Consider the following 240,393-nt stretch of genomic DNA (forward strand, 5'->3'; position numbering starts at 1 on the left):
CAAATAGGATAAAGCCCTGGAGTAGTTTCGGGTACTGAGGAGCACGCTTAAAAAAAGGAAATCGGGAGGGCAAAAAGGGGACAGGAGGTGGCTCTGCTCTGGCAAATAATATTAAGGATAATTCCAGAAGATTTTAGAATTACATTAAGGGGAAAAAGAGTAACCAGAGAGAATGGGGCCCCTTAGCAATCAAAATGGTCAACAGTTCCAGCCTGCTCAACCTCTCCAAATAGTTCAGTTCCTCAAGGCCTGGCAACATCCTCATAACATATAGAACATTTTCTATATCCTTTCCAGGTTAACATCATCTTTCCTATAACAGGTTGACCAAAACTGAACACAATACTCTAAACGTGGCCACACCAATGTCTTGTACAATGGTAACATGACCTCCCAACTTCTATACTCAATACTCTTGACTCATGAATGTGCCAAATGCTTTCCTGGCAACCCTATCTAGTGTGATGCCACTTTCAAGGAACTATGTACCTGCACTCTTGGATCCCTCTGTCCTCTGTTCCCCAGAGCCCTGTCATTCACTGTGTAGATCCTGCCCTGGTTAGACTTCCCAAAATGTAACACCTCACACTTATCAGTATTTAAACTCCATGAACCATTCTTCAGCCCATTTGCCCAACTGACTAAGATCCTGCTGCAATTTTTGGCAACAATCTGCAATACCACCCATTTTAGTGTTATGAGCAAACTTAATAATCACATCTCGCATGTTCTCATCCAAATCATTCATATCAATGATGAGGAGTAATAGGACCAGCACTGAACCCTGAGGCACAACAGTAGTATAGGCCTCCAGTCTGAAAAACAACCTTCCTCCACCACCCTCTGCTTCCTTCCATGAAGCCAATTTTCTATCAGTCGACTCTCTCTGGATCCCATGTGATCTACCCTTCCAGAGCAGCCTACCTTGTCATATGCCTTGCCGAAATCTATACATACAGCATCTACAGCGCTGTCCTCGATCATCTTTTGGTCACATCTTCCAATAAAACTCAGATTCGTGAGACACGATCTCCCATGTACAAAACTGTGCTGACTATCCCCAATCAGCCCTTATTCATCTAAAAGCATGTAAACATAGCACAAAAAGTAAGGAAATTTGTGTTTGGTAGATTATTTCTTTGTTGTAACAATGCTTCTTGGCAATAAATCTTATACCGTTGGAAAGCCTGTTTATTTCCCTTTTAAATGGTGCCACATTTGTAAGGAACATGCATTTGTGGGATGAGCAGCAGAGCTGAGTATATTGGTTGCGCCCATGAAAAATTTGCCAAATCTTCTCTGCCAATGCCAAACAGCTTATTCTGCCATTGACTCTTGTTCGGTGTTGTTTGGTGGATTGGATGATTGAAGTCTGAAGAAACAAGACATATTGGCAATTTAACAATTTATTCATTTAATAAACAGGAGCCACAGTAGCGTGTGGAAGAACCATACACAGCCATAACAGCCTGGCACCTCCTCCTCATGCTGGTCACCAGCCTGGTCACACACTGTTGTGGGATGGCATCCCATTCTTGTCAGCACCTGGGGGTATCAGAAGCTCAAAACAAGAGTCAATAGCAACAGCAGAATAAGCTGTTTGGCATTGACAGAGAAGATTTGGCAAATTTTTCATGGGCGCAACCCATATACTCAGCTCTGCTGCTCATCCCACAAATGCATGTTCCTTACAAATGTGGCACCATTTAAAAGGGAAATAAACAGGCTTTCCAATGGTATAAGATTTATTGCCAAGAAGCATTGTTACAACAAAGAAATAATCTGCCAAACACAAATTTCCTTACTTTTTGTGCTATGTTTATATCTTATCCCTCAGAATACTCTCTAGTAACTTTCTGACCACATATGTTAGACTCGCTGGCCTGTAATTCTCAGACTTTTCCCTGCAGCCTTTCTTAACTAGTGGCACATTCGCCACCCTGTACCACACACGTATTTAGTGACAAATCATAAATGTTAGCCACGATATGTCCAATTTCCTTTCTAGCTTCCCGCAGGGTCCTCAGATGTATCTCATCAGGCCTGGGAGATTTGTCTACCTTCATACGATTAAGGACCATCAACACCTCAACCATAATATTGACTGCCCCCAAGACACTTGCATTGACTGTCCCAAGGTCCCCGGTCCCCTGTGCAATCTCAATGTTTAAAAAACATTTGGACAGGTACATGGATACGATAGGTTTAGAAGGATATGGACCAAAAGCAGGCAGCTGGGACTAGAGTAGATGGGGCATGTTGGTCAGTGTGGGCAAATTGGGCCGAATAGCCTGTTTCCATGCTGTATTACTCTTACAATGACAAATTGGGTTAGATTGGTGTTTTTACTATGTTGGGATGAATCAAGGCAATTTTTGTAAAGTTTCCCTTTTTTATATACATATCTTCCAAGTGTAGTTTACAAGTTCAGCCAAGTGTAGACTGATGCTGGCATTTTGGTCTAATTTGGGGGCAGACACAAGACATCTTACAGATAAGGGGGTGCCATAACCTTTTATTGTTTTAATATTTGAAAATGCTGTAAACACCTAACAGGTCATGGAGAGAAAAATTGGGATTATGGCCTTTTATCAGACCACGATGGCAATCAAATGTGTAAAGTTGCAAAGAAGTGGGAGAATAAAATAAAAAAAGATATGTCTCTGGTCGGGTGGAGATCCAGAGAACTGAACAAACGGTTGCAGTGAGAAATGGTGGCAATGGTATATTAATCACAGCTGATCTTTGGGGACGATGCAAGTTCATGAAGTGTGATGAAATGAAGAAAACATGCTGGAACAGTGGGATACAAAATGCTGCAGATGATGGCATTTTGGAGAAGCTGGCAATGAGCAAGTCATATAAGAAAATAACTGAAGATGCTGGTACAAATCGATTTATTCACAAAATGCTGGAGTAACTCAGCAGGTCAGGCAGCATCTCGGGAGAGAAGGAATGGGTGACGTTTCGGGTCGAGACCCTTCTTCAGTTTTGCCTGTAACTTCTTCAACTCTGTTTCATAGAATAAGGAGCACAGGAGCAGGTCCTTTGGCCCACTACGTCTGAGCAGATAATTTCATATGCCAGCCCATGATCTGTAGCCCTTTATTCCTTTCCTACCTGTCTGACACGTGAACAGGCAGGGGGATAGGCTTTCTGCAAGAACACCATTCCAATCATAATTCCTTATCTTTGGTTTCCCTTCCTCCACTGTTGATGTACCACTCAACCAAGTCTGTTCCATTTCCTCCGCTTCTGCACCCAGCTCCTCTTCTATCCAGAACAAGTATCTTCCACAACAAAGCTCAACTTCCCCTTTAATCAACACCAAGGGACCGTTTCCTCCATTTATACTCTGGGATACTCTGCCATCTCCATCAACATTCACTCCCCTTCTCGGGTACCTTTCCATAACATACTCATTTGTTTCTTCTGTTAACAGCATTTGATACCCAAAGATATGTTGCAGGTTAGGAATGTATGTACCTTTCCAATTCAGAATTATGCACTGTGCGCAGCGGTAGAGTTGCTGCCTTACAGCAAATGCAGCGCCGGAGACTCAGGTTCGATCCTGACTACGGGCGCCGTCTGTACGGAGTTTGTACGTTCTCCCCGTGACCTGCGTGGGTTTTCTCCGAGATCTTCGGTTTCCTCCCACACTCCAAAGACGTACAGGTATGTAGGTTAATTGATTGGGTAAATGTAAAAAAAATGTGTCCCTAGTGTGTGTAGGATAGTGTTAATGTGCGGGGATCGCTGGGCGGCGCGGACCCGGTGGGCCAAAGGGCCTGTTTCCGCGCTGTATATCTAAATCTAAAATCTGCCCACTCCCCTCCCCCCCACCCCTGGTCCAAGTTCCAAAACAAACACTTTTTCTTAAAATTTGTGCAAGACGAGGCCTATTGTCAACTAGTTACCCAGTACTAAGATTTTTAGTTGCAAGAGATCAAAAAAGTAAAACATTTTAATTACATTAAATGTTTAAATTTAGTGATTAGAGGAATATAGCAAATGTTCTCCCATGAAATGGTGGTATGATCAAGAGACAGACAATCTACATTTTAAGTGATGGTGGTCAAGGACTGCCACAGACGAGTTGGTCAATGAAGCAGCTGGCTGTGGTGCAGGTTTGCTATGAACACCATCGACAATGTGGGCACTGATTGTGAAGGTGAATGATGTTGATTTCAAATGTTTTTCGTCATGAAAATTCCCAGAAACAACAAATGTTTAGTTTGGTGCCAGGGACAACTTTTATGCTACATTCCAATGACAGCAGCTAAAATATCGGAAACCTAGAGTGTCGGGGCCCAAACTGTCGGGGCCTTCAGCGTCCGGGTCTACAGCGCGTCTGGATCTAATATGGTCTAGGTCCGGGGGCCCGGGTGCTGTCTAATGGAGGTTGCATAGCAACCCACCTCCCGTCCTGGGCGGCCGCCATTGGCAGAGCGGGAGCACGTGGCCGCTGGCTGGGTGTGGACACGTGGGGCGCTGGGCGATTACATCACCTTGTCCCCTATTTGGGAAGTTGTCAACCCTAGTGAAAGGTGAAGCTGGAGGGAGGAATATGGAGGGCAGGGGGCAGGGGAGGAAAAGAATGTCAAATAAAAGGGAAATATGTGACTTGGGGACAAAGGATAATCATCTGCAGGAGGGGAAAGGAGCAGAGTAACTACAATGGTGGGGGAAATCTGTGCATGGTTTGGGGGGAGGGCACAGGAAAAAGAGAAAGGATAAGTGGGGAATTGGAGAATTCAATTTCATACCATTGGTTGTAAGCTACCCAAGCGGAATACGAGGTGCTGTCATCCAGTCTGCGTGGCCTCGCTCTAGCAATGGACAAGGGCCAGAACAGAAAGGTTGATTTGAGAATGGGAAGAGTTAAAATGGTTAGAGACCAGGAGCTCCAGCCAACCTTTACAGACAAAGTGCTAATGTATCGTTCTCCAACATTCCTATCAGCTTTAATGTGATCCCGCTGCCAGACATATCTTCCTGACTCCTCCCCTTTCTGCCCTCACTCTCTTGCAACATGGTTTGCTCATCCCATTCCACCCAACCACCATCTTCCTCTGCCTCTCTCGCTCTCTGCCCCACACCCGCTACCCAGACCCCCCACCCGCCTGCTCTTCCCACACTACCCTCGGGCACCTTCTGCCCCTCATTGTACATCTCCAAACCTCATCAACTGCATTCAGTGCTCTCTTTACATCAATGATACTAAGCAATCATTTCGCAGAACACTTGTCCCCTGTCTGCCAAGGCCTGTTGGAGCTCCCAGTAACCATTTTGCCTTCCCTTCCCATACTGACGCTTCTTTCCTTGGTCTCCATTACCAGGTCAGTGATATGAAGGCACGTTCTGCTAATCACTTCCAATTAACCACCATTGTCAAAATTAAATGCGTTTTCCTTTCTGCATAGCCATTGTATTTTATAATCTGCAGCTCTTCTGGATGGCATTAGGCAGAGTCAATATCTGCTCTGGCAGACTTTCCAGTCATCTCAACTGAATACAAATTATAACAGTTGTGAAAACAATCCAGCCACTTGTCACCAGCAACAAATGTTTCAGATGTCTGTTTCTGTCCAACACATGTCAATGCTTCACTTTCTCACCCGTCGTGCTGCTTCTTGAGGTCTCTCCCTATGATGTGTGCCTTCTCTTTTCCGTGTTTCCTTACAAATTGGGAGGAAGTCATTCCATCAAATCTGTTGGCTCCCACACCTCCATGAATTTTTCATGTATCCTATTTCTAGACGCATCATTTCCCTCCACTTTCCGATTCTACTACTCAAGTTCGCACCAGTGGCAATTTACAATGGCTAATTAACCAACTGGGAGAAAATCAGAGCATTTGAGCAAAACTCATGCCATCACAGGAGAACTTGCAAACTCCACACAAACAGCACAGCACATTGGGATTGAATTTTGGTCGCTGGAGCTGTGAGGAAGCGGCTCTACCAGCACCCCAAATGACTGGTCCTTGAGAGATGGCAAACGCAGACATATCAACCCTTGATCCAAATATTCAAGGAGTAGATTCCTTGCAAGGAAGGATAGTGACATTGATGTTTGGAATCTGGATGGGGCTGCAAAAAGATTGTAAGAATATTGCACAGCAATGGAAGCTGATGCATATGGAATGCTGATATCTCAAAAACATGTTCCAGGTTTGTATTGTGGAGATAGGTGAGCAAGAAGCTGTTGTGGGAGTGGTTGCTGGGTAAAATGTAAAATGTGTTCCTATCTTTCTGTAGCAAATCAAATATGCAATGTGACCAAAAACCTTTTATTGCTGCAAGAAATTATAATATGTATGCATGATATTATGCCCTCTTTGCTGGGGAACCCCAATAAAAGACATTTGGACAGGTACATGGACAGGAAAGGTTTAGAGGGTCAAACTCGGGCAGATGGGACTAGTGTAGATGGGGCACCTTGGTTGGCACGTGCCTGTTTCAGATGATTACTTTGCAGAGCACCCAGTCTGCATCAGTAACTTAATATCTGCTTTCTGGTCATTTTGATTCTATGTTTCACACTCACTCAGACCTCTGCCTTTATCCTTTTGCACTGTTCAATGAAGCTTGCCTCACAAATCTTCTTTAAACTTTCATCCTCTGACCCTAAAGCCACACCCTCTAGTTTTTGACATTTCCACCCTGGAAGGAAGGCAGTCAGAACTCCTATCTCTGCCTCTCATAATTTTTAATGCTTCGATCGAGCCATTAAATTTGACAATGATAGATAACCAACCTTTCCAATTGTCATCAGAAGGCCACAAACTTATAATGTTAACTTTGCTTTTCTTTCTGCACAAATGCAACTTAATCTGAGTATTTCCAACAGCTAGAATTTATTTCAGATTTCCAGTATCTGCAGTGCTTTGTATCTCATAGTCCCAGCCTTATATTTTGTATATTGATGTGGACGAGGGGATTGAAAGCTTTGTGGCCAAGTTTGCGGATGATACGAAAATAGGTGGAGGGGCAGGTAGTGCAGAGAAAGCAAGGACTGTGCAGAAGGATTGGACAGGTTGGGAGAGTGGGCAGGGAAGTGGCAGATGGAATATGGTGTAGTAAAGTGTGAAATAGTGATAGGCTTGGATGCTTTTTGGGAGTAGGAATAAAGGCGTAGACTATTTTCTAAATGGGGAGAGAATCCAGAAATCGGAGGGGCAAAGGGACTTGGGAGTGCTGGTGCAGGATTCCCAAAATGTTAATATGCAAGTCGAATTTATAGTAAAGAAAGCAAACTCAATGCTAGCATTTATTTCAAGAGGGGCTTGTATACAAAAAAAGGGATCTAATGCTGAGGCTCTAAGGTGCGAGTAAGGCCACATTTAGAATATTGTGAACAATTGTGAACACCATATCTGAGGAAATATGTGCTGGCTCTGGAGAGGGTCCAGAGGAAATTTACGAGAATGATCCCAGGAATGAGTAGGTTAACCTATGGTGAGCGTTTGTCAGCACTGGGCCTGTACTCGCTGGAGTTTAGAAGAATGAGGGGGGAACCTATTGAACCATACAGAATAGTGAAAGGCTTGGATAGAGTTGACGTGAAGAGGATGTTTCCACTAGTGGGAGAGTTTAGGACTAGAGGTCATAGCTTCAGTTACGGATGTTCTTTTAGGAAAGAGATGAGAAATGTCTTTAGTCAGAGGCTGGTGAATCTGTGGAATTCTTTGCCACAGAAGGCTGTGGAGGCCAAGTCAGTGGATATTTTGCAAGGCAGAGATAGATAGATTCTTGATTTGTATGGGTGTCAGAGGTTATGGGGAGAAGGCAGGGGAATGGGATTAGGAGGGAGCGATAGATCAGCCATGTTTGAATGGCGGAGTAGACTTGATGGGCCGAATGGCCTAATTCTACTTCTATCACTTATGACCTTATGTTATTTGGTTTTATTCCTCCTTTTAATTGCCCTCCCTACAGACATTGTTATTACCAAACCATTTTGTCACCCCACAGATGCTGCCTGACCTGCCTTTCCAGCATTTTCTACCTTTATTTCTAATTACCAGCGTCTGCAATCATTTCACTTTGTAATAAAGTTATTCCAAAAATGTAAACTGCACGCTTACGCAGTTAATAATTTAGAAAAAGGACCTCAGAATGCAGGGTTCAGAATCATTGAAATGTCCAAAATGCTTAGCAAGCAATGGCAGTAAGATTACTGGTGAGCTCATTCCTAATAACGCTGACTCGACAGGCTGCTCTCTAATATTATCTATTATTAACTGTTGGGCACAGTTACTGACTGGAGAAGTGCACGCTAGGGTCATCCATATATATTGCAGAAGGAAAACTGGAAGTTGGAAGAATAAATATAGCCTATTAGTTTTAACAAATGATATATAGTTTCTTGATTTCTAGCACCACTACTATAACAACCTCAGTATAAACTGTAAAATTTCAACTTTTTTATTTGGATAATATGAAATCCTTTTGGAAGGAAATCATAATTAATGGTCAGAGTAAATAACAAAAAGCAACTTCCCTCTCATCTCCTCCTCCATCCTCTTATCAGCTACTAATCACTATTCCACTGGCATCCTCCCCCCACATCACCACTCCTGTCTTTCCTCTTCCTTCTCAGTCCTGATGTAAGGTCTTGACCTGAAATGAGAACATTCACCTATTGCCTTCACAGATGGCCACTTGACTCACTGAGTTCAGTCCAGCATGCTGCTTTCTGACTCCCAATAAGTAACCTTTGAAGATTGCAGTGAAGATTTTCAAGGTTCAAGGTCAGTTTATTGTCACATGTACCAATTAAGGCACAGTGAAATTCAAATTACCATACAGCCATACTTTAAAAAATAAGCACCAAGACAAACAACTACATAAAAGTTAACATAAACATCCACCACAGCACACTCCCCACGTTCCTCACTGTGATGGAAAGCAATAAAGTCTAAACTCTTCCTCTTTATTCTCCCGCGGTTGGGGCAGTCGAACCATCCGCAGTTGAGGTGATCGAGGCTCCCTGCGTCGGGGCGGTCGAAGCTCCTGCAGCTTGGAGCTCCCGAAGTTGGTCTCTAACCACAGACCGCGAGCTCCACGATGTTAAAGTCCGCAGGCTCCCATGGTTGGAGCTCCCGAAATCAGTCTCCAGCGAAGGCTGCCAACTCCACGATGTTAGGTCGCAGTGGGGACGGAGATACAATACAGAAATAAAAGTCGCATTTCCGTCGAGGTAAGAGATTTTAAAAAGTTTCCTCCACCCCCCCCCCCCCCCCCCACATAAAACAAGCTAAAGAACACTAGAGCATACATTTGACACATACTATCAAACAACAAAGAAGGAAGGGACAGACTGTTGGCGAGGCAGCCATTGCTGGCACCTGGTCCTTTGTCGGGCTTACAGTCCTGTACCTCAACCTGGCTGGTGCCTCAGTGCAACACAGGAAATGCTGCATTGGAGCCGAAAAAATGAAGGTGAAAAGATTTAATAGGAATCTGAGGGGTAACTTTTTCACACAAAGGGAGGTGGATGTATGGAACAAGCTGCCAGAGGAGGTAGTTGAGGCAGGGACTATCCCAACATTTAAGAATCATTTAGACAGGTACATGGATAGGACAGGTTTGGAGGGATATGGACCCAATGCTGGCATGTGGGACTCGTGTAGCTGGGACATGTTGGCCGGTGTGGGCAAGTTGGGATGAAGAGCTTGTTTCCATACTGTATCACACTATGACTCTAAATCCTGTAGGCAGTAAACCTCCATTCATACGGCAGGCTTGGGGCCCTGTTGGTGCAGGACTGGCAGATTGTCCAGATTATTGGAAGTTATTTCTTTTAATTTTCATCAGATTTTTTTAAAGTCATAGAACGGAATAATATATGTTCTAATGAACCTTATGTCTAAAAGAAATGGGAAAGATGGCCCTGTTAAGTTTCAAGGGAGCATGGGAAATCAAACCTGATGAGTTTCAAGGCAGAGGTAAGGAACTGCAGATGTTGGTTTACAAAAAAAGACGAAGTACTGGAGTAACTCAGCGGGTCAGGCAGACTCTCTGCATTACATGAATAGGTGACATTTCCAGTGGATAAAGGTGGGAGCGGTTTTTGATTGGCAGATGCTTGGACAAAGGCCAGATATGAAAAGACAAAGTGTGAGAAAAATATAGCACAGGTAAGAATAGTGAAGTCGGAGGAAAGTATATAGGTGGAAAGGGGGCGGGGAGGAGGGAAGGGAAGAAATAGGTGCAAAATGCTGCATTGTTGGAGCTGATATCCTGTCAGCAGTAAATCTCCATTAATATGGCAGGCTTGGGGCTTTGCTGGTGCAGGACCAGCAGATTTCCCAGACTACTGAATGTTATTTCTTTTAATTTTCATCAGATTTTTAATTCTTTTTTTTTACCACCAGGAAAAGGGGATGGGGGGGGGGTGGAATGGTGTGTGTGGAGAAATGGGGGGAGAAGGTTGTTTGTTGATCAGTTGCCTAAAATTGGAGAATTCAATGTTCATTTTCATAAATCAGCTTGCAGGAATAAATTCCATGAAACAGCACGCTCTTGTGGCCCACTTGTGACATACAATATATAGAGAATTGCCTATGAATGCATTGGTATAATCCTCAATTTTCAGTTACAAATTGTATGTTTATTGCTGATTGTAGGAGTAATGTCACACCAAGGTGAAAACAGAGTGGTCAGGACTTTGTAATGACAGTAATTATTAGGCCCATTTATGGTTTATCTCCCTCTATAAAGTGTTACATTTCCTATTGTTCGCAACCATATTTTAACATTGGGCTTTAGTTTCAATAATTATCCTTAATTTCTTCTTTACACATGGTATCACTGACCTGAAATTATATTAATTCCCTTGCTCCAACCCTCTCAAACCCCAGCTGCTATCAACAACATTATTTTCATTTCTGGTCTTCCAAATCACACTTTTGTCATTCTTTCTTTCCTAATATGTACCACCGATACTTGCCATTACCTACCAAACGTGTTGGCATATTAAGTATGTATATACAACATGGATGGTTTAATGCATCTCATTTTTGTGCCCCAAAATAGCCCGTTGAGTGCTATACTTAAATAATTTGCTCACGCGATCCCTGCAGTGCTGAATTTAATCGGTGGTCTTTCTCCACAATTAGATCTTGCCAATGCCTTTGGTTCGGTGCCCCATGAGACTCTTTGGGCAGCTTTTAACTTCTTCCAGATCCCAGAGGTCACCACAAAGCTGGTAAAAGCTTACTTCCAGGACCTCCAGTTCTGCATCACAACACAGGACAACACCACCGCCTGGCAGCACCTTGAGATAGGCATAATGGCAGGCTGTACCATCTCTCCTCTGATGTTTACCATGGCAATGGAGCTAATCATTCGAGCATCACGATGGGTAGTTGGAGGGGAACGCTTGAAGAGTGGGCTGCGTCTTCCTCCAATTAGGGCGTACATGGATGACATGACCACTATAACAACAACAAAAGCATGCACCAAACGCCTGCTGGATAAACTCCAGGAAAACATCAAATGGGCACGAATGGAGATTAAACCCAGCAAATCCTGCAGTATTTCCATCGTCAAAGGCCGGCTGACTGACGAAAGGTTCCGCATCAACGACGAGACAATACCAACTGTCCTGGAGAAGTCTGTCAAAAGCCTCGGGCGATGGTACACCGCACACCTCAAGGACGCAGAGCAGGTGGAACAACTCAGGCAGGATACAATCAGTGGCCTCAAGTAAATCAACAACACTGCTCTCCCAGGGAAGCTGAAGCTTTGGTGCCTTCAATTCGGTCTGCTGCCCTGACTCATGTGGCCAATTACCATCTACGAGGTCACTTTATCCCATATCAACCAGCTGGAGAGACGTGAACTCACAAGTGAGGAAGTGGCTTGGGCTACCGAGATGCCTCAGCAGTATAGGACTCTATGGGAATGGAGCCCTCTCACTGCCAGTCTCAAGCCTGGTGGAGGAATTCAAATGCGCCAAAGCAAGACTGGACATGACACTAACAGAATCCCGGGACCCAATAGTTAGTGGTGTCGCTCCAACCCTAGCAACAGGGAAGAAATGGACCCCAGCAGCAGTGGTACAGGGCGCAAAATCTGCCCTCCGACACCGGGACATAGTGGGCCATGTTCAACAAGGCCGAGGGGGCTTTGACCTGGGAGCAATGAAACCTACCTGGCAAAAGGCTACTCCAGCTGAACGTCGGCACCTGGTGGTGGTGGAGGAGGTGCGCCGCCAAGAAGAAGCAGCCAGGTGTGCCAAAGCCATATCTCAAGCGAAGCAAGGCCGCTGGATGAGGTGGGATGGCATTGAGAGGAGGAAGTTCACATGGAGTGAGCTGTGGAACATGGAGTCAAGTATGTTGAGCTTTATTATCGGAGCCACATATGATGTCCTTCCCTCTCCCATAAACTTAAATCTTTGGCTGGGAGAGGATCCAGCCTGCCCCCTGTGTGCAGTTCCAGCAAACCTCAAGCACATCCTGGTCGGTTGTAAGACCAGTCTAACACAAGGCAGATACACCTGGCGACACAACCAGGTGCTGAGGTGTTTGGCAGCTGCACTCGAGTGCAAGAGAGTAACCACCAACGCCATGCCTATCAATGCCCAGCTAACATTCCCGCAAATCCAATCGTTCATCCGGGAAGGAGAGAAACGGAAGACTACCACCTCGCCTCTCAACTCATGCCCACTGAGCGCAGCCAGAGACTGGGAAATGCGTGTTGACCTAGGCCAGAGGCTTTCCTTCCCAGTTGAAATCGCAGCTACCAACCTGCGACCAGACCTCGTCCTCTGGTCCAGCTCCTGTCGGCGTGTTTACATCATTGAGCTGACGGTGCCCTGGGAGGAGGCTGTGGACGAGGCATTTGAAAGGAAAAGGCTGAGATATTCCAACCTTGCAGTAGAGGCAGAGGAGCGAGGTTGGAGTGTAAGAGTGTGTCCAGTGGAGGTGGGGTGCAGGGGCTTTGTAGCCAGTTCCACTGCATGACTCCTGAGGGAAGTTGGAGTTAGAGGGCAGGCCCAAAGGAGGGCAATCAAAGAACTTGCAAATGCCGCCGAACGGAGCAGTCACTGGCTGTGGCTGAAAAGAAGAGATACTGTCTGGGCTGCCACGTGACCACCTAGAGGCTAACCATAAGACACACACCCAGGGCTGATCACCCTGTGGTGGGCCTGCCTCGACTGAGGGTGTCTTGTGATAAAAGGCCGAAACACCCAGTGACGTTGAGGTACACAACTGAAGATGTGTCTGAATGGTAACAACATCACCTAGTGGTCACCCCCAAGAACAACACCAGTCAATTGTAGAGCAAACCTTAGGGATTGTAACATCTAGTCCTACTAATCAATCTGATTTGTCAAATCTAAGATTTGCTTCCTTGCAGACATCAAAGAGCTAATCTTGGAAGTGATTACATGCTAACATGAATACACCATAACCGCTTTTTAATAAGGCTATTGTACAGATAATCCACAAATTTATTCCAGATTGACAATTCCATGTTTTTATGTGGAAAGTACATTTATGGTGTAATTTTTGGTTTCTTTTCACTTATACATTTTTGAAATCGAGTTTATAGAGTCATAGAGTGATACAGTGTGGAAACAGGCACTTCGGCCCAACTTGCCCACATTGGCCAACAAGTTCCAGCTGCACTCATCCCACCTGCCTGCGTTTAGTCCACATCCCTCCAAACATGTCCTATCCATGAACCTGTTTAACTGTTTCTTAAACATTGGGATAGTCCCAGCTTCAACTACCTCCTCTGGCAGCTTGTTGCATACACCCACCACCCTTTGTGTGAAAAAGTTACCCCTCAAATTTTGTCCCCTTCACCTTGAACCTATGTCCTCTGATCCTCGATTCCCCAACAAGAGATTCTGTGCATCAACCCGATTTATTTCTGTCATGATTTTGTACACCTCTATAAGATCACCCCTCATCCTCCTGCGCTCCAAGGAATAGAGAACCAACCTACTCAACCTCTCCCTATCGCTCAGACCCTCCAGTCCTGGCAACATCCTCGTAAATCTTCTCTGAACCCTTTCAAGCTTCCCAATATCTTTCCTATAACATGGTGCCCAGAACTGAACAAAATACTCTAAATGCAGTCTCACCAACGTCTTATACAACTACAATATGACCTCCCAACTTCTCTACTCAATACGCTGACTGATGAAGGCCAATGAGCCAAAAGCCTTTTTGACCACCTTATCTACCTGTGACTCGACCTTCAAGGAACCATGCTCCTGTACTCCTAGATCCCTCTGCTCTACAACACTCCCTAGAGGCCTACCATTCACTGTGTAGGTCCTGCTGTTATTAGACATCCCAAAATGCAACTCCTCAGATTTCTCTCTATTAAATTCCATCAACCATTCCTCAACCCACCTGGCCAATCGATCAAGATCCTGCTGCAATCTTTCACAACGATCTTCACTATCTGCAAAACCACCCACTTTTGTATCATCAGCAAACATGCTAATCTTGCCCTGTATGTTCTCATCCAAATCATTGATGTAGATGATAAATAGTAATGGGCACAGCACCGAACCCTGAGGCACACCACAAGTCACAGGCCTCCAGTCCGAGAAGCAACCTTCCACCATCACCCTATGCTTCCTTCCATGAAGCCAATTTGCTATCCATTCAGCTATCTCTCCTTGGATCCCATTCGATCTCACCATCCAGAGCAGCCTACCATGCGGCACCTTGTCGAACTCCTTACTGAAATCCATGTATACAACATCTACAGCTCTGCCCTCATCGGCCTTTTTTGTCACGTCTTCTAAAAACTCAATCAGATTTGTGAGACATGACCTCCCACTTTCAAAACCATGCTGACTATCCCTAATCAGCCCTTGCCAATCCAAATGCCTGCATAACCTATCCCTCAGAATACTCTCCAGTAACTTACCAACTACAGATGTTAAGCTCACCAGACTATAGTTCCCAGCATTTTCCCTGCAGCCCTTCTTGAATAGAGAGGCACAACATTTGCCACCCTACAGTCTTCCGGCACTTCTCCTGTATTTGAGGACGACTCGTAAATTTCAACTTAGGCTCCCGTAATTTCCTCTCTAGTTTCCCACAATGTCTTTGGATATATCTGATCAGGCCCTGGAGATTTGTCTACCTTCAAAGTACCTTGAGTACTTCTTTGACGGTAACACTGACTGCTCTCAAGTCACTTCCATTGATTGCCCCAAGTTCCTCCGTCCTACTGTCTTTCTCCACAGTAAATACAGAGGAGAAATATTCATTGACGACCTTGCCCATCTCCTGTAGCTCCATACAGAGGTGACCGCTTTGATTCCTGAGAGGTCCCACTCTCTCTCTCGTTAACCTTTTTCCCCTTAGGTATTTATGAAATCTTTTGGGATTGTCCTTCATGCTACATGCCAGAGCTATCTCCTGGCCCCTTTTTGCGTCCGATTTTCTTTTTCAATTTACTCCTTTGTTCCCAAAACTCCTCCAGTGATTCACTTGATCCCAGCTGCCTATACCAGTCCCATGCATCCTTTTTGTTTTTGACCAATGCCTCAATTTCCCTCGTCAGCCAAGCTTCCTTATGCTTGATAGACACAAAAAGCTGGAGTAACTCAGCGGGACAGGCAGCATCTATGAAGAGAAGGAATGGGTGACGTTTTGGATTGAGACCCTTCTTCCTTACGCTTGCTTGCTTTGCCCTTCATTCTAACAGGGACGTATATATCCTGAGCTTTTGTCAGCACACTTTAAAAAACATCCCACTGGGCTGATGTTCCTTTCCCCTCAAATAACCTGCTCCAGTCAACTTTAGCGAGACCTTCTCACATACTCTCAAAGTTGGCCTTACCCCAGTTGAGCATTTTAACACATGGTCCCTCTCTGTCTCTCTCCATAAATATCTTAAACCTCTGATTGAACTCTGATCACTGGTCCCAAAAGGCTCCTCCACAAACACTTCATTAGTCAGAGAGTGATAGTGTGGAGGCAGGCCCTTTGGTCCAATTTGCCCACACCGGCCAACATGTTCCAGCTACACTAATCCCATCTGCCTGAGCGTGGTCCATATCCCTCCAAATTTGTCCTATCCATGTACCTGTTCCTTAAACTTTAGGATAGTCCCAGCCTCAACTACCTCCTCTGGCAGCTTGTTCCATACAACCACCACCCTTTGTGTGAGAGTTACCCCTCAGATTCCTATTAAATCTTTTCCCTTGCCCTTTAGGCCCTCCTAGGCCATTGAATTGCCCTTCCCAATTTCTCAATACTTGACCCAGTGTTGCCCTCACGTGTGGGGGCCTCGACATACTGCTTGAGAAAACTCTCCTGAACACTCTTCTGTTATTTTTGGAAAGTCCAGTATTTATTGCCCACCCTTAATTGTGCTTGAGAAGGTGGCAGTGAGCTGTTTTTTGAACCACTGCAGTTCTTTTGGCATAGTTATTTGTGTTCAGTGGGACGTTCCAGGATTTAGACCAGGATTGAAGGACTGGTGATGTATTCCAAGTCAGGATTAACATATGGGTTAACATAAGATGAGTGTTTGACGCCACTGGGCTTCTACTCACTGGAGTACGGAAGGATGAGGTGGACCTCTGAAACTTACTGAACAGTGAAAGGCCTGGATAGGGTGGACGTGGAGAGGATGTTTTCCACTAGTGGGAGAGTCTAGGACCAGAGGTCATAGCCTCAGAATTAAAGGATATTCCTATAGGAAGGAGATGAGGAGGAATTTCTTTAGGCAGAGGGTGGAATTCATTGTCACAGAAGGCTGTGGATGTCGTCAATCGATATTTTTAAGGCAGAGATAGAAAGATTCGTGAGTAGACAATAGACAATAGGTGCAGGAGTAGGCCATTCGGCCCTTCGAGCCAGCACCGCCATTCAATGTGATCATGGCTGATCATTCTTATTCAGTACCCCGTTCCTGCTTTCTCCCCATACCCCCTGACTCCGCTATCATTAAGAGCTCTATCTAGCTCTCTCTTGAATGTATTCAGAGAATTGGCCTCCACTGCCATCTGAGGCAGAGAATTCCACAGATTCACAACTCTCTGACTAAAAAAGTTTTTCCTCATCTCTTCTAAATGGCCTACCCCTTATTCTTAAACTGTGGCCCCTGGTTCTGGACTCCCCCAACATTGGGAACATGTTTCCTGCCTCTAACGTGTCCAACCCCTTAATAGTATTATACGTTTCGATAAGATCCCCTCTCATCCTTCTAAATTCCAGTGTATACAAACCTAGTCGCTCCAGTCTTTCAACATATGACAGTCCCGCCATTCCGGGAATTAAGCTAGTAAACCTACGCTGCACGCCCTCAATAGCAAGAATCATGCCAAACAGGAAGCATGCCAGTACAGGTGTTGGGGGTTATGGGGAGAAGGCAGAAGAATGGGGTTACGAGGGAAAGATAGATCAGCCATAATTGAATGGGTGATCTATGTTGGCAGGCTGAATGGCCTAATTCTGTTCCTATCACTTATGAATTTATGAGGATGGTGCACGAGTGCTCTTCATTTGCTGTAGTGTTGCTGTGGAGTTGCCTCACTTTAGAACATAACAGAATGGATTTCAAATACATCCATGCTCATACATTTCCAGGATATTGCATGGCACCATACCACTTTCACTACTTTTGATTTCTGTTCAGCATCAGCTCATTTTAATCCTAATTTGATTTGTTCATTCATCGTCATATCTGGTTCTTCAGTTTAAAAAAATCATAGGAGCATTAAGCTTCAATGATACTTCTGGTCAACATCTGATCTCTCTTCCTTTTCACATTCTTCTGACCTCAATCTCAATGAGCTTCATGTTTGGCATGATTCTATTGCTTCCAAGATTCAGAATCATTCAGAAATGAAATAGACTATTCTGCCCAACTTATCCACACCAATGACAACCCTTTGTATTTACCCCATTGCCCAGCACCTAGTCCATAGCCCTCTATGTCTAAAAGATTCAAGTGTTCATCTCAACTTCTTTTAAATGCTGTCAGATCCAGCTTCAGCTGCTCTCTGACAGTGCATTCCAGGTTCTTGCCACCCTCCGGGTGAAAAAAAATCGTTTTACATTTCTAACCCTGTCCCAAAATCTATGCCACTTAGTTTAATCTACCCCTGGCATTGGAAAACCTTTCTGCAATCTGCTAGATATATACCCCTCATAATTTTATAAACATATCATCCTTTAACCATCTCCATTCCATGGAGAACAGACTTAGCTTCTGTCTTTCCTCATAACTGAACTACTCCATGCCAGGTAACATCCTAGAGAGTGCGGTCGGACAGCGAGGTGGGCCATTGAGAACTACATGGTGATGTGGCCGCCGAGAACGAAGGGGGGACCTGGGGGGGGGGGGGGGGGGTCAAGAACAAAGGGGGTCCCGCTGGGTGGCTGCTGCCATGTGTGCTGGTAAGCTAAAGATAGGGAAGGAAGATAGGACTGTTCGGTGAACTTCTGTAACTTTGTCGGCGCCAAAAACTTGTAGACACTTGTGTACTGCCTAGGTGAGGTCTGCGACATGATTTTACCGGTTTGTATGCAAAACAAAGCATTTCACTGTACCAAGGTACACATGACAAAGTATCATTGAATCTTCACTGCATCCTCTGCAGCACCATCACATCCTTCCTGTGCTTTGATGAGAACTTCTTGTGTTCGATAAATCACCGGATTCAGACAAGAGTTTGTATAGCAAGGTATTTTATTACACTTACAAATAAGGCACATTGACTCACGTATCCGCGAACACACTCGCAAACCCAGAGTACACAGCAAAGCGCGCCCCCGAGTGGTGACCTGTTGTTGATCACCTGGCACCCTTCGTGACTCGGTGCAAGGCCGGGGTTCTCTTCTTCTATGGAAGGGCGCCCGACACAGTCTTCTATGGCGTTTCTCATCCATTCAGACTGTGCCATACCCCCACCCGTGAGCCAATTATGAGCCCATCTAATCAGGCCGTGCCGCACAGAGCTGGTTGTGCACACTATTTTTGCACTACTTGTGGTAAGGGGCGTACCCAGCTATTGCAGTGTTTTGCTCCGCAAACCCAGACATTACCAGAATTGTTTGCAAACATGTTAAAACATCATCTTTGTGTTTGGGATTTTCTTCGAAAACATCTACTTGTTTTTGAAGAGTTTGGAATGCTGTTCTGTTAATTTAGCGGACATTTTAGCTGACATGGTCTGTTTGACCCTTATACTACAGAACTGCACGCAGTACTCTAGCTGAGGTCTGACCAAGGTTTTATAAAGTTAGAGCACAACCTCCCTTCTTCTGCATTCAGTGCCCTGACTAATGAAGGGCAGTATCCCTTATGCCTTCCTGTCATTCTTTTTACTTGCACAATCATCTTTAAGAATCTATGGACTTGCACTCTGAGAACCCTTTGTTTTTTAACACTCCCAAAAATCCACGTTGAATGTCCTAGACTCAGTAGTGCTCCCTAAATGCATCATCTCACATTTCACCAAATCTCTTTGCAGCCTAAAACTATCTTCCACGCTATTAACAACTCTGCCAATCTTCATGCCATCTGCAAACTTATTGATCTTGCCTCCTACATCCATATTCAAGTAATTCACATGTATTTATAGTCATACAGTGTGGAAACAAGCCCATCGGTCAACTCATCTCCAACGACCAAAACGTCCCATATACACCAGTCCCACTTGCCTGTGTTTGGTCCATTTCCCTTTAAACCTTTCCTATCCATTTACCTGTCTAATTGCTTCTCAAACATCGCAAAAATCCCTGCCTCAGCTACCTTCTCTGGCAGCTCGTTCCATACACCCACCACCCTTTGCAGTAAAAATTTACCTGAACATTAAGATCCTATTTTTTGGCAACATTTATTAGGTCATCATTAAGAGTTTCACTATTCATCTAACCATCACAGTTAATCTTAGTTCTCTTACATTTTATTTGTAATGTACTCCCTTAATTTGTCCACATGTTTCCACATTCAAGCATAATTGTTTTTTCCTGTATGAGATTGATGGAGAGTCTACAATTTGGGAAATGTTTTAGGACGAGGATTTGGCTGTTTGGGATTAGGTTGAGGAGAAATTTCATCGTACAGAGGTTGTGAATATTTGAATGCCCTCTTCCAAAGGGGTATGGATTGTCAGTTATTAAGTACATTGAAGTCTAAGATCAATAGATTCCTGGATATCAAGAGAGCCATAGAGTATGAGCATCTGACAGGAATGTGGAGCTGCAGCATGAGCCATGATGCTGTTGAATGGCAGACCAGGCACATTTAGCCGAATCCTGCTTGTTATTATATTTGTCTTTCACTGACAGCTTTTAGCTACAAAACCTTTGTAATATCTACACAAGACGTTCTAATTGCCTGTAAAAAGATGCAAAACATTGGAATGTGTCAGATATTAATTAGACAATTTAATTGAACAAATGATGAACAAGTGAATATTGTCAATGTAAATCAATATGTTACTAATTACCATTAACAAAAAAATTCAATTTATATGCTAAACTTCACATCTGGTGGTTAATCGTAGTACATGTTACAATGAAGAACCAGTTCTTAATGTGTCACTATTAACTGAAGGCAGCATCAGAGGATATGAAAGACATAAAGCAGATGAAAAAAAATGTCCAGACAGAAAGTAGAAAAGACTGCTGCCAAGTGGAGGGATGAATTGCCAATGTAAAAAGGTTAAGGTAGAAATGAGGAAAAATGCTTTCACCACTAAGTTGGTCAGAATCTGGAATTCTGCCTATGAGGGTGAGAGGGAGAAATTGTCATTAAGAAGGTCACACATACACATCATCCTAACTTATCAATCTATCTTATCTTAGATCTGTCTATTTTATCAATATATTACCTATCCATTGTTGTCACTGGTTTAAATTCTGGAACTTCCCATCAAAAAGCACTGGGGGTAGATTCACCAGCACTGAAGAATTTCAAGTTGGTGGTTTACAGGTGATGAGCAGTTACGGATAAGCCAAACATGCTTACCATGCCTGTAATGCCCACTTCCCAAACATGCTTACCATGCCTGTAATGCCCACTTCCCAAACATGCTTACCATGCCTGTAATGCCCACTTCCCAAACATGCTTACCATGCCTGTAATGCCCACTTCCCAAACATGCTTACCATGCCTGTAATGCCCACTTCCCAAACATGCTTACCATGCCTGTAATGCCCACTTCCCAAACATGCTTACCATGCCTGTAATGCCCACTTCCCAAACATGCTTACCATGCCTGTAATGCCCACTTCCCAAGCATGAAATAAAAACAAGATCTGATGAAGGATTGGAATTTGAAACAATAGCTGTTTCTCTTTCCACAGGCGCTGTCTGACCTGCTGAGTCTTTCTTGTATGCATTGGGAATTTAAAAGAAACATTAGCTGTAGGTCTCTTCATACTGTAGGTCTCTTCAAGTGTTAAAGCCCGAGCATCGATCAGGGTGGCACACCATGCATTGCTTTTTGTCAACCAGAAAATCCCCATTTACATCTGTTCTCTGATTGCTGCTAGCCAGACAATCTATCCATACCAATGTTTCCTTTGTCATCAGGCCTTTTATTATTTTCAATAAGTTGTTTATCACAGAATTACTTTTCAGAAAATGTTGCCCTATGAAAAACGAAGAAAAACCAATTGTCTATTGCTAAATGGAATTGAATAGGATGATGGATAGTTGTGTTATCACTTTCAATACTTGTATTTTCTTTGCTGTTAAATGGATGTAATTAAAGACTTATGCAGCACAAGTGCTAGCATAAAACACAAGAAAAGTGGAACTTTTCCACATTGCCTACTGTCAGGATGCATCACAGCTCTATAGTCTCGACTAGACTCCATCCACGCTCACTGCATCGGGAAAGCAACTAACATAATCAAGGACTTTACCCACCTCAGTCATTCCTACTTCTCTCTGCTCCCATTAGGCAGAGTATTGAAAGCATTACCAATTATACAGAAGCTTTAAGTCAAGTCAAGTTTATTTGTCACATACACATACACGATGTGCAGTGAAATGAAAGTGGCAATGCCTGCGGATTGTGCACAAAAAAAGAATTACAGTTACAGCATATAAATAAAGTTAATAAGTTACTATAGTGTAGACAAAAATTTAGTCTCGAGTTATAAAAGTTGACAGTCCTGATGGCCTGTGGGAAGAAACTCCGTCTCAATCTCTCCATTTTCACAGCATAGCAGCGGAGGCGTTTGCCTGACCGTAGCATCTGGAACAGTCCGTTGCTGGGGTGGCAGGGGTCCCTCATAATCTTGCTTGCTCTGGATCTGCACCACCTGATGTATAGGTCCTGCAGGGGGACGAGTGTAGTTCCCATGGTGCGTTCTGCCGAACGCACTACTCTCTGCAGGGCCATCCTGTCCTGGGCAGAGCTGTTCCCAAACCAGACTGTAATGTTGCCGGACAGGATGCTCTCTACAGCCCCAGAGTAGAAGCAATGAAGGATCCTCAGAGACACTCTGAATTTCCTCAGCTGTCTAAGGTGGTAAAGGCGCTGCTTTGCCTTACCCACCAGTGTGGCAATGTGCGTTGCCCATGTCAGATCCTCTGTGATCTCTGTACCATCAGACCTAGCTATAGCTTCTTCCCCTGATATCAGACTTCTGTACGGACCTTACACAAGCTAGGATACAGTCCCCTATTTTTCAACCGCCCTCATTGCGGAATTATTACACTACAATGCTGAGAAACTACATTCTGCATCCAGGTAATTTTTCTCTTTACTCTACCTGCTATACTTGTGATAAACATAAGAAAGGTTCATCAATAGCTATGGGGAAGGTGGTAATGAGGTATACAAACAGTAAAATTAATCAGGGCAGTGAGACTCGTCGTCAAACCAGGGTGAGGGGAGCGGGAGAGGGAGAGAGTGAACGCAAGGGTTACTTGTGTTAGAGGAATCAATATTCATTCCACTGGGTTGTCATAAGTGATAGGAGAAGAATTAGGCCATTCAGCCCATCAAGTATACTCCGCCATTCAATCATGGCTAATCTATCTCTCCTTCCTAACCCCATTCTCCTGCCTTCTCCCCTTAACCCCTTGACATCCGGGTGGTAAGTTACCAGATCTCTCGTTTCCCTCTCCCATGACTCGGTCTGAAGGGTCTAGATTCGAAACATCACTCAGTCCTTCTCTCCAAAGATGCTGCCTGACCCGCTGAGTTACCCCAGTGCCTTGCCTATCTTTGGTGTAAACTAGCATATGCAGTTCCTTCCTACCTACCTGTGTATGGCTTGATTGCATTCATGCACAGTATTCTTTGATTTCATCACAGATAAAAGTTTTCACTGTACCTCAGTACCCATGACAAGAATAAACCTAAACTATTAGTGCACAGGAGCCACTACTGCACAGCAGGAGGGTTGGGATGGAACCTCGGCATCACATTAAGATGGCGGCCTGCACTGAGGGTTTACCTCGGGCAGCTCGACCCGTGTTTAATTTCCAAAGTGGTTAAGTCAAAATCTAGGTGATGTCGCGGTAGAGCTATTGCCTTACAGCACCAGAGACCCGGGTTTGATGCTGACTACGGGTGCTGTCTGTACAGAGTTTGTACGTTCTCCCCGTGACCTGCATGGGTTTTCTCTGAGATCTTTGGTTTCCTCTCACACTCGACATACAGGTTTGTAAGTGAATTGGCTTGGTATACATGTAAAATTGTCCATCGTATGTGTTGGGTAGTATTAATGTTTAGGAATCGCTATTCAGTGCGGACTCGGTGGGCCGGATGGCCTGTTTCTGCGCTGTATCTCTAAACTACCTGGAATCCTTGGTAGTTATCAACATCTCGGCGGGTGGATTCAGAGAAAATAGAGTTTAAAATAATGAGAGCAATAGATCGGGTAGATGTACGTAGTCTCTTGCCCAGGGAATCAAGACCAGAGGACATAGGGTTAAGATGAAGGGGTAAAGATTACCCCAAGGGGTAACATTTATCCACACAAAGGGTGGTAGGTGTTTAAAACGAGGTGTCGGAGGAGGTAGTTAAGGCAGGTAGTATCACAACGTTTATGAAATCGACAGGTACATGGATAGTCCAGGTTTGGAGGGATATGGACCCAAAGCAGGCAGGTGGGAATAGTGTAGATGGGACATGTGGTTGGTGTGGGCAAGTTGGGCCGAAGAGCAGTGAGTCACTGAGACTACGGCTATGAACCATGTCGCTAACCAAATGTAGACAAGGTGATTGTTTCGCTGAACACCTTTGCTCAGTCCGCCTAGGTCTACATGAGCTCCAGGTTGTCAAACACTTTAACTCCCCCTCTCATTCCCACACTGACCTTTCTGTCCTGGGCCGCCTCTATTGTTAGAGTGAGGCCAAATGCAAATTGGAGGAACAGCACCTCATATTTCGTCTGGGCAGCTGGCACCCCGGCGGTCTGAATATTGAAGTACGTCTGAAGAAGTCTAAGAATAAAGCGGAGGCCATTTAAAACTGAGGTGAGAAGAATTTTTTTTCACCCAGAGAGTTGTGAATTTGTGGAATTCTCTGCCACAGAAGGCAGTGGAAGCCAATTCACTAGATGAATTTAAAAGAGAGTTAGATAGAGCTCTAGGGGCTAGTGGAATCAAGGGATATGGGGAGAAGGCAGGCACAGGTTACTGATTGTAGATGATCAGCCATGATCACAATGAATGGTGGTGCTGGCTTGAAGGGCCAAATGGCCTCCTCCTGCACCTATTTTCTATGTTTCTATGTCTCGACCCGAAACGTCACATAGAAACATAGAAAATAGGTGCAGGAGTAGGCCATTCGGCCCTTCGAGCCTGCACCGCCATTCAATATGATCATGGCTGATCATCCAGCTCAGTAACCTGTACCTGCCTTCTCTCCATACCCCCTGATCCCTTTAGCCACAAGGGCCACATCTAACTCCCTCTTAAATATAGCCAATGATAAATATAGCTCAACTACCTTCTGTGGCAGAGAATTCCACAGACTCGCCACTCTCTGTGTGAAGAAATGTTTTCTCATCTCGGTCCTAAAAGACTTCCCCCTTATCCTTAAGCTGTGACCCCTGGTTCTGGACTCCCCCAACATCGGGAACAATCTTCCCGCATCTAGCCTCTCCAACCCTTTAAGAATTTTATATGTTTCGATAAGATCCCCCTCAGTCTTCTAAATTCCAGCGAGTACAAGCCTAGTCTATCCAGTCTTTCTTCATATGAAAGTCCCGCCATCCCAGGGATCAATCTGGTGAACCCATTCCTTCTATACAGAGATGCTGCCCGTCCTACTGAGTGACTCCAGCATTTTGTGTCTATCTTCGGCATGAATGTTGATTTCTCCAACTTCAAGTAACCCTTGCATCCCCTCTCTCTGACCCCGTCATTGTACCAGTTTCATTGTCATCCTGGGGAGTTTGTCTACATATCCCGTTATCTATCCCACAGCCTGTTTCCTCAATCATCATTACTTTTTTGCATATCTTTCATTTATTTGTTCTCTACATTGCTATATCACCGTCTCTCTCTCGTTTTCCTTTCCCCTGACTCTCAGTCTGAAGAAGGGTCGCGACCCAAAACGTCACCCATTCCTTCTCTCCACAGACACTGCCTGAACTGCTGAGTAACTCTGGCATTTTGTGTCAAGCATTCTACATTTCCTGATCAACGTCTGCTTTGATCTGTCGTTTTCGCTCCTCAACCTTCCATATCGCTGGACTCCCTCTCCCCAGACTCCCAGTCTGAAGAAGGGTCCCGATCCGAAACGTAGGTTCACTAGGTTAATTCCCGGAATGGCGGGGCTGTTGTATGTTGAAAGACTGGAGTGACTAGGCTTGTCTACTCTGGAATTTAGAAGGATGAGAGGGGATCTTATTGAAACATATAAGATTATTAAGGGATTGGACACGTTAGAGGCAGGAAACATGTTCCCAATGTTGGGGGAGTCCAGAACCAGGGGCCACAGTTTAAGAATAAGGGGTAGGCCATTTAGAACGGAGATGACGAAAAACTTTTTCACTCAGAGTAATCAAGTCAAGTAAAGTTTATTTATAAAAGCACATTTAAAAACAACCCATGTTGACCAAAGTGCTGTACATCAGAGCAGGTACTAAAAATACAATAAGAAACAGACATCACAGCAGAGCAAAGGCACAAAAAAAGTTCAAAGGGATCAGCACAAAACAAAAATCAGCCCCATCAGAAGGCCTCAAAACGCTAAAGTGTGTTTTTAAGCCTGGACTTAAAAGAGCTGATGGAAGGGGCAGATCTGATAGGGAGGGGGATGCTGTTCCACAGTCCAGGAGCTGCAACCGCGAATCTGTGGAATTCTCTGCCTCAGAAGGCAGTGGAGGCCAATTCTCTGAATGCATTCAAGAGAGAGCTAGCTAGAGCTCTTAAGGATAGCGGAGTCAGGGGGTATGGGGAGAAGGCAGGAATGGGGTACCGATTGAGAATGATCAGCCATGATCACATTGAATGGCGGTACTGGCTCGAAGGACCGAATGGCCTACTCCTGCACCTATTGTCTATTGTAACGTCACCACTCCTCCTCTCCACGGCCGCTGCCCGACCCGCTGTGTCGCTCGTCGAGTCAGATCGCTAACAGGAAACGGGCCCACGGACAGGAAGTCCCGCCCACGCCTCCTTACGTGCCCACCTGATTGGCGGCGCCTGTGGCGTCCTTGACGAACTCGCAATTCTCATTGGGCTACAGTCGGTGCCATTCAGCCGCGTGTGTGTGTGTGTGTGTGTGTGTGTGTGTGTGTGTGTGTGTGTCGTGGGCCTGGTGACGCGTGGGTGATCTCTCCGCGCGCGGCGGCGGCGGTTGGAGAAGCGGCTCCGGCCCAACCGTCGCTGTGCTGTGCCCCCTCCCCCCCCCCCCCCCATGGTGCCCACTAACAACCTTTGACCATACTTCATTATTACTGCCCCAAATGCAGATGTAATCCCCAGTAACGCGTCGAATGGTCCCAAGGGCCAAGCCAGGCGCTTGCTTCATGGCAGTGACAGTGTCATCGAACTAAACTGATCTCACTCACCCCAACTTTAACTCGTCGAGGACAGTTGTGTCGGAAAGAAAGGAACTGCAGATGCTGGTTTACACCTAAGATCGACACAAAAACGCGGGAGTAACTGTCTCAGCAGGGACAGGCAGCAGCTCTGGTGAAAAGGAATAGGTGAAGTTTCGTGTCGAGACCCTTCTTTCAGAACTCTGCGACCGTCGTTGTGGCGGAAGGAACTGCAGATGTTGGTTTACACCGAAGATCGACACGACATACTGGAGTAACTCAGCGGGTCAACTACATGATCAAAGTAAGAAGTGTAAGAAAATAACTGCAGATGCTGGTACAAATCGAAGGTATTTATTTGCAAAATGCTGGAGTAACTCAGCAGGTCAGGCAGCATATCAGGAGAGAAGGAATGGGCGACGTTTCGGGTCGAAACCCCTCTTCAGACCGAAGCTTCTTAAAACTTACCTCTTACTTTGATCACAAAATGCTGGAGTAATTTGAAGAAGGGGTTCGACCCGAAAACGTCGCCCATTCCTTCTCCCCTGAGATGCTGCCTGACCTGCTGAGTTACTCCAGCATTTTGTGATCAAAGTAAGAGGTAAGTTTTAATAAGCTTTTCGAGCAGTTAGTGAAGGAAATTCTAGAGCTCGTGGTGGCTGAAGGGTGGATGTATGGACTTTAGTTGAAGGGAGTGGGGGTGGCGGACCGGAGGAACTCTGTTCTGGGTAGATGGGGAAAGTTACAAAGCTTGGCCTTGGGTGGGTTTGTGTTATTCATACAGGAACTTGGAACATGAGGGGTGGGAATTTTAAAAACGTGACAAAATCACATTACAGAACACCTTTCCAATACTGTACATCTTACTTTTCCGCCCACCAAAATTGAATAGGGGGATTGCACGGCAGGCGAGGTCACGATCCCTGACCCGTACTGTTGCCACGCAACGCCTACTGGGGGGGACGCCGTGTACTGCAGGCAATCACCTCCAGGGCATCAAAGAAGAAGGGTCTCGAGGGCACCTCAAAGACTTTTTGCTTAGTCTTTTTCTTCTATTTTATGTTTGGAACGACTTCTGTTGTGGAACAATTCGTCAGTCTTAATGAGAGGGTGTTGCAGTTGAATGCTGCGGCTGCACTTTGCTGCAGCTCGGCTTCCCCCGTTTTCTCCCATGACAATAGACAATAGGTGCAGGAGGAGGCCATTCGGCCCTTCGAGCCAGCACCGCCATTCAATGTGTAGTATAAGAAAATAACTGCAGATGCTGGTACAAATCGAAGGTATTTATTTACAAAATGCTGGAGTAACTCAGCAGGTCAGGCAGCATCTCAGGAGAGAAGGAATGGGTAACGTTTCGGGTCGAGACCCTTCTTCAGACCGATGTCAGGGGGGCGGGACAAAGGAAGGATATAGGTGGAGACAGGAAGATAGAGGGAGATCTGGGAAGGGGGAGGGGAAGAGAGGTACAGAGGAACTATCTAAAGTGGGAGAAGTCGATGTTCATACCACTGGACTGCAAGCTGCCCAGGCGAAATATGAGGTGCTGTTCCTCCAATTTCCCGTGGGTCTCACTATGGCACTGGAGAAGGCCCATGACAGAAAGGTCAGACTGGGAATGGGAGGGGGAGTTGAAGTGCTCGGCCACCGGGAGACCAGTTTGGCCAACGCGGACCGAGCGCAGGTGTTGAGCGAAGCCAATCAATGTGATCATGGCTGATCATTCTCAATCAGTACCCTGTTCCTGCCTTCTCCCCATACCCCCTGACTCCGCTATCCTTAAGAGCTCTATCGAGCTCTCTCTTGAATGCATTCAGAGAATTGGCCTCCGGAGACAGCGTGTCTCCAGCTCCCTCCCGGCGCTCCGAGTGTCCCGACACATCTCCCCGTTCCTGCGCTCCCCGCTCTCCAAGCTCGGCGCCCCTGCTCCGCGCCTCGCTTCCTGCGGCTCTTCGGCCCCTCGCTGCTCCTACTGGCCCTCCAGCCCTTCTCCCCGCTCGCCATCTCCGTCTGCCGAGCTCTGATTCCACTTGGCTCAACACCTCGATTCCACTTGGCTCAACAGCTCAACATCTCGAGGCTGGAGCCGCCGAGCAGAGCTTATCATCTGCCCTGGCTTATCATCTGCCCTGGCTTATCACTGGCTTATCATCTGCCCTGGTCCGCCTCGGCTCCAAACGCCCGGTGCGTTGCCCAGCTCTTGCTGCTGCTCGGCCTCCGCTGCCGATTGGTCTCTCCCTGGTCCTCTTCCACCTCCTCTTCGGGCTCGACACTCCGCTCCACCGCCTCTTCCACCGCCTCCTCCTCCAAGGCCGTGGAACCCTTCCTCCCTGGGACCTTCACCCTCAGGCGGGTCACTGACCTCCAGCGCTTGTTGCTTCTGCCGCTGCAGTCCCTCCAGGCCCCTCAGCTCGGGTTCTTCCCGCTGCTCCTCTCCCTGCTCGCTCAACCCCGTCCTTTCCTCCTCCTCCTCTTCTTCTCCCCCCGCTGGCCAGTTGGCAGTCCCCTGCTTCTCGGTCTTGCTCTTCTGCCTCTCTTCCCAGCCACGTTTCCTCTTTCCCCGCTGGCTGACCAGACGTCTTCCCAGCTGCTTCTTGCGTCCGCGGACTTGGCAGCCCTTTTCCTGGTTCCTCTTCCTCCTCCAGATCCTCTAGCTTCTTCCTCATTTTTAGCAGCACAAAAATTGGACTATTGACGTTTTTGTTCAAGGTAAGAACGTACGTTGCATGTGTTGGTAGTATATGCCGGAAGCTGCGATGTCCTCCAGACGGCTTGAGCGACTCCGTGCGTCACGCACTGTGACCGTGCGACCTTACTGCAATCCCTCTACATGACAAGGCTCTTGATATTATATATCTATAGGCACTTGCACGGTAGGTCAAAGGGTGTGACGCACGGAGTTGCTCAAACGTTCTGGAGGACAAGCAAGCCTCCGGCATACACTCGTCACACACGCAACACGTACACGCTGAGTTACTCCAGCATTTTGTCTACCTTCGATTTAAACCAGCATTTGCACTTCTTTCCTACACATTTTGTCCACTCCACTGCAAAAACTTCTCAAGGTATGTCTACTTTGACGAAGTTCTCCTCTCTCCGACGAGAGTTCAGCAACTTCCTCTCTCACTGCTGCCCTTCTGTGATTCCGCTATATTATTTTGTCAGGCCAAACCCGTGGCCATCCTTTCCTCCTTAACTTCATCCAGCCTGGCTACATTCCCTGTCTCCATTGTCTTCCAATTCCAGCATTTAAGTGAGCTAATTTAAATCCCTCCACCACTGGTATCCATAACCTTAAAGGCTTTGCAGGAAGGTAGACACAAAATGCTGGAGTAACTGAGCGGGTCAGGCAGCATCTCTGGAAAGAAAGAATCGGTGACGAAGAAGGGTCTCGACCCGATACATCACGTATTCCTTTTCTCCAGAGATGCTGCCTGACCCGCTCAGTTACTCCAGCATTTTGTGTCTACTTTTGATTTAAACAAGCATCTGCAGTTTTCTTTCCTCGGCTTTGCAGGAATATCTTTTAAAATCTAACCAGAGCTAGTGCAATTGGTCTCCTGTGTACCAAAGCAAGAAAAAGGAACTGTAAATTATAAGTAAGCTGTTTTTCATTAAGCCCTAAGGAAAGACACAAAGTGTTGGAGTAACTCAGCAGGTCAGGCAGTAATCCGGGAGAACATGGTCAGATGATGTTTTGAGCCGGGACCCTTCTTCAGATCAGTCTGAAGAAGGGTTCCAGCCCAAAACGTCGCCTATCCACGTTCTTCAGGGATGCTACTGGACCTGCTGAATTATTCTGGCATACATGTCTATCTCTGGTATAAACCAGCATCTGCCGTTCCTTGTTCCAAGCCCCAAGGAACAGTGATTTGTGAGTTCTGCAGCTGGTATCTGGCTTATCATCTGTCATCAAAAGAGCATATTAAACTTAAATATCATCTTCACGTAGAAAGAGGTCCCAAAGAACGCTACGACAAATGGCACAAAATAACACAAGGACAAATTAGTCCACCCAATCAATGAGTAAGTGTAGGGAGAATGTCAGAAAGAAGTTGCTGGGGATTATGGAGAAAATACCAGAGCTCAGAGCCAGAGCAGAGAGAACCATATTCCATAAGTCATTTCCAGAAAAGTGGAAACAAAATGGAATTAAAAAAGGTCTGCTTCACAAGGAGAGAAATATTGAGGAATATATCCTGTCTGTTTTCAGCTACGAGATGAATTATTTACTTTGATATGAAGAATTAAAACAAAAACAGATTTATTTAGAAAAATGTTCACATTCTGCTAGATATCACTAAAGAGTGCTGATGCATAAAACATAGAAAGTTAAAATGCTGTATGTCAAATGGTGTTTTGGCCTTTATTTCCAAAAGAAAAAAGAAGAAAAACAGAATTTGAAACAAAAAAGAAAGAACAGTGAGAACACTCAGCAGTCAAGTAGTATTTCATAGAATCATAGAGGAATATAGCACCAAACAGGCCCTTTGGCCCATCATGCCGTGCTGATCATTAACGACCTAGCTTTATTAATCTCATCTACGGTGTGGGATTCTCATTATGAAGTCTACTTTTTGAGGCAGCGACTCCGGTAAATCCCTTCGAATGGCGGGGAGGTCAGAACCCGTGATGGACTAGGCAGTGTTCACAACTTTTTGCAGTCGTTTTAGCTCCTGGGAATTCAAGTTGTCGAACCAGTCCGTGATGCAACCAGTCAATATGCTCTCCACTGTACATCTGTAGAAGCTCAAGAGAATCCTCTCTGACATACCGAATCTCCGTAATCTTCTCAGGAAGTAGAGGCGTTGATGTGCTTTCTTAATAATTGCATTAGTGTGCTGGGTCCAGGAAAGATCTCCAGAAATATGCACACCCAGGAATTTGAAGCTTTTGACTCTCTCCACCATCGTCCCGTCAATATAGAAAGGTTTTGGGTCCTCATCGTTCCTCTTTCAAAGTTCCTTGGTCTTACTGACATTGAGAGCCAGGTTGTTGTGCTGGCACCATTTGGTCAGTCAATCGATCTCACTTCTGTACTCTGACAACACCATCTGCAATTCATCCAACAACAGTGGTGTCGTCGGCAAACTTGAGGATGGAGTTCGTACTGTGCCCGGCTACACAGTCATGTGTAAACCCGGGTGCTCATACCACCTCCCAACTCACTGGGGCCCTAATTCTCACATTTACAGGGTTCACCAGTAATTTTAATTTTATATAGCATCTAAGAAACAGCAAATTAAAGGTGTATTGGGATTTTAACAGGAATTACATCCAATAGCTCATAAAATCTGCCTGTGTGGCACCACCAAAGCTCAAGAAGCTAGAGCTATATAACAAATTGACAGTGCAATTGCTCATTCATAGTGGAACTGTTTAGGGTCCTGGATACTGTAGCATTACCTGGAAGGTAATGTTCCTTCAACAGGAAGGTAGAATTTGGTTTGGATTGAATGTTGTGGAAGGGGCAATCACTTTGTATTTGCAAAGATTTGAAAAAGAGGTGTGGGTGGTGAAGAGGGATGGTGTGTGTAACAGTTGCATCAGATTGGAGGTATTATAAATGGCAGAGGGTGATCTGTTAAAGGTGGAGACTCATGGGATGGAAGGCAGATCCTGGTCCAGATGCAGGATAGAGGGGAAAGGATTTAATATGAGGAGAATAGATAGGGCCAATGCACAATCTTTTACGCAGGGTAGGAGAATCAAGGACCAGATGCCATCGGTTTAAGGTGGGAGGAGAAAGATTTAATAGGAGCCTGAGGGGCAAATTTTTCAGAGAGGGTGGTGAGCATATGGAATGAGCTGCCAGTAGAGCTAGTTGAGGCATACAATAACACCATTTAAAAGACACTTGGACAGGCATATTTCTGGAGATCTTTCCTGGACCCAGCACACTAATGCAATTATTAAGAAAGCACATCAACGCCTCTACTTCCTGAGAAGATTACGGAGATTCGGTATGTCAGAGAGGATTCTCTTGAGCTTCTACAGGTGTACAGTGGAGAGCATATTGACTGGTTGCATCACGGACTGGTTTGACAACTTGAATTCCCAGGAACTAAAAAGACTGCAAAAAGTTGTGAACACTGCCCAGTCCATCACGGGTTCTGACCTCCCCGCCATTCGAAGGGATTTACTGGAGTCGCTGCCTCAAAAAGCAGACTTCGTAATGAGAATCCCACACCCCCTGGCCACACACTCATTTCACCCCTGCCATTGGGAAGAAGGTACGGGAGCCTGAAAACCGTAGAGGACAAGTTCTTGCCTACAGCCATGACTCATGAGGCTATTAAACACTACAACCTCAAATAAGCTCTGAACTACAAAGGCTATTATTGTTATTATTGCACTATTATTGTTTGTTTTTAACATGTACGTGTGTGTGTGTACAATATTTGTCTCTTTCTGCCATCAATTGGTAATTTTCCTTGGACCCAGTTGCGAGAAAAATATAACTTTTGGAGTGATTGAATTCACAATGCATGTACTTATTTGTGTTCTTACTGCTTTGCAGGAATGGAAGTTGGGCCAGATGAGAAGCTTTCTCAGCTGGTGGAAGATCTCACCACCTCAGGACAGCAAGTACTAAATCCAGATAAGATGAGGGAACTAAAGAAAATCTGCAAGTATGGAGTTGGATATTGCTAAATTACATTATTTTCTGAAGGAGCAGATTGGAGGCTACAGAATTGTGCCTGTAATTTTTTGCACAATAAGTTCCTGAATGTCTACATATCAAGTCATAGAATCATGTAAAAGTAGAGTACAAAACAGTCGTTTGCGGTCCACCTCACCCATGCAAACTTTGATGTCTATCTACGCTAATCCCATTGTCCGCATGGGGTTTTATTCCTTTCCTGTCAAATGCTTTTTAACCATTGTAATAATATCTTCCTCAACTACCTCAACTGACAACTTACTCCATGTAATAACCACTCTCTGTATGAAAATGTTTCCCTCAGGTTTCCTTTAAAATACATTTGGACAGGTACATGACAGGAAAGGTTTTGAAGAACATGGGTCAAATGCAGGGAAATGACACTAGCGTGGAAGGGACATCTTGGTTGGCATTGGATGAATCAGGTGAAGGAGCCAGTTTCTTTGCTGTATGACTCTATGACTAAATTTCTCACTTCTCACCATAAATGTGCCTTCTAGTTTCTGACTGACCTGTTTTGGGAAAAAGATTCAGACCATCCTATCTGCGCCCTTCATAATTTTGTAAACCTACATATGATCACCCAACAGCCTCCTACATTTCCGTGCATGTATGTCCATCCTATCCAATTACTTATAACTGCAGCCCTTCATAGAAGGTAACGTCCTGATGAATCTCTTCTATGTCATCCCCCCCTTGTAGTTTGGTGACCAGCACTATACAGAATAATTGCAGTCCAATAAGTGCTTTGAACAAATTCTGGACAAGGTTAAGCACCGCACTTTCTTGTGAAGGAAGGTGACCGGAGGATGACATTCTGTGTTTCTTTGGTTAGTTAGTTGGACTCGTATTGGAATAAGTTGGATTGTATTCTTGGTCAAGAAATAGTATTTGATGAAATAATATTTTTTTTACAATATAATGTGATTGTATATTTTTGAGCAGACCTTGTTTAATAAATGTAACAAAAAAGCTGCTGATGCTGGGAATCTGAAACAATTATAAAATGTTGGACATATTTATTAGATCAAGAATCATTGATAGAGAGAGAAACAGTCAATGTTTTGGGTCAAGGGCCCATCATCAGAGGTTAAAGTGAGAATGAGTGTGTTTTGTCACAGAGAAGGGTGACGGTTGGAGAAAACTGAGAGAATGTTATACACCTGAACTCTACCTCCGCTACATTGACGACTGCATTGGTGCTATCTGTTTGTATCCATGCAGACCTCACTGACTTCATCAATTTCACCACTAATTTCCATCCAGCTCTTAAATGTACTTGGACCATTTCCGACATCTCCCTACCGTTTCTGGATCTCACCATCTCCATCACAGGAGACATCTAGTACAAACCCACTGACTCCCATAGCGATCTTGACAACACTTCTTCCCACCCTCTCACTAGGGTCTCCTCAATATCCTGCAGCTCCGCTCTTGCTCCCCCTCCCCCCATTCGTAACAAGGATAGAGCCCCTCTTGTCCTCACCTTGCACCCTATCAGCCGTCGCATACAACAAATTATCCTCCAACATTTCCACCATCTCCAATGGGATCCCACTACTGGCCACATCTTCCCATCTCCACCCTTTTCTGCTTTCTGCAGAGACCATTCCCTCCGAAATTCCCTGGTCCACTCGGCCCTTCCCACCCAAACCACCCCCTCCCCAGGTACTTTCCCCAGCAACCGTAGGAGATGCAACACCTGTCCCTTTACCTCCCCCCTCGACTCCATCCAAGGACCCAAACAGTCTTTCCAGGTGAGGCAGAGGTTCACCTGCATCTCCTCCAACCTCATCTATTGTATCCGCTGTTCCAGATGTCAACTTCTCTACATCGGCGAAACCAAGTGCAGGCTCGGCGATCGTTTCGCTCAACACCTCCGCTCAGTCCATCTCAACCAACGTGATCTCCCGATGGCTCAGCACTTCAACTCCCCCTCCCATTTCCAATCTGATCTTTCTGTCCTGAGCTTCCTCCATTGTCAGAGTGAGGCCTAGCGCAAATTGGAGGAACAGCACCTTGTATTTCGCTTGGGCAGTTTACACCCCAGCGGTATGAACATTGACCTCTAACTTCAGGTAGTTCCTGCTTCCCCTCACTATCCCCTCCCCCTTCCCAGTTCTCCCATTAGTCTTTCTGTCTCCAACTACATCCTATCTTTGTCCCGCCCCTCCCCTGACATCAGTCTGAAGAAGGGTGTCAACCCAAAATGTCACTCATTCTTTCTCCCGAAATGCTGCCTGACCCGCTGAGTTACTCCAGCATTTTGTGTCTACATTTCAATATGTTTCCTCTGCTTTGATGCCAAGGTAACAATCACTATAAAAACTGACAGAGTTGGAGACAGAAAAGGAAATGCATTCAAACATGGTGTAGCTACATCTGTGGACAGAGAGAAAAATAGTGGTTATCTGAAATTATTAAATTCAGTAAGAGTGCTGAGGGCTGCTTTTAACCTCAGAAACAAGCTGAGACACTACTCCTCAACCCTATATTGGGCATCGTAAAAGCAAAATAGGCTAAAAGCAGAGGGGAGTGAGGTCAGAATAGCAGTGCACAAAGAATTAAGGTAACAGGTTACCTAATCTGTGTTTAGTTTCTTCAGTAGAACACATTGCGAGCACTGAGTGGAATGCATTAATTTGGAAGAAGGAAATTGCTTCCCTCATCTTCCCACTATCCATAATTCTCCCCATGTGAAACAGCAATTTGTATGCACTGCTTCCAATCTAGTGTTTCACATTTGGTGATTGATGCTTTGTTTGCCACATAAGAAAATCCTAAACTTCGTTTGGAGGACCACTTCGAAGAGCACTTCCCATTCACTCTGCAAGATCTCTCTATTTACCTGTCACTTTAATTCCCCATCCCACCCCCACTCCTACTCTGACTTCTGCCTTCAATCCTAGGACACATAATTAAAATGTATTTACATTTTACAGGTTATCTGAGGAGTATGTCAAGCACACGTACCACTTAATTATGAGACAGCTGAACCAAGAGCATGCAGAGATCCGCCTATCCGCTTTCCAAATAGCAAATGAACTGTTTGCGCGTTCACATCAGTTTCGGTTGCTGCTTATTTCAAACTTTCAGGAATTCTTGGAATTGACAGTGGAAACAGATTATGAACAGCCTCTGCCTCCACCAAAGGAGACAGCTCAAAAATTAAAGGAAATGGCAATTAAAACTGTCCAGGAGTGGCAAGACAAATATGGAGATGGTTACAAAAAACTCTCACTGGGTTATCATTTCCTGAAACAGATTAAGAAGGTGAGTACTTTTTGCCTCCTATTGATGAATCCCTGCGTAAGTCCTTTAAATATTTAGGAATTGGCGCATGTCTTCCAAATAGGAAGCAGAAGGACAATGTGGGGGATGAATTCTCAGTGTTTTTGAGGATTATCAACATGCTGACCTGGAGAGCCACGAGGAATTCGGGTATCACTGGCAAAACCCGTCCATAATTGTCAGTGAGATGTTGTTATGAATCACTGCAGCCTAAGTGTTATTTTCATTTGTTTGGTGCTATCCCAAACATTGAGTTTGTTTGTGTCCTAGATATTTGATGGCACGACCCATTTCTGAATCCCCCACCAACAACAACCTTAGGCTTACAGTTAGCCAAAAAATGGAGTGGGGTTGTATACTCTGCAGTGGCTCCATGACCAGTTCAGAGGCTGGATATCCTGCAGTGAATGGCCGACCTTTTGACACACCAGTGTACTTCCACCATCTAAGTGAGGAACATAATGGAATACTGTCCACTTTCTGGATGAGAGCGGCTCCAATAGCACTCAAGAAGCTTAACCCTATCTTGGACAAAGCAGCCTGCATGATTGGTACTCTAAAGTCACTCAAGATGTTCATTCCCCTTTCACCTTGGCTATGCCTAAAGCAGATTATATCTGTAAAACTAAGCCAGTATGGCATCACCCTCCCAGACAAGTGACCCCTACCACCAAGGACAATAAAAGCAGCAGGCATACTGAATCGCCGCTATCGCCAAGTTCTTCTCGAAGTTGGAAACACATTTTGTTTCTTCATTGTTGCCAAATCTAAATCCTGATTTTTTTTGTTGTTGTTTTTAAAATTTTCTTTTCTTTCCCTCAGCTGCCTAGTGACCACCACCTTCTCAAGGGTAATATTGGATTGGCAATTAATGAAATATTTTGTCTCAATCACATACAGGTAGATTTTCAAGGTATTCGGGCTCAAACTCAAGTTGAGCGAAAACGTGAGGAAGAGAGATCGAAAAGGCTGGAGAACATTAATAAAATGAGAGTGAAGAGAGTGGAAGAGGAAATGAAAGGTGAACTATTAATTCCTTTTGATTCTGTTGCGTTAAATAAAACTTGCTCGTGAAAAAACAAATTCATGCCAAGAAAATAAATGTAGAAATAAAGGGTTTCAGTGCATTCAATATGTAATGCACCATAATCCTACTGGCGTATGCTTCAGTCTATTGTACCAAAACTACAGGTAACTAGTTCTTGATTATGATATTGGGAATTTATCTGATCTTGGCAGGGTTGTGAAAAAAAATGAAAGTGTGGAATGAACTATACAGACTCAATGGGTTGAATAACCTGTGCTCAATATTTTCAGTGATTTGGTTTTCAGCCATTTTTTTTGCAAACTGGGTTATTTTTGTGGTTTTATTTGATGATGTTTAATCTTGGTGTAGGAATATAACTGCAGATGCTGGTACAAATCGAACGTATCACAAAATGCTGGAATAACTCAGTGGGTCGGGCATCATCTCAGGAGAGAAGGAATGGGTGACGTTTCGGGTCGAGACCCTTCTTCAGACTGATGTCAGGGGAGGGGGGCGGGACAAAGAAAGGATGTAGTTGGAGACAGGAAGACAGTGCGAGAACTGGGAAGGAAACAGGGTGGAAGAAGTGTAGTCAAGATAGCTGTGGGAGTCAGTAGGTTTGTAGTAGATTTCGATCAATAGTCCCCCTCCCCAGGTAATTTGCCCTGAAACCGCAGGAGATGCAACACCTGTCCCTTTACATCCCTCCTCGACTCCATCCAAGGACCCAAACAGTCTTTCCAGGTGAGGCAGAGGTTCACCTGCACCTCCTCCAACCTCATCTATTGTATCCGCTGTTCCAGATGGCAACCTCTCTACATCGGCGAGACCAAACGCAGGCTCGGCGATTGTTTCGCTCAACACCTTTGCTCAGTCTGCCTTAACCAACCTGATCTCCCGGTGGCTCAGCACTTCAACTCCCCCTCCCACTCCCAGTCTGACCTTTCCATCATGGGCCTCCTCCATTGTCATAGTGAGGCCAACCGCAAATTGGAGGAACAGCATCTCATATTTCGCTTGGGCAGCTTACACCCTAGCGGTATGAACATTGATTTCTCAAACTTCAGATAGCTCCTTTGTCCCTTTCTTTCCCCTCCCCCTTCCCAGTTCTCCCACTCTCTTCCTGTCTCCAACTACATCCTTTCTATGTCCCGCCCCCTCCCCTGACATCAGTCTGAAGAAGGGTTTCGACCCGAAACGTCACCCATTCCTTCTCTCCTGAGATGCTGCCTGACCCACTGAGTTACTCCAGCATTTTGTGATATGTTTAATCTTGGAATGTATTTCTGTGGGTTGCTATTGTCTGTTATTTTACCTTGTCTTTTTTGCCAAAACAGGGATGTCAGAAGAAATTGAGAACTCTCTGACTGAAATGGAGGCATGCTTCAAATTACTACTCCCCAGTCTCTCCGAGTTCACTTTTAGTGATGAAGGCTCTCAGTGCAAACAAGACTCGCCTGATAAAACAGCAAATGGCAGCTCTACAACCAGCAGGCAGAGAGTTGACCACCAATGGGCCAGCAATCATATTGATGATGAGCAGTCTTGTAGCAGTAAAGACCTTTCCCCACAGCCTTGTAGCAGTAAAGACTTTTTCCCACAGGTGAGCACAGCTCCTGAAGAGCAGCAATTGGATGACGAGCTAGACAACCTCAGTGAAAATGAAAATGATGAAAGTGAAAATCTTGCAGACAATGAAGAAATGATCAGAAATTATGGGCTTCTTTCACATAAATATTCTCTTGACTTAGAAATTAATACGGGTAAGTAAAGGACACCATTTATTGCATTATTGATCATTAAATTGATCTGGCATCCATCCAGAAATCCTGATTGTCTGGCATGTGGCTCACTCATTTGTGTGGACTGTGAATTATGTATCTAGAAAGCAAGTTAGGCTATGGCCAGAACCATGACTCCACAGTGCAGAGTGCAAGGAAGGTGATGAGGGTCCAGACTCTGAGCTAGATGTGTGGTCAGGGTGTCAAAAGCCAGTCACGAGAATCCAAGGTGAGCGAGCCAAATGGCTTGGAGAAGGGTGTCAGACTAGTTGTGGAGGGTTGTTTTTTCTGATTAGAGGCCTGTAACCAGTGTAGTGTCACAGGGTTTGATGCAGGTTCGCTGCTGTTGGTTACAGAACGTACAACAATACTTCACAGGAACAGGACCGTCGCCCCACAATGTACATGCCAATCATGATGCCAAGACTAACACTTATCTACCTGCACATAGAGTTTTACAGCGTGGAAACAGGCCCTTCGGCCCAACCTACCCACACCGGCCAACATTTCCCATCCACACGAGTCTCACCTGCCTGCATTTGGCCATATCCTTCTAAACCTGTCCTATCCATGTACCTGTCTGAATATTTCTTAAACATTGCAATAATACCAGCAAAGTGGATAGTAAGAGACATTCATTATAAATAAAAATAAAGATAAGGATAATTGTATTAATTTACTGTGCTTTTTTCTTTACTGTTACTGTTGACTGGTCAGTTGACTGGTCTGCTGGGAGTAGCGCTGGTTGTGCAGTCTCACAGCAGCGGGAAGGAAGGACCTCCAATATCTCTCCTTCACACACTTGGGGTGAAGGAGTCTGTCACTGAAGGAGCTACTCAGTGCAGTGACAGTGTCCTGCATGGGGTGGGAGTCGTTGTCCAGCAGCGACGTTATCTTTGCCATCATCCTCCTCTCTCCCACCGCCTGTACTGAGTCGAGGGGGCAACCCAGGTCAGAGCTGGCCTTCCTGATCAGCTTGTCAAGTCTCTTCCCCTCCGCTGCTGAGATGCTGCTGCTCCAGCAGACCACTCCATAGAAAATGGCTGATGCCACCACAGTGTTGTAGAAGGTCCTTAGGAGTCCCCCCTGCACTCCAAAGGACCTGAGTCTCCTCAGCGGGTAAAGTCTGCTCTGGCCCTTTTTGTACAGTGCATTGATATTTTTGGTCCAGTCAAGGTTATTGTTGAGGTACCCAGGTACTTATAAGAGTCCACCCTCCCGATGTCCATTCCCTGGATGTTCACCGGTGTCGGGTGGACCTGGCTGCGCCTGTGGAAATCCACCACCGTCTCCCTGGTTTTCCCCGCATTGATCCGGAGGCGGTTCCACTGGCACCAGTCCACAAAGTCCTTGATCAGTTCTCAGTACGCCCTGTCATCGTCGCCTGTGATGAGGCCGACGATGGCAGTCGTCAGAGAACTTCTGTAGATAGCAGTTTGCTGAGCTGTGCCTAAAGTCCGCGGTGTACAGGGTGAACAGGAAAGGAGCTAGCACTGTTCCCTGCGGAACCCCTGTGCTGCAGACCACCATTCCAGGCGCTCAACACCTTGTGTTTAAAAAAAAACTTGTGGTTGCCCCTTGTATGTACATTAACAATTTGGATGACTATGTAGTTAATATTGTAATATTGTAGTTAACATTGGTGGTACAACAGATGCCGAGGAAGGATTATCTAAATTTACATGAAGATCCAGATCATGTGGGAAGGTGGGCCAAGGAATGGCAAGTATAATTTAATTTTGACATATGAGGCATAATTGGGGATAGGATGCTAAAGATATTTCTTAATGCAGATGTTGGTAAGCCTCTCAGGTATGGATTGCTGAGAGCGTAACAATAAGCTGGTGTATTGCAAAGCTAGGTTTTTGCAATGTTCGCAAATGGGCATTTTTCAGATGAATAATATTCTCGGGGTTTGGTTCTGATCTCCGGTGCTGCCAGTGCTGAATTTCCATGTTCTTCCTGTGACCACATGGGATCCCCCTGGGTGCTCAGTTTTCCTCCCATGTGCCAAATAAGTGCAAATTGGTAGGCTAATTGCCCATTAGAAATTGGCCCTTGTGTGTTGGTGAGTAGAGAATTGGGGGAGGAGGATGAAGAACTTGGATTCGGGTAGAATTAATGTCGATGGTAGACACAGAGTCGTACGGCTGAACGGCCAGTTTCCAAGCTGTATGACTAAATTATTTACATGCTTGTATTTTGTGTATCAGTCAGTCTAGTTATGTGTTTAAATATACAATAAAGTTTAATTTGAAAGAATTTGTACACATTTAGAATAATCTATATGTTTGGATGACAGATTTAAAGATCAACGAGGATGAGGACAACGCTGCTGTAATTAACAATGTGAAGGATTTCCAAAGATTGATCACTAATAAGTACCTGCCGACTGTGAAGTGCTGGATCCAGGTATGAATAATCCTTATTTTGTAGCTCCAGCATGCTCATTAGTTTTGTCAAAGAAGCCTATGAGTTGTCATATCTACATAGTAATATGTATAATTGATGAGGCTTCATCAATCATCTATTATGTTCCAGCCACCAAGGTAAAATTTATAAATTGTACGTCTAGCTCTCTGCTACCTGAATGGTAGTTTTAAGTTAAACTTTTCTGTAAGGACTTGCAAACAATTCTTATCCTACCCTGTGCCCTCCTGCCCCCCACCAACACTGCACACTCACCTTCTCTGCGCCAGTGAACCTCTATGCTGGTTTACAACAAAAAAAAACAAGGTGCTGGAGTAACTCAGCAGGTCAAGCAGCATTTCTGGAGAACATGGATGGGTGACGTTTCGGGTCGGATGTGACCAGTATGAAAAAGGGTCGCGACTTAAAACACCAACTATCCATGTTCCCCAGAAATGCTACATGACCTGTTGAGTTACTCCAGCACTTTGTAGCATTTTACAGACTATTGTTGTATCATGAGATCATAAGTGATAGGAGCAGAATTAGGCCATTCAGCTCATCAGCTCTACTCCGCCATTGAATCAGGGCTGATCTATCTCTCCCTCCTAACCCCATTCTCCTGCCTTACATAGATAGATATATAGACAATGGGTGCAGGAGTAGTCCATTCGGCCATTCGAGCCAGCACCACCATTCAATGTGATCATGGCTGATCATCCACAATCAGTACTCCGTTCCTGCCTTCTCCCCATATCCCTTGATTCCGCTTGCCCTGAGAACTTTATCTAACTCTCTTTTGAATGCATCCAGTGAATCGGCATCCACTGCCTTCTGAGGCAGAGAATTCCACAAATTCTCAACTCTCTGTGAAAAAGTTTTTCTTCATCTCAGTTCTAAATGGCCTACCCCTTATTCTTAAACTGTGGCTCCTGGTTCTGGACTCCCCCAACATTGGGAACATGTTTCCTGCATCTAGTGTGTCCAATCCCTTAACAATTTTATGTTTCTATAAGATCCCCTTTCATCCTTCTAAATTCCAATGAATACAAGCCCAGTCGCTCCATTATTTCATCATATGACAGTCCCGCCTTCCTGGGAATTAACCTCGTGAACCAACGGTGCACTCGCTCAATAGCAAGAATTTCCTTCCTCAAATTAGGAGACCAAAACTGCATTCAATACTCCAGGTGTGGTCTCACCAGGGCCCTGTACAACTGCAGAAGGACCTCTTTGCTTCTATACTCAACTCGTCTCGTTATGAAGGCCAACATGCCATTAACTTTCTTCGCTGCCTGCTGTGCCGGCGGCATAGTAGCGCAGCGGTAGAGTTGCTGCCTTACAGCGAATGCAGCGCCGGAGACTCAGGTTCAATCCTGACTACGGGCGCCGTCTGCACGGAGTTTGTACGTTCTCCCCGTGACCTGCGTGGGTTTTCTCCGAGATCTTCGGTTTCCTCCCACACTCCAAAGACGTACAGGTATGTAGGTAGGTTAATTGGCCGTGTAAATTTTTTTAAAAAAAATTGTGTTAATGTGCGGGGATCGCTGGGTGGCGTGGACTCGGTGGGCCGAAGGGCCTGTTTCCGCGCTGTATCTAAATCTAAAAAAATCCACCTGCATGCTTACGTTCAGTGACTGATGTACAAGGACACCCAGGTTTTGTTGTACTTCCCCTTTTCCTAACCTGACACCATTCAGATAATAATCTGCCACCTTGTTCTTGCCACCAATAGGCTCAAAACCTATTTCTACTCCCTAGCATTTGAGGTCCTCTGAGGGGGCGCTGTGAACTGTTTATGTATGTGCTGTTATGTTTGTGTGCCATTGTATGTTCGTTCTTAGGACCTGAACTCATGTACAGCACTTTGGTCAATGTGGGTTGTTTTTAAATGTGCTATACAAATAACATTTATCCACATTATACTGCATCTGCCATGCATCTGCCCACTCACCCAACCTGTCCAAATCACCCTGCATCCTCATAGCATCCTCTTCACAGTTCAGACTGCCACCCAGCTTTGTGTCATCTGCAAATTTGCTAATGTTACTTTGAATTCCTTCATCTAAATCATTAATGTATATTGTAAATAGCTGCGGTCCCAGCACCGAGTCCTGCGGCACCCCACTAGTCACTGCCTGCCATTCTGAAAGGGACCCGTTAATCCCTACTCTTTGTTTCCTGTCTGCCAACCAATATTCTATTTGTGTCAATACCCGAACCCCAATACCATCTGCTCTAATTTTGCCCACTAATCTCCTGTGTGGGACATTATCAAAGGCTTTCTGAAAGTCTAGCTACACTACATCCACTGGCTCATCCACTGTAGATGACTCCCATTAGGGTCTTTTTACTCTTACAATTTCTCAGTTCTATCCACAATGACTCTATATGTTCTGATTCTATGCCACCCCTCGCTAGGGACTGAATGTCATTCCTTACCAATAGAGCTACCCCACCCCGTCTGCCCACCTGTCTTTTCGATAGGACGTATACCCCTGAATATTCAGTTCCCAGCTCTGATCCTCTTGCAGCCATGTCTCTGAAATTCCCACAACACACTTACCAATTTCTATCTGAGCTTCAAGCTCATCCACTTTATTTCTTATACTTTGCGCATTTATTTACAGTACCCTCCATAATGTTTGGGACAAAGAACCATCATTTATTTATTTGTCGCTGTACTGCACAATTTGAGATTTGTATTAGAAAAAAATCACGTGGTTAAAGTGCACATTGTCAGATTTTAATAATAGGTATTTTTATACATTTTGGGGTTTCACCATGTAGAAATTAGAGCAGTGTTTATACATAGTCCCTCCATATCAGGGCACCATAATGTTTGGGACACAGCAATGTCATGTAAATGAAAGTAGTTATGTTTAGTATTTTGTTGCATATCCTTTGCATGCAATGACTGCTTGAAGTCTGCGATTCATGGACATCACCAGTTGCTGGGTGTCTTCTCTGGTGATGCTCTGCCAGGCCTGTATTGCAGCCATCTTTAGCATGCTTGTTTTGGGGGCTAGTCCCCTTCAGTTTTCTCTTTAGTATATAAAAGGCATGCTCAATTGGGTTCAGATCGGGTGATTGACTTGGCCACTCAAGAATTGACCATTTTTTAAGCTTTGAAAAACTCATTTGTTGCTTTAGCAGTATGTTTGGGATCATTGTCTTGCTGTAGAATGAACTGCCAGCCAATGAGTTTTGAGGCATTTGTTTGACTTGAGCAAGTAGGATGTGTCTATATACTTCAGAATTCATTATGCTACTACCATCAGCAGTTGTATCATCAATGAAGATAAGTGAGCCAGTACCTTCAGCAGCCATTCATACCCAGACCATAACACCCCCACCACCGTGTTTCACAGATGAGGTGGTACGCTTTGGATCTTGGGCAGTTCCTTCTCTCCTCCATACTTTGCTCTTGCCATCACTCTGATATAAATTAATCTTCGTCTCATTTGTCCACAAGACCTTTTTCCAGAACTGTGGTTGCTCTTTTAAGTACTTCTTGGCAAACTTGTAACTTGGCCATCCTATTTTTGCGGCTAGCCAGTGGTTTGCATTTTGCAGTGTAGCCTCTGTATTTCTGTTCATGAAGTTTTCTGCAGACAGTGGTCATTGATAAATCCACACCTGACTCCTGAAGAGTGTTTCTGATCTGTTGGACAGATGTTTGGGGATTTTTCTTTACTTCTCGAGAGAATTCTTCTGTCATCAGGTGTGGATGTCTTCCTTGGCCTGCCAGTCCCTTCGCGATTAGTAAGCTCACCTTCTTTCTTCTCTTTCTTCTTAATGATGTTCCAAACGGTTGATTTTGTAAGCCTATGGTTTGGCTGATGTCTCTAACAGTTTTATTCTTGTTTCTCAGTCTCATAATGGCTTCTTTGACTTTAATTGGCACAACTTTGGTCCTCATGTTGATAAGCAGCAATAAAAGTTTCCAACGGTGATGGAAAGACTGGAAGAAAGACTAGGAGCTGAGAGCTCTCTTATACCTGTATTAAGGGGGCATTTAAACACACCTGAGCAATTATAAACACCTGTGAAGCCATGTGTCCCAAACATTTTGGTGCCTTGAAATGAGGGGACTATGTAGAAACACAGCTGTAATTTCTACATGGTGAAACTAAAATGTATAAAAATACCCTTTAATAAAAGCTGACAATGTGCACTTTAACCCCATGTGATTTTTTTCTATTACAAATCTCAAATTGTGGAGTACAAAGGCAAATAAATAAATGATGGGTCTTTGTCCTAAACATTATGGAGGGCACTGTATAACACTTTTAATTTGGCATTCACCTCCCCTCTCACACCAGTTCCTATTTCACCTAACCTTACTCTCTTATCCCTTCGTGAACTTTCCGTTCCATTAATTCGGGTGTTTTTCGTAACTTTTCCTGTACTCTCTTCCCCTTTAACTCCATCCTTATAGTCCCAATTTGTCAATCCCTCCCCCGCCATTTAGTTTATACCCACCCTTCTCCCCATAACCTCTGACACCCATACTAAGCAAGAATCCACCTATCTCTGCCTTAAAAATATCCACTGACTTGGCCGCCACAGCCTTCTGTGGTAAAGAATTCCACAGATTCACCACCCTCTGACTAAAGAAATGCCTCCTCATCTCCTTCCTAAAAGAATATATGTTTTGGGTATCATAACTTTGTTGGCTTTAAAGAACAGAGGAGGGCGCTTACATTGTTGAAGCCAAAACCAAGCACACAGAGATCCTGACGTTGTTCCAATGGTTATTGCTGTTGAACAACAGGTCCAAAGACATTCCAAATATCACGCAATATCCAGAAAAATATTGATTGTCATTGTCAATAATGTGTATTTGCTCAGTTACTACATAATCCATGACAGAAGGTTGTTGATGCATTCTTAAATTCTCTGTTGGTATCGAGACCAAAATTTGTTCCACCTGGATGATTGATGCTGAGTTTTCTCCAGTTCCTGTCAGCGCTTGATATCTTCCATTTGCCTGCAATTTCAAAATATGTTGGCAAGTTTTGATATCTGGCTTCATTGTGACTATGCACTTAGCTTCTACTCCCATACTTTCCATTACTGATTTGATTCTCCCCTGCTGTTCTATTTTGCAAAAACTTGGTGCATATTTGATTTCTATTACACTATTTTAGATTACCTGTCTAACTTGAACCTCACTTTCCTCACATTTTCCTTTTTTACTTCACTGATAAATTTGACAATTTGTTTCAAACTTGCAACCCATATCTATTACTTAGGAGTATAAAAGTAGCAGGATGATGGAACACTGCCATCTGCTGGTTATCTTTACCACACTATCAACTCGGAAATGTCTTGCCTTTCCTTTAGCGTCATTACTTTAAAATCCTAGAACCCTGTTTGTAGTTGTATGGGAGTTTTGATTTCATAATTCTGAAGTGGAATGTTTTTGTTGCTGACGCCTTTGAGAATTTTCTGTCAGGTTTGTCATCATCTTTTCTCTTATTATCAAAAAGCCATTATATCTCTGGCATGGCCATTTTTTCTATTCTATTATTTTTTATTTCATGCTTGATGTTCATCATTTGCTTTTATTGCAAAGCACTCCAGAATAAAGCACGACTGCCTGACTTTTGTCTACTGGGAGCTGACTATATCTGTCAAGTTTGCATAAGATTAGGTTGACCGCAGATGGGTGAGATTTTTTCTTGTATCTGAGCACATGTAAAGAATACTCTAGGTAAGATGTTGAATTTGTTGAGTCTGAGGAAGGGTCCTGACCTGAAACATTCTCCAGAGATGCTGCCTGACCCACTGAGTTACTCCAGAATGTTGTCTTTTGTTGATTTATGGTGTTTGGCTTTTCAGTGTTTTCATTCAAATATGCAATTTTCCATCTGAACAATGATTAAAATGATCTAGTTTGAAGTAACACCTCTGTAATTTTGTTGCAGACATTCACCAAAGCTGGTATTAGTGATAACCGATTGAGACGAGCCATTGACTTAAAAAGTGCAATAGATGGCGCATTAGAAAAACATGATGAGATGAACATTTGTTGCAAGAAGAGATACAGGAAAGTGGTGAGTATTCCAGAGATTTTTAAATTGACGATTCTTAATTCTTGTATGGGAAAGCAACATTTCTGCTTTGAAGGTTTGCATGCAAATACTGTGATCTGCAGAGGCGTACTGTGATCTGCAGAGGCGTACTGTGATCTGCAGAGGCGTACTGTGATCTGCAGAGGCGTACTGTGATGCAGCCTATTCATCTCAGCAAAGTTATTTTAAAACTGAAGTTCTTCCCTGAAGGAAAGTTACAATATTTTTTTCTATTCATTGTTGGGTTATGTTGCTGGCAAGAAAATTTATTGATTGTCTTTTATATTCCGAAATAAGTAAGTGAGTGACTAGAGCAAAATACACACACAGTTGGAGTAACTCAGCAAGCCAGGTCGCACCTTTGGAGGTAATGGACAGGCAATGTTTCAGATCAGGACCCTTCTTTTAGGCTGATGGTAGTGGGGGGGGAAGGGTGAAAGCCTATCAAGTGAGCAGTTTTGGGCCTCGTATCTGTGCAAGGATGTGCTGGCATTGGAGAAGGGTCAGAGGAGAATTAAGAGAATGATCCCGGGGATCCCGGCCCAAAAGGAAGATGAGACACTGTTCGTGATCTTGGATTGGACATTGTTGGGATAATAAAGACCAAGTGGTCAGACGGGAAATCGGGAGACTACAATTAAAGTGATAAACAACCGTAAACACACGGTCACCCTTGTGAACTAAAGAAGGTATTTTGCAAAATAGTCACCTAATCTGGATTGGGTTTCTACAATGTAGAGGAGTCTCCATTGTGAGCACCAAAAGCATTTTAATTGTATTAAAGCTGAATGCCATAAGCCAGACAACGAAAGCTAAATTTCTCCTTCATTATCTTTTGGCCATTGTGTTTACAACAACTAATTATGATAGAATGAAGAAATGCTTTAAAAGAAACTAAGGAAAATGGGGATGAGAGGGAAAGATAGATCAGCCATGACTGAATGGCGGAGTAGACTTGATGGGCCGAATGGCCTAATTCTGCTCCAATAACATGAACTTTTATGGAGAGGGTGAAATCACAGCTCTGGGTATTTAATACTAAACTGTATTTGCAGTATTAGTGTGCGATGTCAGGCTCTATTTATAAGGTATTATTCACAATGAGGAAATGTGAAAACTTTTCAGTTCAGTCACTATGGGTGCAGGTGCTGTGCAAATGTAAAATGATGCAGAGCTGGAGTTGTGAACCAAAGGGCCTTTGTTTGGATTAACCAAGTAAATTTTTTAGTCATGAACACTGAAATTATTTAGTTTGATCTATTACACCCCTCCCAACCCTTATGAACTTGGCGGAAAGTTTCCGCTTTCTTATTTCATATCCGCCATTCTGATTTCGCCTCACATTTTTCCGCAAAACAGTCGGTAATTGCAATTTGTGAATTCTGCCGCGAGAGGTCGCTAGTGGTTCCACGAGAAATCCCCCCGCCTTGGAAGTCTCCCCGAAAATGTGGCACCTAGGCTAGGCAAGGCAGCCAATCTTGACCTCATCGGGACTTCCATGGCCGATCGGTAGGTTGAATTTGCAACCTGCGGCTAGGGCTCTGGAACTCCAGCCCAGCTGGAGCCAGCACGTCTATCCCCATAGCCAACTTCCTTAGCCGGCTGGATAAAACAGCAAAGCTCTGGAACCAAGAGTGCCGGAAAATCAGTGGTGGAACTGTAATGAGTAAATATTAAATTTAAGTAAAGATTATATTACTATATTAATTAATGAAGATGGGGTTAAAATATAAAACACAGCAGAAAAGCCAATTACCACCTTTTTGGGCTGATTATCAATTAATGTGCGAATTTACTTCAAGTACTTCAATATGTACTTCAATCAGCAAGATGACATTATACCCTAAATTACTGCAATTAGTGGTCATATGTTGGGTTGTTTTCCCCAGGACCAGAATTAATGTAGAGCTGAAATGCACATCCTTGCTAATCTTGTGTAAATGCATTTTTGAGTCATTTTTGTGTTTAATTTCATATTCGTAATTTTATTATACACGAACGGCATATTCTTGGAAAAGCCTTGGGTATTATAATAAAATCTTCAACCTGTTATATCATTTAAAAGTATAATAATCACAGGGAATATATTTAGCGACGTCTTTATGGCACCAGTGTGAAACAGCCTTTAGTGGTCAGTGGACAGGAGCTGTAAGTGACAAATCTTTATGTAAGGGTTCCCTGAGACATGAAAATTATTTCAAGGGTTCCATAAGGGTGAAAAGGTTGAGAAACCTTGTGCCAGATGGTATAGGAGTGATCGAAATTACCGTCTATTTTCAGATGGTCAATATCGATGCGTTGTATTGCGATCCTTGTTAGCACGATCACAGACTCGCGCTATGAAATCCTTCCGTATGCTTAGTCGAGTCGCATTTATCAACTTTCTTCATAACTTAGTCATACACTTTATGACCATTGTTCTTTTATTCAATAACAAGAGAATTGGGATGTGTAAGGAAAAAGCAAAATAGAAAAAACAAAACAAAACATTTTTTTCTTTGTGTTGCAGAAAGTATCTCTGTTCAATAACCTTTCTATAAATAGCAGAATATACTCATGATAGGCCTGACATTGTACATGTAGTCCAAGAACTACAGACTGTTGGAAATAATAGTCATTTTCCACACGCGTATGCGCATTTGGCGTGCATGCTTTTTTTGTGCTGAAAAGTTGGATTATGCGCCATATTATGAATTTTGATGTAAAATTCTGGATGTTGGACATCAAAATTATGAATTTGTAAAATCAAATGTTGGGAGGTCTGCTATTACTTTCTTGAAATAGCACATGAGCACTACTCAGAAAAATGAAGGTTTATTTTTAAGGTGACACTGTGAAGCCTTTGTGGGATTTATTTTCTTCAGCCTTTACAGCTCGGGTTGGAATACTATCATAAAGCCCAGCAGAGGGAGTTAGTGCTTTGTGCTGGTTTGCTGGGACAAAATATACAAGCGTCATTGCTGGAAGAGACACACCAGATAATCACAACATTTCATTGGTGATTTAGTATTTAATTTCAATTGGTGTTTTAATTATCTTAAGCTGGACTGAATTTTTCTTCCCTCTGAATAAGGGAATGCAGTATTCCTAATCATCATCGAACTAGAATTTATTCTTTGTAATTCCTTTACAGTGGTATTCTTAGAAATAAAAGCTATGACAATAGACAATAGGTGCAGGAGTAGGCCATTCAGCCCTTCGAGCCAGCACCGCCATTCAATGCGATCATGGCTGATCACTCTCAATCAGTACCCCGTTCCTGCCTTCTCCCCATACCCCCTCACTCCGCTATCCTTAAGAGCTCTATCCAGCTCTCTCTTGAAAGCATCCAACGAACTGGCCTCCACTGCCTTCTGAGGCAGAGAATTCCACACCTTCACCACTCTCTGACTGAAAAAGTTCTTCCTTATCTCCGTTCTAAATGGCCTACCCCTTATTCTTAAACTGTGGCCCCTTGTTCTGGACTCCCCCAACATTGGGAACATGTTTCCTGCCTCTAATGTGTCCAATCCCCTAATTATCTTATATGTTATATGTTTTTCTTCCCTCTGAATAAGGGAATGCAGTATTCCTAATCATCATCGAACTAGAATTTATTCTTTGTAATTCCTTTACAGTGGTATTAGAAATAAAAGCTATGCCAAGAATGATTTCTTCAGGATATACATTTAGAAATAATCTAAGAATAAGGAAAATTTGTAATGCATATATTGCCTATTCATAACATTCCCACTTTACATTATCTATTTTGGGGACCATAAGTAGCTTCATGTAGCTGTGCTAGATAAATTAAGCAATGTTGCTATCTAACCAAACAATACAATTCTTACCTTGGTTGTGAGTGATGTTAGGATCATTCCTGATCAGTAACCAGGACGTGCATCATTCAAAGGGTATTCCAAGCCATTCTTGTTATCTCAACCTGGTGGTAGGGGAAAGAGCACTTTGATGGCTGCTCAATCTGCTAGAAAAATTCCTGTCTGAGAAACCTGATATGAGTAGAAGGAATTTACTTTTCAATTGGGAACTTGTACTGAAATTCCATAAGGATAGTCAGGTTAGATTTTTTTTCATTAGAAAATACTGGATATATTCAATCAGTCAGGCAATACGATACGATAGAACTTTATTTATCCCAGGAGGGAAATCTGTGGAGAGAAAGTAATTGAGGCTGGTGGAATAATAAAATTGAATGGGTACAAGGATAGGATAGGTTTAGAGAATATGGGCCAAACGTAGACAGATGGGACAAGCTTAGATGGGGCATCTCAGTCGGCATTGATGAGTTGGGTCTTGGGACCTGTTTCCATCCTTTCTGACTCTAATTACTAATGTCTTTATAATTTGGTAAGTTTGATGGAGCAAGGTGATTTGCCTCATCCAGTTCAAAATTATTACCTTTTCTCTTTTTAAAATTTAAAATGTTTAAAGCAGCTACTTCTGCAGGCCCCACCTCTTCTTCCCAGGCCAGGATTCTCATCGCCAGCAGAGCTGATCTCATTCATGAAACCCACCTGCTGCACTCTCTGTTCACCTGCCCTGATCTAGCCACTTTCATGCTTCTTTCTCTGTTAACTTATTTGGGACAATGCCATCAGTGACCCAATTTTTGTCCCTATCCCATACCCTTTAATTCCTCTCTCAAAAAAAGTCACTTCAGCCATTATCTCCAATTACTACTGTTTTTCGTAACCTTCGCAATTTTATGTTGGTCACCCTAGTCTACCCATCGTTACTGAAAATTTCAATTTTTCTGTGTCTGTTTCCTTCCTGTTATAGACAATAGGTGCAGGAGTAGGCCATTCGGCCCTTCGAACCAGCCCCGCCATTCAATGTGATCATGGCTGATCATTCACAATCAGTATCCCATTCCTGCCTTTTCCCCATACTCCCTGACTCCGCTATCTTTAAGAGCTCTATCTAGCTCTGTCTTGAAAGCATCCAGAGAATTGGCCTCCACTGCCTTCTGAGGCAGAGAATTCCACAGATTTACAACTCTCTGACTGAAAAGGTTTTTCTGTTCAGACAACCAAAATGACTTAACAGAAGTTGCAGATGACCTACACTGTAAAAATGATGCAGTATCCTGTAATAACTTATCCAACTCATTTGAGGTATTTTTGTGGTTGACCACTCCATTCTCCAGAACATCTCAACTGTCGAAATAGCTGAAACTGACCTTGTTTCTTTCCTATGTAGCTGATGCACGTTCAGGAAGGGATATTCTCCATCGTGTTTCCATTTACTTACATGGTTCCAAGTACTTCAACCATCTTCAATATTTTCATAGATCCCTCAATGGTGTAAAATGTAAACGCTGAAAATACTCCACAAATACGCAACTTCTGTGGAGGAAGAAGCACCTTTCTCCTGGGAAATAATTTATTTATCCCATTCGGATCAATGAAAGGCAAATCAGAAGAAATATGTAGTCTTTAACTTGTAATACTAAACTTCATCACTTCATTGATTTATTACAATATTTCTTTAACAAATTCATACCTCGTGATCTTTAATAGATTGAAAGCTGGCCAAATTGAGCCAAATTGGCCTGCTTTTATGCTGAGTGGGCGCATTTTAAAAATTACTAGACAAAGTGGACCCGTTGGGCCCAACCTCTCCTGCATTGGTGCAGCAACCTCTCCCCTCCCCCCTCCCTCCCTCCCTCCACTCCCCCTCTCTCCACTCCCCTTCCCTCCATTCCGCCCCCTCCACTCCTGCCACTCCCCCTCCCTCCACTCCCGCCCCCTCCCTCCCACCTCCCTCCCTCCCACCTCCCTCCCTCCACCCCCTTCCCCTCCACCCCCCCTCAACCCCACTCTTATCTCCCCCCTCCCTCCCTAGGAGATAGATTTAAACTTTAAAATGTGAATAACTTAAAAAATATAACACCAATTTCAATGAAACTGTTCCATTAGTACCAAAGAGACGACGTTAAGATGGGCCTAAAATCTATAGAAAGGGTTTATAAGGATATGGGGGCAAATGGGACCAGCTTGTTTGGAGCTTCTTGGTCGGCATGAATGAATTGGGCCAAAGGTCTGTTTATGTGCTGTATGCTTCAATGACTAAAGTTTCAAATGTATTTAATCCAGAAACAGAAGTTAAACTCACTCAGTACCATGATGGGTCTTGAACTCTTATCTGTTCTGCTAATTCCACTGGTTTATTAATCCAGCACCATAATCGGTTTGCTTTCATGCCCTACTGGGGAATGAAATTTTAATTTACAGGAAGAGAAACATGAAAAATGAATATAAGGAATGCTAAATGCTATAGAGTTATTGAACCACACAGCAGAGGAACTGACCCTATGGCCCACATTGTCCATACCAACTAAGTTGGCATACTGGGCTAATACCCTTTGCCTGCATTTGGCCCCTTAGCATTCCAGTCTTTTCCATATTTCTGTCTAAATGTCTTAATTGGATCTATTTCCATTGCTTCCTCCGGCAACTCATTTAAGATATCGATTATCGCCTGCATGAAAATATTGCTGCTTGAGGTCCCTCTTTGATTTCTGTCCACTCACCTTGCGCCTATACCCTCTCGTTTTTAAGAACACTCTACCCTCAGAAAAAGATTGCATTTTCACATTATCCATTCCCCTCATGACCTTGTACAACTCAATAAGGTCCCCTTCAGCCTCCTCTGCTCCAAAGAAAACATGTCTCACTCAGCCTATCCAATCTCTCTGTATAATTCAAACCCTCAAGCAAAGGTAACTTCCTGCTGAATCTCTTCCGCACCCTTTCCAACTCATTGACATCTTACTGCAACTGGGTTACCAGATCTGTACACAACTCCAAATCTGACTCCCAAATGTGGTCTCACGATGTCCTAATTTTGAATCCATTTGGCGAGCTCACCACGGGATCCTTCTCTGAACAATTGCAATGTATTTATTCCTGGGTTACTGAAAAAACAAGTTCCCCATCCATCCAATTATCAGAAAAGCCTTGATACCGACTCATTTTGGTTAGTTTCTGAACCTTTCATTGTTCCCTGATAAAATTACTACAAAGTAAATTACAGGCTAATCTCTTAACTTGCATTCTAAAATAACTATTTCTAAAACAGTGTAACCATTGGCTGAAACAAAACATGAAACAAGTCCGTAAAACATTTTGTGAGTAGTTTGTTAAAGAAATGCTTTAACAGCTCAGAGAAATGCATTAATCTGGACATCAGCATTCTTTCCAGCACTTGGCTTTGCCTGACTGCCAAAACATTCCCTTGTGTACTGTGATTGTATGTTCCTTCTCATTTGTTATTGGCTAATTATTTGTCAGTCAGCAGTGTCTCTTTAAAGCAACTTTAAAGGGAAGTTGAACAATCTAAGTTGATTGTGATTTTAAGTCTTTGCCACAGTCTTTCAAAATGTTGTGCTTTTTTTTGCTGCACGGTTGAAGCCTAAGGCTAGATGCACCTGACTTACTGGAGTGCTATAATTTGCAGGACCTTCCAGAAAGGATATTAGCATATAAATAGCAGATGCAATGACGACTATCACAGCTGAGTACATTTAATTTTTAGTTTATAAGATAGAATGGGTTTTTAAATGCATAGCCATCAAGCTTGCAGAATGACAAATGAAGTTTAGAGTTCACTTGTCTAAGGATGCCTTATAACATCATTTTTTAGAGTGTAACAGACACTTATTTAAGGACAAAGCTGATTTCCTGGGTGGGAAATAATTGAGATTGCCTCCCAAATTAATTAGACCACGGAAAATGTATTTTATGATTCTATTAAGATTTTACACAAAACAAAAAGTATAAGAAAGCAGATTTCTTCAACCACTTGAACATAAAGAATGATCCTTTTTCTTAACTTATTCTTGCATTATAAGGCAAAATTAAACAATCCCTTTATGACCCATTCAGAAATATATTTCCTAATGTTATGTTTTAGTGTTTTTACCATATTTTTTATTGGACATTGGAAATGTTTCTGTAAACAGTGACATAATCATTTTCTTTAAAATTGAATTAGAATTTGCTGCTACATTCATCCAATCTTGAATACAACAGTGGTGTAAGATTTTTTTGTCTGAGGAATATCAATATACTCATGGTTGGAATTAAAAAAAATATTGTTTTTCTGATTTAATTCACGTGAAGCAGGGACCCTGTGTCTGTATAATCTTGTTCAGCGCCATAAGAAAAAGCACTGCTTTCAAAAGTAAATCACTATCTAACACCTTTGAGATGTTTAAAGGTGACAGTGCATGGAGTGATATAAATTCAGCTTGGGTGCAGCACAAAATGGGCGACTAGGAATTGACACCCCATTTTTTTAAACATAAAACGAGGGGAATACAGAACAGTGCCCAACCTCGCTCAAACCCCAACTTTACAAGAAGATGTAATATTTCTTTTGAGAGATTTGTATTTATGTTTTTTCCAGATTACTACCAAATTTACCTGACTTAAATACATAATTATTTAGAAAGATAATTACAATTTTCTGAAGACTACGTTTGAGGCACTTGATTACAGTGACATTTTGTGCGTTTAGCAGAGATGCTCTATATAATAATATATTTTAATATAATATATGTTATATGTTATGCATTGAAGCACAAGACCCCCTCCTACTTTACCTTTCAGAAAATTAAAACATAAATTCTGTTTAGTGTTTGATGTGCAATGTGCAAGCTGAAAGCCGTAATACCCTAAACCTTGGGTTGTGTTTCACCTTTCATAAATTTCTGGGTAGATTCTATACAAAAATAATTTTCAGGTCCGCAGCTCATTGTTATTCAGACTTGATTGATTGCTGTCATTTATTCACTGAGAAAGTTAAGTGCTCCTGTCATTTCCGAAGAGTATAATTAGGATGTTTCACAGGTCAGCGATAGTGACAGGTTTTCTTTTGATTTGCTTCGACAGATGAAAGCAACCGATGAGGATGATGACGACGACGACGATGATGATTTTGTTGAAGTTCCCGAGAAGGAAGGTTATGAGTCGCACATTCAGGAGCACCTTCGGGAGGAGTATGGTGAGTTGATGCAGCTGCTAGCTGCCACTTCTCAGCACAGTCTCCCACAGCTAAGTAAACAAACCCTGTGTTATTAAGCAATAAGGTGATCAGCTGTGTGTTTAATCTGTCCACTGATGACTGAAGAAGCTGTCACCGAGTTATTCGAACACTTATTTGTAAATTGACAAATAAACCTCTCTCCCCCAATAAGGATCTCATAACTTTCTATCTCATGAATGTAGTTAAATTTGCTTCCTGTCCCATTTCACATCTTTTTCAAAGCTCACCATACCTTGAGCACTAATCTTAACTCCAGTACTTCCCGGTGTATAAATCCAAGTCTTTCCTCCCATTTAAAAAACAAAATCACAGCACTATCTTTATAGGATGGATATAAGCAAATCTATAACCTATTGTGCAATCACATTATAGTGATGTTGCTCTTTGTTTAATGGTTAGGGCATAGCAATCAATGTTTATGATAATGTAAATTCATGTTAGCACTGTCAACCCATTCTGGAACAGTTTTTTAAAAAAATGTTAGTATAAATTAGGAGTGTAATTCAACTGGGTATACTCCACAAAATTCATGCCAAACAAATATTTATAAGAGATCATGACATGAATGTGGCAGTTGAAGCAAGATACAATAATATTACACACCTAACTGAACTGAATCAGTCCATCCTCTCAATCTTGACACTAAATCTATTTCTGGCAGCTTACACTGGCTGGAAATCAGAAAAGCGACTAGTTTATTTGAAGGAAATAGAAGGTTTGGTGTTGCTAAATGAGCAATCATTCTTGATTCTCAATATTTTTTCATGTGTAGGAAGGATCTGCAGATGCTGATTTAAACCGAAGATAGACACAACATGCTGGAGTAACTCAGCAGGACAGGCAGCATCTCTGGAGAGAAGGAATGAGTGGCGTTTCAGGTCGAGACCCTTCTTCAGACCCTCAGACTGAAGTAGGGTCTCAACCCAAAACGTCACCCATTCCTACTCTCCAGAGATGCTGAGTTACTCCAGCATTTTGTCTATTTTCATTGTACTTGCCTGAATATAAACAATTGGACACTACATTAACATGTCATAATACTAAAATAATTTACCAAATCTTGCTTATATAATTTAAATTAATCCTTTTATGAATGAAAAGCCTTTTGCATATTTTTATATAATTTTTTTTAAATCCTTAGATTATCATTTGGTTTTCTGTAATTTTACAATGATTTTTTTTAAAACTGAAATTTAGTAAGTAAATTTCCAATTAACATTTTGATGGAGTTGCCAGATTTTGGCTTCAGGAACCCGACTCCTGACTCTAAATGTTCTTGACATCAAGTACAGGAATTGAAAAACCACTGCATTATTAAAATTATAAATTTCAAGTAAGCATTTTGTGCTGCAGAGTTGCAAATACAACAACAATTTGCATGTAACTAGATCTCACAAGCTGTCACGTAATAATGATCAGTTAATCTGCCTGTGATATTGATTGAAGAAGATGTTGATAGAAGAGACTTTAATTTAAATTGAATCTTTCTCAATCCTTTCAGAACATCCCCAAGTGTTCACAGTCAATGAAGTGCTCTTGAAGTTACTTTTATGAAGAAATAAACAGTTACTTTTCCAAAGCAGGGTGCATGGTAGCCAAAGTGAAAATAGCTCCGAGCACCTGGAGAGTCTAGTATCAGAGACCACAGCCTCAGAATAAAAGGACATGCCTTAGGAAAGGAGATGAATCTGTTAGTCAAAGGGTGGTGAATCTGTGGAATTCATTGCCGCAGACGGCTGTGGAGGCCAAGTCAATGGATATTTTTAAGGCGGAGATTGACAGATTCTTGATTAGTAAGGGTGTTATGGGGAGATGGGGTTGAGAGAGAAAGATAGATCAGCCATGATTGAATGGCAGGGTAGATTTTATTGGGCAGAATGGTCTAATTCTGCTCCTAGAACTTATGAACACCTATTCTGTGTATTGCAAGTTGATAATAGCCAGATACTCAATTATTTTTTAAAAAGGGATTGATCAATAAACATTGGACAGGTTACTGGTGATAACACCCATGTCGTTTTTCTGTATAGTACCTTTGGGTCTTTTAAATTCAACAGAGTTTTCATCTGAAAGATAGCACCCCTGTTAACACAGGACTTCCTCAGTACTGTATTGATATGTCACCAGAGGTTTTTATACTCTAGTTCTCAGCAGAACTTGAACCTGGAATTGTTTGATGACCACTACGAGTGCTACCATTGAGCCACTGTTAACAATCTGGCATGAAAAGACGAGTGTAAAAACCTTTTGTGACATGCTGTCAAGGAAATTTAAACAGTTTAGATCTTTTGCCTCTTATAATGCTTAAGGTTCAAGGTCCATTACAAAAACGACAGCCTGACACTAGATGGTAACACAACTTCTTACAGTGTAATTGGATAGCGAACAGAAATTGCAGGTCAGCTTTCCATTATTATTACACATGATTGAGGCATGCACCTTAATGATGGAATCAAATTATTTTCTGACGTTACATATAATTTAGTGGTCCATGTACAAAGTTATGATCTTTGAATTGAATTTGCTGGATGAAATAAGGTGCTTGTGAAGTTAAAAATGAGTAGCCGGAGACAGAAGAGGCTGCAGATGTTGAAATCTTGACACGAGACTGTTTGTTGTGGTGCAATGCAAGCCGTAAAGCTGTAAACATTGGTTTATCGTGGGATTCTCCGCTTACTGAGTACAGAATCTCAGCCCATAGGCAAGAGCTCTGAATGTATGCAAAGTTTTGCACTTTGATTTTTTTCCTTACCTTGGTGCTGACTGACCCGCTTGAGTTCCTCCAGCACATTGTTTTGCTCAAAATTACAGCATCTGCAGTTTCTTGTGTTTCCAATGAGTATAGAAGTTGGGATGTTATGTTGCAGTTGGACAAGATGTTGGTGAGGATGCCCTTGGAGTATTGTGTTCAGTTTTCATCATCCAGCGTATAGAAAAGATGCCAGGATGCTTCTGCCGCCCACATGGCTCAGGAGGGGCATTCCAAAGATGTGCGGATTTGCAGGTTATTTGGCCTCTGTAAATTGCCCCTAATGTGTAGGAAGTGGATGAGAAAGTGGGATAACAGAACTAGTGTCAGAGGATGATCGATGGTCGCTATGGAGGTGATGTGTAATTGCCCACAGTGCAACTTGGTTCTGTCTCCCTTTAAGCATTTTGCATCCCAAAGACACACTGATGGGTTCATTGATTCTGCAAATTGCACTTGGTTCAGGTGGGTGGCTGGCGAATTGGGGATTTGATGGACATGTGAGACACAATAGATTACAGTAGAATAACTGGGGGAAATAGGACTGATATGATTGCTCTGAGAGCTGCCATTGAATCCATGTGCCAAATGGCAGCCTCCTATGTTGTAAAAAAAATTGAAACCAGTAAGTGAATTAGATGGGAAAAGCCTTCTTTGTGCAGCATAATGTTCTTAACACAGTTGACTTTTAAAACAGAGTGACAACGGTTGTCAAAAAAGAGTTCCGGGATTAAAATAATTGTTTTTTAAAATTATTCAGTGACATGTTATTTGCACCATCACCACCAATCCCCATTCTGCTTATCATGTTAAAAACTGCTGCAAATGTTATGTTGCTCAGTTGAAAGATATCAGAGGCTAAAGAGTTAAAAGTCAGAAGCATTAGAGTTCATACGAGCTTTCCATGGTTCAACTTCTATCAGCAGTTTCTATTATCTGTCTCAACAATTTGCCAATTAAACTTCAGAGCAGATCCAATGTTGTTAAAGTAAGGGTAAAGCCACACAGCTGAGGAAACCTTCCTTCTCTCTCTCTCTCTGCACCACTGAGGCGCTTTATCTTCTCCCTAATCCTAAGATTTCTGTCAGGACATAATCTCTTTCTCAAATTTACATTTTAATTACAAGTCCTGGTGAACTTGCTAAAATCAATAATGTCAGCATTCAGTGGCCTAGCTTTGAGCCACAGGCCCTGCCTTGCCATTTCCTGCTATTGATTAATCTTTTTAACTCTATCCATGTTATTGCTTCAGGCAAATGGGTGATGCGGAGCAATTTCAAAACGATTTCAGCGTTTTATAGTTTTAGAATGAGGTCACATTTATAACTATGACTCTCTGAAAAATTAAAAGTTAAAAATGAAGCAAAACAATATTTTCAACAAAGTCTCAATACAGAAAGTTTATGGCACAGAAGGAGGCATTTTGGTTCATTGAGGTTCATTTTGGTTCATTCTGTCCTGAGCTAGAAAAAGTAAACCAGCCTAATCCTATCCGCTAAGAATTATTCCAGAGAACTGCAGTCAAATGATTTTCAAGCACTCATTCAAGTATTAGTCAAGTGTCATGAGGTTTTGTCTCTCTACTATTCTTACAGGCTGGAAGTTGTAAACCCCTCTCTCTTTTTGGGTTACAAGCCTCTTCTACATCTCCCCTTAATTAATCTAATTACTTCATGCTACACAGATTTTAATCCTTCTTAATGGAAATAGGGTTTTCCTTTTTTGGGGAGGATCTGGGTGTCATTGGTAAGAAGAGTGTTATTGTCCTACCCTTGAAGTTGGTGGCGGGCTGTCCCTTGCACCACTGTAGTCTTCTGGTGAGGGTATCTCCACGGTGCTGTAGAGTAGAAAGTGCCAGGATTTAGATTAATCGATCGCTTCCAAATTAGGATGGTGTGTTTGTTGGGAAATATGTAGCTGGTCTATATGCCCGCCTCTCCTCACGGACAAATTTTATATAATCTGAAAACTTCTAGTCACAATAATACCAGATAACCACTATTGTTTCCTTCCTGCTGCTGAGTCAATGTTGGATCCCATTTGCCATTCTCCCTTGCGTCCCATGGGCTATACCTTTTTGAGCTTGTCAAACGTCCTGCTGAAATCTCTGTTGGCTACATCAAACCCTGCATCTTCAGATACTTTTATTCTTTGTTTCTGTATTGGAAAATAAACATTTGTATTAACAACTGTTTTGTGTCTTGAAATGATTTAATTTGAGTTATTATTAGTTAAAACGACTACATTTTTAAATTTCCTACTTTTTTCTCCCTATCAGTGTACCATTTCAGAGGAAAATGTATATTTCTGATATCTTGCCCACATGGTAGTTTGTGCACTAGCCTAGTGTATGCTGTCTTGTGTGGTTACGTTATTCACTTGATCTTCAGGCCCTAATATCTAAGCCTGCAAGCACTTTTCTTTCCTGCAAGCATTGACTAGTTGTGATTAAATACGCAGCGTAGATTTCTTCCTATTCCTTTGTGATTTTAATGCAAGCTTAATATCCTACCGCTGCTTTGGCTGCGATTGATTGGCTTGCTGTAGGTCTGGAAATTCAAACTGGTAGCTACTAGGTCTTTAAGCCTTTCTGTCAGAACATTTATTTAGTTAATCAGGGGTTTGAAGAAATAAATCCTTTAATACACTATTAAACGTCACTCAAGCAACTTTGGTATTTAAAAATTCTGCCCTTCTGTTTTTGTCTTCTATTACAAATTTCTGCACAATTTCCATGTCACAGTAGCTATCCAATGAATAATTTTAACTTATAGTGAACCCCCATTAGGATAACCAAAACTCTGACTTAATTGACGGGATATTTAAATCTTAATGCTCTAGAGAAATGGTGTTTACCTGCTACTGTGGTTTGATAGCAGATTTTAACTTTTAATTAATATTTTATGCATTTCCCGTTACTTATTGTAGTTATTGAATCAGAATTGTATCTGAAGTACAAGCAAACTGGACATAATAGCACTTGAGTACAACATAATTTTTGAAGACATTGGTGATTATTATTATTTTTTTAATGTTCTGGTAAACAACATCTAAAGCAGGCGGTTTGTATTATCTGTAACTCCAGGACTGGAGCCACTGATACAGAAGACCAAGGAAGCAGTGAAAACAGTAACACCATCTGCTGAACCCTCAGCAGCGCGGAGGAACGACGAGGAACTTGACCCAACATGTGCTGCAGCAACATTAAAAATCTGGAAAGAACAGCTGTCCTCGCAGATGGACAGGTAGCTGCTTCTATTTCATTTTGTTTATTGTAGACATTTTCTCATGAATCAATTTGACCAAATCAAGAACAACATGATCTTAAAGATCATTTTAACCTACCTTTTTCCCAAAAGTATAACGGCCTTAACAGAGATATAATTGGGGTAAAGCTCTTGGTTTCATATTGCTTTCACAACAGAAATCAACTTTATGCCAGAATATTAAAAAGAGGAAGCAGCACTCTACAATAATAAGTTTTTTCCTGAGTGTTGCTCTGTTGGTGATACAGTATCAGTGTAAAGCTGATTTTATAGGCAAGTTTCTTGTTTTCGCCTGCTGTTCACACCCGTGATCTACTATGACCTTGCATCCTTCATTCTGCACAATGCACCATTAATCACTTATTAATAATGATTAGGCCATAGAAGATGCAGAGTTTCTCACGTTACGCTGTTTGCTTCTGTGTCCCCAGCTGTACCTTTTCAGTAGTTTGTTTTATGTTGATCTATGAATTCACCTGGATAAAGCACACCAGAAATGATTATGCAGATAAATGGAGGGCGGTAAATTTTTAAACAAAAATGAAGGAACATTAGAAGGACATGTTTATGCAGTATAGCATTTCACACCTCAATACACTTCACATAAAAGGCATTTCTTTGAAATGCATTGACCGTTATGAGGACAAACCTAATGGCCATTTTCCAAAGGACACCATTCAATACATGAGATTGCAGAAAAACTTTTAAATTTGTAGCTTGGTTTTCCTACAATTGCAGTTGTTAACTGAGTGATTGTTTCTAGCTGTTGCTATAGTAATAACTGTAGCTAAAAAATGTATTCAAGATTGAAAGCATAAAGCATATGGAGATAAACAGAATTTGCAATGAGCAAGATTATAATATAAATAGCATGTCAATATCTACAGAATAATAAAAAGTCATAGTTGATGAACTCCGCTGTGACTGAATAGAAGCTTTTGATATGCACGAAAAATAACCTACGTCATCATTGTACAATTTAATTATCTGGTTTTTTTTACCCATTTCTCTCCAGAAGCTTTTGCTGGGATATGGTGTATCTGCAATGATTGATTGTATACACAAAATGCTGGAGTAACTCAGCGGGTCAGGCAGCATCTCTGGAGAGAAGGAATGGGTGACGTTTGGTGTCGAGACCCTTCTTCAGACTGATGTCAGGGGGGGCGGGACAAAGAAAGGATATAGGTGGAGACAGGAAGACAGTGGGAGAACTGGGAAGGGGGAGGGGAAGGGAGGGACAGAGGAACTATCTAAAGTTGGAGAAGTCAATGTTCATACCACTGGGCTGTAAGCTGTCCAAGCGAAATATGAGGTGCTGTTCCTCCAATTTGCCGTGGGCCTCACTATGACACTGGAGGAGGCCCATAACAGAACGGTCAGACTGGGAGCGGGAGTTGAAGTGTTCAGCCACCCACCGGGAGATCAGGTTGGTTAAGGCGGACTGAGCGAAGGTGTTGAGCGAAACGATTGCCGAGCCTGCGTTTGGTCTCGCCGATGTAGAGAAGTTGACATCTGGAACAGCGGTTACAATAGATGAGGTTGGAGGAGGTGCAGGTGAACCTCTGCCTCACCTGGAAAGACTGTTTGGGTGGGTCCTTGGATGGAGTCGAGGGGGGAGGTAAAGGGACAGGTGTTGCATCTCCTGCGGTTGTAGGGGAAAGTGCCTGGGGAGGGGGTGGTTTGGGTAGGAAGGGACGAGTGGACCAGGGAGTTACGGATGGAACGGTCTCTGCGGAAAGCAGAGAGGGGAGGAGATAGGAAGATGTGGCCAGTAGTGGGATTCCCGTTAGAGGTGACGGAAATGTTGGAGGATAATTTGTTGGATACGCTGGCTGATGGGGTGGAAGGTGAGGACTAAAGATGAAGCTAAATGGGATGTTGGCCTTTATTATGAAGGGGATGTAGAGTAAAAGAGAGAGGGACACACTGACTGACTGCACCATGACCTGGTTTGGTAACTTGATCACCCAAGAATGAAGAAGATTACAGAGAGAAGTCGACACTGCTTTGTCATTTGCAGGTACTGACCTCTCTGCCATGTAAAGGGATCTTTAGGAGGCATTGCCTCAAAAAGGCAGCCGATATTATCAAAACCCCTCACACATTTTGCTCCTACCATCGGGAAGAAGGTACAGGAGCCACCAGATTCAAGGACAACTTCTTCCATGCAACTCTGGGAACATGCCCGAAGGCTCGGTGAACTGTGGAACTGGGAACCCACTCAGAGGACTTGAAAGCTCGGCGGACTGCGGAGCCGGGAACCCGCCCGGACGACTCAACGGTACAGGTGCCCACGGTACCGGGAGGGAGCCGCAAGAGACGTCGGAAGCGAGGAGCAGGGGAAGGTAGCAGTGTGAGCCTGGGATAATGCCTCCAGCGCCTTCAAGGTCAAGTGCCGAACGAGGAGAGGGACATCGGTATGTGGGCCGATCCTGTTGAAGGACATGTTGGAAGACCCTGCAGGAGCCTGGGGCTTAGCTGAATCGGGAAGTGCTCCAAGCACGCATGCATTCTGGACTTTGGATTCTGGAAATGGCGCTACAACATGGCGGCGCCTGCAGGTGTAAATATGCAAAAAAAAACTGCAGTTGCACATGTGATAAATAAAACACCACTGAGCCATTGAACTATCAGGCTCATGAACACTACACAGCAATATTCACAGCAACCGTGAATATTGATGAACTGTGTTTTTAGTTATTTGAGGTAGAGAATTCCACAGATTCACACCTCTCTGTGTGAAAATGTTTTTTCTCATCTCTGTTCTAAAAGGTCTACCCCTTATTCTTAAACTGTGGCCCCTGGTTCTTGACTCCCCCAACATCGGGAACATGTTTCCTGCCTCTAGCCTGTCCAATCCCTTAATAATCTTATATGTTTCAATAAGATCCCTTCTCATCCTTCGAAATTTCAATGTATACAAGCCCAGTCGCTCCATTCTTTCAACATACGACAGTCGGGCCATCCCGGGAATTAATCTCGTGAACCTACGCTGCACTCCCTCAATAGCAAGAATGTTCTTCCTCAAATTTGGAGACCAAAACTACGCACAATACGCCAGGTACGGTCTCACCAGGGACCTGTACAACTGCAGAAGGACCTCTTTGCTCCTATACTCAACTCCTCTTGTTATGAAGACCAACATGCCATTAGCTTTCTTCACTGCCTGCTGTACCTGCATGCTTACTTTCAGTGACTGGTGTACAAGGACACCCAGATTTCGTTGTACTTCCCCTTTTCCTAACCATTCAGATAATAATTTGCCTTCCTGTTGCACCAAAGTTGATAACCTCACATTTATCCACATTAAACTGCATCTGTCATGCATCTGCCCATTCACCAAACCTGTCCAAGTCACCCTGCATCCTCATAGCATCCTCCTCATAGTACACACTGCCACACAACTTTGTCATCTGCAAATTTGCTCATGTTACTTTAAATTCCTTCATCTAAATCATTAATATATATTGTAAATAGCTGCGGTCCCAGCACCGAGCCTTGTGGTACCCCATTAGTCACTGCCTGTCATTCTGAAAGGGATCCGTGAATCCTTACTCTTTGTTTTCTGTCTGCCAACCAATTTTCTATCCATGTCAGTACTCTACCCCCAATACCATGTGCTCTAATTTTGCCCACAAATCTCCTATGTGGGACCTTATCAAAGGTTTTCTGAAAGTCCAGGTACACTACATCCATTGGCTCTCCTTTGTCCATTTTCCTAGTTACATCCTCAAAAAATTCCAGAAGATTAGTCAAGCATGATTTCCCCTTCGTAAATCCATGCTGACTCGGACCGATCCTGTTACTGCTATCCAAATGTGCCGCTATTTCATCTTTTATAATTGACTCCAGCATCTTCCCCACCACTGATGTCAGGCTAACTGGTCCATAATTCCTTGTTTTCTCTCCCTCCCTTCTTAAAAAGTGGGATAACATTAACTTCCCTCCAATCCACAGGAACTGATCCTGAATCTATAGAACATTGAAAAATGATCACCCATGCGTCCATGATTTCTAGAGCCACCTCCTTAAGTACCCTGGGATGCAGACCATCAGGCCCTGGGGATTTATCAGCCTTCAGTCTCATCAGTCTACCCAACACCATTTCCTGCCTAATGTGAATTTCCTTCAGTTCCTCCGTAACCCTTGGTCCTCTGGCCGCTAGCACGTCTAGGAACTTGTTTGTGTCTTCCTTAGTGAAGACAGATCCAAAGTACCTGTTCAACTCGTCTGCCATTTCCTTTTTCCCCATAATAAATTCACCTGTTTCTGTCTTCAAGGGACCCACATTTGTCTTAACTATTTTTTTCCTCTTCACATACCTAAAGACGCTATTACCGTCCTCCTTTATATTCTTGGCTTGCTTACCTTCGTACCTCATCTTTTCTTCTCGAATTGCCTTTTTAGTTATCTTCTGTTGCTCTTTGAAAGTTTCCCAATCCTCTGGCTTCCTGCTCTTCTTTGCTATGTTATACTTCTCTTTTATTTTTATACTGTCCTTGACTTCCCTTGTCAGCCACGGTCGCCTCTTACTCCCCTTAGAATCTTTCTTCCTCTTTGGAATGAACTGATCCTGCACCTTCTGTATTATTCCCAGAAATACCTGCCATTGTTGTTCCACCATCATCTCTGTCCAGTCAACTTTGGCCAGCTCCTCCCTCATGCCTCTATAGTCCCCTTTGCTTAACTGTAGTACTGACACTTCTGATTTTACCTTCTCCCTCTCAAGTTGTAGATTAAAACTTATCATATTATGCTCACTACCTCCTCATGGTTCCTTTACCTTGAGTTCACTTATCAAATCCGGTTCATTAAACAACGCTAAATCCAGAATTGCCTTCTCCCTGGTAGGCTCCAGTACAAGCTGCTCTAATAATCCATCTCGGAGGCACTCCATAAACTCCCTTTTTTGGGGTCCTGTACCAACCTGATTTTCCTCTCACACCAGTCACTATTGCCCCTGACCTTACTCTCTTATCCCCTCTCGAACTATACTTTCCATTAATTCGGGTCTTTTGTAACTTTTCCTGTACTCACTTCCCCTTTAACTCCATCTTTATACTCCCAATTTGTCAACTCCTCACCCCCCTCTATTTAGTTTAAACCCACACGTGTAGCACTAGCAAACTTGCCTGCCAGAACGTTGGTCCCCCCCCCCAGTTAAGGTGTAACCCGTCCCTTTTGTACAGATCATCCCTACCCCAGAAGAGATCCCAAAGGTCTATAAATCTAAATCCCTGCTCCCTGCACCAGTCCCCCCGGCCACACATTCCGATCCCCTATCTCCCTGTTCCTGCCCTCACCAGCACGAGGTACAGGAAGCAATCCAGAGATAACCACCCTAGAGGTCCTGCTTTTCAGTCTTCTTCCTAACTCTCTAAACTCACGTGGCAGAACCTTCTTCCCGATGTCGTTTGTGCCCACATGCACAACTACTTCCGGCTGCTCACCTTCTCTCTCGAGGATGTTCTGAAGTCGGTCAGAGACATCTTGAACCCTGGCACCATGGAGGCAACAGATCATCCTCGAGTCTCGCCTGCCGCCACAGAATCTCCCGTCTGCACCTCGGCGGACAATGGAGTCACCCACCACTATGGCTCTGCCCGTCGCCGGTCGAGTCTCATCGCTAGGATTGGGGCCACTGCCCTGTGCGCCGCTCGGACTGGAAACGTCGTCTGCCCCGACAGCTCGCAAGAGGGTATACCTGTTTTCATTAAGTTCAGCCACCGGGATCTTCTGCACTCCACGTTTACTCCCCTTTCTCACAGTCACCCATCTTTGTTCTTCCTGTATCCTTGGCGTGACAACCTCACTGTAGGTCCTGTCCAGGAAACTCGTTTTCCCGGATGGCCGTGAGGTCATATGATAATTAAATACTCTTGATTGTTAAAGTGGAGAAGTCTGTCCAGAACTAAGTGTTACGTATAGTTTTGATCTGTTTACTCAATGGAGGACATACTTGTATTGGTGGCTGCTGAGGGAAGATTCACCAGGTGATTTAAATGACAAAGAGGTTATCTATTAAAGAAAGATTGGACAGTTTGGGCAAATATTGGATTTCAGGAATGAGAAAAATGTATAAGATTCTGAGGGAAATTGACAGAGTAGGTACTAAGAGGACCTTTCCCCTCTGAGAAAATCAAGAATTGGAGGGCATAATTTCACATTAACGGGATAGATTTCCTCAGGATTGTGAATCTTTGGAACTGTCCTGCTTGAAGTTCTGGAGCTTAAATCATTGAATGTATTCATACCAGAGACAGGCAGGATCTTATTATGTAGCAGAGATGAAAAGTGACCATGGTCAAAACAACCACAATCTTAATAATGCTGCTGGGATACAGGACTATGTGATATATTCCAGCTCCTATTTGTGTTTTTGTGGTCGGAGGAAAGGGTATTGTGGAATTTGGGAATGTGGGTTTGGAGACATTGTTTAGTGGGAGAGGAGGTAAGCTTGAGGGATGAAGGGAAGGAGGAGAACCTCTGTTGGGAAAAGGAGGAGATGGCCTGAGGAGATATTAAAAAAGTTAAAAGGAATTGATGCAATCGTGTGGACTCATTTCTGTCCACATTGGTCCAAATAATTGATACACAGATGACAGTGTCACAGCTTGCATATCTGACAGCAACATTGCACTGGTGTAGGTGCCAAAGGCAACTTGCCAGATAGCACTTCATTTGAATATCATAATCATTCTTCACTCTTTAAAAGATGCTTATTTTGCATTTACTCTTGTGTTGAACTAGACAATGCAGCAAGGTAAGTGAGCTGCAGGGAAAATCCAGCAAAGTATCAACATCTTTTTAAAAAACACAGCATCAATGTTGTATTAACACACAGCTGGAAAATAAGGAGGGCGCAATATCGATTTGTAAGTTGCCGACTAGGCAAGATCGAAGAATACTGGTCAAGAAATTGGTTAGCTATTCAATACGAGAGCATATTGAATAGCTGCCACCTGATGGATTTTATTCATGAGCTACACACGAGGCACAAGTCCTATTGTCATATTCTATTGAACAAGCCTTATTTAAATATGGGCCTTTATCTTTTGGCAAGTGCAAGTTGAGGATGGGAGCGATGGTGGAGAGACAGAGTTGGGAGCGGGGGGGGGGAGAATATTACCGATTAGTAGAGTATTTGGAGTGAGAGTTGTTAGTGGGAGAGTGGGCATGAAAAGGGACCAGAAGCTGTCAGGACTTGTTCTTCTCTGTCAAGGATATCAGTAGTGAAGACATCCGTGAAACTGAAGAATGCTGTTCTTAAGTATTGCAACAAGTACACCCTAGATGTGGTTTTTTGATGTGGTTTCAGCTTAACTATCTCAAAACTGTAAGAGCAAATAAGATTTGGCACAAGTGTCTATCATTAAAGGAGAAAATGCTGGAAATACTGAGCATGTCCTTCCACAGCATCTGCGGAAAGAAACAGAGTTAAAAGTTTAGGTCATGACCCCTTTGTCAAAGCCTCTGTCCCTGATTTTTTTAAATTTAAAAAGAGATTACTCATAGGCAATTGGTTGACATGTCAGATATTTATTTGACAGAAGGAATAGAGTGTAGTTCAGGAGGGAAATATTTACAGCAGAACACAAGGTGCCGGAATAACTTGGCAGGTGGGGCAGCAACAAGTACATGAATAGGTGACCTTTCAGGTCGGGGGCCTACTTCAGATTGATGGAAGTCTATTGCTCACTGTCTGAAGGGGGGAGGCAGAAAGCCTCCTCACATTTAAAGGTAAATTTGTGGATAATCACTTGAAGACCTGTAGTAGAATTAAACTTTAGTTTTAGTTGGCATGGATTAGCTCACCTGACTGCCTTAAACTTCACGATTCAATGAAACCAATTCTCATCTATTAATTAAATTACATCAATTTATTGCACCAAAATATGTCAACATATTTCTAATGAACTATATTCTTCTCTTAATTAATTGTTAAATGCTGACTGACTGCCATGTTTAGGACAAATTCGAAACAAGTTGGGGAAAAATAAATTACTCAATTGGCAGCCAGTTAGAGGACATTTTGGTACCATTGTAAGGATATCTAATAGCAGCAGCAACAGATTTTCACGTTCCTGATGGAGCACAGAGGAAAAACAACTATAAACATTTTTTTAACTAGCTCATTAGTAAACAAAATGTCCCACCGCAAAATGGCAGTGGATGTATCAGAACCATAGAGCAAGTATATAGAGAAAAGACAGCTCTGGAAGCCACCAGAGATCTAATTTTTTTTAATGTTTATTGTAAAATACTATGAAAATAGCAGCTCAATGTGAATGTTTCAGATGTTATAATTTCAATCATAACCCCTTTGAGTAGAGCTTTGTTTTTGATTGTTAACATAATTTTTTGTTATATCTTCAAAACAATTATATTGAAAATAGTGCAACCATGGCTAATAAAAGACACTGTGTGTACTTTGTAAATTGTGTAATGGTTTGGATTAACTATCAACCATCATTCTTTCTGAAGGATGCTATTTGCAGAATGATTTGCGATGTGGTCTAAGGAATTCCAGTTTCTTAAGGAAGTCAAATATTGGTTTCTTCGTCAATTCCATTTCTTGGTAATTTTCAGTCAACAAGATCTGGAATAAACAAATAATACTACTCATGCATAGAGATCCAGATTTCTCCGAAGTGAGGGCACTGATTACAGCTGAACACTGGAGGTATTTTCTGTTGGATGAGATAAAGACATTACAACTTGAATCTTTTGTTAATGAATCCAAGGAGCTTTTGAAATTAATGATATAGTAGAAAGCACTGCTGAAATAGATTTTGATCAAGTAATTGTACCATGGTTTCAGTGACTGAGTTCTTTGAATCGATCTAGTCAAAACAATTTTGCCTTTGTGAATTAGTTGAAGGGTTTCAGGTCACTTAGCAGGGATAGATGAAGGAAATGCACCCCGAACAGTCGAGCGATCTGCCTGGGGATGTCTGAAGCTAACTACTCGTTCCTAGTATGACTCGACATACAACGAGATGAATGAGAGAGAACCACCAGGCAGGTTTTTTCATAGTTTCAGCAGATAAGTGAAAAACTAGAAAAGAAAAGGAAAAATTGTTGAAGTAAAGTCTGTGTGTTCAAGGAACCTAATCAAGCCAATCCAGCCTCATTATTTTGTTAATGACACTAATGGTTTACAGGGGCATAAAATATCTTAGTTTTGAAGTCACTTTTCAATATACACACCAAACCATTTGCGCAAATCATTTTCAAATGCAAAAGGTGGCTATCGGGTTTCACTTCAGTTCATTCTTAATCAGAAGCTATTAATCAATTAAGTATAGTTCATTGGATACGAGTTAAACAAGAGGAGGTTTTAAGAGAATATAATTGAAATTTGCCATGGTATACATTACGTCAAGTATGTTTACCAGCTTGAAAAGGTGATTGAGAGTCCCAGCTGTTATATCGGTGTTCTTTCTGTGGACCGGTTTAAGGTATGATACTGTCACAAGGATTTTTAAAACTTCCATGTCTTAACAGTGACTTGCTCATGTCACACCAGAGAAAATACTTTGTGTACTCTCCAAATAAATTACTCGCCTCAGTAAATGGTAGTAATCTCATACTTGTCAAATGTTCATTGTTCAGGAAATATGGTGATTAGTTGAGAAAATTGGAGGTCCAGGATCCAATTGACTGGTGGGGGATGCTCAAGTGGCAATTTTTTATGGTTAAATGTACTTTAGATCCCTTCCTATTGTTTGTAAAAGATTGTTTAGATTTTGACATGTTTAGACTTTGTTGCCGATCGTTGAAGCGGATACCAAAGAAGAGATGCAAAGGGAAATTGGTCATTGTATCTTTTTTAATTATCGCTCTTATAGATGGTGTCAACTTTTATTTTTGCATGGCTGTTCCAGGAATAAGGTGCATGCTGGAAACTTCAAATTGGCTAGCGAGTTGTAATAATGGTATTAGTCAAAGTGATTCTGCATTAATGTGAATATTAGTGCAGAGGTTAATGAAATTGGAAATGTGATTGTGTAGCATGCTGCTTTCCATTGATTAAAAAAAAATCTGTTCTTCTAGTAGCCTACCTGGAACTTCAGACGACAACATTTGGTCATCCACACCAGCAGTGCCTGAACTGTCCAGTGAAGATGCCAAGAAAAGAAAAAGTGAAGAGATGATAAAAGCACCTGTGATACCTTTCGGGTTAGACCTTCACTACTGGGGAGAAGAGCAGTCAACGACTGGCAAAATTCTCAAGTAATTTACTTTTATGATTAGTTCTTGGGGTCCATGTCCATAGGTCCGTGAAAGTGGCAAAACAAATAGATAGAATGGTAAAGAAGGGGTATGGTATACTTGCTTTAACCATTCAAGGTATTGAGCATAAGACTCAGGAAGTTGCATAAGATTCAGGAAGTTGTATAACAGCTTTATAACAGAGGAACTATCTAAAGTTGGAGAAGTCAATGTTCATACCGCTGGGCTGCAAGCTGCCCAAGCGAAATATGAGGTGCTGTTCCTCCAATTTCCGGTGGGCCTCACTACGGCACTGGAGGAGGCCCATGACAGAAAGGTCAGACTGGGAGTGGGAGGGGGAGTTAAAGTGCTCAGCCACCGGGAGATCAGGTTGGTTAAGGCGGACTGAGCGAAGGTCTTGAGAGAAACGATCACCAAGCCTGCGTTTGGTCTGCCAATGAAGAGAAATTGACATCTAGAGCAGCAGATACAATAGATGAGGTTGGAGGAGGTGCAGGGGAACCTCTGTCTCACCTAGAAAGACTGTTTGGTTCCTTAGATGGAGTTGAGGGGGATGGAGACAGGTGTTGCATCTCTTGCGGTTGCAGGGGAAAGTGCCTGAGGAGGGGGTGGTTTGGGCAGGAAGGGACAAGTGGACCAGGGAGTTACGGAGGGAACGGTCTCTGCGGAACGCAGAAAGGGGAGGAGATGGGAAGAGGTGACAGAAATGTTGGAGGATGATTTGTTCGATATGTTGGCTGATGGGGTGGAAGGTGAGGACAAGGGAGATTCTGTCCTTGTTACGAATGGGGGGAGGTGGAGCAAGAGCGGAGCTGCGGGATATAGAGGATGCCCTAGTGAGAGCCTCATCTATAATGGGAGAGGGGAATCCCCGTTTCCTGAAGAATGAGGACATCTCTGATGCCTTAGTGTGGAACACCTCATCCTGGGCGCAGTTATGGCGTAGATGGAGGAATTGGGAGTAGGGGATAGACCTTTTGAGGGAGTCAGGCTGGGAAGAGGTGTAGTCCAGATAGCTGTGGGAGTCAGTGGGTTTGTAGTAGATTTCAGTCACTAGTCTGTCTCCTGTGATGGAGATGGTGAGGTCCAGAAACAGTAGGGAGATGTCGGAGATAGTCCAAGTATATTTAAGAGCAGGATGAGGTGTTCCACACTAAGGCATCAGAGATGTCCTCATTCTTCAGGAAACGGGGCTTCCCCTCTCCCATTATAGATGAGGCTCTCACTAGGGCATCCTCTATATCCCCCAGCTATTTACGATATACATTAATGACTTAGACGAAGGGATTAAAAGTACCATTAGCAAATTTGCAGATGATACTAAGCTGGGGGGTAGTGTGAATTGTGAGGAAGATGCAATAAGGCTGCAGGGTGACTTGGACAGGTTGTGTGAGTGGGCGGATACATGGCAGATGCAGTTTAATGTAGATAAGTGTGAGGTTATTCACTTTGGAAGTAAGAATAGAAAGGCAGATTATTATCTGAATGGTGTCAAGTTAGGAGGAGGGGGAGTTCAACGAGATCTGGGTGTCCTAGTGCATCAGTCAATGAAAGGAAGCATGCAGGTACAGCAGGCAGTGAAGAAAGCCAATGGAATGTTGGCCTTCGTAACAAGAGGAGTTGAGTATAGGAGCAAAGAGGTCCTTCTACAGTTGTACCGGGCCCTGGTGAGACCGCACCTGGAGTACTGTGTGCAGTTTTGGTCTCCGAATTTGAGGAAGGATATTCTTGCAATGGAGGGCGTGCAGCGTAGGTTCACTAGGTTAATTCCCGGAATGGCGGGACTGTCGTATGTTGAAAGGCTGGAGCGATTGGGCTTGTATACACTGGAATTTAGAAGGATGAGGGGGGATCTTATTGAAACATATAAGATAATTAGGGGATTGGACACATTAGAGGCAGGAAACATGTTCCCAATGTTGGGGGAGTCCAGAACAAGGGGCCACAGTTTAAGAATAAGGGGTAGGCCATTTAGAACGGAGATGAGGAAGAACTTTTTCAGTCAGAGAGTGGTGAAGGTGTGGAATTCTCTGCCTCAGAAGGCAGTGGAGGCCAGTTCGTTGGATGCTTTCAAGAGAGAGCTGGATAGAGCTCTTAAGGATAGCGGAGTGAGGGGATATGGGGAGAAGGCAGGAACGGGGTACTGATTGAGAGTGATCAGCCATGATCGCATTGAATGGCGGTGCTGGCTCGAAGGGCTGAATGGCCTACTCCTGCACCTATTGTCTATTGTCTATTGTCTATTGTCTAAATGTATGAAGTCAGTGAGTTCTGCACGGGTACAAGAGGTAGCACAAATGCAGTCATCAATGTAGCGGAGGTAGAGTTCGGGGATGGGGCCGGTGTACATCTGGAACAGAGATTGTTTGACGTACCTGACAAAGAGGCAGGCATTGCTAGGGCCCATGCGAGTGCCCATAGCTACGCCTCTGGTTTGGAGGACGTGGGAGGAGTCAAAGGAGAAGTTGTTGAGGTTAAGAACCAGCTCTGCTAGGCAGAGGAGGGTATTGGTAGATGGAGATTGGCTGGTTCTGCGGTTGAGGAAGAAACGGAGGGCTTCAAGACCACCCTTGTGGGGGATGGAGGTGTAGAGTCACTTATAAAATTATGAGAGGCATCGATAGGGTAGACAGTCAGAACCTTTTTCCCAGGGTGGAATTGTCAAACATGCAGTGGCACAGCTGGTAGGCTACTACCTCACAGCACCAGAAACCCGGATTTGGTCCTGACCTTGGGTATTGTCTGTGTGGAGTTTGCACATTCTCCCTGTGACCACATAGATTTCCACCAGGAGCTCTGGTTTCATCCCACATCCCAGAGACATGCGGATTTGTATCCTCTCTGAATTGCACCTAGTATGTCAGGAGTGGAAGAGAAATGTAATAACATGGAACTGGTGTGAACATTTCATCAGTTGTAGGCATGGAGTCGGTCGGCTGAAGGACCTGTTTCCATGCTTTATCTCTAACCTAAACTGGAGAGCATAGCTTTAATCTGAGAGGGGAACATTTATCTTACAGAGTGGGGGTGCCTGGAACGTGCTGCCAGGGGGTGATGGTGGAAGCAGATGTGATAATGGTGTTTAAGAGGCTTTTAGATTGACATATGGATATGCAGGAATGGGACAATATGGATGATCTGCAGGCAGAAGAGATACACCATGTTCAGTAAGAATATTATGGGCTGAAGGCCATGTTACTGTACTGTACCGTCCTACGGTCTTGTAATAGCATTCAATAAGTTGCAGATGGAGGTTTGCCAATTTGGGCACGTTTTCAGGTATGATATAGAATTGTTTATACTTTGAGAGTCAAAAGGTTTGTTTTCTTTGACATTATTGGACATTGTGGACAATTGCCTCTTGTATTCAACATGATGTATTTCAAGAATATCCTTCAATATTTCCAACAATTGCAGATCAGCAATCACCAAAGTAAATGGAATACTGCAGCAAAATAGTAAAATTGTCTATTGCAGGGCCATTCCTTGCACATTCCTTGCATCATTGAGATCTGATAAATATTTGACTGTTAAATTCAATATTTAGGAGATGTGTGGAAAAAATAGAGAAGTTATGTTACAGGTGACCTCAGTGTTACAACAGAATTTCATCATAGAAATTTGCCATTATGGAATTCATAAATCCCTCCCAAATGAATTGAGATATGGAATAAAAAATCATTCTTACAGAATTGTGAAAAAATAAACAAACTGTGTACTTGGAACTTGCCAGCAGTAATCAAACAGACCCCATGGTCTATGATTATCACAGCAGCTGGTTCACAACAGGAGGGCACAAAAGAGATTTTATTTGTAAACTGACAATCTCTTTAATTGATGGTTTGTAAGTAATTAAAATAACAGCCCTTTCTTTATTGCTTGAATACAATTTAGGACCCTTGTGAATTGTTTAAAATGCTTAACATAAATATTTTATATGGCTGCGTCTTTTTCTTAGCTTTAATGAAAAGGATTGGGACTTTTGATAAGAATTATGAGGAATGTTCAGTTAGTTTATTGTCACGTGCACAGAGGTACATTGAAAAGCTTTTGTTGTGTGCAAACCAGTCAGCAGAAAGACAATACATGATTACAATTGATTCATTTACAGTGTATGGATACATGATAAGGGAATAATGTAAAGTTACACTAGAAAGGAAACAATGTGAAATGTCCAAGACTTGAATTCAATGTGAATTCTATTCCATAGATTTATTTATCACATCAAGTGCAGATTGCTTTCAAATGTCACAGCTTATATATAATATTGGAGATAATGAAAGTGATGTTCTCTACACATGTCTGAGTTCACAAAGTTAAAATTGTTTGCGACAATGGGAAATAAATCAGTTCCATTAATATAGAAATTTTTAGAAACTAAAGTTTTAGATTGCCTGATATTAGCGGGTTGAGGTAAGGTGGTTCTCCGTCTCCGTTCTCCTGTTCAATATGTTCAAAGAATTGTATTTAATACCAAACTCTTGAGCCAATATAGCCATGATTATATGTGGAGATCTATGTTCAAGGCATTTGGTCAAAATGAAAAGAGAAATTTAACAATTAAAATTATTTGTTTTGAGATGATTAATTGATGATTTAATCAGACTGCTTCCAATATACAGGTGGCCATATGCCCATCATGTCCACACAAGTCGTAAAAGACCTTTCTAGTCTAATCCCATCCTCTCGCACTGATTCGTAGCCCTGATAATCGCAGTTCTTCAAGTACACATCCAAGTCCTCTTGGGCAGTGAGTGGAAGCTACTTAATGACCCTCTGGGTGAAAAACTTTGACTTTATCTCCTGTCTAATCTTTACTCTCACTACTTTAAATCCATGAACACCACCTGGTTTATGAAGGGAGACACAAAATGCTGGAATAACTCAGCGGGATAGGCAGCATCTCTGGAGAGAAGGAATGGGTGACGTTTCGAGTCGAGACCCTTCTTCAGACCCGACCGAAACATCGGAAGATGTAGAATCATTGTGGATGGAACTGAGAAATTGTAAGGGTAAAAAGACTCTAATGGGACTTATCTACAGGCCCCCAATCCCAGGCTACAGGCCTGGATATAGGGTACAGGTTGCATCAGGAGTTAAAATTAGCATGTAACAAAGGTAATGCTATGTGCTTATGGGAGATTTCAACATGCAGGTAGACTGGGAAAATCAGGTTGGTACTGGACCCCAGGAAAGGGAGTTTGTAGAGTGCCTCCGAGCAGCTTGTACTGGAGCTTACCAGGAAGAAGGCAATTCTGGATTTAGTGTTGTTTAATGAACCGGATTTGATAAGTGAACTCAAGGTAAAGGAACCATTAGGAGGTATTGACTATAATGTGATAAGTTTTAATCTGCAATTTGAGAGGGAGAAGGTAAAATCGGAAGTGTCAGTGTTGCAGTTGAACAAAAGGGACTATGGAGGCACGAGGGAGGAGCTGGCCAAAGTTGACTAGAAAGGGACCCTAGCAGGGATGATGGTGGAACAGCAATGACAGGTATTTCTGGGAATAATCCAGAAGATGCAGGATCATTTCATTCCAAAGACGAAGAAAGGGGAGTAAGACCGTGGCTGATAAGGGAAGTCAAGGACAGAATAAAAATAAAAGAGAAGAGTACAACATAGCAAAGATGAGAGGGAAGCCAGAGGATTGGGTAACTTTTAAAGATCAACAAAAGGTAACTAAAAAGGCAATACGGGGAGAAAAGATGAAGTACGAAGGTAAGCTAGCCAAGAATATAAAGGAGGAGAGCAAAAGCTGCTTTAGGTATGTGAAGAGGAAAAAAATAGTTAAGACAAATGTGGGTCCCTTGAAGACAGAAACAGGTGAATTTATTATGGGAAACAAGGAAATGGTAGACGAGTTGAACAGGTACTTTGGTTCCGTCTTCACTAAGGAAGACACAAATAATCTCCTAGATGTACTAGAGGACAGAGGACCAAGGGTGATGGAGGAACTGAAGGAAATTCACATTAGTCAGGAAATGGTGTTGGGTAGACCGATGGGACTGAAGGCTGATAAATCCCCAGGGCCTGATGGTCTGCATCCCAGGGTACTCAAGGAGGTGTCGCTAGAAATCGTGGACGCATTGGTAATCATTTTCCAATGTTCTATGGATTCTGGATCAGTTCCTGTGGATTGGAGGGTAGCTAATGTTATCCCACTTTTCAAAGAAGGGAGAGAAAAAGCGGGGAATTATAGACCAGTTAGCTTGACATCAGTGGTGGGAAAGATGCTGGAGTCGATTGTTAAAGATGTAATAGCCGTACATTTGGATAGCAGTGAGTTAGCACGGATTTACGAAGGGTAAATCAGCCTTGACAAATCCTCTGAAATTTCTTGAGGATGTAACACGTAGCATGGACAAGGGAGAGCCAGTGGATGTGGTGTACCTGGTCTTTCAGAAAGCGTTTGATAAGGTCCCACACAGGAGATTAATGGGCAAAATTAGAGCACATGGAATTGGGGGTAGAGTATTGACATGGATGACATGGATAGAATATTGGTTGGCAGACAAGAAACAAAGAGTGGCGATTGACTAGTCCCTTTCAGAATGGCAGGCAGTGACGAGTAGGGTGCCGCACGGCTCGGTGCTGGGACCGCAGCTATTTACAATATACATTATTGATTTAGATGAAGGAATTGAAAGTAACATGAGCAAATTTGCAGATGACACAAAGCTGGGTGGCAGTGTGAACTGTGAAGAGGATGCTATGAGGATGCAGAGTGGCTTGGACAGGTTGGGTGAGTGGGCAGATGCATGGCAGATGCAGTATAATGTGGATAAATGTGAGGTTATTCACTTTGGTGGCAAGAATGGGAAGGCAGATTATTATCAGAATGGTATCAGGTTAGGAAAAGGGCAAGCACAACAAGACCTGGGTGTCCTTGTACATCAGTCACTGAAAGTAAGCATTTAGGTACAGCAGGCAGTGAAGAAAGCCAATGGCATGTTGGCCTTTATAACGAGAGGAGTTGAGTAGAGGAGCAAAGAGGTCCTGCAGTTGTACAGGGCCCTGGTGAGACCACACCTGGAGTATTGTGTGCAGTTTTGGTCTCCTAATTTGAGGAAGGACATTCTTGCTATTGAGGGAGTGCAACGTAGGTTAAAGAGATTAATTCCCGGGATGGCGGGACTGTCATATGATGAAAGAATGGAGCGACTTGTAGTAGGACCTCCTTGCTCCTAAACTCAAATCCTCTCGCAATGAAGGCCAACGTGCATGCCATTAGCTTTCTTCACTGCCTGCTGTACCTGCATCCTTACTTTCAGTGACTGATGTACATGCACATCCAGATCTCGTTGCACGTCCCCGTCTTCTAACACCATTCAGATAATAATCTGTCTTCCTGTTCTTGCCATCAAAGTGGATAACCTCACATTTATCCACATTATACTGTATCTGCCATGTTTCTGCCCACTCATGCAACATATCCAAGTCACCCTGCAGCCTCATTGCATCCTCATCGTAGCTCACACTGCCACCCAGCTTTGTGTCATCTGCAAACTTCGAGATGTTACATTTAATTCCCTCGTCTAAATCGTTAATATATATTGTAAACAACTGGGGTCCCAGCACTGAGCCTTGCGGCACCCCACTAGTCACTGCCTGCCATTCTGAAAAGGACCCATTAATTCCTACTCTTTGCTTCCTGTCTGCCAACTAGTTCTCTATCCACGTCATTACCTTACCCCCAATACCATGTGCTCTAATTTTGCACACTAATCTCTTGTGTGGGACCTTGTCAAAGGCTTTTTGAAAGTCCAGATACACCACATCCAATGGCTCTCCCTTATCCATTCTACTTGTTACATCCTCAAAAAATTCCAAAAGATTAGTCAAGCATGATTTCCCCTTCATAAATCCAAGCTGACTTTGACCGATCCCGTCACTGCTTTCCAAATGTGCTGCTATAACATCTTTAATAATCAACTCCAGCAACTTCCCCACTTCGATGTAAGGCTAACTGGTCTATAATTCCCTGTTTTCTCTCTCATTGGCTACCATCCAGTCCACAGGAACTGATCCAGAGTCGAGAGAACATTGGAAAATTATTACCAATGCATCCACGATTTCTTGGGCTACCTCTTTGAGTTGTCTGGGATGCAGACCATTCGGCCCTGGGGATCTATCTGCCTTCAGTCCCAACAGTTTACCTAACACCATTTTCTGACTAATGTGGATTCCCTTCAGTTCCTCCCTCCCACTAGATCCGCGGTCCCCTAGTATTTCCGGGAGATTGTTTTGTGTCTTCCTTAGTGAAGACAGAACCAAAATACTCATTTAACTGTTCTACCGTTTCCTTGTTTCCCCATTATAAATTCACCTGTCTCTGACATTAAGGGACCTACATTTGGCTTTATTAATCTTTTCCTTTTTACATACCTAAAGAAATTGTTACAGTCAGTTTTTATATTCCCATCATGCTTTCTTTCATGCTCTTTTTTCCCCCTCTTAATTAACCCCTTTGTCCTCCCCTGTTGAGACATTCTTGCTATTGAGGGAGTACAAAGTTAATTCCCGAGATGGCGGGACAGACATATGATGAAAGAATGGGTCGACTGAGTTTGTATTCACTGGAATTTAGAAGGATGAGAGGTTTAATCGATTTATCTCTCATGTTGGTTTGTTCACCACTTGAAATGTACATGTGGTGACTGTTTCAGATTCTGCCACCTTGATTAGTGATGGCATTACCAAGCCCCTTTTGGTGATGGATGGTGACCTCCACCACCAGTGTATGTTCTGTGTCCTTGCTCCTTTCGTTGTTTATCCCAAGTAAGCTGGAGGTACACGTATAAGCAGAAGTGAGGAGAGACTAGAGATGCTGGGGCTTTTCTCCCTGGAGTGGACGGCGTTAAGAGGGGACACGATTGAGGTATATAAAATTAGGTGGGGTACAGATAGGGTAGACCGCAGGAAACCTTTCCTCAAATCAGAGGGAGATAAAACTGGAGGACCTAGGTTTAGGGTAAAGGGAAACGATTCATAGGGTATATAAAGGGGATCGTTTTCACCAAGAGAGTGATAAGTACCTGGAATGAACTGGCATTCATGAATGTATGCCATTGAGCCATAAAAGTGTGCAGCACAGAAACGGACCCTTCAGCCTAACTAATCAATTCCAACCATAATGTTTATATTCTTAATCCCATTTGCTATATTTTTTCCATTAGAATGAATTAAATAATTTGTCCCCTGCCAATGTTAAACTAACTGGCATGCAATCACATGCAATCCTCCCTTTTAAAACAACAGCACAATGTTAACAATCTTCCAATCCTGTGGCACCTATCCTTAGCTTGGGCAGATTGAAAAATGATGGTTCGGATCTCAAGAGTTTCCTCCCTTCCTCCTTTTTACAGCTTGGAATGTATTTCAAATCTCTGGTGATTCAGTCATTTTTCAAGAAGTTGTGCCACTTAATGCTCCCCCTCTTGTTTTGTTTTGCATTCCTCCTCCTTGGGATCATGCACCTTTTCTGCAAAAATGGCTACAACATGTTTATTGAGAACTGAATCAACATCCTCCCACTCCACATATACGTACCATATTGGTCCCTGATAGTATCTACGCTTCTTTGAATCATCTGCTTGTTTCTTATGTTCTTGTTAAACATTTTCTGTGATTTTACCTGACATTATTTTCATGGCTAATCTTTTAGTTACTAACTTCTCTTTTAATTTCACCCCTACACCTTCTATAATTATGTGACCCAGCTGTTTACTGATAACAGCCTGAGAAAATTGCTGGAAGACTGTGGAGTCTGGTTGTTTTATATTTTGAGTGTAACATTCTACTTTGCCAAAGAAAGGAAGAATATATGGCCAGAGGTGGATCTGCAATGGATTAAATGATCTGCTTCTTACCCAGGGGTAAAAACAGAGACCGAAATATTGGAAGTAGCTTTGTAGTTTTTACTCCTTAAGACTATTGAAGCTATCCTTATTGATGATCCTGTGACACTGAGAGAGTTCATGAGCCAGAAGATAACTTGATAATATTTCAAACAATTTCTGGTCTTTTCCTCACTGGAAGTTTCTCATTTAAATTTTATGTTGTACACTTTTGTGTTGTTGATTATTGGCAAAATATTTGTTTTAACCTGGGATAAAACTATAATGTGTTGAAATCTTCCCCCACAATGTTAAGTAACACAGATTAGTTTGCCAGTTTAGAATTACTTTATCAGTTAAGTAAATATAAAGTGCTTATATAATTTTGTTACTGATAGTGTATGGCATGATTTCAGCTGATTTCGAGCAATGAATTTGTTTTCAACTCATTGCATAGATGCCTTTAGTGACACTGCAATGCCCGATTTCTGCGCAGTCCTTTTTTTCTAGTCCAATCCTCCAAGATTAAACTAGAAAAAAGTACTTTAAAAAAAATCACAATTTTGAGGCTCGCATATCTTTGATTGTCCTATTCCCATTAATGCCTTCGAGCTCTCCAAAAAAGTGTGCCATGGGTCCTTCTGATAGTAACGCTGTTAACGATGGGAGACATTAACTACAAGAGATTGAGATGTCATTTCCATCATATGATGTTGCAGCATCTATATTTGCTGTTCATTGTTTAGATTAATCGATAAATCTGCACCGCAATGGGGAGAGGACAAGAGTTGTTATGGAAATTAATCACATTTTGACGTCTACATCTCTGGTCTGAAACAATTGTAAATTGAATGGTACAGTTTAGTAAATGAATAATTTTCTTGTGCAATATATCCATATAGCCACCAGAGGACATTCTACCCCTTGTCAACCAATGGTAGGTAGTCAGATATATTCATGAGCCCAGTGCTGGACTTTGTAAATTTTAGGAAATAAAGGTTTTGATTAAATGTGGAGTTGAAGTGGGTAATATAGATTTTCCGTATTGTAACGGAAATATAGAAAATGCAGTATTACTGAATCTTAGAATTGTTAGATCATGAAACGAGGCCATTCATTGCATTGAATCCAAGCCTGCTCCATGCTCAGTCAGTGCCATATCCCTGCCCTCTCCCCATTGCAGTGCAAATTTATCAATTGATCAATAGAGTAAAACAGATTAGCATTTTACGTGTAAATCTTCACCTCAGCTTTAGGTCTGAATCTGTACTATCATCTGTTAAATTACCTCCATTTACAGCGATGGAGTTGGAATAAAGGTCTTGCATTGACTTGATTTCTTCCACAACATTGCAAAGCACCTCACTGCCATTGAATTAATTTTGAAGGGTTGTCCTGGCTGTAAAATCTAAATAGTGACCACACTGACAACTTGGTTCCCATGGATAAGTAGAATGTATCCCTCCATGCTACTGTATGGCACAATACAATACTGTTGAACTGTATCGTGAAACCACTGAATTTCAAAGTTTAATTTGTAATGTAACAAATTTTCATTGTCACATTAATGAAAACTAGTGTCATGCATCCCTGCTGGAAGGATTTTATCTTTTGTGTGTATCTATTAGAATTGATGTTCCGCATCGATTCTGGGGGCCTAAAGAAACGGAGGATGAGTATGAAAACAAGGAGGTGGAAGCCTTGCTGAAAACCAGATACATAACCTTTGCAGGGAAGTTTGAACCTGTAAAGCACAAATGCCAAGCACCTCTGCCCAATGGAAAGCTTTGTGAACGCCAGGATCGATTCAAGGTTTGTTTTAAAATTGCATGTTTCAGAGCATTATTGTATCACTGCAGCATTGGAATACAAATATGATAAGAGGCAGTTAATGTTTGTAATAAACAGTTGAATCCTACCTGGCCTTATGACTGTCCACACAGTCGTGATGCAACAAATTTAAAATTACATGAGTGCATACATGTAAAAATTGAACAAATTAAATAAGGGGGGGGAAAGATCTAAAACCCATATCTGATAAGCTGTAATGTCTCACCCAGGTTTGCAGCATTAACACCCTGTGCCATAAATTACTAGAAATAGTTATATCTGTGCAAAGATACGGACAGGCAGGTATTAGCAATGCAGAGCATACATAAACTCCAGATATGTGGACACGTAAAGCAGTGCATCAAATCCAAGGATATGCAAAATTATAATGCAAGGGGTTCAAGTGAATGTCACTGATTATTGTAAAATATGAGAGTGAATGATCAGTTCCTGGAATGTGAAGGAGGCTGAATTAAGCGTTTTAATATAATCCATTGACTCTGGACACGTCAAATAGCCTTGCTAATTAAAATATATTTTAATATGTATGATAATATTTTTAGTTATAAGTTCTAGGAGAAGACTAAGGCCATTTGACCCATCAAGTCTACTCCGCCGTTCAAGCATGGCTGATCTATCTTTCCCTCTCAACCCCATTCTCCTGCCATCGCCCTATCACCCCTGACACCCTTACTAATCAAGAACCTGTCAATCTCCACCTTTAAAATATCCACTGACTTGGCCTCCACAGCAGTCTTTCTTGAGGTAATGAACCCCAATTCTGTCAAGGTACAAATTGCAATCATCTTTGTTTGGTTATGAAACTAGAGTTGTTCTTACTCCTAGAGGAGCCTCGGTGAAGTATTAAGACACTGGAACAGAAAGTAGTCCCTCACCACTTTCAAAACCCAACCTGCAATAAATTATGCGAAAATCCTTGTAACAAGCCATGCTGATATTTGTATTATTGGATTACTGACATCCCAGTTTTTATTATTACCCCAATCATCTAATCATGCTTTCAACACCGTATCTCATCCAAATGGAAAAAATAGTTGTAACTTTGCTTGAAATCCATTATCTTGTCTATCTAGTACTGGACTATTGAGTAAAGAGCTTTCTTGGATGTACTTGGAATAGTCATTCTTTACTTTTGGGGGGGGGAGAGGGGAAAACAGCAGGAGCTCTTTTCCATTCTTTGAGTTACAGGATGTCAGAATCCTGGAGATATGTAAGAAAATGGAACAGTATAGGTCAGTTACTCACATTGTAATCTGTTTTTTTGAACTTCAATAATTGGAGCAGACTGATTCTTAAACATGAGGGAATTGTTGGATCACATTAGTACATTGGAGTTTTGATTCTCCTACAATGTGAAGGGTAATATATTGAGGTGTAATAATTCTATTGGATTTAAGTTTCATGCCAAGGGTGAGACGCTCTTGTGTGAGGAAGGAATTGACATTCTAGGACTTACTTTAGAAAAAAAAATTGGGGGTGGGGGGTTGTAGATCAGTGCATGTTCCTTTAACATAGTGACCTCACCACTACTAACCACTCCCCATGGTCTCTTGTATAATTGTAGCTTCCCCACCTCCAGCTCGCTCTCTAGTTCCGGTGATGACCACGGACAGCTAGGGCATAATGTGTGTAGTGCAATTAATAAACATATTCAGTAAAAGACTCTGCGTACGAGGGACATCCTTTTACATGGTGTCAGAGCGGTAGACTTGCGTCTCCTGTTGATCGGTTTTTATTTTATTATTTGTTCCTCCCAGTTGTGTCCCCTCCTTCCACTTTGCCATGGCTCACTCGTGTCGTCGTCCGGACACGCTCGTTTTTGATGGGGACATAGTGCACCGCTGGACTGTCTTCCAGCGGGACTACGAACACTATATCGCGATTGCCCATCCTGATGCAAATTCTGCGGTACAGGCTCACCTGCTCCTCAACCTGGCTGGTCCGGAGGCAATGGAACGCTATGCTTCGTTCGATTTCGTCCCTCCGGAGGACCGCAACGACCCGGCATGTCTCATGGCCAAGTTCACTGCCCTGTGTGATATACCCACCAATAACATTATTGAGCGTTTTAACTTTTTCACGCGTCGTCAGACTCCAGGGGAGCACGTTGACGCCTTCATTGCTTCTTTGAGGCATATGGCTCGGCGGTGCCGCCTTGCAACAATCACACCCGACGAGATGATCAGGGACGTCCTGGTCAACGGTCTCCTAAACTCCAAGCTGCGTGACGAGCTCCTGATGAAGCCTGACCTGTCGCTAAAGGACGCCGTACATGCCGCACGCATGGCCTCTGCTGTTGCCTCAGTATCTCGGCCGGCGTCCCATGACATAAATTTCACCGGCCGCCGGCGGCTAAATGCCCCGCCGGCCAGGGTCGCCCCCTCCGCGCCCACTACGGTCACCCCTCGCCGATGCCCAAACTGCAACTTCTCGTCACACCAGTTTAACGTTTGCCCAGCGCAGGGCAAAACTTGTAATTCCTGCGGGAAACTGAACCACTTTTCTGCAGCTTGTCGTTCTCGTGGGAGACCTGTCCCTGCTCCTAGAAGGAGTCTAAACAACCTTGCGAACAGTGATAGCGCAACCTGTTCCCAGTACCAACACGAGGAACTCCCCGATCCAGATACAGTGTTTTCGCTTTTGGGTGCACCTGCGTTGATAACGGATCCTTCCGTGCATGTTACTGTCAATGGACACTCCTTCCCTGCGAAGGTCGATACTGGTGCTTTTGCAAATGTTATGTCTGTTGGCCTCTTCGAGCAGATAAGCTCGGGGGAGAGGGTTACTCCTGACGACTCCCGCCTTCATGCCTATGGGGGAGGTGTTCTGGTTGCCGTGGGGAAGGCAACGGTTATCTGTACTGTTCTGGAGACCTCTCGGCCCCTCACGTTCCTCCTGCTAGCATCTGACAACGTCACCCTGCTGGGCGCCCGTGCATGCCAGGACTTTGGCTTGGTTTCATTCCACCGCGACATCCACCTGGTGCAGGCCCCCATGGACCCCCTGATCGAGTATCCCGACCGATTTGATGACGTCCTGGGGAAGCTGCCCTGTGCCTACAAGATCGTTGTTGACCCGGGGGTCAACCCGGTGGTTAGACCGGCCCACCGTGTGTCTTTTGCCATGAAGGGCCGCGTGGAGTCCACACTACGTGGCATGGTGGACATGGGCATCCTCAAGGAGGTGAGTGCCCCCACCCAGTGGGTCTCCACCATGGTGGTCGCTGCCAAGAAAGATGCGAGCGAGATCAGGATCTGCATCAACCCAAAAGACCTGAACCTGGCTATCAAACGCCCGCACTACCCCATGCGGACGGTGGAGGACGTCGCGGCACAGGTCGGTCCAGCCACAGTTTTCTCGGTCCTAGATGCCAAGAGCTCCTTTTGGCAGATCCCTTTGGATGCACGTTCCTCCTTCCTGACCACCTTCAGCACACCTTTTGGCAGGTTCCGTTTCCTCCGCATGCCTTTTGGGATCAACTCAGCAAGCGAGGTTTTCCAGCGTACAATGGAGCAGCTGTTTGCCGGGTTGCCGTGCGCCATCATTGTGGATGACATCCTGGTGTACGGGAGGGACGTCGCTGAGCACGACCGACACCTCCGCCAAGTCCTGGACAGGGCTCGTGAGATCAATCTCAAACTTAATCAACGGAAGTGTCGATTCCGCGTTGAGGAAGTCACCTACGTTGGCCATGTTTTCACGGCGGGGGGCCTGAAGCCAGACCCCGAGAAGACGGCGGCGATCACCGAAATGCCCGCTCCCACTGACGTGCCCGGCCTGCAGCGCTTTCTGGGCATGGTCAACTACTTAGGCAAGTTCATACCCGACCTCAGCGAACTGAGTGCCCCCCTGAGGGAGCTGGCCAAGAAGGACTATGCCTGGGTCTGGCTCCCGCACCACCAGTCGACCTTCGAGGCCCTGAAGTCCAGACTCGCACGGACCCCCACTTTGCAGTTTTTCGACCTGAACAGGCCAATCGTCCTCACCTGCGATGCATCTCGGTTCGGCCTTGGTGCTGCCTGCCTGCAGCTCTATGACGACCGGCAGCTGCCCGTCTCCTATGCCTCTCGCACAATGACCCCTGCTGAGCAGCGCTACGCCCAGATTGAAAAGGAGCTCCTTGCCGTGGTATTCGCGTGCTCCAAATTCAAAGACTACGTTCTGGGCAACACCTTCACCATCGAAACTGACCACCAACCGCTGGTCTCTATTTTAAACAAGCCCATCCACGCAGCCTCGTCCCGTTTGCAGCGAATGATGCTGCAGCTTCAACGCTTTACCTTCGATATCGTGTACCGCAAGGGCAAGGAGATGTTCGTGGCAGACACTTTGTCCCGTGCCCCACTACCTTCCATTTCCCGCCATCCGTACGAATCGGCTGACCTGATGGTGTTGAACGTCAACATCGTTCCATCTTGGCAGATGCAGTCCCTGGTCACACACACTGCCGCTGATCCTGCCCTGCAACAGCTTGAGAGCGTCATCCGCCGTGGCTGGCCTGACCGACGGTCTTCCCTGCCGGCTGGTGCCGTGCCCTACTTCCTGGTTCGGGATGAACTGGTGCTGCACGCGGGCGTGGTGGTGAAGGGTCACAAGGTCGTGGTGCCGGCCGCGCTGCGAGATCACTACTTTCAGACTGCCCACAACGGACACCCCGGGGTGGAGGCCACTTTATCCCAGGCCCAAGCACAATTTTACTGGCCTGGCATGGTTCAGGACATCCGGGACAGGGTCTCCGCCTGCGCTGCCTGCAACCGCCTACTACCTCATCAGCAGCGCCAGCCTCTCCTGCAGCAGCCGGCTCCCGAGTTGCCGTGGATGGCTGTTGCCGCCGACATTTTCGAGTGGCGTGGCAAACACTACCTGGTCCTGGTGGACTCCTACTCCAGCTGGTTCGAGGTGGACCTGCTGCCGTCCCTCACGTCTGCTGCCGTCATCGGGAAGCTTCGCCGCCACTTCTCTACCTTTGGTTCCCCGGTATCTCTCCAGTCCGACAACGGCAGCCAGTTTACCAGCGCGGAGTTTGCCGCTTTCGCCACCCTGTGGAACTTTCGCCACATCACCAGCAGCCCCGAGTACCCGCAAAGCAATGGACTTGCAGAGCGCGCTGTCCGCAGCGCGAAGGAACTGATGGAACGTTGTCGGCTTGCCAGTTCTGACTTGTACCTTGCCCTCCTCAACCTCCGCAACATCTCCCGGGACCCCGCGCTCGGTTCCCCTGCCCAGCGCCTCATGTCCCGCACCACTAGACCCCCCATCCCCGTCTCCCAGCAATCCCTGAAACCAACGGCTCGCAGCCCTGCCGCTGTCAAGGAGCGCATCATCGAAAAGCAAGTCATTCAGAAGCGCTCCTTTGACAAATCGTCCCGTCCCCTTCCCCCTCTGTTCGCTGGCCAGGTTGTCCGGATGGAGTCCGCCTCGGGTCACCACCGGCTGGCCGTGGTCGTCGGCAATGCTGACTCTCCACGGTCGTACCTGGTTAATTACGAGGGCACCGTGTACCGTCGTACCCGCCAGCACCTGATGCTGGTCAACGAGCCTGCACCGCCTCCCGCGGTCCCGTATTCACCTCCCGTCCAGTCCCCGGTGCCTGATGTGCCTCCTGCTCCCGTCCATCCTCGCATGCCCCAACCTTCGCCGTCTCGGCTGTCTGTGCCCGGCTCGCCCCAGCCCACTTCCCCTCCTTCGCCTGCGCGTTTGCGGGTATCGCCGCCCCGTTCTCCTCCTTCCCCTGGTTCCCCTGCCTCGGTACCCGCACCCGTCCCTGCTCTTCCTTCGACCGAAGGGGATGGGGGGTTGCGCACCCGCTCTGGGCGACTGGTCAAGCCGCCTGTCCGGTACGGTGGGTACGAGTAGTCTGTGTTGTGCTGCATTCTATCTGCTCCCTGCTTATAGTTTAAGTCTAGCGTATGAGCCGTGGTCGCTTTTGTTTCCAAGAGGAAGGATGTAGATCAGTGCATGTTCCTTTAACATAGTGACCTCACCACTACTAACCACTCCCCATGGTCTCTTGTATAATTGTAGCTTCCCCACCTCCAGCTCGCTCTCTAGTTCCGGTGATGACCACGGACAGCTAGGGCATAATGTGTGTAGTGCAATTAATAAACATATTCAGTAAAAGACTCTGCGTACGAGGGACATCCTTTTACAGGGGTGGTGGAAGACAGAGGGTTGGAGCATCTTAGCGGTTAGGCAGCATATCTGGAGAACGTGGATATGTCATGCTTCGGGCCGGGACCCTTCGGGACCCACAGGATTGTGATGGGAGAGGGGGAGAAAGCTGGAAGAGAGGCTGTGGATGAGAAGGAATGGATGACGTTTCAGGTCGAGAGCCTTCAGTCTCTCCAGAGATGCTGCCTGACCCACTGAGTTACTCCAGCATTTTGTGTCTACCTTCAATTTAATCCAGCATCTGCAGTTCTTTCCTGCACAAGGATCTGCCTATGCTGGTTTAAAAGACACAAAAAGCTGGAGTAACTCAGCGGGTCAGAGAGCATCTCTGGAGAAAGGGAATAAGTGAAGTTTTGGGTCAAGATCCTTCTTCAGACTGAGAGTCGGTGGAAAGGGAAACGAGAGATAGACGATTATATAGAGAGATATAGATCAAATGAATCACCGTCTATATCTCTTGTTTCCCTTCCTCCTGACTCTGTTACTCTAGTTTTTCGTGTTTATCCTGGCAGTGGAAGGTGAATACAGGTGAAGGGGATTTTTGATAGGTAGATCGTTGGCCAAAGGCCAAAGATGAAGAGACATAAGGTGTGAGATAGGATAGAAGAAGTGTGAATTGTGAAGCCAGAAAAAGGAATGTAGGTGGAAGGGTGAAGAGGAAAAATGGGTGTACATCCTGATGGAACACCGGGGGGGGGGGGGAGGGGGGGAATATTAGTTTAGTTTATTGTCACGTGTACCGATATACAATAAAAAGCTTTATTTGTTATGTGCTCTCCAGTCAGCGAAAGACTATACATGATTACAATTGAGCCGTCTATAGTGCACAGATATCGGATATGTAGGTTATTATATATGTAGGTTAATTGGCTATGTAGGTTAATTGGCTGGGTAAATGTAAAAATTGTCCCTAGTGTGTGTAGGATAGTGTTAATAGTGTTAGTGTGCGGGGATCGTTGGGCGGCGCGGACTTGGTGGGCCGAAAAGGCCTGTTTCCGCGCTGTATATATATGATATGATATGATATGATAAAGGGAATAACGTTTAGTGAAAGGTAAAGTCCGATTAAAGATAGCATGAGGGTCCCCAATGAGGTAGATGGTATGTCAGGACTGCTCTCTAGTTGTTGATAGGCTGGTTCAGTTGCCTGATAACAGCTGGGAAGAACATGAGGTGCTGCTCCTCTGCTTTGCATGTGGCCTCACTCTAGCAATGGAGGAGGCCCAGGACAGAAAGGTCAGTATGGGAATGGGAAGAGAAGGTAAAATGATTAGCAACCGGGAGATCTGCCAGGGATATCCTGTTGATAGAACACTTGTATTTAGAGTCATAGAGTGATACAGTGTGGAAACAGGCCCTTCGGCCCTACTTGCCCAAACTGGCCAACAATGTCCCAGCTACACTAATCCCAGTTGCCTGTGCTTCGTCCATATCCCTCCAAACCTGTCGTATCCATGTACCTGTCTAACTGTTTCTTAAACAATGGGATAGTCCCAGCCTCAACTATCTCCTTTGGCAGCTTATTCCATACACCCACAACGCTTTGTGTGGAAAAAGTTACCCCTCAGATTCCTATTGAATCTTTTCCCCTTCACCGTGAACCTATGTCCTCTGGTCCTCGATTCCCCTACTCTGGGCAAGAGACTCTGTGCATCTACCCAATCTATTCCTCTCATGATTTTGTACACCTCTATAAGATCCCTCCTCATCCTCCTGCGCTCCATGGAATAGAGACCCAGCCTACACAAGGATCTCCCTCTCCCTGTAGCTCACACCCTCTAGTCCTGGTAATTTGAAACAAAGATTTGTTGAATGAAACACACTCACAAATATCAGTAACAGAATCTAGACTAACACCACAATGAAATAATGAGAACATCATCAGAGGGGCTGCCTTGCAGATAGCATGTTAAACTGAGGCTTTATGTGACCTCCCAAATAGGAATAAAATAATCCATGGCACTATTTTGAAGAAGTCAAGGACTGCTTAAATTTTTGCACAATATTCGTCCCTCAACCAATATTATTTAAAATAAATTATCTGGATAATCTCTCTCAGCTAATTATGTACAACCTGTCTCCAGTAAACCTTGAATGACAATGTGCATCCCCAGTTGCTCTTTAAGAAGGACAGCAATGTATTTCCAAGTTCGGATAACATGCAACATAATGGGAAACCTGCAGGTGGTGCTGTTCCCATGCACTGCTGCCCTTGTTATAGAGGTCCTGCATTTGGGAGCTGCTTTGAGAGTATCTTGGGCAAATAACTGCATTAGGTTTTCAGCCTCACCATTTTTCAAACATTGCATTTGAGACTCTCCTCAACTCATCTCCAACACCGCCAGTTATCCTCAACACTGGTCATTGACCTGTCTGGTAAGAGAGTGTTGGAAAATAACTGCAGATGCTGGTTCAAATTGAAGGTAGACTCAAAATGCTGGAGTAACTCAGCGGGACAGGCAGCATCTCAGGAGAGAAGGAATTGGTGACATTTCGGGTTGAGACCCGAAACGTCACCCATTCCTTCTCTCCTGAGATGCTGCCTGACCCGCTGAGTTACTCCAGCATTTTGTGTCTGGTAAGAGAAGTAGGTTCACCCTACTCACATCATTTCATGTACTCTCATCCCCAGTACAAATTTCCTAACTGAACACTTTGGTGATCAGATGTAATCTTTATAGACTGGTTAAATTAAAAAAATAATGAAGCATCTACAAGACATACAATTCCACGTTTGAGTTGATTATATTGTTTAAAAATCTGAGCAATATGCAACTGAAAACAAAAGAAGATTTTGTTGGCACTGTAAGAAACTCTACACGTAATTGGTGCAAATCTGGTGAGACCAGTGCTGCAAGAAGCCGGTTCCATCTCAAATGGTGAACAGTGCCTTCCAGGCATAAATCCCATTGCATAAGGAACTGGGCAGCGTAATGGCGCATCTGGTAGAGCTGCTGCTGCACAGAACCAGAGACCAGGGTTCGATCCTGACCTCAGGTGCTGTCTATGTGGAGTCTGTACATTATCTCTATGACAGTTTGTGTTTCCTCAGGGTGCCCTGGTTTCCTCCCACATCCCTAATGTCATTTTTTAATCTTATTTATCCTTGGAATATTACTGCTGAGGTGACCCGTTGTCTTGTCAAATACATTTCATTGTACCGTTGACCCTGTGCCAACCTACATATGACAAATAAAATTTATTATTATTACTGTATCCAGTTCACCTGCACCTCCTCCAACCTCTTCTACTGTATCCACTCCAAGGACCCAAACAATCTTTCCAGGTGAGGCAGAGGTTCACCTGTACCTCCTCCAACCTCATCTACTGCATCAGTTGTTCCAGGTGTCAACTTCTCTACATTGGCGAGACGAAGCACAGGCTCGGCGATCGTTTCTCTGAACACCTCCGCTCAGTCCGTCTTAACCAACCTGATTTTCCGGTGGCTCAGCACTTTAACTTCTCCTCCCATTCCGAATCTGACCGTTCTGTCATGGGCCTCCTCCACTGCCAGAGTAAGGCCCAGCGCAAATTGGAGAAACAGCACCTCGTATTTCGCTTGGGTAGTTTACACCCCAGCGGTATCAACATTGACTTCTCTAACTTCAGATAGTCCCTGCTTTCACTCTCTATCGCCTCCCCCTTCCCAGTTCTTCCGCCAGTCTTCCTGTCTCCTACTACATCCTATCTTTGTCCCACCCCATCCCCTGACATCAGTCTGAAGAAGGGTCTCGACCTGAAACGTCACCCATTCCTTCTCTCCAGAGATGCTGCCTGACCCACTGAGTTACTCCAGCATTTTGTGTCTACGTTCAAATTATTCATCTTTTTGAAGATGTAAACATTGAAAGCAATTGGATTCATGTAAATTACTTAAAAACATTAAAAACCATAACTTGAAATAAGACGAAAGAAAACAAAAAGAAATTGAAGCCTACTTTGGTTATCCTCTGTCCAAATGAAAGGAGATATTGTTCTTGCAGTAGATGTGAGGAACTACCCTATCTTTCCCCACCAGCACTAGGCTACACGGGGGGTGCTCAGTTGGAAAAATATTAATTGTCAGCAGGTCAGGAATTGCTTGTTTATATGTACAATCGCATTTTGGTGACACTTAAATGTTGTATTGCCAACATTTGGATGCAAAAATTGCTGGCAGTTTTCCTGCAAAATCTGAGCTGGTAGTTATTAGTAAAAAGCTTTAACATGTCATTGCTGTAATCCTTCTGTATCTAGATGTGGAATTGAAATTGGTGATAGCTAAAACATATTATGCTATTTAAATAACATTTGCCCAAATGCTGAATGGATGGGAAGAAGTTTATATGAAATTTGATGCTGTGTAATTTGAATGTAGCTTAAAAGACTGATATCTTTCATAAGAAGCGTTTTGATAGACAGCATATTACACATTTGGGAGACATTACCTCTTGAAAAGATCTGGAATTGCTACATCCATGAAAGATCTTCCAAATTTGAAATGGGACAGGACATCTTGAGTGAAAGGATAGTTTTTATCTGTGAAGAAGGCTTTTATGAAAACTGCTGCATAAATATTTATCAGCCTTTTTTAACATACTGACTGGCAGATCAACATTGTTGTAAAATATGAATTACTAATAGGTAACAGAAGCAATAGGCTAGTGTGAGATTTTACATTTGCCTCTCTCCTGCAGTATTTCCAGATAACGACATTAAATGTTGGAATTTCACAGAGTTTCTGCATTCCACAGTATTTAAGCACATGAAATGTGCTGGCAATAGTTGAATTATGGACGAGAGAGCACATCTTTGAAGTTATTCTTTGCTTCAGCAATGAATAAAAATACCATAATCATGAATAGGGTTTGATTCACAGCATTAGAAAAGTTGCCTGGAAGAATATCCATGGTCAGATAGAGTTGCGTGGTGGCATTGGCATCAAATTATACTCCTCCTCGATAGGGGGAGGGGGAAAAAGCTTTTAGTACATTGGCCTTCATCTGTCAGGGTACTAAGTACAGAAGTTAGAACTTCTTGTTACTTGTACAAGACATTGGCGAGGCCACCTTTGGCATATTGTGTTCAGTTTTGGTCATCCTGCTGTAGGAAGGATGTCATTAAATTGGAAAGGGTGCAGAGAAGATGTATGAGGGTGTTGCCGGGACTCGAGGGTCTGAGATCTCGGGGGATGTTGATCAGGCTAGGAATGTCCTCCTTGGAGCGCAGGAGGGGTGATGTTACAGAGGTGTATAAAATCATGAGGGTCATAGGTGAATGCACAGAGATTTTTGCCCATGGTTAGGGATTCAAGCTTAGATGGGGCATCTTGGTCAGCGTGGATGTCTTGGGCCAAAGGGCCTGTTTCCCTGCTGCTTTACTCTGGCTCTGAAAATTATGATCCATTGAAATCCGTTGTACTGAATTTTGGTGTCCGAGTAAAATATTGTCACAACCTGGGGTAGCACGGTGGAGCAGCAGTACAGTTGCTGCCTTACAGCACCAGAGACCCTGGGTCAATCCTGACTACGGGTGCTGTCTGTACAGAGTTTGTAAATTCTCCCCGAGACCTGCGTGAGTTTTCTCCTGGGGCTCCACTTTCCTCCCACACTCCAAGACTTACAGGTTTGTAGGTTAAATAGCTTTAGTAAAAATTGTAAATTGTTCCTAGTGTGTGTAGGATTGCTCGTCGGTGCGGACTCGGTGGGCCGAAGGGCCTGTTTCTGTCCTGTATCTCTAAACTAAACTATATGGTGGGCTGGAAATTCAACTGCACCCATTAGAATGCTCAGAAACAGGTCACCACTGACTGCTGTGGTCTTTCCATACTCCCCCCCCCCCCCCACTTACCTTCTCAGAGGCAAGCTTGACGAGGAGTTGAGCCAAAACCCAACATTTGGTGGGGTTCGTTGGAAATATATAGGCAGATCAACAGATTGATAAAGAAGTGAAGAATTGGGGGAGGTGGATTGGCTCATTAATAGGAAGATGGAGGGAGGAATGATGGTTTGCAAATTTTCAAGGAGAGTTGTGCTGAATCAGCTCGTAATAGAGGCTGTCTGGAGATGAGTGGATTGTGGGGAACTCTTGTCTAGTGGAGGGTGAGGAAGGCTGGAGGGGAGGATATGGGTTACTATTTTACTTGCGATGCTCCTGGTTACGTAATGTGATGCATTGCAAGTAAAATGGTAACCTACATTGTCCAATGTAGTGCCCAATTACAGGTGTTCCCGGAACAAAGTGCATGTGCATCCTAAAACGCATTGAAGGATATTGGCATGAACCCGGTGTGTTTCCGATGTAAGTATTGCCAAGGGTTGATGAGGATGACTGCAGTCAAGAAATGCCTGGTCAAAATTTCCAAATGGCAGGAAGCAACCAGAAAATGGTTGTTACCATGTTTCATTCGAGGAAAAATCAATTTTCAATTGCATAACACTGAAAAAAAACATGATTATGTAATTGAATTTTCAGAGCAATGTGCTTAGTACCATTAATCAGGCAGGGATACATTTCTTGCTGAAAATCCTATCTGTGCATATTCCTGCTGAAGCCTTTCTTCAAGAATATCCCTGAAGTCTTTTATTTGCAAAGATACTGCACTGGAACTAGCTTAATGAGTCGTGTGTAACAATCTCATCACCCATTGTTTGTATTCAGTATTTAAATCAGCACATAAACTTAATTTGGCAATGATGTGCATAAGATCCCCTTTATTTCAAACAAGAAAAATAGTCATAAATTTTTTATCTACTTTGTGAATTGATAGGAACAGGCTAAAAGAGCTCGTATCTACATCGAAAAAGGTGAAATATTAGTGAAGTAATTTTGGGCTTGAAAATTTGAATCATTGAAGTTATGCCAAGACTGCATTTGCAATAAGTCGACATGGATGCTATCTTTGCACAGCCTATGTGAAATGCCAACATTTCATATTGCAAGCAACGTTTTATAAACATTTAACTTTAAAGAAGAAATGCAAAAAAAATACAAATTCGCAAGACGCTGGGTCTCAAGCTCTTTAGAGTTTAATAAAGTTTTCATACCCAAGTTGATTTTGATAAAGTTAACTGACCAAATGTTATACTGTGAGTTGTTGGCTTGAAAGCTTAACTCTGATGCTAAACATTGAGCCAACATTTTCCGAGCAGTTCAGGGGAAATATTGCCATTGGCAAGGGAAACAAGTGCTGTAAAAATGGAAAATTGATCCATGTTATGCACCATTAACTCTCACCAAGAATGCAAGAGTCACTGTATATTGCAATCCCCTTGATACTATTTGCCGTGAGATCAACTTTTCAAGATGCCCGATTGTCACTCTTGTTGTAATTTCACACCTTTGTTCCAAAATACTATACATGAGGTTAAATTAGTTTCTCCTAATAAGGGTCTTAGGTCATTGAATATTGTTGCATGCTTTCTTGCTCTGCTTACTGGTTTCAGCTATAAAGTGCACTAATTTTTTGACATTTGTTCCAGTCATTTTCAGTGATATGCTGAAAATCTTTGTAATAGGTGTGTCCAAATTGTATGTGTTCAACACCTGCCACTGTCTTATTTCTATTGCTGTGGGTGCTAACTAAGCACTTAACGTCCTCATCGAAATTCATTGTTGTTGCGGGCAACAACGTCACAATGTGTTACACCATATCTGAAAATAAATTTATTCTAACGGTTGCCTCTAGATTTTAGATATTATACCTTTACAATAGTGAGCTTAACTCTTCAGTATACATTTCTACATTTCATATCCATTTCATGGAAAGGCATGCAAAAATGCAAATAAATGGAAGAAACCGATGGTTCAAATACAGCAACCCTGAAAGTAAGCATGTGGAGAGTAAAAGCCATGACTAGAATTTTGGATTTTATTAATGGGTTTCTCTTGGAATGTTTAGCTTTAAACTTGGAATGAGCAAAGCATCCACAATAATAAAGAAATAATGATTAATTTATGTACAACAATGGTTGCATTTGTTTATCAAAGTTCATTAAAGCCACAGAGCACAGAGCAATTTGGTCGAGATGTTTGTGTAGATGAGAAATGATAGCAGTGAAAAGAGGCTTCATATTTTCTTTTGGCCCGGAGGGTTTGTGCCTGGTCTTGGGCTATTCATTCTCATTCCTTCATTTATTTCCCTCCAGCCTATTTTCTTCCATGTCCATCAACACCCTTATTCTCATGCTACCCTGCAAAAGTAGCCAAGTAACCAAATGATGGCTGCATGTCTTTGGGATGTGAGAGGAAACAAGAGCATCTGTGAGAAATCTATGTTGTTGTGGGGAGAACTTGCAAACTCCGCACACACAGCACCGGAGGTCAGGGTTAGACCTGGGAGCTGTGAGACTGACTGCTGCATCACTGGTCGCACTTAATGTACTGGAATAGTTTCCACCAAAGTACCACAGGCGAAGGATAGCCATTAGAGAGTGACGGTTAGTTAAACAATGAAAAAAAAATGTTTTCTCTGATGAGCAATTCAATGGCGAACACTTATAACTTTAAAAATATAAAGAAAGAGTAGTTAATGAAAAATGTATTTGCACAGGAGCCTAGTTTGCTTTCCCAAAAGAAATGGTGGAAATGGAAACCATTACAAGGGTAAATTCAATAATTATTTGAAGTTGAGGAAGAGTAGTGATCTAACCTTCCGGACTAGCATACCATGCAGCACCTTGTCAAAGGTCTTGCTAAAGTCCATATAGATAACATAGATTACTGTCTTCCCTCGTCAATTCTCTGTCTTTCACTCTCTGTTTCTCTCCCTCCAAATGTTGCCTTATTTGGGCAAGTTTTTTAGACACAACACTCAAAATGTTTATTTTAATTTTCAGAGTCAAAATTTATGTGTTCATGTGCACATTACATTTGAATATTGTATTAAATTAGAAGGTATAATGTCCAGCAATGTTTGTTCATTGTCCCGTTTTCATTATACACATAGTGCCCTTTCCATGGAAAAATTATCTCAAGAGATGCTCAAGGAAATCCCATGAATCCAGAAGATATTCAAAGACTGGAGCAAGAAAAACAAAGAAAGCAAGAAGAAGAAACTGGTATGGATGTGATTTAGATGATTCTTCTTCAAATTTAAAATTATCACTGTTACTATATGTGAAATTAGAATGGCGACTTTTTGTGTATGAGGTGTGTGAATTTCAGCGGAGACTGCTAATGCATGTACAATTCTGTTACCACTAGTGCAAAGTACATGAGAGAGAATAGTTCTCTCAAGGCTTGGAAGAAAGTCAACCAAGTTTCTTAAATTTAGTGCTTTATAAGAACAGATCTTCATAGTTTTAGAGTTCAATCATTGTTATATTTCAATCATGACAAATTAGACATTAGGTTAATGCAGGTTAATTTTAATAACAAGGAACAACATCAACAAATGTGATCAGGTAAAATATATCGAGTAGATGACATGATTAAAGCAAAATTATGTGTGGATTTACCACAGCATATGAATATAACTTGGGTTGTTTTTGTGGATTGCGCTTAACTTGAAAATGATGGTTCTTTTATTTGTAAGTATGCTGAGATTGATAGATTAATATAAAGGCAGGCTGAGAGAAATAGAAAGACAAGCTGGAAATAAAATGAAAGAACTGAATTTACAATGCGCCTTTATGGTCTTCAGGCTATTAAAAGTATTTCAAAGCCATTAAATAGCCTGAAGCATTGTGTGGCCAGAAGTAGCTATTTTATGCAAAATAGTACTACGGTTGAGAGTTACTAAATTTTAATAAATGTTCAGGTAAGTTTTTATTTTAAAATAAAATCCATACCTTACCACGCATAAAATGTGCTTTAAAAACTCATTTTGGAATATCATACTGTTTACTGAGGTAATTTTATTTTTAAGCCTAGTTTATTTGACCAGCTTTCATTGGCTTATCAAAAGAGCCAGTGGCTAAAGGAAACAAAAATTGATCAGAGGATTGCATTCCATTCCACCTTCATTTTCCAACTACTTTATTAACTTGATTAATTCTCTTGATTAATAATGTCTCTCCAATGTTAGGTGACATGCAGAAAAATGAAGTGCAGCCTCCAACACATTTTGCTTTTTGTCAGAGTTCTCACTGATTGTAGGCTCCACCTGTTAATATTTGTAAGTCAGCATCGGAAGGCCAGACCCATCTATAGATGTGGCTCCTGATCTTAAAGCAAATGGGCACCAATGCATTAGAAACGAATGCTTTCAGCACAACTTGGTTTTTTTTCTCTCTTCCAGCAGCTTGGCTTCCCTCATGGTCGCAAGTTCTGGTTCTGGTTGATTACTGCGCAAACACCTCATAAGTGGTTATCTCACGCAGGTCGGAGTGAGTAGAGTAGTGATTAAATTTTGAAGTGGTCCTTTTTGACCAAGTTGAGGAGATCTAGTTGCTCAATCCCCTTTTTAAATGACTGAACATCGGGTGTGTTGGGTGGTAGCATATTCCATCCCCTTATCGTCCTAGGGTAAAGGGAATATTGGTAACAAAGTTTATTGAAATTCAGCGATTTGATGATGCAGGGTTGATTTTGTCTCGTTTCATGGCAGTTGGTGGTCTGGGCTGATGGGAGATTTGATGGCGTAATTTTGTGAATCTCTTTGTAAATTGCAATGTCTTAGCCTGATTCTGCGGAGCTCTAGGGTATCCCATCCGAGAGAAGTCAGCATATTATTCACGCTTGATTTGCGCTTGTTGTCATTACAATAGACAATAGACAATAGACAATAGGTGCAGGGGAGGCCCTTCGAGCCAGCACCGCCATTCAATGTGATCATGGCTGATCATCCTTAATCAGTACCCCGTTACATACAAAGCAAGCTGCTCGGCGTACTTTCTCCAGGGTGATCTTCTTGTTGTTGTTCAAAGGATCCCATACAGCTCCACAATACTCCAATTTGGGCCTGACCAGGGACTTGTGGGCGTTCTCTTTGACAGATGTACTACATGCGTGAAAATTTATTTTAAGAAGTTGGCTTTCGTCAAGCCTAAAACTTCACTCCTGCTGTGGTTCAAAGCCCAGAGAAATCCTGAGGAATGCACCACCCACAGCATAGTAGGGCCAGGAGTTTTATGAAGTCTGAACCACTGAATGAGCAGGCCTTTCCCTGTGGAGTTATCCTCCCCCATCCCCAGGCAAAAAAAAAACCTAGGTCCAATTATCCGGATGACCAAGCTTAAGTTTCTTCAGATTGCATTGCAGAGCCAGAGCTCATTGATATTTGAAGAATTTTGTATTTAATATAAATCAGACAAATCTGAAACAAGGAGGGAAATTTGATTTACTAAGACAGTTCTTAAATTGATGAATTTCAATTATGGAATACAGTTTTACCCAATACAATGAATGCTAAATCTTCAGGTTCTTTTGTAAGAGTTTTAAAATTTCTGTCACATGAATAAAGCTGGCTGACCTATAGTATATTCCCAGCACTTCCCAATGTAAGAATTAGGCCACACCTTAAATAAGCCATTCCCACGAGAGCGTCAGGGCAGCTTAAATTTCTACACTCTTATGGTCTCACTGAACTGTATTGCTCACTGAAATTTTGCAAATAACATGTTAGGTGTTTTTGATCATTCAGTCTTGCCTTTAAATCAAATATGTGTAGGATGCAGTGTGAAAATATGGAGCATATTGATACATACTTTAAATGCAAAGGAGAGGGACAATTGGTGAACCCTTCAGCAGAATCTTTCCAGATTTCAGGCATTAACACTTTTTCTTTTATGCTGCAAATAGATTGTTGCAATTATGCATTTATATTGCCAAATCTTCTGTTGTTCCGTTCTGCAGTACAAATATGCATTACGGTATTTTTTCTTTGTCGACATTGTCCCCTATGTCTATACTTCAAATAAATAGACAGCAAGAAAAATGTATAAACAAAATAATTTTGGGAATGTTTCGAGGGAACTGTCTGCTGGAAACACCATGTAACTCCTGAAAAATATTTGACTTTGGCATGTATTTGCTGTTGATATTTATTGCAGCTCAGCAGTCATATAATTTCAATTTTGTGCAATGCACGTTTCTAGATTTTGACTTTCAATTCTAAATATTGCTCCTTTTAAAATCACATTGGCAGGCACATACATGATCTGTGATCCTTGCTGTAGCTGCCTGGTTGCCTCCAGGTGGCTTTGAACCTAGAATTTAGTCGGAATTCAGCAGTTTGAAGTGTTCAGTGTTCCATTTTAAAATAGATTGAATCCCAAATACCGTTTGACACAGTGAATGAACTTAGACATAACAGTATTACAATCAATTTGGGAATGACAGCAGAGAATGTGCGTGGAACAGTTGTGCTTCCTCCAGTCTGATCCTTTCTAAATCACTTGACTCTTTCCCAGTTTTCAGTGTTTATATAAAGCTTTTTAAATGTGATGCAAATACCCCCGGTAATGATGATTTAGGTGTTGATACCATGAATCCATGATAAAGCACAGTGACCTACAAATCTAAAGCTTTCATCCTTTTCAGTGGTTCGCACATGGGAGCAAATTAAGTACCTATTTTTTGTGTCAGTACTCAAGAATATCTGGTCTTTCAACCTTTAGTGACTTGTTAACAAACAGGTATCAGGACAACTGCGGGAAGGCAGGCCTCTGGCCAGTCAGATGTGAAATAGCATCGCTTTACTAACTACAGTATTGATTTTTCTTCTCAAACTGTGTAATTTTTTTCACCATCAGTAAAGTCAGCAACACTATATGAAGAGCTTTAGGGTCCATCAAGGCTCTAAAGACTGTTCTTCCTTGGCACACTATTGATTTCTTTTCAAAGGCTTTTAAATTGGTCTTTCATTTTGTTGAAATGCTCATTTCATACTGACTGGGCCCCAGTATTTTTTGCCATATTTATACAAGTGTCCCATTCATGGAACCCTAAGCTGGAACCGCCTTGTTGTTATTGGAAGGTCTTGTGCCTAACTGCTTTATTTTGGTCTTAATCATAGATTAATAGTTTCATTTTTTGACTTGTGTCACTTTGTATTTAATCTCTTTCAAGGTTAAATAAATCTTTTGGAACAACTTTCTTCATGGACTCCTCACTTTCTCTTCCCCCTTATCTCGCTGCAGTCCATTTATAGAAGACATTTAGGGCTGATTTAACCCTGTGGGAATCACAGTATCTATCCAAGTGCACACTGTAAAAAGAACAATGTCAGTTCATTCCTTTCTTCCTGAAATCCAAGGGACGGATTTTGCAGTGCGCTGGAAGAGTCTGTGTTTGTTGGTGATCTGAAGGAAGCTCAAATATTTATTGAGCTCCATTACATCAATTTTACTTATCCTTACATGACTTTCAACACAGTGTTTTGAAAGAGCTCCTTAATGTCTTCCTTCATTATTCTCCCTAAAACCTTGCATTTACATCAAATACCTGAAAGCTGCCCTAAAATCTGTTTTAACCCTGCCTTTATTTTACCATAGGTACGACACCAAGCACAGTTTGGTTTGTATGGCAATTATTTTGAATCTACAAATTCCAATGATCGCCCAGTGCGAAAGGGACGTTTTCTTTGCTCACTCTATGAAACTTCCTCATATTTCACAGCTCCAAGAACAATCTCAGATTCTTGGGGTGGCACAGCAGTAAAGTTGTTACCTTACAGTGCCAGAGGCACGGGTTAGATCCTGACTACGGGTACTGTCTTTACGGAGATTGTCGGTTCTCCCTGTGACCGTGTGGGTTTTCTCCAGGTGCTCCAGTTTCCTCCCGCGCTCTAAAGACGGGTAGTTTTGGAGGTTAATTGGAGGTTAGAGTATGGGTAATTGCAGGTCGACCCAGACTTGGTATAACTGTTCTTTTCTTTTGATGTCATCCCAATAAACATCCTCAGTTCATCTCCGGGTTTTTTTTATCCTTGGCAGATAATTCCTTGAATATCTGTAACAAAAATCAATATGTTCCTTCACTTATTTATTTTGAGATGGTGTGCTCCAATTTACACTGCAATTTTTGTCCTTCCTCCTCCACCGCATTCCCTAATCACTACACATATCACCATGCTTCCCCTTCCTACAATAATAATGCCACACTCCTCCTTGTTCTTGGTTAATCCTCACATTCGTGTTTTTTTTGTATTCCATAATATTGCTCCCAATTTCTTGAGCATTTCTTTCCCTTTATTTCTTCAGTTTTTCTCTTTGTTATCTTTCCCAGTTCCCTCACTTCCAATCGTTCCCTCTTCCATGCCACGTATTCTGACCTTTTATTCCACTTCCAATCCATGTCTTGTACACAGTATATATTTTTGTTTATTTGTATATTTTCTCCTTTTGCATTTGGAAAGAGGTGACAGGATCGGTACCATCCCCTCCCCTTTCTGCGTTCCGCAGAGACTGTTCCCTCCATAACTCCCGGGTCCACTCGTCCCTTCCTACCCACACCACCCCATCCCCGGGCACTTTCCCATGCAACCGCAGGAGATGCAACACCTGTCCCTTTACCTCCCCCCTCAACTCCATCCAAGGACCCAAACAGTATTTCCAGGTGAGACAGAGGTTCACCTGCATCTCCTCCAACCTCATCTATTGTATCCGCTGCTCTAGATGTTAACTTCTTTACATCGGCGAAACCAAACGCAGGCTCGGTGATCGTTTCGTTCAACACCTTCGCTCAGTCCGCCTTAACCAACCTGATCTCCCGGTGGTTGAGCACTCCCCCTCCCACTCCCAGTCTGACCTTTCTGTCATGGGCCTCCTCCAGTGCCATAGTGAGGCCCACCGGAAATTGGAGGAACAGCACCTCAGCACCTTGCAGCCCAGCGGTATGAACATTGACTTCTCCAACTTTAGATAGTTCCTCTGTCCCTCTCTTCCCCTCCCCTTCCCAGATCTCCCTCTATCTTCCTGTCTCCACCTATATCCTTCCTTTGTCCTGCCCCCCTGACATCAGTCTGAACAAGGGTCTCGACCCGAAACGTCACCCATTCCTTCTCTCCTGAGATGCTGCCTGACCTGCTGAGTTACTCCAGCATTTTGTGAAATAAATACCTTCGATTTGTACCAGCATCTGCAGTTATTTTCTTACACAGGATCAGTCAAAGTCAGCATGGATTTATGAAGGGGAAATCATGCTTGACTAACCTTCTGGAATTTTTTGAGGATGTAACAAGTAGAATGGATAAGGGAGAGCCAGTGGATGTGGTGTATCTGGACTTTCAAAAAGCCTTTGACAAGGTCCCACACACGAGATTAGTGTGCAAAATTAGAGCACCTGGTATTGGGGGTAGGGTATTGACATGGATAGAGAATTGGTTGGCCGACAGGAAACAAAGAGTAGGAATTAACGGGTCCTTTTAAGAATGGCAGGCAGTGACTAGTGGGGTGCCGCAATGCTCGGTGCTGGGACCCCAGTTATTTACAATATATACTAACGATTTAGACGAGGGAATTAAATGTAACATCTCCAAGTTTGCGGATGACACAAAGCTGGGTGGCAGTGTGAGCTGCGATGAGGGTGCTATGAAGCTACAGGGTGACTTGGATAGGTTGGGTGAGTGGGCAGATGCATGGCAGATACAGTATAATGTGGATAAATGTGAGGTTATCCACTAAGGTGGCAGGAACAGGGAGGCAGATTATTAACTGAATGGTGTCAGATTAGGAAAAGAGGAGGTGCAACGAGGCCTGGGTGTGCTTGTACATCAGTCACTGAAAGTAAACAAGCAGGTACAGCAGGCAGTGAAGAAAGCTAATGGCATGTTGGCCTTCATTGCAAGAGGATTTGAGTTTGGGAGCAAGGAGGTCCTACTGCAGTTGTACAGGGCCCTGGTGAGACCGCACCTGGAGTATTGTGTGCAATTTTGGTCTCCTAATTTGAGGAAGTGCTATTGAGGGAGTGCAGCGTAGGTTCGCCAGGTTGATTCCCGGGATGGTGGGACTGACATACGATGAAAGAATGGGTCGACTGGGCTTGTATCCACTAGAATTTAGAAGGACACTGAAAAGCTTTTGTTGCATGCTGTCCCTGAATCTGGAGGTGTACGTTTTCACACTTCTATACCTTTTGCCCGATGGGAGAGGGGTGACGAGGGAGTGGCCAGGGATCGACATCCTACTTTATGCTTTGGCTTGCTGTATTCATGTATAGTATTATCTGATTTGATTCGATAGCATGCAATACAAAGCTTTTCATAGTACCTCAGTACATGTGACAATAATAAACTTAAACCTGCTCAGATATTTTGCAAAATGTTCTGCAATATTTCAGATTTACAGCATTTGCCTATTTATTATTTATTGCAAATTGGTATCAGAGCTAAAGGATTAGCACTTCATTACCTCATTACCTCTGACTATTTTCCTTTTTCTATTTGTTTTCGTCTCGGTGGTGTTCAGAATGGTTGACCTTGGCTCCTAATTTTCTAATAAAGTTTATTTTCACTAGGCTGTAAAATGGATCGGAGATGTATTTTCAATGAGGATTATCGTCCTGTAGCTTTGCGACAAAAGAGAAGATAAAAGTTTTAAATCTTAATATTTTAATTATTTTTGTATTTGACTATTTTTATTTATCTTGTTTATCCAATTGTAATACAATACAATACAATACAATATATCTTTATTGTCATTGTACCCATGGATACAACGAGATTGGGAATGCGCCTCCCATACGATGCAATAATTTAGGTAATTTAGACAGCAGCAACCCAACGAAATGAAACAGTTGTAACAGTTTTGGACAGGGTAAAGTGCAAGTTGATCTATGCGTTGTGGCCATCCGGCTCAGCAGGTTCATAGCAGTTTGAATGTCTGCAAACGTCTCTGGAGTTGGAGTCACATTTGAATCGAGGTTGAAATAATGTAGAAGAGAACTAAAAAAGCAAGAATCATATTTACCTCTTGTTGGAAATTAATTGGTGTTTCTTCCCGGACAGACTGGCGAGATCCAGAATTAATGCGTGAGATTGAAGCTGCCACAGGAGCAGATCTTGGCTCTTCAAGATATGACCGAAAGGGAAAAGGGAAAAAGGGAAAAGGAAAAAAGAAAAAATATCCGAATCTCACTGACCTAAAACAGAAGAGTAACACATCTCGATCAAGGCTGGAGAAACGAGTGTTTAACAAGTAAGGACTTGATCCAGTGTGGTTTTTTTAAAATTCATTTTTGTAATACTTCTTGTTTGTATTACTTTCGTAGCAATAGGTGGTTGTGCAAAACTTGCAAATGCAGAAATTGTTTGCTTATGATCATGTGAAATGCAGCTTCATTGACTTCAATGCAAACAAATTTTGGAAGATCGAGTACAGAATTTAGCGCACAAAAAAGCTGCTTCTCGATTATCACTACATATAGCACATATATTTCTCATGATGCGTTCAGATACTTTATTTTGAAATTGAATCAGCACTTTCATTTTTTTACTTTAATTACAATTATGTACTAATTTGGGAGTTAATCATTAATTAATAAAAAATATTATGTAGACTATAATTTACCTTTTTTGCTACTGATTTTATTTCAAAAATATTTTGCAACTGAAATTGTAGAATTCTTGAATGGTGGCGCATATTGGCAACTTGGCCATTCATCCCAGCACCAGCTCGTTGACAGTGCTGCTCAGTTAATGTCACTCCTCTGGTAATTTTGCACATTTTTTTCTCTCCAATTTTCTATTGAAGACCATTATTGAATCTTGCTTCCACCAACCGATCACGCAGTGCATTCCAGATCATTACTTACGTGTACTGAAAATAGAACAGTACAGCACAGGAACAGGCACTTTAGCCCACAATGTTCGTGCTGAACATGATAGACAATAGACAATAGGTGCAGGAGTAGGCCATTCGGCGCTTCGAGCCAGCACCACCATTCAATGTGATCAGAACCCCGATCGTGCCTTCTCCCCATACCCCCTGACTCCGCTATCCTTAAGAGCTCTATCTAGCTCTCTCTTGAAAGCATTCAGAGAATTGTCCTCCACTGCCTTCTGAGGCAGAGAATTCCACAGATTTACAACTCTCTGACTGAAATTTTTTTTCCTCATCTCCGTTCTAAATGTCCTACCCCTTATTCTTAAACTGTGGCCAAGAGGAAGAAAGATTCTAAAGGGAGTAAGAGGCAACGATGGCTGACAAGGGAAGTTAGGAATGGAATAAAACTAAAAGAAAAGGTGTATAACATAGCAAAGAGTAGCTGGAAGCCAGAGGATTGGGCAACTTTCAAAGGACAACAGAAGGTAACTAAAAGGGCTTTAGGTGGTGAAAAGATGAAGTACGAGGGTAAGCTGGCCAAGAATATAAAGAAGGATAGTAAAAGCTTCTTTAGGTATGTTAAGAGAAAAAGAGTAGTAAATAGTAGGAAAAAATAGTTAAGACAAATGTGGGTCCGTTGAAGGCAGAAACAGGTGAAATTATTATGGGTAACAAGGAAATGGCAGAAGAGTTGAACAGGTACTTTGGTTCTGTCTTCACTAAGGAAGACACAAACAGTCTTCCAGATGTACTCGAGGACAGAGAATCAAGGGAAACAGTGAAACTGAAAGAGATTTAGATTAGGCGAGAAATAGTATTGTGTAGACTGATGGGACTGAAAGCTGATAAATCCACAGGGCCTGATAGCCTGCATCCCAGGGTACTCAAGGAGGTCGCTCTAGAAATCGTGGACGCATTGGTGATCATTTTCCAATGTTCTATAGATTCAGGATCTGTTCCTGTGGATTGGAGGGTACTAATGTCATCCCACTTTTCAAGAAAGGAGCGAGAGAGAGAGAGAAAACGGGGAATTATAGACCAGTTAGCCTGACATCGGTGGTGGGAAATATGCTGGAGTCAATTATTAAAGAAGTAATAACAGCGCATTTGGATAGCAGTAAAAGGATTGGTCCAACCTCGCATGGATTTATGAAGGGGAAATTCTGCTTGACTATTTTTATGGAAATTTGTGAGGATGTGACAAGTAAAATGGATGAAGGAGAGCCATTGGATGTAGTGTATCTGGACTTTCAGAAAGCCTTTGATAAGGTCCCACACAGGATATTAATGGGCAAAATTAGAGCACATGGTATTGGGATTCGGGTATTGACATGAATAGAGAATTGGTTGGCAGACGGGAAACAAAGAGTAGGAATAAACAGGCCCCTTTCAGAATGGCAGGCAGTGGCGAGTAGAGTGCCGCAAGGCTCGGTGCTGGGGCTGCAACTATTTACAATGTACTAGACCAAGTGGACTCGTTGGGCCCATTCCTCATCGAGGGGGGACAGGGAAAGGGGGAGGGTGCCACTCACATCGGCGGGCCCGTTCCTCGTAGGGTTTCCATTGTGACCTTGGAAAATCGTGTTTTTTCTTTAAAATAAATTGTTTAAAAAAAAAAAGAAATGAATCTCAATGAAATAAAGATCCTATGTAAAATAAAGAGGCCAAGATGGATCCGAGGTCTTTTCCAAAAATGGGCAGCCGGGCGGGGAATGTCTCCCGGGGCCGTGGGCGGGCGAGGGAGGACAGGAAAGGTTATCGGGCGTCGAGTGGGAGGTCGGAGCCAATCATTTGACTCGACGTGGGTACGCGGGCCAATCAGACGTTGAGCGGGAGTTCGTAGACAAACAATGGACCCCATGTGGGGGTGAGCGGCAGGAGCAAATCAGGTGGTCCCCTCCCCACACCCATTCCATCCCCCCCTCCCTCAGCCACTCCTTCCCCCCCTCACCCCTCCATCCCTCTCCTCTCCCTCCCCCCGCACTCACCCACTCCATCCCCCCGCACTCACCCACTCCATCCCCCCACACTCAGCCACTCAATCCCTCCCTCCCCACTCAGCCACTCCATCCCCCCTCCATCCCCCCTCCCTCCCCCACTCACCCACTCCTTCCCCCTCTCCCACTCCATCCCCCCACTCAGCCACTCCATCCCCCCTCCCTCACCCACTCAGCCATCCCCCTCCCACCCCCACTCACCCACTCCTTCCCCCTCTCCCACTCCATCCCCCCCAGTCACCCACTCCATCCCCCCTCCCTCCCCCCACTCACTCCTTCCCCCCTCCCATCACCCCGCCCCTACTCCCCCCATCCCCACTCGCCCCACTCCCCCCTTCCCTTACCCCACCACTCCCCCGTCCCCCTCCACTCCCCCGTCCCCCTCTACTCCCCCTCCACTTCCCCTTCCCCCGCCCCACTCTCCCCACCCCCACCCCAACTCCCCCATCCCCTACCCTCCCCCACTCTACCCTCCCCCCACCCCCACTCACCCCCCCCCCCCCACATCCAGTCCCCTCTGTGGGGGCGAAAGCCACTTACCTATGCCCCTTGCGTGCAGCGCTGGTTGTCGGCGAATGGCGGCTGGGGCCCGGCGGAAGCTGGGACTACACCTCCCAGCCGGAGGTGCGCACAAGATGGTGGAGCGGGAGGAGGAGGAGAAGGAGAGCAGCCGCCATTTTTGTGGAGTTGTTGACGACGCCATCGATTGAAGCGGGCGGTGTAGGAGAAGCGGGAGGAGGAGGAGAAGGAGAAGCTGCCTGGTTGGGGTTGTAGTCCAGTAATGGTGCGGAGCGCTGGGCCCGGGCGAGAGCGGGGACTCTACGATGCCATCGGTTGAAGCGGGCGCTAGAGGAGACGGAGGGGAACAATGAGTCGACAGGGATGACGACCATCTTCCTCCTGCTCGGAGTCTCCTCTGGGGCCGGGTGCGGGCGTGGGGGGGGGAGGAAAGGGGCGAGGGACCCACTGACCCCGGTCCCGGGCGGCCATTGCGGTGGGGCACAGCAGGAGAGCGTCTGTCCTGCCACGGGAGGAAGGTCAGGCGCGTGGCATGCTGGGACAGGCGGCGGTCCTCCCGCTGGTCCTCCGGGGGGGGGAGCGCATTTGTTAAAGTCCGTTTATTGGCCGCGACTCCCTGGCCCCCCTCCCTCATTGGTCGGCACTCGTGCGGGTCCCATTGTGACGTCACACGCTGAGATCATAATGAAATGTTAACTGTATGTTTGTGTTGTCATTTGTGAGCGGAGCACCAAGGCACATTCCTTGTCTATGCATACTTGGCCAATAAACTTATTCATTCATTCAAATCGGTTTAAAAGGTAATTATTAAAATTTAAAATCTCTCTAGCTTTAAAAATTCATTCAGCACCAGTCTGAATTAAAGTTGTTGTAAAGCGTCGCCAGGACAATGGTGATTAGGGTGGTGCTAAAATTGAGGCGCTATCGTTTACCGTTTTGGCTGTATTTCCATGACAAAATCTCAGATACATAAGTATATCTTTATACATATATATACAAGATCTGAGTTTTAGTAATATGTAGATGTAGATATTAATGATTTAGATGGTGGGATTAAAAGTAACACCAGCAAATTTGCAGATGACACAAAGCTGGGTGACAGTGTGAACTGCGAAGAGGATGCTTGGAGTTGCAGTGTGACTTGGACAGGTTGAGTGAGTGGGCAGATGCAGTATAATGTAGATAAATGTAAGGATATCCACTTTGGCGGCAAGAACAAGAAGGCAGATTATTTCTCAATGGTGTCAGATTATGAAAAAGGGAAGTGCAACAGGACCTGGGTGTCCTTGTACACCAGTCACTGAAAGTAAACATGCAGGTACAGCAGGCAGTGAAGAAAGCTAATGGCATGTTGGCCTTCATAACGAGAGGATTTGAGTATAGGAGTAAAGAGGTCCTTCGGCAGTTGTACAGGGCCCTGGTGAGACCACATCTGGAGTATTGTGTGCAGTTTTAGTTTCCTAATTTGCGGAAGGACATCCTTGCTATTGAAGCAGTGCAGTGTAGGTTCATGACGTTAATCCCCGGGATGGCGGGACTGTTATATGAGGAAAGATTGGAAAGACTGGGCTTGTATTCACTGGAATTTACAAGGATGAAAGGAGATCATATAGAAACATATAAAATTATAAAAGGACTGGACAAGCTAGATGCAGGAAATATGTTCCCAATGTTTGGGGGAGTCCAGAACCAGGGGCCACAGTCTAAGAATAAAGGGGAGGCCTTTTAAAACTGCGATGAGAAAAAACTTTTTCACCCAGATGAAAGAGAGTTAGATAGAGCTCTCGGGGCTGGCGGAATCAAGGGATATGGGGAGAAGGCAGGCACTGATTACCGATTGTAGATGATTAGCCATGATCACAATGAATGACGGTGCTGGCTCGAAGGGCCAAATGGCCTTCTCCTGCATCTGTTTTCTATGTTTCTAAACCAATCATTCCTGCCTGTGTATGATCCACATCTCTCCAACTCCTGCATGACCATGTGCCTATTTAAAAGTCTCCTAAATGCCACTGTAATATCGGCCTCCACCACCACCCCTGGGAGTGTTTCTCCAGGCAGCCAGCACCCTCTGAGTCAAACAAAAAACAACTTGCCCTGCACATTTCCTCATTTAAATTTTGCCCCTCTCATAAAGCCATGCCATCTAATCTTTACAATTCCACCCTGGGGGAAGATTGTCCACCCTGTTTATGCCTCTCATTGTAGTATGTATTTCTATCAGGTCTCCCATATCAAAATAAAGCACATGGAGTATGCTTGCTAATGACCATATGTTTCCAAATACACAGGACAAGATGTTAGAAATCCAAAGTGCCAAATGTCAACTTGCTCCCGGTGGTGATGGGAGGCTTATGCACTCACCTATGCTCCTCCGATGTTGAGAGTCATAATTATACAGCATGGAAACAACCCAACTTGCCCATGCCGATCAAGATCCCCCATCTGCCTGGATTTGACCCATATCCCTCTAAACCTTTCCTGTCCGAATCTTCTCTTGACCTTTTCACTCTTAAGTGAAAGAAACATACTTTTTCTAGTCTCTTAATGCAGCTTATGTATTTTTTCCCTGGTTTCATTCTATCCATTCTAGCAAATCTCCTTCGCTCTTTAAGGTCACGGCATCCTTCCTAATACCTGGTCTCCTGAGCTATCCATAACATTCATGTTGGGACTTCAGTACAAAGATCAGGCCTCAAGGCTAGGCAGACATGTCATTGGGGTTATCAAGTGGGCACCTACTTTCATCGACGTTTCGCTGATTGGATCCACGACGTCTCCAGTAGGCTCAGCAGTGCATTACGGCGTCCCACAACCACCCCCCTCTGCAGCTGCCTAGCCGGCTTATTTGGGAGACCAGATGGGGTCTTTCCTCTTCAGCCAGAGCCACTGGCTACTCCACTCTGCCACCGGTGATGTTTCCTTGCTAGCCTGGCGTAGGACTTGTCCGCTGATCCCCAGGTCCTTCATCAGTCTTACGGTAGATGGTGCCACAAATCCTCGACATCCAACTTCTACCGGGCAGATTTTTGCTCTCCAGCCCCGCTGTTCTGCATCCGCTGCAAGCTCTGTATATTGCAGATTCTTTCTTTCGAAGGCTTCCTGCACAGCATCCTCCCAAGGGACTGTGAGTTCCACAAAATATACCATGCGTTGAGAGTTCGACCAGAGGACAAGATCAGGCCTCAAGTTGGTGGTGGCTATCTCTGATGGAACTGTAAGCCGTTGGTCCACATCCACCAGCATCTGCCAATCCCGGGCTGCCTCCAGCTGTCCAAACCTTGTCCTTGGTGGAATTTTCCATTGCTTTTGTTCCCCCTCCCGAACAAAGGCAATTGGCATAACTGGGTTGGTTGTTCTGGGCGGCAGGGCATTGTTGGTTGTTCTCCTGCTTTCCAGAGTCGCTGCCAGGCATTTGAGCACTTGATTGTGTCTCCAGGTGTATTAGCTACTGATGAACTTTAAATTAAATTTAAGATTTTCACTCTTAAAGTCATAATTATACAGCATGGAAACAACCCAACTTGCCCATGCCGATCAAGATCCCCATCTGCCTGGATTTGACCCATATCCCTCTAAACCTTTCCTGTCCGAATCTTCTCTTGACCTTTTCACTCTTAAGTGAAAGAAACATACTTTTTCTAGTCTCTTAATGCAGCTTATATATTTTTTCCCTGGTTTCATTCTATCCATTCTAGCAAATCTCCTTCGCTCTTTAAGGTCACGGCATCCTTCCTAATACCTGGTCTCCTGAGCCATCCATAACATTCATGTTGGGACCTCAGTACAAAGTTTTGGCAAAGCATCCTTTCTCCTGGATATTGTTCTATTGTTCTAAAACTGCCATTTTAACACCTCACGCAACGGCACCCTGCCATTCAGCTGGAAAGTGTGCAGAGAAGATTTACGAAGATGCTGCCAGGACTCGGGGGCCTGAGGTATTAGCGGGCGGTTGGGCAGGCTAGGACTTTATTCCTTGGAGCGTAGGAAGCTGTGGGTGGTCTTATCGAAGTGTATGAAATCAGGAAGAGAATAGGTAGGATGAATGCACAGTCTTTTACCCAGAACACAGGAATCAAGACCAGGTTTAAGGTGAGAGGGGAAAAATTTAACAGGAAGCTGAGGGGCAACCTTTTCACACAAAAGATGGTGGTTATATGGAACGAGCAGCCAGAGGAGGTAGTTGAGGCACGTACTATGACAATATTTAAAAAAACATTTGAACAGGTATAGGGATAGGAAAGGTTTGGAGGGATATAAACCAAACATGGGCAGGTGGGACAAGTGTAGATGGGGCATCATGGTCGACATGAGCAAGTTGAGCTGAAGGGCCTGTTTTCATGCTGTATGACTACAAATGTCTTTGACAAACATAAGCCTGTACACTTTCTGGTCTTTGTTTTTCGACATCTGTTTAGCCAGAATAGGGTACTGATTTTGGATGATCATCCATAATCATATTGAATGGTGGTGCTGGCTCGAAGTTTGCACCTATTTTCTATGTTTTAATAGTGTACCATTTGGTTAAAATTGCCTATTCTTATTCTTTCAATCCAAAAATACTTTATTTTGCATTGTTTTCCTATTTCATTCCACTCACCTGTGGCCCACTGCTGTGCTCCTCGCATTTGGCTGTATTTCCTTATTTTGTGTCCTCTGTGAAATTTGACCTAGACTTAGCTAATGCCAGACTTAACATTACACACCAAGACATGCCAAGGCCACTGAATTACCAGTGTTGGCATTTCAGTGCAGGTACTGAGGGAATGCAGTGTCGTTGCAAGTGCTATCATTTGGTTAAATGAAAGCCCGATGTGCATGTTCAGGCAGAATTGTAAAGGGGCAAATGTCATCACAGACATATTAACTGGTAATCCTTTGTTCTTCACAGAAGCTAACTATAAAAAAAAGCACATGTACAATATAAAATGCCCACAAGATGCAACACTTTATGTTTTAGAGTGCTTTGGGGGTTAATTAACTTTCCATTCTTTTTGCCACAAAAAAAAAGAAAAAGACTTGATTTTAACAAGTAATAAAATCCTGCTGTTTCTGTCAATAGAATTTAGTGAATGGCTGCACAAGGCCGAGATGGATATCATTTCATTTGCAGCACCATATGGCGAGGAGATGCTGATGCTAGACTTAACATTACACACCAAGACATGCCAAGGCCACTGAATTAGTGCTAAAGACTCCTCTTAAGAATTAGATATTTGGGCTGCAGCTCTGCTGTTTCCAAATTTCACAGGTCTTGAAGATAGATATGTTGCTGTTAAATGTACAGAGTGTCCTGGTGTGCTTTCATTAGCAGAAAGTATTTTCAAGGAATTACATAGCTTAAAGTATTGATCTTTTTTGGAACTGCTGCAAGGGAAATCAGTGTTCAGAAACTCATATTTGAGTAATTACAATTTTTATTGAATTCAGGTTTTTCTATTTGGTTATTTATTGTTCAGTTTTGTTCAAACTAATCATTCCTAAACCAACCACGGCTACAGTAATAATCATGTTTTGTGTGGCTTGAGATCTGTTTGAAAGACTGGATGAGGACATTTTTATATCCCAGTAAAATAAAGACAGTTGATTAAAACCAGATTTATTGTGTACATTTGCATGAAGGACATAACACCTTCTGGTTGTTGATTGCCCATTGCAACTTTAAAGGTGAACGTTTTAAGTGAAAGGTAACATAGTTTCATAGAAACATAGAAACATAGAAAATAGGTGCAGGAGTAGGCCATTCGGTCCTTCGAGCCTGCAATATGATCATGGCTGATCATCCAACTCAGTATCCTGTACCTGCCTTCTCTCCATACCCCCTGATCCCTTTAGCCACATCTAACTCCCTCTTAAATATAGTCAATGAACTGGCTTCAACTACCTTCTGTGGCAGAGAATTCCACAGATTCACCACTCTCTGTGTGAAAAAAAACTTTCTCATCTCGATCCTAAAAGACTTCCCCCTTATCCTTAAACTGTGACCCCTTGTTCTGGACTTCCCCAACATCGGGAACAATCTTCCTGCATCTAGCCTGTCCAACCCCTTAAGAATTTTGTAAGTTCCCACTCAATCTTCTAAATTCCAGCGAGTACAAGCCGAGTCTATCCAGTCTTTCTTCATATGAAAGTCCTGCCATCCCAGGAATCAATCTGGTGAACCTTCTCTGTACTCCCTCTATGGCAGGAATGTCTTTCCTCAGATTAGGAGACCAAAACTGTACGCAATACTCCAGGTGTGGTCTCACCAATGCCCTGTACAACTACAGCAGAACCTCCCGGCTCCTATACTCAAATCCTCTCGCTATGAATGCCAACATACCATTCGCTTTCTTCACTGCCTGCTGCACCTGCATGCATACTTTCAATGACTGGTGTACCACGACACCCAGGTCTCGTTGCATCTCCCCTTTTCCTAATCGGCCACCATTCAGATAATTTCTTCAGCAATTTTCAGTTTTATAAAAAATGTAAACAAAAATCATAGACACAAGGAACAAATGCAAGAGTAAAGATCTAGAGAAAGGACTCTGCTTGAAATATGAATCCAGCCACAAGGTACTATCATCTACTTCTTGCGTTTGAGGCAGCAGAAGTTATAAAGCTTCTTCTGCTGTCTCTGTTTGTTGTCGTTCGCCTGACTGAGGTCAGTTGACAGGGCTCACCACGGGGAGGTCGACAACGTGAGCCCCAGGGACTATCATGTAAAAGCCTTACTGCAAATTGCTGAAGAAATCAGTTCATCCTAAACCTATAAATCATGATCCATGGACTTTTATAACTGGCCAGCTATGTAAGTCAGGAGAGAGGCTGGAGTCAGTAGATAACGAAATGTAGATACTTTGTAGGTATCATAAAATGCTGGGGTAACTCAGCATGTCAGGCAGCATCTAGGAGAGAAGGAATGGGTGACGTTTCGGGGCGAGACCCTTCTTCAGACTGATGTCAGGGGGGGCGGGACAAAGAAAGGATATAGATGGAGACAGTGGGAGAACTGGGAAGGGGGAGGGGAAGAGAGGGACAGAGGAACTATCTAAAGTTAGAGAAGTCAATGTTCATACCACTGGACTGTAAGTTGCCCAAGCGAAATATGAGGTGCTGTTTCTCCAATTTCCGGTGGGCCTCACTATGGCACTGGAGGAGGCCATGACAGAAAGGTCAGACTACGAGTGGGAGGGGGAGTTGAAGTGCTCAGCCACCAGGAGATCAGGTTGGTTAGAGCCTGTGTTTGGTCTCGCCGATGTAGAGAAGTTGACATCTGGAACAGTGGATACAATAGATGAGGTTGGAGGAGGTGCAGGTGAACCTATGTCTCACCTGGAAAGACTGTTTGGGCCCTTGGATGGAGTTGAGGGGGGAGGTAAAGGGACAGGTGTTGCATCTACTGTGGTTGCAGGGGAAAGTGCCTGGGGAGGGGGTGGTTTGCGTAGGAAGGGACGAGTGGACTAGGGATTTACGGAGGGAAAGGTCTCTGTGGAACGCAGAAAGGGGAGGAGATGGGAAGATGTGGCCAGTAGTGTGGGGTCCCGTTGGAGGTGACGGAAATGTTGGAGGGTGATTTGTTGGATACGCTTGCTGATGGGGTGGAATGTGCGGACAAGGAGGATTCTGTCCTTGCTACGAAAGGGGGGAGGGGGAGCTGTGGGATATAGAGGAGGCCCTAGTGAGAGCCTCATCTATAATGGAAGAGGGAAAGCCCAGTTTCCTAAAGAATGAGGACATCTCTGATGCCCTAGTGTGAAACACCTCATCCTGGGCGCAGATGCGGCGTAGACAGAGGAATTGGGAGTAGGGGATAGACTTTTTGCAGGAGACAGGGTGGGAAGAAGTGTAGTCCAGATAGCTGTGGGTAGTCAGTGGGTTTGTAGTAGATGTCAATCACTAGTCTGTCTCCTGTGATGGAGATGGTGAGATCCAGAAACGGGAGGGAGATGTCCGAGATGCTCCAAGTATATTTAAGAGCAGGATGGAAATTGGTGGTGAAATGTATGAAGTCAGTGAGTTCTGCATGGGTACAAGAGGTAGCACCAATACAGTCATCAATGTAGATACTTTGTAATGTTCTTTTACTATCTTTTGGGAACATTAAGTAATTGTGGAGAGCTTTCATTATATACATTCAACTATTCAGTTTCCCAAACTATATTGGAGGAGCTGGTTTATTGTTTTCCAGTGTTTATTCAGCATTTCTTCTCTGGTCCGATGTTCATTATCGAATGGGGTATGCTAAATGGGGAAATAAAGAACTGCAGATGCTGGCTAATACATAAAAGGATACAAAGTGCTGGAGTAATTCAGCAGGCATCGTCTCCATAGAACATGGATAGGTGACGTTTCAGGGCAAGACCCCATGCGGTAAAATCGAAATGCTCTTCTGAGCTCTACCCCATCAGAACAGAAAGAGGTATTGATTCCAAGTCCATTGAAAGGTTTAGTTTTAACTTTTTATCAGTAAGTTAGTATGGGATATAAATCCTATTGAAAAGACAGGCAAGTGGACAGAAGGGATGGAGTGGCTGTGTTGGTAAGGAATGAAATCCAATTCTTAGCAAGAAACAACATATGATCAAGAGATGTAGAATCCTTGTGGTAGAGTTATGAAATTTATAAGAGTAAAAAGACCCTAATGGAAATTATATTCTGGCCTCCGAATAGCAGCCAGGATGTAAGGTGCAAATTACATCAGGAGATAGACAAGGCACGCAGGAAAGACAATATTACAGTGGTCATGGGGGATTTCAATATGCACATAGACCGGGAAAAGGAAGTTTGTAGAATGCCTACAAGATGGCTTTTTAGAGCAGCTCATGATCGAGCCCACTTGGGAAAAGGCAATGTTGGTTTTGGTGTTGTGTAATGAACCAGATTTGATTAGGGAGCTTAATATAAATGTCTCTTTGGTGGCAGTGATAATAATATGATAGAATTCTGGATTGGCCACTGATAATTGACCAAGTATTACAAACAAACCCTAATTTTAATAGACAACAAGCATCAATTAATGTTTATTATACAAGCCTGGTGTCTATTCATCAATAAAGCTTGTTCCATATATCTCAGATAGTGATGATTTTCAAATTCTGCTTCAGCTTTTTAACCTTTTAGTAACTTACACCAAAAGACATAGGAGCAGAATTAGGCTATTCGGCCCATCGAGCTTGATCTACTCTTCAATCACGGCTAATCTGTTTTTCCCCTTGCAACCCAAATCTCCTGCCTACTCCCTGCAACCTTTGACACACTTGCTGATCAAGAGCCTATCAATCTCTGCTTTAGAAATACACAATGACGCCCTCGACTGCCGTCTGTGGCAATGAAATCCACAGATTCACTATGCTCTGGCTAAAGAAATTCCTCCATCTACATTGTTAAAGTATACCCTTGTATACTGATCTCACCGTCTCCATCACAGAAAACAGACTATCGACTGACATCTATTATAAACCCACTGACTCCCACAGCCATCTAGGCTGCATTTCTTCCTACCCTGCTTCCTGTAAAGACTCTATCCACCTCTCTCAATTCCTCCGTCTATGCTGCATCTGCGCCCAAAATGAGGTGCTCCATACCAGGACATCGGAGATTAGGCAACGGGCTTTCCCTTCTTCCATCATAGATGAGGCCCTCACTAGGGAGTCCTCGATATCACACAGCTCCGCTCTTGCTCCCCCTCTCCCCAGTCGCACAGGGGCAGAGTCCCCTAATTCTTACCTTCCACCCCATCAGCCGTCGCATGCAGTACAGAACCTGCTGACATTTCCCCCAGCTCAACGGGATCCCACAACTAGCCACATCTTCCCATCTCCACCCCTTCCACTTTCTGCGGAGACCGTTCCCTCTGCAACTCCCTGGTCAACTCGTCCCTTCCCACCCATACCACCCCATCCCCAGGTACTTTCCCCTGCAACCGCAGGAGATGCAACACCTATCCCTTTACCTCCCCTCTCGACTCGGTCCAAGAACCCTGACAATCTTTTCAGGTGAGGCAGAGGTTCACTTGCACCTCCTCCAATCTCATCTACTGTATTTGCTGTTCCAGGTATGGACTCCTATATATCAGCGAGACCAAGCGCAGGCTCGGTGATCGTTTCGCTGAACACCTCCACTCTGTCCGCCTAAACCTACCTCAATCTCCCGGTTGCTAAACAGGTTAACTCCCCCACCCATTCCCACACTGACATTTCTGTCCTGGGCCTCCTCCATTGTTGGAGTGAGGTCCATCGCAAATTGGAGGAACAGCCACCTCGTATTTCGCTTGGGCAGCTTATACCCCAGTGGTATGAACATTGGCTTCTCTAACTTCAAGTAACCCTTGCTTTTCCTCTCTCTCCATCCTGCCCCCTTCCCAGTTCTCCGACCAATCTTACTGTCTCCGACTACATTTTATCTCTGTTGCTTTGTTGTTATCTTCTCCCAGCTAACAATGATCTATTCTACATTTTCCTTGATCTCCATTCCCTTTATCCTATTTTCACACCCTGCATTTCCTTATCTCCCTCTCCTCTGACTTCAGTCTGAAGAAGGGTCTCGACCCGAAACTTCACCCATTCCTTCTCTCCAGCGATGCTGCCTGTCCCGCTGAGTTACTCCAGCATTTTATGTCTATCTTCGAGTTAAACCAGCACCTGCAGTTCCTTCCTACACATCTTACATATCTCTGGGATTATTCTCGTAAGCCTCCTTTAGACCATCTCCAATGCCAGCATTTGCTTCTTCAGATATAGGGCCCAAAACTGCTCACATTATTCTAAGTGTGGCCCGATCAGTGCCTTATAAAGCTTCAGCATTAAATCCTATCTTTTACATTCTAATCCTCTCGTGCTACAAACTTCGAGTGGCTTGGAATAACAATATAGATACGCAAGATCAAATCCTAGCATGGTAGCTCTGGAATTTAAATTTGTGTATTCTGGAAGAAACAGGACAATGATTAATGATTGGGAGCAAATCTGCTGCTCTTGCCCATCTGTACAACATGTCACTCCAAATCTATCCATGTAGTTGAGTCTTGAATTTCTTCTGAAATGGCAGAGCAAGCTAATCATTTAAACCATTGCTGACAACATCACAGCTGTAGTACTGAATACTAGCAAAATATCTATGCTCCAGAACATGCTGTGCCTGTAACTAAGTTGTTCCAGTACATTTACAATACTGGCATTGACCTGACAATGTGGTAAGTTGCCCAAGTATGTCTTGTTCACAAAAAGCAGGACATATCCAATCGAGCTAATTCTCACCCTTTAAGTCTTCTCGCACTCATCAGCAAAATGATGTATCATCAACGGTGCCATCAAGTGGAGCTTACTCACCTATTTGCTGACGGTCAGCTTGGGTTTTTGCCAGGAATACTAAGCTCTAAACATTATCAAGAGAGAGTCAAGAGTGTTTTATTGTCATATGTCCCAGATAGAACAATGAAATTCTTACTTGCTGCAGCACAACAGAATATGTAAACATAGTGTGCTGTTAACAATATGATAAATGAACGAGACAAAAAAAAGTTCCGTGTGTATATATATACACATACTCACAAGTACACATACACATATATATATATACACACACAGACACACACACACACACACACACACATATGTGTGTATTTATATATATATATATATATATATATATATGTGTGTATATAAACATAGCACAAAAAGTAAGGAAATTTGTGTTTGGTAGATTATTTCTTTGTTGTGTCAATGCTTCTTGGCAATAAATCTTATACCGTTGGAAAGCCTGTTTATTTCCCTTTTAAATGGTGCCACATTTGTAAGGAACATGCATTTGTGGGATGAGCAGCAGAGCTGAGTATGTGGGTTGCGCCCATGAAAAATCTGCCAAATCTTCTCTGCCAATGCCAAACAGCTTATTCTGCCATTGACTCTTGTTCGGTGTTGTTTGGTGGATTGGACGATTGAAGTCTGAAGAAAGAAGACATATTGGCAATTTAACAATTTATTCATTTAATAAACAGGAGCCTCAGTAGCGTGTGGAAGAACCATACACAGCCACAACAGCCTGGCACCTCCTCCTCATGCTGGTCACCAGCCTGGTCACACACTGTTGTGGGATGGCATCCCATTCTTCAACCAGCATTTGTCGCAAGTCAGCCAACGTGGTTGTGTTGGTGACTCTGGCACGAACAGCACGCCCAAGCTGATCCCACAAGTGTTCAATGGGGTTGAGGTCAGGGCTGCTGGCAGGCCATTCCATCCTCTCCACTCCCAAATTCTGGAGGTAGTCTCTGAGAAACCCTGCTCTGTGGGGGCGAGCATTGTCATCTTGGAGGATAGAGTTTGATCCCAGACTGTGGAGATATGGGATTGCCACTGGTTGCAGAATCTCATCTCGATATCTCTCTGCATTGATATTGCCTCCAATGATGACAAGCCTCGTTTTTCCAGTGAGGGAGATGCCGCCCCACACCATCACACTGCCTCCACCAAAAGATGTTACTCTATCAGGCACCTGATTGTCAAAACAAGAGTCAATAGCAACAGCAGAATAAGCTGTTTGGCATTGGCAGAGAAGATTTGGCAAATTTTTCATGGGAGCAACCCATATACTCAGCTCTGCTGCTCATCCCACAAATGCATGTTCCTTACAAATGTGGCACCATTTAAAAGGGAAATAAACAGGCTTTCCAACGGTATAAGATTTATTGCCAAGAAGCATTGTTACAACAAAGAAATAATCTACCAAACACAAATTTCCTTACTTTTTGTGCTATGTTTATATAATATATGTATATTATATATATATATATATATATATATATATGTGTATATTATGTATATATATATAAATATATGTGTGTGTGTGTGTTTTATATATATATATATATACACCGATCAGCCAAAACATTATGACCGCTGGCAAGTGAAGTGAATAACACTGGTTATCTTGTTACAATGAACCTGTCAAGGGGTGGGATATATTAGGCAGCAAGTGAACAGTCAGTTCTTGAAGTTGATGTGTTGGATGCAGGAGAAATGGGCAGGAGTAAATACCTGAGCGACTTTGACAAGGCTCAAATTGTTATGGCCAGATGACTGGGTCAGAGCATCTCTGAAAGGGCAAGGCTTGTGGGGTGCTCCCAGTCAGCAGTGGTGAGTACCTACCGACAGTGGTCCGAGGAGCGACAAACCACAAACCGGCGAAAGGGTGTTGGGCGCCCAAGGCTCATCGATGCGCGAGGGCAACAAAGGCTATCCCGTCTGGTCCGAACCGACTGTGGGAAGACGACAAGCCGGTGAAGGGAGTGTGATGCTCTGGGCAATGTTCTGCTGGGTCCGGCCATTCATTTGGATGTCAATTTGACACGTGTCACCAACCTAAACATTGTTGCAGACCAGGTTCACCCCTTCATGGCAATGGTATTCCCTGATGGCAGTGGCCTCTTTCAGCAGGATAATGCTGCACACATTGTTCGGGAATGGTTTGAGGAACATGATGAAGTGTTCACGGTGTTGCCTTGGCCTCCAAATTCTCCAGGTCTCAATCCGATTGAGCATCTGTGGGATGTGCTGGATCAACAAGTCCGATCCACAGCAGCTCCACTTTGCAAATTACAGGACTTGAAGGATCTGCTGCTGCTAATGTTTTTGGTGCCAGATACCACAGGACACCTTCAGGGGTCTTGTAGAGTCCATGCCTCAGCAGGTCGGTGCTGTTTTGGCGGCAAATGGAGGACTAACAGCATATTAGGCAGGTGGTCATAATGTTTTGGCTGTTTGGCATATTTACATACATACTCCAAAAACAAACAATAGTAGTGCAATAGTAATAATAAGAATAGTCTGTTGTAGTTCAGAGCTTATTTGAGGTTGTTGTGTTTTATGGGGGTAGAGTGGAGAGCCAGTGAGATTGCATCGTCCATTGACCTGTTGTCACATTATCACAAGGTTGTAGGGAAGAGGCTGTTCCTGAACCTGGACGTTACAGTTTTCAGGCTCCTTGTACCTTCTTCCCAATGGCAGTGGTGAAGTGAGTGTGTGGCCAGGATGGTGTGGGTCTCTGATTATGCTGGCTGGCTTTTTGAGGCAGCGACTCCGAAAAATCCCTTCGATGGTGGGGAGGTCAGAGCCCGGTGATAGACTGGGCAATGTTCACACTATTTGCAGTTATTTCCGCTCCTGGGCTTGCAAGTTGCCGAACTAGGTCGTGATACAGCCAGTCAATATGCTCTCTACTGTACACCTGTAGAAGTTCAAGAGAATCCTCTCTGACATACCGAATCTCTGTAATCTTCTCAAGACGTAGAGGCATTGATGTGCTTTCTTTATAATTGCATCAGTGTGTTGGGTCCAGGAAAGATCTTCGGAAATAAACACGCCCAGGATTTTTTTTTTTTTTACTGTCTCCACCATTGTCCCGTTGATATAAACAGGATTGTGGGCCCTCATCCTTCCTCTTCCAAAGTCCACAATCAGTTCATTGGTTTTACTGATATTGAGAGCCTGGTTGTTGTGCCATTTGGTCAATCGGTCGATCTCACTTCTATACTCTGACTCATCACCATCTGCAATTCGTCCAACAGCGGTGGTGTCGGCGGCGAACTTGAAGATGGAGTCCGTACTGTGTCCGGCTACACAGTCATGAGCATAGAGTGAGTAGAGCAGGGGGCTGAGCACGCAGCTTTGAGGTGCTCCCGTACTGATTGTAAATGAGGAAGAAGTATTTCTGCCAATTCGAACAGACTGTGGATGAGGAAATCAAGGATCCAGTTGCAGAGGGATGCGCAGAGACCCAGTTCCATGAGCTTGGTAACCAGTTTGGAGGGGATGATGGTGTTGAATGCCGAGCTGTAGTCTATAAACAACATGTTTTTATTGTCCAAGTGGTCCAGTGCGGAGTGGAGAGCCAGTGAGATCGCATCCTCCATTGACATGTTATCACATTATCCCAGCTTTGGTCAAAATATGAAGCAGAGAGCTGAATTCCAGAGGCCACATGAGTACATTTCCTTAACCTCGGCATTTGGCAGAGTATGGCATGAAGGGGCTCTGTTGAAATTGAAGTCAATGTTCATCAAAAGGAAAATATTTTACTGTGGGTCTTTGATATTCCGTTTGATACTTTCAAAGTTTTCAAAGTTCTTTTAGTGTCACGTGTACCAATTAAGGTACAGTGATATGCAAATACAGCCATACTAAAAAGCAACAAGACACACAACTACATAAAAGTTAACATAAACATCCACCACAGAGGATTCCCCACATTCCTCACTGTGATGGAAGGCAATAAAGTCTAATCTTCTTCCTTCATTTTTCTCCCTCGGTCGGGACAGTCGGACCATCCGTTGGGGCGATCGAAGCTCCAGCGGTCGAAGCTTCTGCGTCGTGGCGGTCGAAGCTCCTGTGGTTTGGAGTTCCCGATGTCGGTCTCCAACCAGAGACCGACATGGTCCACGATGTTCAAGTCCGTAGGCACCCGTGGTAGAGCTCAAAGGTCGATTGCGAGCAAAGAGATCACGGGCTCTGTGACGTTAAGTCCGCAGGCTCCCGCGGTGGAGCTCTCGAAATCGGTCTCCAGCAAAGGCCGCCAACTCCTCGAATTCAGGCCGCAGTGCGGACGGAGATACGATACGGAAAAAAATCGCATCTCCGTCGAGGTAAGAGATTAGAAAAAGTTTCCCCCAACTCCCTCCCCCAACCCCCACATAAAACAAGCTAAAGAACACTAAAAAGATACGTTTAACACATACTAAAAAAACAATGAAGAAAGGGACAGACAGACTGTTGGCAAGGCAGCCATTTCTGGCGCCACCCCGTGGATCATGATTAGTAATGATTAGTAAGGGTGTCAGGGGTTATGGGAAGAATGCAGGAGAATGGGGATGAGAGGGAAAGATAGATCAGCCATGATTGAATGTTGCAGTAGACTTGATGGGCCGAATGGCCTAATTCTGCTCCTAGAACTTATGAATTAACTGCCTTTGTGAGGCTGTGCTTCCTGTACCCCCCTTCGATGGTGGGAAGATCAATACCTGTGATGGACCAGGCAATGTCTACCACTTTCTGCAGCCTCCGTCATTCTTGGGCCTCCGAGTTACTGAAACAGGCCGTGATACAGTCAGTGTACTCTCCACCAAAATTCTGTAGAGGATCTGTAGAGTGTTTGGCAACAGGCCGAATCCTCTCAAACGTCTGAGGAAATAGAGGTTAATGAGCATTCTTTTTGATTCCATCAATGTTTTGGGCTCGGGACAGAATCAGAGATGGACCCGCACAGGAACTTGATGCTGTTGACTCTCTGCACTGCCATCCTGCCTATGAAGATGGGTTCTTCGGCTTTTCCTTCCTGAAGTCAACAATCAACTCCTTGGTTTTGGTAACAAAGAGAACACGATTATTTTTCTGGCATCATTCAACCAGATTATTGATCTCCCACCTGTACTCTGACGCATTGTTACCTGTTAGTATCATCAGCAAATTTAAAAATGGTGTTGGAACTGTGCTGCCTACACAGTTATAAAGAAAGTAGTGCATGGGACAGGTGGCACGGTGGCGCAGCGGTGGAGTTGCAGTCTTGCAGCGCCAGAAACCCAGGTTTGATCCCGACCACGGGTGAAACATAGAAACATAGAAAATATGTGCAGGAATAGGCCATTGGCCCCTTTGAGCCAGCACAGAATTCAATATGATCATGGCTGATCATCCAAAATCAGTACCCCGTTCCTGCTTTCTCCCCATATCCCTTGATTTATTGAGTCCCAAGAGCTATCTCTAACTCTCTCTTGAATACATCCAGTGAATTGGCCTCCATTGCCTTCTGTGGCAGAGAATTCCACAGATTCACAACTCTAGGTGAAAAGGTTTTTCCTCATCTCAGTGTTAAATGGCCTACCCCTTATTCTTAAACTGCGACCCCTGGTTCTGGACTCCCCAAACATGGGGATTTTCCCCCTGCATCTAGCCTGTTCAATCCCCTAAGGTGCTGTCTGTACGGAGTTTGTGCCTTCTCCCCTTGACCTGTGTGGGTTTTCTCCGAGATCTTCAGTTTCCTCCCACACCCCAAAGACGTACAGGTTTGTAGGTTTATTGGCTTGATATAAATGTAAATTGTCCCTAGTGTGTAGGATTGTGTTAATGTGTGGCAATTGCTGGTCGGTGCGGACTCGGTGGGCGAAAGGCCTATTTCCGCACTGTATCTCTAAACTGAGCATGCAGCCCTGAGGTGGCCCGCTGTTGATGGTCAGCAAGGAGGAGTTGTTGATGCCATCTCCTAAATTCACAGCCTCTATCATTGTGGAGGACAAGGGCAGCAGGCGTAAGAAAAAAACCCAGTGCAGTTCCCCTCCAAGTTTCATTCTGATTTGGAAATATAATACCATTGCTTCATTGTTGCTGGATTCAAACTCTGGAATTTCCTTACCATATCTTTGCGGGGCTACCTACTGCAGAAGGGCTGCAGTCATTCAAGAAAACAACTCCTCAAGGGTAATTGAGGATCCAAGAAATACAGGCCTTGCCAGCAATACCCAGATCCTATAGATATAAAAGTTCATTGATGGTATTCATTCTTCACAATATGAGAAGGACTCTGAATTGATGCTATTGGGACTACAGTTTATTGACAGATGAATGGGAATGATGGATTCGCCAATTTTCGGTATATGGGCATAAAATGAGAAGATTTAGGGAAGGGAGATGTATGAAGAAAGACAGGACCATCTAAAAAACATTGATTCCATTCATGGAAGGAGACAGAACAATATTGGGAAAAGACACCAATCATTTGCATGGACATGAAAGGTTTAGAGGGATATGGGCCAAACGCGGGCAGGTGGGTCCAATATAGTGGGGCATGGGCATGTTGGGCCGAACGGTCTGTTTCCGTGCTGTATGACTATGATTCTATGATATGGGGTTGGAAATAAAATTATAAGCAGCAGTATGAGATTATTTGATTAGGTTTGTGGATTGTGACTATAAAACAAAAGTCATGTGCATAATGTTCACACACAAAAGATAGATACTAAAGGCTGGAGTAACTCAGTGGGTCAAGCAGCATCTCTCGAGAAAATGGATAAGTGACATTCCAGTTGGGGGCTCTTCAGTCTTTGGGCAGCACGGTGGCACAGCGGTAGCATTGCTGCCTTACAGCGGCAGAGACCTGGGTTCGATTGTGAGTACAGTTGCTCACAAGTTTGTACGTTTGAATAATTTTGAACATTGCAGAATTTCACCTTTGGATTTGTGTTCAATAATTTCCGTGAGGTGCAAAATCAGTCAAGTTATCTGATCACCCTAGGTATAGTAATGTATTAATATATAATTAATTAACTTTTTTTTCCTGCTTTGCTTGACAGTGAGTTAAGCCAAACTGTCGTCATCTTGTGATTTAATTTGGATCATACATAGAGATATAAATGATAAATTGTAATCAATTTGGATTCCAAAAGTGGAATATTCAGAAGATTTTGATCAGTGGAATGTTCAGAAGATTTGTACATTTGATTGTGTCAGTTTGCTTATCATTATTGAGCAGGTTAACTATTCTATGTTACAACCTAATTGAGTGTCGCCTCCATTTGCTAAGACATTCCATGGTAAAAAAAAAATCTGCGCATTAAAAGAGAGTATAAACCACTTTATAGAGAGATGCTGAAATCTCCAGGCTGTTTGCATTGCTTTAAAATTTGTTTATTTTGTTTTTAATCTTTGGCATCTCAAACGTGATGACCAGTCTCACCCTGATCACTCCCTCTTCTATCTTCTCCCATTAGGCAAGAGGTACAGAAGTTTGAAAATGCACACCTCCAGATTCAGGACAGTTTCTTCCCAGCTGCTATCAGGCAACTGAACTGTCCTCTCAGCAACTAGAGTGCTCCTCCCATCTACCTCATTTGAGACCTTTGCACTATGTTTAATCAGACTATATCTCGCACTAAATGTTGTAATCTTTGTCTGTACACTGTGGATGGCTTGATTGTAATCGTGTAGAATCTTTTTGTCGACTGGATAACACATAACAAAAAAGCTTTTCACTGTATTTCGGTACAACAAATACAGAACCTAATTTTCACCATACATCAGCAATTCATTATACGTTCCAGTTGGACTTTGTACATGGAAGTCAATGGAAAGGCAAAAAGGGCGTGCAGCGTAGGTTTACTAGGTTAATTCCCAGAATGGCGGGAATGTCATATGTTGAAAGACTGGAGCAGCTAGGCTTGTATACACTGGAATTTAGAAGGATGAGAGGGGATCTTATCGGAACATATAAGATTATTAAGGGGTTGGACACGTTAGAGACAGGAAACATATTCCCAATGTTGGGGTAGTCCAAAACCAGGGGCCACAGTTTAAGAATAAGGGGTAGGCCATTTAGAACGGAGATGAAGAAAAACTTTTTCAGCCAGAGAGTTGTAAATCTGGAATTTACTGCCTCAGAAGGCAGTGGAGGCCAATTCTCTGAATGCATTCAAGAGAGAGCTAGATAAAGCTCTTAAGGATAACGAAGTCAGGGGGTATGGGGAGAAGGCAGGAATGGGGTACTGATTGAGAATGATCAGCCATGATCACATTGAATCGTGGTGCTGTCTCAAAGGGCCAACTAGCCTACTCCTGCACCTATTGTCCATTGAACCATAGATGGCTGATCCAAAGCAGCCAATGTTTTGCTTCTGTCGAGGTTAAATTTTACTGTCACTATCCCACTCCACAATGTCTCCTGGAATGAGTGTTTTGTAAATTATTTTGTTGTCATCTTTGAATCAATGATGTGTCAAATTTAAATATGCTTCTTCAATTTCTATGCCATCTTCCCTAATTGGTACTCCCCAGTTGTTTGAAATACATTGATAGTATTCATTATCTCTTCGATGGGCCTGAATACGACTGCAGATATATCTTCTAACAGAACTCATTTCACGTTACCACACTTAACCAATACAGTTGTTTCCAAAAAATTTATTAAACTGAAGGACATCATATATCTGCATTCCTTTAAAAATTTGAAGGCGTAACCCACATTAAGGAAGCATCTAATAGCCATTTAATTTGATACAAAAGCAAAATATTACAAGTGTGAGAAATCTGAAATACAAACAAACTCTGGAAATACTCAGCAGTTCGGGTGGCATCTCGACCGGCAATTCTGGCCAACGTTTATTTATCTGAAACATGAACTAAGTTCACCTCTCCACAGAGGCTGTGTGACCTAAATGATTTAGTTTATCCATTGCAAGCAGGTGGTCTTGATGCTGTCATTTTTGCAGCAGTTAAGATGTGGGCTAAAGCTGTTTTAACGTTCTATAATGTGTGCTGATCAAATTAAGTAATGTCACAGGAGCAAACTCTAAATGTGAACAATATCAAATTTTATTTGTTTCTCTTTGCAGAGCTGCAATCAAACGAGTCTCTGAAGCAATGGCCTTTATCGACAAAAGAAAACATGAAAAGTTTGCGAATCAGTTCAACTATGCATTGCATTAAGGCGAGCAAAGGTTGGAGAAAGGTCACTGTGTTCTGACCATACTACGTCTCAGCCTTCAAGTCTTTTGCAACAGAATTTTTAAACTACTCTCACTGCTGTTTTCTATAGATTTCAGGAATAAAAATTGATCAGTGTACATAATTTATTGTAAAGTATTTAATTGTGGATTTTTTTACACCAGGTGCTAAATTTGTACAAAATATAAATGTTTCATGTATGTTACGGTAATTGTATGGTAATGGATGGTAATTGTCGGCACGGTAGCGCAGCGGTAGAGTTGCTGCTTTACAGCGAATGCAGCGCCGGAGACTCAGGTTCGATCCTGACTACGGGTGCTGCACTCACTGTAAGGAGTTTGTACGTTCTCCCTGTGACCTGCGTGGGTTTTCTCCGAGATCTTCGGTTTCCTCCCACACTCCAAAGACGTACAGGTATGTAGGTTAATTGGCTGGGTATATGTAAAGAAAATTGTCCCTAGTGGGTGTAGGATAGTGTTAATGTACGGGGATCGCTGGGCGGCACGGACTTGGAGGGCCGAAAAGGCCTGTTTCCGGCTGTATATATATGATATGATATGATATGATGATGTGATGCACAGAACTATGGGGACTCTATCCATGTAGTATTATTGAGCAGTTTACAGAAGAAAGTGAACTGATTATTAAATCTTCCCAGCAATTTAAATCAATTTAAACTTTACTATGACCTGTTTTGCTTTTCTTTGTATTTCAATACTGTCACATGCTCTATTCAGGCTGAAAGTCATCATTTCCCGCTCAACAGATGCAAAATGATCTGAATGTTTTCCTGATTTTAATTAGATTAGAACAGGTAGCTTGTAGTGGGGACCAAATGTGAAGTGCTGTTGCAGAGAGTTGGAAACAGGGTTTGGCAAATCATAGGTTGGAGGTGGGGAGAGGGAAGGAGGAGATGATAATGGAGGAGATGATAATGGAGGGGCTGAAGGGTGAAAGGAAGTGGAGCTGAATTGCATCAAAGTGCCAAATACCCAGATTCAAATAAGACGTATTGCCAGAAGACTCAAGGCGGATGGGTATTATAACATGTAACAAACAGATACTACAAATATAATACCAGTATTGAATGACAGAAGACTGGAGAGGAGATTAGGATAGACACAAAAAGGTGGAGTAACTTAGCGAGTCAGACAGCATCTGGTGACTTTGCGGGTTGAGGCCCTTCAGTTTCTTCCCAGCTGTTATCAAGCAACTGAATCATCCTACCACAAACAGGGAGCAGTCCTGAACTACTATATACCTCATTGGTGACCCTCAGACGATCCTTAATCGAACTGTAATGGCTTAACCTTACACTAAACGTAATCACGTATTGTCTCCGCCGACTGGATAGCACACAACAAAAGCTTTTCACTGTACCTCGATACACGTGACAATGAACTGAACTGTCCATCTTCGGTTTCAACCAACATCTGCAGTTCCTTCCTACTGCATTACAGTCTGGTACAGGAACTGTTCGGCCCACAGCCACAAATCACTACAGAGAGTGGTGAAGATGGCACAGCACATCACTGGCAACTGTCTCCTGGCCATTCAGGACATTTTCTACCGGCGGTGCCTGCGGAAGGCACGCTGCATCATCAAGGACCACAGCCACCCAGCACGCAGGCTGTTCTTGTTACCATCAGGCAGATGATACAGGAGTATGGCTGCACGTACCACCAGACTTAAGAACAGTTTCTACCATCAGACCATCAGGCTTCTGAACTTATAAACACATTTCAAATCATATATGTTGATTATTTTAAATATTGTCTTTTAAACTATTTTTAATATTGTCTTTTTACCTTACTAATGTCATATTTTATCTTATTTATTCTTGGAATATTACTGCTGAGGTGTCCCGTTGTCTTGTCAAATACATTTGATTTACCGTTGACCCTGCATATGACAAATAAAATTTATTATTATTATTATTACATGAGGAGATCAGGATGTTGCATAACCATAGAAGGCTGCCGAAAGGGTACCGATTAAAACATCGTTTATAAAATAAAATGACCACATTCCTAAATTGGTTGCATTTAACTGGCAGGATAAAATGTTTGCAATAAAAGGCGGAATGGACAAAAAATAAGAACAATCAGTATAGTTTTTAATAGATTGTGAGTTTTTGATTGATGCCACACAAAAAAAAATGGATTACAAAGATATGGAGATCAAGTGGAACCTTGCCACCAAAACTCAGAATATGCAAGCAAATATGGACCTTACTGAACAAAAAAGCTGTGAATGATGCTTCATTCATAAGGAGTATTTTTGGATGCCTTATATCATGTTTACATAATGTGGAGTTTGGAATTAAAAGAATAGTTGAGTTACTTTGCCACTTCAGTGCTCCCAATTTTAAGTTTTTCCCACTGCATGGAATGTACTTTATCTAAATATGTGCTCCACAGCCAGTACAAAATTACTGAAAGAGAAGGCATTGATAATGCTGGCGACAGCAAGAAAACATTGCAGGATGGGCAAAGTGATGGTAGGTCCAGTTAAATTTAACAATGCAACAGGCTATAATTATGCAAATTAAATTATACAAATTGAAGGGATCTTACCAAAAAATTGTTGAAAGCGGATAAACCAAACTGGTTATAAAAAGATTTTGAAGTCTTTCAAAGCAAAATATGATTCAAAGCTTTACAAGTCTTCATAAGTGCAAAGAACAGTTTGCATGTTGTATGTAAGAATTCATATAAAATATCAAAACAACAGGAAAAGTGTTAATGACAGATTCATTAAAATGTCATGAGGGAGGGAGAAGTCTCGTGGTAATTAAATGGGTCTTGCAAAATGATGGCTTTACTTTATTAGACTTGCAGGCATTTGGGGTTGACCTGAAAGGGATCCTGAGGAAAGAAAAAGAGTTGTGAGGGCATAAATTTAAGTTATTCATGAAGAACTGAAGAAAGAACAATTTCCAGCAGGTGGTCAGAACTATTCTATTCGGACGAATTGTCGCAAGATGTGTCGTTTTTTATTCCAAGAGTAGTAATGAAGGTGTTTGAGATTTGATGAGTGGGGGTGTGACCTAGAAATAAACAGCAGCACCGGAAATTTGATGAATCAAATTGCCACACTATGCTGTAATCTTTCTTGACATTTATTTTCTAAGAAGTGCTGAACCTCTCCTTGACATTAAATGCCAACCTAAACCAAGAGGTGGGAATTCTATTGAGATGTATTCATATTAGAAAGATTAGCAGTCACAGTCCTGACTTAGTTGGTAAACTGCAAGTAATGAACCAGCTTTTTCTCCCCCCATAAATGGCACCAGTTTTAGGTTATTTGCATCAAAGCCCTGATTTATATTGTATTATGTTTCTAAAGAGAACATCAATAATTTGCATATATTTATTTCTCATACTCTCCAATGTCACAATAATTGAAATAATATGATCAGAATAATGTTTGGAAAATGAACTCAAGTAATTAGATTAATGATTAATATTCCTAACTAATATTTTTACTGATTTGTACATGCTAGCTCATGATTAACACATTTTTTAATAATCCAACTTTTTAGTGTCAATAAGATGAGCATTTATTACTGATTATTTAAATGGTATGTATGAATATCTTGTACATTTTATCTGCACCTGCTGCTAAATGTAATTTAAGAGAATATAGCAACTGGGGCGAAGTGAATGTTTTTGTTGACTTATTGACTGAATAAAATGCTTTCCTCGTAGACTAGACCTGATTTTAATCACCATGCTTAACACATTTGTTCTGAAGGATTAGCATCTAGAACTCATTCTTATGCATGTAACAAGATCAAAGTGGATAACATAGGGTAAAGTGGAATAAACATTTGATCCTTCTGTCAAATGTGAAATGTAAGACCCGGTCCAGATGCTAAACTTCTCACCCCTACATTGACCCTGACATCACAACTAGTGTTTTCTCCTCCACATGATCCTGAACCTCGGCTCTTTGTGTCACCTTAACCACTGCTCAGATTTTAAGATAAGATTCTTTTGAAAATGAATGATCATTTAAATAGTAATAAGTTGCACACTTAGATCATACAGCTTTGAAACATGCCCCTCAGCCCACTTTGTCCATTCCAACCAAGTTACCCCCTCTAAGCTAGTCCCATTTGTCGTTGTTTGGCCTATATCCCTCTAGACCCTTCCTATCCATGCACCTGCCCAAGTGTTTTTTTTAAATGTTATAGTGTCTGCCTCAACTACTTCCTCTGATAACTCGTTCCAAATACCCACTACCCTCTGAGTGGAAAAGTTGCCCCTCAGGTTCCTATTAAATTTTGTACCTCTCACCTTAAACCTGTGTCCTCTGGCTTTTCATTCTCCTACCCTGGTAAAAGACTCCAGGTAAGGGAATAAAATTCACCCCGTCTATTTCCCTCATGATTTTATACTCGAAGGTAACCCCTCAGCCTCCAGCACCACTGGGAATAAAATTCCAGCATGCCCAAACCCTTCCTTTCGCTCAGTGTCTCTTGTCCTAGCAAGACACGGTGGCACAGTGGCGCAGCGGTAGAGTTGCTGTATTACAGCGAATGCAGTGCCGGAGACTCAGGTTCGATCCTGACTACGGGTGCTGTACGTTCTCCCCGTGACCTGCGTGGGTTTTCTCGGAGATCTTCGGTTTCCTCCCACACTCCAAAAGACGTACAGGTTTGTAGGTTAATTGGCTGGGCAAATGTAAAAATTGTCCCTAGTGGGTGTAGGATAGTGTTAATGTGTGGGAATTGCTGGGCGGCGCAGACCCGGTGGGCCGAAGGGCCTGTTTCTGCGCTGTATCTCTAAAATAAATAAATTAAATAAAAAATCAATATCCTCGTAAATCCCTGTACTCTTTTCAGCTAAATGACATCCATCCTTTTGCAAGTGACCAAAAGTGAACACAGTCTCACAAATTTGGTCTCACAAACATCTTGTCCCACTTTCTATACTCAATACCCTGAAGGTGATAGTAATAAACTGAACTAAAAAAGCATCCTAGTAAACCTCTTCTGTTTTTCTCTCAGCTAATCTAACAATCATGATGGGCTGGGAAGTGGGGACAGGGGGGAATTTCAAGAATTAGACTCAATGATAATGATGGAGCATTCCAAATCAGAATGTTTTATTGGTTGTAGGTGTTGGCATTCCCAGAGGTGCATGTAAGCAGTATTTCCTCTTTACTTTTGTTGCAATATGTGTGGAATTATTTTAGCGTGAACAGTGTCTGCATCATAATATAAAACTTTGCCTGTACACACAACTCCATGTTCAAGGAACTGTAATGTCTGCAGTATGAATCCCAAACTCTCAACTTAGGGTCAGAGCATTTGATCTCAAACTTGATTTCATTTAATTCAGTACTACAGCCAAAAGTTCCCTCTTGAGTCTGACCACCTTCCATTTTTGAGTGCCACAATACGAGGTAAAAAGGACAGAGACTTGAGAGTGATTGACCCTTGGCCTTTTTTTCATCATTGTGGAAACTGGAGCCGATCGTTTATTCTTTATAACAAATTCTTTACTCTGAAAGCAAATCTTATATACTGCAAGTCACAGAGTCATGGAGCACCAAAATAGGCCCTTAGGCCCAAATTGCCCATGCCGCCCAGGGTGTCCTATCCATTGTCATCCCACGTGCCTGTGTTTGGCCCAAATCCCTCTAAACCCTTTGTATCCATGTACTTGTCCAAATGTCTTATAAATGTTGTTATAGTGCCTGTCTCAACTTCTTCGTCCAGCAGCTCGTTCCATGTACATACCACCCTCTCTGTGAAAAAGTTGTTTAATAGTTGTCCTATTAAAGCTTTCCCCTCTCACCTTAAACCGATAACCTCTGTTCTTGATTCCACTAAAGTCGTTAAAAGACTATGCATCTACCTTATCTATTCCCCTCATGATCTTAAACACCTCTATAAGATAACCCCTCAGTGTCCTGTGCTCCAAGGAGTAAAGTCCTAGCCTGCCCTACTCTCCCTATAGCTCAGACCTTCAAGTCTTGGCAACATCCTCGTAAATATTCTCTGCACTCTAGCTTAACAACATCCTTCATATAGTGACGTGACCAAAATTGAACACAATACTCCAAATATGATCTCACCAACATCATGTACTACTCTTAACATATATCTGAAGAAGGGTCTCGACCCGAAACGTCACCTATCCCTTCTCTCCAGAGATGCTACCTGTCCTGCTGAGTTACTCCAGCATTTTGTGTCTATCACAATTCTATACCCTGACTGATGGCCAAATTACCGAATTTCCTATCTACCTGTGATACCACTTTCATAGAAACATAGAAAATAGGTGCAGGAGGAGGCCATTCGGCCCATGGAGCCAGCTCCGCCATTCATTGCGATCATGGCTGATCATCCACAATCAGTAACCTGTGCCCAACTTCTCCCCATATCCCTTGATTCCACTAGCCCCCAGAGCTCTATCTAACTCTCTTAAATCCATCAGGTGATTTGGCCTCCACTGCACTCTGCGGCAGAGAATTCCACAAATTCACAACTCTCTGGGTAAAAAAGTTCCTTCTCACCTCAGTTTTAAATGGCCTCCCCTTTATTCTAAGACTGTGGCCCCTGGTTCTGGACTCACCCAACGTTGGGAACATTTTTCCTGCATCTAGCTTGTCCAGTTCTTTTTAATAATTTTATATTTCTCTATAAGATCCCCTCTCTTCCTTCTAAAATCCAGTGAATACAAGCCTAGTCTTTTCAATCTTTCCTGTCCCGCCATCCCAGGGATCAATCTCGTGAACCTACGCTGCATTGCCTCAATTACAAGGATGTCCTTCCTCAAATTAAGAGACCAAAACTGTACACAATACTCCAGATGTGGTCTTACCAGGGCCCTGCAGAAGAACCTTTTTACTCCTATACTGAAATCCTCTCGTTATGAAGGCCAAAATGCCATTAGTTTTCTTCACTGCCTGCTGCACCTGCACGCCAACTTTCAGTGCCTGGTGTACAAGGACACCCAGGTCTCGCTGCACTTCCCCCTTACCTACCCTGACACTATTGAGATAATAATCTGCCTCCTTGTTTTTGCCGCCAAAGTGGATAACCTCATATTTATCTATATTATACTACATCTGCCACGCATCTGCCCACTCACTCAACCTGTCCAGGTCACCCTGCCACCTCCTAACATCCTCTTCGCAGTTCACACTGCCATCCAGCTTTGTGTCATCCGCAAACTTGCTCATGTTACTTCTCATTCCTTCATCCAAATCATTAATATATATGGTAAACAGTTGCGGCCCCAACACCGAGCCTTGCGGCACTCCACTCGCCACTGCCTGCCAGTCTGAAAAGGACCCGTCAAGAAAGTTGGAAGAGAGGAGGGGCAGGACAATGATTGGCAGGTATATGGTTACCATCAAGGAGAGGCATTCAGGGATGGGAAGAGGTATTGAGTTTTCTTGTCTTTTTAGTCTAGTTTAGAGATACAGCGTGGAAACAGGCCCTTCGGCCCACTGAGTCCATGCCAACCAGCACACTAATACTATCCTACACACACTAGAGACAATTTACAATTTTACCAAGCCAAATTGCCTTCAAACCTGTATAGAAACATAGAAAATAGGTGCAGGAGGAGGCCATTAGGCCCTTCGTGCCAACACCGCCATTCATTGTGATCATGGCTGATCATCTACAATCAGTAACCTGTGCCTGCCTTCTCCCCATTTCCCTTGATTCCACTAGCCCCTATAGCTCTATCTAACTATCTTTTAAATTAATCCAGTAAATTGGCCTCCACTGCCTTCTGTGACAGAGAATTCACAACTCTCTGGGTGAAAAAGTTTCTTCTCAGTTTTAAATGGCCTCCCCTTTATTCTTAGACTGTGTCCCCTGGTTCTGGACTCCCCCAACATTGGGAAAATTTTAAATAGTTGTGGCCCCAGCACCGAGCCTTGCGGCACTCCACTCTCCACTGCCTGCCATTCTGAAACGGACACGTTTATTCCTACTCTTTGCTTCCTGTCTGCCAATCAATTCTCTATCCATGTCATTACCTTACCCCTAATTCCATGTGCTCTAATTTTCTTAACCAACCTCCCGTGTGGTACCTTATCAAAGGCTTTCTAAAAGTCTAGATACATTACATCCACTCTCCTTCATCCATTTTACTTGTCACATCCTCAAAGAATTCCAGAAGATTAGTCAAGCAAGATTTCCCCTTCATAACTCCATGGTGACTTGGACCAATCCTTTTACTGCTATCCAAATACACCGTTATTACCTCTTTAATAATTGACTCCAGCATCTTTCCCACCACCGATGTCAGGCTAACTGATCTATAATTCCCTATTTTCTCTCTCGCTCCTTTCTTGAAAAGTGGGATAACATTAGCTACCCTCCAATCCACAGGAACTGATCCTGAATCCATTGAACATTGGAAAATGATCAGCAATGCGTCCATGATTTCTTGAGCCACCTCCTTGAGTACCCTGGGATGCAGACCATTAGGCCCTGGGGATTTATCAGCCATCAGTCTACCCAATACTATTTCTCGCCTCATGCAAATTTCTTTCAGTTCCTCTGTCTCCCTTGATCCTCTGTCCACTAGTACATCTGGGAGATTGTTTGTGTCTTGCTTAGTGAAGACAGATCCGAAGTACCTCTTCAACCTTTCAGCCATTTCCTTGGTACCCATAATAATTTCATCCATTTCTCACATTTGTCTTTACTAATCTTTTTCTCTTAACATACCTAAAGAAGCGTTTAATGTCCTTCTTTATATACTTGGCCAACTTCACTTCGTACCTCATCTTTTCAGCCCTTTTTGTTCTTTTTGCTCTCTTCTGTTGTCCTTTGAAAGTTGCCCACTCCTCTTGCTTCCCACTACTCTTTGCTATCTTATACATCCTTACTTTTAGTTTTATTCCATCTCCAACTTCCCTTGTCAGCCACGGTTGCCCCTTACTCCCCTTAGAATCTTTCTTCCTCTTTGGAATGAAATGATCCTGCATCTTCCGGATTATGCCCAGAAATTCCTGCCATTGCTGTTTCACCATCATTCCTGCTAGGATCCTTTTCCATTCGACCTTGGCCAGCTCCTCTCTCATGCCTTTATAGTCCCCTTTGTTCAACTGCAACAATGACATTTCTGGTTTAACCTTCTCCCTCTCAAATTGCAGACTAAAACTAATCATATTATGGTCACTAACTCCAAGCGGTTCCTTTACCTTGAGTTCCCTTATTAAATCTGGTTAATTGGACATCACTAAATCCAGAATTGCCTTCTCTCTGGTAGGCTCCAGTACAAGCTGCTCTAACAATCCATCTCGGAGGCACTCTACAAACTCCCTTTCTTGGGGTCCAGAACCAACCTGATTTTCCCAGTCTACCTGCAGATTGAAATTCCCCATAACTACAGTGGCATTACCTTTGTTACATGCCAATTTTAACTCCTGCTGCAACTTACACCCTATACGGTAGCGCAGCGGTAGAGTTGCTGCTTTACAGCGAATGCAGCGCCGGAGACTCAGATTCGATCCTGACTACGGGTGCTGCACTGTAAGGAGTTTGTACGTTCTCCCCGTGACCTGCGTGGGTTTTCTCCGAGATCTTCGGTTTCCTCCCACACTCCAAAGACGTACAGGTATGTAGGTTAATTGGCTGGGTAAATGTAAAAATTGTCCCTAGTGGGTGTAGGATAGTGTTAATGTACGGGGATCACTGGGCGGCACGGACTTGGAGGGCCGAAAAGGCCTGTTTCCGGCTGTATATATATGATATGATATGATATCCAGGCTACTGTTTGGGGGTATGGAGATAACTCCCATTCGTGTCTTCTTACCTTTACAATTCCTCAACTTTATCCACAGTGACTCTACATCGTCAGTCCCAATGTCATCCCTCGCAAGGGACTGAATTCCATCCCTCACCAACAGAGCTACCCCACCTCCTCTGCCCACCTGCCTGTCCTTTCTTTTGGATGTATAACCCTGAATATTCAGTTCCCAGTCCTGCTTCAGCTACGTCTCTGTAATCCCCACAATGTCACACCTACCAATCTCTAACTGAGCCTCAAGCTCAACTACTTTACTTCTTATACTTTGCGCATTCACATATAGTACTTTTAATCCTTTGCTCATCTCACCTTCCACATCAATTCCTATTACACTTGGCCATTCTCTCCTATTGCTTCGTGAGCTTTCTGTCCCGTTACTTCTGGGGTGTTTCTTATTTATTCCTATACTCTCTTTCCCTTTAACTCCATCCGTGTCTATCCCATTTGAAACACCCCCCCCCCCCCCCCCCCCCCCCACTATTTAGTTTACAACCACCCGTGTAGCAGTGGCAAACCTGCCTGCCAGAACGCTGGGGACCCGCCTGTTGAGGTGCAACCTGTCCCTTTTGTACAATCCATCCTTACCCCAAAACAGATCCCAGCGTTCTAAGAATCTAAATCCCTGCCCCCTGCACCAGTTCCTCAGTCACACATTCAGGCCCCGTATCTCCCTGTTCCTACCCTCAGCAGCACGAGGAACTGGAAGCAAACTGGAGATAATCACCCTGGAGGTCCTGCTTTTCAGCCTTCTTCCGAGCTCTCTAAAGTCACGCTGCAGAATCTCTTTCCTCTTCTTCCTGACATCGTTTGTGCCGACATGCGCTACCACTTCTGGCTGCTCACCTTCACCTTGAGGATGCACAGCATTCAGTCCGTGACGTCCTGGATCCTGGCACCAGGGAGGCAACACATAATCCTTGAATCCCGCTTGTCCGTACCTCTCACGATGGAGTCGTGTATGTCTTTGAAGTGTGGGAGGAAACCGGAGAAAGACCACGCAGGTCACGGGGAGAACGTACAAACTCCATACAGGCAGCACCTGTAGTCGGGATCGAACCCGGTTTACTGATGTTGTAAGGTGGCAGCTCTACCACTGTGCCACCTTTGTTGTGCTTGCTGGATTTAATCACCTTATTAAAGTTCTATCATTTCTCCTTCGCTGGCGAATATTGAAAGAGACCTATCACTGCCATCCCTCAACATGGCTGACACCAACAACTGCACAGGCCTGGCTTGGGCATCTAGCAAGCCATCCATCCTTTGTCTGGAATTCAAAATGGACTCCCGGATCCACATCAGAGAACCTTTCCACAATGTGGATAAATGTGAGGTTATCCACTTTGGTGGCAAGAACGGGAAGGCAGTTTATTATCTGAATGGTGTCAGGTTAGGAAAAGGTGAAGTACAACGAGATCTGGGTATCTTTGTACTTCAATCACTGAAAGTAAGCAGGCAGGTACAACAGGCAGTGAAGAAAGCTAATGGCATGTTGGCCTTCATAATGAGAGGAGTTGAGTGTAGGAGAAAAGAGGTCGTTCTGCAGTTGTACAGGGCCCTGGTGAGACTACACCTGGAGTATTGTGTGCAGTTTTGGTCTCCTAATTTGAGGAAGGACATTCTTGCTATTGAGGGAGTGCAGCATAGGTTCACGAGATGAATTCCCAGGATGGCGGGACTGTCATATGATGCATTTCACCGTCCGGCGCGGCCTGAAATAGGCCGCGGATTTTTCTCTGCTCGGCGGGGGCTTCAATGTCGGGAGCCACGACCACCCCAAGGTGCAGCAGCAGCAGCAGCGGCAGCGGCAGCGTCTTCACCTACCCCAGATTGTGGGGCTTGTGTCGGCCCACTGCGAACCTTTCACCATCCGGCGCGGCCTGGAACGTGGCAACCTCAACAGCCTGACTGCAGGAGAAGACGGCAGGGGAAGAGAAGACATTCTGGCCTTCCATCACAGTGAGGTGACTGGAGGAGACTCACTGTGATGGATGTTTCTTTTTTTTTGTGTTTTGTGTTGGTTGGGGTTGTGTAATTTGCTTATTTTATTGCTCTTATTGTTGGACTGTGGGTGACGAAATCTCGTCCAAAAGACTTGTTTTTTGAATGACAAATAAAGATATCCTGAAAGAATGGAACGACTGGGCTTGTATTCGCTGGAATTTAGAAGGATGAGCGGGGATCTTATAGAAACATTTAAAATGATTAAGGGATTGGATACGCTAGATACAGGAAACATGTTCCTGATGTTGGGGGAGTCCAGAACAAGGGGCCACAGTTTAAGAATAAGCGGTAGGCCATTTAGAACTGAGATGAGGAAAAACTTTTTCACACAGAGAGATGTGAATTTGTGGAATTCTCTGCCTCAGAAGGCAGTGGAGGATGATTCACTGGATGCATTCAAAAGAGAGTTAGATAGAGCTCTTGGGGCTAGCGGAATCAAGGGATATGGGGAGAAGGCAGGAACAGGGTACTGATTGTGGATGATCAGCCATGATCACATTGAATGGTGGTGATGGCTCGAAGGGCTGAATAGCTTACTCCTGCACCTATTGTCTATGTGTCTATGTATGTAACCTGCTTACCGATGCTGTTCCTGCCATTCCTTGCACGGGCGAAGAAATGGCAGATGGAGTTTAATCCGATCAAGTGTGAGTGTTGCACTTTGGGAGTCAAATAGTAAGGGGAAAATATACAATTAATGGGAAGACCCTTAACATTGATGTACAGTGGGATCGTGGGATCCAAGTCTATAACTCCCAAAAAGTGGCAACACAAGCAGATGGAGTGGTCAAGAAGGTAGATGGTATGCTTGTCCTCATTGGTGGGGGCATTGAGTCAGGAAGTCATGCTGCAGGTTTATCGGATTTTGGTTAGGCTGCTTTTACAGTGTTGTGTGCAGTTCTGGTTACCCTATTACAGACGTATGTAATGAACTGTTGAGGCATGTACTATATACAACATTTAAGACATTTGTCTTTGAACAGGTACGTGGATGGGAAAGGTTTAGAGGGATATAGGCCAAATGCGGGCAAGCGGAACTAGTGTAGATGGGGCTTTTTGGTTGGTGTGGGCAAGTTGTTTCCATGCTGTATATCTCTGTATATCTCTGTGACTAACTGTTGTTAACTCTAAATGGTCCAGCTGCATCATAGCTTGATGTTAGTTGTAGTTGAGGCAAAATTTCCTCCACTTCGGACACCAGGCTTCGAAACATTCTATCAATCTCTTGATTTATTTTCCACTGAATTTTAGTCTCTTTAAATCTCTGCAATCTTCCACTCTTCCTATATCTTCACTTTTTAATTCATACTGAGATTTGTATCTCTGTGGTCCACAATGGATGACTTCATACTGAATTGAGTTGAAATCATCTATCAGTGTCTCCTCACAATTTTATGCGTCAGTCTACCTTACTTTGAATACGACCAATCTTTGTTCATCAACAAACTTGAATATCTGGCTCCCAATTGTATTATCCAAAACATTAATAAGTACATTGAATGGCCAAGGGACCAGCACTGATTCTTGCACTGACACTTGCTTCCAATGTAAACCTATTATCCCTAGTATCTGTTTTCTCCTGCCAAAGCTGGTCAATAATCTAGTTTCAGTTCTAAGAGCATTAATTTTAGCTAACATTGTGATATATTGTACGTAAGCTTATCAAAAGCCCTCTGAAGTCTAAAAAAAAAATGTCAATATAGCAATCTCAACCACTTCAGCTAATTCTTCCTCAAGAGTTCAATTTGATTCACTGGATATGACCTGACCTCCACAGCTTCACTTTACTCTCTCTAATCAACTAAACTCATTGTCACTCTGCCCTTAATTATATTTCCAATAATCTTCCCGAAACAAATGGTGGACTAACTGGTCTTTAATTTCTTTCCTCCTTAATGGAGTTAAATTTGCAAGTTTCCAATCTAAAGACACAACTTACTTTCAGATTGGCATTTAAGAGTATTTTAGATAGTCACATAGATACACAGGGAATGGAGGTATATGGATCACGTGCAGGCAGAGGAGATTAATTTAACTTGGCGTCATGTTTGGCATGGACATTGAAGGCTAAAGGGCCTGTTCCTATGCTGTACTGTTCAATGTTCTGTGCTTGTTCCCTACTGAGAGAATTTTGAAAGACTATGATTAAAATATTAGCATCTTCCTTCTCTACCTTGGAAGACCTGTTGTGGAAAGTGTCATGTTCTGGGCATTTGCCAATCTTGTGAGATTACTTTTTCCACTATGAGTTTCAGCCTGACATTGACGTTAGTGACTTCCAGTTCTCGCCACATGTTGCCGAACCATTTACTTATTAATAAAGGCAGCCTAAACTTGTCATTGGTTCATGTTCAATAGACAATAGACAATAGGTGCAGGAGTAGGTCATTCGATCCTTCGAGCCAGCACCGCCATTCACTGTGATCATGGCTGATCATCCACAATCAGTACCCCGTTCCTGCACTCTCCCCATACCCCCTATGTTCATAGGTTATAGGAGCAGAATTAGAATATTTGGCCCATCAAGTCTATTCCATCATTCAATTATTGCACATCAGGAGATAACTAAAAAGGCAATATTGGGAGAAAAGATGAAATATGAAGGTAAGCTAGCCAATAATATAAAAGAGGGTAACAAGTGTTTTTTCAGATATATAAAGAGTAAGAAAGAGGCAAGAGTGGACATTGGACATCTAGAGAATTATGCAGGAGAAGTGATAATGGGGAATAAAGAAATGACAGAGAAGTTGAATAACCTTTTTGCATCAGTCTTCACAATGGAAGACACCAGCAACATGCCTGAAATTCATGAGAGTCAGGGAGTGGAAGTTAGTGGAATGGCTATTACTAGGGAGCAGGTGCTTGGGAAACTTGAAGTTAGATAAGTCATCTGGACCAGATGGATTGCACCACAGGGTTCTGAAAAAGGTAGCTTTTGAGATTGTGGAGGCACTAGTAGTGATATTTCAAGAATCACAAGAGTCAGGAGTGGTTCCAGACTATTAGAAATTTGCAAATATTACTCCCACTGTGCCAGAGGGCAGTAAAGCAGAAGATTGGAAACTATAGGCCAGTTAGTCTGACTTCAGTGGTTGATAAGATTTTAGAATCCATTATAAAGGATGAGGTTACGGAGTACCTAGACGTTTATGATAAAATAGGTCAAAGTCAGCATGGTTTTGTAAAGGGGAAATCCTGCCTAATGAACCTGCTGGAATTCTTTGTGGAAGTAAATAGCAAGACAGACAAAGAAGAGTCAGTGGATGTTGCTGACATAGATTTTCAGAAAGCCTTTGATAAGGTGCCGCACATGAGGCTGCTGAGGAAGATGAGAGCCCATGGTATCAAAGGGCAGGTGCTGGCACGGAGAGCAAGTTGACTGGATGGCAGAAGGCAAAGAGTGGCAATTAAGGGGGGCACTCTGGTTGGCTGCCAGTGACTAGCGGAGTTCCGCAGGGGTCGGTGCTGGGGCCGCTACTCTTCACGTTGTATATTAAGGATTTGGACGAGGGGATTGAGGCTTTGTGGCCATGTTTGCAGATGATACGAAGATAGGTGGAGGGGCAGGTAGTGTAGAAAAAGCAGGGACTCCGCAGAAGGTCTTGGACAGGTTGGGAGAATGGGCAGGGAAGAGGCAGATGGAATACAGCATAGCAAAGTATGGAGTCATGCATTTTGGTAGTAGGAATAAAAGCATAGACTATTTTCTAAATGGGGAGAGAATCCAGAAATCAGAGTTACAAAGGGACTTGGGAGTGCTGGTGCAGGATTCCTAAAAAGTTAATTTGCAAGTAGAGTCAGTCGTAAGGAAGCCCAACGCAATGCTAGCATTTATTTCAAGATGACCAGAATATAAAAACAGGGATGTCGTGCTGAGGCTCTATATCATGCTGGTCAGGTTGCATTTGGAGTATTGTGGGCAATTATGGCCTGTCCCATATCTGAGGAAGAATGTGCTGGCTCTGGAGAGGGTCCAGAGGAGGTTTACGAGAATGATCCCAGGAATGAGTGGGTTAACATGTGATGAGCATTTGACGGCACTGGGCCTGTACTCGCTGGAGTTTAGAAGGATGAGGGGGACCTCATAGAAACTTACCAAATAGTGAAAGGCCTGGATGGACGAGATGTGGAGAGGATGTTTCCATGTGGGGGAGTCTAGGACTAGAGGTCATAGCCTCAGAATTAAAGGAAGTTCCTTTAGGAAGGAGATGAGGAGGAATTTGGTCAGAGGGTGGTGAATCTGTGGAATACATTGTCACAGAAGGCAGTGTAGGCCAAGTCGATAAACATTTTTAAGGCAGAGATAGATAGATTCTTGATTAGTACAGGTGTCAGGGGTTATGGAGAGAAGGCAGGAGAATGGGGTTAGGAGGGAGAGATAGATCCGCCGTGATTGAATGGCGGAGTAGACTTGATGGGCCGAATGGCCTAATCCTGCTCCTATCACTTATGAACTTATACAAAGCCAATTAACCTACAAGCCTGTATGTCTTTGGAGTGTGGGAGGAAACCGAAGATCTTGGAGAAAACCCATGCAAGTCACGGGGAGAACGTGCAAACTCTCTACAGACAAGCACCCATAGTCAAAATCGAATCTGGGTCTCTCATGCCTTAAGGCAGTACCTCTACCACACTGCCACTGTGCCATTCTGTGGTAATAAATTCCACAGAATCACGAACCTCTGACTGAAGAAATCCCTCCTCGTCTCCTTTCTAAGGCCCTCTGGCCCTAGACTTTCCTAGACTCTCACACTGAGCAAAGGGAATATCTAATTCATCGCTCTCGTTTTCCCATGTCTGGTGAAGGATCATCACCCTGAAATGTTAACTCTGTCTTCCTCTCTGCACAGAAGCAGCCTGACCTGTTTCCTGTATTTTCAGTATTTATTTCAAATTTCCAGCATCTGCATTTTGATTTTTTTTTTTATGGTTTCTTTATTGTTGTACCACAACATCTGCTTGCAAAGCAAAAATCTTTGTGCAGGAAAGAACTGCAGATGTTGGTTTAAATCGAAGGTAGACACAAAATGCTGGAGTAACTCAGCGGGACAGGCAGAATCTTTGGAGAGAAGGAATGGGTGATTCGGGTCGAGACCCTTCTTTAAAAATCTTTCATTATTTTAAAAAACAACCTTAACTAGTCCTAAAAGTTTCTAAAGCTGGTAGATGTATCCAGCCAAACACTATCCGTGTAATTTCTTTGAAACGGCACTATTTAACTTCAAAGATGGACACAAAAATGCTGGAGTAACTGCAATTGCTCGTTCACGTTTTGTTAAAATATTCAAATCCATATTTTCCGATTTTTTTTTTTTAATCAAATTTCCAAAATTAATGCCTTCATTTAGATGCCCACAAAAGACTAAAAAAAACTATGCATTCATACAAAATTGAGATTACGAAAACCATTTAGAATAGTTGCACCTGGCTCGAGGTGCGCCCTCTTTTGGCCATCCGTTCAGCTGTTTGAATCAGTCCGAAAAGACAACTTTTTTGTCATTAGTGAAGATGTATGAGTAAGACCTTATAAATTCCTTACACGTCATGCATTTTATCTCAGAAAATATGTCACAACAGCCTCATTCGGGAAAGCAGACAAGGACAAATAATACATTGGGTTAGAAATATATCATTTAATGTCAAACGCAGACATCATAATACCAACTGATGGAAGTGCAATAACTCGCAGCGGTAACATCTCTCGATTGCCATTTTATAGAATGTTTGCATGTGGGAATATAAAGAGGGATATCGGCATCGTTAAACACGATGGAAAACTCATGGGCTGAAGGTTTCTCAGTGATAACAATTTTAAGCTTTATGTTATTAATATAGTGTATTTATCACGGTAAAACATCCCGGAGGAATATCACTGGACCGTCATCGAACACCTTACGATAGATAATATTATGAAAGCAGGCACGAGGGTAGATAATCATAAGCGTGGCCAAAGAAATAGACTTTGATTAGCGTCCAGAGAAACAGAATGAAAGACGAGATTACTGGACTTTTTCTTGCACTAAACGTTATTCCCTTTATCCTGTATTTGTACACTGCGATCGGCTTGATTGTAATCTTTCCGCTGGCGGGATAGCACGCAACAGAATGAAACGTTGTTCACAATAATAAATTAAACTAAACTAAAGTAAACTAAAATATGTTTAAGGGAAGGGCAACTAGTGGTGGAGCGATTGAGATCTGGAAAGTATATCAAGAGAAGGCGGTAAACTCAGAGGGTTGAGTCCTGAAGAAAGTTGTACATCAGAAAGGAATGAGTGGCAGGCGGCTGACTTTGCCTCAATAAAAGGAATTCGATTGTGAATGGACTGGAAACGAAGGATAGACTGGAGTAACTCAGCGGGACAGGCAGAATCTCTGGATCGAGACCCCTCTTCAGACTGAGAGTCAGGGGCGAGGGAAACGAGAGATCTGGAAGGGCAAGGTGTGAAAACGAGAGAACATCGGATCAAGGATGAAGTTAATGTCCACACATTGCTCATCCAAGTGCCAGCGCGGGTCAGGACTCACAGGTGGGTTAATGGACGAGGAGCAGGGACTCCGACTGAAGAATCGGCGAGGTGTCTGGAAGAGTGGGAAATCTCAATTATGTTCTCCCTCTCTTTTATTGCGAAAACCTCATCACCATCTGCGGCCAGAACTTGTACTTTCGGTAAAGGAAAGGAAGCTACAGAAAAAGAGATGCAGTGATAAGAACTCGTTATATGGGATGAAATAAACAGTTGTACTGAAATAAAGGCTGCAGAGCAGGGAAGATTAGAGAATAAAACGGTAATTGGTGAAAAAAATGGAAAGGGAAGAGAAGGGGAGAGGAAACAGGTAACCGATACAAAACTTGTAGCAAAACCGTTCAAAAAATAAATCAACGAGAAGAGGTGGTAGGAAATAGTCGAACGGACAACAAGACCATAAAACTAGAGGGAAGGACTGGCGGCGAGAGGGGGGGTTAACAGAGCTGTACTTGCTGTAAAATAGAAACATTTAATGTAAAGAGGATAGACACAAAGAGCTGGAGTAACTCGCCGGGTCGCGTCAGGTCTGAAGAACGGTCCGACCCGACACGTCACCCATCCTTTATCTCCAGAGATGCTGCCCGACCCGCTGAGTTACCCGACCCAGCACTTTGTGTCCATCTTCGGTGGAAACCAGTATCTACAGTTATTTTTCTAAACATTTTAATGTAGGGCTGTTTTTTCCCCCTTATTTCCCTTTCCCTCGTAAAAACTCTGCAACTTCAAGGCGCGGCAGGTGGAGGTGATCCTGGGGGATCATTCAGGCCAAGGAGATGGAGGATTGCTGAAGTGAGTGCAAGGTGTAGTTCACAGAGCGACATCGAAGACACAAGCACAACGTTTTCCGATGAGATGGGGGGGGGGGGAGATAGAGAGAGAGGAGGGGAGGGGAGAGGGAGAAGGAGAGAGAGAGAGAGAGAGAGAGAGAGAGAGAGAGAGAGAGAGAGAGAGAGAGAGAGAGAGAGAGAAAGAGAGAAAGAGGAAGAGAGAGAGGAAGAGAGAGAGAGAGAGAGAGAGAGAGAGAGAGAGAGAGAGAGAGAGAGAGAGTGGACGCGGGCAACCGAAACTCCGGAGGCGACGCAGTTCCGAAATCCGGACATTCAGGAAAAGATTCTTGTTGACATTTCTTATTCACAAAATAATTCAGTTGATATTTAGTAAACGGTAGCCTTTAAATAATGATACTGATAGAACATGGAAATAGTCGGAAGAAGGGACTCGAACCCGAAATGCCCCCTATTCCTTTTCTCCGGAGATGCCGTCCGACCCGCTGAGTTACTCCAGCTATTTGTGTCTATCTTCGGTTTAACCTGCACATGGAAATAGTTGTTACCTGTATCAAAAATATTTAATATATGGCACCTGCTCAGTTGAAAAATACAAGAAGCAAACGGGGTGATTAGCATAGACTCAGTTTATTGATTGTTCATTTAAAGTAATTTAACTACCAAAGTGCTCGTTCATTAATTGGCCATATAATTTCGGAGTACGGCTCTCTCGTAAGTTACATCAATTACAAATTCAACTATAGAACATCATAAATATACAGTGTAAATAACAGAAAACAATCTTAGATTGGTTTCTGATCAACAGTTAGTGTGAACGTTGAGTTAATCTTCTCCAATTTTAAAGACACAGGATTGTGAACGATAGTTGGTCCGTGGTTGGCTTTGCTCATTCTATTCCTCGGTCCATGGAGTTAGCGATTACTTTATTTTATAAATATCCCCCCAAAAAACAAGTAATGGATAATAATAATTTCGCAAATGAAACTATTCCTTTCCAACGATTTACAGAACTGTCACTTTTGTAAAGCATGTACCCTGATACTCGAGTTGGGTGTTTCCAAATATATTTGACAGAGGAACTGATAATAAGATAATAATAATAATGTTTACTCCGAGATCTTCAGTTTCCTCCCACACTCCAAAGACGTACAGGTATGTAGGTTAATTAGCTGGGTAAATGTAAAAATTGTCCCTAGTGGGTGTAGGATAGTGTTAATGTACGGGGATCACTGGGCGGCACGGACTTGGAGGGCCGAAAAGGCCTGTTTCCGGCTGTATGTATATGATATATGATATGATAATAATAATAATAATAATAATAACAAAATCATGACAGCACAGTGATCAATGGGAGTTTGTGTCCGGGTATGTAGTGGGATCAATTCTTTGAGAATCGGAAACGATTTTGAGGCAATCCTCAAACAATTACATAAACCATGGGAGAGAGAGAGAAGTTTCTTTCTAAGTTCCGGTTATGCTTCACAGGCAATGGGGTTTGAGACAAATAACGAGCGCACATCGATTGAAAACACAGAGCAAAGTTTTCAGTTTACAAATTCGGAGGAGGCGCCACCTTTTGATGGAACCACACGAGCTAAAACATTGGCAAGTTTGTTTAGTGATTCCCTCCACAACTCACTCACTCCCCGAGAATCATTGAAACTTCCGACAATCTCCCGTACGGAATCAAACGAGCGTTTTGAAAACAAATGTTGTCGGCTTGCCAAGCCCACGATGACAGGGAGGGTGAATGGGGGAGAAGACCGACTGCCTGCGAGACACAGGTAGAAAATCTTCCCTATCGATTTTCTTCTTGCTGATTGAAAGAAGCTGGAGTCAAAGACAGCTTGGAGCAAGCAGCACCTCCGTTCATTCGGAAACCACCGAACAACTAACGTGGTTCTGAGGGAAACCCCGCAAGCGACGTTCAAAGACAAAATATTTCCAGGTCCACAGTAAACGCCAGGGACATTTACAACAATTCTCGATTAGTCGTATTAACATAAATTACAAAATAAATTAAATTCCACTTAATATTAACCGAGCGAATTCCGGCGTCATTTCACACGGTTCATATATTCCACAATATATGGCAGAAAAAAAAAAAAAAACCATCGGCGAAGGACAGAAAGGGAAAATCGTTTTGTTTTGGTCAGAATTAAATGTCAAGCTGCCTTCTTCCAACGCTTCCTGGACACTGGCTTTCGCTCGCACTTCAAAGGGATTTTGATTTCTCTCGGTTTGCAAGGAAGTTGGGTTAAAATACCCAAAATGAGCACTACGTATTAATTTCAACACTCTGACGTTTATAATTTACTGGAAAGCGAAGACCCCGGAGACAATCTACACATAAAATGCTCAGAGTAACCCTTGTCTGCGAAATCCTTAACAAAGTACCTGTCACCGTTTGGGTCGAATGCATTCTGGAAATACCACAAGTACTCTCGCTCCATAAACGTCGCACCACGTATCCAATTACAGAATAAAAGCGGTCATTGTTTTTTGTTTTTGTTTACTTAGTGCTGTCAAAGTCTCACCGACTTCGTACGAATAATGACTGAGTGCAGCCTTCTGGGACTCCACGTCTTCTCCCCAACGCGCTCAGTAAAATCGCCCCTCGAATAAAGTTCCCTTTTGGGGCTGAGTGTTGGTGACAGGGGACGGGGTGCATTTGTGAATTGATAAGCACATTTGCCCTTTTTGCTCTTGGCGAACGAAGTTTTATTTAGGGGTGATGGGAGGGGGGGCGACACTAGTTTTGATAATTGCTCAGAAATCCAGAATTACCATTTATGCTCCTCTGATCACGACGGACAAGCAGGTTATAGCAAACTAAACCTGTAAAGTGATATGAGCAGGAACACTCGCAGTTTGTCCATATGCGAAGGGCTGAACTCCTGGTTTACCCTGTGGCGCATTTGTGTGATTAATATACCAATACAAATAAAACCCGGTGAATAAAAACAAACTTAAAAGTTGGTTTGTGTGGGAAGGAACTGCAGTCGGTATCTGTAATGTTGCGTGCAAGAAGGGAAGGGGAATCTAAACTTCTGTGATTTAAAAATAAATCAATAAGTGCAAAGATTTAATAATTACAATCTGGCTACGGGATAAAGTACTAAGCTGTGTTTCCAATGTGTTTCAAATGTCTTAAGATAAACGGCACAAGGGGGAATATTTCACTTGTAATGATCAACAGCACAAATACCGACTTGTTACAAAACAAGCAGACAGTATGGATTTCTGGGCTTTAAAAATTTACTGTGGGGGTATTTTTTTCTCTAAGAGAAGGGATGAGATTGTTTTTATTCTTTTGATTGGTTTGTTTTGGGTGGTTCGTGGGGGGGAAGGAGTCTAATTTAGTCTAATTTGCTGACACACGCACTCACACACACTCACACGCACTCTCACACACACACACACACTCACACACTCACACACGCACACACACACACACGCACACACACATACGTACGCCGCCCAACTTCCTCGCCTCTGATCTTTCATTGTAAGTGCGGCGCGTAAAAAGCCGGAGCCCCGTAAGTCTGCGAGCTGAGCATGAAGGGGCTGAGCACGGCCGCGGGAGAGGGCAGGAAGGGCAACTGTGCGGCGCACACCAGCCCGCCGGGGCCGGAGTAAGCCGAGTGCATGGACAGAGGCCCGGTCACCGGCGAGACCGAGCTCATGGGGCTGAGGCCTCCAAGGTGACCCACTGATGGACCACCCATCACCCCTCCACCTGGCCCTCCACCTCCCCCGGTGGGAGCGCTGGTGTCCGCCCCGGGGTTCTGCTTCTTCCACTTGGTCCTGCGGTTCTGGAACCAGATCTTGACCTGGGTCTCGGTGAGGCTGAGGGACAACGCCAGGTTCAGGCGCTCGCACACCGACAGATAGCGGGTCGACTTGAACTTGTTCTCCAGCGCCACCAGCTGCTCGTAGGTGAAGGCAGTGCGGGCCCGCCGGGGTTTGCCCGACTTGGCGTCGGAGCCGCTGCGTTTCCTCTTGCTCTTGTGCTGCTGGCCCTGGCTCGGCTGCTGACCTTGGGACTGCTGGGACTGTTGGTTCTGGGGACTCCCAGGGCTCAGGCCTCCCGTGGCGCTCTCCTCTTCATCCTCTTCTTCCTCTTCTTCCTCCTCGTCCTCCTCTCCCTCCACCCCGACCATCCTCTTTCCTGGAGAGATCAGGGCGCCTCCACCTCCCGCTCCCGCTCTCCTCCCGGCCCCGCTATCTCCACTCAACTCCTCCGCTTCCTCCCGCCGCGCCGTCTCGCTGCTGTCGCGTTCCGCCTCTAAAGTCCGGCAGAAGTCCTTCTCTCGATGTTCAGCTTTGTAACTGTCGAGGAAATCTCCATCTTCTTCGTGGGACGGCGATGGTGGTGGGGAAGTGGGTGTGGAGACAGATAAAAAACAGAAAATTAGACACCAACAATTTTCATGTTGGACTTCAAAGCCCAAAAGATGAGAAAATCACATCTCATATTTCTGCATTTGGTTCTATGATTGTTTTCTAAATGCTTCTTGTAAATATACATTAACTTCTAATATGCATTAACTTCTAAACCATGACACGCAAAACTAAAAAGTAAAAGTTGTAATCAGACCACACTTGATTTTATAATTCATTTCAATGATTACTTTTCAACATGCAAACTGCACAAAGACCTTGAAACCAGTTTAATTCTGTTGATGGAATGTGAGGTGTGTCTTAAATATTAATCCCCGCGTTTGAAATCGATGCCCGCACTTAATCAGCCCAGGGACAACTTTTCTGCCGAATTGAAACGAGTTATTGCCAGTTCTCGACAACAGGCAAATTTGTTTCTCCGGAATCACTTAAAAAGTTCTAGGGACTTATTTCTCCCGTATTACAAATGACCCTTGCGCTCAGCAGGAAACAAGAAGGAGGGCACAGCGGTCTTCGTGACCGAATACCGAAGAAAATAGACGGTAATAGTCCACGTAAACAGACTTTCTCCATGGTTTATCTCTTCCGTGATTTATCCTGGAAAGTGAGGAGGTGAGAAATCAGCACTCAGAGTAAACAGGTGACAAATTCGGCGATTTCTGGCTGTCATTTTCTGAAGACGCGCCGAATAGACACGACCTTCGCGTCCTGGCATTCTAGTCAGTTAGAATAAAGCGCGTATCGACTTCCTGAGAATTATTTACCCGAGTATAATTCTTGTACACCTTCTGTTTTGTTGACGATATAATCTATTTTTACGGTAGATTGTTTGAATGCTATTGACAATGTCATTACTTGTAACTATTTAAAAAAAGAACACTGTGGACTACGGGCAGAAATACTCGTCGACATGAGTTTATATCTATTTTACAATAGCACTAAAATGTAGTTACTGTACGAGAGAGCTGCTCATGCTGGTTCGGGTGGGTGAGGGGTAAATCCCTGAAAGATATAAAGCTGCGTTAATTAAAGTGGACTGGTGTCTGTAATGTGAGTCCGTCTATTACGGAAACTAATTGCAAGACACTTAAATTAATTGTAATCATATTAAAGCCTCATTAGATAGACTCGGGGAAATAATAACGCACTTAAAAAACATTTACCACTTTCAACAGAAATTGCATATGTTCACAGGAGGTGTTTGTTCTCGGCGCTGTAGCGTGTTGCCTGTTCATCCTTCCCACCATTTAATCAACATCCAAATATAAGCGATGTGCAGAGTGTTATGTGAAATGTTGAAACGGCCCCTTGGGTGCGGCCGCAATTAACAACCTGACCTTCCAATGCATTCTTATTTTAATTTGCACTTCGCCTGCTTACCCTGTGTGTAACACGCTTCATTTGATTTAAACAATAACTGTACATCCTCAAACTTTCACCGGATCACACACACGCCGGACAGCAATATCAAGGAAACGACTCTTCAGGGCTCTGGGCTCAAATTGGGGCAGCACCTTGCCTTTTAACCCCACAGTTTCGGGGAGAATGACGTTTGACGTTTGTCTTTCTTTCTTTCTTCGAATGTCACCGGATTAGGGAGAAGAAAGTTAGGACGTTTTTTTTTTTTTTGAAAGACGTGTGGAGCCTGCAATCTAGAGTCTGGGTCGAACTCAGCCCTCGATCAATGGCAGCCACTAATAACTGTAATACGTTTTAATCGAGTAATTATCCGAATTTTGACCCTATAATTTAGACGTTTTAGGAGTGTTCGCAAGCTGTTTGAAAGAGATATGCAGAATTCGATAATAGGATATCGATCCCTCCAGCCCAACATGGCACTGTGGGGCGATTTTCGCCATTATAAGAGCTCTTTAGCGCTCCTAAGCACATTTTACCTTAAATGTAATCGAAGAAATTTAATTGTTTTTCTAGAGATAAGCAGCGCTTTGTCACAATTAGTCTGATTCGTCCTAAAAACCGAAGGGAAGAGAGAAAATTGAATCTGTCGCCTAAAGCATGAAGGATAAACTCCAGAGATGTCTTTGAAAGATTGGATAAAGCGCTTTTTAAACGACAGCGAGTCCTTTTTATTTCAAACAAGGCACCTCTTTAAAAATAACCAAGGCCGAATGGAACACAAGAGAATCTAAATTATATTTTAAAAAGTAATTGAATCTAAGCGTATGTCGAGAGCTTGGATCTGATATATCACGATCACTGGCTTGCAAAATTAAACAAAAAATAAAAACCTTTACAATAAACCAACATTGAAAGGGGTTCTTTAGTTACTTGGGCACTTAACACACTTGGTACAGCGCGGAACTCTACCTTGGTGACTGACATAACCTTACCTTAACGTTGATTATCAAAGGTCCGCATGCACAGTGCATTATTGCCAGCGGATCATCAGCACACGAGACTCGGTCGTGTTAATTTACCTGATTGCCCAAAGCATCTTTATTTTTAACCGTCGCGTCAAAACTTACACCCAAGACTTGTGGGCGCGGGGCTTGAAAGACAGGGAGCGGGTCGCCGATACTTACTGATGATATCAGCTGCCTTCTTGCATGTGTCCAGCCCGCTATCGTTTATCGTTTTCCGATCTGCAATTTCACAAAAAGCGTTGGCAGCCCTTTCCCCCGCCGCTGCCACTGCGTACTCGCTGCCGCTTCTGTACAGAATGCTGCACTGCCGCCGCTTGCTGCTGTTAAACTTGTTGGGGTCCAGAATGTCTAAGACCGAGAAAGAGGTGGTCCTGTTGTTGCTGGTGGGAGCTGGGACCACGACCACTGCCTCTTGGCCGGCGATGCCCTGTGTGTCCCCTTGTCTCTCCCGGCCGGCAGGGCAGGAGAAGGCAGCCAGGTCACTAGCGGGAAGCCTCTGCTCCCCGTTCACATCCATGGCGTCAGGGTGGATGGTACAAGACATCGGATCTGCCACCGCCGGTGATGGTAAGGTTATATCAGCGGGCTGAACCTTGTCCCTGTTCACATTCATGACTCCCCCAGCAAACTATTTAATAGCCCTCTTTAAAAAAAACACACTGCTATGTACACAGTCAAATCTTTGAATCCGTTTCACCCCCCTGGCGTCGATCAAGGGTGTTAATGTGAAGTCACAAAGTGCCACTGATCCTCAGAAGGTCCTTACTGTGTCCCTAGGACACCCCCTAGACATTTCTGCCCCACACACACACGACAGCCCGCGTGTTATTTATGCATTCATATTCACCAACGTTTTGTAATTGGCTACAAATTAATCCCTTGCCCCTAATAGCCTCTAATCTACATCACACAGAGAGACGGATGATGTTGCCTGTGATATACTTGGCTGTCAGGTCTTTTGTGGCGCGCTTCCACTCATCTGGAAACCATCTAAATAGCCTTATTTGGGAGGGGTGGTGCCATCTAAATAATTGAGATGGGAGGGGGGGTCAAACAAAGAGCTATTTTCTCCTAAACACCTATCCTTCTGTTTAACACGTCACCAGTCTTAAGAGCTAGAATAGAGATTTTTAAAATAATAATAATAATAAATGAATACTTACTAGAAATTAAAGTTAAGCTATTTTAAATTACGATGGTTTTGACAATAAATACCGACTCACTAATGGAAATGCTAGCTTCAATTTAATGGATGACATGCGGGCTTTTAAGGTAAAGCGTTATTTATATGGAATATTGAATTTTTATTTAAAAAGTGATGGTAAATATGCTGATTAGATTGATGCATTACAACCATCATGTTTAGATATAAGGCCTAACTTTCTTGCATTTAGAAACTGTTTTCCTCTCACATTTTGAGGACGGGGCGTCAAATCAGTTGTACGTTTGGTGAGATGGCACGAAAATCAGATTTTTTCTCTCCTCCCCCCCCCCCCCCCTCTCTCTCTCTCTCTCTCCCTCTCTCTCCGTCAGATTCGCGACACCTACAAGGACAGGACCTTTGCAATTCCCGCGGGCAATGGTCCTTTGGAAAGAAGAAATTAAAAGTTGTGTGAAATAATCGGCCAGATAATCCGATGTAATTTTCGGCGTGGTGGGTGGCGGTCTGAGTCTTGTGCCCGTGGTTGGGTCTCAGCAACCCTTGACTTTAATCAAAGCCACCAGCCATTCCCCGTAATATGATAAACTCGAATAAACTATTAGACCATTCAACGCCCGCAACACTTTGAGCCCTGTAATGACTTTATTCTGATGTATGCCCAGGTTAACACTTGCAATGGAGATTTTCCGGAAGTGTTTATTTTGGATAAACTTTTCTCCCATCATATGTTCCGCGATATTGTACATGGAAGATGGGTGGTTGGCGTGCAATTGTTTTAAACAGTACAGAGGGGTTCAATGGAATATACAGATATTAAAATCAAAGTACCCCGGCACCAAGCAGGAATTCACGCACAAGCGAATATGGGCACTTTGTGATCATTTGTCGTTCCAAATTAACATTGTACGGCTTGCTATTATTTTAATATAGCTTAATTATTATCGCAAATCTTCTCCATAATGCCCACTCTTCGGGTTTTAACTTTCAGATCGAATGTACGGACCCTGACTTGTTTTAAATTTAAAATATTGGAAATACATGGCGAATATCGCACGCAGAGTTCGAGGTACGCTCGTTGAGAAAGACACCTTATATATAGACCTCAGAAAGGAGAGGAAAAAAAGATTAAAGTACTTAAAGTTATTCACGTAACAATCAGCGGTAACAAATCTGAATAAATGTAACGTCTCGTTCCGACAGCTCCTAATACATCTGGCAAATCGTGTTATTGTGGGGAAAAAATAGGAAATTGCTGGGGATCATATAGATGTCCTGACTGCTTGATGAAAGTTGACAAGGATCCAGCCAGTGCAAATTGCCAGCCCTTCTCTCCACAGATTGCAAAGGGGTTGAAGTTAATCTTCAAAGTTTGAATGTCTTCGGCCGGCAGCCGCGGTGTAATTACCGCTGATCGCAGTGTTTAAGAGTCGGTGTGTAAAAAAACCATATCAAAGCTCTCTCTCTCTCTCTCTCTCTCACACACACACACACACACACACACACACACATACGCACACACATACGCACACACACACACACGCACACACACACACACACACACACACACACACACACACACACACACACTCTCTTCTCCTTTTCTGCTGCAGTATCTGATTGCTCCTGTTATTTGGTGAGGAGCTGCCGGCAGTCATTTGCATGTAAATGAAACGGTGTAAAGGACAGCAGTGGACTCCTGTCAAATGCCGGGCAAACTTTAGCAAGGGGCCCACCCTTTCATTTCCTGCAAATTACTCCACGAGCTGTGCCCATTGATTCACCGTCTCCTCTCTCAGCTCGAGTCTGTGGACCGTGGCAGCGCAGAGATCTTTACTCAAAAAAAAAAAGTAAATGCATCAGAAATGATTTAAAGTCAATGATTAAAAGGTATGGCTACCTTTTCAAGTACCCACGCATTAAAAAAAAATACTCTATTTGAAATTTCCTTTGATTCTAGGCGGCCTTCTTTACACACTCAGTCAGACCTTTGAATGTGGGCGATATGTGAATGTCATTAATTGTCGCTTTGCAGAATATATCGTCGCAATCCATACCATTTGGTAACGCGAAAGGGCATTTTTAGCATAACAGTCCCAGCAAATGCGCTGAGCGATATCACTTGATGGGTTATGCATAGGAAGGAACGCAGATGCTGGTTTAAACCGCAGATAGACACAAAAAGCTGGAGTAACTCCGCCGGTCAGACCGCGTCCCTGGGGAGAAGGAATAGGTGACGTTTCGGGTCGAGACCTACTCCTTTTCTGCAGAGATGCCGCCTGACCCACTGAGTTACTCCAGCTCTCTGTGTCCACCTATAAAATTCTTAAGGGGTTGGAGAGGCTAGATGCGGGAAGATTGTTCCCGATGTTGGGGAAGTCCAGAACCAGGGGTCACAGCTTAAGGATAAGGGGGGAAGTCTTTTAGGACCGAGATGAGAAAACATTTCTTCACACAGAGAGTGGTGAGTCTGTGGAATTCTCTGTCACAGAAGGTAGTTGAGGCCAGTTCATTGGCTATATTTAAGAGGGAGTTAGATGTGGCCCTTGTGGCTAAAGGGATCAGGGGGTATGGAGAGAAGGCAGGTACAGGTTACTGAGCTGGATGATCAGCCATGATCATATTGAATGGCGGTGCGGGCTCGAAGGGCCGAATGGCCTACTCCTGCACCTATTTTCTATGTTTCATTTGATGGATTAGTTTGGGTGGAATGCGTTTGGCCAACTGTCCTAGATGACTCAACGAAGGCAGCATAGTTGGACCAGGTTAACGCTCACCAAATGTGTGCATTCCAATAACACCACCAGGGTGAACCGCCAACAAACACTTTTAACGAGATGGATGCACAAAATAAAAGTTTAGTGAAGTCGAGGCAAGCTGTGTGTGGGTGGGTAGGTTCGTCCCATTTTCATGAATGGCGCATTGGAGAAATAACGTTGTTTAATTCGAGCCGGCCAAAAATGGAAGCTGCAACGTTAGTTTGTGCAAAGTAGATATTAGAATAAAATGCAGTTGCAAGGTAACTTCGGCTGGGATAGTCGGCATTTGAGTCAGAGTCGGCGGTCTAAGGATTGGAAGGCAGGAGGTTCGTGAAAGTTTTAAGGTTTCAATCTATGACTTTACCTAAACCTAGACCCTTCTGAAGAAGGGTCTCGACCCGAAACGTCACCCATTCCTTCTCTCCCGAGATGCTGCCTGACCTGCTGAATCACTCCAGCATTTTGTGAATAAATACCTTCGATTTGTACCAGCATCTGCAGTTATTTTCTTATACTACCAAACATTAAATATGATCCTCTTCAGAATGACAACTGACTGCAATATATAAAGGATAAAGCTCTGGGCTGATTCTCCCTGAAATTCCTATGGTCGAATGCTTCCGATGCACAGTTACATCTGAAATCAGTCGAAAGCATTAATGAGCGTATTACCGGGGTGCTGGATTTGTCACTGAGATCTTACTGTTAATAAGACCAATCCAAATATTTCCGCGCACGGAAAGCTGTCTGCCTCAGATGAGTGGTGACAACGTATCTGTTCCGGCACTCATGACAATGTCTCATCACTGGAGAGAGGGTGTGGGGTGGGAGAGGGGGGCTGGGAAGAGGGTAGCCCCAGACTGGAAGGCGAGAAGTAATTATATCAGTACATCTGCGACAATCTGCGCCGCGTTTATTATTTCTCCCCGTGACCCCTTCAGATTATTTACTTATTGGAGGTCTAACAGGTTTATTTCATGGCCAGATGATGTCGTCCAATTAACCCGCCGAGCGCCGTGCCACACAGCGTTTGTTCGGCATGGCTTTTGAAACACTTCTTTACACCGTTTCCATACCGGCACTGTCGAAAGGCCAGGGAATTATTATGTCTTTTCGCCACGTCTCCAACTGATGATTTCATCGGACGATAGTTGTTTTAGAGGTGAAAAGATTTCTAACTTACAAACATATAGAAACATAGAAAAATAGGTGCAGGAGTAGGCCATTCGGCCCTTCGATTCGGCACCGCCATTCAATATGATCATGGCTGATTATCTAAAATCAGTACCCCGTTCCTGCTTTTCCCCCATATCCCTTGATTCCTTTAGCCCTGAGAGCTAAATCTAACTTCCTCTTGAAAATATCCAGTGAATTGGCCTCCACTGCCTTCTGTGGCAGAGAGTTCCACAGATTCACAACTCTCTGGGTGAAGATGTTTTTCCTCATCTCAGTCCTAAATGGCCTACCCCTTATTCTTAAACCGTGACCTCTGGTTCTAGACTCCCCCCAACATCAGGAACATTTTTCCTGCACGGAAAATGTATTTACTGAAATTAACAGAAAGTCCGTGAATAATATTAAATATATAAGTGTGCAGGAAGAAAATGCAGATGCTAGTTTACACCGAAGACAGACACGAAATGCTGGAGTAATTCAGCGGGTCCGGCAGCATCGACGGAGAAAAGGAATAGGTGACGTTTCGGGTCGGGACCCCTCTACAGTCTGCAGAAGGGTCTCGACCCGAAACGTCACCTATTCCTTCTCTCCATTAAACATATAAGGCTGTGCATTGGTAGAGCCACAGCCGAAATATGTAGGACAATGCATTTTTGTACAATTTTGTATCACCTGTATTAATATTAATTCCGCCCCCTCCCCTCCTTAAGGAAATTAATGAATGTTGTTTGGAATCTCCTTTGATCCCTGTCCTAGTTATCAGGAGTGCGGCAACGACAATAATCCGCACGAGAAGCAAACTGACAGGACAATTCAGCTCCGAGAGGGTTAATGCACAGGAGGAAAGTAGGAGAATCTGAAAAGTATTCCACCTTTCCCAGGTGCGGATCAAATTCCCGCATGTTGGTCTACTCGAGGACAAAATATTAATATGCACGTCTTAACGTGAAAGTTAGCTTGGAATTTTTAAGGTTGTGCGATAAATTTCCGAGCTGAACAAAAATAAACTAACGGGGGAAATTTCTTGATTAGTACAGGTGCCAGAGGTTATGGGGAGAAGGCAGGAGAATGGGGTTAGGAGGGAGAGATAGATCAGCCAATGATTGAATGGCGGAGTGGACGCGAAGGGCCGAATGGCCTAATTCTACTCCTATTTCCTTATGACCTTATGAAAGTTTCCTCAATAATGGCAGTAATTGAGTAATTTCCTCAATAATGGCAGTATTAATGGCAATATTGGCAGGCGGCGTCAGTAACCTGGCATTCTTTGCAAAGTGCTCCAAGAAGTTAAAATAACTCAGCGTTCTGGCGAGTAAGTGCAGCTGTTCTCTGTGCGTGTGTTGCGCTCATTTCACGCTGGGTCCATCGCAAGGCCCCGCCGGCACCGAAAGGGACGGGCGAAGGGTGCTGATGGGGGGGGGGCAAATTTCACTCTCACCCCTCCCTCGCTCCCAGCTCTCATAACAAATCGTGTCCCATCAATCGTGTCAGGTACTTACGGCGAAAGATTTAAAATGCACAGGGGAACGCAGGTTAAGACAGTAATGAGTTTAATTGAGGTCAATGCTCTATGCACAGCCCATGATTATTAAATTAATATTATCTCCAACATGGATCATAATTAGAAGTTTAAACAACGCTCCGCGAAGATCCATTAAACCTCAGCGATCCAGACAGGTCTCAGCGAGAGAAGAGGATAAAATAAAACAAGACCTATCCTCCCCCCCCTCTTTTCTCTCTTCCTCTCTCTCATTCTCTCTCTCTCTCCCGCTCTCTCTCTCCCTCTCACTCTTTCTCTCTCGCCACCCCCTCTTATATTTTCTGCCCCCGCCGTAGTTTAAAGTTGTTGCTGGATATATCGAGACTGGCTCTATGCAGCCCTGTTCGTTAACGGTTTTAAATGAGCCCTGACGATGGTAAAACCTGACAATTACCTATCATGATAGGAGATGATGGTTAAAATTACCAGGAATCAATATTCTCACCGGGTGTCCAAGCCTGATAAGACCAGGCAAGACAATGTTGACTATTAAAGTCGACAGCTTGAGATATTACGCTATTAGTTATGCTATTTTTAATAATCTATAATATTTTAGGTATAATTAATTAATTCTACGGGTCAGATAATATCTGGGGATAGAATGGGGTCTGAAGGGTCTATTAAGACTGGTAATGAGAAAAAGAAATCTAATCTCACGTCGAGTGGCCAGGAAGGGACAAATATACAACGACTCCCGAGCGAAGCCGTCGAGCTGGCATTACCGCGGAGAATTGCTTGTAGATCAAGTGCCTTTCCTTTTTATACCTTTCACAAGTTTATTCCGAGAGGCTTCCGGCGCAGTTAAAGAAATATATATACATATAAAGAACTGCTTCTGGGTAGTAGCATTGTACATTTATGCCAATTTCCTGCAACCACTCTTTCTTTGATCAATACTGCCATTCCCAATCACCCACTGACGACTCATTTCACAACAACCAGGGCTGGAACAACACCGTTGTTTATTTCACGCAGTAAAGAAGAAATTCAATTAATGTTTCCTTGCTATTTCCATTACTGTATGTTTATTGTGATGAATTTTCCACTTTTCCATGGTTTGGGATTCTGTGATTGTATTGGCGAGTGTGGGGTGCTGCTGAGGAGGGGTGGAAGAGAAAGGGTTCTGCCCACGTTAGATAAACCCACATCCACTATTAATCACCGAATATACCAACTCGATTCGTGTGTACCCAGGAAGATTTATTGTAACACGTCTATCTATGTATTCGGAGGCACAACCCCTTTTTTTTGTTGCCTTTTGTGTTCTCCCTTCCCCTAACTATTTTAAAGCTTGCAAGCGCTCACTAAAGGGATTAATCGAGCAGCTATTGTAAGTAGCTACATCTCTTCACCCACACAGTAGATAGGCCCTGTTCCCCCGATTAAAGAGACAGCAGTTATTTCTAACTAAACTTGAGATGTTGATGTTGACAGTTTGACTGAACAAACTCGGGAAAATGAAGACAGAAGAGAGAGAAAAAAAAAATCACGTACACACACACACTGAAGTGATTTTAGCTCAGAACACAAGTCACGTGCTGAGGCTGTAGTTTTAAGGTTAGATTCGATTCAGATTAGTTTATTGTCAAATTCACCTGGGTGCAATGAAATTCCTTGTTCACACGAAGCTGACGGAGTATACGTGATATGATAAATACAACAGCAAACACAAACAAAGGCGAGGCATACATAAGGTAGACACTAAAAACTGGAGTAACTCAGCGGGACAGGCAGCATCTCCGGAGAGAAGGAATGGGTGACGTTTCGGACTTTTCAGTCAGAGAGTTGTGAATCTGTGGGATTCTCTGCCTCAGAAGGCAGTGGAGGCCAATTCTCTGAATGCATTCAAGAGAGAGCTAGATAGAGCTCTTAAGGATAGCGGAGTCAGGGGGTATAGGGAGAAGGCAGGAACGGGGTACTGATTGAGAATGATCAGCCATGATCACATTGAATGGCGGTGCTGGCTCGAAGGGCCGAATGGCCTCCTCCTATTGTCTATTGGAGAAGGGTCCCGACCCGAAACGTCGCCTATTCCTTTTCTCCGTCGACCTTGAGGAGGGGAGGATATTGCCTTGACACCATACAACGAAACGGATTAACTCCTCAATCTGCAAACTGAATTTGGCAGCTACGTGCTTCGACACATAGAGTTGTACTCCATAGAAACAGGCCCTTTTGCCCAATGTGTCGTAGTTGACCATCATGCCTATCTATAATAATCCCAGTTGCCTGCTTTAATTCGATACCTCTCTTTGTTGCTCATTCAAATACCTGTCAAATGTCTCTGAAATGTTATTACGGTTGCTGCCTCCACCACCTCCTTTGGTAGCTCTTTCCACATACCAGAAACTGTGTGAAAAAAATGACCCTTGCGATCCCCCTTAAAACTCCTCCTTCCCACTTTAAAACCATGCTTTACATGCAACTATCACGCGGAAAGAAAGGCCCTATCTATGCCTAAATCAATGCCATAATCGTGTCACCCTCCTTTACTTCTGGAAAAATATACCCATCTTATCTAATCTCTCCTTGTAATAGACAATAGACAATAGGTGCAGGAGGAGGCCATTCGGCCCTTTGAGCCAGCACCGCCATTCAATGTGATCATGGCTGATCATTCTTAATCAGTACCCCATTCCTGCCTTCTCCCCATACCCCCTGACTCCGCTGTCCTTAAGAGCTCTATCTAGCTCTCTCTTGAATGCATTCAGAGAATTGGCCTCCACTGCCTTCTGTGGCAGAGAATTCCACAGATTCACAACTCTCTGACTGAAAAAGTTTTTCCTCATCTCAGTTCTAAATGGCCTACCCCTTATTCTTAAACTGTGGCCCCTTGTTCTGGCCCCTTGTAACTCAAGCACTGTTATTCAGGAAACACCCTGTGAATCTTTCCTCCAACCTGTCCTGTACAATCACACTTCTTTTGTAATGTGGTGATCAGAACTGCACACAAAATTCCAAGAGTGGCCTAACCTATGTTTTGTACAACTAACATGAAGTCCCAAATCTTGTAGTCAATGGCCCGGCCGGTGAAGGCAAGCATGTCTTATGCTTTCTTCACCGCCCTGTCTACCCGTGTTGCCAATTACATGCTGTATCCCAGGCTCTCTCTATTGAGAAGCACTCTCCAGGGCACTACCGTTCACTGTCTTGCACTGGTGTAACTGCACGGAAACACTGGCGGGGCTGTGGACAGTGAGGAGGTTTGTCAAAGGATGCAGCAGGCCATAGATCAGATGGAAATTTGTGCAGAGAAATGGCAAATGGTGTTAAATCCAGCCAAAGGTAAGGTCATCGTGGATCCCATGCATTGGGGCGGCATGGTGGTGCAGTGGTAAAGATGCAGTGGTGGAGAATTGGGTGGTGCAGTGGTAGAGATGCAGCCTTACAGCGCTTGCAGCGTTGGAGACCTGGGTTCGATCCCGACCACGGGTGCTATAAGAAAATAACTGCAGATGCTGGTACAAATCGAAGGTATTTATTCACAAAATGCTGGAGTAACTCAGCAGGTCAGGAAGCATCTCGGGAGAGAAGGAATGGGCGACGTTTCGGGTCGAGACCCTTCTTCAGACTCATCATGGGTGCTGTCTGTACGGAGTTTGTACATTCTCCCCATGACCGCGTGGGTTTTCTCTGGGTGCTCCGGTTTTCTCCCACATTCCAAAGACTTGTAGGTTAATTGATGTGTGTGTAAATTGACTCCAGTGTGTGCTAATGTGCACTGAAGGGCCTGTTTCTGCTCTATATCTCTTACACTAAAAAAAACTAAGACTTCTGAATCAGCCTACCATGAGGAACCTGATCAAATGCCTCACTAAAGTCCAAGTAGACAATATCCACAGCCCCTACTCTCTTACTAATCATATCACCTACATTCTCTTCCATATTGTTAATATAGGTGACAAGCAACAGGGAGCTCAGTACCGGTTCCTGTGGCAGCCCACTGCTTGCAGGTTCCAATCTGAGTAACAGCCCTGCACTCTACTATCACCAAGCTATTTTTGTATCCAATTGGCTAGTGCACCCCGGATCTCATGTGTATGAACCTCTGGATCGATCCACCTTGTGGAAGCATGTCAGAGCTTTGCTAAAGTCCATGTAGACAATGTCCACCACCCTGTCTTCATCGTTCCATTCAAAGTCAAAATCATGAGCCATGATTTCTCATGCACAAAGCCATGCTGACTATCCTAATCAGTTCCTAATGCAAATAAATCCTATTTCTTAGAATCCCTTCCAATACCTTTCCCACCACTGATGTAAGAATCAATGGCTTATAGTTCTCTGTCTTATCCCTGCTTTCATGTCTGAAACAAGGGCACGGCATTAGCTATTCAGATGAGGCGGATGTAAACTTGCACGTCTGCCAACCTTATCTACTGTATCCGTTGTCCTCAGTGTGGACTCCGAAATATATTGGCGAGACCAAGCGCAGATTGGGCGATCGTTTCACTGAACACCTTCACTCAGTCCCCCTTGGCCTACGCAATCTCCCGGCTGCCAAACATTTTAACTCTCCTTCCCATTCCCACACTGATCTTTCTGTCCTGGGCCTCCTCCACTATCAGAGTGAGGCCACACACAAATTGGAGGAACAGCACCTCATATTTTGCTTGGGCAGCTTACAACCTAACGATACGAATTTTGACCTCTCTAATTTCAAGTAACCCTTGCATTCCCTCTCTCTCTGTCCTTCCCCCACCCAAGACATCCTGCTAGATTAACTGTTCGTATCTCTTCGTTAGCACCTCCTCCACAGCCAGCAATGGACCATTGTGGGCTCCTTGGTGATTGGTGCCAGCTTTGATTCATTCCGTACCTTTTCATACCTCTAGTTTCCCTCATCCCTGACTCTCAGTCTGAAGAAAGGTCTCAACCTGAAATGTCACTATTCCTCTTTTCCGGAGATGCTGCCTGACCCGCTGAGTTACTCCGACATTTTGTGTCTATATTAGCTATTCTCCAGTCTTCCAGCACTTTTTTCTGAGGAAGATTGCAATGCAGAACAATATTTTCCATTTACCGTCTGCTGCAGTTTGTTTGTAGGAATGCTGGTATCACCGCTAAGCTTTTGGAGTTCAGACTGAGTTGTTGGAATTGCCATATCAAGTTTCCACTTTAATATTTCATCCCATTAGGCACATTTCCCCACATCTTGGTGAAGTCATTACAAAACTGATGCGCTGAACAGATCTCAGTTTCAGCTAAATCAAGCAGATGACAAGCACATGAGCTAAGGAAAAACGATTATCTATCTTTTATACAATTTGCCCACTTCTTGTAAGTTCAGCATTGTATGTGGAAACATTTTCTGGTTTTTTTCCCCCTCATGTTTCAATTTCTATGAGAATCGTTTTGTTGTTTATGGATTGGATGTACTTTTGGATAACTCAGGTATATTTCTGGTTTCTATGTTGGTTTGCAGTTAAACCTCCTGTGGAACACTTACAGGTGTTTCTTTACGATATTCTTGTTTTTTATTCATCTGCATGGAAGGTGTTCGTTTTTGTTTGGGACCAATGGATGTTTCTCTCTCTGGCTCTTTGCCCAGGTCTCTATTTTGAGCACCAAACAATCTGCTGAAGGAACTCAGAAGGTCGAGCAGCATCAGTGGTGGGAAATAAATTGTTAACCTTTTGTAGCATACAAAGTGCTGGAGTAACTCAATGGGTCAGGAATCATCTCTGGAGAACATGGATAGGTGACGTTTTGGGTTGGGATTCTTCTTCAGACTGATTGTAGTCGGGGAGGGGGGGGGGGGGGGGGAGAAAGCCAGAAAGGAGATGGGGGCAGGACAATGCTTGGCAAGTGATAGGTGGATACAGGTGAGGGTGTTGAAATTTTGGGTTGAAACCCTACATTAGGGGTGGCATGGTGGTTTAATGGTAGAGCTACTGCTTTTACAGGGCCAGAGACCCCAGGCCCGATCCTGACTATGGGTGCTTGTCTGTACGGAGTTTGTATGTTCTCCCCATGACCTGCGTGAGCTTTCACCAAAATCTTTGGTTTCCTCCCACACTCCAAAGACGTATGGGTTTGTAGGTTAATTGGCTTGGTATAAATGTAAAATTGTCCCTAGTGTGCGTAGGCTAGTGTTAATGTGCGGGGATCACTGGTCGGTGTGGACTCGTTGGGCTGAAGGGCCTGTTTCCGTGCTGTATCTCCAAACTAGACCTTCACAGTGAATGGCAGTATTCTGGGAAATGTTGTTGAGCAGAGGAATCTAGTGTCTCCATCACTTAGTTCTTTTCAGTCCTTACAAGATGGTATCAGAGGAGTGTTCTGGTCAACTATTAGCAGTGGAATCTGAACCAATGTTCTCTCCTTCGTGAAAGGATGACTACTGTGGCAAGTTGATAGCACCTTTGGAATGGAAGTGTCATGATCATATTATTGGATTGATAATCCACAGCATGCGAGTGAAAAATCTCAGCTGGAAATGTGAGAAATTCAATGTAAGTTAGAAAAACCCTTTGCAAGCGGCTGTTGAAGTGGTGTTAAAAAGCCCAGCTGGTTGACTAATGCCCTGAAATGCAGGAGGTTGCATTGTTTGGCTCTTAGATGGCTCCAGTTCCATTCTGACATGATTAAGTGCCCTCAGCTGAGATTCAGAAAATCAATCGTTTTATCGTTCCACCGCAGGCTCAAAGGTAGTCATCTCACGGCAGTTAGGGTTGGTTACTAAATGCTAGCCTCTTCAGTGATGTTCATTTTGCAAGAACAACACATATAAAGTTTTGGAGGAACTCAGTATGTCAGGTAGCATCTTAGTTTTGAGATAGAGCTTGGAAACAGACCCATCACATCACCAAATCCCTACCAACCATCGAATGGACAGGTGATGTCTCAGGTAGGGCCCTTCTGTCTGAAAAATTGTTGCCTGTCCATTCCTCCCACAGATGTGTCACAGTGGCACAGCTGGTAGAGCCACTGCCTCACAATGCCAGAGACCCGAGTTCGATCCTGACCTCGGATGCTGTCTGCGCGGAGTTTGCCCATTCTCCCTGTGATGCGTGGGTTTCCTCCAGGTGCTCTGGTTTCCACCCACATCCCAAAGATGTGTGATGTTTTTGGTTAATTGCCCCCTGCAAATTGTCCCAAGTCTGTAGGGAGTGGATGCGAAAGTGGGATAACATCAAACTATTGTGAACAGATGATTGATGTTGTTAAGGACTTGGTGGGATGAAGGGCCTGTCTCCAAGCTGTATCTCTCAACGAAGATCCTGCCCGACCCACTGAGTTCCCCAGCTCTTTGTGTTTTGATCAAGGTTCCAACATCTGCAGTTTCTTGTGTCTGCACATTGCAAGAATTCAATTCAAAGATTGCTAATGTGGGATGGGAAATGGTTGGAGGAGTCTGTTGAACTCTGCTACTCACTGCCTCAGTCTGTTGATTCATCAAGTAATATTTTTAAAGCTTAAGACTCTGTCGTTTTCAGAGATAGTTGGGGCTTTGATTGCTGGGCTCTTCTATAGATGGAATTCATGCTCCTGATGAGCTGAGGGTTGTTTTTACCTGTTCAAAAGCAATTTCCAGGGTTTTACTTATGTAATCCAGGTTGCAGGAATATAAAAATCTGATCAATTCAGGGGGCTAAAGAGCAAACATAGCTAGATTGGATCATACCCTCACTGTTCCTTTTATGTCCCTGCATGGTAGCAGGGTTTGATGTGATGCACAGGCATCACACTGGGCAAGTGGTCCTGATGGGAGAAGAAACGGTAGCTCCTAAAACAGTATGAGACATCTTTGACAGCTGGCTAAGCTGTACTCTGGCAGACTTGTCAGAACGTTCACATAGAAAACTGGAACACTTAAGATATAGACAATAGACAATAGACAATAGACAATAGGTGCAGGAGGAGGCCATTCGGCCCTTTGAGCCAGCACCGCCATTCAATGTGATCATGGCTGATCATTCTCAATCAGTACCCCGTTCCTGCCTTCTCCCCATACCCCCTGACTCCGCTATCCTTAAGAGCTCTATCCAGCTCTCTCTTGAATGCATTCAGAGAATTGGCCTCCACTGCCTTCTGAGGCAGAGAATTCCACTGATTCACAACTCTCTGACTGAAAAAGTTTTTCCTCATCTCAGTTCTTAATGGCCTACCCCTTATTCTTAAACTGTGGCCCCTTGTTCTGGACTCCCCCAACATTGGGAACATGTTTCCTGCCTCTAACGTGTCCAACCCCTTAATAATCTTATACGTTTCGATAAGATCCCCTCTCATCCATCTAAATATTTAAGAATGCAAGAACATTTAAAGCATTGGACATAGACACAAAGTGCTGGAGTAACTCAAGGGGGCAGACAGCAGCGCTGGAGAAAAAGGAAGGGTGACGTTTTGGGTTGGGACCCTTCCGTAGTCAGTAGAAGGGTCCCGACCCGAAATGGCATCCATCCTTTTTCTCCAGAGGATGCTGCCTGACCCGCTGAATTACTCCAGCACTTTGTGTCTATCTTTGGTATAAAACAGCATCTGCAGTTCCTTGTTTCTACAGTGAAAGCATCGGGTCTGAATAAGGGTCCCTCGACCCGAAACGTCACCCATCCATGTTGTCCTGATAAGCTGCCTGACTCGCTGAGTTACTCCGGCACTTTGGGTCCTTTTATTTAATCCAGCAGCTGCAGTTCCTTGTTTCTTCACTCTAAAGCATTCAAAGTGTTTATTCAAAGAACGGTGAATGAATCTTTAAGTCAATTTTTTTCCTCACAGCAATTCCTCTCTATTCAAATGAAAGGAGTCACTGCCCCTGCACTGGATATAACTACCTGTAAGTTTAGGTTTAGGTTTAGGTTTATTATTGTCATGTTTACTGAGGTACAGTGAAAAGCTTCGATTTTGCAAGCTATTCAATCAAATCAGATAATACTATACATAATCTACATTAGTCCCACCTAGAGTCATAGAGTGATACAGTGTGGAAACAGGTCATTCGGCCCAACTCGTCCTCACCGGCCAACATGTCCCAGCTACACTCGTCCCACCTACCAGCATTTGGTCCATATCATTCCAAACCTGTCCTATCCATGTACCTGTCTAACTGCTTCTTAAATGTTGGGATAGTCCCAGCCTCAACTACCTCCTCTGGCAGCTTGTTCCATACGCCCACCACCCTTTGTGTGAAAAAGTGACCCCTCGGATTCCTATTAAATCTTTTCCCCTTCAGCTTAAACCTATGTCCTCTGTCCTCGGTGCATCTACCCAATCTATTCCTCTCATGATCTTACACACCTCTACAAGATCACCCCTCATCCTCCTGCACCCCAAGGAATAGAGTCCCAGCCTACTCAACCTCTGCCTATAGCTCAGACCCTCTAGTCCTGGCAACATCCTCGTAAACTCAGCCCACCTGCCCACATTTGGCCCAAATCCCTCTGAACCTTTCCTGTCCATGTACCTGTCCAAGTGTCCCTGCAGCAGTTTGCCAATACTTGCACTGAAGAACTTACTAAACATGCCTACTTTGCTTTCTCTTCTCTCTAACTTAAGTACAAAAGCCAACAGCTGGGCTATGTAGTGCAGGTTTCGCTCGCGTAGGTAGTCGGTGGGGCACTTTGGTCAGCAGGGGCAAGTTGTGCCGATGGGCCCGTTTCCATGCTCTATGACTCTATCACTCTGGGACACACCACACCATGATTTCCACTGACGTTCAATGTTGAACTGCAGCCAACAAGTTGCTTGAAAAAAGCAGCCAGTACTGTCAATCCATGATTTCTGCTTCCGCATGGCAATTCCAAACTGTCGGTGCTTATGTGGAGAAATGCCAATAGTTTTGTGTAAACATTTTGGGAGTTTCCTGTAAGATCTAGCCCATACCATTTGCAGCTACTATATTCGACCAATCTCCCCAAAATGGTTTTAACAACATAGATGCTTTAAAAAAAAGACTTTGAAATGTTGCCGCCTAGTTAACGCAGCAACCCTAGAGTCACCAACCCCTCCCCCACCTTACTTCAGGAGGCTACAAAAAGCTGGAGTAACTCAGCGGGCCAGACAGCATCTCTGGAGAAAAGGAATAACATGGTTTAAACCAGCATCTGCAGTTCCTACCTACACATTCCTTCAGATAGCTACAGATTGATCGCAGCTTTTATAAATGTAAGCATTATGTATATACCCATATTATTTTGCAGATAGCCAAGGACACAACATATTAAACTGGATTTCTTGTAGCTAAATTTTGGGATATACACTCACAAGAGTTTCAAATGGACACCTGTATGCTGCTGTAAGTCGTGTATTTGCTGTAATTGTACTGATGGTGCTTGCAATTGAATAGATTTATGAGAAATCCCACTGATCATTTCCAAACATTTTTAAACGTTATTTTAGTCAAGAGCCCATATCCAAAGAAAATGGCAGCAATCAGCCCACACCTATCTGAACTCCACCATACCATAACATAATGTATTTTCTCTGCAGCTTGGAAAAAAAACTGCTAGAAGTAACCAAGCAAGAAAGAATCCAATAAAGAATCTATCATAGACAAAAAATGCATCATTCCTTCATGCTGTTTACAAGCCCCTACTTCACAGATCCACAGCTCTGCTGTGTGATTGAGGGGGAAAGATAAAGAGAAGGGAAGAAAGGAAGCAGACAAGCAAGAGAAAGAAAACAGAAATGAAAGAAAAGCAAAATAGCAGTCATATTTTAGGCAATCTTTCATGTATAAAATGTGGTTCAATAATCAATAACTTCTTAAAATGTGGATATTTTTGCTGCCAGGTAGTAAAATTTACCAAGTTCCCATAAACGGCACGGATGATTCTGCTTCAGTGAATAAATATTTATTGGGCTACAGAGGGAAGTCAGGGACTTCTTTAACAAAAATTTCCCATGGATATCTACTTGGAGAGTCAAGTATTGTGTGATTTGGATATTCTTAAATCTTTCTGGGCTTTCATGCAATGGACCAGAAAGGTCCAACAATGTAACTATAGAAAATTTCATTGTTAAATCATGCAGTTATAATGGTTATTGCATTCCTTAATAAAAAAAATTCTAGCCATGGCTGTTGTTTACAATGTAAGAGATGGAGAGAGAAGCAGAATTAATATAGAAGATAGACACAAAATCCTGGAGTAACTCACCGGGTCAGGCAGCATCTCTGGAGAAAAGGAAAAGGTGATGTTTCGGGTTGAAACCCTTCTTCAGACTGAGAGTCAGGGGGCAGGGAAACTGGAGGTATGAAAAGGTTTAGAACAAATCAGAGCCGGCACCGATGACCAAGGACCAAGGAAAGGTGCAGCTTTGGAAATGGTCCATTGTTGGCTGTGGACGAGGAGATGGTGAATGGATATATGGATGAGTGCAGTGGAACTGGCAGGATGGGTAGTGTGGGGGCTGGGCAGAGAGAGAGGGAATGCATGGATTCCTTGAAATTAGAGAAATCAACAGCATTTTGTGTCTATCTTTGGTGTAAACTAGCATCTGCAGTTCCTTCCTACAGCAGGATTAATATTTCAGGTTTACAGCCTCTCATAGCTTTCTTTCCAGGTCTGGGTATTATTTTGTTGTGTATTAATAATAACATGGACCATGTTGTTGCTGATGTCCCATGTTGTTACGGGACACTGGAGAAGCATGAATTCACATTTACTCGTGGATTATTCAAATCCATTGCTTTATACTAACTAAACTGCATCATGGTGGTGGTGACAAGGTCAGTAAAATGGAAAGAAAGTCTATTTTACAGAAAGAGAGGTAATTATTCCAGCAAAACGATCAATTAGACTAAAGTAGACAATTTCTTCTGGAAGCATGTAAAGAGTGCAGGAGGGCAAGTAAAATTGAAGATGAAGAAAATGAATCAAGTCTCTAAAGCTGCCCAGAAAGAAAGCCAAAATCAGAGGTACAATACAACTGAATGACAACAAATGATGTCTCAGTTGATTTGACTGTAAATCAATTATCTCTGCTTAGTGAGAAAGAACATCCCAGATTTTCAAGTACAGTTTTATTTAAACAATCTCCCTGTATCTCTCTGTTAATTTGAAAGCACGTTTCATAATCAGCTGGTGGATAGCACTGTGTTAACTCATTACCAAGCATGTCAATCCTCCATTAAGTTGCAACTCTGGCTTTTGCAACAGCAGTTCCAAGCAGCATGAATCCAAAGACACTAATGTAGCAATGGTAAAGTCCGTATCTTGACAATGGTATTGGTTTACTATTGTCATGTATACAGTGAAAAATATTGTTTTGTCTAGTACGAGGCAAATCATACCATACATGAGGGGAATCATACCAGTCATGACCACAACATGTATGTACATGGAATGAGCTGCCAGAGGAGGAAGTTGAGGCAGGTACAATAACAACATTTAAAAGACACTTGGATTGGATTGGTACATGGATAGGAAATACTTAGAGCAATATAGACCAAATGGAGGCCAACGGTACTAGCTTTGATGGGGCATCTTGGTCGGCTTGGACAAGTTGGGCTGAAAGTCCTGTTTCCATGTTGTACGTTGTGGGAAGACAAAGGAGGACTCGGTGTTTGGGGGAACTGCCGAAAACTAAGGGGGACCTCAAATGGAGTGTGTTAAAAATGGTTTGTGCAAAATGGAATATTTTGTAACTTGGTCGGTGCCCTTTATGTGGCGACTCTTTGCATACCTTGGGTGTGCAAAACAAAGAATATCACTGTGATTTGTCACATGTGACAATAAAGTATCATTCACTTATGATCTGTGACTCACTGTGACTATGTGTGGAGGCAAAGAGATGGTCAATGTTTTGGGTTGAGACCCTATGATACTATGACTCTACGTGGTCGTGCAAAAAGAGAAAGGAAATAGAGTACAGAAGATAGTGTGTCACAGATTTTTTTTAAAGTGCAGGAACCGCAACGAGGTAGATTGGGAGATCAGAAATACATCCTTAACGTATAAGAGGTCCGGTCAAGAGCCTGAGAATTGTGGGGGAAGAAACTGTTCTTGATTCTGGTGGTATGTGCTTTCACACTTCTAGATCTTCTGCCCATCTATCTCATTGGTGACCCTAGGACTATCCTTGATCAGACTTTGCTGGCTTTACCTTGCACCAAATGTTATTCCCTTATCATGTATCTATACACTGTAATGGCCCGATTGTAATCATGTATTGTCTTTCTGTTGACTGGATAGCACGCAACAAAAGCTTTTCACTGTACTTCGGTACACGTGACAATAAACTAAAGGAAACTAAACTAAAGTGGCAATAGAGGGGAGAAAGGGAATGACTGAGGAATGAGTGGTCTTTAAGGTCATAAGGAATAGAAGTAGAATAAGGCCATTTGGCCTATCATGTCTACTCCACCATTCAATCATGGTTGATCTATCTCTCCCTCCTTACCCAATTCTCCTGCCTTCTCCCCATAAGCTCTGACACCTGTACTAATCAAGAATCTATCTATCTCTGATAATATTGGCAGCATTCAGGTGGGACGAAGTGTACATGGAGTTGATGAGAGGTGGTTGTGGGAGGCTGGTTTGTGTAATGGACTGGACTGCATACATATTTTTTTCCAATTTCTTGTGGTTTTGGGCAGAGCAGTTACCAAACCAAGTTGTGATGAATACTGATTGGATGCTTTCTATGGTGCATCTGTATAAATTGGTAAGAGTCATTCGAGACATGCTGAACTTCCTTAGTCTTATGAGGAAGTAGCGGTGGTGCTGCACTTTCTTGACCATGTTATCAGTTTTTGTGGTGGAGACAGGTACAATAGTGACGTTAAGAGGCTTTTAGATTGGCACATAGATATGCAGGGAATGGAGAGATGTGGAATATCTGCAGGCATTCCGATGAGTTCATCTTGGCATCATGTTCAGCTTGGACATTGTTGGCCGAAGGACCTGTTCCTGTGTTGTACTGTCTATGTTTAGTTTAGTTTAGTTTAGTTTAGAGATACAGTGCGAAAACAAGCCCTTTAGCCCACTGAGTCCGCACCGACCAGCGATCACGCCACACACTCGCACGATCCTAGACACTAGGATTTGGCCATTTTTTCCAAAGCCAATAAACCTGCAAACTTGTGCGTCCTTAGAGTGTAGGAGGAAACCTGAGCACCCGGAGAAAACCCACGCGGTCATAGGGAGAACATACAAACCCAGGCCTCTGGAGCTGTAAGGTAGCAACTCTACCACTGTGCCACTGGGAGAACTCCCTGGCTAATCTATCTGTTTCTAAAGTACAGTTAGTACTGTACGAAGGATGAATTCACAATGTGTAGATTTACTCCTTGGGTATTCTTGAAATGCAGCACTAGGAAACATCCAAATTCCTTACTGGATAATGGTGGATGGGACCTGTCTCACAGATTGTGTTCAATGATGAATTTAGAATATTAAAACAGAATTCATTGCAGAAATATCCAAAGAGTCTCAACATTCTCAATCCTAATACCACAAGTAATATAATCTTTAAAATTCTTAAATGGCTCCTTTGTTATTGGAGATAGAGTAGATGGAAACATCAAGAGCTGTATAACTGTTCACAAAATTGCGATGCAAATAAGGCGTAGGGTAATAACTTTTACCTACGGTCTTATTACAGAAGCAGCATTGTATTAGCTTACTTCATTTCATACGTCCATCAAGTTTATAGAAAAAAAATACAAGCTGATCAATTGAAAGTGGTATCTCAGTCTACAGCTGTAGTCATTTTTCATCTTTAGTGCATTTCCCTTGGTATATTTCTTTGACATGATATATGCTGAGCTCGTGTTTATAAACATAACTCTGCTGCATGTAGTGGCAGGGAAAAGCACACACAGATGTACACACACACTCCAACATACGCACACATTAACACATGCTGAGACTCCTTTAACTGCAATCAAAATCTTTGGAGATAAAAACAGTATTTGGTATTGGCATTGGCTTGTTATTATTATCACAAGTACTGGGATACAGTGAAAAACTTTGTTTTGTGTACCATCCAGGTAAATCATACATTCATGCACACAATTAAACCAGACAGTATATACTGCACAGCGACAGGGAAAGTGTAGATAAATGAAAGAGTGTAAGGGTTTACAACAAAGTAGACGGGAATTGGGAATATATCCTTCATTTATGGGAAGGTTGTTTGAGAATAAGACTTTTAGTCTTTGGCCTTTGAAGTTCATGCATTGGTCCTTTGTATTGATGCATTGCAAGGCATATTACACAGGTGGAGCTGTGAACAAAAGATCTTTTATTGGTGGCAGTAAACTCTCATCTAATTTAGTCAGTTTAGTTTATTGTCATGTGTACTGAATTACAGCAAAAAGCTTTTTTGTTGTCTGCTATCCAGTCAGCAGAAAGACTATACATGATTACAATCGAGCCATCCAGAGTGTACAGGTACAGCAAAAATAACGTTTAGTGCAAGGTAAAGTCCAGTAATGTCCGATTAAAGATAGTCCAAGGGTCTCCAATGAGGTAGATGGTAGGTCAGGACCACTCTCTAGTTGGTGATAGGATGGTTCATTTGCCTGATAGCAGCTGGGAAGAAACTTTCCCTGTATCTGGAGGTATGCGTTTTCACACTTCTGTACCTCTTGCCTGATACTTTACCTCGTCCTTAATTATGTTGGTGACTTTGCCAAGGCAGCATGAAATGCAGATGGCAGTGTCAATGCAAAGTGTATCATGTCATTGTACATTTAATTCTTAAAACTTATATGCTTCTGTTAAAAACGTAATAAGCCCATACAAACTGTCCATATGCATAAGATAATGAAGTCAAGTAACTATTTACAGTGATTTACTGTTGTAAGTTAAACTGATTTAAATTCATTCGGTCAAATAAAGATTGAGTGTATTTATTCACAAAATGCTGGAGTAACTCAGTAGGTCAGGCAGCATCTCAGGAGAGAAGGAATGGGCGACATTTCGGGTCGAGACCCTCCTTCAGTCTGAAGAAGGGTCTCGACCCGAAACGTCACCCATTCCTTCTCTCCTGAGATGCCGCCTGACCTGCTGAGTTACTCCAGCATTTTGTGAATAAATACCTTTGATTTGTACCAGCATCTGCAGTTATTTTCTTACACTTGAGTGTATTTAGTAATTTAAAAACAAACAAGCTGATGTTAGCATCTCTGAAATATCTACATCAGACACTAATAACTCTGACAGATTATTTCACCACGTTATGATAGGGTAGACAGTCAGAACCTTTCTCAAAAACGAGAGGGCATAGATTTAAAGGATAAAGGTGATACACGATCAACAGTTTTATGCCATACAACAACAATGTTTATAATTTCATATTGTGTCTCATCGTTAACATGATAAAATGACCTAGGAAAATGTTTTAGATTTAGTTTGCTCATGTTGCTTTGTAAGTTTATATGGTTCTGTAAGGTTTTCTGTTTTTGTCCTTTCAGAAACGAGCAGTTCATCTTTCGGCGTAACTCAGGGGTAGCCGTATGCTTTGATCGAGATTCCGCATCGAAACTGGGCCCTTCTGCCCACCAAGTCCTTGCCGACCATCGATCATCCATTCGCCCGAGTTCTATGTTCTCCCACTTTTGCTTTCATTCCCTTTGCACTAGGAGCAATTTACAGAGGCTAATTAACCTACAAACCCGCACTTCTTTGACATGTGGGAGGAAACCTGAGCACCCAGAGGAAACCCAGGCGGTCACAGGGAGAACGTGCAAACTCGGCATATACAGCACCCAAGGTCAGGATCAAATCCGGGTCTGCGGTGCTGTGAGACTGCAGATCTACCAGCTGTGCCACCGTGCCACCGTGCCGCCATCTCCTTGCCACCTCTATGGCTGAGGGCCTCATTCTTATTTCAGCACATAGACCTGAGCACAGCGCTGAAGATGTGGCTGGATGGTCTGAACACTGCTCATCTTGATCACAGTGGCCTTCGCCTTGGAGTTTACTGATCTTGCAACTTAGCTCAGCATTCTAATGGATTTTTATTTGCTGTTTTGCATTGATAGCCTGCGTGAAGTGTTGAGCCTGCTATCAGTTCCCAATCTCTTCCTTCCTTAATTAGTTTAGGACCTTTTATTGAGTAAGTGTGCCTGTTATTCCCGCTTGCAATGTTATACATTTATTCATATTGAATTTTCTCCGATGTAGTTCTGCCTCTTTGCAAATTTAGCACAGACTCTTCTGTAGTTATTTGGCTGCCTTCTCGAACTTGACCTTAAACCTTGTTGAGGTTTATATTACCCGTGTGTTGGTCTGAAAAGCAGTTTGCTTCCAGCTTGTTTATGTAGATTAAAAGCATTTGAGACTCCGGCAGTGATCTATGAGACATTCCACTCTGCGCACTTCCCGAGCTTAAAATCACTCCTATAACTAATCACCTCATCATCAGGAAGATAAAGGAAAAGGTAATTAAACAGAGAAATTGAGCCATTAAATTCTGCGTGGAATTATAATGAGCATGTTGCATGTGTAACCTACCTGCTTGTAGACATTGAATGCATAGATTTCATGTACTGTACCTTTATTCCGGCAGCTAAGGAATATATGTTATGCACTGTATCTTTATGTGGACAGTCAGTGAGTCCATCATGTATACTGTATAACCTGATTCTTCAGAAGACACTGAAAGGTGTCCGTCGATTTCTTCAATATCTTAAGCTGATTTTTTTTTCTCTGTTAATTTGCTCTGGAAATCATTAAAAACACAGTCCAATCTGTTTTCTGCAATATTATATTTTCCTGAAGGGGCAGTTTTAATCTTTTCAGAGTTTCCATAAATTTCAGGACACTTCTTATAGTCCTGCTGGGGAGAACTTCCTTTGATTCAGTTACCACTGTTCAAATATAGAAATTCTTCGGGTCATTGGTACGTTGACCAAGTGTGGGGGCTGATGGTCGTAGAGGATTGTATTGCTTGTAGATGCTGGGATGCCATTGGTTATAGATATAGAATAGGCTCAACTTGTGAAGCTGATTTTTGAGTTTAGACTTTAGACTTTAGAGATACAGTATGGAAACAGGCCCTTCGGCCCACCAAGTCCACACTGACCAGCAATCACCCCGGACACTAGCACTATCCTACACACTAGGAAAAGTTTACAATTTTACTGAGGCCAATTAACCAATAAACCTGTACGTCTTTGGAGTGTGGGAGGAAACCAGAGCACCAGGAGATAACCCATGCAGTCACAGGGAGAACATACAAACTCCATACAGACAGCACCCTTAGTCAAGATCGAACCCGGGTGTTCACTGTGATACTCTCGCTACTCGCATGGGTAGAGCAGGTACAGTTGTTATCAGATATCCCAGTGGATTACAATGGTTTTGACACATGACAAGTAACCCAATATGGACAAGTGAGAGCTAGTTAACGGGATACAGAATTAGCTTCAGAGATGGAAGCAGAGGATGGTGGTGAAAGGTTATAAGGTCGTAAGTAATAGAAGCAGAATTAGGCCATTCGGCCCATCAAGTCTACTCCACCATTCAACCGTGGCTGATCTATCTCTCCCTCCTAACCCCATTCTCCTGCTTTCTCCCCATAACCCCTGATTCCCGTACTAATCAAGAATTTATCTATCTCAGCCTTAAAAATATCCATTGATGTGGCCTCGTCAGCCTTCTGTGGCATGAATTCCACAGATTCACCACCCTCTGACTAAAGACATTCCTCCTCATCTCCTTCCCAATGGAACATCCTTTAATTCTGAGGCCATGACCTCTAGTCCAAGACTCTCCCACCAGTGGAAACATCCTCTCCACATCCACTCCATCCAAACCTTTCACTATTAGCTCTACCGTACCGTGCCACTGTAGCAAAAGCAAAGACTTATCAGAATATCTGAACAAATTCTTGTCAGTTACATTGATCCCTCAGCCCAACAATGCTTCATTTAAAGTTTGCAAGCTTGTGTTCAGATCTCTCCATGAGATAATAGACAATAGACAATAGGTGCAGGAGTGGGCCATTCGGCCCTTCGAGCCAGCACCACCATTCAATGTGATCATGGCTGATCATTCTCAATCAGTACCCTGTTCCTGCCTTCTCCCCATACCCCCTGACTTGTGGCATGTTAGGTGTTGTTGGGAATTTTGAGAATTATAAGGAAGATGAGGAGGTTGTAATTTGGTTAACCCTAGAGCTCACATACTGGGGAAACATAATGGGAAAAATGACCAAGAATGTAGTCAGAATAGCAAAGTCGAAACATTCTGCTGAAAAACAGGCTTCCTTAGCTATTGTGCGGGATAATCATTCGCAGTTCTGTCTAGGTGCTTCTCCGTTGCAAACTTGAGATTACAGCTGCTCTTTGTCACTGTGTTTATCAGGCAAGCTTTAGCTCCCAAAAGTTAACAAACGGCCTTTGTTAATGAGTAGACCCCATCAATTGTGTCATGAGGATATAAAAATGTTGTGGTTACTACAGCTCTTTGAAGCAGTTTGGGCTTGCTCACACTGTTCCTCGATGTACATCGATAAGGCCTTTAATAAAACCGACTTGTTTGATGGATTCACCACTGATCTATGAGCTGCTTTCATTTGTGTCTATTCGGTACGGGTACAGTACAACATTCGTTCCTGCAGTAGGTAAGTTTGATCATGGGATCTTGATAAACTTGGCAATGGGTTGAAGAGCAGGAGAAGGAGCTTAATTCAGAAAAATACGGGGTGTTGCATTATGGTAAGATAAACCCAGGCAGGATTTATTTAGTAAATAGTAGGGCCTGGAGACTGTTGGAGACTGGAGAGAGCTGGAGATGCAGGAACATAGATCCGCGAAGACGGCGACATAGACAGTCAGGGTGTCGAGTTCGACTTCGCGTCCGCTTCCACCACCAAGGGTGGTGAAGAAGGCATTTAGCACATTTGCCTTCATTTGGCCAGGTTGGAATAAAACTGGAAAAATTGCAAAAAAGATTTAAGAGGATGTTGCTGGGTCTTTAGTTTGTGAGATATAAGGAGAAGCCAGATAGAATGGGCCATTTCTCCCAGGAGCATAGGGGACTGAGAGGTGACCGTTTGAATGTTTATAATATCACGTGAGGCATAGGTAAGGTGTATAGCTGCTGTCTTTTTCATAGGGCTGAGGAGACTAAAACTGGATAGCATTGGTTTATGGTGAGAGGGGCAATATAAAGAAAGGACCTGAGAGGCAAGAGTTTTGTACATAGTGTGGAATGAACCGCCAGAGGAAATGGTAGAGGCAGGTACAATTGTAAAAGACACTTGGCAAATACTTGGATAAGAAAGGTTTGGCGGGATATGGGCCAGGCACAGCAAGGAGTGTGGGAATGCTGGTGCAGGATTTCCAAAGGGTTAACTTGCAAGTTGAATCAGTAGTAAGGAAGGCAAATATATTGATAGCATTTATATAATGAGCACTAGAATATAAAATCATGGATGTAATGCTGAGGCTTTATAAGGCACAGGACTGATGGCATTTGGAGTATTGTGAGCAGTAATGGGCCACATATCTGAGGAAGGATGTGCCGGTGTTGGAGAGGGTCCAGAGGATGTTTACTAAAAAACTCCTGGGGATGATTAGGTTAACATATGAGCGTTTGATGGCACTGGGCCTGTATTCACTGGTGTTTAGAAGGATAAGGGGGGAACTTCATTGAAACTTACCGAATAGTGAAATGCCTGCATAGAATGGATGTGGAGTGGATGTTCCCATTAGTGGGAGAGTCTAGGACCAGAGGGCACAACCTCAGAATAAAAGGATGTACCTTTAGAAAGGAGATGAGGAGGAATCTCTTTAGTCAGAGGGTGGTAAATCGTTGCCGCAGGCAACTGTGGAGGCCAAGTCATTGGATATTGTTAAAGTGGAGATTGACAGATTCTTCATTAGTAAAGGTGTCAAAGATTATGGGGAGCAGGCAGGTGAATGGGGTTGAGAGAGAAAGATAGATCGGGCACGATTGAATGGCGGAGCAGACTCGATGGGCCGAATGGCCTAATTCTGCTCCAACGTCAAATGAACATGAATTTATGAAGTGGGACTAATGTGGTAAGGCAACTTGGTTGGTATAGATGAGTTGGGGCGAAGGGCCTGTTACTGCCGAAGATGCTCCATAGCTCTCTGACTCTATGTGGGTGGAAACCGGAGCACATTGTAGAAAAGGTACATTGTCAAAGGCGAAGGGTATGATCCCTACACAAGGTGAGGATTGAGCACAGTGAGGCAAGCACTCCACTAGTTTAACTTGCTCTTTCCATTAGGGATGGGAAATCTTTCTGCCAGCACTGGATCTCCAATGATTTTGCAGTGTGTTTGAGCCCAGAGAGAGAGTGCCGATGGGCCATTAAATGATAGGGTTGATCTGAGTGAGGCCAACTGCGCTATCACATCTGGGGCATCCATCAAACGAAGAGAGCTTGACTGATCTCATCAGCCCAAGTTTAGAGGGTGTCAACGTTAATAGCTCAGCGCAGAGTGAGCTGGTAATAGAGTGAGCCTGCAGATTAACAGAATGGGAATTCAGTGAGAGGGGGAGTTAGTGGAGAGAGGGGTGTCAGCTTAAATTTTAACCTGTGTTAACAGTTGCCTGCCTGTCAACTGCAAGCCAGATGTGAATTCACAAGTCTGAGGCCAATTGTGACAGACTGTGATCAACAGCAACAACAATAACCTTCATTTATTTAAAGCTTTAGAAGGGCCGAAATACCCAAGTCATAGAGCCAGAGAAACATAGTCATACGGCATGGTGACAGACCCTTTGGCCCAACTTGCCCATGTTGACCATGATGCCCCATCTACGCTAGTCACACCCGCCTGCGGTCGGAGTGTAGCCCTTTATACATTTTCTCTCCACGCACCTATCCAGGGATATTGGGTGGCCAAGAAGGCTTTTGGCAGCCAATTGAATATAAAATTGGGTATTGAGTATAGAAGTTGGGATGTAATGTTACATTTGCGCAAAACTTTGGCGAGGCTAGATTTGGAGTAAAGTATTGTGTTCAGTTTTGGTCACCCTGCTGTAGGAAAGAAATTGCTAAGCTGGAAAGAATGCAGAGAAGAACGTTTGTACGTTCTCTCTGTGACCGCGTGGCTTTTTTCCAGGTGCCCCGGTTTCCTCCCACACATCAAGGACTTACAGGTTTGTAGGTTAATTTGCTTTGGTAAAATTGCCCTATGTCCCCAGTGTGTAGGATAGTACTAGTGTACGGGATGAATGCTGGTCGGTGCAAACTCGTTGGGCCGAAGGGCCTGTTTCCACACTGCATCTCTAAAGTCTAAAGTGTAAAGGTCAGACAGTATCTTTGGAGAACATGGAGGTGGTGTTTAGGGTTGAGACCCTTTTTCAGACTTTTATTTCACAATATGCTGGAGTAACTCAGCAGGTCAGGCAGCATCTCAGGAGAGAAGGAATGGGTGACATTTCGGGTCGAGACCCTTTTTCAGACTGGTGTATTAACCAGTATCTGCAGTTCTTCGTTTCTGCATTGCTGTATGTACACTGTTTACTCTAAGATCTTCATGGGTATGAGGAATTTCATTGCACCCTACTGTATGTGACAATAAACTAATCTCCGTCTGAATCTGAGGTCTTTGGTAATCCTGAGTTCACTCTGACCTCAGTCAGAGAACTGAACACTCTACAAGATGCATCTGAATAACTGAGGATTTAAGAGAGTGATTCTTTAGACTGCCATTTCAAAGAAAAATGGAATTATGATCCAAGGTACTCTATAAATCCAGTTTTTTTTCTTTCCTCTTTAAATACCATCGACAGATTGATTGAGTTGATTCATAGCTGCAGCTTAGAAACTGGCCCATCGGCCCACCAAGTCCACGCCGACCATCGATCACCCTTTTACTCTAATTCCATGTTATTCCACTTTCACATAATTTTGCCACTATTTAAGTACTGATCTCAGGAATGGGCAGCTTGAGTTTGACCAGGACCCTGTCCCAACTCATAGGATGTGGTCGTTCCATTCTTTGGCAAAGTCTTACACTCCCAGATAGTAGGTCAGAAGTTTGGTAGTCGCTGCCAAAGAAGCCTTGCTCTGTTACTGCACAGCATTCTGTGGAATTCTCTGCCGCAGAAGGCAGTGGAGGCCAATTCTCTGAATGCATTCAAGAGAGAGCTAGATAGAGCTCTTAAGGATAGCGGAGTCAGGGGGTATGGGGAGAAGGCAGGAACGGGGTATTGATTGTGAATGATCAGCCATGATCACATTGAATGGCGGTGCTTGCTCGAAGGGCCGAATGGCCTATTCCTGCACCTATTGTCTATTGTTTATTGTCTATTCTGTGGGCTGTAGAAAAAGCTATTGAAATTCCTGGTTTATCACAAGAGGTATGCGATATAAAACCTGAGAGGTAATGGTGAGCACATATAAAACCTTTAGTAGACCTCAGTCAGAGAACTGAACACTCTACAAGATGCATCTGAATAACTACATTGAGGATTTTCGAGTGTGATTCTTTAGAATGCCATTTCAAAGAAAAATGGATTTATGATGGAAGGTATTTTGGCCTTTATGTTTAATTTTAAAAAGTCAAAGGTGATTTGGTAGATATGTTTAAAATTGTGAAATTGGTAGAAAAAAGAATTTTTCCAAGAGTTGAGAAATCAAGATCATGATTAAATGTAAGAGATTTAGAGCTGAAGGCAAGAGAAGCAATCTTTACACAGAGAGTTGTAAGCCTGTTGATTCATGTAGAGAGTTAGTGATTGAGGCAGATGCGGTTTTAAAATTCAAGTTTAGATTGGATAGGGAATAAATGTAATAAAAATAAAAGGACTGAGGGATAGATTGGGTTGGGTCTATTTATGGTAACTATTGTAGCCAGGTTGAGTTGAGTAGCCTAGTTCTGTGGTGTATTTATCACATCACGAGCATACCTTAGAATAGTTAACCTTCCACCCCACCAGCCAGCGTATCCAACAAATCATCCTCCAACATTTCCGTCACCTCCAACGGGACTCCACTACTGGCCACATCTTCCCATCCCCTCCCCTTTCTGTGTTCCGCAGAGACTGTTCACTCTGTAACTCCCTGGTCTACTCGTCCCTTCTTACCCAAACCACCCCATCCCCAGGCACTTTCCCCTGCAACCGCAGGAGATGCAACACCTGTCCCTTTACCTCCCCCCTCAACTCCATCCAAGGACCCAAACAGTCTTTCCAGGTGAGACAGAGGTTCACCTGCACCTCCTCCAACCTCATCCATTGTATCCGCTGCTCTAGATGTCAACTTGTTTACATCGGCGAAACCAAACGCAGGCTCTGCGATCGTTTCGCTCAACACCTTCGCTCAGTCCGCCTTAACCAACCTGATCTCCCGGTAGCTGAGCACTTCAACTCTCTCTCCCACTCCCAGTCTGACCTTTCTGTCATAGGCCTCCTCCAGTGCCATAGTGAGGCCCACCGGAAATTGGAGGAACAGCACCTCATATTTCGCTTGGGCAGCTTGCAGCCCAGCGGTGTGAACATTGACTTCTCCAACTTTAGATAGTTCCTCTGTCCCTCTCTTCCCCTCCCCCTTCCCAGTTCTCCCTCTATCTTCCTGTCTCCACCTATATCCTTCTTTTGTCCCGCCCACCTGTCATCAGTCTGAAGAAGGGTCTCGACCCGAAATGTCACCCATTCCTTCTCTCCTGAGATGCTGCCTGACCTGCTGAGTTACTCCAGCATTTTGTGAAATAAATACCTTCAATTTGTACCAGCATCTGCAGTTATTTTCTTAGAATAGTTAACATAGCAAATCAAGAATCAAACCAGGGGAAGGCTCTATAGTATTCTGATTGTTGATTAATTTAACCTGTTCAGTTTCACCCCCGAGTATACTTGGGTCATGGCCAATAGCGAAAAAAAATACTTGGCAGTGAACAGGTTAACAGGAAGTGGAACAGTGAACAGGAAGTGGACCATCATCGTGAACTTTGAGAAGTTTTCATTGACCCCACAAACCATTAGTTTTTGTTTTACCATTTTGTTGTACATGTTTACATTTTGCTTGGAGCTTGGGGTGGTGATGTTAACAAGAGTCCAGAGTGTTTTAATGTCATATGTCCCGAAACGGAACCATGAAATTCTTACTTGGAGCAGCACAACCGATATGTAAACGTAACACTTTCTTCATTTGTACGGGTGTCAGGGGTTATGGGGAGAAGGCCTAATTCTGCTCCTATAACTTATGAACTTATGAATACTCAGTAGATACCATAATAAACAACAAAAAGTTCAATAAATTAAAAAGAAATAAAGTGCAAACAAAAATAAAGCACAAAGTCCCTCGTGCAACCCAGGCAGTTGGTAGTTTGGAGTTTAGTTAGAGTTTGTGGTGTTCAATAGAGTGATACTTGTTGGGAAGAGGCTGTTCCTGAACCTGAATCTGATAGAGTTATTGAATCATACAGTGTGGAAACAGGCCCTTCGGCCCAACTTGCCTCTACCAAACAGCATGTCCCATCTATAGTATTCCTACGTTCCTGCATTTGGCCTGTATCCCTCTAAACCTGTCCTATCCATGTACCATGTACGAGTTGAGCATAGGAGCAAAGAGGTCCTTCTGCAGTTGTATAGGGCTCTAGTGAGACCGCACCTGGAGTATTGTGTGTATTTTTGGTCTCCAAATTTGAGGAAGGATATTCTTGCTATTGAGGGCGTGCAGCGTAGGTTTACTAGGTTAATTCCCGGAATGGCGGGACTGTCATATGTTGAAAGACTGGAGCGGCTAGGCTTGTATACACTGGAATTTAGAAGGATGAGAGGGGATCTTATCGAAACATATAAGATTATTAAGGGGTTGGACACGTTTGAGGCAGGAAACATGCTCCCAATGTTGGGGGAGTCCAGAACCAGCGGCCACAGTTTAAGAATAAGGGGTAGGCCATTTAGAACGGAGATGAGGAAAAACTTTTTCAGTCAGAGAGTTGTAAATCTGAGGCCAATTCTCCAAATGCATTCAAGAGAGAGCTAGATAGAGCTCTTAAGGATAGCGGAGTCAGGGGGTATGGGGAGAAGGCAGGAACGGGGTACTGATTTAGAATGATCCGCCATGATCACATTGAATGGTGGTGCTGGCTCGAAGGGCCGAATGGCCTCCTCCTGCACCTATTGTCTACCTGTCCAAATGTTTCTTAAACATTGCGATAGTCCCAGCCTCAACTACCTCCTCCGGCAGCTTGCTCCATACACCCACCACCCTTTTGGTGAAAAGGTTACCCCTCAGGCTCCTATTAAATCTTTCCCCCCCGGACTTGTCATCCAAGCAACCTTCAGATAGCTGGAAGGGGTTTGATACACTTGTCTGTGTGTGACTCTGTTGCCAGGCATCATCTATTTATTGTGTAGGAAGGAACTGCAGATGCTGGTTTAAACTGAAGATAGACACTAAACGCTGGAGTAACTCAGCGGGACAGGCAGCGTCTCTGGAGAAAAGGAATAGATGACATTTTGGGCCGTGGGCCTTCTATTTATTCCCATTTTTCATACATTCCCTTACATCCTGTTACTCTCTGCACAACACTGAAAGCAATTATAGACCACATGGATGTTTCCACAAATTAGCATCATTTTGTTCTCTCAATCAATTAATCAACAGTTTCTTTGGTTGACTTTTCACCCACAGGTGATAGGGGTATTGTGCTCCCCTTTAAGGAATCTTAGTGCAATTTAATTGGGATCTGTGTAGAGAACTAAATCTTGTATTTTTGATCAGATGTCAGATAGAGGTCCATTCCACTCTCTCATGTGAGATAAAAACATTATTCTAAAAAAAAGCAGAAGGTTTCTTCCACAGACTGGATAATGTTTATCTCGAATCCCATCGCTAATTAACAGGTTACCTGGTGATTAGCCCAACATTGCTTCTGGGATTTCACTATTCATATTTTGGTTGGCATGTTGACTATGTTACAATAACTACTATGTTCCCAGGAATGATTGGGTTAACATACGTTGAGCGTTTGAAGGCACTCGGCCTGTACTTGCTGGAGTTTAGAAGGATGAGGGGGGATCTCATTTAAACTTGCCGAATAGAGACCTGGATAGAGTGAATGTGTAGAGGATGTTTCCACTAGTGGGAGAGTCTAGGACCAGAGGCCATAGCCTCAGAATAAAAGGATGTACCTTCAGAATGGAGATAAGAAGAGGATGGTGAATCTGTGAAATTCATTGCCACAGAAGGCTGTGGAGGCCGTCAATGGATATTTTTAAGGCAAAGATGAACAGATTCTAAATTAGTCAAAGTGTCAGGGGTTATGGGGTGAAGGCAGGAGAATGGGGTTGAGAGAGAAAGATAGACCATGATTGAATGGCGGAGTAGGCAAACGGCCTAATTCTGCACCTAGAACCTATGAACTATTTTGCAGAAATACTACTACTTAAGGTGTTTTCACACCTTACTCTTCCATATCTCTGTATCTCCCTCTCCCCTGACTCTCAGGCTGAAGAAGGGTCTCAACCCAAAACATCACCCATTCCTTCTATCCAGAGATGCTGCCTGACCCGCTGAGTTACTCCAGCATTTTGTGTCTATCTTCACATTAGATGTAAAGATCTTCTGAGTTCACTAAAGGTGCTCTAGAAATGAAAATCTTTTTTATTACTGAACACTGCTCTATAAGATTTTACTTTGTGAATCATTTTGAACAAGAGGTTACCGAGGTCAAATATCCACTTCCCCAAATGACAGTGTGAATAATACTTGCCATCTTTCATAAAAACAAGTAATAAGAAATCCAAGAAGTAATTTAACTCACTTAAATTCTTAAATATCTTTAATGGCCGTCTCCTTTTAATCACGATTGACTGTGGATGCAATTATGAAGAGACATGTTTCCACAATTAAACGCTATATTTTGGCTGCTTTTCCTTCAGATCATTTTACAGTCTATGTCTGTGTCAAATGCAATCATCAGAGTGTAACTGAAGTGCGTGAGTTTTAACAGATAATTAAAACAAGATATTCTTTAGCCAAACAATTGTATTTGCCCAAAACATTGACAAGGTCACCCTTCTGAATCAGGCCCTCAATCAGTTCTGCCAGCCCAGTAAAAGAGCGACAATTAATCCATGAAATAGTTAAAATCCAAGTGGTGCAATGACATGTGTTTGCTGTTGGCTGCAGGTCTTAAAACTGATTTTACAGAAAATGTCGGATTGTTTTGTTTGCACGCGAATTTTGGATTTCAGCGAATTGTGGACGCAGCCCAGACCATCACACAAACCAACCTCCCTCCCTTCCATTTCTACCTCACGCTGCCTTGGCAAGGCCAGCAGCATAATCAAGGACGAGTCGCACCCTGGCCACTCACTCTTCTCCCCTCTCCCACCAGGCAGAAGTGCGAAAACACACACCTCCCGATTCAGGGACAGTTTCTATCCAACTGTTATCAGGCAACTGAATCATACTACCACAACCAGAGAGCAATGCTGAACTACTATCTTCCTCATTGGTGACCCTCAGACTATCCTTGATCGGACTTTGCTGGCTTAACCTTGCACTAAACGTTATTCCCTTATCATGTATCTATGCACTGTAATGGCTCGATTGTAATCATGCGTTGTCTTTCTGCTGACTGGTTAGCACACAACAAAAGCTTTTCACTGTACCTCGGTATACATGATATTAAACTAAACTGAAATTGAACCTGGAATGTCATGGTGTGGGGGGAAGGGTCGGTCCAGGGATGAGGTGGGGAATATTCAAACAGGAACACAGAAATGATCTATTAATGTGGATATTGTGTTGACCCAATTTAATCTGTATCAAATGTGTGTGCCTAACGGCCTCTCTGAAAGTGGTCATATTTAAACTCCTAAACGTGATTCCATTGTCAAATAAGATCTGAGACACTTGTTTCTGGTGAGTGAGAAAACAGGAGCTTCTTATTATGAGAGAGAATTCCTCTGTTTGTGGTGAAGCCTTAACAACCATGATGTTAGTGATGGAATTATAAATGGAATACATTCACATTCCCAACTAAAAACCAGTATAGACGATGCTTTCTTTACCAGCTGCACACATAGAATTATTGAACCTAACAGCAGTGAAGGGGGTTATTCAATCCATCGTGACCTTGTCTGTTCTTTGAATGAGTTCCTCAACTTTACCTCATGGCCCTGTAAATGTTTCCAATTGATCACATTGATTAAAGAAATCAATCCCTTTCATGTTGATACAATTGCCTGATATGATTTCCTGTAGCTTCTGTGTGATGGGACAAGGTAGTGACTTCCAATAGATCTATTGGGCGCAGGTGGGTCTAAGATAACAATTATACAGGGGCAGCCTCACACCAAAATTATAATAATAATAATAATAATAATAATAATAATAAATTTTATTTGTCATATGTAGGTTGGCACAGGGTCAGCGGTACAATGAAATGTATTTGACAAGACAACGGGTCATCTCAGCAGTAATATTCCAAGGATAAATAAGATTTAAAAAAATGACATTAGTAAGGTAAAAAGACAATATTAAAAATAGGTAAAAAGACAATATTAAAAATAGGTAAAAAGACAATATTAAAAATAATCAACATATATAATTTGAAATGTGTTTATGAGTTCATAATATCCCTGTGTCTCAATGAGAATTGAAAAATGAACTGCAAATGCTGGTTTACTAAAACAGGCTCAAGGTGCTGGAGTAACTCAACAGGTCAGGCAGCACTCCTGGAGATCATGGAATGGTGGCGTTTCAGGGCGGGACTCTGCTTCAGATTTATTGTAGAGGAAGGGAAAGAAAGCTGGAAGAGAGGAGGGGCACGACAAAGTGTGGCAGGTAATAGGCGAGAGCGGGAGATCAGCAGGAATCACAGAGGGAGAGTGGTGAGAGAGGGTCTCAGAAGAACTTCCCTTGATGAGAGGAGAACTTCTTCAGATCTGGTCTTTATTTCATTATAAAATGTGAAAATAGTGTTTCCATTCGTATAATGCCTGTGGGGTGAGAAACCGAGTCAATGTTTCAAGTCGATGACCTCTCATGCTAATTGGAGATAGGATTTACGTGATGAATGAAACGTAGGACTTTGGTAGATTAAAGTACCTTGGTGGGGCAATTAAAGTTGCAGGGTCTCGACAAGTTGGAATCAGAGGAGTGAAGTAATTTTGGAGGGTAGACACAAAATGCTGGAGTAATTTAGCTGTTCCGACAGCACCTCTGGAGAAAAGGAATAGGTGACATTCCGGGACGAGACCCTTCTTCAGACTGAAGAAGTGCTGTTACTGACCCGTTGAGTTACTCCAGCATTTTGTGTCTACCTTCGGTTTAAACCAGCATCTGCAGTTCCTTCCTACACATATTATTTTGGAGGGTGTTAGGGCTGGAGGAAGTTTCAAGGTAATAACTACATTCTGCTTTTTTCTCTCTCTTGCACTACCTCATATGTGGTGTGGTTTGCCTGGGTAGCGCGCAGCCAATGCTTTTCTCGGTACACGTGATCATAATAAACCAATATATACCAATATACATGTGAACTGAAACAAGAGCAAGAATAGGTCATGTGTCACTGGTTTCGATGAGGAATTAAATCAAGTCAAATCGAAACCTTTTTTAGATTAGAGATACAGCGCGGAAACAGGCCCTTCGGCCCACCGGGTCCGCGTCACCCAGCGATCCCCGCACATTAACACTATCCTACACACACCAGGGACAATTTTTACATTTTACCCAGTCAATTAACCTACATACCTGTACGTCTTTGGAGTGTGGGAGGAAACCGAAGATCTCGGAGAAAACCCACGCAGGTCACGGGGAGAACGTACAAACTACGTCCACACAGCGCCCGCAGTCAGGATCGAACCTGAGTCTCCGGCGCTGCATTCGCTGTAAGGCAGCAACTCTACCGCTGCGCCACCATGCCGCATTTTGTATAAGAAAGAACTGCAGATGCTGGTTTACACCAAAGATAGACACAGAATGCTGGAGTAACTCAGCGGGTTAGGCAGCATCTCTGGAGAAAAGGAATAGAAGACGTTTCAGGTTCAAGACCCTTCTTTAGACTGAGAGTTGGGGGAGAGGGAAACTAGAGGTATGAAACTAGTAGGCAGACCAATTTCCCTCCGGGGATTTTATTGTGTCATATAGTCTAGGTTCAGAACAAATCAGAGCAGGCTCAGATGGTCTGTTTCTCAGAACATGGGAGCTGGTGGACGGCTAAGCAGTCATGCCAAAACTAAACATCTTCACCGTCACCCCCCTGTAATTCTATCAACTGCTTATTCTTTATATAATCTTAGGAACATTTCAGTTGCTCAGCCAACCAACATGTAGCCCTTGGGTTATAAAACAACAGGTGACATTTAATACTGGAGAAAATCATATTCACTGTTGTTACATCATCTCCCCTGAAAGGAAAAAAGTAAAAGCAGAAAAGTCTTAATTGAAACTGTGATTTAAAAAAAAATGTTATTCAACTATAAGTTGCTATTACTTGTATACAATATTTTTTTGTAGATAAGAAGGAGCCGGGACACATATCATTCCTTGCTGTTGGCGTCTATGGTGGATCGTTACCCTATGAGATGCATAAGCTGGTTAACATAGAAACATAGAAAATAGGTGCAGGAGACGGCCATTCGGCCCTTCGAGACAGCACCGCCATTCATTATAATCATGGCTGATTATCCCAAATCAGTAACCCGTTCCTTCTTTTTCCCCATATTCCTTGATTCCTCTTGATTCCTCTTGGGAGGGGAAGACAATGGGGACCCAGCGTGGGGAGACCGCCATGAGGGACGGTGGGAGAACAAAGGGGGATCCGGTGTGGGGGAGGAGGAGGGGGGGCACTCTGGTTTAGAATCTTCTGCCCAGGGGATAAATCTGTGTTTGTTTGTTTGTTCGTTCGTTCGTTCCTATGAAGGCGCTGCGCACACGGCAGCCAGACAACAGTCGCTTGTCTTTTTCTTTTTGTTTTCACTTTTAATTTCAAGTTTTTGTGTATCTTGTGCATTGTGACTGCTGGCAGACCAATTTCCCTCTGGAGATGAATAAAGTTTTATTGCATCGTATAATATCGTATCGTATCGTATCGATTCCGTTAGCCTCTCTCTCTCTAACTCTCTCTTGAAAACATCCAGTGAATTGACCTCCACTGCCTTCTGTGGCAGAGAATTCCACAGATTCACAACTCTCTGGGTGAATTTTTTTTTCTCATCTCAGTCCTAAGTGGCCTTCCCCTTATTCTTAACTGTGAACCTTAGTTCCGGACTCCCCCAACATCGGGAACATTTTTCCTGCGTCTAGCCTGTCCAATCCCTTAAGAATTTTATATGTTTCTATGAGATCCCCTCTCATCCATCTAAATTCCAGTGACGGCCAACCTTCCTCGCTATCTACAACCCCACTAACTTTTGTGTCATCCGCAAATGTACTAATCATACCTTGTGCACTAGTTCAGTGATTATTGCCACGTGCTTTTTTCAATATCTAGGTTAGAACCATGATAGTAGTGGAAGAAAGAATGCTCAGGATGGTGGATGGAGTTTCAATCAATTTGGCTAATTTGACCTGAATGGTTTTGGAACTACATGCATTCAGTCAAATATAATGTTCTACTACACTTATACCACACATAGTTAGTGAAAAGGCTTTAGGGAATCTAGAGGTTTAGGTATATTATTGTCACATGTACCGAGGTACAGGGAAAAGCTTTGTTTTGCATGCCATCCAAAGAGATCAAGTAATACTATACATAAACACATAAATGTAATCAAGTCAAACTCAAGTACAATAGCTAGAGCAAAGGAAAATATATGGAGCGCAGAATGTAGTTCTCTGTTGTAGAGCACCAGTTTCAGAGATAAAATCCAATGCAGAGAGATGAATTGGTCAGAGCCCTAGCTTATGGAAGAACCTTTCAGTAGATATAAGTAACGGGTAAAAATGGCTGTGGGTAAATGTGGAGATGAAGTTTTAATCAGATCAGCCATGACCAGTCTCACAAGGTAAATGACCGCTCCCGTTCCTATGTTTGTAACCTCAGCAAGATTGCATGGTTGACAAGTATGGGTAGGAATGGATCATCATTTTACAATTACACTGACAAATTAACATTACGATTCCATTGGATCATTTACATGGAGAGTGGGGTTGAGAAATATTGAGGCTGATCTTTTAATTGAGCAGAGGCGAGATGGGGTTTAATAATCTTCCCAGGCTTGGAAAGGTCATGGAGGTGCCTGCACCTGCAAACATGCCACCACATACAGCATGATATGCCCATGTAGGTCAGAATGACTCATAGTCTGCTCCACCTCGTGCCAGAGTCCCCTTCCTGGAATGAAGAGATGGGACCCAGTACTTCAGAAAGACAACCGATCACTCTGTTTTGAAACAGAGTAACATCTCTAAGTTTGCAGATGACACAAAGCTGGGTGGCAGTGTGAGCTGCGAGGAGGATGCTATGAGGCTACAGGGTTGCATGGACAGATGCAGTATAATGTGGATAAATGTGAGGTTATCTACTTTGGTGGCAAGAACAAGAAGGCAGATTTGTTATCTGAATGGTTTCAGATTAGGAAAAGGGGAGGCATGGGTGTCCTTGTACATCAGTCAGGTAAGGTAAGCATGCAGGTACAGCAGGCAGTGAAGAAAGCAAATGGCATGTTGGCCTTCATAGTGAGAGGATTTGAGTACAGGAGCAAGGAGATCCTACTGCAGTTGTACAGGGCCCTGGTGAGACCACACCTGGAGTATTGTGTGCAGTTTTGTATTCCAAATTTGAGGAAGGACATTCTTGCTATTGAGGGATTAATTCCCCTGATGGCGGGACTGACATATGATGAAAGAATGGATCGATTGTGCTTATATTCACTGGAATTTAGGATGAGAGGGGATCTTATAGAAACATATACAATTCTTAAGGGATTGGACAGGCTAGATGCAGGAAAAGTGTTCCCGATGTGGGGAGAGTCCAGAACCAGTAGTCACAGTTTAAGAATAAGGGGTAGGCCATTTAGAACTGAGATGAGGAAAAACTTTTTCACCCAGAGAATTGTGAATCTGTGGAATTCTCTGCCGCAGAAGGCAGTGGAAGCCAATTGACTGGGTGTTTTCAAGAGAGAGTTAGATAGATCTCTTAGGGCTAACGGAATCAATGGTCATGGGGAGAAAGCCGGAGCGGGGTACAGATATAGGATGATCAGCCATGATCATATTGAATGGCGATGCTGGTTCGAAGGGCTGATTGGTCTACTCCTGCACCTATTTTCTATGAAATTACTTTGTTTCTATGAAATTACTTGTGCACTGATTTACAGTGGATGAACCTTCAGTTGGACACAGTGAATGAAACCTCTGGGGTAACTGAGAAACCTGCTAACCATAAACCCATTCCACCTCCACCCTCACCACTCAACATAAAGGGTGGGGAAAATATCTTGTCATAGAGTCATAGAGTGATACAGTGTGGAAACAGGTCCTTCAGCCCAACTTACCCACACTGGCCAACATGTCCCAGCTACACTAGTCCCACCTGTCTCCGCTTGGTCCATATCCCTCCAAACCGGAGCTATCCATGTGTTAAAAATGATGGAAGCTACAGAAGTTACTGTTGGCAATGATGGTTGCAGAAGTGAAATGCTTTTGTGTGAAGTTCCTTTAAAAAAAATTCTGCAGAGGGAAGAGTTAACAGTTAAATAACAAATAAACATCAGTTTTAGGCAAATGCTTCAATCAGCTATTATTATCGACCATCATTTCTAGGATTTTCCCAAACTCTTTTGTTCACTTATCATCTTCAGTTTCCATCAGAACAGTTCAGTTCACATTTGTTTAATAGCCTTGGTAAATTGGATAAAATTACAGCCCAGAAACAGGGTTTTGTCAAGAACATGCCAATCCGGCGCGGCACAGTGACGCAGTGGTAGAGTTACTGCCTTACAGCGCCAGAGACCCGGGTTCGATCCTGACTACGGGTTCTGTCTGTACAGGGTTTGTACGTTCTCCCCGTGACCGTGTAGATTTTCTCCAAGATCTTCTGAATCCTTCCACACTCCAAAGATGTACAGGTTTGGAGGTTAATTGGCTTGGCATATATGTAAAATTGTCCCTAGTGCGTGTAGGATATTGTTAATGTGCGGGAATCACTGGATGGTGCGGAGTCGATGGGCTGAAGGGCCTGTATCTCTAAAGTAAACTAAACTACTTATTCTTAGGCTTTCACTAACCGTACCTTCAACCCTTCAGTGTAATTCTATTCCTTCCTTCCTCATATAGCTCCCCCTTGAACGTATCTGTGCTTCTTCTCTGAACCACTCTCCAGTAAAGAACTCTGAATGGAATTCCTTATTAGATTGATTGATGACTTTGTACATTGACAATCCTTCATTTTCAACGTCCCCTCAAGTAGAACCTTTCTCGACCACATTTACGCTTTTGAACTCTTTCATAATATTAATGACATCTATTAGATCACCTTTAACACAGTGAAAAGAATACTTTAAAAAAAAAATCATTCCTTTGTTTGGAGAACTTACAGTTATGAAAGATAGAGCCAGAAATGACCCCTGCCCATTCATGCTGATCTTGTATCATTGCTTTGCACTTTATGCCCATAATTTGGTACCATTGATTTCAGTGGAGCAAAATTTCAGAAACAAAATTCAATGGACAGCCACTAATTTACTGTGAGCAAACGAGTCCAGACGGCAACTCCTTTTAATTTGATCCCTTTGTTGAAATCCTGATGGTTGAGTGGTGGATGATTCTAGGTTGAGCATCCTAGCAATGAATTAGAGCTTTGTTGGGTGAATTTGCTGAGGTAGAGAATGGCAGATTTAATCATGTACTGTACATAAAATCATGCTGTTACTCCTTCTATTTATGTAGTTAACAACTCAAAGGACCATTCAGGAGCACTGCTCTCTCCTGCAGAATCATTGTTAATTAAGAATCACTCCATAAAAGGCCAATTAAAAATTAGCATCAACATAATTAGTTAACGCTGATATTTCATTTACCACATTGTTTAAATAATTTTCCTGAAATTACCCTTTCAGGCACTCTGTCTAATTTAAATAATAGAGGCAATGTGTCAAATAAATGAAGTGACAGCTTTGTTTTTTGTCCAAATTATTAATGAATGGCATTATTTTTGAAGCTTGCTTATGCAAGGAAATGTTCACACATTTTCTAATCCTATAAAGTCTCTGTAAACCAACATGAGAGGTCAAATATTGGACATGAAAACATGTTTCTTTCCTTTTCTTCCTATAAAGATCATACCTGCGCGACCTCCTCTGAAAACAAAGGGCACAGAGGCACTGTGGCCCAGGCCACTGCTTTACTGTCAGGCAGCATGCTCAGAGCAGGATCAGTGGGTGAGAATATGCTCGAGAGCTTTTTATGGGATGCTGTCAATGTTCATCTGAAGAGCACGGAGGCCATAAGGAACCGTTGACATGGTTTTCAAAGCAATAGATCATGCCTGATGAACCAACAACAATTCTTTGAGGAGGTGACTAAATTAGCTGACAACAGCTGTCCACGACAAATGATTTATTGCAAAGTTCAACACAAGACGACAAGAAAGAAAACAGGAACCTGCGGCACGGTGGCGCAGCGGCAGAGTTGCTGCCTTACAGCACTTGCAGCGCCGGAGACGCGGGTATGATCCCGACTACGGGTGCTGTCTGTGCGGAGTTTGTATGTTCTCACATGGGGGTATGGGAAGAAGGCAGGAACTGGGTACTGATTGAGAATGTTCAGCCATGATCACATTGAATGGCGGTGCTGGCTCAAAGGGCCGAATGGCCCACTCCTGCACCTATTGTCTATTGTCTATTGTCTCACCATGACCGTGTGGGTTTTGTTCGAGATCTTCGGTTTCCTCCCACACTCCAAAGATGTACAGGTTTGTCGGTTAATTGGCTTGGGTTTGTATACTTGGTTTCAGTGTAAATTGTCCCGAGTGTGTATAGGGTATGTTAATTTGCGGGGATTACTGGTCGGTGCGGATTCGGTGGGCCGAAGGACCTGTTTCTGCACTGTATCTCTAAGCTAAACTAAACTAAACAAGCCATTCTGCCCATCTAACCAATTCCAATATTCAGTCAAACGTCTATCAGATCTCTGCCTATACTCCACCCTGAGTCAATACCTTCTATTAACATGGCATAATAAAAATCATCTCTTTCTTAGTCCAAATATATATTGTATTGACCTTACTCCGAATGAGAATTCATTCAGCACTTTGACTCTATTTCTTCCATCAGTCACAACACTGATGACCACATGATCTTAGTTTAGATTAGAGAAAGAACATGGAAATAGGCCATTCGGCCCACCGAGTCCATAATAGAAACATAGAAACATAGAAAATAGGTGCAGGAGGAGGCCATTTGCCCCTTTGAGCCAGCATTCATTGTGATCATGGCTGATCATTCATAATCAGTAACCTGTGCCTGCCTTTTCCCCATATCCCTTGATTCATCTAGCCCCTAGAGCTCTATCTAACTCTCTTTTAAATTCATCCAGTGAATTGGCCTCCACTGCCTTCCTTGGCAGAGAATTCCACAAATTCACAACTCTTTGGGTAAAAAAGTTTCTTCTCACCTCAGTTTTAAATGGCCTCCCCTTTGTTCTTTGACGGTGGCCCCAACATTGGGAACATTTTTCCTGCATCTAGCTTGTCCAGTCCTTTTATAATTTTATACGTCTCTTTAAGATCCCCTCTCATCCTTGTAAACTCCAGTGAATACCAGCCTAGTCTTTCCAATCTTTCCTCATATGACAGTCCCCCCATCCCAGGGATTAATCTCGTGAACCTACGCTGCACTGCTGCAATAGCAAGGACTTCCTTTCTCAAATTAGGAGACCAAAACTGCACACAATACTCCAGATGTGGTCTCAGTATGGCCCTATACAACTGCAGAAGGACCTCTTTGCTCCTGTACTCAAATCCTCTCATTATGAAGGCACACTTACTTTCAGGGACTGGTGTACAAGGACACCAAGGTCTCATTGCACTTCTCCTTTACCTAATCTGACACCATTGTGATAATAATCTACCTCCTTGTTTTTGTCACCAAAGTGGATAACCTCACATTTATCTACATTATACTGCATCTACCATGCATCTGCCCACTCACTCAACCTGTCAGAGTCACCCTGCAACCTCCTAACATCCTCTTCGCAGTTCACACTACCACCCAGCTTTGAGTCATCTGCAATTTTGCTAATGTTACTTCTAATTCCATCATCCAAATCATTAATATATATTGTAAATAGTTGTGGCCCCAGCACCCACTGCGTCACTCCACTCGCCACTGCCTGCTGTTCTGAAAAGGACCCGTTTGTTCCTACTCTTTGCTTCCTGTCTGCCAACCAATTCTCTATCCATGTCAATAATGGCCATCAATAACCCATTCACACTAATCCTATGTTATCCCACGTCCCCATCCACTCCCTACACATTAGTTGGGCAATTTAACAGAGGCCAATTAATCTACCAATCCACACATCTTTTGGATATGGGAGGAAACCGGAGCAACTGGAGGAAACCCACGTGGTTTCCCACAGGGAGAATTCCACACAGACAGTACCCAAGGTCAGGATCAAACTAGGGTCTCTGGCGCTGTGAGGCAGCAGCTCCTCCCACGATGCCATCTCTTAAAGAAAATAGCCATTGCGACACAGAACCAGAAAGAAAATGAAGGTCATTGCGATCACTTTCCAAGTAGAAATCCAGAATATCACAATTTACATCTTTTAAATCTGAGCAACCATGTACAGCAGATTATTCAGCATAGCTCCAGCAGTTCAAGTTATTATTTACAGATTAGGCAGCACCTGTGGAGTTAGCTTTTTAGGTCAATGACATTTCATTGGAACCCAGCAGTGTTGGAAATTAAACACATTGTTGCGAATCACAATTAAACTATGTATTTATCGTTTTCTATTATTATTGATATGTGTCTCTTTTCTTTTAAAAACTGAGATTTATTCAGTTATTTTCAGCGGAAATTCATGGATACAGCATTGAATAATTTTACCGAAAGTCTATTCTATACTTTCTCCTTTGGCAAAAAAAATCTTTCATGTCTCCTGTTTATTTTGTGTGCATTTCTTCCAACATATCATTGAGATATAAATCGGTCAAATCCTCATCAGCTCTCCATATTCTTACTTTAGATCGGAGTTATCTATTTTCCTTGTCACATTATCTTGGGTTCAGCTGGGAAAGCATCCCTTCTTAACTTAGATTCCTATCTCCGTGATCCTTTTACCTGAGAGAAAAATTCTGTCCGCTTCACTAATGCCCTTCTAAGGATATTCTTCCTAAAATAGCACATAATATGGAGGAATTGGACTTTGCTGTGAGAACAGAAGAATTGATAATCATCTGGCAGCCTGCCATACACCTCATTCAGTGCAATGGAAAATGTAATCAAAGTGGACATAAGATGGGGTACTGATTTGCAAGCCTCCATTACATACAAATATAAATATCTCAATGCAATTGCACTAATTAATGTCACATTCTATGTGAAGGTATACAATATATGAAGGAATATTTTTTTATAATGTCACACATTTGATGATTTTCTAAACCCTTATAGTCTCCAAACAGCCCAATGACATAGAGGTATGGTGAGATACAGCAAGGAAAGAGGGCTTTTGATCAACTTAGTTCATACCGATCTTCAACTATCCATTTACACTAATACCATGTCAATTCCATTTTATTCTCCTCGCGTATTTAGCAACTCCTCCCAGAATCTCCCTTAAACCCACACACAATAGGACAATTTACAGTGACCAATTAATCTACCCAAACTGCATGTCCTCGGGATGTGGGATGAAACCAGAAGACCCAGAGGAAACCCATATGATTGATTACATGGGGAAAGTGCCCTCGAAGGGCCAAATGGCCTCCTCCTGCACCTATTTTCTATGTTACACACAGAGTATGGGATTGACCCCAGGTCTCAGGCATTGTAAGACAGCAACCCTGCTAGCAGCACCACTGTGCTTGTTTTCTTTGTCAGTCCATTTGTTTCACTTCCCGTGACAGAGCTCGTTGCAGAGTGCATGGTTTGGAAATCTATTGATGTGGATGTGACTGACATGGCCGGGTCAATGGAGCCAACTGAGTGTCACTGGGGCCTCAATACCAGGGATGTTAGTCTGAGAATGTGGGTTGACTTCCAATCAAACTGGAAGATTTTGCAGATGCCTTGAAGTGATTGCCATTGTTTCAGCGTAGGTGATTGCCAGGTTTACTAGGTTAATTCCCGGAATGGCGGGACTGTCATATGTTGAAAGACTGGAGCGACTAGGCTTGTATACACTGGAATTTAGAAGGATGAGAGAGGATATTTTCGAAACGTATAAGATTATTAAGGGGTTGGACACGTTAGAGGCAGGAAACATGTTCCCAATGTTGGGGGAGTCCAGAACCAGGGGCCACAGTTTAAGAATAAGGGGTAGGCCATTTAGAACAGAGATAAGTTAAAACTTTTTTAGTCAGAGAGTTGTGAATCTGTGGAATTCTCTGCCTCAGAAGGCAGTGGAGGCCAATTCTCGGAATACATTCAAGAGAGAGCTAGATAGAGCTCTTAAGGATAGCGGAGTCAGGGGGTATGGGGAGAAAGCAGGAACGGGGTACTGATTGAGAATGATCAGCCATGATCACATTGAATGGCGGTGCTGGCTCGAAGGGCCGAATGGCCTACTCCTGCACCTATTGTCTATTGTCTATTAATCTTTGCCTTAAAGCATACGGGAAGGCGCAGGCGACAGTGTGCTGCAGTGGGTGGCTGGTTGGTTGAGGAACTTTGTCTTGAGGACGTTGATTATAAGGCCCTTCATCTTATTTGTTTCAGTGAAAGCATTGACATTGCTTGGAGTTTTTTTTTTAGATTTAGAGATACAGCGCTGAAACAGGCCCTTCGGCCCACCGGGTCTGCGCCGCCCAGCGATCCCCGCACATTAACACTATCCTACACACACTAGGGACAATTTTTTACATTTACCCAGCCAATTAACCTACATACCTGTACGTCTTTGGAGTTGTGTCTCTGAGCGCAAGAAGGAGGCATCATCTATGCATTGCAGCTCAACTTACTGACTTGGTTCTGCAACGTGGTCATCATAAAGTCATGGAGTCGTACAGCGCAGGAACAGGCCCTTCGGCCCAAGTCATTCATGCCGACCAAGATGCCCTATCTAAACTATTCCCCTTTGCCTGTGTTTAACCCATCCCTCTCTAACCCTTTCCTATCTATGTACCTGTCCCAGTGTCCTTGAAATTCTGTTATCGTATGTGTCTCACTACCTCCCCTGGCAGCTTGTTCCGTATACCCACCACACCACCCTCTGAGTTGCCCAACAGGTTTGCCTTAAATCTTGCCCCAATCACCTTAAACCTGGTAAACCTTACCCTCCCTGTTTCTTGATTCCCCGACTCTACCCTCCTTGAACAGTTTCCCAATAGCACCCCAGAGGAGGTTTGTTGGAGGTGAGATGTACCATTGCAGCAACAAGATGAGAAAAATAATGTGGTAATGTTACAGCTTTGATTTACACATGTTTTCAATGAGATTAGCTCTGCCGTAGACTCATTGTGACAGGGGGCTCAGAAATGGAAAGGACACGAATGCAGGCTCGCCAAGTCGGAACTGGGAACTGGGAACTGGGAACTGGGAACTGGGAACTGGGAACTCGGAACTCGGAAATCGGATCAAACCGACAGAATGCAGAACTGGTCAGTCTGCACCCAATTGGTGATGATCTCAGGTATCTATACCAAGTGATAGATTAGGGGAGCAGATTAAAAATGCAGGTGTGATTCGTAAGAAAGGAGCGAGAGAGAAAATGGGAATTACAGACCAGTTAGCCTGACATCGGTGGTGGGGAAGATGCATTTGGATAGCACTAAAAGGATAAGTCCAAGTCAGCATGGATTTATGAAAGGGAAATCATGCTTGACTAATCTTCTGGAATTTTTTGAGGATGTGACAAGTAAAATGGATGAAGGGGAGCCAGTGGATGTAATGTATCTAGACTTTCAGAAAGCCTTTGATAAGGTCCCACACGGGAGATTGGTGAGCAAAATTAGAGCACATGGTATTGGGGGTAGGGTGTTGACATAGATAGAAAATTGGTTGGCAGACAGGAAGCAAAGAGTAGGAGTAAACGGGTCCTTTTCAGACTGGCAGGCAGTGGCGAGTGGAGTGCCGCAAGGGTCGGTGTTGGGGCCGCAACTGTTTACCATACATATTAATGATTTGGAGGAGGGAATTAGAAGCAACACTAGCAAGTTTGCGGATGACACAAAACTGGGTGGCAGTGTGAACTGTGAAGAGGATGTTAGGAGGTTGCAGGGTGACCTGGACAGGTTGAGTGAGTGGGCAGATGCGTGGCAGATGCAGTATAATATAGATAATTGTGAGGTTATCCACTTTGGTGGCAAAAACAAGGAGGCAGATTATTATCACAATGCTGTCAGGTTCGGTAAGGGGAAGTGCAGCGAGACCTGTCCTCTACACCAGTCACTGAAAGTTGGCATGCAGGTACAGCAGGTACTGAAGAAAGTTAATGACATGTTGGCCTTCATAACGAGAAGATTTCAGTATAGGAGTAAAGAAGTTCTTCTGCAGTTGTATAGGGCCCTGGTAAGACCACATCTGGAGTATTGTGTACAGTTTTGGTCTCTTAATTTGAGGAAGGACATTCTTGTAATTGAGGCAGTGCAGCGTAGGTTCACGAGATTGATCCCTGGGATGGCGGGACTGACATATGAGGAAAGATTGAAAAGACTAGGCTTGTATTCAGTGGAGTTTAGAAGGATGAGAGGGGATCTTATAGAAACATATAAAATTATAAAAGGACTGGACAAGCTAGATGCAGGAAAAATGTTCCCAATGTTGGGCAAGTCCAGAACCAGGGGCCACAGTCTTAGAATAAAGGGGAGGCCATTTAAAACTGAGGTGAGAAGGAACTTATTCACCCAGAGAGTTGTGGATTTGTGGAATTCTCTGCCACAGAGGGCAGTAGAGGCCAAATCACTGGATGGATTTAAGAGAGAGTTAGATAGAGCTCTAGGGGCTAGTGGAATCAAGGGATATGGGGAGAAGGCAGGCACGGGTTATTGATTGTGGACGATCAGCCATGATCACAATGAATGGCGATGCTGGCTCGAGGGGCTGAATGGCCTCCTCCCGCACCTATTTTCTATGTTTCTATGTTTCTATTTAATAGCTCAGGGGACAAGTGTGGCAGGAGTCTCAAGTGTCTGGAGGACTGGCAAGTGTAGCACAATGTTTAGTATCATGGAACAAATATAAAATGGAGATAAATGTTTGTGGGCAGCCAAATTTAAGGAGGACAGTCCGCGGTAATTCCCTATTTGTGAAGTTTAGTTTAGTTTATTGTCACGTGTACCGAGGTACAGTGAAAAGCTTTTGTGGCGTTCTAACCAGTCAGCGGAAATACAATACATGATTACAATTGAGCCATCCACAGTGTGCAGATACATGATAAAGGGATTATGTTTAGTGCAAGATAAAGTCCAGTAAGGTCCGCTTAGAGATAGTCCAAGGTTCTCCAATGAGGAAGATAGTAGCTCAGGGCTGCACTCTAGTTGGTAATAGGATTGTTCAGTTGCCTGATCACAGCTGGGAAGACACTGCCCCTGAATCTGGAGGTGTATATTTTCACACTTCTGTACCTCTTGCCTGATGGGAGAGGGGAGATGCCTTCTAGGTTTAGTGAAATCAAATACGGTCAATTTTGCATTGTTCTCTGTGGCTGTTCCATGGTGAAGATAATGTTCACTCTGCAGCTCGATGGAAAGAATTGGCTCTTTAACTTCCTCGGCCACTGAGAGGAGGCAGCTGAGGAGGACCACGGTGCTGAACTTTATCCTGGTGGACAGCAGGGAGTCTTGTTTATAGTTGGCATGATCAAACTCATTAACTTTGTTGAAATTATGGCATTAGTCATAGAGTCACGCAGAGTGGAAACAGGCCCTTCAGCCCAACTTGCCCACACTGACCAACATGTGCACAATGTCCCATCTGCACTCACCCCACCTTTCTGCGTTTGGCCTATATCCCTCTAAACCTGTCCTATCCATGTACCTGTCTAACCTCTGTGGTTTCCTGGTGTATATTTCTCTCCTACAACCTAGATAATTACATTGTGGATTCATAAGGTTCTGGGTAGTTTTAAGCTTATTTTCCATTGAAATGAATTACCCTGATAAGAGCACGGTCCATTTCTTTACCTATAATATTTCTTCATGAGTGGGTAGAGAAAAGGAACAAAGCTGAAATAGTGGATTTCTGTGGCATTGTAACAAAGGATAAAAATCATAGCAGCATATGTTATCATACAATTGTCTCCTGTACTTATATCAAGTATCTCTTGTGTCTATTTTAAATGGTGTTAACATCTGTCAAGATAACTAGGAGGCATTTGATGCAAAAGACTAATGCTTTTACATGTTAACAAGGACCAGAGTGGTTTTTCCACTTAAATATTACCCACAGAAATTATTTGAAACATGAGCCTGAAAATGAGAGTTAGTGAGAGATAGGATGATGTTTTTACTCAGTGAGTTGTTACGATTTGGAATGCAATGCTTGAAAGGTTGTTGGAAATAGATTTTGCAGGGGAAAGTAATGCATAGAAGAAAAATGGTACCGAGCAATAGGGAAAATGCAGGCGAGTGAGACTAATCAGTCTGAAGAAGGGTCCCGATCCGAAATGTCACCTATCCATTTTCTCCAGAGATGCTGTCTGACTCCAGCACTTTGTGTGTTTTTTTTTGTAAACCAGCATCATCTATTCCTTGTTTCTACTGGGACTAATTGTATATTCTCCAGGGCGGTTGATACCAGGACACTAGAGACCAAATGGCCTTTATCTGTGCTGGGATGCAACAAGGGGATGTTCCTTCACCTCCACCAAGTACAAATGATCACCAAACTCAGCTTTAGATGAAGGGATTAAAAGTACCATTAGCAAATTTGCAGATGATACTAAGCTGGGGGGTAGTGTGAATTGTGAGGAAGATGCAATAAAGCTGCAGGGTGACTTGGACAGGTTGTGTGAGTGGGCGGATACATGGCAGATGCAGTTTAATGTAGATAAGTGTGAGGTTATTCACTTTGGAAATAAGAATAGAAAAGCAGATTATTATCTGAATGGTGTCAAGTTAGGAAGAGGGGATGTTCAACGAGATCTGGGTGTCCTAGTGCATCAGTCACTGAAAGGAAGCATGCAGGTACAGCAGGCAGTGAAGAAAGCCAATGGAATGTTGGCCTTCATAACAAGAGGAGTTGAGTATAGGAGCAAAGAGGTCCTTCTACAGTTGTACCGGGCCCTGGTGAGACCGCACCTGGAGAACTGTGTGCAGTTTTGGTCTCCAAATTTGAGGAAGGATATTCTTGCTATTGAGGGCGTGCAGCGTAGGTTCACTAGGTTAATTCCCGGAATGGCGGGACTGTCGTATGTTGAAAGGCTGGAGCAATTAGGCTTGTATACACTGGAATTTAGAAGGATGAGGGGGGATCTTATTGAAACATATAAGATAATTAGGGGATTGGACACATTAGAGGCAGGAAACATGTTCCCAATGTTGGGGGAGTCCAGAACAAGGGGCCACAGTTTAAGAATAAGGGGTAGGCCATTTAGAACGGAGATGAGGAAGAACTTTTTCAGTCAGAGAGTGGTGAAGGTGTGGAATTCTCTGCCTCAGAAGGCAGTGGAGGCCAGTTCGTTGGATGCTTTCAAGAGAGAGCTGGATAGAGCTCTTAAGGATAGCGGAGTGAGGGGGTATGGGGAAAAGGCAGGAACGGGGTACTGATTGAGAGTGATCAGCCATGATCGCATTGAATGGCGGTGCTGGCTCGAAGGGCTGAATGGCCTACTCCTGCACCAATTGTCTATTGTCTATTGTCTATTGAATGAATGTCATTTTCCTACCATCTCTGAAAGCAGAGAATTGGCAGGCAACGACAGGCAGGAATGGCTAAATCAAATGTCCAAGAGTGTTGTTCAGGGCTGACTTTGGCTGTTAAGTGCTTGTCAGAGCAGTGTGCACCCTCTCACGACTCTGTAAAATTCAAAAGAATTATAGGAGCTCTGGGGTCACATAATTCATTGCACAGTAGATTTAACCTGCCGGCGAGTAATTCATATTTGTGGGAATAATATTGTTTTCCACTTTCCAAGAGTTATCGCTTTGTCTTGCTTCCAGGTCACTGTGGATATCAAAAATCAATTTGGAAAGATGGATGGTGTCAGAGAATAAAGCGTTGAAGCCAGTGGTGCTTTCACATTCCTTCTTTCTTTTTTAAAATGGATAGGTTGAGTCAGTTATAGTTTAGTTGAAAGCTGGGCGAGAGGTGTGATTACTCCCTCGTGTGCAGGCAGCACCTGGAGTAAACCGATGTGAGAACTTCAGTCAGCGGATCAGAGGCTGCAGGCAAACACCACATGGGGTAGCTTAATGTTCCTGTTTGTGCAATATCACACAGCTTATTTCTTTACACTTGGTTCAGTGGGCCACTGCACGCTCTTGTCTCTGAGTTGCAAGGTTGTGTCTTTGAACTATGTTAGCAGAAACCCGAGCACAAATCTGAACACAGTGTATAAAATCATGACAGGAATAGATCGGGTAGATGCACAGAATCTCTTGCCCAGAGTAGGGGAATCGAGGACCAGATGACATGGGTTCAAGGTGAAGGGGAAAAGGTTTAATAGGAATCGGAGGGGTAACTTTTTCCATGCAAAGGGTGCTGGGTGTATGGAACAAGCTGCCAGAGGAGGTAGTTGAAGTTGGGACCATCCCAATGTTTAAGAAACAGTTAGACAGATATATGGATAGGACAAGTTTGGAGGGATATGGACCAAACGTTGGCAGGTTGGACTAGTGCAGCTGGGACATGTTGGTCGGTGTGGGCAAGTTGGGCCGAAGGGCCATGTTTCCACACTGTATCACTCTATGACTCTATGATTCTATGAATCTAAAATATATGAAATGTGCCAGGTAACGTCTAGAAAACAATGTTATTCTACCAATCAATCTGTGGGGGGCGAGGGTGGGGGATGGGGGTGGGGTGGTGGGGGGATGGGGGGAGGACCCCAAAGCCAGCAATCGTGAGGCAGATGAGAAGGTTGAGGTAAATGTAGAAGTTAAAGAGAGCACGTTTAGCAGACAGGACAGACAGGAGGACAGCAGGGAGCGAGGGAAGACTGATGGTTTAAACTACGTTTATTTCAAAGTGTGGTTTGACAGCCAAGGCAGATGAACTCAGAGCATGGGTAGGTACATGGCAATGAGATATTATAGCTATTACAGAATCTTGGCTGAGGGAAGAACAGGACTGTGCCTCAATGTTCCATGGTACAAATTGGTATAGCGTTTAGCGGCACAGCGGCAAAGCCATAGTGTTGCTGCCGTACAGCACCAGAGACCCTGGTTCAATTCTGACTATGAGTGCTGCCTGTATGGAGTTTGCACGTTCTCCCTGTGACCTGCGTGGGCTTTCTTCGGGTGCTCCGGTTTCATAGAAACATAGAAAATAGGTCCAGGAGTAGGCCATTCGGCCCTTCGAGCCTGCACCGCCATTCAATATGATCATGGCTGATCATCCAGCTCAGTAACCTGTACCTGCCTTCTCTCCATACCCCCTGATCCCTTTAGCCACAAGGGCCACATCTAACTCCCTCTTAAATATAGGCAATTTCCTCCCACACTCCAAAGAAGTACAGGTTGATAGGTTAATTGGCTTGGTAAAATTGTACGTTGTCCCCCAGCGTGTGTAGGATAGTGTAAGTGTACGGAGATCGCTGGTCGATGCGGACTCGGTGGGCCGAAGGGCCTGTTTCTAGGCTGTATCTCTAAACTAAACTAAACGAAATGCTACAGATTGAGGAATAGAGGTGGAGGTATGAGATGTTTTCTTGATTAGGGAGAATATCAAAGCGGTACTGAGATAGGATATTCCTGGACGGAATTGAGTAATAAGATTTTCGATTTTTTAGTTTTTAGATTTAGAGGTACAGCATGGAAACAGGCCCTTCAGCCCACCGAGTCCGCGCCGCCCAGTGATCTCCGTACACTTACACTATCCTACACACGCACATTAACACTATCCTACATACACTAGGGCCAATTTTTACATTTACCCAGTCAATTAACCTACAAACCTGTACATCTTTGGAGTGTGGGAGGAAACCGAAGATCTCAGAGAAAACCCACGCAGGTCACGGGGAGAACGTACAAACTCCGTACAGACGGCGCCCGTAGTCAGGATCGAACCTGAGTCTCCGGTGCTGAATTCGCAGTAAGGCAGCAACTCTACCACTGTGCCACTGTGCCGCCCTTGAAGGGGGTGATCACTTTGATGGGATTGTACAGTAGGCACCCAACAGTCAGTAGGAATAAGAGGACGAAATATGTAGAGACATCACAGATAACTACAAGAATAGTAGGATTGCCATGGTGGGGGACTTTAACTTCCCAAATAGCGACTATACTGTCACAGTGCGGAGGGCGTGGATCAGGTAAAGTTTGTTAAGCGTCTCCAGCAACATTTTCCCAACCAAAATGCAGATGGCCAAATGAGAGAAAGGGAAAAACCCGACCTTCTCGTGGGAAATAAGCCGAAGATCAAGGTAGATGATTGGGGAAGCACGTTGGGACCAGTGACCATAATACTATTAGTTTAAAAATAGTTATGGGAAAGTATAGGGTTGGTCCAAAAGTTAAAATCCCAATTTGGGGCAAAATTAATTTGATGGTACTAGGTGTAGGAAGGAAATGCAGATGCTGGTTTAAACCAAAGACAGACACAAAAAGCTGGAGTAACTCAGCGGGGCAGGCAGCATCTCTGGAGAGGAGGAATGGATGACATTTCAGGTCGAGACCCTTCTTCAGACTGGTTAGGGATCATGTATTGTCCTAATATTATTAGAAACATTTAATAAATAATATCTTTATTGAGCCAACAAAAAATGGGTACAGATTATGTTGCCATATCCAAGCTAATTTTTTCCAAATGTACATATCAAAACAGGACATTTGACAATATGGACAGGCATGTTTATAAAAACATCAGAAAAATAAACAATTGGAAAAAAAAGAAAAAAAAAGTAAATAATAAAAATAAAAATAAATAAATACATAAGTAAAGTGCAGAAGGCGACTACAGTACATAGGGAGCAGTTCAGTGCAATCATTATTTTGTGAAGTCTCTCTTGTTTCTAAACCTTCTAACTCTCTTGTCCTCTGTCCCTTAACCTACTTGTAATTTGGATGGGTTAGAGTGTAGGTAGGTTTGTGTTATGTATCAATATTCCTCTGTGCAAGAAAAGACAGAAATGGTTGCCAAATTTTATAAAATTGGTTGACTCTATCCTTTAGAACATATCTTATTCTTTCTAAATGTAATATATTGGCCAAGTCATGGAACCACATTCTGGAATTGGGAGCTGTTGTTTTTTCCCCATGACATGAGCAGTAGTTTCTTTGCTGTAATGAGACAGTAGGAGAGGAGTTGTTGTTGAGTGGTTGTGAGTTGTCTTGATGTTTCAGATACCCCAAAGATGATTAATAAGGGCTCTGGGTTCAATGGGATGTTAAGAATGTCTCAGATATTCTTAAATATATCAGACCAGAAAGAGGCGAGTTAGACACATTTAAAGATTGACTTTAGGAGGCTGTTTGTGGGTAAAGGGATGTTTGGTAAGTGAGTCTAGAATTAGAGGGCACAGGTTTAAGGTGAGAGAAGTGAAAATTAAAGGAGATCTGAGGGCTAACATTTTGCACAGAGGGTTGTCAATATTTGGAACAGCTGCCAGAGGAGATGCTGGAGGCAAATGTCATTACAACATTTAAATGATGTCTGGACAGATACTTGGATGGGAAAGAAAGGCGGCACAGTGGAGTTGCTGCCTTACAGCGCTTGCAGCGCCAGAGACATGGGTTCGATCCCGACTACGGGCGCTGTCTGTTCGGAGTTTGTACGTTCTCCCCATGACCACGTGGGTTTTCTCCGAGATCTTCGGTTTCTTCCCACACTCCAAAGACGTACAGGTTTGTAGGTTAATTGGCTTGGGTTTGTCTACTTGGTATAAGTGTAAATTGTCGCTAGTGTGTGTAGGCATGCGTTAGTGTGTGGGAATCACGGTCGGCGCGGACTCGGTGGGCCCAAGGGCTTGTTTCCGCTCTGTATCTCTAAAACTAAAACTAAACATAGAATATAGAATAGTACAGCACAGGACAGGCCTTTCGGTCCATAATGACTGTGCCAAACATGATGCCAACATAAACCAATGTTAACTGCCTGCACATGATCCATATCCCTCCATTCCCTGCATATCCATTTGCCTATCGTCACGGTGGCGCAGCGGTAGAGTTGCTGCCTTACAGTGCCAGAGATCCGGGTTCGATCCTGACTACGGGTGCTGTCTGTATGGTGTTTGTACGTTCTCCCCTTGACCTGCGTGGGTTTTCTCCAAGATCTTTGGTTTCCTCCCACATTCGAAAGACGTACAGGTTTTCAGGTTAATTGGCTTGGAGTAAATGTAAACAATTGTCCCTAGTGTGTGTAGGACAGTGTTAATGGGCTGGGATCGCTGGTCGGTGTGGACTCGGTGGGCCAAAGGGCTTGTTTCCGCGCTATATCTCTAAACTAAACTAAAACTAACCAATTTAAAAGCATCTTAAATGTCATTATCGTATTGCCTGCATTCCAGTTACCCACCCCAATCTGTGTAAAAAATCTTTTTCCTCTCCAACCTTAAAGCTTCGTTCTCTAGTCTTTGAGATTTTTCCCACCCTGGAAAAAAGGATCTGACTGGCTACCCTATCTATGCCTCTCATAATTTTAGATAATTCTTTCAGGTTTCCCCTCAAATCCAGAAAATATTACTTTTAAATTATTCTACGATAAACCCCAGAACCTTTCTTTTGCTGGGTTTATTCCATGTATTCCTTCCAATTCTGAACTGCGTATCTAAAAACTCTGATAATTTTTTCCTCTGCTGAAAAGACACCATGACCTCAGTATTACAAGATTATTAATAACTTATGGTGCTTCTGTGTTACTATATATACCTCCTAATTTGGTGCCTGTCAGAAGTTTTGAAATTTTGCTTCCAATTCCTGAGTCCTAAGCGATTAATTTCAGCAGGAAACTATAGTAATCCCAACAATTATCCTTTTAGGACATGGCTTCCCATCTATTCCATCTTCCATCTATGTATTCCAGTCAATGTATTCCAGCCAAAAGAGTCCCGACCAGAAACATCATCCATCTAATTCCTTTCACAACTGTTGCCTGACCCACTGAGTTCCTCCAACAGTCTATATTTTTTTGGTCAGGATTTCAGCATCTGCGTCTCTTGAGTTATCTCTTGAAGGTAGACACAAAATGCTGGAGTAACTCAGCGGGTCAGGCAGCATCTCAGGAGAGAAGGAATGGGTGACGTTTTGGGTCGAGACCCTTCTTCAGACTGATGTCAGGGGAGGGGGGGGGGAGGACAAAGATAGGATGTAATAGGAGACAGGAAGACAGTGGCTGAACTGGGAAGGGGAGGGGAAAGAGAGGGACAGAGGAACTATCTGAAGTTGGAGAAATCAATGTTCATACCGCTGGGCTGTAAGCTGCCCAAGCGAAATATGAGATGCTGTTCCTTTCTTAAATTCCTGTTTTGTAGTTAAACATATTATCTTGCCACTCATCCCTTGACTCCACATGTTCTGTCTTCAATGATAAATCTGCTATGAGATATCTTACCAAAGATTTGGCACTGGGCCTGTATTCGCTGGAGTTTAGAAGGATGAAGGGGGACCTCATTGAAACATACTGAATAGTGAAAGGTCTGGATTGAGTGGATGTGGAGAGGATGTGTCCACTAGTGGGAGAGTCTAGGACTACAAGCCATAGCCTCAAGGACGAACCTTTAGAAAGGAGATGAGGAGGAATTTCTTTGGTGAGAGGGTAGTGAATCTGTGGAATTCATTGCCACAGAAGGCTGTGGAGGCCATCAATGGTGATTTTTAAAGTGGAGATTGTTAGATTCTTGATTAGTAAGTGTGTCCAGGGTTATGGGGAGAGGGCAGGAGAATGGGGTTGAATGGCGGAGTAGATTTGATGGTCTGAATGGCCTAATTCTGCTCCTATAACTTATGAACTTATGAACAAAGCCTTTTTAGAATTGAGATGCATCTATTCCATTAATCCAAATTCCTTATTTTGAAACTCCTTCAAAGAACCACCTTCCCATTTGGAATCTGCTCTAACTACTCTTCATTATGTTTTTTAAATTATACATGTTTTAATTTATCAAGATGTAAGAATCCCTTAACCTTCTCTTCCTCTATTTAGCTAATTAATCTCTGATATTGTGGGCTGCAATTAGCGAGCCTGTTCGTCTTTCCATGAAAGTGGTGAATTATAATTATTATTAATATGTAATATTCCTGCTAAACTATTTATTTTTTGAGATGATTGCAGTGATAAACATGATGGGAATCAAAGCAATTACACACAAGCCCTGTTATCTGTAAATTAGGTCTAATCTACTGGCTATAAGGGAGAAAAGAAATTAATTGACCTTTGCTTCTCTCCTGTAATGGAAAATGACACACTTTTGCATTGTTTGGGTTCATTTTAATGGCACATATTGTTAATTTTAATTGTTGGCTGGAATGTTAATTTATTGCCTCATCTGAGTGCAAATCCTTTAACAGGATAATTATTAGGTTATAAATATGTTACAGTTTATCATGGTTTAAGATTTTAAAAGAAGGTCACTAATTAAAATCACAGTGGGGTTGGAAGGCCTATTGAGATTTTGGCCAATTATGCCCGTTCTCTTTGCTGGTGAGAATTTACGGTGCCTGTACTCTAGGCTAATTGACAAGGCGAGAGAAACTGATGGGAATAGGCACATTTGTATGCAACCCCCTTTACTTGAATTCATTCAGTAAAATAAATTTAAAATGTTAAATAATCGTGCTTGGATCACGTGGGAACAAAAATGTTCAGAAACGATGGTTTCATTGTTGGCATATAATAATTCTATTGTTTAATTTAATTAAGCACTGTCACAGTTGATACCCTCAATACGACTAATAAAAAAGTAGTAAAATAGATAAAATGGTCTTTTAGTCTTCAAAAGCTACCTTCATTACTGATGAATTTCCCGTTCTGGATCTGAGAATGTTTAGTTTAGAGATACAGCATAGAAACAGGTCCTTTGGCCCTACGACAACCATTGATCCCACTAGTTATCTCACTACACACTAGGGGCAGTGTACAGAGGCCAATTAACCTACAAACCCTAATGATTATTAGGATGTGGGAGGAAACCGGAGCACCCGGAGCAATCCCACAGGAAGAACGTGCAAATTCCACACAGATAGCACCCACGATTAGTATTAAACCCGGGTCTCCGGCACTGTGAGGTAGCAGCTCTATCGCTGCGCCACTGTGCTTCCTCTGTCTATAGAAACAGATACAGTTACAGTACAACTTTTATAAGATGTTTGGACATATTTATAGATAGGAAGGGTTGAGAGTACAATGGGTGATATGTAGGTAAACAGGCTTTTCAATAGACAATAGACAATAGACAATAGACAATAGACAATAGACAATAGACAATAGACAATAGACAATAGACAATAGACAATCGACAATTGGTGCAGGAGTAGGCCATTCGGCCCTTCGAGCCAGCACCACCATTCAATGTGATCATGGCTGATCATTCTCAATCAATACCCCGTTCCTGCCTTCTCCCCATACCAGTATTGGTTGGCATGGACAAGGAGAGCTGAAGGGCCTGTTTCCATGCTGTATAGCTTCATGACTCCATGACTCCACGAGAATACCTGATCAAACTTTGCATTATATCATTTACATCTTGTATTCTTTTAAATTAGTCATCATTATGATTCGGGGATTCGATGGTCTCAGTAGTTACATTATTGAAATGGAAGGTATCACAAAATGCTGGAGTAACTCAGCAGGTCAGGCAGCATCTAGGAGAGAGGGAATGGGTGACGTTTCGGGTCGAGACCCTTCTTCAGACTGATCGCCAGAGTATAACGCAGGGCACGGAAGGAAAATTGTTGGGAAAAGCGGCAGATAGACAGTCGGAGCCTGTAGTCCGGGTTGGGTCCGAACTGGGAGGCTTGGAACCGGAGCTGGAAACCACGAGGTAGAAGATGGAGGCGCAGGAAGGTCCCGAGAAAACAGACGTGGCTGTGGTAGCGACTATTAAAATGGAAACACAAGAGATTGCAGATGCTGGAATTTTGAGCTAAAAAAAAGTGATGGAGGAACTCAGCATCTGAGGAGAGAAATGAACAGATGCCATTTCAGGTCAGGACCCTTCTTCAGATCTGAAAAATCGTCTTTTCATTTCCCTCCTCAGATGCTGCCTGGCCTGTGAGTTCCTCCAACACTTTAGTTTTTGCTTTGTATTATTCCATCTGGGTCTTAAATCCACTGAGGAAATGAAAGCAGGAAAGGGTGTAACATGGGGTGCTATTTATTATTGCCCATTTTATACAATTATACAAGTTAAGAGCTTTCAGCCAGATACTTGGAGAAGTGGAAATTTGGGCACCTGCACACAGCCACTGATCTGAAATCCTCATTAAAATAGGGCTGCATGGCTATTTTGTTTTTGAAGATAGTGACTTATTTTTGTATTTATTTTTCTAATCTAATATGTCTCCAAAGACGTACAGGTATGTAGGTTAATTGGCTGGATAAATGTAAAAATTGTCCCTAGTGGGTGTAGGATAGTGTTAATGTACGGGGATCGCTGGGCGGCACGGACTTGGTGGGCCGAAAAGGCCTGTTTCCGGCTGTATATATATGATGTGATATGATATGATTCCACATTTCTGTGATTTCTACAACTTGCAAATTAATTTCCAACCAAATATTTATCTGGGTCCTTTTGGAGAAATTGATTGACATGGCAACAATTGGTGGCACGGTGGCGCAGTGGTAGAGTTGCTGCCTTACAGCGCCAGAGACCTGGGTTTGATCTTGACTAGGGGTGCTGTCTGTACGGAGTTTGTGTGTTCTCTCTGTGACCACGTTGCTGTCTATATGGGGTTTGCAAGTTCTCCCTGTGGCCGTGTGGGCCTTCTCCGGGTGCTCCAGTTTCCTACCACGCTCCAAAGATGTAGGTCCATTGGCTTCTGTAAAATTGTAAATTGTCCCCAGTGTGTAGGATAGTGGTCATGTGCAGGTTGATCGCTGGTCGGTGCGGACTCATTAGGCCGAAGGGCCTCTTTCCATGCTGTAGCTCTAAACTAAACCAAGTTAAACTAAATGCTCAGCTGGGAATTTGTTCTACACACTAACGGTGTAGAGAGCACAATAATTCACTAAACTTGTTAATTTGAGTCCTCTAATTTAAAAGCTGCTTCCTTAAGTTTTGTGCTCACAGTCTAATCATCTGCTTACTTTATCCAAGCTACTGAGTGATATGAAAATCCATATTGTGTCTCCTTCCATCGTTTGTCTACGATGAATACAGGTTCAGCTGTCTCCTCCTAACCATAAATCATGGAATCACCCTTGTTATTCTTTGCGAGCAGAGGGTTTAGCAAAGATCAATATTCTTTTGAGGATTATATAGGTCAATCTTTTGCCATTGAAAGTAACCGGAGTTTAAATGAAGATGACATTGTAACACTCCCCAGGTTAAGAGCTGCTGCCTGGCCATTCATTCTGCTGTGGCCTGTGAGAAATTGCACGTACTCATTTCTTTGACGAAAGTTGGGTAATATATGCATGGATCTGTCACCTCTGGAATCTGTGTTCAAACCCAGTTGAGGATTAGACCAACAGAGTCACAAGGCCACTTCAGGTGAAGACAGAACAACTCTTGGCAATATTCGATTGATGTGGGCAGAGCTGTAGATGTTGTATATGTGGATTTCAATAAGGGATTTGACAAGGTTTTGCATGGTACGCTGCTCTGGAAGGGTTAGATCACATGGGATTCAAGGAGAGATAGCTGAATGGATAGAAAATCGGCATCATGGAGAGGAGCAGAGGGTGATGGTGGAAGGCTGTTTTTTGGACTGGAGGCCTGTGACCTGTGGCATGCCTCAGGGTTTGGTGCTGGGTCCATTGCTGATTGTCATCTTTCTCAATAGTTTGGATGAGAGTGTACAAGGCATGGTTAGCAAGTTTGCAGATGACCCTAAAGTGGGTGGCATTGCAGATAGTGAAGATGGTTGTCAAAATTTGCAGCAGGATCTTGATCAGATGGCCAGGTGGACTGATGAATGCTTGATGGAATTTAATACAGAGAAATGTGAGGTGATGCATTTTGGGAAGTCCAACATGGGCAGAACCTAAGTGAACAGTAGGAGTCCGGGGTGTGTTGTAGGGCAGAGAGATCTAGAGTGCAGGTACAACATAGGTCCTTGAAAGTTGTATCACAGGTGGTCAAAAAAAGGCAAATTGCCTTTATCAGTCTGAGTATTGAGTTTTGAAGTTGGGAGGTTATGACTGAGGTTTGTGTTCAGTTCTGGTCACCATATTATAAGAAAGATGTTGTCAAGCTGGAAAGGGCACAGAGAAGATTTACAAGGATGATGCCAGGACTCCAGGGCCTAAGCTATAGGGAGAGGTAAAGCAGGCTAGAAGTTTATTCCTTGGAGAGCAGGAGGATGAGGGGTGATCTTATAGAGATGTACAAAATCATGGGAGCAATGGATCAGGTAAATGCACAAGTGTTTTGCCCAGAGTAGGGGAATTGAGAAGCAGAGGACATGGGTGTAAGGTGAGGGGAGAAAGACTTACTAGGAATCTGAGCGGTAACTTTTTCACACGAAGCTTGGTGGGTATATGGAACGAGTTGCTGGAGGAGGTAGTTGAGGCAAGTACTATCATAACATTTAATCACAAAATGCTGGAGTAACTCAGCAGGTCAGGCAGCATCTCAGGAGGGAAGGAATGGGTGATGTTTCGGGTTGAGACCCTTCTTCAGACTGATGTCAAGGGGGGCGGGACAAAGGAAGGATATAGGTAGAGACAGGAAGATAGAGGGAGATCTGGGAAGGGAGAGGGGAAGAGAGGGACAGAGGAACTATCTAAAGTTGGAGAAGTCGATGTTCATACCACTGGGCTGCAAGCTGCCCAGGCGAAATATGAGGTGCTGTTCCTCCAATTTCCAGTGGGCCTCACTATGGCACTGGAGGAGGCCCATGACAGAAAGGTCAGACTGGGAATGGGAGGGGGAGTTGAAGTGCTCGGCCACCGGGAGATCAGTTTGGCTAATGTGGACCGAGCGCAGGTGTTGAGCGAAGCGATCGCCGAGCCGGCGTTTGGTTTTGCCGATGTAAATAAGTTGGAGCAACGGATGCAATAGATGTGGTTGGAGGAGGATGCAGGTGAACCTCTGTCTCACCTGGAAAGACTGCTTAGATCCTTGGATGGAGTTGAGGGGGGAGGTAAAGGGACAGGTGTTGCATCTCGTGCGGTTGCATGGGGAAAGTACCTGGGGAGTTTGGGTAGTAATGGGGAAGTGCAGGGGAAACCACCCGGGGTGGTTTGGGTAGTAATGCGATTTCAGAGACTTGAGACTTGAAAGTTGCAAGATGATGCTGCAGAATGGTGACTCTTTGAGTGCTGTCCAAAAGAGGATCTATTATTATCCTCTGCAATCGTTCCACTCTGGTATTAGTGCATGATTGCACTTATGGTATGACTTGACTAGATAGCATTCAAAACAACGCTTTGCACTGTAACTCAGTCCATGCGATTGTAATAAACTAAACTAAACTAAACTACACCAAGCTCTGACAACAGTTCAAAAATAACTTTAGAGTTTAGAGACATAGCATAGAAACAGGCCCTTTGGCCCATGGAATCCATGCTGATTGTTGATTACCTGTTCACATCAGAGCCATGTTATCCCACTTTTGCATCCACTTCCTATGGACTAGTTGCAATTCACAGAAGCCAATTAACCTACAAACCCAACATCTTTGGGATGTGGGAGGAAAGTAGGCATTGCCGCTCTTCTTTCGACACCATCTACACGTCGCGCTACCTCAGCAAGGCCACCAGCATAACCAAGGACCAATCTCACTTCCTCTTCTCCCATCTCCCATCAGGCAAGAGGCACAGATGTTTGAAAATGCATACCTCCAGATTCAGGAATAGTTTCTTCCCAGCTTTTGTCAGGCAACTGAACCATCCTATCACCAACTACAGAGCAGACCTGACCTCCCATCTACCTCTTTGGAGACCTATGAACTATCGTTATTCGGACTTTATAGAACTTGAATTTTATATCTTTGCTCTAAATGTGTGCCCTTTATACGTTATCTTTGCACTGCGGATGACTTGATTGTGTTTGTGCACAGTTTTTTCTGACTGGGGAGCATGCAAACAAAAGAATATACACATGACAATGATAAACTAAACGCAAAAACTAAACTAAACTAAACTAAACTAAACTAAACTAAACTAAACTAAACTAAACTAAACTAAACTAAACTAAACTAAACTAAACTAAACTAAACTAAACTAAACTAAACTAAACTAAAGGACCCGGAGCTCTGATTGGTGGTCACATGGTCACAAAGGAAACATGCAAACTCCACACAGACAGCACCAAGGTCAGGATCGAACCCGGGTATCCTGCATTGTGAGGCAGCAGCTCTATCAGTTGTGACAGAGACTGCACCACCCTCAATTCATTCCCCATAGAATTGTTTGAGCCTGAGTTCAAGAAATGTGGTCTACATTAAAATCATGAGAGGAATAGATTGGGTAGATGCACAGAGCCTCTTGCCCAGCATAGGTGAATAGAGGACATATGTTCAAGGTGAAGGGGAAAAGATTTAATAGGAATTTGAGGGGTAACTTTTTCACACAAAGGGTTGTGGGGGCATGGAACAAACTGCCAGAGGAGCTGGTTGAGGCAGGGACTATCCCAACTTCTATCCTATCCAAGTACATGGATATGACAGGTTTGGTGGGATACGGGCCAAACGCGGGCAGGTGGGACTGGTGCAGCTGGGACATGTTGGTTGGTGTGGGCAAGTTGGGCACAAGAGCCTCTTTTCCACACTGTATCACTCTATGACTCTAAAAGCAAGCATTTTGTTTTATAAAAAATGTGCAGTGGAAGAATAAAATTGAACACAGGTGAGAATATTCTTTTGCTGGCACCGTACATTAGCAGGTACAAGTAATGGCACTTAAATGGCCGTTAATGGGCATACTGAGAAGCACGCAATCTAAGATGCTTTACAGAAGAATGATTGACATCTGACCCAATGAGGAAGCATTAGGACAAGGAAGTTGAATGTTGGATCCAGAGGCAGGTTTTAAGGAAGAGAGAGAAATGGAGGCAATGAGATTCATGGAGATGACTCAAGAACTGAGAACACTAAGGAAAGGGAAAAATAAGTAGGGAATACTGCATACATAGATACATAGAAACATAGGAAATAGGTGCAGGAGTAGGCGATTCGGCCCTTCATGCCAGCACCGCCATTCAATGTGTTCATGGCTGATCATCCACAATCAGTACCCTGTTCCTGCCTTCTCCCCATATCCCTTGATTCCACTATCCCTCAGAGCTCTATCTAACTCTCTTTTGAATACATCCAGTGAATCGGCCTCCACTGCCTTCTGAGGTAGAGAATTGCACATTCACAACTCTCTGGGTGAAAAAGTTTGTCCTCGTCCTAGTTCTAAATGGCTTACCCCTTATTCTTAAACTGTGGCCCCTGGTTCTGGACTCCCTCAACATCGAGAACATGTTTCCTGCATCTAGCGTGTCCAATCCCTTAATAATTTTATATGTTTCTATAAGATCCCCTCTCATCCCTCTAAATTCCCAATCGTTCCATACTTTCATCATATGACAATCCCGCCATCCTGGAAATTAACCTGGTGAACCTACGCTGCACTCCCTCAATAGCAAGAATGTCCTTCCTCAAATTAGGAGACCAGAACTGCACACAATACTCCAGGTGTGATCTTATCAGGGCCCTACACAACTGCAGAAGGTCCTCTTTGCTCCAAAACTCAAATCCTCTCGTTATGAAGGCCAATTATATAATAATAGCATAATTATATAATAGTATAAATAGTGTATTGAGGTTGTAGAGATTGTAGAAATAGGGAAAGCAAGCCTCCAGTTGGATTTTATTGGTCCTTGTTGATCTTTGAGACCAGGTTAATATTTTGAATGGGATTTGATATTTTGGTTTTTGGAAGCAGGGGCTTGATGACCTTTGGCTTAATGAAAGATAAAATTTGGGAATGTCAGAATCTGAAGCTTTCCAGAATTAACAAATGGGTGGGTGAGATTTTCAACAGTGGAGTCATGGAGTCATACAGCACAGAAATAGGTCATTCGGCCCAACTCATCCATGCCAACCCAGATGCCTTATCCTAACTAGTCCCATTTGCCGACACTTGACACAAATCCCTCTAAATGTTTCCTATCCATGTACCTGTCCAAAAGTCATTTAAATGTTGGTATTGTACCTGCCTCAACTACTTCCTCTAGCAAAGCAATAATAATTTCAGCTTGATCCTCAGATCCTACAATCAAAAAGTATTGAGGATGTGATGATGTGATGTGAGGATGTGATGGATGTGGTGGGAGCTGGTTTACATCAAAGTAGTTGGGAGCTGGGATGCTGGTTTACATCAAAGTTTATTGATTTAAAATTGGAGAATTCAATGTTAATGGGTAAATTTTAGAGGAATATAAGGCAAACGCAGCTAAATGGGATTAGCTCAATTATAAAACCTGGTCGGCAGGCCGAAGTGCCTGTGTTCATGTTGTATCACTATATGGCTCTTTGACTGTGTGACCCTTGGGAACAAGGCTAAGGCTAGTTTGCATCTTTCAGCTGACTCACCCCATTTTACAGCAATCAGCCTGTTGACCATTTGATGAGAATGTCTTGCTGCAAAAAACATTGATCCTCTCAAACATTGCAATGTTTTCATACCACCAATTTTAAAGTTCCCTGCAATATAATTCAGGTTTACAAATTATATCAGCAGAGGAATATTTCTATAGCTTTGTGGCAAAGACACTTTCACATTTCGACAATATCCTAATAATATCAGCCTGTAAAAACCACACGTGGCAGACATCATTCCATGTTTAAGATAGCAGTTAAGACAATAGAGAGACATTTATGAGGCATTTATATTAATGCTGGTAGAGGTCAGTGCCAGTGAAATTAATCAGAAAATGACACCACTCCTATATTGCTTCTAGCTATAGAATAAATAGCTATCAGGAGGGGAATAGTGGTAGTAATGGCAGGAACGTGGAAGCATGTTATATTGTCTTGTTATTCTTCCTTCTGTAATTTGAAAAAAGCTTGAAGATGCACATATTCAAATTTATTTGTGTTCTTGACTCTTGTCAAATGAATTGCTCCCCTGTAGAAACTGACTACACAACAAACATTTGAAGTCACTTTACATTTGTGGCCAGCTTTGGTTAACTTTGATAAAACTGTCAGGCTTTTGTGACTCTGATACATACCATGCTAGGGTTAATTCTCCTCTCCAGGCTAGCTCCACTCTACACTCCTCTCCACTATTTTCCTTCAATTCCCTTGACATATGTTCTATTTTCTATTTTCCCTCATTAACAGATCCTTTATTTCCTTTCTGTCCCCTTTGTTTAATTTAACTTTTCCTTCGATGGTCTCAGCAACTCCATATTAAGCAGCAAGATGTGTAAGAAGGAACTGCAGATGCTGGTTTATATCAAAGGCAGTCACAAAATGCTGGAGTAACTCAGCAAGACAGGCAGCATCTCTGGATAGAAGGAAGAAGACCCAAAACGTCACCCATTCCTTCTATCCAGAGATATTGCCTGTTTTGCTGAGTTGCTCCACCATCTTGTGCCTATCTTGAATGAATGAATGAATGAATGAATGAATAAGTTTATTGGCCAAGTGTGTGCATCTACAAGGAATGTGCCTCAGTGCTCCGCTCACAAATGAGATCACAAACATACAGTTGACAATTAATAATAAAGCATAACCACATCAAAACAATAAGGATACAACACTACGGTCTAAACATGTGGGTGAAAATATACCAGAGCAAAAAAGAGACTACAGACTTTGGTTATTGAGTAGAACTACTACTCGTGGAAAAAAAGCTGTTTTTTTGTCTGGCTGTGGCTGCTTTGACAGTCCGAAGTGGCCTTCCAGAGGGAAGTGCTTCAAAGATTTTGTGGCCAGAGTGAGAGGAGTCAGAGATGATCTTGCCCGCTCCCTTCCTGGCCCTTGCAGTATACAGTTTGTCACTGGGGGGAAGGTTGCAGCCAGATCTTAAGCAGCAAGATCCACGTTCTCACCTCTCTGGTAAAGAACTTGCTTCTGAACTTTTTTGTTGGTTTTCTAAGTATCTCACAGCTATGTCTCCGGGTTTGGACATCCCATCGGTGGAACCATCTTCCCTACATATGCCTTTTTTAACCTTCTTTTGTCATCGTTACTTTTGATAACCTTGTCATCGTTACTTTTTTGGTATATCTTTCATTCATTGTTCTTTATCTCTCCACATCACCATCTATATCTTTGTTTCCTTTATCGCCTAACCAGTCTGAAGAAGGGTCTCGGCCCGAAACGTCACCCATTCCTTCTTTCCAGAGATGCTGGCTGTCCCGCTGAGTTACTACAGCTTTTTGTGTCTATTTTCAAGTTCCTGCGCATGCATATCTCCGAAGATCTATCCTGGACCCAGCACATTGATGCAATTATAAAGTAAGCCAATCAATGCTTCTACTTCCTTAGAAGATTGAGGAGGATTGGTGGAAACTGCAGATGTTGGTTAATACACAAAAGGACACAAAGTGCAGGAGTTACTCAACAGCTCAGGCTGCGTCTATGAAGAACATGGGTAGGTGATGTTTCAGGTCAAAACCCTTCTTCAGACTGACGTTTCGTGTTGAGGTGAGTCTGAAGAAGGATCTAGACCCCGAAACATCACCTATCCAGGTTCTCCAGAGGAGATTCGTTATGTTGATGAATACTCCCTTGAACTTCTACAGATGTACAGTCGAGAGCATATTGACTGATGGCATCATGGCCTGGTTCGGCAACTCGAACGCCCAGGAACGAAAGACCGCCCGGTCCATAATGGGTACTGACCTCCCCATCATCAAGGGGTCTACAGGAGGTACCAGCTCAAAAAGGCAGCCAGCATCATCAAGGACTCACGCCACCTCATTTCACTCCTTCCATCAGGAAGATGGAATAGGAGCCTAAAAACTGTAACATCCAGGTCAAGGAGCAGCTTCTTCCCAACAACCATTGGGCGATTGAACACTATAAACTGCAACTAAGCTCCAATCATGAATTGCCTTAGTTGCACTCGGAACCTCGGGCTTTGGTTTTGTAATTGAACTATATTGTTTTTTAATTCATTGAACTTCTTGTTGTTTATTATGGCATCTACCAAGTACTATGTTTACATATCTGTTGTGCTTCTGCAATTAAGAATTTTATTATTTCCTGTTGGGCCAAATGACAATAAAACACTCTAAGCTCATCTTCATTAGTGATAGGAGCAGTAGTAGGCAATTCGGCCCATCAAATCTACTCCACCATTCAATCATGGCTAATCTATCTCTCCCTCTTAACTCCATTCTCCTGCCTTATCCCCATCAACCCTGACACCTTTACTAATCAAGAATCTATCTATTTCTGCCTTAAAAATATCCACTGAATTGGCCTCCACAGCCTTCTGTGGCAATGACTTCCACAGATTCACCACCTTCTGACTAAAGACATTCCTCCTCATCTCCTTCCTACAGAAACGTCCTTTAATTCTGAGGCTATGACATCTAGTCCTAGACTCTCCCACTAGTGGAAACATCCTCTCCACATCCACTCTATACCAGGCCTTTCACTATTTGGTGAGTTTCACTGCGGTTCCCATTCTTGACTCTTCTTTTGTTTTTGTTCTTGGAGAGGTAAAGGCGATGGAGTTTGCATGTGTTTAATGCCTTCGCTATTTGTGGCTGCACATGCTGCAGGTTTGAGAGGCGCTGTTGCACAGGTGCAGTCTTTCTTCAGAGACGCTGCGATAGACTTGCGTACAGACTCAGTGGGATGTTCTGCACATTCTGTCCGGACCGGGAGATTGTGCTTGCGTATGGTGATAGTCTTGCTGAGCTGCATGCCAAAAAAAAAGTATTTCACTGTATCTTGGTACAGGTGTCCATAAAGAAACCATTGAGACCATGGCAACCTCCTGTAATGGGATTGTGTGGCCCTTACCCAGGCCAGCACCATCAACCCAGTGGCCATCAAAGTTGCGCCATTTTGTCATTCCCGCAGTAGCGTTTGTGCAGACAAGATTCGATAATTGCGTTAACAGAAAGAAGCAATAGAACTAGAAGTAGGCAGGTGACAGTGTGAGAATGTGGGTTGGTGATCTTGCTGCATCTGTGCTGGTGTGAATGAAAGGGTGCATGTAATAATGAATCTGTTGCCTCTTGACCATTGACACTCATTATCACATTGTCTGGGTTAATGATCACCAGCTTCTTGTGCTGCCTGTACCAGGGTGATGATGCTAATGCTTTCTCCATCTTTCCTGTTCCTCCCTCTCACATCAAACACAATGTTATCTGCAGGTGAAAAAGACCACACAAACTGCTGGAGCAGCTGAACTATCTCTGAGCAGCTGTGGCAGCATCTGTGGAGGGAAATGGAGAGGTGACGTTTTGGATTGAGACCCTCATTTGTGAGAGGGGAGATAACCCATATAAAGAGGTGAAGGGGATGGGGCAACTGGTGATTATAAGGGAGGCCACATCAGTGAGACCAAGTACAGACCAGGTGACCGCTTTGTCCAACACCTACACTCTATCCGCCATGGCCACCCGGATCTCCCAGTTGCTCGCCATTTCACTCCTCTTTCCCACTCCCACATCAACCCTCCATCTCACCTTCCTCCAGAAACGCAAATTAGAGGTGAGGCAAATGCAAATTAGAAGAACCACTGGGATTCTCCATCATAGATCATAGAACATAGAATAGTACAGCACAAGAACAGGCCCTTCAGCCCACAATGTCTCTGCCAGATTTGCTGCTAAGACCATCTCTTATTTGCCTGCATATAATCCATATCCTTCCATTCCCTGCATATCCATGTGCCTGTCCAAAAGTCTCTTCAATGTCACTATCATATCTGTCTCAACCATCAACCTGGACAGTGCATTCCAGGCACCCTCCACCCTCTGTGTAAAATAATTACGGGAAAATGATGGTGTAGAACTATTGAAATTATTGGAATGAATAGATGTTGTATGTTAGTGTTCTTCTGTGGTGTATATTCCTCTAAATCTTTTCTATCCATGTACCTGTCTAAATATCTTTTAAACGTTGCTGTGACCGGGTGAGGTCTAGGTGTGCTTGGGTGTGACATCCGGCATTAAGGCATTCCACCAAATGACTTTGCCAGTCTGCTCATGAAACCATCCCATAGGCTCCACTGTCTCCATCTTCTGCAGCTTCTCCATTACATTCCATGCTGACCATGACCTGCCAGCTCCATGCTTTGCACAACTGGGAACAGATAGAACCTCATCATGCTGTGACACTTACTATCTACGCACAGCTTGATGCAGCTAAACACTAAGTTGGAGTCGATTGGTACATGAACTAACATGGGTACATTCTCCACTCTCCACATTCTCCAAAGAAGGCAGTGGAGGCCAATTCACTGGATGTATTCAAGAGAGAGTTCGATATAACTCTTAGGGCTAATGGAATCAACGGATATGGGGAGAAAGCAGGGACGGGGTACTGATTCTGGATGATATTGAATGGTGGTGCTGGCTCGAAGGGCTGACTGGCCTACTCCTGCACCTATTTTCTATGTTTCTATGTTTCTACTCCCTCTCGAGACCTGTCTATAAAGTCTTGGTCAACATAATCCACCATGTAGATGGAATGGAAGGTGGCTTGGGTGACTGCTGCGATACAGGATCAGGTTGTGGGCCAAGTATAGCAACAACGAGAGCATCTCACACGTGATGAACAAGGTTCCTGCCACCACGAGGGAGTGCTGTTCCACACTCCTGCTTCACCTCGGCTATCCCCTCCATCACAACTCCTCCAGAGATACTGCCTGACCCGCTGAGTTTCTACAGCTTTTGGTGTCTATATTCTAGTGTGTTGTGTGGGTTAGCTGTTCGAATCTGGAAATGATCTGAAAGCCAAGGTCTTTTATCTTGCTGATAAACCTTGGGAGTTACAATGGCTACCCAACATTGCTTCTACTGCCTTATTCCAGTGTTAAAATTGATCTTTTGGATTAAGCTATTTTCCAATCAGTGTTAGTCGCAAAAGATTAAAAAGTACATGTGCAGGAAGGAACCAGCAGATGCTGGTTTACACTGAAGATAGACACAAAAAACTGGAGTAATTCAGCGGGTCAGGCAGCATCTCTGGAGAAAAGGAATAGGTGACATTTTGGGTCGAGGCCCTTCCCCAGACTGAGAGTCAAGGGAGAGGGAAACAAGAGATATGAAAAGATACACAGACAAAATGAATGAAAGTTATGCAAAAGGACAAATCAAAGCCAGCAACGATAAAAAGGAAAGGTGGAGCCCACAATGGTCCATTGTTGGCTGTGGAGAAGGTGATAATGAGTGCTACAAATAGTGAAACTCAGCAGGACGACAAAGAAACTAGTACGATGACTAGGATGGGGGCGGGACAGAGAGAGGGTGGGGATGCAAAGGTTACTTGAAATTAGAGAAATCAATATTCATACCGCTGGGCTGCCCATGTTGGGTAATCAGTCTGATCAGTCAGGGAATAATATAAAGAGGAGACACAAGGAACTGCAGATGCTGGCTTACAAAATTAAACCACAAAGCACTGGCGTAACTCAGCAGGTCAGGCAGCATCTCTGGAGAACATGGAGTATCGCCTATGCATGTCCTCCACAGATGCTGCCTGACCTGCAGAGTTACTTACTCCAGCACTTTCTGATTTTTTTTAAGCAAATAATATAAGAACAGGACCTTGCCATGGTGGTGTGGGTAACTTTTCCAGAATAAAGAGGAGGGAGAATTAGAAAAGGACATGGAGAGTAAATTAATTCAGCTCTGTCCCCTCAGAAAATATCAAACTTTCCCCAGAGAAAGATGACTTTTAGTTTTCCATCTCCTGCAACTAGCTTGTGTTTTAATTATGGAACTGTTGTTAAATGCAATGAAAGATTAATTCCGGGTCATCAAGACCGAATGAAACCGAATATTCACACATGTATTCTTTTTTTGGTGCAGAGGTGGGAAGTCCTAATTTGCAATACTATTTCAATAGCAGTCGGCCTGCTCAAAGGACATCATAAATAAGTGAATTAATTTTAACAATCGTAAGCGGCCAGGATTAGATGTTTCCTTTGTCCAGTTACAAGCTTCGATACAAAACCCGCTCTAATTCTGTTCCTGACTGTTATTGCGAGCCGACCGGCCCTTGTTTTTGGAGATGGCAGATGCTCCCGGCTCCCTCCGGGGGTCTGTTCATCTGAAGGCCAGGCAGCAAATTTCTCATTTCCGCTCAATGCTGAGGTGTCTAATTGCTGCTTAGTTTCAGCAGTCAAGTAATTCACACCAACGTGCTAAAAACAGCCACTAGTAGTTAAGCTTCCATTCAAAGCCTGGTGAACAATCCTGACATTTTATTGCAGGTCTTGATTCTCCAGCCCTGAGAAGAATCAGGTTTCCCTCGAATGGGTAGCCAATCTTCCGAAAATTACATTTGAAAAGCCGGTGAAGAGCTGGGGGAAGAGTGGCTTAAGTGCTAACGTCGACTGGGTGATGTTTCTCAATAATACAAATACCAGACAAGAAAATTAAAATGACACAATGCCCTTGCAAATAATAACAAAATTGGAATGTTTCCTCTGCTACACAATAATCAAAGCCAGTTCAGAACAGAATTTTCACAGAATTTCTAGCTGACCAAATAAAGCTACATTAAGACTTCCCTGAGATTGTAGGCAATTGGAAGTCTATTTGTTTGTTTAAAAATTGCCTGCTCTAAAGCTGAAGGCTGATGAGGTAAAGAGATCCTCTGAGGAACATCCTATTGATTTTAATTATGGAGAAGCAGCCCATGGAGAGAAAAGACCTCTGCTGTTTGCTTAGATACTGCTGTTTATTTCTGTTATTTTATACATTGTGTAACTTCAGATAAAATCAGCTACCTCCTTATTATCGTAATAAGCTGCAAAATGGTTTCAGGGACTTAATTGTTTCAAATAAAATGTTCAACGAAAGATATACTTGTAAATGGAAATTGCTCTCAAAGTGCCATTTAATGTAAATATTAATTATATTCTGTGGCTCTGTCAATACTCAGCTTGTTCATTCAATGAAACAGAAAATGACTGAATGATCTTTTATTTGCTTATTTATCCCAACCAAACGTGCAGCTACATTATCATTGAAGTTGTGGTTTAATTTAACGACACATCTTATGGAGGTTATGGATTTACATAGTTGATACATTTCTTAAAGAAAGAAAAAGTTCCATCTATATAATGCTTAGGAAATTTTTCAAAGTACTTTGTAGCCAATAAAATACTTCTCAAAGTGATAGTGATCGCAAAATCTGTTTCAGTAATGTAGATTAAAAGACAATTACGAATTCCCTGTTCTGAAATGAAATGATACCATGGGATCTTTTATGTCTTTCTGAGTACACAAAGCAGTATCTCTGGCAATAGAGTATTCTCCATGAGCCTGAATTTATATATTTAAGACTCTTGCGTGAGACTTCATAAGTTCATAAGTTCATAAGTGATAGGAGTAGAATTAGGCCATTCGGCCCATCAAGTTTACTCCGCTATTCAATCTTGTCTGATCTATCCTTCCCTCTTAACCCCATTATCCTGCCTTCTTCCCATAACCCCTGTCACCTGAGACTTGAGTCAACAATCTCTTCTCTCAGAATATGAATGGTACTGATACGTTCTACTCAGTATCATTCTCAAAAGCACGCATTAAGTTGGAGACCAAAACAGGACACGTCTGGACACAAGATCGCCATTTTAACCCTCTCTGTGTATTTTCGCAATGCGCAGGGCAGCTTTACCATATTGTTGCATGTATACATCACATGGCAGCTTTACCATATTGTTGCATGTATACATCACATATCTCCCCCCTTAGAATTGTGATACTTATAGACAATAGACAATAGACAATAGGTGCAGGAGTAGGCCATTCAGCCCTTCGAGCCAGCACCGCCATTCAATGCGATCATGGCTGATCACTCTCAATCAGTACCCCGTTCCTGCCTTCTCCCCATACCCCCTCACTCCGCTATCCTTAAGAGCTCTATCCAGCTCTCTCTTGAAAGCATCCAACGAACTGGCCTCCACTGCCTTCTGAGGCAGAGAATTCCACACCTTCACCACTCTCTGACTGAAAAAGTTCTTCCTCATCTCCGTTCTAAATGGCCTACCCCTTATTCTTAAACTGTGGCCCCTTGTTCTGGACTCCCCCAACATTGGGAACATGTTTCCTGCCTCTAATCTGTCCAATCCCCTAATTATCTTATATGTTTCAATAAGATCCCCCCTCATCCTTCTAAGTTCCAGTGTATACAAGCCTACTATCTAAAGCATACTAATACGTATAAAACAATCCAATGTCATAATGATCTTTATATCCATTATGTTTCCAAAGTATTTTTCTATAACAAAACCCAATTTAAGTAAGTCCAAAAATATGCATCATTTTCTATCCAATTAAATCCAAATCAAAATTTACTTATCCAATTCTTATTTTGAATGTGAGTATCGTCTTCAATGTAATTCTATCAACCAACTAACCTAACCACCCCAAAATGCCGAATAAGAGTATTCATGCTACAATCCTCTCCATTAATGATAACCAAATTTTCGTTGCGTTTGTCCATTGCCCATATAACTGAGTCCGTAGAGTCAGGTCCGTTGTCAAAATCGTCCGTTTTCAGAATCCGTAGTAATCCGGTCGCTTTCTATTTCGCTTTGGGTACTGCTTATGCCCTGAATTGCTTTTTTCGGTGTCATCGTGGTTGCTTTCGTTGAAGTTTACACGTGCAACACTTCTTTTGTGGTTGCTTTCGTCGAGGTTTTCATGTGCAACGCTTCTTTCGTTGACGTCTTCATCTCGCACTGTGGGCGTAACCATGTCAAAATCTATCGAATCTCCCGTTTTGTTGGTTGTGGGAGAGTCGATTTCTCGTTTCAGAATCTGGTCTTCGTGACGTTTCCAGATTTCTACACCGTTGACCTGGTACGAGACAGGACCTAACTTCTTTGTGATGCGTCCTGGTACCCATTTCTCCCATCTCACGTAGATGCGCACTAGCACGCTCTCTCCCTCCACAAATTCTCGAACTGGGCGCGAATCGTGGTGCAACTTTTGCGAGAATTGTTTGTCACCAATGGTTGCTCTTTCATCTGGCACCGCGATGTTGAAACGCGTGAGAATTTTCCTTGTCATCAGCATTTCAGCCAGCGTTTGCGTTGTAGAAGTTTGCGGCGTTGAACGATACGAGATGAGGAATTGAGCGACACGTGTTTGCAGCGGTCCCGACATCTTGCGGAGCGCTGCCTTCACCGTCTGCACGGCGCGCTCTGCGAGACCATTGGTTGCTGGATGGAAAGGAGCGCACTTTTGACATGACGAATGCCATTCGCTTTCATGAACTTTGCGAACTTTTCGCTAGCGAAACATGGGCCGATGTCAGAAACCAGTGTATGCGGAAGGCCATGTGTCGCGAACATGAAGCGAAGCTTGTCCATAGTGACGTCACTGGTTGATTCACTTGTGATATCCACTTCAATCCATTTTGAATATGCGTCGATGAGAACAAGCAACATCTTTCCCTGTACTGGGCCGGCATAATCTGCATGAACTTGCGACCATGTTTGACTAGGATGCTCCCATGAATGCAATGGTGCTTTGGGCGGATCCCGCTGATGCATTTGGCATTCTGAATACGCTCGGACTTTGTGCTCTAAGTCCTTATCGATTCCAGGCCACCACACACAACTTCTAGCGATCGCTTTCATCTTCACAATACCCGGATGGGCATCATGCACTTCCTCGATCATTTGCGAGCGACATTGGGGTGGTAGTACAACACGACTACCCCAGAGAAGACAACCCTCGTAAACGCTCAGCTCCACTTTGCGACTGAAGTAGGGCTTGAAATCATCATTTGGTGGTTTGTCTGGCCACCCGCTCATGATGTATTCGCGAACATGAGACAGAATCGGATCCCTCTGTGTCATGGTGCGAACCCGCGACGGAGTGATGGGCGATGTCACCAACTCGCTCATCAGAAAGACGTTTTCTCCTGGTATTGGGGCTTGCGATACCGTCGCTCGTCGTGGGAGTCGGCTAAGCGTGTCTGCGTTGGCGTTGGCTGAGCCCGGTTTGTACGCGATGTCGTAATCGTACGCTGCCAGTGTTAGCGACCAGTGAATCACTCGCGGTGAAGCCATTAGCGGAATGGCCTTGTTGTCACTGAACAACCCAAGAAGCGACTTGTGGTCGGTGTTGATTACCAATCGTCGTCCATACAAGTATGTGTGGAACTTCTTGACGCCGAAGACTATGGCTAGACCCTCCTTATCCAGCTGCGAGTAGTTGCGTTCGTCGTTATTCATACTGTGTGAAGCGTAGCCTATTGGAATTTCCGTGCCATCTTCCATGACGTGTGACAGCACTGCCCCTACTCCGTAAGGGCTGGCGTCGCAGGAGAGAACGAGCGGCTTGTTGCTGTCGTAGTGCGTCAGAACTTTGGACGATTTCAGGCTTTGCTTAGCTTGTGCGAACGCATTCCGCTGAGCTGGTCTCCAGTGCCATCGAACCGTTTTGCGCAGCAATTGATGAAGCGGTTCAAGCATGGTTGAGAGATTAGGCAGAAATTTGCCGTAATAGTTCAGCATCCCAAGGAACGCTTTCAGTTCTCTGATGTTCTTCGGTTCAGCCAGCTTATTGATGGCTTTGACTCATTCATCCACTGGCTGCAGCCCTTCAGCGCTCACCTTATGGCCCGGGTATTGGACTTCATTGGCAAGAAAGGCGCATTTTTCCCGTTTCAATCGTCGGCCTGCATCTTGGAGTTTGCGGAAGACTTGTTCGAGGTTGTCGAGGTGTTCTTCCACGGAACTACCTGTGAAGAGCAGATCGTCCAGATACACAGCAACTCCAAAAATCCCCGCCTGAAGATTGTCCATCGTACGGTGAAATACAGCTGGTGCTGTTGAAATGCCAAACGGCATTCTGGTGTATTGGAACAAACCACGATGGGTATTTATCGTCACCAGTTCACGGGATCTGGATGACAAAACCAACTGCTGGTAAGCGTGCAACAGGTCAAGTTTGGAGAACTGCTTCCCCTTCACCAGCTTCATAAACAACTCATCAATCCGAGGTATCGGATACCTATCAGATCGAGCTGCTGCATTCACCGTTAACCTGTAGTCTCCGCAGATTCTCATGCTACCGTCTGCCTTGTCAATGGAGACAATCGGTGCCGTCCATTTCGAGTGTTGAACGGGTTCTATGATTTTCTTTTCCTGTAGGCGATCTAATTCGCGATCAACGCGATCGCGACGGGCCAGCGGCACTGGTTGAGCCTTCATGAATTTCGGTGGTACGGCCGGGTCGATGTAGATGTCGACTTCGACGCCCTTCAGCATCCCAAGTTCCGCTTTGAAGAGGTCACCGTATTTGGAGAGGAGGCTCTGCAGGCGGTCGTTCACGTTGACCTGGTTCACCTCCTGCCAGATGAGTCGCAGAACTTGCAACCAATCACGGCCAAGTAGGCTTGGCCCCGCCCCCTTCGCTACCATTAGCTTGAGCGTCGCTGTTTGCTGGTTGTGAGAGACGGGCACTGAACATTCTCCCAACAATTCCACTTTCTCTCCAGTGTAAGTACGGAGACCCATGGTGCTATCATGAAGGCGTAACCTTTCACCTTTTCGCCACTGGTCTTTCCACGTCTCTTCTCTGATAGCGTAACTCCAGCTCCAGTGTCGATACTCTTTCCCCCCACACACATGTCCACAGTGAAAGGAGTAACTTTCTTCTTCCCACTTTTAGTATGATAAAGACCATACACATCACCTTCCTCGGTCATATTCAATATTCTGAAGAAGGGTCTTCATATTCTGAAGAAGGGTCTCGACCCGAAACGTCACCCATTCCTTCTCTCCCGAGATGCTGCCTGACCCGCTGAGTTACTTCAGCATTTTGTGAATAAATCGATTTGTACCAGCATCTGCAGTTATTTTCTTATACCTTCCTCGGTCAGTTGGTGGCTTTTTGCCATTTTTCCAGCTGACTGCTTTTTCGGCTGTTTTTTCCTTCCACTCCGAGCATTTTTCCCACTCGACTTGCACATCCGTGAGAAATGCCCTTTTTCCCCACAGTTGAAACAATCCACCTGTTTCGCTGGACAGTCGTTCGGGTCAGCGTGGGGAGAGCCACCACAGCGATAATACGAAGATCCTCTTATGGTTCCCCGCTTGGGCTGTCCACTGTGAGTCCCCCTTGATTTCGCGATTTTGTTTATCTCTCCGCTTTGCTTTTGTTTCCCGTCACGGAGATCAGCCGTGTTGCGGTCTGCCATCTCCATAGCGGTGGCGATACCGAGTGCCTTGTCGAAATCCAGCATGGCTTCCGACAATAATCGACGCTGAATGCGGTCGTCATCAATCCCACACACCAAACGATCACGTAGCATTTCATTGAGCGTCGAACCATAGGCACAATGTTCAGCGAGGTGACGTAACTCGGCCACATAATCAGCGACTGACTCACCCGGTTGACGATGACGAGAGTTGAATTTGTAACGCTGGACGATGACCAACGGTTTCGGGACCTTGTGATTCGTGACTGTTGACACAATCTCAGAATATTCGACGTGCCCAGGTGTCTGTGGGGCAAGTAAACTCGAGATGAGTCTGTATGTTGGTCCTCCACACACGGAAAGCAAGATGGACCTCTTCTTTCCCGCATCTGTAATGTCGTTGGCTAGGAAGTATTGTTCAATGCGCTCGGCGTACTGCACCCAGTCGCCATGTGCAACATCAAATTTCCCTATTGAGCCAAAAGTAGCCATGGTGGCCACAACAGCAAGTCACCAGGCGAAACTTCAAAACAAGTTTATCCTCGTCGCAAATTAATGATACGTTCTACTCAGTATCATTCTCAAAAGCACGCATTAAGTTGGAGACCAAAACAGGATACGTCTGGACACACGATCACCATTTTAACTCTCTCTGTGTATTTTCCTAATGTGCAGGGCAGCTTTACCATATTGTTGCATGTATACATCACATAGCAGCTTTACCATATTGTTGCATGTATACATCACAGGTACCAAATGTGTCATAGGTCACACTAGGAGAGTACAGCAAACTGCCAATGTCACAATTACTGTGTTTACTGCATCTGCTTTGCATAGAAAGAGAAACAGGTTGAGGATTAAAGGCAAAATGTCAATACTAACATTGGTGAGAATGGGTGAGAATTTCCTCAGTGGATTTTCCGAGTGTTCTGTGGTCTTGCAGCAGAGAATTGGTGATATTTGGCCAAATATAGTTGGCCTAATATGCATAGGAAGGAACTGCAGATGCTGGTTTACACCAAATGTAGACAAAAAGTGCTGGAGTACCTCAGCAGGATAGGCAGCATCTCTGGAGAAAAGGAATGGGTGACGTTCTGGGTCGAGGTCTGAAGAAGGACCTTGACCCGAAACATCACCCATTCCTTCCCTCCAGAGATGCTGCCTGTCCCGCTGAGTTACTCAAGCATTTTGTGTAGGAAAATAACTGCAGATGCTGGTACAAATCGAAGGTATCACAAAATGCGGGAGTAACTCAGCAGGTCAGGCAGCGTCTCTGGAGAGAAGGAATGGGTGATGTTTCGGGTCGAGACCCTTCTTCAGACTGATGTCAGGGGGGGCGGGACAAAGAAAGGATACAGGTGGAGGTCTCGACCCGAAACATCACCCATTCTTTCCCTCCAGAGATGCTGCCTGTCCCGCTGAGTTACTCAAGCATTTTGTGTAGGAAAATAACTGCAGATGCTGGTACAAATTGAAGGTATCACAAATTGCTGGAGTAACTCAGCAGGTCAGGCAGAATCTCTGGAGAGAAGGAATGGGTGACTTTTCGGGTCGAGACCCTTCTTCAGACTGATGTCAGGGGGGGCATAGAAAGGATATAGGTGGAGGTCTCGACCCGAAACGTCACCCATTCCTTCTCTCCAGAGATGCTGCCTGACCTGCTGAGTTAATCCAGCATTTTGTGATACTCAAGCATTTTGGTCAATTATGTATGTTCTTCCAATATAATCAGATATATGATGTTGTAGCCCGTTGCTTCCAATGTTGACAGAACACCTTCTAAAAATGGCTATCATTGACAATACTTACCTATGGTCTGGTGATTCTGAGTGACAGGTAGAATTGATTTGTGACGTATTGGAGTTTATAAAAAACTTTACTGGGAAACCAAGGTGAATGAATGATTGAGGTTCACGGTGCTCGACTCTTCAAAATGAAAAGATCAAAAGGTGAGCCATGGTGATCTATAAGACACTACTGATGTAGAAGATAAAGTACTGGAGTAACTCAGCGGGTCAGGCAGCAAGTCTGGAGAACGTGGATCAGAGATATTTCAGGTCAGGATCCTTCTTCAGATTGATTACAGAAGGGGGAGAAAGCTGCAAAAGAGGGGAATGAGACAAAGACAGACAAGTTATAGGTGGATACAGGCGAATTAATCCAGGTCTTTGTGTTCAACTCTAGATTCCTGCATCTGCAGTTCCTTGTGTGTCTAAGGTACTACTGACATTGGGTTTTGAAAACCTTTGGTTTGCGGGGGAATGGAAAAACTAATGTTTCCGAG

At 43.5% G+C, this 240,393-nt stretch overlaps 2 protein-coding genes across 5 annotated transcripts; one reads left to right on the forward strand and one right to left on the reverse strand.

Moving 5' to 3' along the window:
* Positions 1 to 26,833: 26,833 nt before the first annotated feature.
* uvssa (UV-stimulated scaffold protein A) lies at positions 26,834 to 135,729 on the forward strand. 4 transcript variants are annotated; one of them, XM_078413711.1, is made up of 14 exons: positions 26,834 to 27,309; positions 33,477 to 33,588; positions 36,563 to 36,893; positions 37,812 to 37,932; positions 39,276 to 39,701; positions 42,022 to 42,131; positions 48,062 to 48,190; positions 57,103 to 57,214; positions 63,091 to 63,250; positions 73,328 to 73,507; positions 84,973 to 85,156; positions 100,293 to 100,404; positions 108,234 to 108,423; positions 131,920 to 135,729. In XM_078413711.1, the coding sequence occupies exons 1-14, from the start codon at positions 27,291 to 27,293 to the stop codon at positions 132,011 to 132,013; spliced, it is 2,280 nt and encodes a 759-aa protein (XP_078269837.1). In that variant the 5' UTR covers positions 26,834 to 27,290; the 3' UTR covers positions 132,014 to 135,729. The 4 variants fall into 4 exon arrangements, with proteins under 4 accessions (XP_078269837.1, XP_078269889.1, XP_078269965.1 ...); XM_078413763.1 differs by having other exon boundaries at positions 26,834 to 27,263; XM_078413839.1 differs by lacking the exon at positions 26,834 to 27,309 and adding an exon at positions 27,479 to 27,560.
* An 18,912-nt stretch (positions 135,730 to 154,641) lies between these two features.
* Positions 154,642 to 158,539, reverse strand: nkx1.2lb (NK1 transcription factor related 2-like,b). The gene is made up of 2 exons (XM_078409140.1): positions 158,086 to 158,539; positions 154,642 to 155,492 (listed from the first exon to the last, which is right to left on the reverse strand). The coding sequence occupies exons 1-2, from the start codon at positions 158,537 to 158,539 to the stop codon at positions 154,642 to 154,644; spliced, it is 1,305 nt and encodes a 434-aa protein (XP_078265266.1).
* Between the last annotated feature and the right edge of the window lie 81,854 nt (positions 158,540 to 240,393).

This window comes from Rhinoraja longicauda, chromosome 1, assembly GCF_053455715.1.
Source record: "Rhinoraja longicauda isolate Sanriku21f chromosome 1, sRhiLon1.1, whole genome shotgun sequence".
NCBI classification, from domain to species: Eukaryota; Metazoa; Chordata; class Chondrichthyes; order Rajiformes; family Arhynchobatidae; genus Rhinoraja; species Rhinoraja longicauda.

What these genes read in the sequence shown, in the direction of transcription:
- uvssa (XM_078413711.1), top strand. An exon ending in CTGTGAAGTGCTGGATCCAG is followed by an intron (nt 42,132 to 48,061) that starts GTATGAATAATC and finishes ATTTTGTTGCAG; the next exon opens with ACATTCACCAAAGCTGGTAT. An exon ending in CTGTCCTCGCAGATGGACAG is followed by an intron (nt 63,251 to 73,327) that starts GTAGCTGCTTCT and finishes CTGTTCTTCTAG; the next exon opens with TAGCCTACCTGGAACTTCAG.
- nkx1.2lb (XM_078409140.1), bottom strand. Translation starts at nt 158,539, where the DNA reads ATGAATGTGAACAGGGACAAGGTTCAGCCCGCTGATATAACCTTACCA. An exon ending in GAAGGCAGCTGATATCATCA is followed by an intron (nt 155,493 to 158,085) that starts GTAAGTATCGGC and finishes CGTCCCACGAAG; the next exon opens with AAGATGGAGATTTCCTCGAC.